This window comes from Lissotriton helveticus, chromosome 7 (assembly GCF_964261635.1).
Source record: "Lissotriton helveticus chromosome 7, aLisHel1.1, whole genome shotgun sequence".
In the NCBI taxonomy this organism is placed as follows: domain Eukaryota; kingdom Metazoa; phylum Chordata; class Amphibia; order Caudata; family Salamandridae; genus Lissotriton; species Lissotriton helveticus.
In genome coordinates, this window is record NC_136068.1 from 1,820,940,677 (window position 1) to 1,821,229,034 (window position 288,358).

General features: G+C 46.7%; 1 protein-coding gene across 1 annotated transcript; it reads right to left on the reverse strand.

Annotated features, from left to right (window-relative positions):
• Window positions 1–33,001: 33,001 nt before the first annotated feature.
• LOC144770809 (D(2)-like dopamine receptor) lies at window positions 33,002–193,270 on the reverse strand. Its single transcript, XM_078655576.1, has 7 exons — window positions 192,965–193,270; window positions 132,753–132,862; window positions 100,637–100,773; window positions 96,210–96,409; window positions 75,030–75,116; window positions 39,189–39,537; window positions 33,002–34,405 (listed from the first exon to the last, which is right to left on the reverse strand). The coding sequence occupies exons 1-7, from the start codon at window positions 193,268–193,270 to the stop codon at window positions 34,209–34,211; spliced, it is 1,386 nt and encodes a 461-aa protein (XP_078511702.1). The 3' UTR covers window positions 33,002–34,208.
• Between the last annotated feature and the right edge of the window lie 95,088 nt (window positions 193,271–288,358).

The following is a 288,358-nucleotide window of genomic DNA, read 5'->3' on the forward strand; positions in this document are numbered from 1 at the left end:
GACCCCCGATGGGGAATGACTGCCATGATCGCCCGTGGAGTGACGAAACTGTATCCGCGGGACGTCGGCGCTCCCATGCTGGCGCCAGCCTCACTTTGAATTACTACAATCCTGCAGACCTTACTTCCGGTGAAAGCACAGTGTGACCCGGTAGGAAAAATTATTGCACCCCCTCCCCTTTTTGACTGATAGTTCAAACCACCGATCCTTTCCTTTGCCCTTTTAACGGAACTTTGGACTGCCTCCCCCTCTTTTACATTTTCTAGAGAAAACAAAACATTAACCACTACATTAGCATAGCAGTTGACACCAGAACTGTTTTCAAATTGAAAACCAACAACATCTTCAACAGAATCCTTTTTGTTTCTGCTGTGACCCTGCTACAGCACAGGCATTGTCCCCAGCAGTAATTCTGCAATGCCGGTAAGAATAGCTGTGGTGCCTACTGGACTCACTCACCCCCGCGGCGCCCCACGCCGTTTTTTGCTGGGCGGCAACTTACTAGACATCACTTTCGTGCCATCTAGATTTCAGCGCGTTCTGCTGCCTTGGAACTATTCGCACAACAGACCGCTACTGACAAGAATATTTCATTATTGGTGCTGTCAATTTCAATAAATCTATTGGATAATTAAAAAGAAATTGCCACGGTCTCTTCGTTGTTTAAATGTTTTTACTGTTTTTGTTTTGTTGTATATATTTATATGTTATTAAAGTTTTATATTCCTACTACTTTGTTGGAGTGCTATATATTTTTAATGTGACACATAATTGTAAAAACTTTGATGTACAAAGAGTCATTCCTGGAATCTTCCGCTTCAGGCTCGGTCCCCTCCCCAATCACAATACAGGATGGTTTTCAGATAGTAGGAACGCGTGTGCTGTGACGGATCACATCGGGTGTGGGCCTTGATCTACTATAACTCCTTTGAAGAGGGGTGATTCTTTACAGCTGGGGCCATAAACTACATCTGCAGGGCTAGCTGATAGCCTAGGACCGGCCTGGACATTCGGACACAGAGGAAGAGGAGTGTCAGAGGGTGCGGTAGTGAATAGGGCGAAAGGGAGGTGTCGGGCGGGCACAGAGTGTGATTCTCAGGGAAGAGCAGCGCAGATGGGGGAAGGTTTATTGCCCATGCATAAGACAGAGAGCGGTGGTGACCAGTGCCTGGGGGAGATGCTTACGAGGGTGAGGAGCCATGCTACGAATCGACAGCGTGCAGAGAGTGGGTCTGGTCAAGACATCTAAAATGGCTGCCGTGCACGACAAAAGTGTGGCATTTCAAAAAAGGCAAGATGGCGCAGACAATGTTTTTCAACACTTCCTCATTTCCTTCGAATCGAACGTTAACAGACGTTGGGGCATATTACCAAAGTTAAGCGATATTTATCGCTAACGATGCTTACCAACCAATTTTTTACCACTAAGCATCGTCAGAAATTATCGAAGATAAACCTTACTATTATCAAGGTTTATCGCAAATGCGATAATAAACGGCCGCAATGCATGAATATCGCTAAAAACTCAGCGATATTCATGCATTACCGAGCTAATACTCTTAGCCATGTTATCCACCTCCCATTGGATAACATGGCTAAGAACTGCTCAGGGCAGGTGTTACTTTTTGGAGATATTCGCGCTTACCGCGAATATCTCCAAAAGTTGGTAATAGGAGATAGATATCTTGCATGTTGTAATGCAAGTTATTGTGGTATATGGAACTCATACCATAATCTCTCAGGAAAGCAGAAACTGATCCTTTTGGGACCGCCTAAAAAGGCCTAGGGGGTGAGGAGTACTCTACTTTGCCCCCTTTTCACGTTCCAAACTATTTTATTTTACTCTCTTCTGTAATTACACAAAATACCAGCGATAAGATGCATCGGAGACACACAGTGAGAGAAAGGAGGCCGGAGATGAAGAAGACATGTCAAATACACATTGGAGATAATATAGTGGCAGAAGGGAAGTAAATATGAGTAAACTTACCATGTAACATAAAAATGTTGCACTCTATACTATAAGTCTCATTTTATACTACAATCACTTCGCTACAACCTCATAAATTAAAAATAAAAATGAATAATGTCTCAAACAATTTTTGATTTCTAAATATAAATTTATTCTTCAGAATTTTCTAAATTTGAAACAACTAGTAACATGTCCTCATCAGTAATTTCCTCTTCAATCATCTCATCTGGAATCTCCTCATTAAAAGTCTGCAATGATGATTCTTGTAACTCTATGGTCTCCAAACACTCGATAAATTCGCCATCAAGAGATTGATCAAAAAAATCATTCAAGTCATCTCCTCCTTCTGACAATATTTCATTATTGGTGCTGTCCATTTCAATCAATGTAGTGGAATCATTCAAGTCATCTCCTCGTGACAATATTTCATTATTGGTGCTCTCAATTTCAATCAATGTAGTGGAATCATTCAAGTCATCTCCTCCTTGTGACAATATTTCATTATTGGTGCTGTCCATTTCATTCAATCTAATGGAATCATACAAGCCATCTCCTCCTTGTGACAATATTTCATTATTGGTGCTCTCAATTTCAATCAATGTAGTGGAATCATTCAAGTCATCTCCTTGTGACAATATTTCATTCTTGGTGCTGTCCATTTCAATCAATCTAATGGAATCATACAAGTCATGTCCTCCTTGTGACAATATTTCATTATTGGTGCTCTCAATTTCAATCAATGTAGTGGACAATTCAAAAGAAATTGCCACGGTCTCTTCATTGTGAGCCATTTTATTTTGAAATTGCTTGCTGTAAATTGCAGAAAAAAATAATCACTTTCATTTATCGTCTTTAGTAATACATAATATAAAACTAACTTTATCAAGTATTTAGTATAACAGAAGGACTGCAAATAAATAACAGAAAACATTTTTCAAATTATCTTCAAGTGTACAACATAGTTCCCCATACAAATTAACAACTCACCTTTTTAAAAGTAGCAGAAGTGTTAGTACTGTGTAAATCAAACACCAGAAATTCACCACCAAAAATTCCTCACAAATGTACCTCAGACAGTAGTATCACAAAATGGCTGTGGTTTCCTCTCATTTGACATATATACATAACCAATTAACTTTCATCACACACAAATACAAAACCAAAGTAACATTTTAATTGGTTCTAAATTTCAACACTTTCAAATGTGTTTTCCCCATGCAATTTTCCATAGGACATTTACATACGTCTACAGCCTGAATGGCTGAACGGAATTACACCAAACTTGGCAAAATGGTACATCAAACCTAAGAGGTCAGGAAGGATCTACTATGCCCCCTTATGGTCATTTCCCCCTTCGCTTTGGCCTCCTCCTGTCTCTCAATCCTACCGAGGGACAAGATGGCGGCCGCTACGGACTGTTTGGAATGTTGACAGACGCCGGAGAACCAATCAGCTTCGCAAAGCTCCGTAACGCGAAAAGTACGCGAAGCGGAGCGCTGTTACAGATATATATCTTTTTTTCAACGTTAATTTCTCAAAATCCACTGGAGCACATATATTGAGACCTAGCAAAGGCACATCGGGCTACCAGTCCCTAATATTTTGCCAAGTTTCGTGCAAATCCATTCAGCCGTTCGATTATTATTATTTTGTTTTTTTTTTGCCCCGCGGGGCCCTTTTAAAACCTCCACATCAAACCTAGGGGGTCAGCGAGGATCTACTATGCCCCCTTATAGTTATTTCCCCCTTTGTTTTGACCTCCTCTTGTCTCTCGATCCTACCGAGAGACAAGATGGCGGCCGCTACGGACTGTTTGGAATGTTGACAGACGCCGGAGAACCAATCAGCTTCGCTTCACAAAGCTCCGTTGCGCGAAAAGTCCGCGAACCAGAGCGCTAACCGGTCCGCTGTTACAGATATATATCTTTTTTTAAACGTTAATTTCTCAAAATCCACTGGAGCACATATATTGAGACCTACAAAAGGCACATCGGGCTACCAGTCCCTACAATTTTGCCAAGTTTCGTGCAAATCCATTCAGCCGTTCGGGCTAAAAGTGAGGCCAACCGCCCTATGGAAAACTCAATGTTAAAAACACGTTTTGGGACCCCCCTTTTTTCTCGGCCCCCACTGGACGAACCCCCCCCCAAATTTTCAAGGGCTGCTCAGAAACAAAATGTGCCATTTTCCTGAAAATTTCAGCCGATTCCGTCCACAAACGCCAAAGTTATTAGACATAGAATTTTCAAAAAACCCATAGAGAAAAAATCCTAACTATATATACCTACTGGCGACCGCCAGTAGGTAATATATATATATATATATATATATATATATATAATAATTTGGGTGTGCAAGTGCATGTGTAATTGTGGGTGCACATTACATACTAAAAATTATATACTATAAGCAGGCACCCACATCTAATTTCTGACACATTCATTCACACTGGCTCAATATAATAACTATATTTTCAGTTTTGCAATTCCTCTGTCTCCTTTGCTGCTCGCTATACTTTTAGCTAATTTTCTCATTTATGCTCCATTCTGTTTTGCCTTCTACTGTAGTGTCTGGAAGCTATGCATTTTGTTTCAGCTTATATACACTCACATTTAAAAAAATAAAAATTCTACACACCAAATCTAATTAGCATACCTATAAAATGTCATTGATGTTGTCCAACTTTAGTTATATCTATTAACATCTGTTTTCCACTGTAAATCTCAAGTCAGAACTATGGCAATCCTTCTCCACTCTCAAGTATAAAAGTACCTAAAATGGCAACCCTTCCCCGTGCGCTCTTACTCATACTCCTATACTTATTAAATAACAGACGTCTCTTTATCTTCTGTGTTTGTCACACCACTCCTAAATGGCAACTTTTTTTTATAACCCTTTCTATGTTTCCTGGAAAGAAGCCCAATTCAGTACTTTTTTGTACAGATCTGCAGATCCACTGTGGCGCTCAGCGCGGCCCCCCTTGTAACTAAACGGTGGACCTGCGGATCCACACGGAAGACCTTAAAAGCATTCAACAGTCTACTGTTAATACTTTTTAACGATGTTTCATTTTGTAAAATATTGCCAGGTACAAGACATACACTTCCTACTGAGCAAATTTTTGTACACGAGTCTGCTTTTCTATTTAACACAGCAGTCTCTTTTGTTCTCTTCCCCCACAGTCTCTTAACTCTGTTTTCCTAGTAACCACGTTTGTAGTAGTCTCTGCCTACCAGTAGTTGAAAAGTTCACAAGACTTGCTCTAAACAGCATACTAGCTTCACATTAACTGTAGCAGGTGTGGTTGACTGTTACCAATTTCAGGCATATCCCAAACAACATAACTTTCTTTTCCCCCCCGCAAATATAATCACAGAGGTAGTTACTTTTTTAGGGCTCGCCTGGCGTTGGAGCGCGAAGCGCTCCCGCCAGCGAGTTCTATAGTCACCTTCCTCCCTGTCAAGGGAGTAGCAGCTGTGAACGAGCCCGACACAGAGCTGGGAACGAGCCGACTCAGGTCCGTGAACGCGCGGGAACGTCAACGTGCACGTTCACGCGCGTCACGCTCCTGTCCTCCCGCTTCTCTGCCGAGGCGCGCTCCAGGCCGACTTGCGGTTGCGGTGTGCGTCACAGCGTGTTCCAGCGGCCGGAGGTAGGTAAGTGAGGGACGGGGGGCGGCGGGATTTGTTTGCTTTGTTGCTAGCTTGTTTTAACTGTAATATACTACACTCGCGCCTTTCTGTTCTGTACTCAGAGGCGGGCCGAGTTCAGGAGCTGTCCCGGCGGAGCGACCATCTTGCACAGCGCACGCGATATGTGCAAATCGATTGGTCTGGGGCCAGGACACTTTGGGATGACGAAGGGAATCTGCAAAGATCACAGAAGCGTCTGTGATGCATGGCCGACTAGTAGCTGCACCCCGTTCTCCCCAGGACAGCTCCAGAACACAGCTCTGCTACCGCCCGCCTGCTTCGCTGGCTGCATCATGGTTGTCTCCTGCCTACTCCTATGGCACTGCAAGTGCTTGTTTCTGTTGCTGGTACAGAGATTAGGGCTGTGAACTTCTGCCGCCGCTGCCGGGCTCCCTAGCTCGCCTGTGAGTGTTAAAGGTAAGGGAGATCGGCACAAGATGCAAACAGCAGTCTTTTTTTTCCTGCTGGGCATGATTTACGATCGAGATCTCGGTTCAAACTGAGTTCATAGGCATTTGCCACCGCTGAAGGGTGAGAGATACGCCCGAATGACAAGCGAGGCTGCCGGAGAGTGCTTTTTTTTCAAGGAAAAAAAATGCTCTGCTCCAGGACTGGGTAAACAAATTGTTCAGGCGCAGAATGTTTACTGGGGTGAGGGAGGAGGGGGCGATTTGCTTCTTAAATTATATGTACATTACCCTACAATTTCCCAGTAAATAAAAGGCTGTGCATTACCGTTTACAGGCAGTATTTTCCCCCTCAACAAACTAATCTGGTGATATCAAACTGTGGGGTGCAGAGCGTAGGGGTTCAGTGGAGGGTAGCTTTAATGTTTACACTGTTCACAGGGGGCAAATATTGGGGGAGTGTTCTCTGCATGTGCCTCACAGGAAGTGTGAGAGGGTGTGTGTTCCTGTTTGTGTCTGTCTGTGCTTGTACCCCGAAAAAGCCGAGAACTCCTGTGCGAGCGGTCCAGCCCTTGTCCCCAGCAAACTACGTCAGGTAATAACCTCAAGCGATGCCACATGCTTGGTTTAAAGAGGGGGGGGTCAGCAGTAAGTGTGTGTTGGGCGCCGCCCCAGCCCCCTTCTCCTCAGCCCACCTCTTATGCAGCTGCGTAATGTTCGAACCAATATTCGTCAAAAGCGCTTCTCGAAACACAAACTCAAAATTAAAGGGCGTCATTGTGTGGGTCTGGCCCCAGCCTGACAGGCCCAGCTTGTTAAAGTGTAACCCCCTGACGCACATACACTGGAAGCATTTAGCTGGAATATTTTAGCTCACATTTTTCGTTTTGGTTAGGCTGACTACAAAGTGCTAAGTCTGCTCTTTAGAGGCAGTCTAGAGCTGGACCCGAGTCAAATGTTAGACCACAGAAAGGCTAGACAGGGACACTGCATGTTTCAGAAACCCTGCAGGTGAGACAGGTGCAAGGGGCCTGAAGTTGCAGTGGGATGCAAGAGGTACGTTATGGATCCCAGCAGAAAGGAGTGTAAAACTCACAAGAGTGGGTGAGGCCACAAGTGTCATTTTCTGGCTAGGAAGCGGTCGGGTGCGCGCAAGTTACTTTTTCTTAAAGTGCCTTTTTGCAAAGAGGTCCAATTCCTGGGCACAGCATCCTGTAAGTGTCTGAGTCATGCTAGAAAAAATATGTTAAACAAAAAATGTAAAAGGGGTGTTCAAACTGGAAGTGCACATAGGTAGTTGGAAGTGTGGCAGAGTGACATAGGGAGAACTTGACAACATTTGTGGGGGGAGGGGGGGTTGGTATTTCCGACATGCCATGCTGTCGCTGAGATCTGTAAGAGTTGGGGTGCATAAGTACTGGATCCACGTGTGACGGTAGCTTGATGACATGGGCGTTGGGCCCTAACATAAGCATTGCCATTTGGAAATCCAAGTAGCAATGGTAGGATTAAGCTGTTGCACCCTGGTGGCCAAGCTCATATCATTCGCTCTACTCTACAGAAAATGGGGCTAGGAAGTCTCTATAATTGGGTGAGCTTTCTGATTGGTTCGAATCACCCCAGGCTGTTTGGTACTTCGAAACTCCTGGTAAGCAGTTATGTCCGCGCGCTTCCTCTCTTTCCCAGGGAAGGTCTACAGTGTTTGCACGCGGGTTGCACTGGCTGCGTCACGCTGCCCGGATCACTGTCCAGCCGCGCGCCCCCACACAGCACTATTTCATGAATTTAGTCAATTTCATGTTGTGCGTCTTTGGTATGATACATCATGCTGCCACGGTTGCTGCCCTTGACCTATGCATTTATTTCCAATGCAAAGTCTTCCTGTTTTGGAAAAATGTATTCATTCGTAATTGATACATGCATTTGTGTTTGTCTTATCCCATGGTGTATGAATTGCTATCTTCAACCCACACAATTCTTTCTGAAGTAAAACCGCAAGGTGGTGTGTGTGGGTTTCAGCACATTCTGTGTTGGTTTCGATTGTGTTTCTGTACACATTTTGACTTTGCCAGGGTAACTGTTGAAGCTGTATACAAGTTGCCATTGCTGTCCATTTGTTGCACTGATTCGCCCTATTGCCAGCCACACTTTATTTTGCTTTGAGACTCCCTTCTACCCTGGACTGAAGGAAATTGTGACTTTTAATAATAATGTGTATGGAACACTGGCCAAAAATCAGGATTAGAATTACTTGCTCTGTGCTTAAAGGGTTATTTCATGACAGCCACGCTAAATGCACAGGAGAGTTTTCCTTTGGGTTGCAAGGGGGTGGTGCAAAGTACGCTGCAGGGGTTTCCCCAGGGGTGTAGCAGCTACAGTTGCACCGGGGCCCAGAAGCTCGAGGGGCCCTTTGAACCTTGCCAATGCTGTATTTTACTGTCCCAACATCAGACACAAAGGGCTTTTTTCTTGCTTGCATGGCACTTGCTAAGATACTCCCCACCTTAGACCTGAATCACAGCGCACAGCTCTGCACACACAGACACACACCCCACCGGTTTCTTGGTTCTTCAAGGGACACACATGGAAGCCATCAGGTGCCTGTCGTTGAGGACGTGCAATATTGAGGCAATAGTGAAACAGTGCAATAGCTGTGCAAGGAGTTTAATAATCATCTGTCCATAACGCATGCACTTCCCATAGTGCTTGATGGCGCCTGGCACGCCACACGTCTAGGTAGACAAATCCTGTACATCTAGCAATACAACAACGAATATTATGCAGTCCTGCCCCCCTGAACATTGGAAAACATGCATTGGCATAGCAATTGGTCTCGCATTTTCGAAACTTTAACATATCCGTATTGTAAATGACAATGTCTTTTATTATTGCAGGTTTTTTTAAGCAAATAAATAAAAGACTTTGCCATTTACAATGCCAATAGCTCAAAATCTCACAAGTTCGAAACCTATAGCATAGCAAATGCTTGTGTTCCCTTCCTCGGAGCGAAAGGACCTGTACCATTTACAATACTGATTACTCACACTAGTACAAATGCAATGCGATAGATTTCGCAGTTATAAAAAAGTTAGCTATTGCCATTCTGCATTAGAGCATTTTCTTTGTTTTTTAGAAAGGAAAAAAACAAAAAAAAAACAATGTCATTTACAAGGCTAATAGCTCAAAATAATGTCATTGTGAGACCTATTGCATTGTAAATGCTTGTTTTGTTACAGTCGCTACCTAATTTTAGTTCCTTTCACATCTCCACCATTCAATGAAATATGTTTTTACATTTTACTTGCTGTCATCTATTTTAGCTGAATCTTATCTTCAAAACTGTCTCATTCTGCTGCAGCCTTTTCCAGTGTACTGCCCCTGCTTCTCTCCAAAATGATCAGAGTATAGATTGTGGAGCATAGTTTTGTGTTTTGGGCCATAGAGAATTCTAGAAAGAGTGGCATTGACAATGACCTGGGCTTACCTAATGTAGACATTACTTGTGTTGGCCAGAGAGGGTTAAATTGGAATCAGTTGCTGACTTTGGTTAAAACATTTCGGATTGCCAAAACCCAGACCACATGATTGTGCACGAGGGTGGGAATGCCTTGGGCACAGTTACTGGGGTAGGACTTGTAATCCTAATGAAAGATACCTTTGGTGAATTGATATCACTTTTCCAACATACTGCCTTGGTGTTCCCCCACATTTGGTAAATACAGAAGTGGTAGTGGTCAACCCCATAATCCACAGATGCAGAATTCCAGAAAACATGTCAACATGGCAATAGAACTGTTTATGCATTCCTCTGAGACCACGACATGGGCTCAAGAACTTGCACTTCGATATGGATGGAATTTATCAAAAAGGTGGAGTCCCTTTAATATATGAGGCAACAGGTTGTTCCTCAACAACTCAAAAGACCCTGTTCTATGTGTAATTGTTGTCTACACATCATAAACACAAAGGTTCTTGAGGGAGTGTGATTGGTTGCATGGGTCTGTGAGTGAGTGAGTGGGTGTGAGTGCTGTATGGGTCTGTGAATGGGTGTAATTGGTTGTGTTGGTGTGGCTGTATGGGTCGGTGACAGGGTGTCTGAGTGACTATGGGTCTGAGTGAGTGTTAGAGTTGCTGCATGGGTGTGTGTTAGTAGCTGCATGGGTCTGTAAGAGTTGGTGTGAGTGGCTATATGGATGTGTGAATGGAGTGGAGGAGTGTGGCTCACTGATTAGAGCGGCAGACCCTGATGCAGAGGTCTGGCCCGGGACCAGGGTTCAATTCCCGACGCGGCAGGGTCCTGAGCCCGAAATGTCCACGGACTCGATAATTCTAGCCTCGGTGCCTATTCTAATCATGGGGTCCCACGCTGCAACTCTGGGCAATAGTTGCTTAATCTCCACTACGGTGGCCCACCTGCTGCGGGATGCCTGGCTTTCACCCTGGGGATACCCAGTAGGGGTTATCTCACAGGGAAAAACCAGGACGGGTTCCCAAGGCAAGCGCCTTGATGCCTTCGGGTGATACGTGCGCTATATAAGTCGCAATACATTTACAAATATGGGTCTGTTAGTGGGTATCTGAGTGGCTATATGGATGGGAGTGGGTGTATGGCTGTGTTAGAGACTGTATGGTCTGAGAGTGGCTGCATGGGTCTGCGAGTGCCTGGGCAGGTCTGTGAATGGGACTGTCAGTACCTGCATGGGCATGTGAGTGCCTATGTGGGTATGTGAGTGTGTTTGTTAGTGGCTGTGTGGGTTCATGAGGGGGGGTGTGAGTGGCTGTGTGGGACTGTGAGTGGCTGTGAGACTGCCTGTGTGGGTTTGTGTGTAGATGTCTGAGTGGGTCTGAAAGTTTTTTCTTTTCATAGCACGTCAAGATTTGCGAATACATTGCGGATTTACAGGGGCCGCTCTGAGCCTTGCGGTGGATTTGTGTGTTCCAGAAGTGGGTGGAAAAGCCATTTCAACTCCATTTCATACCCAACATAGGTCATTCTGTCACTCCTCTCACACCTACTTCTACCTTGACCCCTTTAATCATTTTGCCGATACATTTTAAAACCCCAGGACCGCAACTTGATACATAAAATGGCAGCAGTCAGATTGTGGTCAGCCAGTCAAAGCATTAAGGCTCATCCGTGTTCGCTCCCCCTAGCAGCCTAGCCAATCTACTCGCTACCAGCGCCTTGATATCCTTTGGGATGAGTGTTGCGCTCCATAAAAAAATTAATTGCTTATGGTGCGTGACTTCGCAGATCCACTGTTAGAACTGGGGGTCTCTAGTTGGCTGAAGTAGGTACCTTAGTCTAAATAGGCACCCTTGCTTCTATGTCAGGGAAAGGAAGGACACCTTCTCAGGTAGCCCCTGCTCATCCCCTCGGTAGCTTGGCACGAGCAGCCAGGCTTATCTCCAAGGCAAATGTGTAAAGTATTTGCAACCACGCTCTCAGCAGCCCAATGATGACACCACAAATGGACTCCACACGAGTTTCATAAAAAAACAATTATATGGTATAAAAGAAAAGATTATACGATGAGACCACAGGATAAAAACCCAACATATGCATATTTGTAATTTTTCACCTTGCTGTTTATTAGGACAGCAAGCCCTTGTATGTTCTTGCAGTATTAATGAGCAATTCTCAATGATCCAATGCAGTCCTAATGCAGTGCTATGCAGTTCGTAATGTAAGAATCTGGCACTTCGTAATGTCAAAATAATGCAGTTCGTAATGCAACAATCAGGCAGTTCGTTATGCAAAAATAATGCAATGCATAATGCAATGCATAATGCAACAAATCAGGCAGTTGGTAATGCAAAAATAATGTAATGCATAATGCAACAATCAAGCAGTTTGTAATGCAAAAATGATGCAATGCGTAATACAACCATCAGGCAGTTCATAATGCAAAATGAATGCAATGCGTAATGCAACAATCAGGCAGTTTTAAAGCCAACAATAATGTACTCCGGCACCGATCACGGTGCTCTGGATGGTGTCTATGCTGCTTTTACTGACTCGCGGTCAGCTACTGCCAAAATATGCCCCAAACACGGGTATGATGTCAAAGAAAGTGCAGTTCCACACTCCGGCCCCGGTACTGCCACTCCTCTGCCAAGTACGGGCCGTGATACAAACTTGCGCGGAGGCTGGCGCTGCAAAGATGGGAAAGGCCGAGAGCGTTTCTCTCGTAGCCCACACCCTGCCCCAGGCGCGACACACGCACGCTCGCTGAGCGTTCCCATTCACTGGATGATGTCATGAATGATGTCATCCGATGTAATTTGAGATGTCATCAGTGATGTCACGGACCATGTCATGAGTGATGTAATATGTGACATCATCAGCAGTGCATTGCGGGCGCGCGAGTTGTAGTTAGCTCAACTAACTATAACAGGCGAATTTCTCTGGTTTTAAATGAGTCAAATGTTCAACTAACTATCGTGTCCCTGAAACCTATGTTTTTTTTAGTGAACTTCAAAGGTTTTTTAAATGCTAATTCCTATCTATAACATCTGTCAAACCTACGTTTTTTTCAGTGAATTTCGAAGGTTTTTTAAATGATAATTTAATATTTTAATGTTTCTAAAACCTATATTTTTTCAAATATTTTGGAACTCTATTATACTTCTTTTTTTTAACATTAAAAATTATGTAATGTTTTATATCTTACCAAAAAAAAGTATATATTTTTTTGGGGGGGGGAAACTGCACTCCCATACCGGTAGCGTACCATGCTCCATCACCACACAAATCCTATCCGCCATATTACTAAACTCGTAAATGTTGCGCATTTCGTATCCGACGACTTCGTGGCACTGCGTCCCGCGTAACATCATATACGCATGAAGTCATCCCAGGTGCTACTTTGGTATCCGACGGGTACGCAATACTAAGCCACGCGTTACCTCATGTACGTATGGGGTCGCGCCTGCTGCGATTTGCATATGCGACGAGTACACGCTGCCAGGCCTTGTGTTATGTCACAGACTTATAGTAGCGCGCTGGGTACGCCATTCCCTTTTTTTTGTCTCAAAGGTATATCTAAATAACTTTAAAAAGTATATAAGAGCAAGCGATAATCTAAAATATTTCAAATATTTATATATTTCTATCTGTAATAAACGTATATTATGATAAATATATTTTGTCAAAATTGCGTCGGGTGCGGCCTCCTTGAGCGCTCGGTGCGCGATTGCCATGTGACCTTACAAAAAAGCATTTGAATGGTTCATAACATTTCCCATTGTAACAGTTGGACGACTCCACCCATTTTACTCATTCTCTCTAAAGCGTTTGATGAGAGACACCTCTTATGCTTAGAAAGCTTTTTTGAAAAGTGTTTTCCTGTATACACATCTTATACTACACACAACATGCAATGATCATCTTGATCAATATTCATGCTCTGTACATTAGCCTTCCACGTGTGATTGCCATGCATCTCAAACGTTCCATCAAAAAACAAATCTGTTACACGATGCCCCTGGTGTGTGTGTGTGTGTGCACATTATTGTGCTGCCTTTCGGCCTGGGTATTGGTGTCTCTAAGGAGTATCATCAGCCACGGGCAGAGTGCACATCCTAGATCACATGTAACAAACAGTAATGTATAGATTTGTATTGCTGTACGCTCTGTTGTCAGGCTTTACCAGTATAGTAGTGTGTCCTATGTGAGACTTTCAGATTCACGTTTGACATACATTGCTTGACTGTAATGAGCGTTATCACTGTCTATGACGTAGCCTCATTGCTGATCCTCCCTCCATCCGAGCACATTCACATGTGTATGCTTCGCGATAGCAACACTTTCAATAATACCACACCATTGACATGCGTGCCTGTGCATATCCACAACCTTGACAACGACATGTAATGTTCACCATTCAATCTTTTCAAACACCATCTCATTAACGATAGTTTCCGCCCTCCCGACACATGCTACACTAATCTAAATTGCACACTCTGCGAGGTCAAAACTACAAAAGAAACACACATAAGTAAACTTCTTGGCCAGACAGGAACTGAACAACGCCCAGGTCCCTGGAATAATTATTCACACCCCTACGCTGGCCTGGTGTACGCAAGCCCAGACCACTTTGCGTACGTATAAATAGGATAACCATGACGCCAAACGCCCCTTTTCTTTCACGCTACCTCAAGTGATATGCCGCATCCACCTCACATATCGCAATGTGTAATGGATCCATGAGGTGTACACCATCCTGGCAATCAACACGGGCTCCAAATTGTGAGCCCTACTGTCCGTTGTCTACCACTCCATCTGAATTGTGAGCACTGCTGCCCGTAGTGTTTGCTCACACAACAATGACAGCAGGTAAGCAGAGTGGCCTGGGTGCACAAGGCCTCCAATTGAGCGTGGTGCGGCCGGAGGGGTGGCGTGCATCAGCCTGGCTGCGCAGGTTCGAACAAACGATATTGCTATGCGTAATGATGTGATCTCTGACCTCGTTCAGTCTCATCTCTGTCTCATTTTAAAGACCTGCTGGACCGTACTGTAGGCCTAAGCCAGCGGGCAGCGCTGCCCTACAGACACCTCTTGAGTGCGGTGCTGCGGGAGGGGTGGGATGCATCAGCCAAAGTGCATATGTGCGAATAAGCGATATTGCCATGTGCAATGATGTGATCTCTGACCTCATTCTGTCATATCGGTCTCATTTTAAGGACCTACTGGACTGTATTGTAGGCCTGAGTCAGCGGGCAGCGCTGCCCTACAGACACGTGGCGTTGGCTTTTAGGACACTGTAGTGAGCTCTTTACTAAGTGTACATGCACACATGCTCCCGCCACTGCATTACACGCGCACATTATGCTTCTAGCATGCCCTCTGTTCCTTTCTATAAAAACCTTCGTATAACGTATATTTATTTAACCTTGTGAATTCTCGAGCACTCCATCTCCTCTTTGAACCACGATTACCACTAACGGTTGGTAGATCGTACTTCTAAAACGAAGGATGCACTCAACTCCTATTTTCTATCAAGCTTGAAATAAGCCTTCATTTACCTCCAGACGTTTCCACCATTACATTATTTCTCCCTTTTCAGACATTCCATTGATTGCCTCAAGAAGGGTGGAGCGGGAGCTGACCCCGCAATGATGCCCTGGGCATTCTGACACCTTCCATTGTGGTATCAAGACACCGTCCCGACCGGAGACCTGGTCTACAGTACAAACGTACCCCGGACTAGGAGCTTGCCCCAACACGTCGTGGGACACACCAGTGGTGGCAGGTGAGCAGTGAAGCCTCGGTGTGCAAGACCTACAATTGAGCACAGTGCGGGGGAAGGGGCATGCAAGCGATTTTCCCGTAGCTAATAATGTAGGACTATATTATCAAAGAACGGCGATAACATTATCACTACTTTAGCGCAGAAAACTGGCGCTAAAGACGCGATAAGGGGTTGATAATATGCCCTTGTGAATTACCATAGAAGCCCAGGTTAACACCAGAACCTGGGCTTCTATGGGAATTCACAAGGGCATATTATCAACCCCTTATCGTCGCTTTAGCAGCAATTTCTGGTCGGTAAAGTGGTTATAATGTTATCGCCGTTCCTTGATAATATGGCCCATAATCTGTGGCCATAAGGGTTTTGTTTTAAGGACTTGCTGAACCACACTCTTTCTCACGGACCCCAGCGTCCTAGATAAACGGGTGACAGGAGGGTAAACTCTAAGGGCTGGGAGCAGTAGGCCGACGCTTTGTCTCCTCCTCCCTCTCTTCTTTTGACTCTCCCTCCCCTTCTCCCTTCCACCCACTCCCCCTCCCTTCCATTCTCACTATGGTCCTTTCATTCAAACTACCTTTCTTTACCTCTTCCACATAGCCCACATACTTATTTTTAATTCTTGTCTTGCAGGTTTTCTATGCTGCTTCCACTTTTTTATTAACAGTTTCTTCTATTAAAGTTACGTTTCTATTTATTTGTATTTTAATATAGGGTACTTTTTTTTTCAAATAAATAACTGAGTGTATAGGTCTTCTTTTTCTGACGATACCTGTCTATTATTTATTGCGGAAATTATCTGTTCATAGGAGATTTTAAGGACAAACTTATTTAATATTAGAGTGCACCTACCAAACATAATCTAACTGACTATTAGACAAATGAAGCCTTGGTAATTGTACAACTGCAAGAGTTATATGAGTGTATCACTTTATAATACCATGAGTACTGCCCGTGAGATTACCAAACAAATAAGGCACTTCCTAGGACCACCGAGGCTTCAGGGACTGCCGAGGCTCACCCTACATATTTAAATAAAGCCCCGGAGTGTGGCGATCCCCGGACTTCAGATGGCCTCGAACTCCCTGAACAATTAGTAAACAATATCCGGGAAGGTGGCGCTCCCCTAGGCTGCAAAACGTCTCTGTGCCCTTCCGCGCCTAATTTACATGTGACATTAAGATCCCCAGTCCTACAGAGACCCCGTAATATAATAATTGGATTGGCCACGGAACATTACCCACCAGGGGCCTCATTTAAAAGAATGGGTAAGACCCCGCTTTTTTTTTTTTTGCTTCTTTTCTCTCCATTTTTACCATCCGCATCCTCTCTATTAAAGCGATACAAGGTTTTCCTCCTCTCGCTTCAAGTAGTCGAACAAGTATTTGCTATCACAGGGTGGAAACCATGCACCACCCTCTAATAGCAAACAAAAATATCCCGCGAATGCACACCCCAGGACATTGTATGAGCTGCGCCTGAGAGGTCGCCCTCCCTAGGACCATGATGCATTTGTTAGTATAAACATATACTAACACTACTTACACACATGTAGTACAGCAACCAGAATGTAATGAAGAAGCAGAGGAAGTCCAAAATATAAATCCTACCAGAAGTCGGATGACACTTCAATGAGCCGACGACCCTGGCATGAGTAGAAACAGCTACACAAAGAAAACGAGTCTTCAGCACAACGCAATCAATTTTGAAATATTGCTGAGTGGTACTTTCTTTTTACCTTCTCTCACTCGTCGCCAAATTTGTGTAGTGAAGAGGCAGACAGCAGTGGATCTAATAAGTAGATTTATTACAACAAAACAAGACACCTGAAACAACCACCAACAGGAGCAGACAGCAGGGCAACCGTCTAATCCAGCAGCATGTACAAACTCCGCAAGGTTCCCCTCATGACAGCCCTACATTCTAAAAATACATACTTAGATTCTAGATAAAGCCACAGCCGCAAAATCTCTGATACACTGCTGCTTCGTCGACTTCAAGGCGGTGTTCGATTGGGTACCAAGGGGAGCCCTGTGGGCCAAGTTACACAGATGGGGAATACCCCGGATTCTTTTGCAGGCTATAATCCAGCTACACTGACACATAGATACGTATCAAACTGGGAGCTGTCACCCACATATCTAGAAAACGATTGCATCATGAGGAGTGAAACAGGGGTGCATATTAACCCCCCTTGTTCTTCAACCTATTCATTACATATCTACCGCAGACCCTTGATGCTATTAATAGTCACTCCCCAAAAATAGGAGGTGGCGGAATCAGCCACTTCTTGTACGCAGAAGAGCTCGCCATATTTGGTCACACAAGATTAGGCCTCCAGCGACTACTTAACCAGCTGTGCACCTATACAAATTTTAATAAATTAGAGGTGAACCTGAAAAAAACTAAGGGGCATATTATCAAGCACGGCGTTAAGATTATCGCCGCTTTAGCGGCAGAAAACTGCTGCTAAAGCGGCGAAAATGGGTTTGATAATACGCCTTAGAGATTGCCCATAGTAGCCCATGTTCACACCAGAACATGGGCTTCTATGGGAATTCACAAGGGCGTATTACCAAGCCCATTATCGCCACTGCTGCCGCTAAAACGGCGACAATGTTAACGCTGTTTCTTGATAATATGCCCCCATGGTTGTAACTTTTGGGCTGAAAAAATATCCAGGAGGAGGACGGTCGTACAACAGCAACAGAATCTTGTCGTAACATTTCTATAATTACCTCGGCGTTTACATCGACGCCAGATGCTGTTTTGTGAAGCAACGAGAAGTAGTTAAATCAAAAGCTCTGACCCTTCAGGTATCGCTATCGAAAGTAGCAAGACTGTTTTTGCGCCCAAGCCTCTCTCTTTCACAGGAAATCATGAGGGGCAAAATCTCCCCTTATTTAGCCTATGGCCGGGAAATCTTTTTTGGCAGAGATAACAGCATGCTGAATGAACTTGTCGTTTAGGTCTACAAGTGGGTCCATTGACTACCGAAATCCACATCTGCCGCACGGGTTAGACTTGAACTTGGCCTCACCGAGCAACGGACAGCAGGTGCTGGCGCCTTCCTTAACCTATGTCATAGGTTGCCAGGGCCGGTAGCCCAGAGGCAATGCTATGGTCCACAATCAGCTGTAGCCAGCTCAACCAAGCACATAGTCCGTTCCTAGAAGACTGTCCGCAACTTCTTGGTTAGCAACCCCAGTCAACAACACTTCAAAATAAGTATAAGAAATTGCGTTCGCCTCTGGTCATTTCATTCGGAGAGGGGACTGATGATGATCTCGATGAATTACGGGGTGTGAGACCAAAACGTCGACGAGTTGGCACTCTTTTGTGAACAACATCATCAAGCATTGGATTATAAGGATGTATATAGTTGTTAAATAATGTATATATGGCGAAAATTGTATATACTGTCCATATAATCAGAAAAAGTGTCAGTTACTACTGCTCATATGAAAGAAACTGAGGTATCAGTCTATTTTTGAGTTGCCGCACATGAATGGTCATATGGATGTTTACCTATGCTGATCAAATAGAATGTGTTTTGTATATATTTTATGTCATTATATAAAATACACTGGTCGAGTTATTAATAATCTCTTGTTCTTTTTTTAATCATGTTCATTGTTATGACATATATATATATAAATTGTTAAATATTGTGAAACAAGTCCTGCAGGAACATTATTTTTGTTGTTATTGATCATACCCAGTTCTGTGGGAATAGTGGGTTGCCCTATTCTTGTTATTGTATTTAACACCTGATCAGAGCAGGTGTTGGGAGACCTGCGATAAACGAGTTTATCGCAGGTCTCTTTCGCCCAACGCCTGCCTTGGTAATAGGGTGTTACCACCTCCAACCACATTTTACATGTGGTTGGACGTGGGAACGCCCACTTTGCATGTCATTAGTGATGTTTCTCGCTGACATGCAAAGTGGGCTTGAGGCAGGCGTTAGCATGCCCTTGTTAATAGGGCGCTAGAAGTATCGCCGCTTTCTCGGCACAATCGCCGAAAAAGCGGCGATACTTCACCTTGGTAATAAGGCCCTCAGTTTGAAGTAGTTTCCCTCCATAAATAGTATGATACTTATTTTATTATTTTTCTAAACAATGAACTGCCTGACTTATTTTTAATTTATTATTTCATTTGACTTTGATGCTGATGCAATGTTATTTAATTGTGCTTTCATGACTTCGTAATTAAGTCGATTGAAGTTTAGGAACTCAACTGAACTGACTTTGGCGTGTTCCGTCCACATGGGTGATGTGTGGTTGAATTCCTAGATGCTCTGACACAAAAAGCCACCAGGTGGCACTGCTGTTATACAGACGTTATAAATGCCAAATGTCCTGCGTTTCTGCTACAATCTAAGCTATTTCATGGAAGATGCACAAAATACCTTTTCAGCTATAAAAGCTACAGACCCCAAAGAGGTCACACAGCAGCGATAAAATAAATAACCCTTTGATGTCATCTGTGAAGGGTAAAAAAGACAGAATGAAAAAATGGATAGATACAGACAAATAAAACCTTCAGATGATTAATCAGTGGTTCTATGTGTAGTGCTTATGGCTCCTAGAAGTCATTTCCAAGCACGATGTGGGAACGGAAAGAATGAAGAACGCAAAATAGAAGAGGCGAGGAAGAGACTACTAACAGAAGAGGGACTGAGAGAACAAGAGAGGGAAGAAATAAACAAGACAGAAGGCGTGCAAGAGAAATTAGAGGATATGGAATCAAGGCAAGTAATGGGATGGGGGACAGAGTAGGGAAAGAGGGAACAGAAAGGAGGGAAGAGATCAGGGAAGAGGAGGGAAGAAATGAGGGAAAGGAAGAAACAGGGAACGAATAGAGGAGATGGGATGAGAGAAGAGCGGTGGGAAGGGGGGTAGAGAAGAAGGAAAGATAAAATGGTTGAGGAGTTGAAAGGTACAAGAGAAATGGATGAGGGAACAAGAGGGAAGGCGGTAACATTAACGAAATAACTCCAGTATTTCCTACACGACATGCCGTGCCGCTTGGAAGGAAATCCAATTACATTCTAACAGCACAATAAAATCGGGGGAATTCAATTAATTGTAGTTATTAATTTTTCAGAGCATGAGCCTAAGTTGTTCCTCATTGCTTCTGTGACGATGAAGAGCAGTGAACTGAATATCCCTAACATTTTAATTCCAGTTTTGTGCTGTGCAGAAATTAGCGTGCTAACGGCTAACATCTGTGGGCCTCATTCCCTCTTGTCAGTTTGCTCATTAACTTACCCGGAACCACTATAACCTCAGGGTGGGGTTTTCACCCAGTGTGGTAAATACCACTACTTCTGCGTGTTTAGCTCACTCTGGCCCTGATTACATGTTGGCTGGATGGATTGAGATGCTTACGACAGTCGGTAAACACCTCTTATTCCATGTTTTTCACTTGTAAATTACGCACGACATGCTGAATTGGTATTTAAAGCTCTAGAATCTGACCCATTTTAGAAAAATGCTAAAAACATATCTCTTCTAATCATATTCAGGTCTTGTTACAATGTTCAGTCCAAGCGCCGAGATACCCTCATGGGTGATTCAGTGCTATATAAACAAATAAACATAAACATAAACATAGAATCCATTAGGGACGGGCAGAACTCAATGAGTTTTACTGTAAAATCAGTGTGAACAGCACCATGCTGCGCGCCAAAGGGCCCCGCTTCTTTCTCCCACTCAAGTAGATTTTGTACTCGAGCGGCAGCTTTCTCAGCACAAGCACTAGCAAACTGCCGCGACCGCCAGCATTGAGAAATCTCGCTGGGAGGCGTTCTAATGCTTGATTTCCTCGCTCGCCAGCTTGCCAGCGAGCCGCGTGCACGGAAAAACTCCCCAACGTGGCAGTTGGCAGAGATTTTCAGAAATACTACACTCCAAACGGAGTGGGCAAAACTCTGCAAGCTCCGCTGGAGCCCACCGCTAGATTACATAGGCTTTCTTTTCCCCATCATATTATGTCAGTTTTTACCTGTCAAAAGCTATCAGAGGAAACAGCAGGGGTGCAATAATTACTGCACCTGTGAGCAGGGCCGGCGCTAGGCATGGGCAGCGCGGGCGGCTGCACAGGGCCTCGCACTCAGCCCACCAGCATGGGGCCACGCACTGGTGATGTGTCCTGTTCTTTCCCTGGTGATCTATTACAAAGAAAGGTGTCGCCTGCAATTAAGGTCCATTGGAGGGGGCCCCCTCCCTGGGCCTCTCCTGGATGGTGTCTTGAGGCATAGGGGAGGGAGACTGAGACGCTCCCTCAATTGCAAGGAGACCATTCACAGACACTGTTGGGGGCCCATTGTCCAGCATTTTGGCGCCCCCACAGTTTTAACTTTTAGACCACAATCAATTCTCACACCTATCGGACTGAAGGTGTGAGAAATGCTTGTGGAGTAAAAGTTAAAACTGTGGGGGCGCAAAAATGCTGGACAATGGGCCCCCCACAGTGTCTGTGAATGGTCTCCTTGCAAGGGGCCACTTATCTAAATTAGAGGGGGCCTCCCACGTTCCCTTTTAGCCCAGAGCCTCGTAAATCCTAGAACCGGCACTGCCTGTGAGTACAAGTGTCCCGGGTTGGGATACTTACAGAGGTGGTATTTACCACACCTGGTGAGTTTGGCGTGGCTGCATGAAGGTCAGTGTGTACTTATGGCTGTACCTTGCATACGACAACCGATGCAACATGGTCCTGCTGCTCACTAAGTTTCAGGGCCTCTTTGATGTCCTTTGAAACTTGGCCTTATCGCTACCTTGGCTTCCATAGGTGACAACTGACCCAAGTGCTCATCGTGAGGTGAATGTGAGACGTGTGCCACCTCTATGATAATTTATTGTGCAGGGGCTGCGTTATTTCTGTTCACTGTGGCCCGGCAGAAGCTGGCATGCAGGACACCTCACTGGTGTCACCTACTGACCTTCCAGTCAAGCTGCGGACATGGAAACAGCGCTACGACACCACACCATTGGAAGCAGGGAGCTATACAAGTGAGAATGACAGCGCAACACTAATGTCCCCTAAAAGCAACTCTCTCACCAGCACTTCCTCCGGAAATCTGAGTTTGTCTGTGTACCTTAAAATGCTTTGTCTGAAAAAGACTATAGATGTCGCCCTTTCCTTGGTTCAAAACTCCTACATCTTGTTAATATCTGTAGATACGATGTCATTGCTCACCATGATATATGCAGGCCCGACTAATGCAATACCAGTAGAAACAATGTCAATGTATGTCATAATCTATCCATGCATAACAATGTCAATATCAGCAAAGACAGTATCAATGTACGCTATGACAACTTCCCGCACTCTCCTGGGGATGTCTGTAAAATGACATCAATGACCGCCATGTTAATTGAACACATTTTAACAAACTCATGTTATTGCTGTCAGATTCACCCAAGGTGACCTCCTCATCAACCCCGAGTCAGAGATACATGGTCAGACAGGCCCTGCGACCCACACCTGAGCCTACGGATTGACAGGTCACAGGTGGGGGGTTACACTTAACTCACAGACAAATGCGCACCCAGGGAAAACATTGATCAATCCCGCAGACGGGCAGTTACACCATAAACCGGTCCGAGGAAATTGGTTGCGAATAAACATGTTTGGCCAAAGGTGCGCATTCCCAAAATACCACAAATATAGATGCCACATACAGTTAGGTACAAAAGGGGGTGGTGATGGACGGAGCATCTGAACCAATAAAACACTCACACCCAGTCAACAGATCTGGGTTTAATCCATCACCGCTCTTTAGCCCACTCTGCCACCCCAGTTCAGACACCACCCCCTTTTGTACCTCTTTGGCCGCCATAAGTTGGCAGGGTATGCTCAGACGTGAGTCCCTTGCTCACTTTGCCACTGGATTCAAGCAAGCCAGGCTGAAATGCCAGAAACCGGTCCTCGGAAGCTTGTTTCCGGTCCAGGGAAGGCATGGCTTGGCAGTACGGGCTGGACTGTTCCATGAGGCACAGGGTCAGACTGATTTGCATATGGCCATGTCTGAACTGGGGTGGCAGAGTGGGCTAAAGAACGGTGATGGATTAAACCCAGATCTGTTGACTGGGTGTGAGTGTTTGATTGGTTCAGATACTCCGTCCATCACCACCCCCTTTTGTACCACATACAGTTAGGAACACAGCCAATCAAGACACAACATACACACCACACATAGTGATCACACGCTCCCCACGCTGGACATCTAGACATATACACACTGGGCCACACTAACTCTCCCGAAGGTCGAGAGTCATCTGTGTCCCTCTTATCAGATGGTTGTACTTGTTATCTATGACCAGGCAGAGAATACCAGATCGGTTTATTGTACCTCACAAACTGTATAAATGGTCGGCCAAAACTTCTGTACCATTAGAGACTTTTCTCAGATCTACTCTGTTGATATTCTCCCCACCTCTGAGTTTAATTAAGCCAACTTGTTCCTGTTTTGCCAAACGCCTCTTGTCTTTTCATTTTGTAAGGTAAATTCATATCGGAAGCAACTGTATGAAGGCAGGACCTCCCGGGAATCAAACCATAATGCGATCTTCCATGTTTATATCATGATAGACGGGATGTTACATACCAGCCCATGAAGACGGTGGTTACACAATCCTTAACATTAACATAGCAACATCCTGTGTGATGGTTGAGGGCCCCGGATGTTCTCTAGTATATGTATACATTGTGCAGCTGCCAGATGTACACACAGGTTTCCTCTCAACCTTTACCGTGTCTTGGCGTCTGCTAGAAATGTATAATTTCACATGGCCACTACAACTGGGAAGATATATCCCCTCACGCTCTTTGAGATCAAGTCTTAAACAGTTATTGGTGGTCCCTCGTTCCAGACTTCGCAGATCTGGGGGCATGGCTTTTTCATGCCTTGCGCCTAAATACTGGAACAGTCTGCCGTTGTCCCTGCGGGAATCCCCCTCCTACCTGATGTTTAGGAAACATCTCAAGGCCCTACTGTTCTAACTCTCTCCTACCTTCCGTGCTTCCTGCTTTTCGGGTTGTTCTAGAGTTAAGCGCCGAGATGCCCCCAGGTGATTCGTGCGCTATAAAAAAGAGACTAACATAACATAACAATCCAAGGGTCTTCTCGTCTGAATTTGCAATGTATTTTAAAAGAATGCCATGTTAGCTATTTGTAGTGTGCTCGTTTTCTATCTGAAATGTACGCCATCACTGCCCTTTTGAACCTACAATCGCTGACCGCTCAGATGATGCGATTGTTAGATACTGGAAAAGAAACAATGCTCGACTGGGCCTTGCAAAGTGCTAGGATGCAGTTGCAGTCTAGTGAGTTTCATCCTGCACAGTCTGAAGTAATATGACATTTCAGTATCTTGGTATAGCGCCCGACTCACTCCCGAAGGAGTATATCGGCGCTGTGCTGATCAGTTCAGCAGGGACATTCTAAAACAGACAGGTTTTTAGCATCTTCTTGAAGTTTATAAAGTCTGGACACATACGAAGATAAAGGGGGGGTTTATTCCAGTGGTAGGGGGCCATATATGAAAAAGATCTGCCCCTAAATCTTGAGCTGTGGATGCGAGGGGCCGCGAAAGCACTTTGAAGACCCTAGCTGTCTGGGGGTGGATAATAACTGAGTCGTGAGTACAGACAGGCGGGGAGGGCCTTGTAAAGTGTGAAGACCTGCTGGCCATTTTAATTTCTGTACTCAAGGTTTATTTTTCAAAAGGGAAATGCGTTAGCAGGAAGGCGGGCGCCAGTGTTAGTAGACCCTTTAACCCGTTTGCTGCATCGAACGTTCTGCGCCAGTGCGGAACGTCCTATTAACTGGGCGGGCCGCGTCGGCCAACGGACGTGCGCAGCACTACCGAGGTAGTGCTCACGACGCCGTTGGCCGACAGAAGCAGCAAACGGGTTAAAGGACACTCTGGAGTGCACCAGGGGTTGCCGGGGAGGTTCACGGGCGCTTGCTGCTGTGTCCAGCCAGTTCTCCAGGACCTGAGGGCCTCAGAGGCAGCGGTGAGTCCTTGTGACACACAGCGCCTGGCCTCACTGTACCACATACTAGCAGCTCCTTGAGAAGCCAAGACACCGCATTTTTGGATTTTCACTTTCAAAGGGCGGTGAGGTCAAGCAGTCACTACTCACTCTTAAGGGTCGATGGCTGTAGGATGCTCACTTGATGTACACTTGAATAATACACCATCACTTCACGGTCCACCCAGTACTTTATCTTTCCGACACATGTAGGCCTTATCTAGGCTCTCGCGCCTGATAGAGGTGGATGTGGTGGAGGGCAGTCACTTTAGTTCTCATTCTGATTTCCAACCCGCGCACCCTGCATTGGCGCACTTTATGCTGCTGTGCTCCATTCTGTATACCCTGCGCTGGTGCACTTTAGGCTGGCGTGCTCCAATGCGCACAGCCTGCGTTGGCACACTTTAGGCCACCATGCTCCAACCTGCACACCGTGCACTGGCGCACTTTAGGCTGCCGTGCTCCAACCCGCGCACCCTGCACCGGCCCACTTTAGGCTGCCGTGCTCCAACCCGCGCCCCCTGCGCCGGTCCTCTTTAGGCTGCTGTGCTCCAACCCGCGCACCCTGCACCGGCCCAATTTAGGCTGCCGTGCTCCAACCCACGCACCCTGCGCTGGCGCAATTTAGGCTGCCGTGCTCCAACTCGGGCACCCTGCGGCGGCACACTTTAAGCTGCCGTGCTCCAAAACGCGCACCCTGCACCGGCCCACTTTAGGCTGCCATGCTCCAACCCTCGCACCCTGCAACGGCCTACTTTAGGCTGCCATGCTCCAATGCACATACCCGGTGCTGGTGCACTTTAGGCCTCTGTACTCCATTCTGCATACCCTGCGCTGGCATACTTTTGTCTGCTGTGCTCTAACCCACACACCCAGCACTGGTGCATTTTAGGCTGCCGTGTTCCAATGCGCACATCCTGCGATGGCGCACTTTAGGCTGCCATGGTCCAATCCACACACCCTATGCTGGTGCATTTTAGGCTGCCGTGCTTCAACGCACTCCCTGTGCTGGCGCCCATTAGGCTGCCGTGCTTCAACGCACTCCCTGTGCTGGCGCCCATTAGGCTGCCGACCTCCAACATAAACACCCTTTCACCATAGTGCAAGGGTGTGTGCATTCTGTCAAGCATGAATTTTATACTAGAAGGGGACCCTTCCAGGACATAACACTTGTCCCACTTTGCATGTGTGCTGTTCAGTGAAGCACACATGCAAAGTGGGACACGTTTGGAGACTTTTTAAACTTGCTCCACAATTACCCCTCCCTCGAGGAGGTGTCACTTTTTGACAAAAGTCCCTGTCTGCAAATGTTAGTAGATCAGGATTTGTATCAAAACCCATGCGCGCTGCATGGGACGCCCACAGTATACAGTGGTGCTACTTTTCATTACTTCAGGCAACGTTCCAACACAAATCCTGATTTGTGATGGAACATACATCCCAACACAACTCTTTGTGCTATGTTTGTATTACTTTTATAACACACTCAAGAAAGAGAGTAATCTGGTGTCCTGACATAGTCGAATCCTTCCTTTGTATTGGTCAAGAACTTGCATGAAGTGACAGACGCACCGATTGGCTAATCTCAGACACCAGCTTATTTCCCAAAGCTGTGGACTCTGGTGTCAGACCAACAAGCCACTCAGCTGCAGAGGTACACTCAAATATTTGAAGGGGACCAATGAAATCCAAGTGCATCTATTCTTTGTGTATTGTCCAGTCCCATTCTAGTCATTGAAGTTAGTGGAACCTCAGTAGGCAGTCCTTACCCAATCAAAAGCTGTTGCTGAGACTGTCTGGACAGAGGCTAATGTAGACGGTTATAGGCCCCACCACGTGATGCTCTGACCTTGGCGTCCTCTTCAAATGACCATATTCTTGCTGGCCGCAGGCTGACCTCCTGGTGTACCACGGAGCCACTATTGTGAACACAACGACCTCCTCTTGACCCGTTGCAGCTTTACGGATCCAACTCAGATTCTGACAAGACCTAGTGAGCCTGGGCTGCACAAAGAGAAGAAGGAATTGGACAACAGCTGTGACATTGAGGGGTTATGGGAGTAAATAACTACCTTTATGGCACTTAGCACCAACCAGAATTCCAGGAAGGGCCTCTGCATGCGCTCTCACATGCACAGTGCTTCTTTTGGTAGGATTCTCCTACTAAGGGTAGGGTGCCCTGGATTTGTAAGCCCTTCACTGCTAGAGCCAAGCACCGTGCTAGGGAGCGACATAAACAAATTCAAACTAACAACTCCTCAGGGGCCTTGTGACACTTGGGTCAATGAGCACCACAAGATGCTTCATGATGTTGAAGAAGAAAACCAGGAGTGAGGAGACATAGGGGGACTGCAACAGTGATTCACACTTGTGGGGAATAGTAGACCTGCATCTCTATGGAGATATTGACATGAAACTCACTACTTGCAGCTCTAACCATCATCATGAGTAAGCGCAGGAAATTATTTATACAAAACACTGGCGCCCAGATTCACAAAGGCTTTGTGTCAGGTTTGCATTACTTTTTCAACACAGACCCAAAGCAAAATCAATTGGTGGGATTTACAGTCCATTGAAAACCATGATTGGCGTTGGATTGTAACCCAAAGTTTATTGTTTATTGTTTATTGGGTAGCATTTGTTAAGCGCATAGTTACCCGGGGGCATCCCAGCGCTGGGCAACCTAAATATCCCCAAAGAGTTAGAAGAGGTAAGATTTGAGAAGTTTCCGGAATTTAAGGTGATCGGGCTGAGAGCGTAAATATTGTGGAATACCATTCCACAATCTAGGAGCATTGTAAGAGAATAGGCGTCCACCTGTTCTTGCTCGTTTAATTCTCGGGACAAACATTAGGCCTTTTCCACAAGATCTAAGGGTCCTATTGGGCACATACGGTTGATTCCAAGATCTCATAAGAGGGGGGGCATTTCCTGATAATGTGGCAATGCAGAGGGCCTTGAATTGCACTCTCTTCACGATAGGCAACCAGTGCAGCTTCACAAGAGCATCTTTAGCTGATGACCGCCTAGGGACCTTCAGCAACATGCGGGCCGCGCAATTCTGCAGTGTCTGTAGTTTCCTAATGGTCCTACGGGAGCACCAAGATACACCGCATTAGCATAATCAAGTCTTAAAAGGACCAGGGCCTGTATCAAAACACGTTTGGCTGTGAAAGGAAGCAAGGACAACATCTTCCTAAATTTCCTAAGTAATCCAAAGCAGATGCCAGCCACTTTACAAGATTGCGCTTTAAAATCCAGGTTGGTATCTATGCATACTCCTAGACTATTTACCTGCTTCTTCGGGACCGGGGGGGAGCCAAGGCAGTTCGGCCATGATGAATCAATATTAGTTGGAGCAGATGTCCCAAAGAACATAAGCTCCGTCTTCGAGCCGTTGAGCTTTAGAAACGAGCTGCTCATCCAGCAAAAAACCTCCTGGAGACAGGAACGCTGATCTGGGTCGGGACGGCTACCTTGGTTAAGAGATATCACCAGCTGGGTGTCGTCCGCATACGACACGACCTGGACACCGAACGGAATCAGTTTAGGGGCCAGGGAGCTCCTGTATATGTTGAACATTGTAGGGCTCAATGAAAACCCTTGGGGCACTCCACAGTTCAACATAATCGGTTCGGACACCGACTCTCCCACAAACACCCTGTATGATCGCCCCTGAAGGAAAGACTGAAACCACTTAAGGGCAGGGCCTATAATCCCAAGCTTTCTCATTCTTTGGATCTTAAGTTGGTGGTTCACTGTATCGAAGGTTGCGCTGAGATCCAACTGAATTAGAACAGCCCTGCCTCCAGTGTCCACCGCTCTTTTGATGTCTTCCAGGACGGCAAGTAGTGCCGTCTCTGTGCCTTGTTTAGGTCTAAAACCTGTTTGGGAGTTGTGTAACAGATTATTCTCTTCCAGGTATGCCGATAAAACAGAGTTCACATATTTTTCGGCAATTTTACTAATACCACTTAACAGAGAAATCGGGCGATAATTGCTCCAACCATCTGGATCGAGGTTAGATTTTTTGAGCAGTGCCCTCACTCTTGCCTGTTTCCATTGATGTGGCACAGTGCCTGACTCCAGAGATGAGTTTATGCAGTTAAGCAGGACAGGGGCCACTGCATAAGAGAGGGTACACAAAATTTTGGGGGGAGCAATGTGGCCCTCACCCTGGCATTGTTGGCATTAGTCATCTCCCGGATTGACTATGCCAACGCTCTGTACGTTGGCATTCCACTATACCAAATAAACAGATTGCAGCTGATACAGAACCAGGCAGCTCGCCTGATCTATCACCAACCTAAACATCATCACGTTCGCCCCCTCCTCAGGGCCCTTCACTGGCTTCCCGTTTCAGAGCGCTGCAAGTTCAAATTGGGCTGCCTGACTCATAAATCTTTGGCCGGCATCGGTCCCTCCTTTATTTTTTCCCTCCTACACCCTTATGTTCCCTCCAGGCACCTCCGTTCCTCTCATCTTGCGCTCCTTCAGACACCTCGTTTCAGGCGCAAAAAACACGGAGGTTTCAGATTCTCCTTTTTGGCACCCTCATTTTGGAACTCTCTTCCGTTGGAACTGAGACTCTCTCCCTCCTACTCTCATTTTAGGTCCCTCTTGAAAACTCACCTCTTCCGTAGCATCTACACATAAGCTCTCCTCTCCTCGCCCTCTGCCTCTCACTGAATAAAGTGAACAGCGCCAAGAAACCGTCCGGTGTATGTCGCGCTTTACAAGTAATTTTTACATTACATTTTACATTACATTACAATGTCTAAGGGAGAGCCCAATTTCAGACCTTTAAGAAGGGTTTCTAAAACAGTGCGTTCCAAGGTGGGAAAGGACTCCAGTAAATACGCTGAGTCATGAGGGTCGGGCCCATTTACTTCAAGATCTTGAGGGGGCATCATACAAATCGGAAGTGATTTATAGATAGCTTGGATTTTATCTTCAAAATAACGTGCCACCGCCTCACATCTGACCTCCAGGGGGGCTAGAGCTTACTCGTGGGGCCACCACAGTAAGCAATTTATTGGCAATTTTGAAAACTTCTCCTGAAGATTTCGCAGCAAGAATTTTTTCATGAAAGTAAGAGCTCAGCGCAGTTTTAATTTCTTTTTTATAATGTCTTATAGCTGCGCGATATGCAACTCTATGTTCTAAGATGAAATCTTTCCTCCACAGTCTTTCGTGTCTTTTACACTGTTGTTTTAACTGGCGGAGCTTAACTGAGAACCACAGATTTTTCTCAGTTTTAGTCCTTTCTGATATTCTGATTTTAGGGAGAACCCCATTAAGAGCTTGGTCCATCCAGGTGTTGTCATAAGCCTGCGTTGGATTAATGTGAGGAGCAGGCATAGTACTTATTAGAACTTTAGAAATGGACTCAACAGGAAGTTTTGCCCATTGTCGTATCATTTTAGTGGACCTCATCGTTTGCCTATGTGTCCCAAGTACGATGGTAGAAAAAGACACAAGTGAGTGGTCTGACCAAAGTAATACAACGCAGCACAATGAGACACCTTGTGTTACTTTGCGTCAAGGGGGAGCTCCCTGGTGGTGGATGGGTGTTTGTATGCAACCACTCATGCCTTTTGATGCAAATCCATATCTACAAGAATACCTGTGAATTGAGATAAATCAATAGGATTCCTTCTGAACAAATCTAAGGGCAAGGGTCTGTATTTATCCTTTTGCACCATGTAATTAACAATAACGGTTAATGTACAATGCGGACTTCACAGTAGAATGAAACCCCCTCTTTAAATGGGTTTGATTTAATTTATCGATAAATGCACCAGCTTATAGTGTGTATTCCTTAAGGTGTAACCCTAGGCCAATGTATGTATGTACATGGCATTTCAACAGCGCAAACCTAGCCAAAGGGCAGCGGAGTGCAGCACAGGGTCAAAGGCAAGCTTAAAGTCGGCAAGTGATAGGAAAGGAAGCCGAGTTGTGGACGGTTAATGCATTGTGATGTGGTGTCTCTGAAGAGGTGAATCTTCAACTCGTTCCTAAATTGGAGCAGAGTTGGAGATGTTGTTCCCAATCCTGGGTGCATATATGGAAAAGGCCTGCTGTCTTGTGTTTTCGTTTTTGCACTTCTACGCCCGCAGTCTGATGGCGACCTAGCTGCGGGGGCGCCGATAACCACAAGAGATGGGGAGCTTGTCTGCAAGATAAGCGGGGGTGCTGGTTGTGATGTCTTTGTAAATGATGCAGCTAGACAAGGGGAGTCAATGGAGCTCCATCCGGGTGGCGGGGTGGGGGAGGGGGGTTTACCTTATTTGACCCTATTTAAAATTTGCTCTAACCAGTGCTCAGTTTAAGTAATGTCCAAATATTTCCAGCTGCATTGCTTCTTTTCACTTCACTCATTGTGTTTGATTTTTGTAAGATTATATCACACACCCAAAGGCACAGGAAGCTACCTAATTAGTAGTTTAACACCGATGGCCTGCTTTGCATTCTTGCATGGTACTTTTCATTATGGTAGTGTAAGCTGGTGAAGTGACGTAGCTCTCCATCATTTTTAGATGAGGGATTCCATGACTTTAGCTTGCATCGCTTGATGAGATGTGGAAAAGATACCATATTGGTTTTGATGCAGGCAGTAATATTGGTGTTTTTTGTGCTCAGTGGTCCATTTATTTTACTCAAAGCACCTGGTGCAGTGAAGCATTTCTCCTCGTTTTGCCAATTTAAGACCAGGTTTTCCCCGGTCTTAATTTTGGCCCTGCCTCCTATTTACGCCCCCCTTGTAAAGAGGGGGCAGCGTCAAAACAATGTGTGTTGCGGTGGAACGCTCACTGCAACACCCACTGCCCACCTCTTTCACGCTAACCATAGCATAAAAGGGTGCTTTATTTACAAGGCAGAGTTAAGCCATATTAACTGGCTTAACGCTGCCATGTAAATAAGAGAAGCAACTATTGCCACAGGAACGTTCGAAAAAGTAACGTTCCCATGGTGATAGGGGCTTGTACATATGCCCCATAGTGTCACAGGGATGCAAGAAGCTGCTCCCTTTACCCTGGGATTAGCCCCTGAATCAATAACTGTGAGAAGAGCCCACCTACAACACACAAAATGAACTACAGAAACTGTTTTTCTCCTACAAATTATTACCCATCCTGGTCAACTCTTTTTCACTTATTTATTAAAAGCTTTTAGAATACACACACATGAAATAGAGCCTGGAAGTGTCTTGTTTTCTGATTAGCAGAATGTAGATTCTCACAGCTTGTAGTAAACTTGAACTATGTCAGTGCAGAGTAACTGCGAAGGCTCAGGGTGGGGGTTGGGCTTGGATCCTGGGCGTGCAGCATCCTTTCCCTTGACTACCAGGGGGCCAGAAGCAGCCAAGCGAGGCCCGGAAGCAGTTCGGAATAAGCAGAAATGGTAAGCTTTTGGGATCCACCTTGACTGTCAAGGAAGGGGCGGAGCGCTGTATCAGCCAATCAGGAGAGAGATGAAAGAGAATATCATCCAATTGTAAGAGACAAACGAGAGTGGGATCCAATGTGTGACAGGAATTGAGGCAAAGACGGCCAATAGAAGTGAATAAAGTCAAAGGTCAGAATCTCGCAGCCAATAGGATTTGTGAAAATGATAAGAACCCAAACACAGGAATTGGCTGTGAAGGTCTAAGTGGGATTCTATTCCAGTAAAAGGAGATGACACATTATTGTCATCCAATTAGAACATTAAGTTGGATCAGGAAAGTGACTAGGAGCCTCATGACATCTTGTACTATGGCCGGGCTACAGGACGTCTGGTCCTAGTGCAACCAGTACATCACGTTTATTTTTTATCTGACTGCTCCAGAAACAGCAAAGTCAGGAAAGTTTCTAATTTCTGCTGAAAGCGGTGAGGGCCATATGGCCACCTCCAGTTCTACTTATGTTCTTCTTATTTTGCAGGAGAGTGGTTCTTGCAAAAAAGTTCTGGCTGCAGAGAATTCTTCTAGACTAGTCCTTTATACCTCATATTGGTTCAGTTCCTGTAAAGGAATGATTTTATTCACAAGGTGAACACATTCAGCACAGTTATAAACCTTGAGACAACACAGGTAGAACATCCAGACTCCAAAATATCCCTCAAAACTTCGTGTACACTGACGGGTGGTCACCATAGCTGTCATGTTTAATATCCTGTTTGCTTACAGACGTTCGCCATGTTTCGGTTGGGCGGTCTTCCCTGGATCCAATAATCTGTCTCTCGATGGATGAAGCCTGGCAGTGAGAATTGCATCAGGAGCTCCATTGGGAGGTTACAGTAGCCGAGTTTCAGGGTTTTGAGTGGAACACAGAGTTCAAGCTTGGTAGGTCTGGAGGTCTCATGATGGTCTTTTATAATCGACGTTAGAGGCTTCATCTGTATGTCTACTTTTCATGATACTCAATCCAGCCAACACATTCTCCATGGAGGAGTGGACTCTGCATTGCAACATTTCCACATTTTAAGTTAAGTGTATGCTGACCTATGGTTGCGGTGCAAGTCAATGAGTAGGCCAAAGGTGGATAGTGTTCTCTCTCCACATTTGATGGTTGCCCATGTTGTCCCTTAGCTCATCATACACGTTAGGTGGAGCTCAGCGGCACAAGATCTTCTATAGCACATTCGATGAATGCTCATGTCGAGGAGTGGAAGGCACAGCGGAAGGGTTATCAGCAGTGAGTGCAGATATTGTTCATCTCCACATTGGCTGGTTGCGCGTTCTGGTTGATCACTCGCCGTGCAGAGTGGAAATGCACTCAGCAGTGTGGGATCATCTGTAATTCCACATTCGGAGGGTCACGCATGTCGACGAGTATCCCGCTTAGCAAGCACCGAGGGGTCAGCAGTGAAGAATCTTGATGAAAGCCTTCCGGAACTCCACGTTGAAGGTTGTGTAGATGATGGGGTTGACGGCGCTGTTGACATAGCCCAGCCAGGTGACGGCGCTGTAGAGCTCAGCTGAGATGTCACACTTCCGGCAGTGGTCGCGTAGGATGTGGGTGATGAAGAACGGCAGCCAGCAGATGATGAAGACGCCTTGAATGAGAAGAGAGAGAGATATGTTAGGGAAGTATGACTAAAGAGGGTAGCATAGCCTCTGTCAAGGGAAGCTGTCTGGTGCCAGTAGAGTACAGATCGACATAGATAGCAAGATCCCCTGCTCTGACATCACACCAGACATTTATTGGAGGGATGAAGCTCAGTTTGTTTCCCTAGTAATCTATCAATAACCTCTTAATCCACCCCTAGCCATGCTATACTGCTCCTTAACATAATTCACTGGACGGCTGCACTTCCAACGGGTCCGCCATACTTTAATCAGACGCTAAGACTGCACTAGCCTTTGGGATAGTTACAGCTTTCTTAGAGGAATTGTCACACACTTTGAGACAGTACATGCAATTCTTTGCAGAGCTGTCACACTTTCAAGTGATGGAAGTGGCATTGGTCAGCAGGGCTGCAATCACTTTAATTGGACCAAGCCAGAACACATGTTTCTAATACTCAGTATCAACCCTCAGAAAGGCTCCTCCTGTGAGTAGCCCACCGTAGTACTGATCTACATGTCGTCAGACTGCCTCTGCCCTCATAAGAGAGGCTGCGGCCATTGTGTATGGGGAAGTGCGGGCACTTCTCAACTGTGAGCAGATCTTATGAGACAGAGAACCTACACAGCACTGGCTGAGCTTTTAAAGTGATAGGTTTTGCATGGTGCACCTCTTGGAATGCTTGGTGACCCTCCAGCCCCAGTCACCCTTGGTTACGAAACAGCATTTGAGCTTCAAGGAATGGACAGCTGCTATCCTTAGTGTGTGTGTATTCCCTGAGGCGGAAAGCCGGGGTCAGGCTGCGTGTTAATTTTTAAATGTTTAGTGATTCAGTTGCACTTTAAAAATATTACTTGTTTTTAGCTGAAAGTCACCCTTGTTCCTCGCTGCATTTGAACTCTGCTCCCCGCTCAGACGATCAGGCTCTGACGCGGTCGGAGACAGGGCTGGCCGCCATCTTAGGGGGAAAACAGGCGAGCGCACCAGTTGTTGGGCTGCCTCCCGCCCTCCCAAGTATTTAAATCGCGTTATGACGCACGGGCACAGATTAGTGTGTGTATTCCCTGAGGCGGAAAGCCGGGGGTCAGGCTGCGTGTTAATTTTTAAATGTTTAGTGATTCAGTTGCACTTTAAAAATATTACTTGTTTTTAGCTGAAAGTCACCCTTGTTCCTCGCCGCATTTGAACCCTGCTCCCCGCTCAGACGATCAGGCTCTGATGCGGTCAGAGACAGGGCTGGCCGCCATCTTAGGGGGAAAACAGGCGAGCGCACCAGTTGTTGGGCTAACTCCCACCATCCTCCGCCCCTACAAAATGAACCCTGGTTTCCGTCCGCCTGTCTGCGCCCGTCCGCGACAGGCTGGGGCCAGGGGCCATGACCCCTGCCCCTTTAGGGGGAAAAAGGAGGCACTATAGTCCAGACTCTCTACAAAAACTTCGGACTTTGGTAATAACTAGCTGCTGCCACTCTTTCCACCCTCTGGAGTTACCCCAGACTTGCCCCCATTGTAATATAGAGCTCATCACCCCGCAAAGTAAGGATGGCTTGCGGGTTTTTAAAATGTTTTTGTTAAACTGTAGGTCCTTGCCTAAACACAGGCTGGAAATATCACTGTTGCTGGACGAATATACGCCCGACGCAGTCTTCTTGACTGAAACATGGTTAACACCAGACTCTGAGCCCGACGTGGTGCAAGCCCTTCCACCAGGCTACCAGATTGCCCGCAAAAATCGTACGCATGGGAAAGGCGGCGGGCTTGCAATTATTTTTAAAGACCAATTTACGTGTCGTTGCTCTCCTGAGACCATTGCTGACTGCGAAAGTATGTCCTTCGCTATTGAATTTTCTCCTAATGACAGCTTCACAGGCATTCTCATCTATCGCCCTCCGGGGCCACTTAAACAGTTCCATACATCTCTACCCTCTTTAGCGGCAGACTTGGTTACGTCTCCTTCCAATTTTACGCTGCTTGGCGACCTTAACATACATTTTGATAATACTTCTGACAATGTCGCTGTAGAACTGATGGCTAGCTTGGCCGCAGTTCAGTTGGAGCAACTTGTCTCATCTCCCACGCATGTCAAAGGCCACCTCTTGGACCTTGTATTCAGTAATTGCGCACACCTTAACCCGTTTGCTGCTTCTGTCGGCCAACGGCGTCATGAGCACTACCTCGGTAGTGCTGCGCACGTCCGTTGGCCGACGCGGCCCGCCCAGTTAATAGGACGTTCCGCACTGACGCAGAACGTTCGATGCAGCAAACGGGTTAGCCGCATGCGTGTGGCGGCTTTTTTCGCGCTGTGCGGCGTTTTTCGAAAAGCCGCGTTACATGACGAGCTGAGCTCGTCATGAGCATGCGAGCGGCGCAACTCATGACGAGCTCAGCTCATCATGAGCGTGGAAGGGGTTAAAGTGGGCTCCATCAGTCGTCTGCCTTGGACTGACCACTTTTTGATCTCTTTTACCTGGACTTCACCTAAACCCTTACCCTCCACCCCCACTCTCCGGCGAATGAGAAACTGGTCCAGACTTCCCTCGAACCAGTGGACCAATACTCTCGCAACCTCCAGACCCTCACTTATCGGGGATTCTTTTTTAGATAACAAGGAGTACTACAAGTGGATTTCAGACTCACTTGACTCCACACTTCCCCTTCATAATATCAACCCAAAAAGACAGCAGAAAACTGCTCCCTGGTACTCGGAAGAGCTCAGAGAGAAAAAGCGCTTCTGTAGGAAGTTTGAGAGGAGGTGGCGCCTGGGATACGCTGCCGCGGATAAAGCCACATACAGGGAGGCTATCAAAGCCTACAAATTAGAAATAAAAGCAACACAGTCAGTCTACTATAGCGAAAAAAATCATGACGGCTAGGTCACAACCTAAAGAGATGTTCCAAATAGTAAAAAGCTTGACGAGGCTTCGACCCTCCCCGGCTGCCAACTACAACCCACGCTCTCGATGCAACGACTTAACGGAATTCTTCTTTCAAAAATAAATAACATCTACCTATCATTTACAGACTTGGAGTCAGACCCCACCACTCAGGGACCACATCTCCCTGTGGAAGCTGAGCACTTTTGTCAAAATATTTTAAATCATTTTCCCTTGTTAGACTCAGAAACATTGGAGCCGCTGTTACGCCAAGTGAAGTCAGGCTCCCCATACAATCCTGCACCCCCTCCTACGTTGGATTTAGCTAGCCAGACCATTTCGCCCACGATTATGGAGTTATTGAACTCCTCCATAGCGACCAGCACTGTAGCACTCACCTGGAAACAGGCCATGGTACGAGCACTCCTGAAGAAGTCTACCCTTGACCCCGGCAACCTTAACAACTATCGCCCAATTTCTCTGCTCCCCTGGGTGAGCAAAATCCTCGAGAAACACATTAACATCTGTCTTACTAGGTTTCTCGAGAGCAACCACCTGCTGGATGTCACCCAGACGGGTTTCGCCCCAAGCATGGGACGGAAACAGCTTTGCTGGCGGTCACAGAGGAAGCTAGGCGGATCTTGGATCAGGGAGGATCAGCGGCAGTTATCCTCCTTGATGTAAGCGCCACATTTGATACGGTGAATCATAAAACTCTTTTGCGCCGCCTCTATAACTTAGGAGTGTCAGGGGAAGCTCTGGCCTGGCTCAAGTCCTTCTTAAGTGATAGGACTTTTCAAGTCTTTGAGGGATCTTTAGCTTCCTCAAACAAGCCTCTGGGCTGCGGGGTACCGCAGGGCTCATCTCTGAGCCTGGCGCTATTCAATGCGTATATGAGACCGCTGGCTGAGATCGTTCTTCCATACGGTATTAAGATCATTACATATGCGGACGATACTCAGCTAGTGGTCTCTCTTGCGCAGAGGAACTGCCAGCAACCACAGACTGGCCCGACAACCTGTCTGGAACAGGTTAAGAGCTGGATGACGATGTCGTACCTCAAGCTTAACGGTGACAAAACCGAGCTTATGCTTCTCGGCCCACCAGCCCTGCCTACTATAGACCTGTTATGGCCCACTAGCATGGGTATGCCTCCTACGCCCAGAGACGACATAAACAGTCTTGGGGTGTGGATGGATAAACATCCAAGCAACTAAACTGTCAGCGACCTGCTTTGGACTCATTCGGATGCTGAAGAAAATGTTCCCACTTCTACCTTTCGAAGCCAAGCAAGTCATGATGCAGGGCTTAATTCAATCCCGCCTCGATTTTAGTAACGCCCTGTACTTAGGGGCGCATGAATACTGTCTGCAAAAACTTCAGCGGATTTAGAACTGCGCAGCACGGACATTGCTTAGTCTCCCACGCAGAGCCTCGGCAGAGCCTGGGTTGAGAACTCTGCATTGGCTACCTGTTAGGGAGAGAGTCAAATTCAAGTCCATGTGCATCTCCCATCAAGCGTATTGGAAAACTGGCCCAGAAACCAACCACTCTTTGATCACTCCCCACTGTTCGAATAAACAGCTTCGTTCCGCTCATGCCTTTTTGGCGACAGTTCCCCGCATCAGAAGATCTAGAGCCGGTGGCCGATCATTTTCCTATAACGCCGCTAAGTTATGGAAGTCACTCCCCCTCTATTTAAGATCCAATCCCAACCTGACGACCTTTCGCAAACAGCTCAAAACCTTCTTGTTTAATACTGTAGACTAGCCCCTAGGTTACCACCCTGGGTGGTACCAACCTGGTCCTCAGCGCCTGGACGCCTCAGGGCAGCAGTCGCGCTTAATAAAATTCCTTTTCATTTCATTTCATTTCATCCTTACCTCTTGTAACCACTCACCCAACACTATGGCCAACATCTGTGTGGCCTTCTTCTCCTTCTGCTGGGAGATCCGACCCTTGGCCACAGATTTCATAGACAGGGCAATGGATTCCTCCCCTGCCCGAGAGCCCGGGAAGGCAAGGGTTGCCCTGGTACGCTTGAACTTCACGGTGGTGGTTCTAACTGGTGCTGCCATAGTCTCCACATCGGACAAGGCCCCGGCGCTGCTTGGCAGGGCACAGGAAGCAGTAGGGGTGGCCATCTGGAGAGCAGGATGCAGACCCCTCGGTTGGCTTCCTCTCATCCGGCTGAGGAACGGAAGCTGTTCGGATGGCTCTGGGTGTACGGCAGCTTCTCGGACCAACATCTACAAAAGGTTCGAGAAGAGAATGCTGGGTGAGCTATACAGTTCACAATAAGGAAATAATGTTTGTAAAGGGTGGAGGGAGAACAACCTCCAAGGGCCCCCACAGCCCACCACTAGGTCACAAAGAGGTTCCATCAATGGGACATCTCATATCATACAGTAACCAACCTTACTCTGCATCCTTACTCACCAGCACCTTACCGTGACAGACAAAACACCTACCCGCCCCAACTACATCATAACATGCAAAACCGACACAAAATAACCAGCCTCATCCAACACCATCCTTCCATACTAGACCTACGGTACTACCATAAACCACCACAGCCTTATACAACATAGCATAGCACTTATACCGCGCCATGCTATGCCATCCATGATATAGCATATGATACTAGTCCATGCCATAAAAAAGTGTTACCATAGTATAATTTACCACTGGATAGCACGGCAGACCATAGCATGCTACACCTTACTATACCAAATCAATGCAAGTAATACATAGTGCCAGATAACCAGAATACACCGCCTCTACCACAACACATGGGGCATATTATCAAACCCCTATTGCCACTTTTTGTGACATTGTGGTGGCGATAGGGTCAGCGCCCTATAATCAAGGCAGCGTTAAGCCACTTAACGTGGCTTAAAGCCACATTAAGTGGCTTAACGCTGCCTTGATAATAGGGCCACTTTCATGCTAAACGTAGCGTGAAAGGGGACGTTCCAACGCAAAACCCATTGAAGTCGACGCTGCCACCTATTATCAAGTTTGTACAGGAAGGTGTCCCTTCCTGTTCATGAACAAACCGTTTTTCAAAATACCATGCACGAAGCAGCAAACATGAAAGTTACAAAATGACATTTTAGGATTGGTTATGTGCAGGAAGGAACCACTTCCTACACATAAACAAACCTCCCTGCTCGCAGACACCCTTGCAAGGGTGCCTGCGTTGGCGCTAAGTTGCGTAACTTAGCGCCATCGCAGGGGGAAAACGCAAGGCTGCACCACATTCTTGTAAATATGGTGCAGCCCGGTGCTTCCAAAGTGGCGGAGAGAGGCCATAAGCCAGGAAGGCTAACACCTCTCTCCGCCACTTCCTTGGTAATATGCCCCACAGTGCCTTCCCCATTCCACGAGGCAACTCAACCTAATAGTGTATTGTACAACCTCACTATAACAGAGTCACTCATCCCTACTGACCTGACACCCCCTACCATACAATATACTACGATGCCCTACCAGGGTGTAGTACAAGAAATGCTGCAACCGAATCCCTTCTTAGCGCTTTATACTGATCTTGGCTTCTCACACAGCTCCACACTCCCTCACACGCCACCTTCCTCTCACTCTGGCGAAAGGGAATGTTCACCAGGCCTCCCTCGTGACCCCGGAAGGAGTTACACGTTGGTGTGATTCCGCCCTGGCACATCCCGGCACTCTTTTGAAAACAGACACGGAGCATTTCCAAGTGGTCTGAAGATGAGAGGTCACGGGAAAGAAAAATCACAGATCCGCTCTTTCACACTTCCACTTCCTCTGATCCTGAGATTCCCTCACAGCCACCTTCTCTCTTACTCACACCGTCTTTCTGTGCCTAAGATGCCCTCCCTCCCAGCTCCTCTCTTACCCACACCGTCACTCTGTGCCTGAGATGCCTTCTCATCTTCCTCTGCTCTCCCTCTGCACCTGAGATGCCCTCCCAACCAGCTCCAATCTTACAGTGTCACTCCGTGACTAAGATGCCCTCACTCCCAGTCTTACTCACACAGTCACTCTGTGCCTGAGATGTCCTCCCTCCCAGCTCCTCTCTTACTCACAGTGTCACTCTGTGCCTGATATGCCCTCACTCCCAGCTCTTCTCTTACAGTGTCACTCCGTGCCTAAGATACCCTCACACACAGCTCCTCTCTTACTCACAGTAGGCCCGATTCACAGAACTAACTTAAGACAACATCCTAAACTTACTACCATTTTATTATTCACATAAGGCACTTACTCATTTTGGTTATTCACAGAAGGCACTTACTCATTTCGGTATTCACAGAAGTTAGGAGTCCTAACTTTACTACTCCTAAAATGAGAAAAATCCTAACTTTAAGACTTTCAGTATTCACAGAAGGCATTTAGGAGTCCTAAAGTTAGGACTCCTAACTTCTGTGAATACCCAAACGGGTAAGCGCCTTCTGTGAATACCAAAATGGTAGTAAATTTAGGATTTTGTCTTAAGTTAGTTCTGTGAATCGGGCCCCTCGTCACTCCGTGCCTGAGATGCCCTCACTCCCAGCTCCTCTCTTATTCACAGTGTAACTCTGTGCCTGAGATACCCTCTCACGCAGCTCCTCTCTTACCCACACCGTCACTCTGTGTCTGAGATGCTCTCACACCAGAGGCAGAACTAAAGCCAAATTTCTGAGAGGAGTGTTAAAAATTTCGGGTGGGGGCTAATTCGTCCAGTCATAGGCAGAGTGGAGATGGAGTAATCGCCCTCCCCAGCTAATGCCTTATTTTATCTCTGGCATTCAGGAGCTGCTAGCTACGTTGGCAGTAAATAACTCATCTGTTTTAGTGCTTGGGGACTTCTGACCCCGCGGAAGACGTCATGTCAAAGGATTTCACTGAACTCCTCCTTAGCTTAAATTTTGTGTCACATGTCCATACACCCACCCATGTTCGAGGGCATACCCTAGACCAGATTTGGGCACTCAATACCCCAGTCACGGCCCCTATTGTCACGCCATGTCTTTGGTCTGATCATTTTCTAATTTCGTTCTTCCTAGACCTAAGTCTTGCAAAAAAACCTTCCTTTCCCAAGAACACCTGGGCCCGAAATTGGAACAAACTAGACCTGCTCACTCTCTGCTCTTCCCTCTTGACTTCCTGCCCTGTCCTGGAGGAACTCACTCCACCAGCTCAAGTATCCACTATCAAATTCAAATTCAAAAGTGCTTTATTCGAGTATTACTCATAAAGGCAGACATACAAACACATAATAAAATGCAATTAAATTACAAAGATCGAATATGACATAAGCACATTGAAAATAAAAGAAAAATACAATACATTTCAACATACTTCATACAATCACAGGTGCAAAGTTCATTTAGTAAAATCAGGTTTAAAAACAATCCAATATCACAATTAAAAAGTCTAAAATTCATAAAATTATTCATCCGAAAAGACACCTCGCGTGGGAACAGAACAGAGAATAGATAATCTAGCAGTCTCTGTTCGAGTAAGCAGAGAGTAGTTACCCTACTAGCAATCTCTGCCTAATTACCCACGCCCACCCCAAGTACTTTGCAGTCGCTATTATAATCCAGGTTAGGGAGGTAGATTTTACAATACGCAAGGCTACCATACTACTTTTAGTACCCAGATTTCTACACATGGGAGCCAACCAAACACGTCTGGGAACGGAATATACATGACAGGAGAACAAGAAATGACCTAGCGTTTCCTTTCCTTCCCCACATACTGGGCAAGTAGCTGGACCTCCATCTCTCCACTTTGATGTTAAGTTGCGTAGAGGTAGAGAACCAGCCCTCATTTGGAAAAACAGTTTCCTATCCATGGGTTTCATTATAAAATCCCAGTACATTTCATACGTAGGAAACAGCTTGGCTTCAAGGAAAGCAGTAGTCATAGACCCATTGTTAGTACTAAGCAAACTCCTGTTTTCAACCCGTTCCCAGAAAAGATTTTTTATAAATAGCTTAGATGGGAAAGATGACCCGGCTGGATCGGACCACAGTTCATTTAGTCCTAGTTCACATAATGCTAATTTTAATGATTTAAACCATCTAATTTTGTTAAATCGGTCCGCTTTGATAACATCAGCAAACCCTTCTGCATAATGTGACAACTCAGGGGTGGTCCAGATTCTACGCCAATATAGTATCGGACGAAGTTTACACATTGCCGAGATTTCTTTCCTGCCAAGGTCATATCTAAGAGGCAAAAGGGGACTGCTCTGTGGGGTGCCTGTAAGTCTCCGAAGGAAGTTATTTTCCGATATCTGTAACTCCTGGAGATTTTCTTGCCCCCACAATTCAGCCCCGTACAATGCTGACCCTATTGCCTTAGCCTCATATATGATCAAGGGAGGTTTAATCGGTTTGGTCAATGATTTACTGTGCTCCTTAATGATAGTACCAGCCAATTGCTTATGTCTTAATACTGCAATATTTAAATGTTGGTTCCATCTATTATCATTAGAAATAAGAATCCCCAGGTAAGTAAAAGAATTTACTACTTCAAGGTAACGCCCACTCATGGATATTTTAGATTTAAAATTTCTATAAGGGTTAAAAACCATGAGTTTTGTTTTAGCTGCGTTTACCTCCAAGCCATGGTCACTACAAAACTTGTCAAATATTACCAGTGCCTTTTGCAGGCCACTTGGGGATTTCGATAAAATTAAGGTGTCGTCGGCGAACATTAAAATAGGAATTTTTACACCTGCGAGAGAAGGAGCATCCACAACCTGAGATTGCATACGGGAAACAATGCCATTAATAAAAAGGGTAAACAATGTTGGTGCCATTGAACAACCCTGTCGAACCCCGCGCTCAACAGGAAAATCGACAGTGTCGTTTCCATAGCCACCCCATTGGATTTTAGCGTAAGTACCCTCATGGAGTCTTATGATCAAGGTCAGCAGGGTCATTGGGACCCCCAAAGCTGCCAGCACCTCCCACAATTTTGCCCTAGGCACCAGGTCGAATGCAGCCCGCAGGTCAACGAATGCTGCGTAAAGACTACCTCCACCCAGTACCACAGTCCTCCACTGGATCAATTGGAAACGGAAGACCTGGTCCACAGTGCTGGTTGCTCTACGAAACCCAGCCTGAAAAGGAGATAGGACATTCTGCTCCTCTGCCCAGTCAAGCAAATTGTTAATAATTACACGCCCTACAATCTTTTGAACAGTGTCAATTAAGCTGATAGGGCGGTAATTACAAGGTTGGTCACGATCTCCCTTTTTGTGTACCGGAATAATGACAGCACCCCGCCAGGATACCGGAATTTCAGCACCCCTGGCAATGTGATTTAGTAATAAGCAGATGTATTTGCTCCACCTATCGGTGTCATTTAAGAAAACATCTGCGGGGACTCCGTCAATGCCCGGTGCTCGGCCACTGTGAACGGATTTCAAGGCAAGCAGCACTTCACTCTGAGCAAAGGTGTCACCAACAGCGAAAAGATAAGTAGGACAGGAACTGTTACCGAATTGGACCCCGGAAGAGTACTGTTCACTAAAAAATTTGACCCATGCATCATGGGAGACATTGTTATTGGGAGCTTCTGGAGTCCTTTCGTGACCCCATTTGACAATGTGCCAAAATAGTCTAGAGTGTTTACGATCACTTGCACATTTCAACTTCTGCCAATGGGATTCGTCCCATTCTCTTTTTGCCCTAGCAATACAATTTTTATAGTGCTTCCTAGCAGATCGGATCTCACCCAGGTTGTTGCTCTTAATGGCAACTCCTAGGTTGGATCTTGCCGCCCTACAGTCATGATTATACCACTTTGCAGCTTTATATGGACAGACCCTCTTATTATGTACAGGTTTTATGAAGTAACTTTTAACTTCATTAAAGAGAGTCGTGTGTGCTTTAGTTATGTCTTCATATCCCTGTGAGGTCCCAGCTACGCTCTCCAGGGCCGCAATGGCCTTGTCTGTCGCAGCTCCTATTTTTTCGAGGACCTGCTGGTCTGTCCTAACACCTGACCACCTTAACCTGCGCATATCGTTAGTTGGAACGATCGTCGGGAGCAAAAGTTGGTCACAAGGGGTTGGTGCTATTACTTTAAACGACCACCAGTTATGAGAGACACATAAAGGGTCATGGTCGCTTTCTGACCTTGCTGTTACCACCATGTCACTAACAGATGACCATATAGATATGCTGCAGATGACATAATCAATGCGACTTTTATTTCGCCCGTTGTTAAAAGTCATGGCAGGGACGCGATCTGACTTGGTTCGACCATTCAAGGCTCGTAGCCCGTACTCCAGGCACATTGCATTTAAGCCTAGTATGTCAGCCGTCCAGCGAGTTATCAGAGGAGTGTCTAATGTGGGGATATCCCATAGCTTATCTTCCTCTACCCCGAGAGGGGAGTCACCAGTGATGAGAGGTTCAAAAGTGCGATTTAAATCACCTGCAATTAGGATGTTTTTCCCTGCAGAATGTATCTCTAAAAGATTAAAGAGACTCAAAAGAACCTCAGATTTACCTTTATTTCCACCTCTAGCGTAGATGTTATAAATATCTATAGAGATGGATAGATCGCTAGTGAGTCTGATGAGCTGGATATCTTTTTGGTCAAGCTCCACACATTTTACAACAGTTCTTAAAGACTGCCTGATCCATATAGTAAGACCCCCATTGGACGCCCTTTAGGGCCCTTAGAAGCAGGAACATAAAAATGTATGTACCCCAAAGCAAAAACAGGGTCACACGCCCAAGTCTCTTGGAAGATGCAAAGATCGTACTTGTTAATAAATCCAAACCAGTCAGCACAATCCAACTTGGAACATAGTCCAGCCACATTCCAAGACAAAAGACTCCCCGTGTTAGTTATCGTGACAGAACTAGGGCTTGTAATAGTCTCATGCATCCTCTTTCCACCAATATTGTTACAATTAATATTTTCATTGGGTAGGCCTACTGGATCCTCAAAGGGGGACCCCTTAGTTCGATCATTAGTTAAGTAGCTGGCCACACCAATAATACTTTCATCACAGACAATCAGTGGCATAGAGTTACAAATAGGTGGTTGTCAGTCACAAGCATTCAAGTTTGATAATGCAGAGAAACGATTTTCCAACCCCAAGCCCCAGTCCACCGAGGCAACATCCTTCCTCCCCCTCTTGGTCACAATGTTCCATTTGGTTCTCAAAATACTTGAATTCGGACCACTTCCCTTCCTTGGGTAGAAGAAATCCAGAGTTAGTGGAACTATTGAAGTTGATCTCCGCTGTGGTGGTAAAATGTTGGGCAAAATATTAGGCAAAACCCCAGGGTCAGAAAAGTGAAGGACAACACATTCCCCCTTGAATTTTTTGACCCTGTCCCCAATCCACTGAACCCTTCTCGCGTTTACGAGCTCTTCCGAGAGTTGCTGCTTTCCCCATGGAGAAATTACCATGTTGTTGGTCAGCCATGATAAAGATTTATTTATTAAAGAAGATGTTATTTCGTATTCGCCTTGGGCCAAGGGAGGGACATTAGCAAGGACAAGAACCAATGGGGAAGCTTCAACTACAAGCTCAAACGTCCCTTTCTCAGTGATTGGGTCAACAACAGCGGGAACTGGAATCGGAACATTAGGAGCATCACCAGGGAAGTTAATCTTGGGTGCCATTGAAGGATTTGATACAGGGGTAGGGATAAATCCACTATTACTTACAGTGGCTGGTTTGCTCAGAGTAGACTCAATCCTAGAAAAAACAATTTCCGGGAGTTTGCCTACTTCGGCCAGGGTTTTTTCTAATAAACCTTCTAATCGGTTAACCTCAGAGGTTAACTTATCTATTTTACTGACCAGAGGTTTAACTACACCTTTGATTTTTGTTTCCATCAGTGACAATAGCTTGTTAAATTGAGCATTTGAAAGTGTAACATAAGCCTCACTAGTCAGATCAGCCTCCTCTTCCTCAGAAAATTTCCTCGGCAGGTTTGCTACTTTATTCTTGGCTGACCTTAAGCCCTCCCGTTTTGTCGTGGCCTTTTGGTTTTCCCCGTTAATCCTTGGAACTAAAATAGGTGCTGCAGGGGAGATAGGGGACTCATTACTAGTGGATATCTCTATTAAAGCTTCATTAACACTAATGTCTTCAATACCAGCGACAATACCACTAGGCTGGATGATGATAGTATCAGGAAGAGAATCAAGCATTTCACCATTTGAACTACTATTTGTCTGAAACGCAAAAGGATCATCTGACTCAATATCAATGAGGGGAGATTGGGTAGGTGAATCTATTCCCAAGGAAGATCTCCTATCACTGTTGATTCTTTCGACAACATGTACAAGATAGTTGTCAATAGTGTTATTAGGAGTAGCTTGCTTTTTCGGAGGCATATTTCTCTAAGCACAACAGATACAATTGGATGCACAAAATAATAATATCCAAAGTGTACTAAAAACAGCAACAAAGTATATATCGCATCAAACAAGAGACCGGGCCCAACCCAACCTTGGCCAACCTCGGACGGCCTCAGACGGCCCGCCCTTTGTCCGGGCTTCGTCCGGGCGTCCCGCTCGCGTCCCGCGACGCGGAGGACGGCGGCAATTTCAAGCGCCTCCGGGCGCGGTGACCCCAGAGATGTTTTTCCGGGTCGCTGGGCAGTCTGGGCAATGTAGTTTCCCTCCGCTCGGCGGCCGCGAGGTGGACTCGAGCGGCGGCGGGAGGGAAACCAACGGAGTCCGAGGTAAGTTCTGGCAGCTCAGCACCCCCAGGCAAGTTGAAGCAAGTTGTGGCAAGACACCCGCTCCACCGAGGACGGCGGCAATTTCAAGCGCCTCCGGGCGCGGTGACCCCAGAGATGTTTTTCCGGGTCGCTGGGCAGTCTGGGCAATGTAGTTTCCCTCCGCTCGGCGGCCGCGAGGTGGACTCGAGCGGCGGCGGGAGGGAAACCAACGGAGTCCGAGGTAAGTTCTGGCAGCTCAGCACCCCCAGGCAAGTTGAAGCAAGTTGTGGCAAGACACCCGCTCCACCGAGGACGGCGGCAATTTCAAGCGCCTCCGGGCGCGGTGACCCCAGAGATGTTTTTCCGGGTCGCTGGGCAGTCTGGGCAATGTAGTTTCCCTCCGCTCGGCGGCCGCGAGGTGGACTCGAGCGGCGGCGGGAGGGAAACCAACGGAGTCCGAGGTAAGTTCTGGCAGCTCAACACCCCCAGGCAAGTTGAAGCAAGTTGTGGCAAGACACCCGCTCCACCGAGGACGGCGGCAATTTCAAGCGCCTCCGGGCGCGGTGACCCCAGAGATGTTTTTCTGGGTCGCTGGGCAGTCTGGGCAATGTAGTTTCCCTCCGCTCGGCGGCCGCGAGGTGGACTCGAGCGGCGGCGGGAGGGAAACCAACGGAGTCCGAGGTAAGTTCTGGCAGCTCAGCACCCCCAGGCAAGTTGAAGCAAGTTGTGGCAAGACACTATCAACAAATGGCTTTCTAGAGCATGCGACCTAGTGGCCCCTCTTAGGCGTGTCAGAATCAGACACGCCCATGATGCCAATAGATGGTTCAATGGAGAAAAAACTGGGTGTGTGCCAGGCTGAGCGCGCCTGGAGGCGCGCTTATAGCCCAACACTAAAAACACAGTACACCTCTACCCTTAATGAGTATAAAAAAGCCATTCTCTTGGCCAAGACTAACTATTTTTCGGGCAAAATTCTCTCGGCTGAAAATCAACCCAGGGAAATTTTCTCTACGGTCCATGAGTTGGCCTCTTCAGATAGAGCTTCCCTTAAACCCTCCCCTTCCCAACCTCTATGTGACTCTCTCAACAATTTTTTTGTCGAGAAAATCGCGATTATTAAGGCTAACATATCAACGCCCTCCTCCACCTTTTCTGCTCCTCAGCCACCGCCCAATATCTCGCATTTGGATTGCATACCTCCCCTGACCAGGGAAACCCTCCTTCCTTTGCTGGCCCGAGTTAAGTCAGGTTCTCCCTCTGATATTTGCCCTGCGTATTTTTTGAGGGAGATCTTCCCAGCTTGCCCCCTGCCCGCTCTTGCGTTTCTTAATGACTCTCTTACACAGTGTGTTGTTCCTGACCTTCATAAGTCGGCAACAATAATCCCTATCCTAAAAAAACCGGTGCCGACCCCTCTTCCCTTTCTAATTATCGCCCCATTTCCCTTCTCCCGTTCTTGGGCAAAGTCCTGGAGTGCCACGTGACGAAAGTCCTCGGCACCTTTCTTGAGGACAGTGGTTGTCTGGCACCCTGCCAGGCAGGCTTTCGTCCGCTCCACTCCACGGAGAAAGTTGTTATCTCTGTCATGGACAAGCTCAGAGAGGGGATGGATGTCAGCCGCCCACAGGCTCTGGTCCTCCTTGATTTGTCCACCGCTTTCGACACGGTGGATCATTCCATTCTTCTCTCCCGTGTCGAGGCGGCGGGCATCAGGGGGCCTGTCCTGGCTTGGCTTACTTCCTTTCTGGGGGACCGCACACAGCCGTTCACCTTGCTGACTTTTCTGCCCCCATCGTAAAGTACAGTGCGGCGTCCCTCAAGGTTCTTCCCTCTCCCCTCTTTTGTTTAATTTATACATCTTTCCCCTCATTTTTGCTTTACAGAAGATGGAGGTCACGGTCTTTAACTATGCCGACGACCTCCAGCTCATCTTTAACCTTTCTCACTCCACAACTTCCATTCACAACTTTCAATCAGTCATGACTTTCATCAGGGACTGGACCAACCGGAACCACCTCAAACTTAATCCGGATAAAACTGAGCTAGTTCTCACCGGCGGTAGGTGCAGCCCCTGGACTCCTTTGTTCTGGCCCCCTTCCTTTGGCTCTCCTCCCTCCCCCTCCTTTTCAGTTAAAACACTAGGAATTACACTGAACCAACACCTCACGCTACATTCCCAGATTGGCACAGTGGTTTCTTCTTGTTTTTTTACCCTTCGCACCATTCGAAAGATCTCCCGGTTTTTCTCTTTTTCTGCTCTGAAACTGATTCTTATGGCAATGGTTTTATCGCGCTTGGATTACGGTAACATCTTGTACAACGGCGCTCCTGCCTATGCCCTCCGGCGCCTCCAATTGGTTCAAAACCAAGCTGCCCGCCTTATTTACGGCCTTTCCAAATCTCACCATGCCACTCCTTTACTCAAGGCCTTGCATTGGCTTCCCATTAGAGAAAGGGCCCTCTTTAAGTTGGGCTGCACAACCTTTCAAGCCCGTGCTGGGACTGCCCCAGTTTTTATTACCTCCGAGATTAAGACCTACTGTCCGGGCAGAGAGTTGCGCTCCTCCTCTCAGTCCCTTCTTGCTGTACCACGGTTCAGGAAGAACAAACTGGGGGGCATGAAATTTGCTGCTCTTGCCCCCACCTTTTGGAACACCCTCCCTTTTACCATTAGGTCTGCTGCCTCCTACTCTGAATTCCGCAAGGCACTTAAAACCCTTCTTTTTACGCAAGCTTTCTCACCCTAGCATCTGCACCTCTAGTATCTGCACCTCCACCCCCTGGGTTTTTTCGCATCCTTCAGCGCCAAGAAACCGCTTGGTAGTCGTGCGCTTAATAAGTACTTTTAAATTCAAATTCAGATGCAGGGGCTCAAAGGAGGGGTGAAAAAACAACAAAGCCTCATTACCAAGTGCTTTCCGGTGCTAAACACTGGCAATTAATTGTCACTACAGGCACTAGTGATAGTCAACCACATGGTGGCGCTGTCTGTTTAATTTTGAAAGCACAACAGCCGTGTTTTATTAAGTCAATTCACTTTGAAAAGTAATGATACCAGCCTTACAGGCCATTATTATAGTTCTGTGAGGCCTTATAGGACTGCGATGGTTAGGTGTTATCAGGGCATGAGTCGGGGGTCCACGCGGGTGGACGGTTTCCCCCCACTTCCTTCACAGGGTGGATATCGTCCACTCTGTCAAGAAGTTAGGTCCCACTAAAAAAGATGCTGAATTCGTCCCGGTGTAATTTCCAAACACCGGGACACATTCAGCAGCGGCTGCACGTTGTTATCTGCTTTCGATCCACAACAAGGTGCGGGCGGGGACGGGGCTCTCTTATTTCTGATTCCTGCTGAGACCATAACAAAGGCCGAATCTCAGGGGTCGTCTGGCTTCCTTTTGTTGGAGTCTCTTGGCTGGCAGCAGGCAGGAGCCTCACACCTAGAAGCAAATGCAGCAGAGGGGAAACAAAGGCTCACACCTTGTCAGCACTTCACACATACTTAGGAGAGGTAGCTTTTCACTTTGTTCAGGCTCTGTTGAGGAGATTTGACTGCACTGTTAGAACGTCAGATGTGTTGATCTTTCCCAGTATTTGCACAAAATAAATTGCATTTATATACACTTATTACCCTTGAGGAGGCATTGTAATAATTTAACCCCATGCCTGCTTCTGTCGGCCGTTGGCCGACGGCAGCACTACCCCGCTAGTGCTGCTGTCGGCCAACGGCCGACGCGGCCCAGCCCATTTTGCGGAAGTGCCGCACTGCCGCAAAATCGCGGCCGCAGGTAAGGGGTTAAATATCACTATTTCTTTTAAGGCATTATGGCTATACAAAGCTTAACGCTGACAAAAGGTAACATTGTTTTATATGTAGCGTATAAAAGTGTGAAACTTCTGCCTAAATCAGGAAGGTTTGCAAGTATACTCGAAATGTGCTCAAATGATACACCTGCTACACATATATGTGTGGGCTTAAGATCTGATATAACTTCTTGTGATGCCAGTTCCTGTGATGTCACACGCTGCGATGCCATGTGCTGCGATGCCATTTGCATACTGATTAACTAGGTTAGTCCCCCACTTCTTTTTTTAGGACTTGAGCCCTGGGTGTTATGTTGGTGCTGTCACAGGCAGTGCTGGCAGGGGCAATAGGGGGGGGGGCAGGCTGCTGTGGTCTTCCAAGAAAGGCCCTGGCATTTTACAAATTAAGCACTGGGACAGAGACAATCTTGCTGCCTCTTTCTTTGCTGCTCGGCAGTCAAGATGAGTGTCTCCCATTTGGCCTTTTTTCATATGTTGTTTTTCTTTGTTAATACTGGAATTGTGTGATATACTTTACTTTATACTGTTGCCAATGTTTGCACATTTAGGGCCAGATGTAGGTAGCCCAATTCCGGTCGGTAACGGCCGAAATTACTGAATTGCGGCCGTTACCGACCGGTATTGGCCATTTGAGATGTAGGGGCCAAATTTAAGGATTCGGTAATTTACCGAATCGGTAATTAAGAAATCTATAAATTACCGATTCCTTAAAATACCGATTCGGTAAATTACTGAATCCTTAATGAAGGGAGCACTCAAGTGAGTGCATTTCTGAGTTAAGGATTCGGTATTTACCACCAACTAAAAGTTAGTGGTAAATATCGAAAACCTTTGAAAAAGCAAATTTGTGCTTTTCCAAAAGTGCCATGTGGCAGACACACATGCCCTTGTATGCGTGCCGCATGTGCATGCATGCACTATTCAGGGGTGCAACAGGGTGTCAATGTGACACCCTGCCACCCTTGTAAGTCTTCCCCCTATTACCGATTCGGCCCATAGGAATGAATGGGAATTACCGAATCGGTAATTACCGAATTTTACCGATTCTGTAAAATTTACCGAATCAATACCTACATACCATTTACCGATTCTGAAATACCGAATTGGTAAAATTCGGTATTTTAGAATCGGTAAATTGTATTTACCTACATATGGCCCTTAGTCTTAAACACCGCAGGACACCAGTCTTTATTTAGCAATCTTGGCGGGCCTGCATTGCCAACAAGTGCAGTCCCATTTCTATCTCCATGCCCATGGGAGCGGAGGAGAGACATGCTACTCCGCTTCCGGCTGCATCAATACGAGCCCAGCTCCTCTTCAAATCGGTGTTACTATTAATTACTCTTGGCATTCAGCAAAGGAGCTTGTTAAAGTGTGCACTGCCCCCTCATCAAGTCCCAGCTTGGCAGAGCCCTTTTGGCTGCAATAATCTTTTACACAGGCCTGTCTGGAGGGGCCTTACTACTCACCTCTGTTACTAATTAGACAACGGGGCTGCACCCTCCCTATTGCTTTCAGGCTCCTGATTCTGGGACGAGTTACCCAGGACATATTTCAGGCTATTAAACCTTTTCACATTACAAATCCTTCCTCGTGGCTGCTTCTGAGCCCATTAACTTGGGCGCGTATGAAGAAGGTTGTGTCGAGGATACTTCTGACCATTGTCTGGAAGAGGGGCTGGTGGAGGCCACTGATAACTCGGTCCAACAATCTGTTAACAAAGCACTGCACTGGCTCTGAAGCCCTTCACCAGACAACTGAGGGGATATGTTCAGGATTCCCTGGACGAAGAGCCTATGGCATCCTCGTCAGCCCCTCAGAACCTTTCCAAAGTTGGACCTTCCACAGCCAAGAACAAGACTGGTAGCTGGCCGCATTCTAAGACCACGGAAAACCCTCTAGTGCATTTTCAGTAGACCACGGTTACAGTTCCCTTAAGCAGCCAGGGGTGAGCCCAAGTCAAGCCAGGGGTGAGCCCAAGTCAAGCCAGGGGTGAGCCCAAGTCAAGCCAGGGGTGAGCCCAAGTCAAGCCAGGGGTGAGCCCAAGTCAAGCCAGGGGTGAGCCCAAGTCAAGCCAGGGGTGAGCCCAAGTCAAGCCAGGGGTGAGCCCAAGTCAAGCCAGGGGTGAGCCCAAGTCAAGCCAGGGGTGAGCCCAAGTCAAGCCAGGGGTGAGCCCAAGTCAAGCCAGGGGTGAGCCCAAGTCAAGCCAGGGGTGAGCCCAAGTCAAGCCAGGGGTGAGCCCAAGTCAAGCAAGGGGTGAGCCCAAGTCAAGCAAGGGGTGAGCCCAAGTCAAGCCAGGGGTGAGCCCAAGTCAAGCCAGGGGTGAGTCCAAGTCAACCCAGGGGTGAGTCCAAGTCAAGCCAGGGGTGAGCCCAAGTCAAGCCAGGGGTGAGCCCAAGTCAAGCCAGGGGTGAGGCTAAGTCAAGCCAGGGGTGAGCCCAAGTCAAGCCAGGGGTGAGCCCAAGTCAAGCCAGGGGTGAGCCCAAGTCAAGCCAGGGGTGAGCCCAAGTCAAGCCAGGGGTGAGCCCAAGTCAAGCCAGGGGTGAGCCCAAGTCAAGCCAGGGGTGAGCCCAAGTCAAGCCAGGGGTGAGCCCAAGTCAAGCCAGGGGTGAGCCCAAGTCAAGCCAGGGGTGAGCCCAAGTCAAGCCAGGGGTGAGCCCAAGTCAAGCCAGGGGTGAGCCCAAGTCAAGCCAGGGGTGAGCCCAAGTCAAGCCAGGGGTGAGGCCAAGTCAAGCCTGGGGTGAGCCCAAGTCAAGCCAGGGGTGATGCCAAGTCAAGCCTGGGGTGAGCCCAAGTCAGTGACACCCATGGGTTCTAAAGAGTCTGGTGCTCATTATGGACTCTCACACCCACAGAATCCTCGCATGGTTGACTCCCTTCAGAACTTGGTAAGCGCAAGAGGTTTGATCTTCCGGCAGATGCAGACTCTTACTCCTGGCTGACCAATGAACAAACTGGTGTTCATCTTTTCACCCCAACGACATTGTGCTTACGAAGGCTTCAGATTGGGTGCCCCCCACCCCCAGCAGTAATGGAGTATGTTCAAATGTGTCTCCGGAAGGGTTTGAAAAGGCAGTGCGCAATCACCTATGGACGGCATGCCAGAGACAGGCTCTTCCTGGCAAGGTGGCAGAAACTCACAATGTCGAACCTAATATGATCACTTTTCTCAAGAAATGTACTCAGGACATCTGGAAGGCAAGAAACAGGCCATGGAGGGTCTTTCAGCCCACATTATTGGGCATATCTGGCCTCCTCAACAAGATCCCGAAAATAGCCTTCCACGTCAAAGAATCTGGTGCCCTATCGTTCGAAACGTTCTCGCTGGTTGGGTTCAATGTTTCTTTTGCCAATTAGGGAATGTGAATTGTGCCATCTCGACTGAGAGTTGTCAGCCCATGTTTGTGTGCATTGACCGACCCAAAATTGTCGGATATGGTGTTTGATGAAGCTAGCCCAGTCACAGATGGCTTTTGGTTTGGCAATTCTTTCGTCAAGGGCCTAGGGAAGTTTCTGAGCACCTTCATGGCACTGTTCAAAGCTGAGCTGTCTTTAAAACTAGTTTTTCAGCCTGGCTTTTTTGGAGAGGCCCAACAGAGTAGGGGACGTACATCAGCATGACCATTTTTTTAACCCGTTAAGTGCACCCGTAGGCCAACGGCCGTCGCAAGCAATATCTTGGTAGTGATGCACATGTCCGTTGGCCGACGCGGCCCGCCCACCTCATGAAATGCCCGCACCGCGACGGAATAGCCGCCATAGTTAAGCCCTTAAGGGCACCAGAGAGGATGCTTTGCCTCTGGGAAGAGGAGGGTGGTTCAACAGCTCTAGGAGAAAGACCTTCTTCCCATGCATTCAAGGGGTGGCCATGACAGATACGACACGTGTGTACAGAGGAGGCACTCCAGCCATCTCAGGAGATGGCTTTACAAGTATATCTTATTTTGTATACTGATGTTGTGAAGGGAGTAGAGTTCACTTTTTTCTTCACAAAAATGAATGCAAGAACGTTGGGTCTTAGAAACAGTTCAGGCGTTCAGAATCAAGCTCAGTGGTGCACCAGTTCTTCCCCAGACACTTGAAGTTTCCCTTCAAAAGCAGAAATGTATTGACTAACAAATGTGAGAACTGATGCTCAAAGAGGGAGCATGCACTTCAACGCCTCATCCTAGGGTCTTTTGCAGTAACATTTTTCTGGTGCAAGTGTGAGCTGAAGGTCACTGGCTGGTATTGAATCTCTGATAATTCAAAGGATGAATCATTTACATGCATTTCAAGATTTATGGTATTCAACTGTTGAGGGCGCTCCTCAAAGAGGGTGATTGATCGGAGTGGACCTGAAACATGCTTATTTAACAATCGTATTCTTTACACCTCACAGGATATTATTGCTGTTTCAATGGAAGAACCAGTGGTACAAATTCCCTGTCCTCCCCCTCGGCCTCTGATCAGCTCCTTTGTGCTTTGCCAATCTAATTAAACCAGTTGTAGACTCACTGAAGACCAAAGGAGTTGGATTGATTGTCTACCTAGATGATTTGATCATCACAACACAGATGTTGGATTTGTCATCAACGAGAAGAAATCAGTGGTGACCCTAAACCAATATATAGATTTTCTGGAGTTTCAAGTGGGCTCAGTGAAAATAGAACTGCCATAACTGATGAAGAAGATAAAAGATCTGAAAAAAGAACTGAGATAAGATTTGTGCAAGAACGTCTTGGTATTGAGAGTAGTGGCTCAATGATGGGCCTGCTAGCTTCTCTCCTTTGAATCGGGTGATCTTTTAACGCCCTCTACACTACAGAGCACTGCAAAGACTGAAGAACCTGCATCTTTGTAAAGGCCTGTCTTACGCAGATTAGATCAGTCATTCGGTGGAGGCAGGAGAGGGGCTCTCATCGAGGCTAGAACTTAGGTTTCGTGGAATAGCAAAGCCATTTTCAAATCTCAGCCCGAGGTCGTCATCGAGTGAGACTTCAGCAGAAGAGGCTGGGGAGCCAGATGTGGCTCAGGGGTGGAACTGTCTCTTCATATCAATTATCTGGAGGTTCCAGCAGTCTCCTTTGCCATCCGAACTTTGCATCCGCAGGAGACGAATTGCGGCATCCTGCTTCGGATGGGCAACTTTTCTGTAGATTGTTATATCAACAAGTTTGGAGGAACAAAGTTGAAGGTGTTAGCAAAGATAGCCAAAGACTTCTGCCTCCAGCATTAGATATCAGTGACTGGACAATATATTCCAGGAAAGGAAAATATAATAGCAGATTGGACTTTTAGTTATCTGAAGGAAACCGGTAATTGGAGGTTGCATTTATAAGTGTTTCAACTTCATCAGAACAAATGGGGTCCATGTGGAATTGACCTCTTCGGTTCCTGCCACAACGGATAGTGGATTGATTTCTTTAGTTGGAGACTACACCCGGCGGTAAAGGTAACAGATGGGTTCCTACAGGACTAGCGGGACATATCTGCAGGACATAGCTAGATGAGAGAAAACCTATTGGAGTGCGTCCGTTGGTATGTAAATTGATGAGAGAATTAGGTTCTCTAACCCAGCTTTGCCTAAAATGTGGGTTTGAAATGTATTAAATGATGGTAAGACAATTTTAGTTTGTCTGGGAAACAACTTTCAGCAAAATTATCAATACTTTGTATTAATTATCATGCATATAACAGATACAAGTCTGATGTAAGCATCTTGGATTTAACAGCTAAAGTATTCTATCCAGAAGGAGTTATCTTTCACATTTAGGGATGTACTCAAACATATTCTAAATGTATCTTATCCTGTGTTTCCAGACATTCCTACATTTTGTATGGTTCAATGCCAGTAGGCGTATAAGCCCAACTCTCCCGTGCTGCTGCACCGCTCTGCTTCCTCCCCATTTTTCTGAATGCCCACGCCAGCTTTTCCCTTAATTTTTTTGTGCTTTCACTTTCCTTTGCCCTATTTTTCTGAATGCTTTCACCTGCTTTTCCCTCGTTTTTAGTGTTCTCCTTCTCTTCTGCCCGTTTTTCTAAGTGCTTTTTCCTGCATTTCCCTGGTTTTTTACTGCTTTCTCCCCCTGTTGTTCTGAGTGCTTTCACCTGCTTTTCCCTCGTTTTTAGTGTTCTCCTTCCCTTCCCCCGTTTTTCTAAGTGCTTTCTCCTGCATTTACCTTGTTTTTTACTGCTTTCTCCCCCCCCCCAATTTTCTGAGTGCTTTTACCTTCTTTTCCCTTGTTTCTCACTGCTTTTCCCTGTTTTTTTCCTCATTTGATGCTCCTGCCTGCCGCCGGTTTTCCTGCCTCCTGCCTAGCCCCGTCCACCACCTCCCAGCACCACTCTCTCCTCCAGGAGATCCCATTGAGCAGGCCCAGTTCTCCTGTGCTGCTGCACCGCTCTGCTTCCTCCCTGTTTGCCTTCTCCTGCTTTTCCTTAATTTTTTACTACTTTCCTCTTCCTATCCCCTGTTTTTCCTGAGTGCTTTCTCCTGCTTTTGCCATGTTTTTTTACTGCTTGACTTCGTTCCCCCCATTTTTCTGAGTGCTTTCCCCTGCTTTTGTCTCATTTTCTACTGCTTTCTTGTTCCTTTTCCCCTTGTTTTTCTGAGTGTTTTTCCTGCTTTTGCCTTGTTTTTTTCACTGCTTTCTCTTTCCTTCTCTCTTGTCTTTCTGAGTGGTGTAGTACTGGCAGAGAATGTTTTGTTCTCAACAACCTTAGCATTCTCGGCCAATAGACCTGATGTTGCTATTCAGGATGTGAAGAAATGAGAATGTTATGGTTCAAGTGGGAACTGTTGACTGGGTCGGTTACTGATGGGCTGTGTACTGGATGGACATGTCAACCATGTAGCCACTACAATAAAACTACTGAACTCTTTTTACTGATTTTGTGTGTGCCGCTTTGGAATGGTTCTGCCTCCAGCTACACCTGCCTGCACCAGCTCTTGTGACATCGCCTTGATGTATCTGCTCGAACTGCACTTTATTTTATATATTTCATAGAATCGATCCCAATAACATCCAAGGCATGCTACGAAATTCGTTTTATTAATTGAATTGTTTACTTACCTCCAATTATCCATATGCCGGATTTTAGCACCCCTCACCCTGCCCCTCCCCTGCCCCGCCTCTCTGCCCCACCGCAACTCTCTCCACGGGCCGTGGCTGGTACTTGCTACTGAACAGGGCCGCATTTTGATGTACTCTGCTTTCAAAGAACAGCTGGAAACTCATGAGTGTAGCAGATCACAGTTATTCACACATCCTTTGTTATTTATAAAATATCTTATGTACTTATACTAGGAACTTTTTTTAGATGAACTACAAAGAGCAGTGTTCATGTTGTGGATCACAGTGATTCACACACTTTAACCTTTTCTGTGCGACCGCGTTTCCCCCTCCGGTGCTGGGCCGTAATAGAAACGGGCGTGGTCATGACGGAACGGTTCCGTCATGAGCACAGCTCAACCGTAGCTCATGACGGAACCGTTCCGTCATGAGCATGGAAGGGGTTAAAGTCAAAAATAAAATGTTACTTTTTCAACGCAGACTTCGGTGATTCGCACATCCTTGTTTTATTCTCATACACATTATCAGTGGCGTCACTAGGGGAATGCGGGGGGTGCGGACCGCACCGGTGACACCATCACATGGGGTGGCACCGTGACACCAAAATGCAATACTGTCTGTCGAACCTTACCCGGCTGCCGGCCGAGATTATTGTCCAATTAGGCTACAACGATGTCGGCGTCTGGACATTGACGACGTTCGAAACGTCACTCCCGTGACGTGGCACCCAGACCTGCCGTTTTCATCATTGCCCACGCCCACCCCTACACGGCGTGCTTAAAATGTAAACACTGCCACTGCTGTTTCTTCATCCATGATCATCACCAGGTTAGGTCCAGGAAGCGCTACGGGGTGGGGTGGGGGCAGGGCGGAGTGCAACTCCTCTGTAGCTGTATTGTAAGTAGCAGAAGAGCAGCCAACCGTGTGAAATGTAAAAGGTGGCTTGACTGGCTTCCTCTTCTGTAGGATGGCTTCTTCCACTAGGACGAAGGGATTGGTGGCACCATCCGGCCCCAGCAAGTATCTCATTTGGGATACGCGGCGTATCCCAAATGCATGATGCATATTCCTCAAGTAAACAGCGGTGTGGATGTATAGTTACTCCTTATCACATCCAAGTGTACAGCCTGTTTCCTGTATATGTAAACATGTTTCTGACCCTACCCGAGGTCATTTGAAGTGGCTGGACTTCTTGATTTAGCGACGCCGGCCTCTTATGAAGGCCTTTCTAATTGTGGTCTTCACATGGCCTCTCTTTGAGCACATTTTCTTCAGTTCACTAAAAGCACGAGGTCGGGCCTTTGCTTCTGAGCTATACATTTATTGCAGGATCTTCCAATACATTGCTTCTTAGTGCATAAACCATTTTTTGTTTGTTCAACTTCCCAAGTAGACTCCTGATACTAACAAGTAGTGCCTTATAAGAGGAGGCTGTGAGTCTCAAATGCTCTTGATCCCTGTATTTGGCCCACTTATTTTGCCATGTGCCCGGGCCTGCTTCTGGATCCAATCCAGCCCTGATTTTTCCTGAATGAAAGTCTGTCTTTGAGCCGAGTGGATGCCGATCACTGTTATGTTCGTTTGGGGGCTGCTTGCTGTTGTCGGGGAGCGCTGCGCATTGTGTTGTTCTGGATTTCATGCTCTGCCCAGTTCCATGTCTGCATTGTCTGGTGGTTGAGATTCGGAGCTTCAGAACTGTTATGACCTGTAGTTTGACTCATCTTAATTCCAGCTGTGTGGTTGCATTTTTGGATTCTGCAGTTGGGAACAAACTCTGACACTTTACCTTGGACGTTGTTCCCTCGTGGGTTTCTTGGCACATGTGTAGGGTTGGTTTCTAGGCTGAATGCCCTTCCAGTGTGGGTGGGTTACAGGGTCCTAGGGATGCCTCCTTCTTGTGGGTCGTGTCTGTGGTACGTGAAAGCACATTTCCCCTGCATCTCACTTACCAGCAAATGTCACATTATTCATCTTGTTTATGGTGCGTTTCATAATTTGGCTGTTGGTGCCTTCGAGCACTTGAGAGTGTTTTGGTTGGGCTTATAGACTCTTCATCCTGGTGTGTGAGTGAGTTCAAGGGCTGTCTTGTATGTATGATTAGTGGCTGGGACATACACGAGCGCTGTTTAATGTATTTTTAGTCAATTTGTTGTTGGTATTTCTCTCGTTTGGTGGACCATGCTGGCTATTCTGTGCGGTCATAGCTGTAGCCACTTGTAATTGAATCGCATTTCATTTGAGGCGCCATTTTACTGATTATGTACCCCCTGCTACACAATTATATTTGCATACTTTGTGCTACCCTGAAAATAAAGCCCTTGAGAGACCCTGGATGGAGGGAGGGCTCGTCCGGGGCGGTCGGGCTGTTAGCGGGGGTCTGGAACACGACCTCTGTGGCCCGTTGTCCCAGACTGCCCAGGGCTTAGAAGCTGGAAACCGTTGACCTCTGCAGGTCCAGAGCATAGAGATGTGCATCTGCAAGCTAAGACCGGCACGTGCAGAGGGGTCATTCGAGCTGATGGTGCTGAGCAGAGGGGATTCGCCCCCCGCAAGTCCAAGGCAGAGGGAGGGGCTGCTGGGACATGTAGCCCGTGTGCAAAGACAGGGGGCACTCAGGTCTTTTGAGGAGAGAAGGGCCCGGATGACGGACCCCTGGGGACACTAAACTATTTACTAAGGGTGTGCAAAATTCTGCAAAATCTTAGAAAATTCGACGTAATTATGCATATTACATTTTTTAGTGCAAAATGTACCACCACGTATATTCTTGATGCAAAGACACATTTGCATCAAACATTTGCTGAAAAAAACACAATTGCTGCAAACAACAGCTGATTGTGCTCTGGTTCGCCACTGTATCAATAGGAAAGGAGAGCCAATGCCTAAGAAAAGAACTTACCTTTCATAGGTACAGTCGTGAGGGAGTGACACCATGAGTTACCCGCACTGGGCGACACCAACCCTAGTGAATTCACTCGACGTTATTGCTCCACATTTCTTTTTGTGTGTTGTGTTTCTGGATGTCTTGTGGTCAAAACACTAGCTTATATGGTGCACTGATACTTGACTTTCATCACATTTGCTTAGTACATCAGTATATAGCTTGCTCTATAGAATGTTCAGGGCACTGTGTCTGGTTTCTAGTATCACACAGTTGGTGGATAGGTAATCAGTGTTTTTGTTTCGCTTTTATATTACAGAAGAAATGTTGTCTCCTTTTCCTTACTATTTTTATAATGTGTATTATGCAAGCTGTAACACATCCTCCATCTTTACTGGACAATCCTGATGAACCACCCATAAGATGGGAGGTTCATTGACGCATTTGAAACCTACCTTTAGGCAATTGGTGCTTTAAGATTTGGTGCTGAAAGGAAGAAATGTTCACTGCTTCATTCTCTAGGTTTTGAAGAAAGATCAATTTTCAAAAACATACCTGGCATTTCACATGACAATGCTAAGAATATTGATGAGTATCAAGAAACTGTATATAAACTTTTTACCTGGTGTGACAAACAACCCAGTCTTACGGGATTAAGACACACATTTTTCAGAAGAAAACAGATTGATGGAGAAGACGTAGGGCCCGATTCACAGAACTAACTTAAGACAAAATCCTAAACTTACTATCATTTTGGTATTCACAGAAGGCACTTACTCATTTTGGTTTTCACAGAAGTTAGGAGTCCTAAATTTAGGACTCCTAAACGCCTTCTGTGAATACCAAAAGTCTTAAAGTTATGATTTTTCACAGTTTAGGAGTCCTAAAATTAGGAGTCCTAACTTTACTACTCCTAAACTGAGAAAAATCTTTAAGACTTTCGGTATTCACAGAAGGCATTTAGGAGTCCTAAAGTTAGGACTCCTAACTTCTCTGAATATCGAAATGAGTAAGTGCCTTCTGTGAATACCAAAATGGTAGTAAGTTTAGGATTTTGTCTTAAGTTAGTTCTTTGAATCGGGCCCATTGACATCTATATATTAGTTTTATGGAGGTTAGCGTCAGTTTGTCAATTTGAAAGATTTAATGTTCAGGTTATTAGAGCCCACTTTGTATTTCGGGGCACTGATAAGCAGATAAGGCAGAAACTTCTTGCTATGGGAAATGCAACTTTAGATTAGAGCATCATAGCAGGCAAGAGTATTGAGATTTCTCAAGTTTCATTGAAAGAATAAGATGATAAGCCCTCTTAGAGTGGCAAAGTGGTAGGGGCAAGTAAGTCCAAGCATAAATGTGTTTGCAACAGGGGTTTCACAGGTATCAAGACAAAGGCAGATACTAAGAGTCCCAAGAATAGCAGTACGTGCTTCCCATGTATCAATGTACTCAGACCTTTCATTGATTCTGGTGCTAGATCACTATGATCACTCAGAAATTGTTTGAAGAGATGTAGTGGGACAGAGAACTGATGCCTCCTGACCATTCTCCTGTCTGTCATGAAGGATGCACGATAGAACATCTTGGTTTTATCAGGGACATACTAGTGTGCAAATGGAGGAAGATCAAGGGTAGGATTTACGTTGCAGTCAAGGGTCTTAACATCCTTGGATGGTTTCACCAAGGTTTTTTTGGCATGATACTATGCCTGGGTGCCAGGGAGTACGTTTTGGTAGTTGCCTGCGAGGAGGAGAGACTGAAGTGGAAGGAAATTTTCTCTTTTGTCTTTGGTAAGTCTTTGAAAAAAGTAAGGTTCCAGACACAAGATTATTGTGAAGGACACAAACGTAGAGGAGTTCCCTTCAGTGTGAGGGAAGATCTTAACATGGAACTTAAGAGTTTTTGCGACAAAAGAATTATAGAGCCCACTGAGTCTTCTTTGTGGTTATCCCCTCTAGTTGTCGCTCATAAGAGGTGTAGACAACTGTATGTGTGTGGGGATTTGAGGTCACTTAATAAGGAAATTTGGGTGGACTCACACCCATTGCCCAAAATCAATAACTTTTTTGCTTGTGTCAAAGGATCTCATTTTTTCTCCAAACTTGATTTGGCTAGTGCTAACCACCAGATAGAATTAGACTCAGACTCAATCCCTTTGACTGCTTTCATTTCTCCCCTTGGGACGTTCCAATACCGTCGCATGCCGTTTAGGGCATCTGCTGCCTATGTTTTTCAGAGAGTAATGAAAATCCTTTTGAGTGAGGTTGAAGGTGTATTGGTGTTCCAAGGTGATGTCTTGATTTATGCTAAAGATCCTCAGTCTCACAGTGCTATTTTACGCATTGTGCTCAAGATTTTTGAAAAACATGGGGTGGTTCTCAAGACCGAGAAATGCAACTTTTTATGTAGAGATGTAGAAAATCTTGGTCACTTAATATCTCAAGAAGGATTTAGACCTAGACAGGGTCTTATTAAGGCTATTGTAAATGCTACTAACCCAAATGACAAAACTGGAGTTACAGTTTTGCTTGGTCTATGTGAGTATTACTCAAGGTTCATCCCTGATTTTGCTACCAAGGTGAGCCCCATCATCCACTTGCTCAAGAAGGGTGTCAAGTGTGAGTGGTCTGAGGAATGCGTTGCTACCCTCAATCATGTCAAATCCAGCTTAAGTAATAGCATGACTCTTAAACCCGTTGATCCTGATTTGCCCTGCTGTATTACTGTTGATGCTAGCCAGGTGGGGTTGGATGCCATCCTGATGCAAGGTCTTGGTGAATAAGGAAAACACTGTGACATTTGCATCAAGAGTGCTTAGCAATGCCAACCTCCAGTACTTGGTTATAGAGAAGGAATTACTAGCTTGTTTGTGGACTGTAGAAAAGTTTTGTCCATATGTATGGGGAAGGCGATTCAAACTTCTAACTGATCACAAGCCTTTGATTACCATTCTTGGTACTGGTGCCAGCAAGCGTTGTACTCTTAGAATTACGAGGATGGTTACCAGATTGCTGCAGTATCAGTTCCATGTGTTCCACATTTGTGGTGGAAAGAATGGGAGGGCTGGTTTTCTTTCCCACTTCCCACAGGTTAAAGATGAAAGTGAGGAGTTAGATTTCAATGAGCTCTGCAATGAGTATTCTGAGGATTGTTTTGTAGCTGCCTTGGATATACCTGAACTTAACATAGGTTCTGAGGAAGACTGTATGAGTGCTTTGAAGGATGACACGTTACTGCAGCAAGTGTGTGAGGTGGTCAGAGCGGGCTGGCCCAGGAAGAAGGTGTTGTCTTCTCTTTTACAACCTTACTGTATGGTTGAGAGTGAGATTCACGTGGAGGATGGTTTGTTATTACGTTCTGATAAACACATTCCTCCCTATTCAGTCAAACAGATCATTATCAGGAAGGCCTATGATGGTCATTTGGGAGTGACTCTCACTAAAAGTTGCATTCAAGAAACTTTTTGGTGGCCTAGCATGGATGCAGAATCAAATGATTGAGAATTGTAGTTTGTGTGGAGCTGTGGATAAAAGCCTCAAGGTAGCACCTCCCCTATTACCTATTGAGTGTCCCTCTGGGCTATGGACCAAGTTAGAGATTGATGTAATGGGCCCTTTTTTGGGGGGGAGGGGGAGAAGGGAAGATGTGTATTTTTTGGTCTCACCAATCTTAGCATTCTCTGCCAATAGCTCTGATGTTGCTATTCAAGATGTCAAGTTCTGAGAATGTTATGGTTCAAGTAGGTCAGTTACTGATGGGCTGTGGACTAAATGGACATGTCAACCGGGTAGCCACTACAATAAAGCTACTGAACTTACCTTGGCTCCAGCGTCTTCACTACTTTTGCCTGATTTTGCCTCCTTTTTAGGTCTCGCGACCTATCGATGCGCGCATGCGCATCGAGCGGAGCGAGAATTCAAGCGGCGAAAACATCATGAAACCACCAGCTTTTTGCTGGCGTTTTCATGGCGTTTTCATGAAGTTCATGTGAACCACGTGTTCAAACATGAACGCGCATCAGCCTCCCTCCATTTGCCGCACAGCACATCAAAGGGCTTCGCCCAGCGTGCGCTCTGCGGCTTCTCGGCTTCTCCTCCCCTAATTACAGCCTTCCTTGCATTTCTCCTCCCCCTCCCCAGCCAGCTTCCCCCAGGCCATGTTCCCTCATCCCTCGCACCCCCTCCTCCTTCAGCTTGAGCTGCGTGAACACGAGGGGCACTATATTGTTTTGACTTGTTTGTGAAATTGGTGAAAACTAAAACTTGTTACTTGCTCGTCACTCCCGTGGGCCGTGCTGTGAGTACTCTGCAGCTTATCCCCTTTCACAACAAAATATCCCTTTCTCACCCGTCTGTTTCTCCCCCACTCCACCTGTGTTGCCGTCTCACTCATGTGCTTTCTTTCTCAGCAGAAAGACATTACATGTCAGACAAATACTCCATAGCCAGGGTTTCAATTAGCTGTTGATGTTTGGAACAGCATGGCATCACAAGCGACAGCAGCTTTCTCTTTTCACAAAAACGTACTTGGCTGCAGCAAGAGTACAAACGTTTTGCATTTTTAAACGTTCCTTGGTGGATCACTTCCCCCTCCTTCGCTCCCCTTCTCAATGAACCCCTCCTATCCCTGCATCCTTCTCTGACTCCGTCTCCCCATTCGATCACACTCATCTCTGTCCTTCCTCCCCTTTTTGACCAGCCCTTTCCGTCATCAGCCAGGGTAGCAGCCGGGTACAATATGTCCTCTTTGACACCCTGCCGTGCAAGTCGTAGGGACTTGCATAACATACGTTACTTTGCTGCACATATATTGTCAAACTCCTAGAAGAAGATAGTGCAGTATCATTTAATTTTTATATATTGCTGATAACCATATAGACAGTGCAGCACACAGAAGGACTAAACTATTTAGCAGATATCAAGGCAAACGTTTTTTAAATTATTTTTAAAAAGCAGCAAAAAAAAACCAAGCATTGGCATTGCCAATAGGTCTCGCTTGTGGGACCTTATAAGTATTTAGTTTTGCAGCACAATATCCGATTATGCAACAAGGATATTGTGCTGCAAAACTAAATACTTCTAAGGTCTCACAAGCGAGACCTATTGGCAATGCCAATGCTTGTTTTTTTTACTGCTTTCTCCACCAGTTTTTCCTAAGTGCTTTCTCCTTCTTTTGCCTTTGATTTTTACTGCTTTTTCCTTTCTTTCCTCTCATTTTTCTGAGCGCTCTGTCCTGCTTATGACTCGTTAGGTCTCGTGACCTTAAATGCGCGCAAGCGCATTGAGGAGCGAGAATTCAAGTCGGCAAAATCCTCGTCAAACCAAAGGGCTTTCAGCCGGCGTTTTCTTTCAGTTCACGTGAAACACAAGCACGCGCATCAGGCACTCCTCCCACACCTCACGGACATCTGTTCATTTCTCCTGCACAAGGCTCTCCTCCCTCCCCACATCAAAGGCATCCCAGGCTTCCCCAGCGCTGCCCCGCCCATCAATCACCCTCCCACGCCAGCAGCTCTTCCCGCTCCGACCCCCTGCTCTCCGCCCCCTGCTGCATCAAAGTCTTTTTTTTTTTACTTAAATTACCATCTGTTCCAAAGCCGCCTTCGAGAGCAGCTCGTAATGACTAGCCACAGCAGTCGCTTCCTAGGCTGCTGCACATAGCTTTGACGTACATGGGCGCTGTGCTATATGTTTAACACGCGCCCGCTTTCATAATTACAACACACACTTCAAATTGGGCCCCTGATTTCTTCGCGCAACCACACATCCCCTCCATGCTGTTTCACCTCAGATGCATTGCTAAAAACCTGTCCGGCCAAGGCGTACGTATCTGCCCTAACGTTGAGTTGCTGCCCTCGTGTTTGCAGCATGAAGTAAGTACTGCTGCGCTCTTCAACAGACTTAATAAAGGTCTACACAAGGTCTCGTGCATGGAACTCAGCTTTCTTCACCCCAGTGAACAACAGATTACCAGCAAATGCCATGATGAGGGTCTGGCCGAAGTCTAAGAGCCCCTGCACAAGCCGCATGCACACTGTACAACACAAACCACATAAAATATGATAAACTCTTGCAAATTAAAACAAGCATTTGCAATGCAATAGGTCTCGTTTTAACGCAAATTTAAGCTATAGGCCTTGTAAATGACAAAGCCTTTTATTTATGTTCCAAAAACCAGAACGCAAAAATAAAGGGCATTATCATTTACAATGCTAATAGTTCAGACTCGCGTTATTGCGAGACCTATTGCATTTCCAATGCTTGTTTTTTTATTGCTTTTTCCTTCCTTTCCCCTGTTTTTCAGGGTTCTTTTCCTGCCTTTGCCAGTGCTTTTTGTACTTGTTCCTAGTTTTTTACTGCTTTCTTCTTCTTCTCCCTTTTTTTCTATGTTCCTTCTTCTGCTTTTCCCTCATTTTTTACTGCTTTCTCCTACCCTTCTCCCTGTTTTTCTGGGTGCTTTCTCCTGATTTTTCCTTGTTTTCCAATGCTCCTCCTTGTTGTTTCCTTATTTGCTGCTCCCGCCTGGCACCAGTTATCCCGCCTCCTGCCTAGCCCTGCTCAGTGCCTCCCAACGCCCCTTTCTTCTGCCAGGACCTACCTAATGGAGGCCGCAGTGCACCCCCATTGAGCAGGCCCCGGGGCCCAGATCTCCCATACTGCTGCACCACTCTGCTTCCAACCCTGCCTTTCGCACCATTTTTCTGAGTGCTTTTCGTGCCTTTCCCTAGTCTTTATGGCTTTCTTCTTCCTCTCCCTATTTTTCTGTGTTCCTTCTCCTTCTCCTCCCTATTTTTTTTTACTGTTTTCTCATACCCTTCCCCCTGATTTTCTGAATGCTTTCGCCTGCTTTTCCCTTTTTTCTTTCTTCTCCTTGTTTTTTCCTCATTTGCCACTCATGCCTGCTACCTGTCTTCCCAACTTCCGTCTAGCCCCGCCCAGTGCCTCCCAGCGCCCCTCTTTTCTCCCAGGACCTATTTAATTGAGGCTGTAGCGTGACCATTTGAGCAGGCACCAGGCCCAGCTCTCCCATATTGATGCACCACTCTACTCCCCCACCCCCATTTTTCTGAGTGCTTTCTCCTGCTTTTTCCTCATTTTTTACTGCTTTCTCCAACCCTTCTTCCTGTTTTTCCGAATGGTTTCTCCTTCTTTTCCCTCGTTTTTCACTGCTTCTCCTTGTTTTTTCCTCATTTGCTGCTCCGTCTGCCCCCTGTTTTCCCACCTCCCGCCTCACCCCGCCCAGTGCCTCCCAGCGGCCCTCTCTTCTCCCACGACCTACTTAATGGAGGCCACGTTTGAGCAACCCCCAGGCCCAGCTCTCCCTCACTGCTGCAACACTCTGCTCCCGCCCCCCGTTTTTTCCTTCTTTTCCCTCATTTTTTACTGCTTTCTCCTTTCCTCTACCCCATTTTTCTGAGTGCTCTCTCATGCTTTTGCCTAGTTTCTCACAGTTTTCTCCTTCCTTTCCCCCGTTTGTCTGAGTACTTTCTCCTGCTTTTGCCTAGTTCTTTTTTACTGCATTCGCCTTCCCTCCCCTGCTTTTCTGAGTGCTTTTTCCTGTTTTTACCTTATTTTTCACTGCTTTCTCTGCAAAGCAGCTAGCAACTCCAGTGCCTTAAGACCCTCAGGGTGATTTGCTGCGCTTTATAAATCCTGATTGAGTGACAGGCATTATTCCAGAGAGTTTAGATCTGATAATAAAGGTCAATTCCTTATTGCTCTTCAGAAAACATACAGACCTGTAATGTCAGCTATGTTTTCCAGGTGGGTAAAATGACTTGTGTCTGATTTAGGTGTAAAGCATATATGTTAGGCTCTAGATTCGAAGATATTATGGAGGCTGCCGATTGGTCTCCAGAACCAGCTTTCAAGACATTTAATTCAAACCTATTTTTTAGTTTGTCTCTCTTGTTGTGGGAAAGCTTTGAACAAGCATAATCTGCCATAGAATGAAAGATGTTCCCACCGGGGTACATAATGATCGATAGGTCAAGTTGGCATGAGAAGCTGAAGGTTTCCCAGAGAAACAGCAAAGGTCGAATGTCCTACTTGGTCACTGGGAAGCCTGGTGACTGATGAACTGGATTAAGATGTTTTTCCTGGTGTTCATGCGAGTGTCAGTAATGTTTTGATTGCCTGCTGCTGTCTTTTTCCAGTGAGAAAGAGATGCATAATTCTCACCTCCATTTCCTTAATGGAATTTAAAATAATCAACGCTACAGCTAGAACATTTTTTATTTGTGCCTAGAAGTGGTGGCATCTGCTGTCCCCTCTACTGAGATCACAGGACCAAGAACCGTGTCTCCAAAGTTGTTAAGTGATAGCATCCTTTCTACATTGTGTCATTATATGAGAACTCAGCGGGTAAGATTTCATGAGATAATGTACTCAAGAGATTGAAAATGGTTACTTATCCAGAGTTTCTGTTCAGACAGCAGTGAGGAAAAAACATTGAGAGGCTTAACATTTCCAAAGACCAAGATACACTTGGGGTGTCTGACATTTTTTAGAAAGAATTTAGTTTGAATATTAGGTTGGGATTATCTGCAACGCTTAGAAAGTTTGTAAAGTGACAACAATGTGATGCCTCAAGTATAACTTGTAGAAGTTGAAAGAAAAAGTTGACAACACCAGGCTAATGGGGGCACCAAAGGAGTCATGACCATTCCCAGTCCCTGCTTGGCATGGAGACCTTCACCCATCTGGGCCAGTCCTGCCTATTATATGCCCAGGATGAGATCCGATGGGGTCAGCGGTGGCCGACAGCTCGCTAGGGTCCAAAGCCCCAGCAAGGTTGGCATCTCCTCCATTCGAGTGATAGAAGATTGAGGTGACAACCGGCTTAATGCTTTCGGGGTATCTAGCCCCAGCAGTGCAATGGTGGGCAGGTCTGGCAATAGTGCTACTAATACAACTTGGAGGGGTCGCGTACCAGACACATCACGGTAGCTATAGTGTTAAAGTCTTAGACTGCTACAGAAATTGGCTCAATGTTGATAAAAGACTGGGGGCGGAGGGGGCGTATCCTACCTACCTACCTAGCAGCAGGAGGTATAGTGCATACCTACCACAAGCCGTCAGTGGCAGGCGCAGAGACTACTCATGACTACCCATCGGTAGCAGGTGTAGTGCACACACACCACTAGCAGTCAATGACGAGCTAACTGAGTACACACCACTACCCACTGGTAGCATGTGTAGTACATACTCACCACTAGCTGCCAGTTACTTGCGCAGTGAGTAGTCACTACTATCCATCGGTAGCAGGTGTAGTGTATACTTACCACTCCCAGCCAGAGATAGACACAGTGACAACTCACCATTAGCCTTTGGTAGCAAGTGTAGTGCATAATCACTACCCATCAGTGGTAGGGACAGTGAGAATCCACTGTCAAGCATCAGTGGCAGGATTGGTGAATTGTCACCACTACCTGTGAGTGGTAGGCACAGAGAGCACTCACCTCTAGACATTAGTAGCATGTGTAGTACATACCCACCTTTGTTGGTGGCACACCTCTTCATCACTGCCTCCTAATGGGAGGCACAGCGCCTACTCTACGCTAGCCACCAGTGGCATGCACAGCAATCATTATCACCACTGACTCCAAGTGACAAGAATAGTGAATCATCACCCACACCTCTTAATGGCAGGCTGAGTGAGTACTCACCACTAGTCATCGGTGGGCTGAAGCTCTAATTAAGTAAATAATTATGAGGGTGGCTGTGCAAGATCAGGATGGTCTGATGCTTCGTAAGATATAGTCCAAAGATATAGTCCAAAGATAATAAACAAATCTGCACGAACCTCATGATTTTATTGAAAATATGATCCTTACTTGAAGGAAAAAGTAATTTGTTCGGCAATTAGAACCTAGCATCACCAAAATATTCAAAGTAAAATTTTGCAAGAGGACTAACATAATGTCCGCCTGTGAAGGAGACCCAAGAAAAGGCTGAATACAAATAAGTCAACAGTCTGACATAGAGTCTGCCCCCAAAGAAATAAGCCAAAAGACTAAGAACCTCATTTACGAGACGTGGCGCATAGCTGCGTCAAAGCAGCCATGCGCCATTTCTCAGTGCGCCCTCCTTGCGACACCAATGATGCGTCATATTTACAATATGACGCTTAATGTTGCAAGGAAGGACAGATACGGCAGTATAACTGACGTATCTGTGAGCGCAAAAAGTGGTGCATTGCTGGAGTTGTGTCAGAAGTGTGACGCAACTCCAGCAATGTTCCTTTCACATGGAGCAAGCCCCATGTGAAAGGGCCTGCGTCACCTTTACGCCTGCCATGAGGCTGGCGTAAGGTTTTGACTCATTGGCGTCCTAGAAGTGGTGCAGCGAAATCTCATAGAGTTCGCTGTGTCACTCCTACGACCCATTCTTGCGGGGGAACGCCCACACTGCATACATTATACCTGGTGCAGGTATAATGTAGCGCAGGGGTTTACGAAGTGACGCATCCAGCTAGAAGCGTCACTTCATAAATATGGCGCAACATGGTGCATTTTTTATGCCACTGTTGTGTCACAAAAAGTGACGCAGGGGCTCATAAATAATCCCCTAAGTATAATCCAAATAGTCAGACTGACATAGAGTCTGCTCAGTTAGAAAGCTAAGGAATATCTGGGTTTGTTCCACAATAACACAGCTTTTATGCTTTTATAATGTTTCAGGATACAGATGCCATACCTCTTTCATGATATGATATGGCATACCAGGGATGAGCTATGAATGTTTCAAACACATACACCAATAAATTGTCCTACTTCCTAATGCATGTTATTGGTTAGGTTATGCATAAATAACTAACAAAATACATTGATAATTTATGTAACACAGAAATACAATGGATTGTTCAGCTAATGAATGGCACAACAGGAAACCTTTGAAAGCTACATTATAAAGAAACATCATAAACAACTTTTCCTGAGAGAACTCAAATATTACATTACAGAGGCCACAGATGAGGCTTCCTTTCCTATGATTTTCTAGTGGAAAAACCTACAAGCATAGAGAGAGAGAGAAAGGCTCACTCACATAAAATAATGAGCGAAAGGCTCACTCACATAAAATAATGAGCGAAAGGCTCACTCACATAAAATAAAGAAAGAAAGGCACACTCACATAAAATAAAGAGAGAAAGGATCCCTCACATAAAATAAAGAGAGAAAGGCTCCCTCACATAAAATAAAGCGAAAGGCTCACTCACATAAAATAAAGTGAGAAAGGCTCTCTCACATAAAATAAAGTGAGAAAGGCTCTCTCACATAAAATAAAGAGTGAAAGGCTCACTCACATAAAATGAAGAGAGAAAGGCTCACTCCCTTAAAATAAAGACAGAAAGGCTCTCTCACATAAAATAAAGAGAAAGGCTCACTCACATAAAATAAAGAGAGAAAGGCTCACTCACATAAAATAAAGACAGAACGGCTCTCTCACATAAAATAAAGAGAGAAGGGCTCTCTCACATAAAATAAAGGGAGAAAGGCTCACTCACGTAAAATAAAGAGCCAAAGGCTCACTCATGAAATAAAGAGCGAAAGGCTCACTCACATAAAATAAACAGTGAAAGGCTCACTCACATAAAATAAAGTGAGAAAGGCTCACTCACATAAAATAAAGAGAGAAATCCTCACTCACATAAAAATAAAGAGTGAAAGGCTCACTCACGTAAAATAAAGTGAGAAAGGCTCACTCACATAAAATAACGAGTGAAAGGCTCACTCATGAAATAAAGAGAAATGCTCTCTCACATAAAATAAAGACAGAAAGGCTCTCACATAAAATAAAGAGAAAGGCTCACTCGCATAAAATAAAGTGAGAAAGGCTCACTCACATAAAATAAAGAGAGAAATCCTCACTCACATAAAATAAAGAGTGAAAAGCTCACTCACATAAAATAAAGTGATAAAGGCTCAATCACATAAAATAAAGAGTGAAAGGCTCACTTACATAAAATAAAGTGAAAAAGGCTCACTCACATAAAATAAAGAGCAAAAGGCTCACTCACATAAAATAAAGACAGAAAGGCTCTCTCACATAAAATAAAGAGAAAGGCTCACTCACATAAAATAAAGTGAGAAAGGCTCACTCACACAAAATAAAGAGAGAAATCCTCACTCACATTAAATAAAGAGTGAAAGGCTCGCTCATATAAAATAAAGAGAGAAAGGCTTACTCACATAAAATAAAGTGAGAAAGGCTCACTCATAAAATAAAGTGAGAAAGGCTCTCTCACATGAATAAAAAATGAAAGGCTCTCTCACATAAAATGAAGAGCGAAAGGCTCACTCATAAAATGAAGAGTGAAAGGCTCACTCACATAAAATAAAGAGCGAAAGGCTCACTCACATAAGATAAAGTGAGAAAGGCTCACTCACATAAAATAAAGAGTGACAGGCTCACACACATAAAATAGAGAAAGGCTCACTCACATAAAGAGTAAAAGGCTCACTCATATAAAATAAAGAGTGAAAGGCTCACTCATATGAAATAAAGAGTGAAAGGCTCATTCACATAAAATAGAGCGAAAGGCTCACTCACCTAAAATAAAGCGAGAAATGCGAGCTCACATAAAGAGTGAAAGGCTCACTCATATAAAATAAAGAGTGAAAGGCTTACTCATATGAAATAAAGAGTGAAAGGCTCACTCACATAAAATAAAGAGAGAAAAGCTCACTCATATAAAATAAACGTGCACTAATATTCTGCAAATATGAATGCCTGTCAATGCGTCTGACTGCGGTCTGGTCATGCTCATGGAATCACGTTTAAATAAGGAATTATTTTCTAACATATAAAAACTTGTCCGCAGTTGTAGAGCATACTCACCATGAGCCACCCCTGGCAGGCACAGTGAGTAGACTCCATCACCTATCGTAGGTGTATCACATACTCACCATTAGCCAGCAGCGACAAGAACAATGAGTACTCACCACTTGTAATCAGTGGCAGGTGTAGTGTGTACTCACCACGAGCCATCAGTAGCAATCACAGTGAATACCCACCATCAGTGGCCGAAAAAGTGGTCCTTAACAGAAGCTGTCCCTGGCAGGTGTAGTGAGTACTCACCCCTTGCCACTGGTAGCAAGGTGTCTAACACAGCTATGCCTAAATAATTTGAAATGTGTCTAATGATGGCCAGACAGTGTGCATAATCACCACTTGGGAGCAGGTGTAGGGCATACTCACTACTAACCTTCAGTGGTGGCAGAGCTAGTCACCCACAAGCTACCAATGAGATACCCAATTAATACTTACCACTAGATGCTTGTGACAGTAGCTACAAGTACTCACCACTTTCCTACGCGAAGAGTGGTTGGTTCTGTTGGACTTCACCAGCAGGGTGCACAGCTTCACGTCCTCAGGGTGGGTGCATCGATTCTGGAGGGGGGTAAATAAAAGGAAATGAAAGAGGTGAGATTTCGGTAAAGAGACAAAGGGAAAAAGAAAGTAAAGGAGATGAAGAGCGTAAAGGAGGGTGTGACTACAATAGCTCCGGCTCACAGGTGGTTTTAGGGACGAGTTAGTAGGACAAATGTAGGTACTGACCCTAAAAGACAGGTAGAAACTCAAGTTTTTTTTAAATGAAAACTTTTGCATTGCTGCGACAAAACAGCGATGCAAGTTTTCACTGCACCCTCCTTGCGACATGATGGATGCGCCGTATTTATTGTACAGCGCTCAATGTCGAGAGGAAAGAGAGATATGTCAGGAACCACACCGTATCTGTTGCCGCAAAAGTCATGCATTGCTGGAGTTGTGTCTAAAGCATGACACAACTCTAGCAATGCAGGGGGGAGTGCTGTCTTTAATGCGCTGTGTAACCGCAGGCGTAAGGTTTTGACACAGGCGTAAGGTTTTGACGCAATGACGCAATGGCAGAGGCCCACTGAAATCTTATAGATTTTGCTGCACTGCTTCTACGAGCCTTTGATGCGAGGGAACGCTCACCCTGAATATATTATACCTGGCGCAGGTATTATGTGGCGCAGCGTATTACAAAGTGACGCATCCTCCTAGATTCGTCACTTGGTAAATATAGCGCAATGTGGCACTTTGTTTATGCCGCGACTGCGTCACAAAAAGTGACGCATCGGCGGTGCAAAAGTGTCTGACGTCACGCTGAATGGGAAGGGAGAATCTTCTTAATCGTGTGTGTGTGGGGGGGTGATAAATGCTGCAGACAATCCACTGGTGGCATTTCCTACACCACACTGTGCCTTGACATGCCCTGGGGCGAGGGTGGGGGGGGGGGGGAGAGGAGTGGTTGCCATGAACTCAGCCCTTTTCTCACAGAGTGCAGAATTTGTGGCCACTGCCCAACTTTGTCTCAAGGCCTGTATGTGAATATTTCCAACCAGTACATCAGCAGTGGGACATGTATGGGCTCAGCCCCCAGGGTCAGTCGTGTCTCATCCTTTGTTGTAGCATTCAGAAGGGGTCAGATCTTTGTAGGGTCAATCCTATGAAGTCACTCTTTGTGACGTCAGCCCTTTCTGGGATCTTTGTGGGGTCATCCCTAAAGGTTCAGCCCTTTGTGATGTCATCCCTATGGCTTGAGCCTTTGTAGGGTCAGCCTTTTGTAGAGTCAATGCTATGGGGTGAGCCTCTGTAGGGTCATACCTTTCTGGGGTCAATCCTATGCCTTGACCCTTTGTAAGGTCAGCCATTTGTAGGGTCAACCCAAAGGGGCGAGGCTTTGTAGGATCTGCCATTTGTGTGCCGTTTGTGGGAATATCCCATGGAGTCAGCTCTTTGTGGGCTCTGTCCTTCGGACTCAGATTTTTTCCCGCTCTGCGTGGTCAACCTTTTTAGGGTCAGCCAGTCCTACGGAGGAGATAGAGATATAGGATACATGCAGGGCTTTAAGTGGGCCGGGTTTCACTGGGTCTGAGCACCAGCAGTTTTTTAACGGGGACCAAAAAACGGGTCTCTATCGGGCTCTGTTTTGTGCCCTGGCACAGGCAGTCCTGCAGTGACAGCAGGTACATCAATGTGCGCTGCTCACTTCTCACTGGTGGAGACGTCACGGCATGACGTCATGCCAGGTGGGTGTTGAGGGGGAGGGGAAATCCTTTAAAGAGAGTCATTTCTCTCTGGATTTTCCTTCTCTTTTTGAAACTCAGGAGCAGCAATATTTTCGTGGTATCACCAGGGCTTTAAGTGCTAGTTTTTTATATACAAGTTATAGGTTGCTTATTTATTTTATGCAACTAACAATTATTGATAAAGCCAATAGTCCTGGCTTGTTGTAGGTGTGATGTTACTTGTTGTATCATATATCTGGATGCAATGACAAAAACAACAAAATACAAGTCGGGCGGCACACTATGATAAACCCAGATTTTTGGCTTACGTGTTTTTAAGCCACGCCCTTATTTACACTGGCCACGCCCCTTTGAGAGACCCTCCCTCCCCCCTGTTTTTCTTCCCACTTAAAGCCCTGGATACATGTTTCAAATAAACATGAGCTGTGGGTTCACAGAGAGAAACGGGGGTGCTCCTACGACCTCGGAGAGCAGTGGTTTCAGCTCAATAGGTGTTTTGCAGGCCCATGTCAGAAGGCTGACGCCAGCCCTTGCCGCACCTGGGATGGCTGCCCACCGGGGGTCGGTGGATGCCCGGCATCTGTCCCTCTCGTGTATAGCGGAGGGACTCGGAACAGTAGCTGCCGAGGCGCTCGGCCGCCGAGAGACGCCCAGAAAGACTTTCATCTCTGGTGGTCCATGTTCTGGGTGGGGGAGGGGTGTGGATACAGAGTGAGAAACGAGGAGAAGAGGTGTTAAACAAAGGCAGCCGGGATTCAAAGGGAGATGAGGGGAGGGCGGGAAGGTGAACAGAGCCCGAATCTGTTCTTAGCAAGACATACCAGGAAGAGATAGAGAGGGCGGAAAAAGAGGGAGAGGAGAAGAGGAAAAAGAGAGAAAGGAAACCGGGGAAGAGTGCGAGGGAAGGAGGGAAAAGAGAGAGTGAAAGTCAGGGAGAGAATGAGGAGGAGAGAAGAAAGCTGATCGGTGGAGTGAGCCGAGAAGACAAAGGAATAAGCAGGAAATGAAGGGACCAGAACAATTTTGTCAGCTCGATAACCCGATAACTTCACAGCCATGCTAGCTCATTGACTCGAAAACTCGGCGCTTTCCCGCCGGTATTTTGCAAGCAGCCTATGCCACGTTTCTTCCCAGCTTTCATTAAGTAAATATTCAACATTCGTATTCTGATGAATTTGCCGAAGACATTTAAAAGGACACCGAATGTAAGTATTTTGAACTCTCCCAGGGAGCTGAATAGACAAAAAACATACCGAGGTCAGGGTGAGGGGGAGAACCGATCACCTCTCACTGCGAATTAACTGCATTTGGGTGTTTCCGTATCCACTGTGGCTCGTTGAATCTGTGGCGTCTGCAATTTTCACGCGTTAAGGCATAATGAGCGCGTGCTGGAGTGGAAGAGGATGCATTGTTGAATGTCACCTGGAGGTGACCCGCATCTGTTCTTCCTCCCTGTTGTCGCTATGGAAATGCATTGTCAAGGAGACAATGCTGCGGCATCCTTTGTCTTCAACATATGTTGGAGGTGACACTCAGGTACCAGTGTATACGCGGAAATTGTACTCATTTGGAATTTCATGGCTAAAAAAGTGCTACCAGGCCTGCCAAGGGTGGCCGTGTCTAGGCACCTTCTTACATAAAGACCTGGACAGACTCTAGTTTTAAACTAGTTTAGTAGGTAATGTGGCCCTCTAGCTTCACCCCCAGGCCTCTTTGAACAAAAGCGCCGCTTTGTCTCCACCACGTCTACTGATGACTGTTCCTCACCTTTACTATCATTTCCATAAAATGCATATCACCTTCAAGCTCCTCACCCACGCACACAAAGCACTTTACAACGCCGGACCAGCCTACCTGAACAGCAGACTCCGCTCCCCCACCCGCCAGCTCCGCTCCGCCAGCCTCACCCTTGGAGCTGTCCCCCGCATCCAACGAACGACCTCCGGCGGCGGATCCTTCTCCTACCTCGACGCCAAGACCTGGAACACCCTCCCTACCCACATACGACAGACCCAAGACCTACTCGCCTTCAGAAGACTCCTCAAGACCTGGCTCTTCGAGTAGTAGCGGCACCCCCTGTAACAAAGTGGATAACCACACCAGTAGTAGTTAAGTAGGAGGTATTTAATACAACCTCATCCAACAGCCAAGGAATCTCAACTGTCTTATCAAGAATGCAGAGGGAAGGGAACATAGGGGAACCAAGGTTCCACGCTGGACATTCCAGCCATGGAACAAGTGACATCATTACACTTCTTCCTCTTGACATATAAATAAGTAACAACGTAACTGAAACCAATTAAACATAATCACGCAAGTGCAAAGGCCACCTGCGAACTCTCACACTCCTGTGAGAACCAGCAGACTGCTGAACAGGAACAGAAGAGAGATCTCGAGAAGAGGACCTGTCATAAAAGGAAGAATCACAACCAGCAAAATGAGAGAGGCGACTGTGATTCCATATACGACCATCCTCTGTCTTAACAGCATTTTTGAAAAGTTTTACAATGGTTCTTGGAGCAGAGAACTTCGACCAATTTTGACATCCAACAGGTGCTTTTATCTTAACTTTCTCCCCAACTTTAAAATTCATAACCTTTGCAGATTTTTTCTTGTCAACATACACTTTCCTCCTCAATTGCAAAGATAATTCTTTATCTCTCCAAGCCGCAACATCATTGTTTTTAACACCTTTGTCAGTCACCATCCATGCCGGACACAAACAAGTGTTGGGAGCCCTCCCCTTGAAAAGTTCAAACTGTGTTTTCCCTGTGGAAGAATGCGGGGTGAACCTATAAGCGGTTATCCGGTTCTGTAACTCACTTCTCCAATCCAAACAATTAACCTTTGCTAACTGAAAACACTCCTTGAGAGTCCTGTTAAGTCTCTCCAAAGCACCATTCGCCTCAGGGTGGTATAATGAAATTTTCTTATGAACACCACACTTGACAAGATAATCCTCCATAACACCTGAACAAAACTGAGGACCATTGTCTGAAAGAATAGAGTTGGGAAAACTCTCTCTTTTGAACACAGAATCAAGAAAGGAAATCACGGACTGACTTGTGACCTCCCTTACCAAACTTACCTCCACCCACCGGGAATATAGATCTAACAAAACCAACATGTAGGGAGTCTGTCTTTCACCATGCAAAGGACCCACTATATCGATTGCCAGCTCGTCCCAGGGAGATTTAGGCAATCTTCTACAAACCATGGGTGGGCTTCTTGTCTTAAGCACTTTATCACTGATCTGACATGGGGTACACTCCCTTACAACACGTTCCACCTTTATGTCCAAACCCGGCCACCAAAAATTCTGACGTATTCGTTCTTTTGTCTTAGAAATACCCATATGTCCTTCATGGGCCATGTCCACAATAACCTTCCTTAGATTCAAAGGCGGAATCAATCTGGTTCCCCTCATAAGTAAACCATCAACAACAGCCAATTCATTCGCCACCAGAGACCATGGTTTGTTGAGGGAAGAAGACTTATTCTGATGCAAAAGGCTGATAACACCCAACATTTCATCATCCTTTGCCAACTCAACCTTCCACTCATCTTCCTTCACAGCTCCCAGAGTAACATCACAAACAAACACTTAACTCTGAATCAAAATCTAATTGCTCACCAACATCCTGACCGCCAACCTCACCTACAACACTCACCAATCTGGACAAGCAATCCGCAGAGACGTTACTCTTACCAGGAATGTACTCAAACCTAAAATCATACTCCTGCAAGGAGATTACCCACCGTCTTATCCTGGAGGAAATGGAATCTAAACCCTTCCTTTCAAATATTTCCTTTAGGGGTTTGTGATCAGATCTGACTGTAAAAGATGAACCCCACACAAACTTCCTGAATTTGTTTACCGGCCAGAATATTGCTAAGGCTTCTTTTTCGATGACCGAATAACTTAGTTCAGCCCCTTTCAAACACCTAGAAGCACACGCAATCAACTCTTCACGACCCTTCCTTACCTGAATCAACAGAGAACCCAAACCTTTATTGCTCGCATCAGTCACAATGAAAGTGGGATTCCCAGGTACAAATGCCTGTAAGTTAGGTGCATTCCTAAGATCAGACTTTACTTGTTTGAACTTCACACTGCATTCTTGTGACCACACAAACTCCACATTTTTACACAATAGCTTCCTCAAATGTACAGTCTTATCGGCAAAATTTCTCACAAACTTATTATAGAACTCCGCCATTCCCAAAAACGAGGAGACTTCTTCTTTAGATGAAGGTTCTTCTAACATTTCGATTGTGTCAACCAACTCTCTCTTAGGACTAATACCCAGTCTTGAAATGTGATGGCCCAAGTAATCAAGTTCTGTGACACCAAATTTACATTTACTTCTGCGTAACGTCAGGCCCGCATCCAACATTCTCTTCAATACTTACCCAGCACTCAGGGACCTCTCCCTCGCCTGAGACACTCCCGCGCAGCTGAGGCAGACGCTGCAGCAGCCCTAGGATCCCTCGCTCGCCGCCTTCGGCGAGCCGCTCCCCCGGCCACGCCCACTCTTTCTGGCCACGCCCACCTGGGCCTCAAATAGGAGCTGATTACAAGCTCAACCAGTCGGATTTCTCCTCTGCCTTCCGCGGGAGCCATATTCTAGCCCTGACTTTTTAAAAATTACTTGTTTTGTACAGCGCTCGCTTGGCGCTTTTTAACTAAACTTACCCAGCACTCAGGGACCTCTCCCTCGCCTGAGACACTCCCGCGCAGCTGAGGCAGACGCTGCAGCGGCCCTAGGATCCCTCGCTCGCCGCCTTCGGCGAGCCGCTCCCCCGGCCACGCCCACTCTTTCTGGCCACGCCCACCTGGGCCTCAAATAGGAGCTGATTACAAGCTCAACCAGTCGGATTTCTCCCCTGCCTTCCGCGGGAGCCATATTCTAGCCCTGACTTTTTAAAAATTACTTGTTTTGTACAGCGCTCGCTTGGCGCTTTTTAACTAAACTTACCCAGCACTCAGGGACCTCTCCCTCGCCTGAGACACTCCCGCGCAGCTGAGGCAGACGCTGCAGCAGCCCTAGGATCCCTCGCTCGCCGCCTTTGGCGAGCCGCTCCCCCGGCCACGCCCACTCTTTCCGGCCACGCCCACCTGGGCCTCAAATAGGAGCTGATTACAAGTTCAACCAGTCGGATTTCTCCACTGCCTTCCGCGGGAGCCATATTCTAGCCCTGACTTTTTAAAAATTACTTGTTTTGTACAGCGCTCGCTTGGCGCTTTTTAACTAAACTTACCCAGCTCTCAGGGACCTCTCCCTCGCCTGAGACACTCCCGCGCAGCTGAGGCAGACGCTGCAGCGGCCCTAGGATCCCTCGCTCGCCGCCTTCGGCGAGCCGCTCCCCCGGCCACGCCCACTCTTTCTGGCCACGCCCACCTGGGCCTCAAATAGGAGCTGATTACAAGCTCAACCAGTCGGATTTCTCCCCTGCCTTCCGCGGGAGCCATATTCTAGCTCTGACTTTTTAAAAATTACTTGTTTTGTACAGCGCTCGCTTGGCGCTTTTTAACTAAACTTACCCAGCACTCAGGGACCTCTCCCTCGCCTGAGACACTCCCGCGCAGCTGAGGCAGAAGCTGCAGCGGCCCTAGGATCCCTCGCTCGCCGCCTTCGGCGAGCCGCTCCCCCGGCCACGCCCACTCTTTCTGGCCACGCCCTCAACGGCCCTACAAAGCATGTGCCTCCCCCATCCGCGCAGCGGACGGGCGCAGCGGGCGCGCCTAAGGCAAGCCCGTCTGCGCCCGTCCGCGACCGGCCGGGCCCAGGGCCCCGAGATGCTGCCCTTTTTATGACTTACTCCCCCGCCTCACTCAGAAACCTCCAGCGGCACCCCTGTGCTCTCTCATCCACAACTTGGGACCGCTTGATGTCTCTCGGCATCGCGGCTGACTTGCCTTCCCCCAGACTCACTCTGGTACCCGTGCCTGCCCCTGCCCAGCCCGAGACTCGCATCCGCATACTGTATCTCAACACACGGTCTCTTCCCCAACACCACGCTGACATCTTCCTCTTGTTAACGGCCGAGAACCCAGATATTCTGCTGCTCACTGAGACCTGGCTGTCTGATCTCTCCCTCCCTGACATCCTGGCTGCCCTACCCCCTAACTACTACATGCTTAACACCAACCGGCCGCCGCGGCGGCGGGGTTGCGGCAATCATTCGTAAAGGCTTACCTTTCATCACGTCTTCGTCATTATGCCTTCCCGACGTCGAGAATCTCGTGATCAGCCTGCCAACCGAAGCTGGCGCCTTGACCCTCATTGTCCTATATCGTCCCCCCACTCCCATGCCCTTGTTCCCCGCCGCTCTTTGTGAGCAGCTCTCTGCCTTAATGACTTCCTCAGCCCGTGTTGCCATGTTCGGTGATTTTAACTACTGGTTTAACCACGCTGATGCCAGCCCCCACGCTATTGAATTGTTCGAGGCGCTTCTCAGCCTCAACCTGACGCAGCATGTTACCTCCCCTACTCACACCGGGGGTAACATCCTAGACCACATCTGGACACAGGGGGTGTCGCTCTCTGGCCCGACTATCTCCCCTTGCGTCTGGTCTGACCACTCACTGATCGAATCATGTATTCTTGTAAAGGGTCTGGTCAGGCCCCCTCCCCGGCACGGGGGGTCCGCTCGGAATTGGAAGTCCCTTGATCTATCCGCTTTCCTTTCCTCACTCGCTGAGACCCAGCCTCCAACTTCTGACACTTTAGACGTCAACACCATGGACGCCAACATCTCACATTGGCTTACGACGGCCAGCGACCTATTTGCACCTCTGTCCCGCTTCCCTCGAACACATCCCAATAAGTCTCACAAATGGTACAACCCTGCCTTGAAACAACAACACCTTGAGCTGCGCCAATTGGAGCGTAGATGGCGGCGTAATTATTCTAGCTCAGACAGGGAAGCGTATGTGTCCGCGCGAAAAACCTACAAAAATGCCATTATCTCTACCAAGTCTGCTTTCATTTCTGACAGGATCTTAACAGATCTTCAAGGTCCTCGGCGAACTAACATCGGACGCCAGGACATTCGCGAACCCGCCTCCCTCCTCAGAATCATGCAATGCTTTAAATTCCTTCTTTACCGACAAGATCACTACAATCAAAAACTCCATTCCCCATTCCCTCCCCCCAGCCATAGCAGTACCCTCCCCCGCCAATACCTTCACCTTTTCCCGGTTCCCTACACTTGACCCGGAATCTCTTGCTAAGCTGTCTATCCGTGTGAAATCTGGATCCCCGAAGGACTGCTGCCCCCCTTCTGTGCTCCGCGATATCTGTCAGACCCTCCCACACTGCATTCTCCCTTTACTCAATTCCTCCCTCAACTCTGGTATAGTCCCCAGTTCATTTAAGGAGGCCGTACTGGTGCCCCTCTTAAAGAAACCTGGCGCCGACCCTGCGGTCCTCGTTAACTACCGCCCCATCTCCCTCTTGCCCTTCCTATCTAAAATCTTGGAGGCTCATGTCACGACTTGCCTCTCGCAATTTATCGAGGAGTCCAACTTTCTGGCGACCAACCAGGCCGGGTTCAGACCAGCCCACTCCACCGAGGCTGTGATTCTTGCCGTGTTGGACAACCTCAGAAGCAACGATGACAGAGGACAACCCCAGGCATTAGTCCTACTCGACTTATCGGCTGCATTCGACACGGTGGACCATAACATCCTAATCCACCGTGTCGAGTCTGCCGGAGTCTGTGGGGCTGCTCTGTCCTGGATTAAATCCTTTTTAGAGGAGAGGTCTCAGGCAGTCAGCCTGGGCCCTTTTAGCGCCACCAGCGTTCCGTCACCTTGCGGGGTCCCTCAAGGATCTTCCCTGTCCCCCCTCCTTTTTAATTTGTATCTTCAACCCCTCCTTCACTCTCTAGGTAAGTGGGACGTCACCGTGTTTAATTACGCGGATGATTTACAAATTATTTTCCCCCTCACCTCCCCTGATGCTGTTACCAACTTCCAGACGGCCATGACACACATCCAGCACTGGATGAATCAAAATCAACTAAAGCTCAATCCGGGCAAGACTGAGCTCCTCCTCCCTGGGAGAAGTGCCCCTCACTGGGGTCCTCAGTACTGGCCCATCGAGCTCGGGACATCTCCTTCTCCTGCTGGCTGTGTAAAGAGCCTCGGGGTCCTCATTGACTCTGGGCTTACTCTCAAGGCCCAAGTGAGCGCAGTAACATCCTCCTGTATGTTCCAGCTATACAGGATACGGAAAGTCCCCCACCTCCTGACTCCCGAAGCCTTGTTACAAGTCTTAATAGCCCTGGTGATGTCCCGGCTGGACTTTTCTAACTCAATATACCATGGCCTCCCTAAATCTCAGCTGTCCAGGCTACGGATCGTCCAAAACCAGGCCGCTAGGCTTGCTCTCAAAATCCCCAGATGGCAGTCGGCCCAACCCTTACTACGTCATCTTCACTGGCTACCAGTCAGCGAAAGGATTGCTTTTAAGGTCCACTGCCTGGTCTTCAAGGCTCTCACTGGCCCCTCTCCTGCCTTTCTCAAGTCCCTAATCACTCCTTACCGTCCCTCTCGCACTCTGAGGTCTACCCACCTCCAGCTCTTAGTTGTCCCCCGCTTTAAACTCTCTAGATCGGGTGGCCGTAGCTTCTCTTGTTTGGCCCCCAAGCTGTGGAATTCCCTCCCACTTTCACTCAAGTCCTCCTGTTCCCTTCTTTCTTTCAGGAAATCCCTAAAAACATCACTTTTCTCTCATCCTCACTAAAAACCCTTCTGTTAATCTTTAAGATCCGACCAGCGCCAGGAAACTCATGGTGACAGTGCGCTCAAGAAATGCCTCATAACATAACATAACATAACAATACTGTATGAACCCTCCCATCATGTAATAACACATTCTTCCCACAAATCAACACATCATCTTGGTAACATCTAACCCCTGGTATCCCTTTGAACAAATCTTCCATAATCCTTTGAAATACAGATGCCGCAGACACCAGACCAAAGGGCATTCTTAGGAACTTAAATGCCCCAATGGGAGTAATGAAAGATGTTAACTCCTGACACTCCTCACTCAAAGGAACCTGGTGGTAAGCTGATGCCATGTCTAAGGTGGTGAAATAGCAAGCACCGTCAAGTGTTGAAACTAATTCCTCTATATTTGGAAGAGGATATTTATCAATTATCACCTCCTTATTTAGTGCACGAAGATCCACACATAAACGAATCTCATTATTGGGTTTGCGTGCTACTACAATAGGGGCGAGCCACTCTGTTGCTTCAACAGTTTGAATTACCCCTGTGGTCAACAATTTTTCAATCTCCTTCTTTACAGCTTCTTGTACACAAACTGGAATTCGCCTGACTCTTGCAGCAACAGGGGTAGCGCCAAGTTTTAACTTAATATGGTGATTATAACCTTTCAAACAACCCAACTTGTCAGTAAACAAATCACCAAATTCTTTTACAAATTTGTTTTCATCCCCTTCGACTGACTGAACTTGTACAGAAGGATGTGCATTGGGGTTAAGAATGACACCTAAACGTGCTTGATGTGACCAGCTTAACAAACTGTCACCACGTTCAGCTACATAGATTTTTGCGTCAGTAAACCTTCCTTTAAACTCAATACAATCTTCAAAGTAACCCAACAACTTGATGGGCAACTCATTGTAACCTCTTGGATTAATGTCACGTTTCTTAAGAAACTTTTTCCCTTTAAAATTTTTTATGTAGACATCCTTTGCAACAAAAGTGATGTGGGAACATGAATCAAACTTCATCTCGACACTTACATTCCCCACCAAAACCCAATCAGTAGGGTGCTCCACATCATCTTCACTTATTTGAAAACTAACCAACTTAGTCTCTGTCCCATAATCTCTCTTGTTTCTTAATCTGCAATTCTTCCCAAGGTGACCCCTTTTCCCACACACATTACAACTGAACCTATTTGCCGGACACTCCTTCGCATTAGCCATGTGTCCAAATCTTCCACACCTATAACAATTACCCTGAAAGGGTGTAGAAAACTTCCTAACAGGCTGTAACTTAACAACACTGCTATCTACCTCGGTACTCTTCTCACGCACAGGTTCCTCATTTTTCTTCTTTATATCTTTCTGTACCACCTGACACTCTACTTCTTGGACTTTACTACTGGTAGATTCTTCTTTACTGACTTTACTCAGCTCACCAACACACTTTAACATGTGCTCAACCCTCTTTGCGATACTAATAACTTCATCCAAAGGGGGCTCATCCTTAAGCCAGAGTTCCTCTCTGATCTTATCAATTCCGCACCTCAACACAAATTGATCTCTAACCCTTTCTTCCACCAACCCACCAAATTTACAACTTGACGCCAACTTTCGTAAAGAAGTAACGAATTCTTCTACACTTTCCTCCTTCCCTTGCTCACGCAGGCCAAAATAGTACCTTTCCATAATCGTGCTTACCTTAGGCAAGTAATGTAAATCTAATTGCCTTACACAAATTTCATACTCGTTCAAACCTCTCTGGTCAGCTTGTGTAAGTAAAGGTACATTTTCCAACACCTCCTGTCCTTCTCCACTTAAGCAATGCATTAATAATGCATGTTTTCTTTCCCCACTCAAGTTAGCACCGCACACTCTAGCACAGTTCTCAAAAATCTTTTTCCATTTTTTCCATTTAACTAAAGGTTCTCCTGGATCTGATAAAAAAAACGGTGGAGAAGTAACATTCTGCATGGTAGCTATACTCTAATTAGTTCTTTTAACTCTAAATCAATCACCTAGAGCAGTACCCGTTACAGTTTTTCAAACAAAAAAAAACTTCCTAAGCATACATATTCTTTACAGTAATACCTTCCCTTCAAACATGTAATTAAATTTAAGGAAAATGTAAATATATTACATTTTAATTGCTTTAAGAATACTGTTATCCAGAGAATAAAACCCTAGGTGTGCCTGTCACCGTTGATGTCCTTACTGCAGGTGAGGCAGAATTAATTTAAATCAAAATTATAACGTAAATAGAAGGTGTGCCTGTCACCGTGTGAAAACAGTCCTTTACCGGCACGCCTGGAGAGTTTCAAGTGTCTAGACTCCCTTATTTTCCAACTTCCAACCGTCTTCACTGTTCCAAGTTCACAAAAGGATTAAAAAAAAATGATTCCAAAAACGATCTTTTCCTCACGAAAACGGCCGTTTTCGATGACAATACACCTGTCCCACGCCGTTCACGCTCCTTTCTTTAGTACATCGGGCTTGTTTCCAGCCTGGGAGTCTGAACCTGACTCAAAATGGCCGACATGAAGCGCTCGGGTTTCTTTTCACGTCGAGTTGGGCTTCTTTTTCTTTTCCGAGTTCTTCACTCACCCAAGATGGCCGCCACAAAACACTCGGTCGCTTTTCTGCAGGCGAGGGGGCACCTTTCTTCCTTTATATCATACGTCACGTTAGATTCAGGAAAGACACACGGGCCTACCTCCTCATCATAGGATCAGCATTAAATATACTTCGCCATGAAATCACCTCCTCGTTCTGCCGCCCGACGTCTCCTCGACCCTGACACCGGAAAAGGCAGCAGAAACACAACTCCGGTTGAAGGGTGAGTTATTTTTTTTTTAAAGTTCTTTTCCCCTTGTTGTCATTGAGGTTGTCTCCTCTCAGCTTGATCCTTTTTCTTGATCCCAGCCAAGCGTCGCCAGTGTAACAAAGTGGATAACCACACCAGTAGTAGTTAAGTAGGAGGTATTTAATACAACCTCATCCAACAGCCAAGGAATCTCAACTGTCTTATCAAGAATGCAGAGGGAAGGGAACATAGGGGAACCAAGGTTCCACGCTGGACATCACGGGTAAGTAGCGCACTTTACAAGTACTCTGATTGATAAACATTAGGTCCATCTGAGTCCCCGTCAGTCGCTTATCCTGGTTCAAGCAGGGCCCATGTGCTGAAAAATGCGCGTCCAATATTGTGCTTGACAGCTCCTGCGTGGGAGGTAGGAAAAGAAAGTCAAGCAATTAGGGAAGCACCTGGGATGTCATTAAGAGATTGTGCTTTGAAATAAAAAAGACCTTCCAATATATGAAACCGAGAATAAAGTGAAACGAAAACCCTGATAAAGTAGCCCTGCCGAACAGCAGAAAGTGGGTAAAATAGGGCATTTCTTCATTAAGAAACGTCGTCTGAGGCGATAGCAGAGTTCAAAGGAGCTTTAAATTTTACATGGTATAAAAATCAGTTCTCTAGAAAATTCTTAGAGGAAGATGGGCCACAGAAGCAGACTTCAGACAGAATGTGGAGCATTAGTGCAAACCTGAGCATCAATCCATGTAAGATTTACAAGTGACTGACAGGAGGAGAGGATGAGAGAGCGATCAGTCGGCAGTAAATGTCCCCCGAGGGGACCAATTGATCAGGGATCATTCTTGAAAATAACTTGTAGGTATTGACGGAGGCCTCTGCCAAACCCGATTCAGGAAGCGACTGTGGTAGGAGGTGGAAGACCAGAAGGACCTCTAAGATCCATATTTTGGGACCGCTGTCCGCATTAACACCTCTTCTTCCTGAGAAGATCTGAGCTTTCTCAATTCTTCAAAGCCTCTTTGGCTGTAGGCATTGGCAGGTGCTAGAACCTGCAAAAATCCTGGTGACACTACGTCTTGCGACCATTACTTTAAGTTATCTTGACAACTACATCTGCCAGCTAAGTGTATCAGCTGGTGAAAACAGCTCAGCAGGTTAAGATACTATTGCAGAGATCTGTGTGATTCCAACATGTCTCAGGTTGCAACATTGTTAAGAGAGCCCAAGCGGTTAATGTACCTGTTGCAAAGTACTGAGCATAATCTGCATGTCACATGTTTTAATCCAAGTAGAGAGATCAGTGGCTTCACTTGTGCTTTGTAGGGGTCTTGGTGTAAATTTAAGCTGCAGGCCACAAGTGTGAGTGTTGAATCCCTGCTGACTAATTCAATCTTCCATTCTTCTGCAGGTGCTGGGATAAGTGACCACCTATAAGTAACTGTCAAGAGAAGAGACAAATAACTTTGGGGCATATTAACAAGAACGGTGTTTAAATTATCGCCACTTTAGCGGAAGAAAACTGCCACTAAAGCGGCGATAATGGGCTTGATAATATGCCCTTGTGAATTCCCATAGAATCCCATGTTCTGGTGTGAACCTGGGCTTTACGGGAATTCACAAGGGCATATTATCAAGCCCATTATCGCCGCTTTAGCAGCAGTTTTCTGCCCCTAAAGCAGCGATAATTTTAACACCGTTCTTGATAATATGCCCCCTTGTCTTGTGTGGTACATACATTAAACCTATCAGCATCTTGTCTCAAAGCGCAAGACTTAATCTACTCTGCATTCTTGTGATATTCTTGCAAAGGACAAAATCATAATGCGACTGAATTGTTAATAATTTCTCCTGTCTTTTATTTTTTGTCTATACAAATGTGCTTACTTTTATGTTAAAAATATCCCCCATTTCAGACAGCCTGAGCAAAAACACCGCTGTTATGTCTTTTTTAATCTCTTAGTCAACTTGGAACTCTTCTCTCGTATCAGGCCAGTTTCCGGAGACCTGGAAGCAGGCTATCCTCATTCCTCTTTTAAAAAAATCTGATGCAGACCCTGCTGTTCTCAGTAACTATCGTCCGATATCTTTGCTACCTAAACCGGCCAAAATCTTGGAAAAATTTGTGCAAGAACAACTCTCAGACTATGTTGAAAGCAATGTCCTGCTACAAGATTCGCAATCCGGTTTTAGGACCGGTTATAGCACGGAGACTGCCCTTCTGGAGGTGGCGGAGACCGTGCGGGAGACTGTGGACAGGGGAGAGGTAGCCATGCTTGTGCTCCTCGACCTGTCCGCAGCCTTTGACACGGTCTCCCATGCCATCCTCCTGAGCAGACTCCGAGAGATAGGAATCTGTGGCTCCCCTCTGGCCTGGATTACCTCGTTCCTTACAGACCGTACTCAACAAGTCTGGTGCCGACCTTTCTGGTCTAAGGACAGGAAACCTCTAGGCTGTGGGGTGCCCCAAGGATCTGCCCTCAGCCCCCTCTTTTTTAACATTTATGTCGCACCCCTGGCAAAGGTGATCGAGTCTTTGGGGGTCAGAGTGATATCCTACGCTGACGATACGCAGCTTATTTTTTCCCTTAGAGATCATTCGCTGTCTGGTTCTGAAAATTTTAGAACCTGTCTCTCCAATATCGTGGCCTGGATGACCTCTAACACGTTAAAACTTAACACGGATAAGACGGAGGTGCTTTTTTTTAATCAAACTGTCCCCTTGCCGCCCGCCACCTGGTGGCCTGTGGAACTCAACCCTCCACCTTCTCCGGTAAAAGTGGCTCGCAATCTTGGAGTCCAGTTTGATAATGATTTATCTTTTAAAACTCATGTCCAGAAAGTCACCTCTGCATGTTTTGGGAAACTCCATATGATCAGAAAAATTTCCCCTTTCCTCCCCACTGAAGAATTGAAGACAGTGACGCATGCCCTAATCACCTCACATCTGGACTATGCGAACTGTCTTTATATAGGACTTCCAGCCTACCTCCTCCATAGGCTGCAGATTGTGCAGAACGCCGCTGCCAGGCTGATCTGCAAAGTCCCCTATCGACACTCGATCTCCCCCCACTTAAGGAAACTGCACTGGCTCCCAATTACGGCCCGTGTTAAGTTTAAGGCCCTGGTCCTAGCTTTTAGGGCCCTCAACGGAAAAGGCCCAAAATACCTGAGACATAGACTTAAACCAGTCCAATCGTCTCTCAATCTCAGGTCTAACCACCTTCGCCCTCTGCTCACCCCTAGATTCCGTCTTGCGAGAAAGGGTGGCAGAGCGTTTGCAGTGGCAGTTTCAAAACTGTGGAACTCCTTACCCATCAGCCTTCGGCTCATTGACATCGAGTCTCAATTCAGGGGCAAACTGAAAACTCTCTTATTTTCGGGCCAATAACTCCTCCCCCCCCTCTCGATCTGCATTCCTCAGCGCCGGGACACCCCCGTTGGGGGTAGCTGTGCGCTTAATAAATGTCTAAATAAATAAATAAATAAACTTTGTTGTATCGTGGGAGGTTTGGGACAGAATCCAGTCGCTGCCTCAGCCGCTCTGACCTCTCATAGCGAAGTCCAGTCAGGACAAGACCTAAAATGAGCCGACAAACTGTGTTAAAGGAATGTCCTGAAGCATAGTGGTTACAGAGGGACTGCCAACTCCTCTCTTTGTGGGCTTGGTCTAGACACAGCTTCATGTTTTAAAAAAACGCAGGGCCTCATTTATGAAAAGTGACGCATTGCTGCGTGGAAACAGCGCTGCCTCACTTTTCACTGCACCCTCCTTGCGACACCAATGATACGTCATATTAACAGTATGACGCATCATGTCCAAGGAGTTACAGATATGTCAGTATTTCTGATGTATCTGTAGGCACAAAAATGACGCATTGCTGGAGTGTGTCACAAAAGTGACACAACTCCAGCAATGGGTCATTACACATGGGCAAGTCCCATGTGAAATGTGCCTGCGTCAGTCTTACGCCTGCCATGAGGCAGGCGTAAGATATTGATGCATTTGTGTCCTAGAAGTGGCTCAATGAAATCTTACAGATTTCACTGCATCACTTCTATGACCCTTTCCTGCATCGGAACGCCCCCCCATGAATACATTATACCTGGCGCAGGTGTAATGTGGCGCAGGGGTTTACAAAGTTGCATCTACCTAGATGCGTCACTTTGTAAATATGGTGCAACAAGGCTCATTTTTTACGCCGCTGGTGCGTCACAAAAAGTGACGCACCGGCGGCGCAAAAGTGACGCAAGGGCTCATAAATAAGCCCCATAATATATATATGTTTGGAAGGGTTTTCAGTCAGACTTCTTCATCTATGGGTCTGTTACTACAGACCAATTTGCAACCGCCCACCCTAACGGGAAATGGTTTGGCCCAATTCATCCACTGGCTTTCTTTGCTGTGAGTGATGGTATTTTTCTCTTGCACTCTTCAGTTCTGGGGCTGGTAGGCCAATCTAGATTTCTGCTTTATTTCTGTTTATCCTTAATTTCATGGGCTTTTTATAAAGGTATTTTTGTACTGGGTTAGGCTTCACTTCTTCTTCAAATGTATGCACACCAGCACCACAGAAAACATGTTTAATTTTTATCTTTTTACGCTTGCAATGTCTATGGACCATGCCAGTAAAATAAATAATTAGGAGGCTTGCCAAGGCCAGCCCATTGACTTTTCCAATGTTTGTTTCATTCCTTGTTTATTCCAGGAAGGACTCCGGGCCAGATTCACAAAGGTTTAGCGTTGGCTTAGTGTTACCTTTGTAACGCTAACCTAACGCCAAACTTGGGGATTAATAAACTAACGCTAATTGGTATTAGCATGGGTGTGTATGGAAGAGTAATGCTAAGGAGCGCGAAATGCGGCTTTGCATTGCTTTGAGTGAAGGGGGCATCACATGGGTGGCACACAGGCATGCCCCTACAACCACCTGTGCTTTTGACGCTAAACTCGATTTACTAACATCAGTAGAGAGGGTTTAGTGACAAAAATTAACGCAGCTGGAAAACAGGTGTTAAAAGGAGAAATGTTTTAGTTTCTCCTTACTTTTCCGACTTTTCTTGCATGCGAAACTGTGCAGCACACATACAAAGAATGGAAATGGTCTTAAACTTGTCTAGCCATAGTATTCTGTACAGAAAGGCTACCTTTCCTGTACAAAACCTATAGCAGACTCAGGCATTCACCCTAGAACTATGCAGCTGCAGCTCCTCTGCTATCACAGAGGAGCATCGCCCCTCCCCCTCGTCAGCAGCTGCAAAAATAGTAAAATAAAGTTTTATTTTTCTCTCACAGGCGAGTCTTGGAGGTGGGGCCATTGCAGGGGCATTCACGGAAGAGGAGTGGGGGGCAATGTTGTCAGTGTGTATGTGGGTTTGGCTGGCCGTCTCAGGATGGCCGTACCGACATTCTCAATGAAGCTCTCTCCATGCCGAGCTGTGTTGCTGGGTTGGAGAAAGCAGTAACAGGCTCCAAGTCTCTGGGAGCGCAAATCGCGGGTGCTCAGGCCAATCCTGACGCTGTTCTCATGCTGCCATAGCAGCGTCGGGATTGGCCGCTGGAGAGTGTGGGTGCCTGTGCTGGTGAGGAGCAGAAGAGCAGCGATGCAGCAGGTAAGTTATTTTTCATTTGTTTTTTGTTGTTTTATTGTCGTTGTTTGTCCCCCCCTGCCTCGCCACTCAGCCCTGACACCAGCCCAGGTGCAGCTCCTCCGTAATGACAGAGAAGCGTCGCCCCACAGCACGTGCCAGCAGACAATAAATAAAATGATAATACCGCAACGGTATTATTATTTTATTTATACTGTCTGAGCCCAATACAAAAGTATAGGGCAGGGCCAAGCATGTCAGGGAGGAGTAAAGTGCACTGATAAGTGTGCATGTTTGTTTGGCCATTCGTCCAAGGCCGGCCAAACACACATGTCCATTTATGTTTCTCCAACCTGGCTGTGTTTGTTACAGAGAAAGAGCACAGACTCCAATGCACCGTCTGAGCTGCAAATGAGGCCGCTCAGACCAATCCTGGCGCTGCTGTCTTGTGAGAGCAGCACCTGGATTGGATGCGTAGCCTGTGCCCTGAGAGCCCATCCCCTTCCACCCGTCGGCCACTGAGAGGAAAAGCAATGCATCGTCAGCGGGAGCGGAGTGGGGCAGTTGGTAAGTCATTTTAAAAAAAATTCCTATATTTTATTTCTCCCTCCCTCTCAAACCCACGGCCATCTCCACCCGCGGCCGCCCTACCACTTTAGGTAGGCGGTGGCCGCCACTGCACCTGCTGCTAGGGAGAGAGGAGGAGATAGTCATATCTGCGTAAATATGGCCTAGTCCTTCTCCCTCCCTGTCATGTAATGCTGCATAGCCTCTTTGTGTACTGCGCTGCGTTGCATGACGCCTTTCAGAATCTGGGCCCCCATCTCTAGACAAAGGGCCCGATTCACAGAACTAACTGAAGACAAAATCCTAAACTTACTACCATTTTGGTATTCATAGAAGGCGCTTAATCATTTTGGTATTCACAGAAGTTAGGAGTCCTAACTTTAGGACTCCTAAATACCTTCTGGGCCCGATTCACAGAACTAACTTAAGACAAAGTCCCAAACTTACTACTTTTGGTATTCACAGAAGTTAGGATTTTGTCTTAAGTTTGTCTTAATACAAACTTAAGATAGAATTAAGTTAGGATTTTGTCTTAAGTCTGTCTTAAGTTTGTCTTAAGACAAACGTTAGATAAAATCCTAACTTCTGTGAATACCAAAAGTAGTAAGTTTAGGATTTTGTCTTAAGTTAGTTCTGTGAATCGGGCCCTCTATGAATACCGAAAGTCTGGAAGGGCCCGATTCACAGAACTAACTTAAGACAAAATCCTAAACTTACTACCATTTTGGTATTCACAGAAGGCACTTACTCATTTCGGTATTCACCGAAGTTAGGAGTCCTAACTTTAGGACTCCTAAATGCCTTCTGTGAATACCGAAAGTCTTAAAATTAGGATTTTTCTTAGTTTAGGAGTCTTAACGTTAGGAGTCCTAACTTTACAACTCCTCAACTGAGAAAAACCCTAACTATAAGACTTTCAGTATTCACAGAAGGTATTTAGGAGTCCTAAAATTAGGAGTCCTAACTTTACTACTCCTAAATTGAGAAAAATCCTAACTTTAAGACTTTCGGTATTCACAGAAGGCATTTAGGAGTCCTAAAGTTAGGACTCCTAACTTCTGTGAATATCGAAATGAGTAAGTGCCTTCTGTGAATACCAAAATGAGTAGGTGCCTTGTGTGAATACCAAAATGGCAGTAAGTTTTTAGTATTTTGTCTTCAGTTAGTTCTGTGAATCGGGCCCTACATTTTAAAGTCTGCGGGGGCACGGCCACTTTAAGACCTGCATTGATCCAACATTTGAAAATGCTGCAAATTGTCTTGCTGTTTTCGTTGTGTGAAAATTATACAAAACAGCACTCCCGTGGATTCTATTTCTGTGCAATACTTTATTCCAGCTGAACATGACGGCATGTGTGATTTGTGGCATAGAACGGAGAGGGTGATGATTTATTTAAATTTGTGAAAATGCAACACGTGTTGAGAGAGAATGGATCTAACCATGTGACACACCCAGCTACTCCTGGGAAGCTATGGTCTGGAAGAAGTGCAGGGGAACCTGGGAAGTGTAGTCCAATAAGGCTCCCAGGCCCCCTCAAACCAACGGAAATGTGTTTGTCCACAAAAGTAGCCACTGATCGTCCTCCAGCCAGACAGAAATGTCAATAATCAGCACGGGCCTCGGGGGAATGAGGTGGCTCAGTGAATCGCCACGTGTGATGGGGCTTCAAGGGGGGCTGTAACATTGAGGGTGTCCATGTAAGCGGTTACCTTGGTCCTAGGCTGTGTATCCGCCTCAGGGGCTCCATTGCCCCGCCGGGTGGCCACGCGCCTCCTGCGCCTGCGCAGCACCACGTAGATCTGCACGTACACCATCAGGGTGATAATGAAGGGCACGTAGAAGGAGACGATGGAGGAATACAGCACGAAGGCCGGGTTAGCGATGCTGCAGCGCATGGCTTCTCGGGTGGCTGCAGAGAGAGAGGTCAAGGAGACGGATCAGTGTGTGACACGTATGGCATCCGGAGCCAAGGGCCAATCAGAGCAAAGCAAAGCAGGCAAAAAACCAAGCATGACAGCCAGAGCAAAGCTCCACTCTTTCAGTCTGACACCCAGAGCCAAGATGGCTTCATAACCAAGCGTGACACCCAGATCAAAGCTCCAGTCTTTCAGTCTGACACCCAGAGCCAAGATGGCTTCCTAACCAAGCGTGACACCCCGATCAAAGCTCCACTCTTTCAGTCTGACACCCAGAGCCAAGATGGCTTCATAACCAAGCGTGACACCCAGATCAAAGCTCCAGTCTTTCAGTCTGACACCCAGAGCCGAGATGGCTTCCTAACCAAGCGTGACACCCCGATCAAAGCTCCACTCTTTCAGTCTGACACCCAGAGCCAAGATGGCTTCATAACCAAGCGTGACACCCAGATCAAAGCACCAGTCTTTCAGTCTGACACCCAGAGCCAAGATGGCTTCCTAACCAAGCGTGACACCCAGATCAAAGCTCCACTCTTTCAGTCTGACACCCAGAGCCAAGATGGCTTCATAACCAAGCGTGACACCCAGATCAAAGCTCCAGTCTTTCAGTCTGACACCCAGAGCCAAGATGGCTTCCTAACCAAGCGTGACACCCCGATCAAAGCTCCACTCTTTCAGTCTGACACCCAGAGCCAAGATGGCTTCCTAACCAGGCGTGACACCCAGATCAAAGCTCCATTCTTTCAGTCTGACACCCAGAGCCAAGATGGCTTCCTAACCAAGCATGACACCCCGATCAAATCTGACTCCCAGAGCCAAGATGGCCTACTATCCAAGCATGACACCCAAGCGTGACATACAGAGCTAAGCAGGAACTCAAGACACAAGCCCAACACGAGGGCACATCAGAAGCAAGCCTGCAAAACTAGATCATAGAGGCATCAAAGCAAAGCGTGACATTCAGAGCTATGAAGGGACTCTAGAAACAAGCCTGACACCAAGGGTGCACCCTGGGTCAAGGGAACATCAAAACCGTGCATAACACTCAGAGCAAAGCTTACACTCTAGATACAGGCCTGACGTCTAACACCAGTGGGACTCTCACAGCCAAGGAGACATCATGACCATGTGTGACACCCAGAGCTCAGCAGGAACTCAAGAGAAGCGCCTGACGCCCAAAACCAAGGGGACATTCAAATCCAATGGGCATTCATAACCAAGTATTACACCCGGAGCCAACGACCCCACCCGCAGCCAAGGGGCCTTCAGAGCCAAGGGGGCATCATAGCCAAGTGTGACAGATGGAGCCATGGGGCACCAGAGCCAAGGGGGCATCATAGCCAAGGGGGCATCATAGCCAAGGGGGCACCAGAGCCAAGGGGGCATCATAGCCAAGTGTGACAGATGGAGCCATGGGGCACCAGAGCCAAGGGGGCATCATAGCCAAGGGGGCATCATAGCCAAGGGGGCATCATAGCCAAGGGGGCACCAGAGCCAAGGGGGCATCATAGCCAAGTGTGACAGATGGAGCCATGGGGCACCAGAGCCAAGGGGGCATCATAGCCAAGGGGGCACCAGAGCCAAGGGGGCATCATAGCCAAGGGGGCATCATAGCCAAGGGGGCACCAGAGCCAAGGGGGCATCATAGCCAAGTGTGACAGATGGAGCCATGGGGCACCAGAGCCAAGGGGGCATCATAGCCAAGGGGGCACCAGAGCCAAGGGGGCACCAGAGCCAAGGGGGCATCATAGCCAAGGGGGCACCAGAGCCAAGGGGGCACCAGAGCCAAGTGTGACAGATGGAGCCATGGGGCACCAGAGCCAAGGGGGCATCATAGCCAAGGGGGCACCAGAGCCAAGGGGGCATCATAGCCAAGGGGGCATCATAGCCAAGGGGGCACCAGAGCCAAGGGGGCACCAGAGCCAAGGGGGCATCATAGCCAAGTGTGACAGATGGAGCCATGGGGCACCAGAGCCAAGGGGGCACCAGAGCCAAGGGGGCATCATAGCCAAGTGTGACAGGACAGCCAGAGCCAAGGGGGCACCAGAGCCAAGGGGGCATCATAGCCAAGTGTGACAGGACAGCCAGAGCCAAGGGGGCATTAGAGCCAAGTGCGACAGCAGACCATGTGGGGCAGGGATCAGAGCCAAGTGTGACACCAGAGCCAAGCCTGAGACCTCGGGATATGTGGCCCCAGAGCCAACAATGACACCAAAGCCAAAGGGAGCATCAGAGCCAAGTGTGACAGCCGGAGCCATGGGGAACCAGCGCTAAGGGAGCATCAGAGCCAAGGGAGCATCGGAGTCAAGTGCGACACCTGGAGTCATGGGGGAACCAAAGCCAAGACTGAGCCCCAGAGCAAAGCATGACACCAGAACCATGGGGCATAAGAGCCAAGAGAGCATCAGAGCCAGGTGTGACAGCTGGAGCCATGGGAACATGAGAGCCAAGTGTGACACCAGAGCGAAGGGGGCCCAAGAGCCAAGAGAGCATCAGAGTCGTGTGACACCCAGAGCCAAGGGGGATCAAAAGTCAAGACTGAGCCCCAGAGTCAAGCATGTCACCAGAGCCAAGGGAGCATCAGAGTCAAGTGCAACACCAGTGCCATGGGGCACCAGTGCCAAGGGAGCATCAAAGCCAAGTGAGGCATCAGAGTCAAAGGGGTATCAGAGTTAAGGGAGCATCAGAGCTAAGTGTGACACCCAGAGCGATGGGGCACCAAAGCCAAATGAGCATCAGAGTTGTGTGACACCCGGAGCCATGGGGAAACCAAACCCAAAACTGAGCCCCTGAGCCAAGCATGACAGCAGAGCCAAGGGGGCATCAGAGCCAAGGGAGCATCAGAGCCAAGGGAGCATCAGAGCCAAGGGAGCATCAGAGCCAAGGGAGCATCAGAGCCAAGTGTGATACGCTGGGCCATGAGGCACCAAAGCCAAGAATGAGCCACAGAGGTAAGCATGATACCAGAGCTCAGGGAGCCTCACAGCCAAGTGTGACAGCCGGAGCTTTGGGGGCAACAGAGCCAAATGCAATGCCAGAGCCAAGGAGGCATCTGAGACAAGTGAGACACCAGATTCAAAGAGGCATCAGAGTTAAGGGAGCATCAGAGCCTAGTCCAACACAAGAGCTAAGCGATCATCAGAGTCAAGGGTGATACCCGAAGCCATGGGGCACCAGAGCCAAGGAGGCATCTAAGCGAAGTGAGACACCAGAGCAATGGGGCACCAGAGCCAAGGGAGCATCAGAGCCAAGTGTGATACCCGAAGCCATGGGGCACCAGAGCCAAGGGAGCATCTAAGCGAAGTGAGACACCAGAGCCATAGGGGCAGCAGAGCCAAGGGAGCATCAGAGCCAAGTGCAACGCAAGAACCAAGGGGGCCCAAGAGCCATGAGAGCATCGGAGTTGTGTGACAATCAGATCCAATGAGAAAACAAAGCCAACACTGAGCCCCAGAGTCAAGCATGACAACAGAGCCAAGAGTGCATCAGAGAGACGGGGGCGTCAGAGCCAAGACTGAGTCACAGAGCCAACCATGCCTCAATCTCCACCCTAAGGTTGATCCAGAATCACCACCCTGCGGCTGAGCCGCAATCACCACCCTGCGGCTGAGCCGCAATAACCACCCTAAGTCTGATCCACAATCACCACCCTGCGGCTGAGCCGCAATCACCACACTAAAGCTGGGCCGCAATAACCACCCTAAGTCTGATCCACAATCACCACCCTGTGGCTGATCACAAACACCACCCTGCGTCTGATCCACAATCACCACCCTAAGGTTGATCCACAACCACCACCCTAAGGTTTTTCCACAACCACCACCCTAAGGTTGATCCACAATCTCCACCCTAAGGTTGATCCACAATCTCCACCCTAAGGCTGAGCCGCAATCACCACCCTAAGGCTGAGCCGCAATCACCACCCTAAGGCTGAGCCGCAATCACCACCCTAAGGCTGAGCCGCAATCACCATCCTAAGGCTGATCCGCAATCACCACCCTAAGGCTGATCCGCAATCACCACCCTAAGGCTGATCCGCAATACCCACCCTAAGGCTGATCCGTAATCTTCACCATAAGGGTGATCCACATTCACCACCCTGCGGCTGATCCACAATCGCCACCCTAAGGCTGAACTGAGAGTGCCAGAGATGGGCAGAGTCAGCTCACCCAGTGCAGACATCATGGGATGGAAAGCAGGAGGAGGATGCTGGTGTTCACCTGTCTTGTTGAGGCCGAAGAGAAGAGGGCAGGAGATGGCAAAGGACAGCACCCACACCACAGCTATCATGACCGAGACCCTGCGCTTGGAGCTGTAGCGCGTGTTGTAGAGCATCGGCATGGCCACAGCGGTGTACCTGGTAGAAAGAGAGCACCCCATCATTAGTGGTCCCAAGAGATCCTATGCCTGTTTCTGGGAGGCATATCCCATCTCTTAACACGTGCACTATGTTCAGGACATCAATTGTGAAATGAATACCCCACTAGGAGAAGAAGACAGCTCTGTTATATCTGATTTATTATATATTACTGTTGGGGCAGAAAAGATCTCCTGCTTGTCTCTGGGGAGCTCATGCTGGTGCCACAAGTTCCCCATATCAAGCTCTGTGGGTTTTAGTCTTATTGCCTTAGCACATTGAACAATCATGCAAGTGCGCTTAGGGCCTCCTGTAAGAAGGAATGTGACCTAGAACAGGATGTGGGGCCTGGAGGGCCACACCAAGGATGCCCTTCTATACTGAGCTTGCCCACCGTCAGCTCACCAGGCGGTGGAGGACTGACAGTGGACACTGCAAGGAATCATATTGTCAGGCTATGCCTTTTGTACCTGTCACCTGGCAGGGAAAGTTGCTTAGTGGCTTTAAGAGTGTTTTTAAATTGGTTTGTCCATCTGCTTAAACCAGGTCTATTGCTCCATCCATGTGCCATGTGTGCAGAAAGCTGAGGGCAGAGTGTGTCTATTGCATTTAGAATTGGCTACACATGAATCCAATTTGATTTTCAGAATACAAATGCTACATAAGAGGGAAGTCCTTGTAGTAGACCAGACTCTAGTGTTGCAGCACCTCTCTCCTTTGAGCCCTAGTTTAGGTTTCCCCTTGACAGGAGATTCCCAAGACCAGCCCACCTCCTTGTTAACACCTGAAGGCAGAGACTATTGCTGGAACTGTCTGGGAGGCCATTAAAGCCCAAACAAGGTCCCAGAGCTGGATCCTAGAAATTCTACCTGCCTTCTTAGTTGAAGAGGTGACACTAACAGTACCAGCCAGAATGCCATGTTTTCACTACCAGAAGCCCACACTAGTGGAGACCAAGATGCTGGTTCGTGTGCCAAGGCTGGAGCAGCTGACTTGCAACTCCCTTCGCCAGGTTCAGGAACCAATTGTATGGCAAATCTACCAGGAGAAGGTGCCCGAGTCCAGCCCTGAGTGGCGTAGGTAAATGTTCACTAAGGTATGGCACAGGAGGTGCACTTGCACAAAAAAGGTTTGAAATGGATGACCACGAAGATCTAAACAGGGAGTAAGGGAACACCGGTTGCTTAAACCCAGGGAAGTATCTGGGCTTTCAGGCCTTTTTGTGAGGCTTGGAGACCCTGTGGCACCTGCAGTATCCCCACAAGTGTAGGGCCTGTGACTGCAGGGGTGCCTGGAGAATGAAGACTGCAAGTTGGTGGCCACCTCAACTGAAACCCAGTGCCTAGAGAGAGAGTGGACGCTACTCCATGATTGTATACCACCATTGAAGGTTTTCCATTGCTTCCAGTGAAGCATTGCGGTGAACAGAGTGAGTCTTCATCTTGTTTGGGAAGTGGACTTGTGTCTGGGCTGAGGATGAACTCCTAACGAGACCCTGCCTGGATAAGAGCAGCGATGGTGGATCTTAGCTCCATCTTGAGTAGAGGCGCAATGCCACACCTTCTACGCAGGAATGTGTGCCTCAACAATAAAATGCCACCACAATGTGATGGGACTGGAGTGAGCACCTGATCTTACTGGGCTGTGGAGGACCACATCCCACCAGGAGCTGTGCGGTCCATAGTCATCCTGAGCTGTTCAGCGCTGACAGAGAAGAGCGAACACTGCAAGGTGATGGTCTCCAAAGAGCTGTGACATTGTTCATTGCAAGAGGGATACGATTATATTTTAATGCGGGCGGAGTAAATTTGGAGATTGAAAGCCAGTGAGAGGGGACCAGAAAACCCAGACCCACCAACTCCAGCATAGACCAAAGGTCCCAGCTTACAATGAAAGACTGCCTTGTAATGGGGAACCTCTAGAACCCCCTACACAGTGACTGTCACATGGATAACTGTGTAACATAACACTGTGTAACCCCCTACACAGTGATTATCACATTGATAACTATCTGTGTACAGCGCTTTCATGTGCTCTAAAATTGCATGTACCATACTGTGTTATGTGACTATAGTACCTATTCTGTTTGAGTTCAAGAACTGATTGGACATTGATTTACTGATTGCACAGAGATGTTTGGGAGAGTTCTGAGTCTCTACCTCACATCACCTCCCTGAGTGAGCTTGGACTTCTCGACTCTACGACCCTGCTGGGCCAAGTGTTAAATGTTGTACTTGGTCCTGGGTTCAGCAGTCAGGACAAGCTCAAGGACACCAACGGGACGAGGCGCTGAGGACCAGGTGTTAAAGGTTCGTGCCTAGACTTGGGTTCAATAGTAAGTAGTAGTAAGGACAAGGTCACCCGTGGTAAGAGGCCCCGCGGACCTGTTGTTAAAGACTGTACTCAGTCTTGGGTTTAATAGTAAGGACAAAGGCGCCAATGGTAAGAGGCCATGAAGACCAAGGGGCATAATTATGAGCCCCTTGTGACGCCGGAGTGTCACTTTTTGTAATGCTCCAGCAGCACAAACTACAATATCATACTTATGAGGTCAGGCAAAGCTGCTTTGCGTCGCTTTGACTGGCCTCATAGATCTGGAGTAAGGGGAAGCCGTGCAAATTGCTGTGTTGCCTCACTCTGCACTAGGGAGGCGTTCCATGGGCATTGTTCTGGGTGTTCCCATGCAACACCCATGGATTTTGACGCTGTCCCGAATGTACAAAAACATGTAAACCAGGGCATGTGCCAGAACCTTACTCCTCCCCAGGGTCGGTGCTGTAGGAGAGTAGGGTCTGCAATATATGATCACCCAGATTTTTGCTTTTTGCTTCACTGGTTTACGACTTTCCCTGGCTGTGGGCCTGCTAATCAGACCCACAGCCTAGCTGTTCTCTCTAATCCAAATTGTACCCAGGTACTGAATTGGCACTGGGCCCTCTCAAGTCCCTGTACCCAGGGCTGAGGTGCACCCAGAAGTCTCCCAGGGGCTGCAGCATGTATTGTGCCACCCCTGGACTGACTAACTAAATCTGACACAACTAGCTGCACGACAGCTGGGGCAAGGTGGTGTAATCACCCTTTGCTATAGATATAGTATTCCTATATCTAAACCTAAATGGGCACACAGATCTCCTATCAGTCACTCCTATGGCGGGCCTTAACAATCCTGAAGGCAGAGTGCTTGGAATCGTGTGAGATGGTGCTCTGGCATGAGCTGAGCCTGTCTGCGGCTTTCGGGATCTATCCCTTAGCCGTTTCCATGATATCGCATACCATATACTCTTAAGTGCATTATAATCCTCGCGGTTATATGCCAACTCTGGTATCGCTTTATCAAAACATGTCGAGTAAGGTGTCCTACGAATTGGAATACTAACCCCTCGCCAATTCTGGCGACGGGGTTAGCATTCCACCCTTCTAGAGGGACACGACATGTATGTAACCTATAACCCCGATTAAAGTCAAACAGAGCCTTAGCTCCACAAAATGGATGCTGCCACCGAGACACAAGTCTGCCCTCCTGCTGCTGGGAGTCCTCCCAGAGCAGGAGGCAAGGACAAAGGGTTTCCTGCCAGGGGCGGTGCCAGCACCGTCCCAGACAGGGTTTTGTGTATTCTAGGTAGGCAGGGCTTCAGAGGAAGGTGACTGCAAGTGGCACCCCGGTGCTCACTGTGCATAGGCCGGCTTGAACCAGTTCCAGGGGCACACCAGACCCTGGGCTGGAGAAAGCCCGCCAAAGGAGAGGGGTGTAACTACCCCCCTCCTGGTCCCACCCATAGGGCAGGACTTAGTCGCGTGCCAGCCCCTTTTTGCAGGATAAAGGTAGGAACTGGCCCCCTTCCAAATCAGATCATCTTTGAATCCTGAAACTACTTTCCACGAAAGGAACTCAAGACTTCTTCCCAAGATTCTCCCTTGTGACTAAGGAGTAGTCACCCTGCAGCAGCAGGCACCAACCAAGCATCGCGGTTTGTTGCCAGTCTCTCCTTCGGATCAAGACTGCTCCAGCACGACGAGAACCGGCTTCCCTGGCACCTCTGACCTCAACCTACATCATCAGCCCAGCTATGATCCGTGGGTGCGACGAGACCTCGAGGGACCGGCCATCTTCAGAACTGCACGACGCTTGTCCAGCACGACTCCCGAGTGACCTTCGACCGAGTGCTTTGGGGTAAGAGAAGCCCCGACCCTGAGCAGCTCCAGCACCGAAGTTCAGCCCCCCTGCATCCACGAGATCTGCGTGGGGCCCTTCTGCTTTTTGCTGCTCACCGCGTTGTCCAGGTCGCTTGCCCGTTGGCTAGTGGCCCTCTCACGACGCTCCACGACGACAACTACTGCTGGTCTGGTTGCTCCAGACTAGCCCTTGCTCCCCTCCAAAAGAGGAGCACCCTGGACCCTCCTGGTCCACTCAAGACGCCATTTTATGTCCACCGCGTGGGCCTTGCATTTGCCAAGACTTGTTGCCCAATCCTGGGTCCAGCGACGTCGACAGCAAGTACCTTCGTGGGACAGCTCGCACCTCCATCCTGGTCGCCGACAACGCCTCCTGGTCCGAGAGACTGCAGAGCCCAGCAGCGCCCACTCACCTGGCTGAGGTGACTTCGTCCGGTGCCATCCTGGTGCCCACTCAAATCACTGGCTAGTGATTCAGAACTTGGTCCCCTCTGCTTACAGGTTTCTTCTTCCCTGATCCAGGCTTGGATCACTCCGAACTTTCTTCACTGGCCGCCTGCCAGCAACTCTTTCTTCAAGCTCCTGGATCTTCAACGAGGGTTTCCGACGCAACTTCAACCCTATGCAGCCGCAGCCCCCGGGGCTAGGTAACCTGAGTACTCCGGTGCTCCAGCATAGTCCAACACCCTAAGTGTTCGGATCCACTCCCGTTTTTGATCCACCTAGTCGGGTTCGCCCGAGAACAGTAACTTTGCAACTGCTAGCCTCCATAGACTTTTTCCCGCCTTACGCGTGAGAGTTCCCACTCTGCACACGACGTCCACAGGCCTCCTGCATCTAATCCCAGTGTTTAGAATTGTAGGCCTAGCGATTCCTAAGTCTAGAAACGTATTACTTACCTGCTAGCAAGTTCGCATTCCACTTACTGTGTATATGGTTTTTCGTGCCCCTAGGGCATTTGTGTAAATTGTGCGACTTAAAGTATTTTCTCAAGAGTTTTGTATTGTGCTTAGCTCCCTGACTCATAAAGAGTTCAGGGTAGACTTGTTATAAATAAATATCTGTTTATTTTCATAACAACTTGTGTGGTGTCCTTTCACTTGGTGTTCAAGGGGTAATGTGATGGTAAAACAGCTGGCTTATCACGCCCTGTAGAGTCTTAGCCTTAGACTGCTCGTATCCATGCTACTAGGATAGCTGGTCTATAAGGTTGACTTACAACCAATCAATAAGGGTTGTTTGGACTGATACATAGTGATCACTAGAATAGTGAGCACTGCATATCAGGCCAACTTCTCACATTGGTGAGCAGCGGTTGGGATTTGAGCTTGCTGTTGTTTTACCACACATATCCTAAGAATATCATTTGAAAGATCACATAAGTACTGAGGTACATATAACTTAGCTTAGAATACTCTGAGTTCTACTGAACCAGCTGTTGTAGCTCCTAGGGCCTAGCACACCCTAAACTACAACTCTAGCAAGGGATCAGTAGGCAAACATATAGTGTAGGTAAGTGCACCGCTTACACCTCACTAGAAAAGCATGTCTACCCAGGGAGAGTCTACTGAGACCCCCCTTGTGGTTATTGACCCTCCACAGGTCACTTCAAGATATGCAGCTCTCAGTTTCCAGGAGATGAGACAAGTGTGTACCTCCAGGAAACTGAAACAGGGGTCTAACCCCACCATTCCCTTTCTGATAGGTCTCTTAGAGACTTATGATGCGAGAAAGATTTCTCTGCTACATGGGAATATGCCAGCCTTAAAGGGTACCTCTGGGGATCCAGACCTCCCCAACACTGCCAATGCAGTTGAGGAGGAGGATCAAGAGGAACTCTCTGGGGATGAGGTAGACAAAGGTCTTGAGGTAGTCAGAAGGCTAACCAGGTCCAACTTAGACTTACTTGGGCTAGGATCTGGGGGACCCCCAGTACTGATCCGAAGTGGGCCTAACCTTGGAGTTAGGAGAGATAGATCTCTTTCTAGGGACTCCAATAGATCTCTGCACTCTAATGCCTCTTCTCAGAGGAGAAGGAACTCTCCCCAGAGGAGATTGACTTCCCCCCAGAGAATAGAGCATGAAGCTAGAATGAGACAGGCTGCTCTGAGGATTGAAAGGGAAGAACTTGCCCTGGCCAAAGAAAAGCTTGCCTTTGCTAGAGAGCAGCAGATGAGTGGGATAGTTCCCACTGGTGGCAGCAATCTCCCAAGAGATAGAGAGAAGGGTTTAGATACTAAACACCTGACAAAGATAGTGCCCCCCTTTAAACAAGGGGATGACATCCAGAAATGGATGGCTGCTTTGGAGAGGGCCTGCACTGTGCAGTGCATTCCCCAGAGTCAGTGGGCAGCTATACTGTGGCTCTCCTTTGATGGTAAAGGTAGAGATAAGCTCCTCACTACAAGAGTAGAGGATGCTAACAATTACCAGGTCCTGAAAAATACACTGGTTGATGGGTTTGGTTTAACCACTGAGCAGTACAGGTTGCTGTTCAGAGACACCCAGAAAACTCAGTCTCAGGACTGGTCTGACTTTGTGGATTGTGCCACTAAGGCTTTGGAGGGCTGGTTGCTGGGTAGCAAGGTTACTGATTACACAGGATTGTATAATCTGATGATGAGAGAACAAATTTTAAATAATTGTCAGAACCAGTTGTTGCACCAGCACCTTGTCGATTCAGATCTGACCTCTCCCCAAGAATTGGGAAAGAAGGCAGACAAATGGGTCAGAACAAGGATCAAGCAGAACCAGAACCAGAACCAGGGTGGTCAGAAGAAAGCAGACCAGAAGGGTAATACTAAGAATGAACAAAATGACCAGAAGTCTTCACCAGGTCCCCAACAAACCAAAGAGGGTGGGGGTCAGGCTTCCCAGAAGAAGAAGACTCAAGAAGGCCAGTCAAGCCCCGGAGGAGCCAAGATGGCGATCGGAACAGTCGCATAAACGCCTCGCTCCGAGATCCCTTCCTCCCCGCCACCTATCCTGTCTTTCATCCTGTTCGGGGTGTTCCGAATTCGGTTACCGAGGAAGTGCCTTCACTTACCGTCCTTTTCCGGGGCTCTGGCGTGCAGTGGTTTCTGCGTTCTGCCCCTGTCGCCTTGCTGGCCTTCCCGGCCCTGCCGCCGGGGCCTCGAGTGCTGTGCCTGCCCGGAGGTGTTCGGAGTGCCGGCGGTCTGGAACCGGTGGAGAGACCCGATTGTGGGAGCCTGAGAGCCGCGAGCCGGAAGCGCCGGAGCGGACCCACCCCCGATGGTGGGCCACCCCGCATGCCCGATTGCCTGCCGGCCCGAAGAAGAGAAGCCGCGCTGTCCGGCACCCCTCGAGTGAGAAGCCCACTCCTGTTGATTGTCCTGCCTGGGATCCGGTGCAGGGCTCCCCCGAGTGTTGTGGGGAGCACGCCCGTTCTTCTGGTGACTCTCCTTTCTCCGCCGAGCGCCATCCGCCGCGGATCGGCTGTGTGTCCCGGGGCCTCCGGTGCTCCTGGTGGACTTGGAGGCGGCTGCGACAATGGCGGCGGGCGATGTGCTCAAGATGGCGGATGGCCCCTCGGAGTGTCTTTCTCCTGGAGACAGGGACGTTGCTACATTTGCTCTCTCCGAACCTCGTTTGATCCGGGCGGCCCCTACTCGGAGTGCCGTCTTGTTTGCCCTGGCTGCTCTGCGGATCGACCTGTCCTTGAAATGCCGGGACTTGGAGTTGCGGATCGCCGCCATGGTGGCTCCGCCATTTTGTGACGCGGTGTCGTCTCCCCGAGTTGTTATGGTTGAAATTTCTCCAGCTGCTGTGCTGGGATCTCCGGCTGGGTGTTCGATTCTATGGGATCAAGTGGACCCGATGCCGATGCTGCAGTGTTTCCTACATCCTGATTTCTTTGCTTCGTGCTGGACAGCCCAGATATTGTGCTTGGCCACGTGGATCTTTGAGGTACTTTTGCATTCTGACTGCTGCCGAGTTTTCCTGGTTGCTTCTTGTTGGCTGGGACGGTGTTCCGCGGAGATCCCACTTGCTTCACCTGAATGGTATGGACCCACTGTAACATGCTGTTTCTTGGCCGTGGCGGGGTCTGGCAGCTCGACTCTTCATAGAAGTGGACAGGGGTGATCGTGCCTGGTTGCCTGCGGGACCTTTGTTTTGTTAAATGGCATCTCCGGGCCTCATTATTTGGACAGTTCCTGTCTCCATCCTTGTGTAGGCTTTTCTCAATATCCTTTTTGACCTCGATTAGTTATCCGTTGTTGCGGGGGGGGGTGGTGTTCTGTACTTCGATCGCCGGCTCCTCTCCTCTCTCTTCCTTCTTTTTTCTTTCCTTCTTTCTCTTTCTCCTTTCTCTTTCTTTGTTATTATTCCCTTTCTCTTTCTTCTATATTTCGGGTGACTCTGGGCGACAGGCACGCTGTCTAGTGGGGTAGGCCATAGCCATTACAGTGATGTAGGGTGGGGGGGGTGTTTGTTATTTTAGTTTGTTTTATTCTATGGTCCCTTTTTGCCTTTTTCTAGGGGATGGGCTGTGTCCCTTTGTTTTTGCTCCTTCGTTTCGTATGTGTCTGCACTTTCTCCTTTTTCGGGGCGGGAGGGCTGTCTATGTGGCGTCCGATTTATTTGTTTGCTATGATTTGTCCTTTAATTTTGAATCTTTGATGGGCGTGGGATGTCTCTGGGCCTCGCCCTACGGTGGTTATCTGATTGCGTGGGGGGCTGTATCCCTCCCGCCCCCCCCTTCTTTTTCTGTATATGTTGCATGACGCCCTGGTAGATATGGTTGCTGCCTCCTCTATATACCATAAAATGAAACCTTTCTTATCCTGGCGCTGACTGTGTAACGACTTTATTCCACGTCTATCCTGTATTCATTCTATCGTACACATTGATGTTGCTCCTTTGTGCATCTCCTGATTTTGCGGCCGGCCCCTGTGGTTGTAGGCCTGCGCTTGTACTTATACGTGTCTCTCAATAAAGGTTTAAAAAAAAAAAAAAAAAAAAAAAAAAAAGAAGGCCAGTCAAAAAGGTGGTGCCAGTACTGTAAAAGTAAGTCTCACTGGTGTAGTGAGTGCGCCAAAAGAGGAGGGCAAACTCTACCACTACAGCCCCTAAGGCAACTGCACTCCCTAGTACAGTCAGTAGTGGTAGTGCACCTCCCAAGGCATTAGTTGGGTTAACCTTGGGAACTGAGGGGTCTGACAACTTAGTTGGCACACTCACTCAGGCTGTCCTTGTCTGTACAGGGGATATGGATATGTCCCCTGAAGTAAGTCCCAATACTTTGGGCAAATACAGGCAGACACCTTTGATAAATGGCAAAATGGCTCAGGCCTATAGGGACACTTGTGCCAGTGTCACCATGGTGACACCTAACTTTGTGGACCCTGGACAGATCATGCCAGGTACAGATTTCCTGGTGACCAATGCCAGCAACGTCACTACCAGTCATAGTATGGCGATTGTTGCTTTCTCCTGGGGAGGGGTAAGTGGCCAAAAGAAAGTTGTGGTTAGTTCAGACCTCCCAGTGGATTGTTTGTTGGGCAATGATTTGGAGTCATCCCTATGGTCAGAAGTGGAGCAGAGGACTCACATGGAAATGTTAGGCTTGCCAGCACATGTGCTTGCTGTGACTAGGTCACAGGCCAGAAGAAGCCCCACTGAACAGGTGCTGGATCCTGGAAGAATGGACCAGACACCTTCCAAGAAGAAGAGCAGTAAGGGTAAGGCTTTGCCTTCCCCCTTGCCCCAGGTTGAGGATCAAGTCTCTGAGGAGGCTGATCTGAAAGAGCTGAGGGAAACTGAGCCTAAAGAGCTTGAACTTGATCAAGTTGAGCTTCTGGGCTCAGGGGGACCCTCCAGAGAAGACCTGGGGAAGGCACAGTTAGACTGCCCTTCCCTTGAACCCCTCAGACAGCAGGCTGCTGCTGAGGCTGCAGGGAATGCCACAGGTGCCCACAGGGTATACTGGGAAGATGGACTCCTGTACTCTGAGTCAAGAGACCCCAAGCCTGGTGCAACCAGGAGGCTGGTCATCCCCTTGTCTCTGAGAGGTTTCCTTCTCACCTTGGCCCATGAGATTCCCCTTGCAGGTCACTTAGGTCAGACAAAGACTTGGGACAGGCTTGTCTCACACTTTCACTGGCCCCACATGAATGAGAATACCAAGGAGTTTTGTCGCTCCTGTGTCACTTGCCAAGCCAGTGGTAAGTCAGGTGGCACAACAAAGGCCCCCCTCATACCACTACCTGTGGTGGGGGTTCCCTTTGAAAGAGTGGGGATTGACATTGTTGGTCCAATGGAACCCCAGACAGCATCAGGGCACAAGTTTATACTGGTGGTGGTGGACCATGCCACCAGGTATCCTGAAGCTATTCCACTTAGGACCACTACAGCACCTGTAGTGGCAAGGGCCTTGGTTGGAGTGTTCTCCAGAGTGGGCTTCCCTAAGGAGGTCGTTTCTGACAGGGGTGCAAACTTCATGTCAGGATATCTGACTGCAATGTGGAAGGAGTGTGGTGTGAACTACAAGTTCACCACACCCTATCACCCACAATGCAATTAGCTTGTTGAGAGATTCAACAGGACCCTGAAAGGGATGATTCATGGACTACCTGAAACTCTTAGGAGAAGATGGGATGTCCTGATCCCCTGCCTCTTGTTTGCTTACAGAGAGGTCCCACAGAAGGGGGTTGGCTACAGCCCTTTTGAACTTCTGTATGGGCATCCTGTGAGAGGACCCCTGTGTTTGGTGAAGGAAGGATGGGAGAGACCTCTCAAAAAGCTTGCAACCAACATAGTGGACTATGTACTTGGTCTCCGCTCCAGGATGGCTGAATACATGGAGAAGGCATCCAAAAACCTAGAGGCCAGCCAAGAACTCCAAAAAGCTTGGCATGACCAGAAGGCTGTCCTGACTGTATACCAGCCTGGACAGAAGGTGTGGGTACTGGAGCCAGTGGCTCCAGCAGCCCTCAAAGACAAATGGTCTGGGCCCCACACAATCAATGAGCAAAAGGGAGAGGTTACCTACCTGGTAGACCTTGGAACTCCCAGGAGCCCCCTCAGGGTGCTCCATGTGAACAGGCTCAAGGCATATGTCGACAGGAAGGACATGAGCTTGCTCATGGCCACAGATGAGGGACAGGAGGAAGAGAGTGACCCTCTCCCAGACCTGCTCACTCAGAATCCTGATGATGGATCAGTAGATGGTGTTGTCTTTTGTGGCAGCCTCTCTGAACATCAGCAACAGGATTGCAGGCAAGTTCTGCAATCCTTCAGACATATGTTCTCTCTGACACCCAGTCAAACTGATTGGTGTACCCATGAAGTGGACACTGGGGACAGTCTGCCTGTCAAGAGTAAAATCTACAGACAGCCTGATCATGTCAGAGACTGCATCAAGAAAGAAGTGCAGAAAATGTTGGAGCTGGGAGTCATTGAGCCCTCAGATAGCCCTTGGGCTAGCCCAGTAGTTCTAGTGCCAAGGCCTCACACCCAGGGTGGTAAGAAAGAGATGAGGTTTTGCGTAGACTACAGAGGCCTCAATGCAGTCACTAAGACTGATACCCACCCAATACCAAGGGCATATGAACTTATAGATAGATTGGCTTCTGCCAACTACTTAAGCACATTTGACCTGACAGCTGGGTACTGGCAAATCAGGTTAGCTGAGGAAGCCAGGCCCAAGACAGCATTTTCTACCCCTGGTGGGCATTATCAGTTTGTGGTAATGCCCTTTGGATTGAAAAATGAACCTGCCACCTTCCAAAGGCTGGTGAATCATGTTCTCACTGGGATGGATGACTTCTGTGCAGCATATCTGGACGATTTTGCTGTCTTTAGCTCCACCTGGGAGGATCACCTGGTCCACCTGAGGAAAGTGTTAGAGGCCCTGAAAAAGGCAGGCCTCACTATCAAGGCCACTAAGTGCCAGATAGGGCAGACACAGGTTGTATACCTGGGCCACCTTGTAGGTGGAGGCCAGGTTCAGCCATTGGAGAGTAAGATACAGGCCATCAAGGACTGGGCTCCTCCAATCACTCAGACTCAGGTTCGAGCTTTCTTGGGCCTGACTGGGTACTATAGGAAATTTGTCAGAAATTATGGGTCCGTAGTGACCCCCCTTAATGACCTGACAAGTAAGAAGATGCCAAAGAAAGTTCAGTGGACAGAAAGCTGTCAGAAAGCATTCGATGACCTAAAGCAGGCCATGTGCACAGCACCTATCCTAAAGAGTCCAGACTTCTCCAAACCATTCATTGTCCAAACAGATGCTTCTGAGTTGGGTGTGGGAGCTGTTCTATCTCAGCTGAATTTTGATGGCAACGACCAGCCAATTGCTTTCATTAGCAGGAGGCTGACCCCCAGAGAGAAAAATTGGTCAGCTATTGAGAGGGAGGCCTTTGCTGTGGTTTGGGCCCTGAAGAAGCTGAGGTCCTACTTGTTTGGAACTCACTTCACAGTTCAGACCGACCACAAGCCCCTCTTATGTCTAAGTCAGATGAAGGGTGAAAACCCCAAACTACTTAAGTGGTCCATTTCCCTACAGGGGATGGATTTTACAGTGGAGCACAGACCTGGTACTGATCATGGCAATGCTGATGGGCTCTCCAGGTATTTTCACTTAGAGCAAGAAGACTCACCTGGTCAAGGTTAGTTTATTGTCCCAAAGTTTGGGGGGGGGGTCATGTAGGAGAGTAGGGTCTGCAATCCTATGATCACCCAGATTTTTGCTTTTTGCTTCACTGGTTTACGACTTTCCCTGGCTGTGGGCCTGCTAATCAGACTCACAGCCTAGCTGTTGTCTCTAATCCAAATTGTACCCAGGTACTGAATTGGCACTGGGCCCTCTCAAGTCCCTGTACCCAGGGCTGAGGTGCACCCAGAAGTCTCCCAGGGGCTGCAGCATGTATTATGCCACCCCTGGACTGACTAACTAATCTGACACAACTAGCTGCACGACAGCTGGGGCAAGGTGGTGTAATCACCCTTTGCTATAGATATAGTATTCCTATATCTAAACCTAAATGGGCACACAGATCTCCTATCAGTCACTCCTATGGCAGGCCTTAACAATCCTGAAGGCAGAGTGCTTGGAATCGTGTGAGATGGTGCTCTGGCATGAGCTGAGCCTGTCTGCGGCTTTCGGGATCTATCCCTTAGCCGTTTCCATGATATCGCATACCATATACTCTTAAGTGCATTATAATCCTCGCGGTTATATGCCAACTCTGGTATCGCTTTATCAAAACATGTCGAGTAAGGTGTCATACGAATTGGAATACTAACCCCTCGCCAATTCTGGCGACGGGGTTAGCATTCCACCCTTCTAGAGGGACACGACATGTATGTAACCTATAACCCCGGTTAAAGTCAAACAGAGCCTTAGCTCCACAAAATGGATGCTGCCACCGAGACACAAGTCTGCCCTCCTGCTGCTGGGAGTCCTCCCAGAGCAGGAGGCAAGGACAAAGGGTTTCCTGCCAGGGGCGGTGCCAGCACCGTCCCAGACAGGGTTTTGTGTATTCTAGGTAGGCAGGGCTTCAGAGGAAGGTGACTGCAAGTGGCACCCCGGTGCTCACTGTGCATAGGCCGGCTTGAACCAGTTCCAGGGCACACCAGACCCTGGGCTGGAGAAAGCCCGCCAAAGGAGAGGGGTGTAACCACCCCCCTCCTGGTCCCACCCATAGGGCAGGACTTAGTCGCGTGCCAGCCCCTTTTTGCAGGATAAAGGTAGGAACTGGCCCCCTTCCAAATCAGATCATCTTTGAATCCTGAAACTACTTTCCACGAAAGGAACTCAAGACTTCTTCCCAAGATTCTCCCTTGTGACTAAGGAGTAGTCACCCTGCAGCAGCAGGCACCAACCAAGCATCGCGGTTTGTTGCCAGTCTCTCCTTCGGATCAAGACTGCTCCAGCACGACGAGAACCGGCTTCCCTGGCACCTCTGACCTCAACCTACATCATCAGCCCAGCTGTGATCCGTGGGTGCGACGAGACCTCGTGGGACCGGCCATCTTCAGAACTGCACGACGCTTGTCCAGCACGACTCCCGAGTGACCCTCGACCGAGTGCTTTGGGGTAAGAGAAGCCCCGACCCTGAGCAGCTCCAGCACTGAAGTTCAGCCCCCCTGCATCCACGAGATCTGCGTGGGGCCCTTCTGCTTTTTGCTGCTCACCGCGTTGTCCAGGTCGCTTGCCCGTTGGCTAGTGGCCCTCTCACGACGCTCCACGACGACAACTACTGCTGGTCTGGTTGCTCCAGACTAGCCCTTGCTCCCCTCCAAAAGAGGAGCACCCTGGACCCTCCTGGTCCACTCAAGACGCCATTTTAGGTCCACCGCGTGGGCCTTGCATTTGCCAAGACTTGTTGCCCAATCCTGGGTCCAGCGACGTCGACAGCAAGTACCTTCGTGGGACAGCTCGCACCTCCATCCTGGTCGCCGACAACGCCTCCTGGTCCGAGAGACTGCAGAGCCCAGCAGCGCCCACTCACCTGGCTGAGGTGACTTCGTCCGGTGCCATCCTGGTGCCCACTCAAATCACTGGCTAGTGATTCAGAACTTGGTCCCCTCTGCTTACAGGTTTCTTCTTCCCTGATCCAGGCTTGGATCACTCCGAACTTTCTTCACTGGCCGCCTGCCAGCAACTCTTTCTTCAGGCTCCTGGATCTTCAACGAGGGTTTCCGACGCAACTTCAACCCTATGCAGCCGCAGCCCCCGGGGCTAGGTAACCTGAGTACTCCGGTGCTCCAGCATAGTCCAACACCCTAAGTGTTCGGATCCACTCCCGTTTTTGATCCACCTAGTCGGGTTCGCCCGAGAACAGTAACTTTGCAACTGCTAGCCTCCATAGACTTTTTCCCGCCTTACGCGTGAGAGTTCCCACTCTGCACACGACGTCCACAGGCCTCCTGCATCTAATCCCAGTGTTTAGAATTGTAGGCCTAGCGATTCCTAAGTCTAGAAACGTATTACTTACCTGCTAGCAAGTTCGCATTCCACTTACTGTGTATATGGTTTTTCGTGCCCCTAGGGCATTTGTGTAAATTGTGCGACTTAAAGTATTTTCTCAAGAGTTTTGTATTGTGCTTAGCTCCCTGACTCATAAAGAGTTCAGGGTAGACTTGTTATAAATAAATATCTGTTTATTTTCATAACAACTTGTGTGGTGTCCTTTCACTTGGTGTTCAAGGGGTAATGTGATGGTAAAACAGCTGGCTTAACACGCCCTCTAGAGTCTTAGCCTTAGACTGCTCGTATCCATGCTACTAGGATAGCTGGTCTATAAGGTTGACTTACAACCAATCATCAATAAGGGTTGTTTGGACTGATACATAGTGATCACTAGAATAGTGAGCACTGCATATCAGGCCAACTTCTCACAGGTGCAACAAGGAGGAATATTTTTATTTCTCCTAGTTTTTTCCTCTTTCTAAGTAGGGAGGCGCTCCATGGGCATTGTTGTGGGTGTTACCACACAACACCCATGGATTTTGACGCTGTCCTGATTTTACAAAACCATGTAAACCAGGGCATGTGCCAGAACCTTACTCCTCCCCAGGGGCGGTGCAATAAGGAGGAATATCTTCATTTCTCCTAGTTTTTTCCTCTATGTGTGCTGCATTTTGAGGAGGAAAAAGCCTCCCAGGATTGTTTTTGTGCTGCACTCTTACTCAACAATGCACCTCAGTCCTCAGTGCTCACTCCTATTCTTTTAATGGGCAACCTTTATATTCATCTTGAAGACAGAAGAATGCTGAATCCATCAACTTAATAGACATCTTTGCTTCCTTAGGTCTTTCTCTTTTAAGTCATCCTTCTAGACACAAAACTTGGCACCTGCTTTATACGGTTTTCTCTAATTTACAATCCATTTCAGTTCAGAAAGCTCTTCCTCTCTTATGGACACATAATTTTGCAATTCTATTCACATTTTCCCATCCTAAATGCTTTTCCTCAAAAAAACCTACACATTCCTTACACAACTTGTGCAACATCTCTAGCACCAGCAGTTTACTCCTTAACACTAATGAATACCCACCTATCCTCCCCCAGTGACACATCTATTGCTGCCTCCAAACTTAGGAGCATATTTACTAAAAGTTCACACAATGCAGGACAGTAAGCAACGTTGCAGCGCTGCGTTGTGTGAACAGAAGTGACCTGACCAGCACCATATCTACTAAAATGTGACAGTGTTCAGCTCTCTACCTGCACTGGCACACTTGATACTGCCAGGCCCCAAGCTGCAAGGGTGCCTCGTTACAGGCAGGATTGCTTTTGTGCATGAAGGAGTACCTTCCTGCATAAAAACAATCCTAAGAGGGAATTTCCTCTTTCAATATGTGATGCAGGTTGTGTCACGCATATAAAGAGGAAAAACAAACACATTTCTCTTTGTTATGCTGTGGCTGTGGTGGCGGACCATTTGGCGCAATCCCATCTTTACTGATTTCAGCAAATCTAGGATTGCATCAAATTCCATGAGTGGATACACAGGAACGCCCATGCTCCTCCCATGGAACACCTAAAACTGCTAAATGTAACGCAATGCAGTTCAAGGCACTGCATTGCGTTGCATTTCTTTACAAAGTCACGCCAGCGTCAAAAATCGCCTCTCGCATGGCTTTGTAAATCGTATTTTAGTCTCTGCATTGCATTCCGTGACGCACGGACAATGCAAAGGCTTAGAAAATCTGGGCGTTAACACCTGGATCAAGTCAGATGCAGGTACTATTGCCCTGCTTCAGACTCCACACTCTCTTCAGAGCAAACCTCCTGGACAATGGTAGAGGAATGACAATTGAGACCAGGGTTTTTATAAACGAGGGAAATGCTAGGCGCACTGTTCACGATAGTATTAAGTAAGGCAAATAAAATACAAGGGTGCAGACAGGTAAGGGGAAAAAAGACCCTAAACCCCTTAAACAGTGTGTGTGCAACACACACCAAACGAGTACCAACAAGACCTGATGCACACCAATGAATACAGTACAATCAGATGCCTCAATGGGCATGTAAAAGTTCAGTAATCCCTTTCTGTAGAAGAAAGAAAACGAAGAGTAGTATGATTCCTCTTTTATTGTTGTGGATCGCCAGCCGACACGTGTTTCGTCGTAAAGTGGTACAATACTTTGACTCCTCAGGGCTGTAGTAGAGAGGTGAAATGCCACAGGTCGCTTAGCCGGTGATAATTCCAACCCGGCCCCGCTCGAGACCAGGTGAAGAAATCTTCAATCGTACTGTTGTATAGTTCAATAGAATCTTATTCACATCTGATATGCCAATCAGATGGAAGTAGATGTTTCGGTTGATTTCTTGAGTAAAGTTTACTAGGTAAATAAGACAGAAAATCACACGGCTGTAGAGTATATTCTAGCTCGACAGCGGGTGTCCCGAATCACGGGAGAGAAGCCGACAGGACGGGTGCTCCTGCGTTGTAGTTCCGGGTGCGTAGAGGAATGATCCCCATAACACAAAACTTAAATGTAAGCATTTAGAAAGAAACTGGGGATCAAAATATGATCTCAAATCAAAAACTGTGGAACACATCTATCAATCTTGCACAACGCAGCAACCCAACTTTCTGCGCTGTGCTGCGTGAAAAGGAGATGGCCAGAATGCATCATATTTACCTATATATATACATATATATATATATATATATATGGCTAACGAAGAAGACCGCCTGGTCGAAACGCGTCGCCAATAAACAAATCTTCACACTGACGCTGGAGTGCGAGTCTTTTGTGTTGTCTCTAACTACATCGATTGAGATACCCTTTCAGACATATATATATATATGTATATATATATATATATATATTACCTACTGGTGGTCGCCAGTAGGTAGTTATAGTTAGGACCTATTTTCCATAGGAAATCCACAACATTCTATTTGCAATAACTTTGGCGCCGGTTGACGAATCTTCGCGAAATTTAAAAAACTTATGGCCAGCTCCGGTCCGCTCCTACCCTGAAAGTCTCAGGGTGATTTGTCAAGGGGGGCTGAGAAAAAAGGGGGGTCCCAAAACGTGTTTTTCCCATGCAATTTTCCATTGGGACCTTTAATTGCAGCTACAGCCCGAACTGCTGAACGGAATTACACCAAATTTGGCAGAAAGGTAGACCTTGGTTCAGAGTCGTGCCTTTTGGTTAAATGGCGTACATCTGTTCAGTAGTTCCTGAGAAAATCAAATTCAAAATCAAAATATATACCCTGTGTGGGGAGCCTCAAGCCTCCACCACATGCCCCTGGGACCGCCACCTCCCCGGGGCTCTAAATATTTAAATTTGGGGGTCCGTGACAGACCCCCCAACCCCGGGGACCGCCACCAGCCGGGGCTTTGAAAATGTGAAGAGGGCCCCGCCCCTGGAGCCTTTGATGGCCCTGGGGACTGCCCAGGGCCGGCTCCTGCAGTGTCCCGGGGTGCCCACCCCCAGGGCACTGCTGTTTGCAATGACAGGGAGGGAGCCTCGCGGCTCCCACCCTGTCATTGCAAACTGCTTTGCTTCATTGAAGCAAAGCAGATTGCTTTTCCACATGGGGAGCAGCATGTTAGCTGCTCCCCATGTGGAAAAGCAATGCTGGCTCCCGCAGGAGGCGGGGAGCCGGCTGGGACCGTGGGGGATCCCCCCACGGTCCCCAACGAAGAGGGCCAGCCCCTGGGGGATGGGGTCCCCGGGGCTACAAGTGGACCGGGAGGGGGGCCACATGGTCCCAATCCCAAAATGTATATATATTTTTTTAATAGAAAGCCGTCCCCGGGGGATGGGGTACCCCCGGGGCCTTAAGTGGCTCGGGAGGAGGGCCACTGCAGACTTCATTTTAACATTGGCGACGAGGTAAAAAACAAAGAGGAAACAACCCTACACAATATTTGCATACTGAAACGTACCTATGCGTGAGCCTGTGATACTGTCTTACCGGTCATCCTTGATTTCAAATTAGCAGTGATATCTTCACTCTGATGACTCGAAGGGGTGAAGACATCGTCTCGGCAAGTACCTTGTGAGATTCTTATGTGGATGGTGCTTGGAGGAGAGCGCTGTGTTGTTGGCCTCGGACCCGTAACATTGATGTGCTCGGTATGAAAAAAAATTGGAAAAAAATATACAATTCCACTGATAGCAAACCTGTGAATCCCAAATGTTTCAGATGTGGAAGTGAAGGTCACTAGACAAATAGTCCTGGGTGTTTTGCGAGATTTGCATTTTGTAAGAATTGTGGCAAGAAAGGTCACTATGCTCGAGTGTGTTGAGGATTCAAACAACATAATGTGAATCAAATAGTTGATGAAATGAGTGTAGTATCCAGTATACGTGAGGATGGGAGTGTGGTTGAAGATCCCATTGATATGCCTGAGTGTGAGATCTTAGTGGGAGGAAAAAAATATTAGTTCTAACAGAATCTGGATCACCATACACAATGATTGGTGATAAGAATTGGGAAACCACATTTGGATGTGAGAATGTTGAATTATTACCTTCAGACATTAATTCGGTAGGTTATGGTGGTGTAAAAATGTATGTCCTAGATTATTGTGTTAAGAAATTTCAATTTTCTGATCGAGAGATTGTTGGTAAAGTTTATATAGCTTAGAGGGGAGATACTCTTCTTGGTTGGAGACATCAGAGGGATATGGGAATAACGCTTAATCCAAATAGATCACAAAAAGTTCTGTTGTTGACTAAGGAAGAATTTCCTCTAGACATTTCCACAAAATTCCCAAAAGTTTTTAGCACCAATCTTGGTCTTTTAAGGAATTTTGAACATAAAATCATTTAAAAACATGGAGCGGTACCTTTTGTAGCTAAGGTGAGGAAGGTCCCAAACATGATGATGAAGCCATTAAAACATGAGATCGAGAAACTCAAAGACAAGGGAGTAATTGAAGAGATTGAGACCTCTGAATGGTTGGCTCCGGTGGTTTTAGCACCTAAGGATGGTGGCAAAGAGATACGTTTGTTGTGGATTTGAGCGGATTAAACAAATTCATTTGGGTGGATAGACAACCCTTACCGAACATCAATCAAACACTTTCCCTCATTAAAGACACAACATTTTTTAGTGTTATGAATTTGTTTTCCGCCTACCACCAGGTTAAGTTACAGCCAGAGTCTAAGCATTTAACTTCATTTGTCACACCCATTGGAGCTTTTCAGTTTGTGAGGATGCCTTTTGGACTTGCCTCCACTGCAGCATGTTTCCAAAGGATAATGAAGCAAGTGTTACATGGTTTAGACAAAGTTCTATTTTTCCAAGATGATATTTTAGTTTATGGAAAAGATTTTAAAGAACATGATGGTATTTTGTGTCATGCTTTGGAAAGATTAAAGAGTGCAAGATTGGTGATTAAAAAGGAGAAATGTAAATTTAGAGTTACTTCAGTAACATATCTTGGACATACAATTTCAGGTGAGGGTGTTAGTCCTAAACTGGAGTTAGCTAAAAGTATAATGGAGGCACCTAAACCCATTAATAAGGATCAAGTACGTTAATTTCTTGGACTCACTGAATTTTGTTCAAAATTTATACAAAATTCTGCTTCTATCTCTCAACCATTGAGATCTCTTTTAAAGAAAGGTTCTCAGTTTGAATGATCAGATGAGTGTGACGTGGTGTTCAGTACTGTGAGGAAAAGTATTGCAAAACTACCGACTTTAGGAAATTTTGATGTGAATAAAAAAACAATTTTGTCTACAGATGCAAGTCTATGCGGATTAGGTGCTGTCCTTTCCCAAATTGTTAGGGGTGAATTAAAAGTGATTGCTTTTGCTTCACGTGCATTGAGAGGAGCGGAAGAAAGGTACTCCATAATTGAAAGCGAGACGCTGGCAGTATTTTGGGGAATTCTCCATTTAAAATTTTCTTTATGGGGCATACCTTTCAATGTAAGGTCTGATCCTAAACCACTTTCAAGAATTTTCACTTCTAGGGAGTTAGACAATCTTTCTCCTAGAATTTCTCGTTGGGTAGATGGATTGTCAGATTATAATTTTGTTGTTGAATTTGTGCAAGGTTCAGAAAATTGCATGGCAGATTGCATGTCAAGATTACCCATTCATTCTGACGTAGCCAATGTGGATTTTCCAAGTATCAATTGGATTTGTGAATCAGCTTTAGGAAATAAGGAATGGGATGATTCCTGTGTGAATGGTCCTGATTTGAAAATTTTGAAAGATCTCATTGTGAAAGGCTGGCCAGACAAAAAATTGTTGTCTTCCTCCATGATGGATTATTTTTGTGTAAGAGAGGAGTTAAGTATTTTGGATGAAAAGATTTTAAGAGGAAAACATCAGATCCCTCCTTTTAATTTAAGATCCAAAATACTTAATCTAGCACATAAGGGTAATTTAGGCCGTAACAAAACAAAAGCTAGACTTCATCAGTGGTACTGGGGACCTGGCATGGACCATGAGGTAGAAAGTGTTGTGATGGATTGTTGGCAGTGTACCAACAACAATAAATCCAAGAAAACCTTCTCAGCAGCAATCTCACCTGTTGAGATACCTATAGAATCATGGACGAAATTGGGATTGGATATTGCTGGTCCATTTGAGTTATTGAACCAAAGTGAACGTTTTGTGATCCTACTTGTGGATTATACTTCCAAATGGGTTGTGACTAAGTATGTTCCAACAGTTAACACTCAAACTGTAATGGACTTTCTTAAGGATGAATTCTCCAGAGAGGGAATTCCTAAGACTCTCATTACCGATAATGGTACACAATTTGTGTCTTCAGAAATGGAACAGTTTCTTTCTAGTCTGGCAATTGTCTATTTTAAAACTGCTCTTTATTCACCACAAGCTAATGGATTGGCAGAGAGCATGAACAAAATTGTTAAGAATTGTGCTCAACGTGCTATTCAAAATAGAATATCTTTGAAAGTGGCTTTAAGAGAAACTTGGTGGGCACATAGAGTAACACCTAATAGTGTCACAACTGTTTCTCCTTTTACTGGGCTCAGAGGTAGGAAACCACGTTGTAAGTTGAATCCTGTGTGGTTAGGATTAGATCATTCTATCAGTGATCAACCTTATATATCTGACATGACTGTACGAAGAAAGATTTACCAAAACAAATACAAAATTAATTTTGATAATCGACACTGCACAAAGCTAACTTTGTGGAATATTGGCGATACTGTTCTTGTGAGAAAACCTGGCATTGTGAAAAAAGGACATTCAAAATTTATGGGTCCTTTTGTAATATCTGATGTCAAGAAAAATGTTGTTGTGTTAGATTCTGGAGACGTTTGGAATATGTCTTGCTTAGTGAAAGCTGATAACCATCATTCACTACTTTCTCATCGTGTTGGATATGATCATTTTGACAACACACCAAACAAAGATCTTAGCAGATTTAGAACAAGACCAGTTTGGCACAAAGATTATGTAATGCATTCTCGTTGATAATTACATATCATTGTATTTGTTCTTATTAACTATCTAGTTAGTTTAGTATTGTCATCATTAAAATGTGAATTTTATTTCTTCTTTTATGTTGCATGAAAAATTTTCATGGTAAGGGAGATGTGTTATGGTTATGTCTTTTTAAGAGTTCTTACTATGTCATTTCTATGATGTAGTCTTTGTTCTACATTCTCATATCTAAGTTCTGTGTGGAACCTCACTTGGCAGTTGGAGCTGGATCCAGGTCCGCGTGGGTTGTATGTTCATACTGCTCCAATAAAACTACGTTTTTAAGCTTATTTGACTGCAGACTTCATTTTAACACCCCTTCCACGTTTTTTAAACATTAAAAAAAAATTAGGGGACAGGCCCTGGAGATGGGGTCCCCAGGGCCCAAAAAATAGAATAAGAAGGGGGGCTACACAGCCTCCCTTCTTAAAAAAAAAAGACCAGCATCGCGCCCGAGGCAACGACCCCTCCTTTCATCACTCTGCAAACGCGCCCCTTGGCGCGTTTGCAGATGGTGACCATATTCCCTTTGAATACTGGGGGTCTCTGGGGGCCAAGTACCCCAACAGGAACCTCCAGGATGCGCCAGGGGGCTGTGTTGCAGAGAGGTGTTCTGAGGCCACGCCTCATTTTACACCTCTCTGCAACGCAGCTCTGTGGCGCTTACTGGAGGTAGCTGGTGGGCTAGTTGCACCCCAGGGACCTTCAGTATTCAAGGGGAGTTAATCCCCCAACTCAAGACGCGCCATGAAGGGAGGGGGCGGGGCCTAAGTTCACATGTGTGCAAACATACCCTGCCGGGCGGTTTAAGTTGGGGACTTAATTCCTTGTCAATCCTGAGGGTCCCTGGGGGCCAACTAGCCCACCAGGTACCTCCAATAAGCCCCACGGAGCTGCAGTGCAGAGTTTTGTAAAAAGGGGCGTGGCCTCTGAACACCTCTCTGCAATGCAGCCCCTGGGTGCATACTAGAGGTACCTGGTGGGCTAGTTGCCCCCCAGGGACCCACAGGATTGAGGAGGAATTAATTCTCTAACTTAAACCGTGCCACAGGGCGTGTTTGCAAACATGTCACCTCAGGCCACGCCTCCTTCCTTCACCACTGTGCAAACGCGCCCTGTGACGCGTTTTAAGATTAGGAATTCATTCTCTTTCAATACTGAGGGTCCCTGAGGGCCAAATAGCCCAACAGGTATCTTCAGTATGCACCAGGGAGTTGCGTTGCAGACAGGTGTTCAGAGGCCACGCCCCTTTTTACACCTCTCTGCAGCGCAGCTCTGTGGCGCTTATTGGAGATACCTAGTGGGCTAGTTTGACCCTAGGGACCCTCAGGATTTAAGGGGACTTAATCTCCCAACTTAGAATGGCCACAGGGCGCGTTTACACAGTGGTGAAGGGAGGGGACGGGGCCTGAGGTGATGTGTGCAAACACGCCCTGTGGCGCGTTTTGAGTTGGGGAAATAATTCCCCTTCAATCCTGAGGGACCCTGGAGGCCAGCTAGCCCACCAGGTGCTTCCAGTAAGCGCCTCTGCGTTGCAGAGAGGTGGTCTAGGCCGTGCCCCTTTCTACATCTCTCTGCTCCGATTTACTCACCTGTTCTCAGGAGAGACCCCAGTGCTGCATCTTTGAGCCCAGTACTGATCCTGAAAAGTAATTCTAACCGTACTTACCAGTAACTTGAATTTCCTTCCATAGGCTAACATTAACTGGTTTCACTTGGTTTCAGTTTTGGAACTTACAAATATTCCCCTAAAATCAGCCAAACTACGAATTCTGATTTACTCTCCTGTTATCAGGAGAGACCTCAGTGCTGCATTTTTGAGACCAGTACTGATCCTGAAAAGTAATTCTAACCGTACCTACCAGTAACTTGAATTTCCTTCCATAGGATATCATTGCCTGCTATATAAAATATATATATATAAGTAAATTAAAAAAATATAAAATAAAATAAAACAATGTTAGAATTTCAATATTTTTAAAAACTTTTCTTTCAATTTATATTAAAAATATGTAATGTAATTTAAAAAATAAAATATCTAAAAATAAATAGTTTAAAAAAATGTAGTAAATCAGTATAAAAATAAATAAATATAACAATTAATACACTTAAAAATGTAATTTACAAAACGTTTGAAATTCACTGAAAAAAAAACAGGTTTCAGACATGTTATAGTTAGGAATTAGCATTTAAAAAACCTTAGAAATTCACTGAAAAAACCATAGGTTTTGGGGGTGTTATAGTTAGCTGGACATTTCACTCATACAAAACCATTGAAATTCCTCCGTTATAGTAAGTTGTACTAACTATAACTTGCGCGCCCGCAATCCACTGCTGATGATGTCACATATTACATCATTCATGACATGGTCAGTGACACCACTGATGACATCTCAAAATACATCACTGATGACATCATCCACCTGACAATCTGATACATCTCATCATACACTAGTACAACCTTTCAACACTCATTATAAAATATGGAGTACCATATTTGAAACCATTGACACACCAATACAAGTTTCTAAAAACCCACTCAGTGATTCCTACATCTACACACACATCTAAACACTTACCTATAGATTCACTCATTCATGCTAACAAAGATCAATAGAACACTATTAAATATACTTATACACCTACATCTACATTACACACCAGCACACATCCTATTCACATATGCAGTCATCCTACTCACTTATGCAAACAATTGATCATACTTACATTTACTAAGCTACACACTTATACAAACACCAATTTATTTATTCATATAGATAGTAACTCATACTTAGTGTGTTATAAAATCACTATTACAAGTATACAGTTTTCGATACAGTCACTCTTACAATCGCTGGGTCTTATACTTATTTATATAAAACAACTATCACATACACTGCTTTTTAAATTTCTACATTGTTGGACATGTATCATTGAGAAATATATTTACTCATCACCACACCCATAAAGAGATTCACTCTCCCAAACAACTGTTTCCATGTGTAGTCTTAACCTCATATACCTACTAGATCAACTATTTACACATCTTTGGACAGTCACACACTTCCCACCCAACCACACACATATTCACTATCCCATACAAATACTCACTTAACTAATTAATACTAATATAGGCTTTCACATAGTTAGTAACCAACGTATGTAGTAGTTTACATAACAAGAGATACAGTGATACAGATATTCACACAGTTTAATCACTATCCCATATATTTAGTGAAACACTTTAAATTAGTCACTTAGTCAGTCAATCACAGTGCTACTAAATCCTCCATCCAAACACTTATACATCCACTTAGTCTTCAAGGCGGAGGCGGAGGTTGTGGCTAGAAATACTTTCCACACCATCCCTAAGCGTCGTTCCCCCGGCAATGACATACTGGTCCATAGCCCCAATTCCATGGGAAAAGAGGTCAATAACATCCCTCTGAAAACCAAAAATCTGCTATGTAATATCAGATCCCTACCGAAACATACCGTAGAAGTATGGGACTTGATTACTTCCGAAGAACCAGACCTATGCTTCCTGACGGAAACATGGCTCAAACCTCACTCTGTCCCTGCCATAACACTGGGAATTCCCATAGGGTACAAAATTGTTAGGCTGGACCGTCCTATTAAAGTTGGCGGTGGACTAGCGATTGTCCACAAACAGGAAATCAATGTCACTGTGTTGGATGAAATATGCACCCCCGACTTAGAGCTTCTGATCTTCAAAATTCATACCTCAACTAAAAATAGTAGAAAGGGAGCATTGTTATACCGCCCCCCCGGGCCATGCTCAAATGTATCTATTATACTAATGGAAGCACTGGCACCCCATATACATGATAACTCTGACTTTCTACTACTAGGTGACTTTAATATTCACAGTGAGTTAGATAACAATAATGAAGCGCAGACATTACTGGCAGACCTTAGCACACTGGGTCTAAGGCTGATTAACACCGAACCCACTCATCAGGCAGGACATACGATAGACCTAGGTTTAACTAACTCCCTGCAGGTTGAGTGTAGATCCCCTTACCAAGTTGAATGGACTGATCATCTTATAATTGAATTCTACACCCCCTCCCCCATCTCGTATGATATTGGACACACTGCCCTAGCAAATAAAAGAAGACCTTGGCACAAACTGACCCAACAAGACTTCAACAAAAAATTTGTAGCACCAACACCGAACGCCAGTGAGAGCATTGATAATGCCCTACATAAATACGAAGAAGCGTTACTCAAAACCATAGATGGGATCCTTCCGCTAAAAACTTTTAAACCTAGACCTGCACACAAACAAGAAATCTGGTTTTCAGAGCATCTTAGATCGCTCAAGCAGTCCACCAGAAAACTGGAGAAGAAATGGAGGGCCTCTCGCCAAGACAGGGACAAACAACTATATAAAAGCTCTTTGACAGAATATCACAAAGCTATCCGTGTGGCGAGAAAAAACCATATTGCATCCCAACTACTGGCAGCTGGTAATAACCCTAAAATACTATACCAGATCCTAGAGACCTTTACTAAACCCACAGCTTGTGAAAGCTCAGAAGTGGCTTCACAGCAACTATGTGACAACACCTCCCAGTTTTTTAACCAAAAGATTGATGCAATTTATGGCAAAACCACGCACTCGAATCAATACAATACTATTGATAACGACCTCATTATAAACTCGGAAACATAAACTCCTATTAGGCACTCCCTCTCTGTCTTTCCCCCCGTCTCGATTGAGGAAGTATTAGGACTCATCTCTCAGATAAAGAGTGGTTGTCCGATGGATATTATCCCTGCACGTGTTATGCCCACATTAGCTATGGTTCTGGGACCTATTATCCAGAGACTAATTAATCTCTCACTGAGCACAGGACAGGTTCCGAAAGGATGGAAAAAGGCTCTGGTGAAACCGCTCAGGAAAAACACTGCAACTCCATGGGAGGAGCTAGCTAACCTTAGACCTATATCCCTGCTCCCTTTTTTAGGCAAAATTATTGAAAAACATGTAAATAATAACCTGTCTAAATACATTGAATCTGCCGGAGTGCTGGACCAATCACAATCAGGCTTCAGGCCCAGACACAGAACTGAGACCGCTTTGATGTCAGTCGCAGACGATCTACACATGTACCAGGATGGGGGTCACTCCGTTATCCTGGTGCTGTTGGATCTATCTGCGGCATTTGACACCGTCTCTCATTCCATCTTGACTACCAGGCTAGCTAACATCGGTCTGAAGCAGGAAGCCCTGGCATGGTTGAAGAGCTTTCTGACTGACCGCACCCAGCAAGTAGCTATGGCCGCGTATAGGTCAGAGGAAGTTGAAATCTCCAAGGGGGTGCCGCAGGGCTCTTGTTTGAGCCCCACGCTTTTCAACATATATGTGGCACCCCTGGCTAACATCATGAGAAGGTATGGATTCATCCCAATATCTTACGCGGATGATACGCAACTCCTCTTTCCCTTTAAGATCTTTACACCTGAGGTCAGAAACTCCTTCTCCCAGGGCATGAAAGCAGTGGCACGCTGGATGTCTTCCAATTACTTGCAATGCAACGTTGGGAAGACAGAAGTCATGTTGTTTGGTGAGGCAAAACTTCTCTGGACCCCAGACTGGTGGCCACAATATCTCGGTCCTGTGCCCAAGCCTAAACAAATCGTCAAGAACCTGGGAGTCCGATTAGATCAGGAGCTTACTCTCAAACAACATGGCAACCAGGTGGTGGGAGCCTGCTTTCATGTGATTGGCATGCTGCGTAAAATCTTCCCCTTATTACCAGATGCCACTAGGAGGACGCTGGTCCAGGCTCTTGTCCTGAGTCGACTGGACTATTGCAATGGCTTGCTCCTGTCTGCCAATGAGGGAGTTATGAATAGACTTCAGGTGGTCCAGAACACGGCTGCTCGCCTGGTTCTGAACGCTCCTCCCCGCACGCCTTCTAAACCTCTGTTGACAAAATTACACTGGTTATCTGTCAAACAGAGGGCCAAGTTCAAGGTATGCTTTACCATACATAAAAGCCTGAATGGAATGGGTCCCGCATACCTGACTACCAAATTTGTCCCTTACATACCCTCACGGACACTTAGATCAAGTGAACAAGGCCTTCTGTGTGTACCTAGAGCAAAGAAGGCCAGACATGGAACGAAAACATTATCAATAGCCGGACCTTCTCTCTGGAATAGTCTCCCAATATCCCTCAGGTTATGTGTAGACCACTTTCCTTTTAGAAATATGCTGAAGACCTTTCTGTTCCAACAGTAGACTACAACAGCTGCTAAAAATCCTTCCTCTAAATCTTATGGTAGAAGCCAAAGGCGCGGAGATACTCCTTCGGGAGTCGAAGCCAGCGCGGTACAAACTTGCAAATAAATAAATAAATGCAGATTGCTATTTATATAATACTTATTTAAATATCGAACCAAACCACATTCATTGGATTATGTCATCAGTGATGTCATCAGTGATGTTATTTGAGATGTCATCAGTGATGTCATCAGTGTTGTGATGTCTTCACTGTTATAGTTAGTACAACTAACTATAACAGAGGAATTTCAATGGTTTTGTACGAGTGAAATGTCGGCTAACTATACCACTCCTGAAACATATGTTTTTTCTGTGAATTTCTAAGGTTTGTTAAATGCTAATTCCTAACTATAACATGTCTGAAACCTACGTTTTTTTCAGTGAATATATATATTCCTGCTCTCTGTCTGTGTTGGCACACAATCTGCTGCCTGGCACAAATGCAGGCACCCTTGTGCCATGGAGCAAGGGTACCTGTGTTGCAGGCAGGATTGTTTTTGTGCTGAAGGGACATCATTCCACACAAAACAATCTTGAGAGGCATTTTCCTCTTTCTATGTGTGCTCCAGAATGCAGCACACTTAGAAAGAGGAAACAATGAGGTGAAATAAAGTTATTTCTCCTCGTTGTGCCCCACCCGGGAAGGCGTAGCATTTTGATAGCAATCTGTGGACCAAAATCTATGGGTGAATGCCTGGGAACACCCAGGCTCTAACCATGGAGCACTACCCAGGGCCTTCCCAGGGCAGATTAATTCAAGGCAGCAACTTGCACTGCCTTGTGTTAATCCAGATTTGCTAAGCAATGCAGGGCCATGCAAGGTGGCCTTGTGTTGCTTGGTAAATCTGACTTTTGTATTGCCTTCCTCTTACGACAACAAGGGCAATACAACGCTATGATAAATCTACCCCAAAATATAAGAAAGCTTTTTATTCTGCAAAATTCGCAAAGACTTTTATGTTAATTGTATTAAATCTTCAAAAAATTCACCTTGGGAAAATGTTCTAAATAGTAAAAAAATCTGTTGAATCTGGGTGCCAACAATAGTACCATCACCCCCTCTGTAGAACTGTGAGACAACATTGCAGAATACTACTAAGAAAAGATTTCTAAAATGTATGCCTCCTTTCTAAACAAAATACTGAGCCATATTACCTTACACCTTGCTCCAAAATTATCTGTGCCTTAAGGATCCATCTTCTCTCAGCCCCACTCTGGTTAATATCTGTGCATCACCACTTTCGAATCTGTCATTTTGTTTTCAGATCTTATGAAGGCGACATACAGATCATTGTTGATATCACCTTGACGCAGGACAGGTAGTGTGCCTGCATGAAGGCTGCAGCAGAATGGATGAGCTATAACTGTCTAGGAGATAAGACGGACACCGTGATATTCAGCAAACAGACATCCATGTGGTCACCCAACTTGTGGCCAATGGATCTTGGCAATACCCTCTCCTCTGTCTACCCCTAGAACTCTGGGATTAATCTGTGATCATAGCCTGGTATTTATGAAACAGTTTAATCATGTAGTTAGAAGATGCTTTTCAATATTCAAACCCGTAGGAAACTTTTTCCCTTTCCTCCTGCATCTTCAGAGAAAACAGCAGTACAGGCTCTCGTCAATGCAAGGCTAGAGATTCCCACTCTCCGAGTCTCAGCCTCCCTGACTACCTTCATTGCCTTCAGATGCTACAACATTCTGCAGCCCACCTGCTGATCAACCTACCAGAGTGGCAATCGGTTTCTTCACATTTTTCCAATCTTCTTTGGCTTACTGTTAAAAAAATATATAACTCACAAAAATCTTCTCAACTCTGGACCCAGCAATATAAGAGAAAAGGGTTTGCCTTATCGACTGGTGCAAGCTCTTTGTATGAAAACATGAGAGTGACCCCTCTACACCAAGAGTCAAGGTTCTGTAATCCGTTTAAAAAGATAACTACTCTTGGAGAGCTAATATCCAGTTTTTCAATGCACTTATACAAAAGCATTCACAACATACCACTCCACCAGTCTTGAAAGGGAAAACCCAAAGCAAATGCATACAAATTCCAAATGAAATTTTATATTAAAAAAAGTTCATATGTATATATACAAAATCACATTAAAAACAATAATAACAATACCTCTGATAGTTTCACACAGTGTTAAAAAACATCAAAGGGAGATACAATTTAAGATATGTATTTATCATTTACAATGGTTAATTTGAAAGAATCAATTACAGTATTGACATCATTTGATCTTGTACAAGCAACACCTTATCCCTCGAATTTAACCCAAAAATAACAAGCGTCAACGCGTTTCGGTGGTACAAAAGCAGATTGAAGCCACCTTCTTCAGGACAATGAATTATCTACCCCTCTTTAGGAACAACACAGGAGATTCACCTATATTGTAAAGGTGAGGTGAATTATACAGGCTGTTCTCCATATTGTACAGACGAATCAGCAGTACATTCCTGATTTAAAAAATTCACGTGAATCCATAAGGGTTAAATCACTCCTTATCCCACCTAACCATGTGTGGACATTTTGAAATCAAAAGGGTCCCGCCAATCAGCCAGTCCTTCTATGTAAAGGTTTGTTTAAGAGTGTTCCCTTATGTATTGTCCACGTGGTTATTCTTATTACCACTTCTATGAATCACTGAAGTGGCCGCTGATAAATCTGTATTTAGGCCGACTTAATCAGCGTGACTGCAAACGCTGGAAAGCCCTTTGTTCCACCAGTGGATTAGAACCACATGATTTCTGTGAAGCCATCTGGGTGGGCATTCTTTCTAATATATCTTGGACCTCCCTAGCCAGGAGCTTATTTACCATTCAGGAAATAACTTAAACTTGGCTGCTCACACTCCTCTTCCTTTCACTCTTGCTCCATAAGTGACATTCTTTAGCTCCAGGATGCTCTTTTTGAGCAACAGTGAACTTTACAAACATTAACTCAACTCGCTCACCAAACTCCACTCTGCACCCCTCACTCAACTATCCAAACTTTGTGCCCCTTTCTCACCAGTGCAAACCTGTCCTCCTCACTCTCAAGTCTCTATGCACACTCCGGCCCTCACTCACCGATCGATGCTTATGGCACACAGGTTCAAGATGCTTGCAGTGCACATCATAACGTCCAGGGTCACAAAGACGTCACAGTGGATCCGGCTGAAACGCCACTCTCCCACCACCTGAGAAGGCAGAGACAGAAGCAGAGAGCGAATGCAAGTCAGAGTTTGCCTAGTGCCAGAGGCCGCTGGTTCGTCCAGACTGGTGGCCAGTAGCGTTGGTGAGATCTGGTTCAACAATCTTTGTCGACACCCCCCCACCCACCATGACCTCCTCCTCCATGGATTCCTTCAGTCACCACCCTTCAATGGTGCCCTTATCTCTCCATAACCCCTCTCTGACATTTATTTATTTTATAGCACTACTCATCCCAGTGTAGAGACTCAGGGTGCTTTACATCACAAACATATCATACAAAGACAAAGAGTCGTACAAGTGTGTAAATCGATGTATGGAAAATGTTACTTAAGACAATGAGGACTATAAGGAGTAGGAATCGTATATCATCCATACTGGTAGGCAGTATATGTTGAGAGTAGTTGATCTGGAGAAATGAAGGGGCAACATTACCATGTTTTCAAGCAGCAGAGTAATCAAAGTTACTGCACTGCGTGAAAAGGAGAGAGCACAACAGCACTAGATATGGTGCTGTGGCTCTCGCCTCTAGTGCTGATGTACCTTAGGCTGCCTTGCGCTAATGCCAATACCGTAGTGCAAGTGTATGTGTGTGATGTCGAGCATAGATTTTATACTGGAAGGGTACCCTCCCAGCACAAAGTTGAACACTTTCGAACGTCCCTGTACCACCAATGGCATGTCACCTTGATGCAACGCAGCCCATAAAACTACTTTGTGTTACTTTAGGGCTGAAGTCCAATGCAATTCAGGATTTGCACTGGAAATTGAAGCCCAACACAATTCTTTGCACCAGGTTATATCAAATCAAGTTGTATTGATAACTAAATGAACCCTTTTTAGCAACCTTTTCAGTAAGATGGAGGCAAAAAACAGTACGTTTCTTAACCAATGCAGTGCAATATGCAAGTAGTGCTTTGATACCCGTTTATAGCCCAATGTTTTATAGTAGAAGAATTGTAACTTATGAACTCAAAGTATTCAAAGGGTCAAACGCTTTAACCAACTAAGCTATCTACATAAAACACAAATATGTGATCTGCATGTTACATAATGTGCTTTACCACAGGAACATTAACCTGCTAAGCTTCATTATAGTGAGACACAACTGTGACTACACAATCACAGATCTTCACATCACGTGCATTAGCCAGCAGAGTTATCATGCCATTATACCCTGAAAACCAGCACAAAAAGATCTCTGCAAGCTCCTCTTATCTCACCCAGGGATTATGGCGTTACAACGCATGCTTTTACCACGCATGCTGTTACAACGCAGTTTTTACAACGCAAACCTTTACAACGCATACCGCTTTGGGGTGCTGGATAGTGAATAGTTTAATTTACTATTCCAACTCCAGTCCCCGTGGACACTAGGGAAGGTGTTGGATAGTAAATTAAATCTATTCCCTATCCTAGAGCGCCCCCCCAGCGCAATGCGTTGTAATGGTTTTCTTTGTAAAACCTGCGTTGTAAAAGCACTGCGTTGTAAAAGTTTCGTTGTAAAGGATGTTTCCCCTCACCCAGTGCTTAATTTGTAAACAAAATAAGTGTCAGGGCCCTTGTCAGGAGGCCACTGCAGCTTTCACCACCTATTGCCCCAGCCAGCGCTGCCAATGACAGTACCAACACAGCTTCTAACCATCACACACTTACAAGTGTGATAATTTAAAATATACCAGGCCGCAAAGCAAAAGAATACCTTACGCAGCTGGTGTTAGTCATTTTTAATATATATTGCATTAATAACAAACTTTAGTTGTGCACATCTTTAAATTAGACAAAGAGTGCCACCATGTGGCAGACTGTCATTAATGCCGGTGTTGACAATTAAGTGCCGGTTCCAAGCACTTTAAGCCACTGGCTCAAATTAAGCACTGATCTTGCCTCAGCCTGTCATCAAAGGTTGCCCCCTTAAGCTTGTTGTCTTGTGTGGAGGTACAGGTTGCACTGCCCTAAAGCTGATGGTGAACCTGCACGCTCTACCTCCTGTGCACTGTGTGAAATTACAGTGTGTACTGGCCCTGGAGGCCGTGTAAGGGCAGCTCGAGTCAGTACGCACTGGTATATCCGGCAGTGCACTGGAAGTGGTGCGCAGACGTCCATCCTGCCCCGCCTGCCTCTGGCTCTTTGACACAGCAAGGAGGGATGTCCATGTGATGGAGCAAGGTGGAGAATGGAAATTTGTGTACCCCTTGCAAAATCACACTCCCATAACCATAACTTGAACTAATTGAGTGGTATGTGTAATTAACCAACTTAGAATAAGAAATGCACCTACACAAATACACTTGGGAACTAATTTTGCTTATGTTGCAATCATAATTAACTAATTATGTGATTTTGTTGTGTCCTAAACTAATAGGCAGCTTTGAAGTAATGAAATGCGGCATAAATGTGCTTTTTGTTTACGTATTTTGTAGCAAAACCTAAGGATAGGTGAGTATATTACGCCTGAATGTTGCTTATTCGATAGGTAACTACTAATAGGGTAAACAGAAGGGTTACATTTCTAAAATGAACATTCAATTCAATTTTCAAAACTTTATTTCGATTTCATATAGAAACCATAAAAGTGTACATAACAAAAAATTTGTAAAATCACATAAGATTAGTCAAACATTATACATATTTACATACTTTTCTGAAAAGTCCGAATATCATTAATATCTGTTTCTAATCACCATAGCTGATCTGATGAAATTTAAGACGGCATTACAAATATGTACAGTTGATAGGGACAACAAACAATCATACGCTTCTTTGTAATAACGTGTATGAAATGATGCCAATAAAGGTTTAAGAAAAACATTTCTTGGAACTTTATACAAGGTACAAAAAAACAAGAGATGGAGAGTATTTTGCGAAACCTTATTGTTACAGGGGCAGTTGGGTAGCTTTTCCCACCATCCCCCCTGTTTAGGGAAAGCAAACAAAAAATGTAGTGTACCAAGGCGAAATCTTGTTAAATAAAAGCGCCATTGTGTGTTCATAATATATGACAAATAGAACTGGCGAGCTGGTTTTCCTTGTACGCTCAGTAGATGGTCATTTGTCCTAAAAGAACCCAAACTAGATTTAAAGGCTTTCTTAATAATCTCCTTGGTATCCCTGCCAAGTAGTTCTGGGTTTGTATACATTTTTCCTAGACCTATCTTAAAGAAGGTCTCTTTAACATATCGTAGCCACGGGATTTGGGTATAATAATCAAGTTTTTGACAATCTTGGATTATATCTTTTGTTAATTTCAAATTTTCTGATTGCCAAACCTTTGCCCATAATATCAGTGGGGCAACATGAATAATGTCATTTATAAACTCAATACCAACTTCCTCATGGCAAAATATATTAGATGTACTCAATGGCACGCATAACAAACGCTTAACAAACTTATTCTCCACAATTTGTATTCTTTCACATTTATCCGAACCCCACACCCCTGAACCATAGGTCAAAACGGAAACACATTTGGCCTTATATAATGATATAATTTCCGCAACACGCCGTTGGCCCAATTTACTAGAAAAGCGGAAAAGGGCTTCGATTAACTGGGCAGCCTTCTGAACCCGTGCTATTAATAATGGTTCCCAACTTAATTTTTTATTAAAGAGGTTTCCCAGATAACAGAAGTTATCCACCTTGTCAATGTTAGCATTCTTTACCACATATTTCCGTATCTTCACATTTTTTGGACCACAAGTCATGGCAAAAGATTTGGTAAAGTTGACACCTAAATCTAAATTGCCCATGAAGGTATCAAAAGCATTCAGAGAAATCTGCATGCTGTTTGGGGTAAGTGTCATTAAAACAGTGTCATCAGCGTAAGACAACATTGGGATTCTTTTTCCATTTATTTTTGGAAAGTCAGCAGATGTCTCTAACAAAAAACCCTCCGAACCATTTGTATAAATCAAGAATAAAAAAGGTGCTAAAATGCATCCTTGTCGGACGCCTTCAGTAGATAAAATTGGTTGTGATTTTTCCCCACCACGTCCATATCTGACCCTTACCATTGTAGCAGTGTGCAGCCTGCGGAGCAGGGTGACCAGAGGTTCTTCAAACCCCATAGAGGCCATCATGCGCCACAATTTTTCCCTGCACACTGTATCGAAAGCACTGGACAAGTCCATGAATGCCAAGTGTATAGAGCCATTCCTGGCACCCATGTACTTGCCCATGATCAAAGCAAGGTTCAGACACTGCTCGGTGGTTCCCTTCCCTTTCCTAAAACCATATTGTGATTCTACAATCACCCCTGAAGCCTCCGCCCATGTTTCCAACCGTGCCAGTATCACCCGACCCATCAACTTACATGTTGAGTCTATTAGTGATATCGGCCGATAGCATCTTGGGTCATACTTGTCACCTTTTTTAAAAATTGGGACCAAAATGGCCTCTTTCCATAAAATCGGAATTGGGCCAGTTATTATTGCCTTAAAAACATTCATAAGTAAGGGAGACCAAAACTCTTGATTAGATTTAAAAAGATCTAGAGGTACTGAATCAGGGCCTGGGGCCTTTGAGGCTGCCCCCAAAGTCAGGGTTAACTTTACTTCAGCAAGCGTTATTGAATCGCTAAACTTCTTAGCTGAGTCCGTATTAAAATAACGGGAATCATCCTCCTCCAGGGCAATATTATATAATTTCTCTTTGGGGTTAAAAATTTTGTTATAATCAGTTACCCAAGTTTCTTCAGATAGGTGAACTCGCATAGTATTTTCTTCCCCTGATTTTAAAAAGGGCCTATTTATAACTTCCCAAAAGAGTCTATTGTCCCTTAAGTCAGATGCCTTGTCCAAATCTTCCCATGCTTTGGACTTCAATTCATTTTTCATTTTTTAATTGCCTGCCTATATTGTTTCCTAGCTAATATAACCTTACTACCATCTCTAGGTTTTATACGCAATGCTTTAGCCAGAGTAGTTTGGGCTGCAGAACATTCTACGTTAAACCATTTAGGTCCAAGATCATGCTTCTTCCCCCCTTCCTTTACTAGTAAATGTGTAGCTACATTTTCCATTAACTTCTCGAAGCTCCTGATTAAATGAACTGGATCCGGATTAGATGATAGACATATGTCTATCTGAGCCGCATTTTCCTTAAAAATATTCTTTTCCAATTCCTCCACGGCTACTTTATTCCACTTTACAGTAATACCCTGGTTCTTACTATATGCTACTGGATGTTCCTGATGCGACTTTAGTTCAGCAGCTATAGTAAGACTCAGGGTTAGGGGGTTATGATCACTAGCCGGGTTTACCTCAATTTTAAAGTTGTTTAAGTAACTAAAGAAACCCGTAGATACTATAGCAAAATCAATTGTGCTAGTTCTGCCTCTTGTGCCCTGAAAAGAGGGTATATTCGTATTCATATTCATATTACCCATAAAATTATTCATATCAAGGATAAATAGATTATTATTTACTAAAATGCTGTTTAGGGCCTCACCTTGTTTTGTATGTGAAAAATGGACCATAGGATGATTATCTAAATCCATCAGCCCACATGCTTTAGACCCACTAAATTTACACAGCTCACAGTTAAAATCACCTAACCACATAATAAGTAAGGGAAAGACTTTATTTCTTACTTTAACAATCTCTTCATACAAATTTTCAATAATTTCTGTTTTATTTGGGTCAAAAATATTATAGTACCAGTTGATAAGAAGAACAGTTTCTCTAGTAAGGTTCTTAATAATAAACAACTGGTACCAAGTACTTTCCACCACAAGATTAACGGTCACTGAATTATGTTTTACAGAGATTGCTGTCATCATTCCACCCTTGGCTCGCCCTGAGTTTGATGGTATCGCTAAGGTATTAAAAGCCTGAAAGCCATCCAAACTTGGGTCCACTACACTCCAGGTCTCCTGGAAACAAACTAGGTCAAAAGAATCCACAAAATCTGCCCATACCAAATCCTCCTCCCTATGGGCAAAACCTGCTATGTTCCATGAGAGTACACGAAAATTACCACACCTTTCACTAGTTTTTGGAGCCTTTTCACAATCACCCTCTTTTTCCACTAGCGATCTATCCAAAGATTGATCTTGGCCACATTGGCCTGCCTCAATTTCTTCGGTATTAGCCCCTGGATTGGTTACCTCATATACCCCATTTTGGTAGGTGTCCTTTTCATCACTACTCATTTCCAGATTCTCACTGGTATTCGTACCTCTAGAAGGGGACATACTATCCCCTCCTATCGTCCCAGAATCATTTAGGGGATGTTCAATTACAGGGAGTCAATCATTCAAATTTAGGGGGTTCAAGGGGTAGAACATATTAGACAATGGAATGTTCCAGTGTTCCCTTGGATCAATCCGATATTGGCTATTTAAATCAAAATAGGAATTTCGATGATTGGCTGAGGTATTGAATCTAAGATTTCTATTTTTATAGTCAAATGCTGAGTATTCTATAGGTGGTTTTGGATAATGGTTGATATTTAAACCATATCTCTGCCGTTCTTTTTTTGATGATAACATCATATTCTCCGGGTAAAAATATGTCAAACTACGTGTAGAAACTCCGCCTTCATTACTACCAACAAACCAATCATTTATATAGGATACCACCTTGTGTTCCTTAAAATTCACTATAATCAGATCACCATCTATATCCTTGGGGCGTATGCCTATCCATTGACACCTCCTAACGGATATAATGTCCCCATTCAAGTATGCTGGTAGTGGTCTATTTACGGACAGCCAATGAATCACTTTATTTTTTAAACTTCTGTTTGATTCAATTTCCTTTTCCCCAACAATTGGAACTCCAGTTAATACAATAACAAAACCATACGAATCTGGAGGTAATTGTACCGTATTTTTATATTGCAATTTAGCCATACCAGTATGCGACATTTCCAGATTGGTCGCCTTCTTATGTTCTGTAGGCTTCGGGACAGCCACAGGTACTTTCCCTTTTTCTATGTTTTTGGATGATGCAATTACTTGCGTATTTGGCAGGGATAAACTATTTTTATCAGCAACTGGTTTCTTTAATTTGTTGGGGGAATTATGCTGACTAAGCGGTTTACTGGTATTTTGATCTCCAGGTCCAGCAACCAAGATAGGTAACACTACATTATCTCGGGATGTTGGTTGAGGAAGGAGGCAGTCCAGTTTTTTCTCTATGATCTTTAACCTTTCTACAAGTGGTAAAACAAATGATTGCAACATTTTTTCAAGTATTTCCAAAAGCTCAGTACTATAGCTTTTATTACTCTCCCCATCTACAATTGTTTGTGTTGTTATTTTTCCCTCCGACGCCATGTTCCCCATTTCTACTGGCAATGATGGTCTTGGAGATGCCATCCCAGAGGGTTTCCATAGGTTAAGGGACCTATTTTTATTTTTGTTTCCCCGCCTCCTCCTCTTCCTTGCTGGAGAAGAGACACCATTTTTACGCTTCTGACCATGGTGTGTCTCAGTTGTTTCTGGAGAAGGAGGGGAAGGCAACAAACTAACAACCTCTGTTTGTAGCTTCAAAGGGGGGGAATAGCGTTTACATTAAAAGGGCAGTGAGTATTAGTTTCCTGGGGTAATGGGGTATTGAGATCTATAAGATTGTCAGTAATAGCCATAGACGATTCACTCAAAATGGTCACCGTCATACCTTGACCCCCCTGGAAAGGTGGATTTTCCTGAAAGATTTGTGGAATCCCATCAGTATTAAAAAGTTCAGCATCTAAATCCGACTGTTCTACTGTGGATACAGAAAGTACGCCTCTATTAGCAGAAGAAGCCTGTCTTTTAACTGCCTCTACTGATAGGCGCCGTTCGGCCCTTCGTTCTGCCAATAAAAGTTCACGATCAATATCTTTAGTAGCTTTGGTAAAAAATCTATCCAAAGGGCCGAGTATAGAAACACCCACCTGATCAGGACGGGTGTTTGGAGTAGAAGAAGACATTCTTTAAGAAACTATGCGGTTTGGTGAAAAAATTATCAATAAATAACAGGCTAAGAACAACTAAAACCAGAAAGGGTAACAGATATGAAATACTAAAAATGTACCCAAAAACACAATCTAGTCCATTTGTTGGAGACCTAGCCCAGCCCGGCCTCCTGCGGCCCCGGACGGCCACAGACGGTCCCGCCCTTGTCCCGGGCTTCTCCCGCGCGCTCTCCCGCGCTGCGGGAGTACTAATGACTGTTATAGGACCTGCACAAAAGAGGTGGAAGGGTGGGAGGGGTCGGGGAGAGCGGCCCAGGTGTTGCTCCTTCGGGCTGGCGGGCGCTCCTGGGATTTGGAGTCCCTCCGTGAGCGCACGCACTCGCTCGCAGCCCCGGTCAAAAGCTTCCCTCCACTTGTCCTCCAAACCTGAGAAGCGGCTGTAGATGACACCAACGCGATGCGGGACCCGCGGAGCGGGTTCCGCGAGCTGTGAACTAACAGGCAGGTCAGTCCCAACAAGAAATGCTTTAAAATCAGCAGAGCGTCCCCATTCATTTGTGTTTGTTTCTATGATAGTTCCCATTCTGGCCTGTGAGGCCTAGTGAAATATGGCTGACTTGTTAAACTGCGAATAGAAGATGAACTGAGCATGCGCAAGCCCAAGTCCGAGTTCGAATGCGAGCTGCTTGTGCCTGGAGTGCAGTTCAAGGTCGATGTGGCCTGGAAGTCTAGATGGCTGCCAAAAAGGATGAGCACAATGGTTCTGAATGTGAGAAGATCTTGGGAAGTTGCTAGTTGAGAACAGGACTAGGCCAGACATTGCCCAAAACAATGACCAATTTAAAAATCTAGCTGACGGAAGAAAAACAAATATTGTAATGATGAGGTGATGCTCATCCACCCCAAATTGTCCAATCAGAACTTGAATTTAGGCTGAAAGTTACTTTTTTAGATAGATAAAGCTAGTGAAAAAGGTATAAAACGTGCTGGTTTTAGTGAGGAAAAAACTCTTTTTCGATTTCCTCCCGAGATGCTGTCCGAATGCTGATTTTCCTGAGATGTAAACTTTGAATCATTTTTCTATTTCTTCTGAATGAGGTCTGAACTTTAGGTGAGGTTATTAGTCAGGGAAGTTAGGAGAAAGGATGAATGTCGGGAACTATCTGTCTTTTTCTAAAATACTTGCATTTCTGAAATCTAAATAAAATGTCTATTTCTGAATTTTCTGAAAATAAATGAAATTACCTGTTTGAAATAAAATCCTTATTTTCCTTTTAAAATGTCGTTTTTGAATAAAGAAATAAATAAAGTGAATAAACTTTAGACATGCTAAATTTGCTTTTAATAAAAATTAGATAAATGGAGAATTAAGCTGGTCTTGAGGTTTCCTACGCCTAATTTTTTACTAGCAGATTCGTCGACCACAGTGATGGCATGTCTATATAAATGTTTTGATAATGAAAACCATGGTAAATTCATTCAATCTGCAGATGTAAATAGTATAAATATTCAGTTATAGTTTAGAAACTCCACTATGATACAGAAGCTCTCCTTTGAATCTCACCGATCCATGAAGTAGGGTGTAAGTGTATTGTGAGTGACTCGCGGTGTTATGGGCCCCACTGTCGAGTACATGTATGATTTTGTACTTCAGGGAAAGGTGTCATGGTTTTAGAAATTATTTCCGGAGAACCTCTGCATCACATGCACACACTAGGTAGTGCCATGCGCATTTCCACGGTCCATAACAAAATAAAGAAACAAAAAACCACAAAGCTAGTGCGTGTAACTGGGGGTCCAGTGACACTGGAAGGATGAGGCAGCAGACCAGGGTTAATCGATTATTCTTTAGATGTAACTGAGGGCTCTCCTTAAGAAAACTAGTCAGTAGATTCAAGAAACCCTTGCTCACAGCAATCCATGTCCTAGTGTGTTCCACTCACTGAAGAGTAAACAGTGACTGAAGAATGTACCTCCATCCTGACATGCACCATCTTCACTACTGTTGTACTGAACCCACACACGATGCTCCTCAGCCCTCAACTGCAGCGCCTCTGCTATTGGCGTATAACACCCACAGGTAGCTCTGGTTACGCTATTCCAGGGATGTAGTCACATACACCTCGGATGATGCACTTCTGCACTTCCATCAGGAGTCATGCATGCTCACAAGCTCGACGATTTTTTTAGAAATTCTAATAAAAAAAAGTGGGATGTCAGTAGATTATCACATCATGAGTACGGCGAGGGTTGTAGCAAACTCTTGGCGTGGAAAACTAAGGTAGACCAAACAAGAAATTGGATTAGGGACCTCCGATGTTTGAGCACTGGTAACATCATTTCGGATGATTCCGAAAAAGAGGAGGCGTTTGTTCAGTTTTTCAGAATTTTATACTGATGAGACCCCTCTCGAGAAAGACAGAATGGAGGAATATCTGTCCGATCTAGCTCTTCCCTCACTACATCAAGATGAAAAAGAGCAATTAAATCTCCCTATATGAAGAGAAGAGATAATTCATTCGCTTAGTTCTTTAACAAGGGGGAAAGCGGCTGGCCCAGATTCTATTCCTAACGAATTTTACATTAGTTTAAGGGATGAAATTGTTCCTTTATTGAAGGTCAGAGCCCCCCGGTTTCATGGGAAGAGGCTACGATAACAATTTTACTTAAACCAGATAAAAATCCTAGACTCTGTGAGTCTTATAGACCCATTTCACTCTTGAATTGTGATCACAAGATTTATTCCCAGCTAATCACCAAACGCTTGAATAAAGTAATGGGTATTTTAATACGCCCAGACCAAAAAGGGTTTATGAAAGGGAGGCAATTCAGAAAACTAACTCATGACTTAATTGCGGCAATAGATATGGCACAGACCTATAAAATTCCTTTGGCGGCAATGACATTTGATGCCGCCAAAGCTTTTGACCGGGTCAACTGGGCTTCCTTGTTTAAAGTAATTCAACATCTTGACTTAGGTGAAAATCTATTGTTAGCAATTGAAGCCATCTATAAGAATCCCACTGCTAGAATCCTTATTAATGGTAAACTAACTAGGTCAATACAAATAGGCAGGGGCACTAGACAGGGGTGTCCCCTGTCCCCCTTACTTTTTAACATCTACATTGAACCTCTAGCATGCACACTGAGAGCCTGCCAGAACATCATCCCCTTCAGTTGTAATGGATGGGAAAAAAAATTGTGTTATATGCAGATGACCTCATAATCTACACTAGCAATTTAGAAAGATCACTTCCAGAGATATGGTCTACATTAGAGAGCTTTGGAAAGGTCTCCGGATATAGTATTATCCAACACAAAACTGAATTAATGAAATGGAATACCAATGTTAGGAGCACTCATACAAAAAAAGAAATTAGATATCTAGGCATCCAAATAGTCCAAAACATCGACAAAATTGCCTTGGTTAATTTTGAAAAAGTTACCAAAAAAGTCAGGTTACAGTTGCAATCATAGGGGGGCCTCTCACTGTCATTATTAGGTAAATCAAACCTATTGAAAATTTCAATTTTGCCAAAGTACACCTTTTTATTTAATTCTATTCCACTAGATTTTTTAAAAGAATGGTTTCAAAAGGTGCAGGGGCTCTTCTCTAGTTTTATTTGGGGAAACAAAAATCCTAGAATCGCACTAAAGAAACTTAGAAAGAAAAAAGCTTATGGAGGCATAGCAACCCAACCTATTTTTATACTTCTGCGCTTTCCACCTGAAAAATTTTCGACACTTAATATTGGAAAGCAAACTCTTTTCTCCACTCTATAAGGCCCTCACAGCAGAGTTCTCTCAACTAGCAGGGTGTTTTCTTTTAAAATTCAGACACCCAAAATACTTTAAGAAGGTTAAATTAAAGATGCCGGTCTCCGCTATAAAGCTTTGGTCCCATGTTAGACGTCTTCTAAAGATACCATATTACAATGAGGTAGCACCCGTCTGGGATTCCCCAGGAACACCAGTGTGTCTGGAAGATGCCCTCACAATCCCCCTTCGCACCTGCGCTATCACTACTTGGGGGCAACTGATTTTTGATGCAAAACTGATTTCTTTTCCCCAATTTTCGGCGGTATGTGAGAACTCAGTTTCAAAGTTTAAATATTACCAGTTGAGTAGTTGGGTAAGATCTGCAAGCAAAGAGCTACAAGGGAACTCTGGATTAGCATTGAAAATGTGTTCCTACAAAACAAAGCTCAAAGAAGTATCAGAGTGGTACTGGCTATTAGTCCAAGATGGAGAAGATACGCAGGTCTCATTCAATGAGATTTGGAAGAAGGACCTGCTGGATGAAGACCTCGAAAAAATGGGGCAAGTAGCTATACCTTTTTTATGGTCTTATGTAAATGCTGCACCTTTAAAAAAAACACACCTCTTCACAGTTCACAAAGCTTATTGGACACCCCAGAAACTATTGAAAATGGGAAGTCAAGAAATTAGGAAGTGTCCAAAATGTGGAGAAGAAAAAGCAAATGAGGTGCACATGTTTTGGAGTTGCCCAGCAATATATTCGTTTTGCCAGAAAGTAGGTAAGACCATTTCAAATGTTATGGGGTTTGAAATAAAATTAACAACCGTGGCCATAATATTTGGGATACTTCCGAGGGATTTAACCGGGTGTTGTTTAACAAAAAAACATAGGTCATTGTTCTTCTCTTTAATACTTCTGTCTAGAAGAGAGCTGTGCACTAAATGGATTTCAGCCAGCTCCCCAACAGAAGATGAGTGGATACATTCCATTCAGAGGGTATCGAATTTGGATCAAGCTGGCACAAATTGGAAAAAAAACATTTTCTGGGAAATTTGGGATAAGTGGGTGGAGAGAAGTTCTTCGGTCTAGATTTTAAAAAAATTGGTCAGGGGTTTAACTTAATTTAATGAAATACATTAAAATTTGTTGTTACTTAGTTTTTTGGCTTTCCCTTTACACATATGTCGGTCATGTTGTAGGGCACGGCCGTAGTTTATTTTTTATTTTGTGTTGTCTTGTCCAATGATTATAAAATATGCTTTAAATAAACTCCAATGGTTGGGGAAGTCATTGGAGCATTTCCACTTAAGAATCAAGATTGGGGTTGGTCCCACCACAACGAAGCCGAAGGGGTGGATTTCCGGAGTCTTTGGGCATTCCATCTCTCCGTAAGGAGTGACCGCAAACCCCCCTAAACATCTGGCTATCTTTGATGGGCGGAAATCTTCCATCCTTGAATTTAAAGCATATTTAAAGATAAATGAGGACCAAAAAAACCCAAAAGGAGTCATGCATGCTATTGTGTCACCCTCACCCAGCCGCAATCATGACCTGCAGAACTCCAAGGTATCCCACTATTACTGTGCCCTACATCACAGCGCTGGGACGCCCCTTCGCTGGGACGCCCCGTCGCTGGGGCAGCCATGCGCTTTACAAACCCGATAACATAACGTAGCAGTCCTTGGACCCCCTGTCACCAGAGAACATCAGTGGCTCCAATTGAACCCTCTCCACTGTCACAGGCAAGCACTGGGCATGCCCTGAAAGATTAATAGCATAAGCAATGAGTGTGTCCTGACCCTTTGCCACTCACAAAATTAACGTCACTAAGAGGCATATTTACTAGAAAATGACAGAGTGCGGGGCTATAAGCCATCTTGCTGCGCAGAGCTGTGTCATCAGTAAAGGGCAGGGATGCATTGCATTTACAACAATACAACCCATCCCTGTGCTTTCCTTTGCACTGGTGCACAATTGGCTGCCTGGAGCCAACACAGGCAACCATGAACCATGGAGCAAGGGTACCTGCATTGCAGGGATGATTGTTTTTTGCAGAAAGGGACATCTTTCTCCCCAATGCAAAAATGGCTGCCTAGCGCCAATGCAGGCTACCATGGTGCAAGGGTGACTGCGTTGCAGGAATTATTGTTTTAATGCAGTAAGGGACACCTTTCTGCAAAAAAATAATCATTGATGGCATTTTCCTCCTATGTGAGAACACACAGAAAGAGCAAAAAACAAGGATAAATAAAGGTATTTTTTCTCGTTGTGCCACTTTAACGCCTCCCCTGGGAAGGAGTTACCATCTGACGCATTCCCAGGTTTACGAAACCTTGTGGGACTGTGTCAGAATCCATGGGTGTTGCGTGTAAACACCACAACAACACCCATGGAACACCCCTTTCACACAGAGGTATGCATGAAAGGGGGCCATTTGTACAAGGCCATGAAAAGCCATGCAGCTGGCCTATATGTGGCCTTGTAAATATGGGTCAGCATACTGCATCACAGGAGTGTCAAACAAAGTGACGCCCTAGTGGTGCAGGGGCCTTGTAAATATGCCCCTAAGTACACCCCAAACTGATACACCTTGACCCACTATCAAAAGGAAACACCAATGGCACCAAGCACACCCTGATCCGCTATCACCCGTAAACACCAATGGCACCAAGCACACCCTGACCGCTATCACCAGGAAATACCAATGGCACCAAGCACACCCTGACCCGCTATCACCAAGAAACACCAATGGCACCAAGCACACCCTGACCGCTATCACCAGGAAACACCAATGGCACAAAGCACACCCTGACCCGCTATCACCAAGAAACACCAATGGCACCAAGCACACCATGACCCGCTATCACCAGGAAACACCAATGGCACCAGGCACACCCTGACCCGCTATCACCAGGAAACACCAATGGCACCAAGCACACCCTGACCCGCTATCACCAAGAAACACCAATGGCACCAACCACACCATGACCCGCTATCACCAGGAAACACCAATGGCACCAGGCACACCCTGACCCGCTATCACCAGGAAACACCAATGGCACCAAGCACACCCTGACCCACTATCACCAAGAAACACCAATGGCACCAAGCACACCATGACCCGTTGTAATCAGAAAACACCAATGGCACCAAGCACACCCTGATCCGCTATCACCAGGAAACACCAATGGCACCAAGCACACCCTGACCCGCTATCACCAGGAAGCACCAATGGCACCAAGCACACCCTGACCCGCTATCACCAGGAAGCACCAATGGCACCAAGCACACCATGACCCGCCATCACCAGGAAACACCAATGGCACCAAGCACACCATGACCCGTTGTAATCAGAAAACACCAATGGCACCAAGCACACCCTGATCCGCTATCACCAGGAAACACCAATGGCACCAAGCATACCCTGACCCGCTATCACCAGGAAACACCAATGGCACCAAGCACACCCTACTATCACCAGGAAGCACCAATGGCACCAAGCACACCCTGACCCGCTATCACCAGGAAACACCAATGGCACCAAGCAGACCCTGACCTGCTATCACCAGGAAACACCAATGGCACCAAGCACACCATGACCCGCTATCACCAGGAAACACCAATGGCACCAGGCACACCCTGACCCGCTATCACCAGGAAACACCAATGGCACCAAGCACACCCTACTATCACCAGGAAGCACCAATGGCACCAAGTACACCCTGACCCGCTATCACCAGGAAACACCAATGGCACCAAGCACACCCTGACCCGCTATCACCATGAAACACCAATGGCACCAAGCACACCATGACCCGCTATCACCAGGAAACACCAATGGCACCAGGCACACCCTGACCCGCTATCATCCAGGAAACACCAATGGCACCAAGCACACCCTGACCCGCTATCACCAAGAAACACCAATGGCACCAAGCACACCATGACCCGCTATCACCAGGAAACACCAATGGCACCAGGCACACCCTGACCCGCTATCACCAGGAAACACCAATGGCACCAAGCACACCCTGACCCGCTATCACCAAGAAACACCAATGGCACCAAGCACACCATGACCCGTTGTAATGAGAAAACACCAATGGCACCAAGCACACCCTGACCCGCTATCACCAGGAAACACCAATGGCACCAAGCACACCCTGATCCGCTATCACCAGGAAACACCAATGGCACCAAGCACACCCTGACCCGCTATCACCAGGAAGCACCAATGGCACCAAGCAGACCCTGACCCGCTATCACCAGGAAGCACCAATGGCACCAAGCACACCCTGACCCGCTATCACCAGGAAACACCAATGGCACCAGGCACACCCTGACCCGCTATCACCAGGAAACACCAATGGCACCAAGCACACCCTGACCCGCTATCACCAAGAAACACCAATGGCACCAACCACACCATGACCCGCTATCACCAGGAAACACCAATGGCACCAGGCACACCCTGACCCGCTATCACCAGGAAACACCAATGGCACCAAGCACACCCTGACCCACTATCACCAAGAAACACCAATGGCACCAAGCACACCATGACCCGTTGTAATCAGAAAACACCAATGGCACCAAGCACACCCTGATCCGCTATCACCAGGAAACACCAATGGCACCAAGCACACCCTGACCCGCTATCACCAGGAAGCACCAATGGCACCAAGCACACCCTGACCCGCTATCACCAGGAAGCACCAATGGCACCAAGCACACCATGACCCGCCATCACCAGGAAACACCAATGGCACCAAGCACACCATGACCCGTTGTAATCAGAAAACACCAATGGCACCAAGCACACCCTGATCCGCTATCACCAGGAAACACCAATGGCACCAAGCATACCCTGACCCGCTATCACCAGGAAACACCAATGGCACCAAGCACACCCTACTATCACCAGGAAGCACCAATGGCACCAAGCACACCCTGACCCGCTATCACCAGGAAACACCAATGGCACCAAGCAGACCCTGACCTGCTATCACCAGGAAACACCAATGGCACCAAGCACACCATGACCCGCTATCACCAGGAAACACCAATGGCACCAGGCACACCCTGACCCGCTATCACCAGGAAACACCAATGGCACCAAGCACACCCTACTATCACCAGGAAGCACCAATGGCACCAAGCACACCCTGACCCGCTATCACCAGGAAACACCAATGGCACCAAGCACACCCTGACCCGCTATCACCATGAAACACCAATGGCACCAAGCACACCATGACCCGCTATCACCAGGAAACACCAATGGCACCAGGCACACCCTGACCCGCTATCATCCAGGAAACACCAATGGCACCAAGCACACCCTGACCCGCTATCACCAAGAAACACCAATGGCACCAAGCACACCATGACCCGCTATCACCAGGAAACACCAATGGCACCAGGCACACCCTGACCCGCTATCACCAGGAAACACCAATGGCACCAAGCACACCCTGACCCGCTATCACCAAGAAACACCAATGGCACCAAGCACACCATGACCCGTTGTAATGAGAAAACACCAATGGCACCAAGCACACCCTGACCCGCTATCACCAGGAAACACCAATGGCACCAAGCACACCCTGATCCGCTATCACCAGGAAACACCAATGGCACCAAGCACACCCTGACCCGCTATCACCAGGAAGCACCAATGGCACCAAGCAGACCCTGACCCGCTATCACCAGGAAGCACCAATGGCACCAAGCACACCCTGACCCGCTATCACCAGGAAACACCAATGGCACCAAGCACACCATGACCCGTTGTAATCAGAAAACACCAATGGCACCAAGCACACCCTGATCCGCTATCACCAGGAAACACCAATGGCACCAAGCTCACCCTGATCCGCTATCACCAGGAAACACCAATGGCACCAAGCACACCCTGACCCGCTATCACCAGGAAGCACCAATGGCACCAAGCACACCCTGACCCGCTATCACCAGGAAACACCAATGGCACCAAGCACACCCTACTATCACCAGGAAACACCAATGGCACCAAGCACACCCTACTATCACCAGGAAACACCAATGGCACCAAGCACACCCTGACCCGCTATCACCAGGAAACACCAATGGCACCAAGCACACCATGACCCGTTGTAATCAGAAAACACCAATGGCACCAAGCACACCCTGATCCGCTATCACCAGGAAACACCAATGGCACCAAGCACACCCTGATCCGCTATCACCAGGAAACACCAATGGCACCAAGCACACCCTACTATCACCAGGAAACACCAATGGCACCAAGCACACCCTGACCCGCTATCACCAGGAAACACCAATGGCACCAAGCACATCCTGACCCGCTATCACCAGGAAACACCAATGGTACCAAGCACACCCTACTATCACCAGGAAACACCAATGGCACCAAGCACACCCTACTATCACCAGGAAACACCAATGGCACCAAGCACACCCTGACCCGCTATCACCAGGAAACACCAATGGCACCAAGCACACCCTGACCGCTATCACCAGGAAACACCAATGGCACCAAGCACAACCTGACCCGCTATCACCAGGAAACACCAATGGCACCAAGCACACCCTGACCCGCTATCACCAAGAAACACCAATGGCACCAAGCACACCATGACCCGCTATCACCAGGAAACACCAATGGCACCAGGCACACCCTGACCCGCTATCACCAGGAAACACCAATGGCACAAAGCACACCCTGACCCGCTATCACCAGGAAACACCAATGGCACCAAGCACACCCTGATCCGCTATCACCAGGAAACACCAATGGCACCAAGCACACCCTACTATCACCAGGAAACACCAATGGCACCAAGCACACCCTGACCCGCTATCACCAGGAAACACCAATGGCACCAAGCACACCCTGACCCGCTATCACCAGGAAACACCAATGGCACCAAGCACACCCTGACCCGCTATCACCAGGAAACACCAATGGCACCAAGCACACCCTGACCCGCTTTCACCAGGAAACACCAATGGTACCAAGCACACCCTACTATCACCAGGAAACACCAATGGCACCAAGCACACCCTACTATCACCAGGAAACACCAATGGCACCAAGCACACCCTGACCCGCTAACACCAGGAAACACCAATGGCACCAAGCACACCCTGACCGCTATCACCAGGAAACACCAATGGCACCAAGCACACCCTGACCCGCTATCACCAAGAAACACCAATGGCACCAAGCACACCCTGACAGCTATCACCAGGAAACACCAATGGCACCAAGCACACCCTGACCCGCTATCACCAGGAAACACCAATGGCACCAAGCACACCATGACCCGTTGTAATCAGAAAACACCAATGGCACCAAGCACACCCTGATCCGCTATCACCAGGAAACACCAATGGCACCAAGCACACCCTGATCCGCTATCACCAGGAAACACCAATGGCACCAAGCACACCCTACTATCACCAGGAAACACCAATGGCACCAAGCACACCCTGACCCGCTATCACCAGGAAACACCAATGGCACCAAGCACACCCTACTATCACCAGGAAACACCAATGGCAGGATGTATGACGTTAAAACGCATACTTTTACAACGCATACCGTTACAACGGGACTTTTACAACGCAAATACTATTACAACGCATGTATTTACAACGCATTTTTTTACAACGCAGGTACCTTTACAACGCATACCATTACAACGTAAGTATTGGTAAGTATATATAATTTTTTTAATTGTATATTATTTAAAATTAATATAATTTAATGTAATTGTATTTAATTTAATTTAATTTAATTTAATTTCATTTAATTAATTTAATTTAAATTTAATTTTATTTTATTTTTACCCTGTACCCCTTTACCCAAAAACCCAAAACTGACCCTGAACCCTAAAAATACCCCTTTACCCAAAAACCCAAAACTGACCCTGAACCCTAAAAATACCCTTTTACCCAAAAACCCCAAACTGACCCTGAACCCAAAAAATACCCCTTTACCCAAAAACTGAAAACTGACCCTAAACCCTAAAAATACCCCTTTACCCAAAAACTGAAAACTGACCATGAACCCTAAAAATACCCCTTTACCCAAAAACTGAAAACTGACCCTGAACCCTAAAAATACCCCTTTACCCAAAAACTGAAAACTGACCCTAAACCCTAAAAATACCCCTTTACCCAAAAACTGAAAACTGACCCTGAACCCTAAAAATACCCCTTTACCCAAAAACTGAAAACTGACCCTAAACCCTTAAAATACCCCTTTACCCAAAAACTGAAAACTGACCCTGAACCCTAAAAATACCCCTTTACCCAAAAACTGACCCTGAACCCTAAAAATACCCCTTTACCCAAAAACCCAAAACTGACCCTGAACCCTAAAAATACCCTTTTACCCAAAAACCCAAAACTGACCCTGAACCCTAAAAATACCCCTTTACCCAAAACTGACCCTGAACCCTAAAAATACCCCTTTACCCAAAAACCCAAAACTGACCCTGAACCCTAAAAATACCCCTTTAAAAAAAACCTAACATATAACATTTTAAATATAATTATATACTTAACAATACTTACGTTGTAATGGTATGCGTTGTAAAAGTACCTGCGTTGTAAAAACATGCGTTGTAAATAAATGCGTTGTAATAGTATTTGCGTTGTAAAAGTTCCGTTGTAATGGTAGTGCGTTGTAAAAAATGCGTTGTAATGGGTGTATACCCCAATGGCACCAAGCACACCCTGACCCGCTATCACCAGGAAACACCAATGGCACCAAGCAGACCCTGACCCGCTATCACCAGGAAACACCAATGGCACCAAGCAGACCCTGACCGCTATCACCAGGAAGCACCAATGGCACCAAGTACACCCTGACCCGCTATCACCAGGAAACACCAATGGCACCAAGCAGACCCTGACCCGCTATCACCATGAAACACCAATGGCACCAAGCAGACCCTGACCCGCTATCACCAGGAAACACCAATGGCACCAAGCAGACCCTGACCGCTATCACCAGGAAGCACCAATGGCACCAAGTACACCCTGACCCGCTATCACCAGGAAACACCAATGGCACCAAGCAGACCCTGACCCGCTATCACCATGAAACACCAATGGCACCAAGCAGACCCTGATCCGCTATCACCAGGAAACACCAATGGCACCAAGCAGACCATGACCGCTATCACCAGGAAGCACCAATGGCACCAAGTACACCCTGACCCGCTATCACCAGGAAGCACCAATGGCACCAAGTACACCCTGACCGCTATCACCAGGAAGCACCAATGGCACCAAGCACACCATGACCCGTTGTTATCAGGAAACACCATGGAATCCATGGGCAATGAGCGTGTCATTACACACTGCCACAAGGAAGGCCCATGGCTCTTGGAGTCACCTTACCTGGTATCATCAGGTGAATCCAATGGCAATGAGCCGGGCTGAACTTGCTGTCAACTGGGAAGGCCATTGGCACTAAGAGCGCCTTCACTCGCTGCAATTAGGTGAGTCCAATGGCAATGAGCACGGCCTGACTTGCAATCACCAGCGCAGGACAATTGCACTAAGCATGCCCTAACCCGCTCTCACCAGGGACGGCCAAAAACACTAAGTACATTCTGACCCGCTGTCACCAGGTTCGGCCAATGACTCTAAGCACAACCTAACCTGCTATTGTTAGGGAATGTTAATGGCACTAAGAGCGTCGTGACCCACTGTCACCAGGGACGGCCAATAGCACATAATATGCCCTGAGTCGCTGTCCCCCTGGAAGGCCAATGGCATTAGGCATGCCGTGACCCTCTGTCATGAAATGAATCCAATCGCAATAGTGTGACTGACTCGTGGTCGCTAGGGAAATCAAATGGAACAAAGCGCTCCTGACTCGCTGTCACCCTAAAAGGCCAACGGCACTGTTAGACCTGATATCCTTAGCATGGTTTTCCCCAAGACGTTTTGTCTTCCCTCTCCTATTTTTTCTGAAATCATTTTTGTTGGCATGAGGACTCCGTACAATTTACCCTGCTAACCAGTGGTATAGTGCTTGTGCTCTCTCCCTTAAATATAGTAACATCGGTACCCATCTAAGTAATCGGCACATTTAATTCACTTATAAGTCCCAAGTAAATGGTACTATGTGTACTTAGGCCCAATAAATTAACTGCTTCTAGTGGGCAGCAGCACTCATTGTGCCATCCACTAAAATAGCCCTGTAAAACATGCTTGAAGGCCTGCCACTATCGCTTGTAGTGCAGGTTTAAACTCCCACTTCAATCTGCCAAGATAAACCTTTTTCCAGGCCCAAACCTTCCTTTTCAATATTTATAGGTCACCCTTAAGCTAGGCCCTGAAGGCTTATAGGGCAGGACTACTTTAGAACGTAGGACAAGTGTATTTAAGGTTTACTTGTCCTGAGAGTGAAAAACTCCCAAAGATGTGTTTTCACTCTAGAAAGGCTGGGGCAAATATACAAGCCCCTTGCAACACATTTGCGCCGCCTTTCATTTCTGTGGTACAAAAGGGGGTGGTGATGGACGGAGCATCTGAAGGAGCCAGAAACCGGTCCTCGGAAGCTTGTTTCCGGTCCAGGGAAGGCATGGCGTGGCAGTTCGGGCTGGACTGTTCCCATGAGGCACAGGGTTAGACTGATTTGCATATGGCCATATCTGAACTGGGGTGGCAGAGTGGGCTAAAGAACGGTGATGGATTAAACCCAGATCTCTTGACTGGGTGTGAGTGTTTGATTGGTTCAGATGCTCTGTCCATCACCACCCCCTTTTGTACCATTTCATATCTGTGGCGCAGCGGTGGCGTAAACCATGCGCCACGTTGCAATTTATTTACAATGTGACACATCTAGGCAGATGTGCCACGTTGTAAAGAACTGCACCCCATGTGGGCGTTCCGTCGCAGGGTGGGCGTTCCATCGCAGGAAAGCCTCGTAAATCTGACTCAGTAAAATCTACAACACGCCGCTGCGTCAAACCCTTACGTGTGCTTGTAGCAGGTGTAAGGAGTGACGCACCACGTTAAGTATGGGCGGCCCCTGTGCATTGCTGGAGCTGCGTCGCACCTGCGACACAACTCCATCAATGTGCTGTCCGTACGCCACAAGATGCGACATGCATCTGCCTATCCTTGCGCCAAGGTGTGCTGCATTGTAAATGCGATGCATCCGCAAGGGGAGAATTGCGTGTCTCATCTATTCTGGCACATTCCTGCTGATTTGAAGAGATGCGCCAGACCTTGTAAATATGCCCTTAACAAACAAAGTGGTTCTGTTGGGTAGCAAAAACAATTCCTTTGGGAGAGGCTCTAGAACAGCTCAAAAGACAAGCAACAAGCACACACTCTCTGATATACAAAGTTTTTATATATATTAAAAACCGAACAAAAGACAATATCCTGGAATTACTTCATTCCCTTACATTGCTAGTAAATGCATTAACTTTGTGAAAAGGTGACAATGGTGATTAAGGTGACAAGTGTAATGTATACAGTGACACTTATATACACAACAATTATTTACAATAAAACCTTAAGGAGAAATGACCAGGGGCGGTGGGGGGATTGGTTTGGAGAGGAAGGAGGAAAACGAGGTATTTTTTGTCGTTTAAGAGGCCAGTTTTTTCAAGTAGATATTCCAAGGAAAACAAAATGGTTATTATCCAAGTTCCTGGAGTTTTAACTTGGCCAAGGTAATAGCGTCGACGTTTCGACCCTCGTTGCACCCCAGTTGGTGGTTGCGGCGGGTCTTTATCAAGACAGGGGAAGGGACGGGGACCGGTCAAATGGTGAACGTATTCCAGAAGGTAGCCCGATGGTCAACCTTCGATGCAGTATTTATCTGCAGTTAAGCACAGCGACCTGGAAATGAGCGCCAAACCGAGCTGTCCGGGAGAAATGCTCGAAAGGGTTCGAGCATTTCTCCCGGACAGCTCGGTTTGGCGCTCATTTCCAGGTCGCTGTGCTTAACTGCAGATAAATACTGCATCGAAGGTTGACCATCGGGCTACCTTCTGGAATACGTTCACCATTTGACCGGTCCCCGTCCCTTCCCCTGTCTTGATAAAGACCCGCCGCAACCACCAACTGGGGTGCAACGAGGGTCGAAACGTCGACGCTATTACCTTGGCCAAGTTAAAACTCCAGGAACTTGGATAATAACCATTTTGTTTTCCTTGGAATATCTACTTGAAAAAACTGGCCTCTTAAACGACAAAAAATACCTCGTTTTCCTCCTTCCTCTCCAAACCAATCCCCCCACCGCCCCTGGTCATTTCTCCTTAAGGTTTTATTGTAAATAATTGTTGTGTATATAAGTGTCACTGTATACATTACACTTGTCACCTTAATCACCATTGTCACCTTTTCACAAAGTTAATGCATTTACTAGCAATGTAAGGGAATGAAGTAATTCCAGGATATTGTCTTTTGTTCGGTTTTTAATATATATAAAAACTTTGTATATCAGAGAGTGTGTGCTTGTTGCTTGTCTTTTGAGCTGTTCTAAAGCCTCTCCCAAAGGAATTGTTTTTGCTACCCAACAGAACCACTTTGTTTGTTAATCGCCTATACCCAGGTTCTGAGGGACACAGGGTTACCCCCTTTTTATAAATCATCTTGTAAATATGCCCAGCAGTCTCTCTCCCACAGACTAACACTGGGTTAAATTATTACACTTAATATGTGATAACCTCAGTTTAGGAACAGATAATTATTTTTTCACTCATTTGTATTGTAGTACAAACTACTCTTTAATGGTAACATCGGATTTATCTAATTATTCTGAAATTCACCAATCTTCGAAGGTTTGCATTTTTCTGCCTGAACAAAATGCCTTTCTGCCAATGTCCAGGGTCACATGACTGTGAATGGCTGTCCCGTGGTATGTTGTGTATTTCTCCCAGACATGGTGACAACTGGAGCCTGGGTGTACAGGGGGTGGGTCTTCCTGACAGAATGACTGGGGAAAGTTAAGCCCTAATTACACTTCCAAGACCCTACCTGCAGTGCATACAAAGGAAAAGCACACCAGGCCTGCCCTTGTCTTTGTCCACTTAAATAGTTTGTAGCCAACCCCAGAGGAAGAACTGACTAGAGCCAGTTTGGGAAAAGGCCAGACACACAAAGGCTGGTAAAGGTTGTAGATGTGGCAGCCTCATAACCTTTTATCAGAACACTCCTGGACCTGTGGAAGATTCAGAAGAAGGACTGCCCTATTGTGTGACGAAAGGAATGCTGAACCGGCTAGCCCTAAATCCGGGATACCCAGTAGTGATTCCAAGGGTCAGCTGGCTGACCTTCTGTATGAAATTCAGGGACGCAATAACCTTCCAGAGCCCTTTGCTGCAACTTCAAAGATGACCAGCAACAACTAGACCAGCATGAGTGCTGCTAGAGTGAGTCCTGATGCCCAAAATGTGCCTTCCAGGTTCTGGACCCTAGACTGGCATCAGAGTAAACTCCTCCTGGTTCAAATCTACAAAATCTATACTCCAGGTGAAAGTCAAGAAGTTTTGAGCTCTTCACGACCGCAAGCGGCCGCCTCACATCATCAACGGTCGACACGTCGGATGGCGACCTACTCTTCTCAACAAACAGCGACAGCCCACGCCCTCCTCAACACACAGTTCCCTCTAAGGCTCCTCGTGTGGATGTGGACCTTGAGACCGTAAACAATTTACTGGACTGAACCTGGTTCCTTTATCTGGCCTGCGAACCATCACAGTAGGCCTGAACTTTATTTAGTAATTTTTGTTTTCCACCCTGACAAGGATTGTTTTTATTATTTGAGTCAGGATTCCATCCTCCCAACTAATAATACCATTTCTTACAGGCACTAAGCTTCCTGATCTATCATTAGGTGAATCTAATTGTAATAAGAGCCCTCTAACTCGCTGCAACCAGGGAAAGCCAATGGTATAAGTGCTCCCTGACTTGCTGTCACCATGTATATATGTATATATAAGTTCACTAAGTGCACCATGGCCTGGCTGCCACCAGGGAAAGTTAACAGAAGAATACACACCTAACCCACTGTCACCAGGCAAAGCTGAAAGCATTGAGCTTACCTTACCAACATTCACCAGGAAAGGCCAGTAGCACTAAGCAGGCCATGAACTGTTGTGACTGAGGAACATCACTGGTGCAAAGAGTCTTCTGACCTGATGTCACCAGGAAACACCAATGATCATAGCCTGACCTTCGGTCATCAGGCAGGTCCAATGGCAATGAGCAGGTCCAGACCCATTGTCAGCCTGGAAGGCCAATGGCACTGATAGCACCCCAACCCGTTGTCACCAGGGAGCATGAACTGCACTGGAGGCCACTAAAGGCCAAATTGATGCACTATCACCAGGGAATGTCAATAGCACTAAGCTGCCCTGACCGACTGCCATACCATGATCAAGTTGTGTGGCACAATAAATATCACACCCTAAGGACCACTTACAAAAATGTGGTCCCACTGGGTATGGATTTTCTTTTATTAACAGCAATAGAAGGATTGCTTTATGCACTATATTTAAGACATGACGGATTATATTTTGACCACGATATTCTGGTACCACTCCCCCTGCACCACGGTCACCATAGAGATTGAGCATCACCCCAAGAGCATAAAGCAAACTGTAGTGCCCCCCCCATTCCTGTATGTAATATACTGAAGCTGACCCTCCTAATGCAGATCTTGCTTGCAGCCTCACACCTTACAATCCTTCAAAAATGAGAATAGCCTTGTCCCATCCACAATTAATGAACTGCTCTCTGACACCCCTCAACACAGGGCACTCAAAACTAAAAAGGCACTACAGTTTTGAACCTGAATACAACTCTACCCTGCCAGATACCTACACATCACAATCCACCATTTCACAAAAAAGCTGATGCTTTCTAATCAAAAAAACTATCTTAACATGAATTTCATCCTATAAGACTAACGATCTAGAGACAGGTCACGCTGCAACACTGAATTAGCAAGCATCCTAGTCATGGATGGCTCCCTTCTCATCATGGAAGAGGACCCATGTCTGTGGCACCTCTCAGCCATCTTAGCTGAATAGCAGACATTACCACCTGTATCATAACCACACATGTGTTTACCAAGCATGTATTACAACACAGTGACCATTACAATGTGTTGTAATACCACGCATGGTTTTTACAAGGCATGCCTTTACCATGCATTTTAGTGGTGTTGTCGGATATATGGGTTCACTGAAAGAACCAAAGGTTCCAGGGATGTTATAGTTAGGCTCAGATTGTACAGGCACAAAAACAACAGAAGTTCAGCAGTTCTAGTTACCTGAGCTAACTATAATGTATGCCCCATAATACACTGACTATGACCTCACATATTAGATCACTCATGAAATGATCAGAACTATAATGTCCCTGTAACCTTTGTGTTTTTCAGTGTATTTATAAGGTTTTAAAAAAATTATATTTCTTAAATATAAAGTACCTGAAACCTTTATTTTTTTCAGTGAATTTCTATGTATTCTTAAATTCTATTTCCTGACTATAATGTAACCTTTGGTTTTTCACGTGACTTTCAAAGTTTAAAAAAAAATTGTTTGCAAACTATAATGCCCCTGTAATATTTGTGGTTTTTTCAGTGAATTTCTAGGTGTCTTTTAAGTACAAAGTGTACTACAATCTTATTTTCATATTAATTTTAGTATTTTTTATTGATCTCTCGATTTAAAAAAAAAAATACTCATTTTGAAATTTAAAAATCACAAATGTACTTTATGTAAAAAAACAACTTAAAAATAAATAAATAATTTCTTGGTCTCCGAGGTACCCAAAAGGAAAGTTGTGACAGCGCCCACCTGCGACATCAGTTAACCTCGGTGCGTGCTGATGTCGCAAACCGTCACCGGGGCGGAGAGAAGCAGCAGGTAGCAGCTGATGCCGCGTCCGGCGGGTTTTCAGGATGCCTCACCATGTTTCTGGGAGGCATCGTTGGAAAGGGGAGAGTCTCCCCTCTCCAGTGATGTCTCTCACAAACAGATTCTTGCTTGTGGATCACTTTTGCACAATGGTCCATGAGCAGGAATACCACTAGGGAATGTCAGTGGGGGTAGGACCTTGTGTCATTAGCCAGTCCCCATTCCAGGGGCTTAATTTACTTTACAACAACTGTATTTATTTTCCCTGGGGGCACCACCCCGGGGTCTGTGAGTGTCTGGGTGGGTCAGCGAGTGGGTGAGTCAGTGTCAGAATGGCTCTGTGAGTGGGTCTGTGAGTGTGTGTGACTGTCTCAATGAGTCTGTGAGTAAGTGTGTGAGTATCTGAGTGGATCTGTTAGTAGGGGTGAGTGTCTGAGTGTGTCTGGGAGTGGGTGTGTGAGTGTCTGGGTAGGTGTTTGAGTGTCTGAGTGGGCATGTCAGTGGTTGCAGAAGTGTCTGAGTGGATCTCAGAGTGGATGTGTGAGTGTGAGAGGGTTTGTGAGTGACTTCATGAGTGACTCACTGGATCTGTGAGTGTGTGTATGAATGTCTGTGTGGGTCTATCAGTGGGTGTGAGAGGGTCCGATTCACCGAACTAACTTATGACAAAATCCTGATCTTACTACTTTTGGTAGTCACAGAAGGCATTTAGTAGTCTTAAATAAGGATTTTGTCTTAAATTAGGATTTTGTCCTAAATTAGGATTTTGTCTTAAATTAGGATTTTGTCCTAAATTAGGATTTTGTTTTAAGTTAGGATTTTGTCTTAAATTAAGATTTTGTCCTAAATTAGGATTTTGTCTTAAGTTAAACTTGAGTTTAACTTAAGTTTGTCTTCTTTAATTTATGACAAAATCCTAATTTAAGACAAAATCCTAATTTAGGACAAAGTCTTAATTTAACACAAAATCCGAATTTAGGACAAAATCCTAATTTACGACAAAATCCTAACTTAAGACAAAATCCTAACGCAAGATTACTAAATGCCTTCTGTGAATACCAAAAGTAGTAAGTTTAGGATTTTGTTGTGAGTTAGTTCTGTGAATTGGCCCCAGATTGTCTAAGTGGGTTTGAGAGTGGATGTATTAGTGTCAGAGTGAGTATATATTTTTTTTTGCAGAGTCCGCTAATCCACCACAGTGGTTTATGGGGGGGGTGTTGCTGAGCATCGCAGTGGATCCGAGGATATTTGCACGTAAAACAAAAATTAGCTGGGGTATTTTCTGGCCCATCAGACGCCCTATATTGCACTCATGGGGTCAAGGTACCTCTACCCTGCCTCCTTCTTCTACATTTCTATTACCTGATACATAAAATGATGGCCGCAACTTTTCAGTCAGGTTGTGGCCAGCCAATCGCAGCATTGCTGTTGGCTCGTAAATTCTCAAGCCACCCGGTGGATCCATGGAGCCTTTAACATCTCAAAAACTATTGAATGGATTTAAACCAAATCATAAAAAGGACGCTTTCTGGACCAAGATGTAGTTTTCTGTCAAATTTGGTGTAATTCCATTCAGTGCTTTGGTCCGTAGTTGTGTCAAAAATCTCTATGGGAAATAACTTGGAAAACACAATTTTTTTGACCTCCCCCCTTTTTTATGGCCCCCACTTGACAGATCACCCTGAAAATTTGCATGCAAACTAGAAACAGTAAGGCACTTCTTTTGTGAAAATGTCATCACACTTCATGAAACTACCCTACAGTTATAAACAAGTCAAAAAATAATGTACCTATGGAAACTAGCCCTAACTATAACCTCATTGGAAGGTAAGTGAGTTCCACCCCAAAGACACATGGTCATTCTTCCAGAGTAGCTCAGATGAAACTTCAACTCCCAGAAGCCACCGCTCCTGGTGAGTATTGCTTGGAGAAGGAACGCAATATTCAGGGTAAAGGCGCGGTGATGAAATGGAGTTTTCACTGTGTCAAATGAAGTCCAACAAACTCCCTCGGGTCCCCTTTATGTTCCAGCCCCTATTGTATAGTACAGCCAGGTCTTAAGACGATAATGCAGTGATTTCGGCTCCTCCTGCAGTCACGAGCTGCAGCTGGCAGTAGTCCCTGACTGACCCTGCACTTGAGGCGGGCAGAAGTTGTTCCGATACCTCGGAGCAAAGGAAAACAAGCTTTGACAGCTGGTGCCAGCATCACTCCTGCGCTTTGTGGAATGGGGCCTCCTGCACACCTCTGGCTAGTCTGGTAGCAGAAATTGATGGTTGCTAAAGCGTAACCAAGGTAATATGTTGGTTGCTAAGGGTTACTAAAACGTTATGGTATGGAAATAGGATCGATGTTTTAACACATGTTAAGTTCGTTTTTCGTGCCTATCTGTAAGCTATACCGGTATAGATTGTGTGGCGAGAAATTAGTCACGCAAGCCATCTGTTCTGTTTGTAGTGATATCGCCGAGTATCACAAGAGGTATCGCCGTGTACCATAGTGTTGTCGCCGAGCAGCACAGTTTTAGGGCTAGGTCTGAATCTTGTATAGTGAGGATTTTCTAAGAAATCAGAGCAGCATGAGAATAGGGACAAAGCGCCTTCCATAAAACTCACTGTGATGAGAGTATTAGTTATATCCGAGCTTGAGTGAAGGGTAAATTAGCGTCGGTGCATGATTATCTATAAATAGGTTAGAGTCCTGTACGGGTACATGTTTCATATCTATAAACAGGTGAAAGTCCTGTACGGATAACGTCGTTATTTTGCTAACGGTGCATGATTTCTATAAACAGGTGAGAGTCCTGTACGGATTTCATGTGTGTTTGAAATTAGGGAATTTTCCGTATAAAAGTGCGAGTTTGAATTGTATTTTATGTTCAAGTGGAACTCTTAGAACTTTCACTTCGCGGTGGGTTCAGAGCAAAGCGAGTTCATAATTATACGTGTTAGAAGGGTGGGGTAAGGTTACTCTACTGACAATTGAATATTATCCTTAGTGTGAATAGCGCCGTCTATTCCGAAGTGTGGATACTTGAATGTATGTAAACTATCCTAAATAGTGAAACGAACAGATGTTGTCTTTATAGTCATTGTTGAGAATTAATTTACACTGAAAAGTATTCTTAAAATGGCGCTGTGAAAAGATTTTGTGAAGGAGGGGTAAGCGCCAGGAGTGAGAAACGAGAAACCGCAGCTGCTGTGTACGTCACAGAGCCGCGCTGGGATTGGGTGACCTACGTCACAAGCTATATTCTGATTGGCTCTTGAGTCTCTGACGGCCTGTGAGCTGATTGGTCCTTCGGAAAAACTCTAAATTTATTGGTTGAGCAGGAAAGTGACGTAGCTCAACTGTCATTGGCTTGTTGGTGTGTTTCGCGCACGGATTGGTTGTTGTACGGAACATCCCGGAAATATTTTACGAACGATTTTGTGAATTAGATTTAACTCTTAAAAATGAGTTATCATTTTAAACATGTTGAGAAAAAGTCAACATTATTTCAGAAATTCAAGAATTTATTTTCACCTGACAAGAAAATCGAAACGCGAGGTGGTAAATTACTTCATAAGTATAAAACACCTGCAGCGTATATGGAAGGTGAATATGGATATCATACTGTCTTATGGTTCGATAGTTGGAAACGTTATACTAAAAACGACGGCGTTTTAACTTGGCCTGATGATGGTTCATTTAATGTAAGAGTCTTAAGAAACTTACGAGAGAAAATGAATGCTCTTGTTCCAAAACCGAGACCAACTCAATTCGAAGCTTTAGTTGAGTGGGAAGACGAGATGTATCAGTTACAAAGAGAAGCTAGTGGAATTAAAAGACCTTCTAAAAATCCATCTTGGAAAAGAGAAACTCATGAAGATAGATTGCGAATGTGGAGACAGGGAAACATGAGTGAAGGATTGTATTTAATTCATGAAATGGTAATGGGTACTCCTACAGGGAAATCTATGGAAAGTGAATCTGAGGATGCAGTTATGGAAGAAATATATACAACAGCTAGAAAGAATCAGCCTAATCAGCCTTTGAGACCTCCTAGATCATGGTCTACCCCGGTGGTTTCTACTGAAACTTCACCGAGTGCACCTCCAATTAATGTAGCTCCTAAACTTTATCCAAATAATTGTGAAATCATTGAAACTCCTAGAAGATCAGAATTCGAGAATGCTCGAAATGAAGGTAGACATTTTACAATGACTCCAAGAGCGAGAGAACCTCCAAAAGATTATACAAGAGAGACAAGAAATGTTGAAGATGTTGATTATAATGAATATATAAGATCAAAGGAAGAATTAATAAAAAGAATGACAAAAGGCATGGAAGCTGTGACAGTTCCAGTAACAATTGGTCCTGTTCAGCCAGTATTTGAACAAAGAGAAACAAACAAAACTGGATTAACTATTCCTTTAAATACAGAAATTCAAAAGGCTGCTGAAAAATTTTATTCAGATTTATCTGAAATAAACACTTCTAAATCGAGAATGCCTGATTTAACTTTTAATGAGGATTTATCTCCAAAAACACCAATGGGTGCTGTATCAGATATAGGGAGTCCTGAAGTCAGGGTAACCACACCAAAACTTGATGTGGCCAAATTAAAAGCAAATATCGAAGAATTAATAATTGGAACAATTGGTCCAGATAGTTTAAATTACTATCGAGATGATGAACTACTGTTCATTTGTAAAAGCATTCAGTGGAAAACGAAAAACAAATATGATCAAATAGAGGATCTAGCAGCAGAACTTGAAATTGATGTGAGTAAACAAAAGAATTTTGCAAAACATTACAGATTAGACTTTTCAGAAAGTGACATTGAGAGTTTGAACTCAATGGGAAGAATAGTTCATATTAAAGATTTAATTGTCTATATCAAAAAGCTAGGAGAACTGAACAAATGGAGAGTAAAATGGACGAAAAAGAAGGAAGATGAAAGATTGGAAAAATTGTCAAAACAATTTCCAATGAGAGAAGTTGCAGGTGGAGGATATGTTCATATCCCGTGGTCGAGACAAGACATTCTGTTATTTACAAATGACTTTCCAAAATTGAGGGAAAAACCAGTTGAGTGGTACAGGCAAGTCGATAGATTTATCAAAGTGTCAAAAGTTCTGTGGATTGATTTGGATGGATTTTTTGACATTGTTGTTCCATCAGATCTTTGGACAGAATGCAAAATATCGATTAGTTGGCCAAAAACAGAACCTGAGCGAATTAAAGAAACAGGTGCTCCAAATCCACTTGTAATGGATTTCTATGAGAAAGTAATTGTTTGGATGAAAAACAAAATTCCACCCAAAGAAGTCGATTGGGTTAAAATAGAAAGAACAGAACAGGAAACAAAAGAATCAGTTCATTCCTTTTATGAAAGACTACTGTTAATTTTTAAACAATACAGTGGTTATGAAAAATTAGATGAAAAAGACATGAGTCATTTTGTCTATAGATTTGTTTATGGACTAAAACCTGAAATTGGAGAAATGATTAGAACTAGTATTGTCGGATGGCAATCACTATCTGTAGATGATATTCTAAGAAAAGCAAAATATTGTAGCGATGAAATAGAAGTAAAACAGAAGAAGCTGAAGGAGAAAGCCATGTGGGCTCAGGTAAAGGTGGCTGAACAACAGATTGCCAGCATGGGAAATAAGAACACAAATTTTGTTCAAACTGGAAATACAAACCAGATACAAGGAAAGTTTAAAGGTAATAACTTCCCAAAGAAATTTAGCCCAAAGATCGAGGAGTTGAAACAAAGATTACCTTGTTTTAATTGTGGCGAAATTGGACATTGGAGAGACGAGTGTCCTCATCCTCCTAAAAACTTAAAGAATCCCTTATTGAATCCACAGATGCAGAATGGTGTTGACCTGCAGCAACAGCTACAGATGCAACAGGGGTTAAACGAATTTAATATTCAGCGACAGTTACAGCAACAGCAACAACAACAGGTGAATAATCGTCAAGACCAATTGCCACAACCACCTTTTCCAAATTGTGGGGGAGTTCAAAAATATAATCCAAATGTGGGATTTCAGGGAAGTGAACAGGTAATAAAACCACAAAAACAGCAAAAACAGCAAAGGGTTCAAATGCAAAATGCTTCACAACAATTTTTGTTAGCAGAAAGTCAAGACAGTGATTCTGATGATTATTGCTGACGGTGCCCGAGAGAGGAGGAAGAGTGTGTTGTTGGAGCCACTCTTGAGGTTGACCAGTCTGGTCCTTATGTAAACGGGAAAGTTAATGATGTAGACATCACTTTTCTAGTGGACACTGGTGCTACCCGTTCTACTGTTAGATCAGTGGAAATTGAAAACCTACCTCTCTCTGGGGATACCATCCAAGTTGTTGGAGTAAGTAATCAACAAATTAAAACTGACTTAACTGACCCAGTACCAGTTGAAATTGGAAACTACAGAGATAAACACAGATTTGTGGTTTGTAATAGTAGTCCAGTAAATCTGTTAGGCAGAGACATCCTATGTAAAATGAATTGTAGAATATATTGTTCTCCTGATGGAGTTGAATTACAAACAATGGAGGAAGATGGTTTATACAGAATGACAATGATGATGATGGAAGCAGAAGAAACAAAATTGTTTCCTGCATTTGAAGAAAAAGATTTACCTGAGGAACTCAAAGAAACAGTGAAATCAGAAATATGGGATTTTACTGGAAATGAGATGGGTCTGATGAAAAATGTAGATCCAGTAAAAATTACATTGAAACAGGGAATAGAATTTCCAAACACTCCACAGTATAAAATGAAAACAGAAACAATTGAAGGTATTACACCTATAATTGAAAAATTAATCAAGCAAGGTGTATTAAAGGAAATGAAGAGTAGCTCTTGTAATTCACCAATTATGGGAGTTAAAAAGTCTAACGGAACATTTAGAATAGTACAAGATTTGAGAAAGGTTAACCAAATTGTCGTTCCATGTTGTCCTGTTGTTCCAAATCCAGCAGTAATTCTATTTCAGATTCCACATGATGCTGAATGGTATACAGTCATTGATCTTTGCAATGCATTCTTTACTGTTCCATTACATCCAGACAGTTATGAAATATTTGCTTTCAGATTCCAAGGTAAGACCCTCGGATGGTCAAGAATCCCTCAGGGCTATACAGAAAGTCCTTCAATATTTAACGAACTGTTAAAAAGATCAATAGAAGACCTAGAATTACCAGGTAGGTCTACGTTAGTGCAGTATATTGATGATTTGTTAATAGCTGCAAAGACAAGAGAAAATTGTGTAACAGACACAATAATTCTGTTAAATCGCCTTGCAGAAGAAGGACATAAAGTGTCCCCAGCAAAACTACAGTTTTGCAAACAAGAAGTAAAATATCTTGGTCACAGAATTGCAAAGGGAAAAAGACAAGTAACAATAGAGAGAATAAAAATGATCCAAGCAATGTTACCACCAAGAACACAAAGACAGGTCAGAATGTTCTTGGGAATGGTTGGTTACTGTCGACAATGGATAAGTGGATTTTCAGTAATTGCAAAACCACTACAAAGACTAACAAAGTCAGATGTAAAAGATCCAATTATTCTCAATGATGCTGAGATGGATTCTTTTGAGAATCTGAAAAAGAGCTTATGCCAAGCTCCTGCTTTAGGTATGCCAAATTATGAGAAAGATTTTGAACTGTATTGCAGTGAGAGAGAAGGATGTGCATTATCTGTGTTAATTCAGAGACATGGAAATTTAAAGAAACCTATTGCATACTTCTCTGCAGTTCTTGATCCAATTGCAAAAGCATTACCAGGTTGCTTAAAAGCAGTTGCAGCTACAAGTATCAGCCTCGAACAAAGTGAGGGGATCATTATGGGATTTCCTGTGAAAGTTTTTGTGCCTCATTCAGTTGAAATATTACTGACAAGAGGTAAGACTCAACATTTAACAAGCAGCAGATTGACAAAGTATGAGAAAATCATACTAGGAGCAGATAATGTTTCGATTTCAAGATGTCTAAATCTGAATCCTTCTACATTACTGCCTGACTCTGAAATTGTTGATGACATTGAGACAGAACATGAATGTTTAGATGTCATGGAATTCTGCACTAAACCAAGAAAAGACATCAAAGACAGACCTTTGTCTGAATCGGATTTCGTCTACTTTGTAGATGGGTCATGCTTAAGATCCGAAGGAGGTGTCTTGAAAGCTGCATATTCGGTTTGTACAGTCGTAGATGTTGAAGAAGCATCATGTCTTGAAGGAGTTCGTTCAGCACAAGTGGCTGAATTGATTGCTTTAATTCGTGCATGTGAAATATCAAAGGATATAAGAACTACCATCATTACGGATAGTCAGTATGGGTACGGAGTTGTGCATGATTATGGACAACTCTGGTCACAGAGAGGATACATGACATCAGCAGGATCACCAATTAAAAATGCAGTTTTCATTAGGAGATTAATTGAAGCAATACAATTGCCAAAAGAAATCGCCATTGTTAAATGTGCAGCGCACACTAGAGGAACTGATTATATTTCCAAAGGAAATGCCTTCGCAGATGAAACAGCAAAGTACTGCGCAAGGAAAAATTATTCATACAATCGGGAGAGGAGTAAAGAAACTGATTCAAATTCATTAATGCTAACAACTGTTGTAGAAACATGGCATGAGATTAGAGATTTACAAAATGAAGCAGAAGATGAAGAAAAAGACTTATGGTTAAGATCAGATTGTAGACCACGTGAAGAAGATGGAGTGTGGGTTTACAAAGATGGCAGAGTAGTTTTACCAAACTGTTTGATTGCTGACATGGCCAGATTATATCATGGTCCAGCACATCTAGGAAGAGATTCTATGGTCAGACTTTTCAGAGAAACATGGTTTAATACCAAGTTTAGAACTATTGCTGAATCTTTTTGTCAAAGGTGTTTGTCATGCCAACAAATGAATCCAAACAGAAAATCAGTGGTGGGGACAGGAATAATTGGTCGAGAAGGTGGTCCCTTTACCAGATTACAAATGGATTTCATTGAAATGCCCTTACACAATTGTTTGAAATATGTACTTGTAATTGTTTGCTTATTTTCGAGATGGGTAGAAGCTTTTCCTACACGACATTGTGATTCAATTACAGTGGCAAAACTAATGCTCAGAGAAATCATCCCAAGGTACGGTTTTCCAGTCACTATTGAGAGTGATGGAGGAAGCCATTTTGATAACAAACTGATGAAGTTAATTTGCGAAGCTTTGAGCATTGAGCAGAAAATACACTGTGCATACAGACCAGAGGCATCAGGAGTAGTTGAACAAATAAATGGAACAATCAAAAACAGAATTGGAAAAATGTGTCTTGAGACAGGTATAAAGTGGACAGATGCTCTTCCACTTGTTTTGATGTCATTAAGAAGTACACCAGATAAAAAGACAGGTTTGAGTCCTCATGAAATTTTAATGGGAAGAGTTATGAGGCAAGCTTTTGTACCTGTAGGTAAACTATTGAGCATAAATGACAGTGCAATTTTGGATTACTGTAAAAGGTTATCTGATATGGTAACTTCTGTGTCTAATCAGGTGGGAACTGAAGCTCAATCAAATGAAAAGGTTTTGACTCATGATCTGAGACCTGGCGATTGGGTCAGAACGAAAGTACATCGGAGAAGAAATTGTCTAGCTCCTAGATGGCAGAAACCTAGGCAGATAATCTTGATCACTACTAATGCTGTAAAGTGCAGAGGATTGAAACGTTGGATACATCCTAGTCATACTATTCCAGTACCAACTCCTGAGAGTTCTGATGTTGAAAGTGATACCACAGATGATTCTGATTCTGAAGCAGAAGACAGAACAGAAGGTGAAATAATTCCAGATTCTGAAGATCGACAAGAAAGTCGACATCTGGAAACTGTGCCTGTGAATGGAAATGTAACAAGAAAAGACTTAGAAATCATTGAAATAGATTCTGAAGGTGAAGAGAATCTGTTAAAAGGAAAGATAACTGAAGATTCGGTTGTCTCCATTGAAGACAAAGAAGCTGAACAAAAAGAAATTTCAGACCAGGAGAGTATCGAAAGGCAGAGAACAAACTCTGAAGTAAGGAACAGAAATCCGAAATCTGGGAAGTTAGAGGTAATTGAGGAAGAGGAAGAGAACGAATTACCGAGTACCAGTGATGGAAGACAAAGTGTTCCTGAAGGAGTGAAATTGCCGAATAGAGAAGTTCCTGAGTCAATTGAAATTTCAGACTACGAAACTGAAGAAAGTGACGTGGAAGGTGAAAGTGAAAACGGAAAGAAAAGGACTTGGAAGTCAGAATCAAATAATTCTGAACCAAAGAAGAAGTACGTGAGAAAAGCAGACTACTGGCCAGGTGGAAGATTGAGAGTGAGATTGATCAAGAAACCAATAGAACAAGTTGAAGAAATCAGTAGTCAAAAGAGTCCTGGAAAAGAAGTTGGAGTTGGAAGAAAAATTGAAGTGATATCGAGAAAAGGGAAGAGAATAATAAGACCAAACCAAAAATACAAGTCTCCTGAGTGGACTTACTTAGTAATTCCACCTGTTATTGACATATATGATAGTAGTGAAGAAGAAAACGAAATCCAAGAAATTAGTGACAATGATTAAAGTACAGGAATATTAAATTGGCAAAAGGCTGAAGAAAATTTGTTAGTTGACACAAGGTTGAAGAAAAACTGTTAGTTGAAGAAAACTTATGTATGACATAAGGTCGAAGAAATCTTGTTTAGGGTTTTAAAAGAAAAAGAAAAATATATTTTAAAAGGGGGGTGTAAATATAAATTTAGAATTTTAAAATTTATTTTTATTTTTGAGGCTAAAACTAACCAAAAATGCCTTATGTTAAGGAGAACACTTCAAAATGTTCTGTTTTTAAAAGATGCTGTAAGATGACTCTGGTATGTCTGCTCATTTTGGTTCTGCTCTGGTTGGTACTAGCTGTGATTATTCCTTTAGAAATGAATAGAGAATTACACAAAGTTAACATAACAAGCAAAGCTCTGGTTAGCCAAACTAAACATAGTGTGTCTGCAAAAGTCATTGATCATCAGCCTAACATTCATCAAGATAAATCAATTGGTGACTTTTCAAGTAATACTTTCACAAAGCTATTGAGTGAATATGTTAAGGTAATGGATGCAAAAGACTGTTACGTCTGCGTTAAGTTACCTGCTTCTGTTTCTGAGGGAGTAACATATAATATGCTTCCTCTCACTTATGCTGTAACATGTAGTGTATTAACTAGTTTATTTTATCAAACTGGACGTTTAGAATATTACTATTCAAATTATGATGAAATTTTCGCAAATATTAAGATTGATAATGTTTTAAATAAGCATAAGAAAGCAAAACAAATGAGAGAATTTTTCCTTGTTACTAATGAACTCACATACGAGTATGCTTACAAGAATAATCTAACATGTAAATTAAGTGCTGAAGGAAAGAAATTTTTGAATATGGTTGAGGAGAGAAGAGCAATTTATAAGAGGAATGAATTAGTCAAGCAGACTAAGTCAGCCTTCTGGCAGAAAGAGGATGAGAAATTAAATGGCAAAATGCTTGAAAATATTGCAATTCACATAGACAAACCAGTTAGTGGAAAACTTTGCATTAGAAGAGATAATACACTTTTTGATAATTATTTTGTAGGTGCGAGTAACTGTGAAGATACTTATCAGATTTTGGGAGGTTGGGGATTTAAAGGTGGAAAAGATCCTATCTTTCCTGGGATTTATTTTGTTTGTGGTGACAAAGCCTACTACAACCTTCCAGACCATTGGTATGGAACTTGTTATGTGGGAATTGTTTTTCCTAAAGTGTTTCATGTTGACAGAGATTCAGAAGGATTGTTTAAAATTCATAATTATGTAAATAGAGCTAAAAGAGAAACTTTTACTGAAGTTCTGGGAGATATTTTTCAAGCTGTAATACCTTTTGTTGGTATAACCCTAAATGCAGGGAGAATCAGAAAATTGTCCACTATAGTTGATAGATTATCAACCGACACAGCTGATGGGTTTCAATTAGTAAATGTTGAAGTTATTGCAATTAGATCTATGGTAATTCAAGACCGCCTTGCTTTAGACATACTCCTAGCAAAAGAGGGAGGAGTCTGTGGCATTTTACATGTTCAACATTGCTGTACATATATACCTGATGAGAGTAAGAATATTGAAATGTATATTAAGAATATTACACAAATGCATTCAGAAATAATTCCTTTAGAAGAAGATGATTTTACAGGGAAACTTTCAAAAAGGTTTCAAGCAATTAAAAACTGGTTTCATAACATCGGAAGTTCAATTCTTGGCAAGATTCTGGCACCTTTGATTATAATAGTATTCATTTTTATTTTGACAAAATTAGGTTGTTTGTTACATAAAAGAAAGAAACAGTTGAAAGAAAAGAAAAGAATCTATAAACTCAGAAAAGAAGAAGAAAGGGAGATCGAATTACAGGAATTACATAGAGAGCGTTATGCTAATTGCAAAGATTATGCAGAAACAGATTTTTAGGTTTACTAATACAAATAAATTTGAATCGATTTCTTAGAAATTTAATTTACCAAAATTTTGAGTGCTGGTGTGGTGATTTGTTAATCACCAGATGAGGGAGTTGATGGAGCGAGATAGAAAACAAAATTTTGTTTAAACTCGCGAAGTCACATTTCCATAACATGAATAAAAATATTAATGATTTGTGATATGTTGTGCTAATACAACTTAGATTAAACTTTACACATGGGGGGACTAACATGTGTGCTCATAAACGTGCATAATTGTTGCATCTTTTTGTTCGTGCAAAATAATAAAATAATTTATTGTTTTCGTTTTTGTCATTACTAACTGCTGAAAACTTAAAAGAAGCATGTGCTTGTTTTGCTTTTCCTTGTCTGTGTGATGTCATTTCTACTATTCTAGGTGCATATGGGTCTCATGGAATAACGGAGACTGGTAGATATAAACGCTGCTTTATTTGTTTGCATTGGCTAGGTAACATTTGATTAATCGGGTGGGTTAATTAATTAGTCAACCAAGGGGTGGATACAGAATCTACATTATTTCTTACATTAATACTTTTCTTGTGTTTGTTTTATATTAGAAATCATAAGTTGCCTGCTTTTGGGCCTAGTCACTTGAGTCGCAGAAAAGAGCTGACATGTAATTCTGCAGAAAGTCACGAGACGCCCATTCTGAAATAAATAATTCGTCAAAAGCTGCGTTCACAAAGCAAAAACTAATGTGCTGTCATCATTCTGTCGGACATGGCCAAGGTCAAAAGTGAACATTTTGTCAGCCTTAACTTGGCATCCGCGGAAGTCTAATGAAAGTCAATGGACGCTGCGAGAATGACTTTATACATTTGTTGCAATATGAGGAAGCTTCTGGCTTCACGTGGAAGAGACAATGGTCTCTAAGAAATATGATTTAGTGGAACTTTTTGAAAACTGGGTGACATGTCACTTGTCACTCTCAGCCAATGGGACGTCGAAGATTTCTGAAAACTTTCCTTTGCGTAGTTTAGTTAGCATAGAAAGGTAAAAAAAATCATGTCCCTAGGGATGGGCTGGCTGCTGCTTTCTGACTTTCCGATGAGGGTGATGTGCTGTTGGACTTTGCGTGGAGCACGTAAGAATCCTCAAAGAACTTTTCTTTAAATTCTATCTATTTAGCTTAGTTAGGGACTTAGGTTTTAGAAATGCTAAACTTTAAATATTCACTTTAAATTTGATTTACTTGCTTAAATTGTATTTTCTCATATTTCTTTACTATCATGCTTGCTTTATTGCAAATAAAATTCATTTATAAAACTATCAACTTATATACCATAATTTAGTAAATAAAATCTTACTTTTGACAAACAAGCTGGTCTTGGTTATTCAGAAGTGTAGGTTACTATTAGCTAGATCACGTCGCCAAATGGTGGTCGTTTAAATGGTTAAGTTTTATTCTAATGACAACATTTCTTTCGCAGTTGTATAAATTGTATATAGTTTGTAAATAATGTGTATATAGATTTAATCTGACCACCTGATTCAGTAGGCCCAAATATGTCAGGTTTATAAATGGGTCCATATTTAGTATAGAATTTTGTTTATAGGTTATGAAATTGGGTAGCGTTGTTTATGACATATTTTCTATAGGCCGCTGGATCAATCCACACCAAACACCCCTCCAGCAGGAAAGGAGGAGAGGCCACTCAGGGGAACTTTGGGAGCCGTTTATTCAGGACAGCAAGACAAGATGCATTTCGGCGTCATAGCCTTCCTCAGTTGCCGCTGCTACCGCGCTTTCACTCCACCCACGTCTTTTATGTGTCCTGCGTAAACCTCATTGGAAGGTTAGTGAGTTCCACCCCAAAGTCACATGGTCATTCTTCCATAGTGGCTCAGGTGAAACTTCGACTCCTAGAAGCCACCGCTTCTGGTGAGTATTGCTTGGAGAAGGAACACAATATTCAGGGTAAAGGCGCGGTGATGAAATGGAGTTTTCACGGTGTCAAATGAAGTCCAACAAACTTCCTCAGGTCCCCTTTACGTTCCAGCCCCTATTGTACAGTACAGCCGGGTCTTGAGACCAAATCATAAAAAGGACGCTTTCTGGACCAAGATGTAGTTTTCTGTCAAATTTTGTGTAATTCCACTCAGTGCTTTGGTCCATAGTTGTGTCAAAAATCTTTATGGGAAGTAACATTGAAAACACAATTTTTTGACCTTCCCCCCTTTTTTTTGGCCTCCACTTGACAGATAACCCCGAAAATGTGCATGCCAACTAGATACAGTAAGGCACTTCTTTTGTGAAAATTTCATTACACTTCATGAAACGACCCTACAGTTATAAGCAAGTCAAAAAATGCTTTCCTATGAAAACTAGGCCCTAACTATAACTACCTACCGGTGACTCCCAGTAGCTAATATATATATATATATATATATATATCTATATATATATATATATCTATCTATATATACATATATATCTATATATATATATATCTATCTATCTATATATATATATATATATATAGATAGATAGATATATATATATATATCACCACTGTGTAGTTATGTGACTCAGAGTTTCCATGGGATGAGCATTTTTTATTTTACTCATAACTTTCATGCAGTTTTGCCAATCTTTAAAAGTTAAAAAATTATTTTTTATCCAACTCTGCTCATTTCTGGAAAGTTTCAGGGTCATCCTTTAAGTGGGGGCTGAGAAAAAAGGGGGGGTGTTCCAAAACAGTTTGTATACCCATGCACTTCCCATAGGGAAAAGGAGACAATAAATCAGAAAAAAACGCTGGACTGAATTACACCAGATTTTGCAGAAAGCTAGATCTTCACTCAAAAAGTGTACTTTTGTGATTTGATGTCAATCTGGTTTTTTTTAAATGTTCTGATTGGCTGGTTCCACATTGTGATTGGCTTTTCACAACATGAGGAGAAATGTTGCGGCTGCTATTCCTGAAAAATAAATTAAAAAACATGAAAGGGTTAGGGTGGGATACCCTGGACCCCTAGCTCTTGGGGAGATTCCCCCCTCCCCACCTCAGGAGGCCAACATTAAAAAACCAAATTGGGCGATCCATGGTCTTGCTGCACCTCAGTGGGAGCCGGTGCTCCGACAGCACCACCACAGATCCTTGTGCTCCTGCATGTGGGTTCAGCTACCCATGGGCGGGTTGGCCATAGTCCTTGCCATGCAGCGGACAACTGAAGGCCACCCACCTCCAACTCTGGAAAATGCCTTTACCCTTAAAGGCAGAGAGCAGGCAGCAGCACTGCAAGCACTGGATAGGAAGCACTTCAGCAGCCACTATAAATACTAAGCCTCAAACACAATGAGGGGCTTATTTATAAGAGTCTTATTTACAAGCCCCTTGTGCAGCTGGTGAGATACATTTTCCCATGTTGAGCAGGCATAAGGAGGAGAAATGTTTTTATTTCTCCTGGTTTATTCCTTTTTCCAGGTGTGCTGCATTCTGCAGCTCACATAGAAAGAGGAAACACCTCTCTGGATTGTTTTTGTGCAGGAAGGCTGCCAAAATAGCACCAGCGCAGGGGGAAAGGACAGGAATTCACCATGTTTCATAAATGCGTTGTATTCTTGCCCTTTCACATTGGCGTAGGGCAGCGCCACAAGAAGACTTGCAGCCCTGCCCTGCGCCAATTCCCACAAATGAGCCCCTGAGTGTACCAACAGAGTGAGCAGTAGAGATGTGCAATGCCCCTGCATCTCAATGGATGACACAAATGCAGGGACAGGAGAAATGCTAATGTTCATAGCAAAGCAGTTCCAGTTGTTTTGTGATGTCAGAGGCGGCCACTTACACTATCCAATAATTAGAATTCACTGCATGCACCAGCAGTCATGATTGTAACACAGGCTTTTACTATTCAGTAATAAAGCTTTGCTTCCCAGTTTCTTTGTCATGATTCAGCTGTATACTGCCTTTACCCCATGCAGAAGTAATATTAATTCATTTTATGTAGTGCTTCATATATTAATTTTCATTATTTCGTTTTAGCGCTGCAATTTCCGGTTGCTTCTGTTACCTTATTTGCTAGCAGCCCTCAGGGACACTATGGGCTATATTTACGAGAATTGTGACGCAGGGCAGCACAGCATGCGACCTTGCTGCGCTCCCCTGCGCATGCGCTGTATTTCAGCAGTACGGTGCCTGCCTGTCCTTTCTCCCTGCGCTGGCACTGTATTTCAGCAGTACGGTGCATGCCTGTCCTTTCTCCCTGTGCTGGCCCTGTATTTCAGCAGTGCGGTGCATTCCTGTCCTTCTCCCTGCGCTGGCGCTGTATTTCAGCAGTACGGTGCATTCCTGTCCTTTCTCCCTGCGAATGCGCTGTATTTCAGCAGTACGGTGCATGCCTGTCCTTTCTTCCTGCGCTGGCGCTGTATTTCAGCAGTATGGTGCATTCCTGTCCTTCTCCCTGCGCTGGCGCTGTATTTCAGCAGTACGGTGCATGCCTGTCCTTTCTACCTGTGCTGGCGCTGTATTTCAGCAGTACGGTGCATTCCTGTCCTTTCTCCCTGCGCATGCGCTGGATTTCAGCAGTACGGTGCATTCCTGTCCTTTCTACCTGCGCTGGCGCTTTATTTCAGCAGTACGGTGCATGCCTGTCCTTTCTTCCTGCGCTGGCGCTGTATTTCAGCAGTACGGTGCATTCCTGTCCTTTCTACCTGTGCTGGCGCTTTATTTCAGCAGTACGGTGCATTTCTGTACTTTCTATAATGTCGGGAGGGGTTTACAAAGTGACGCATCTACCTAGATGCGTCACTTTGTAAATATGGTGCTACAAGGCACATTTTTTACGCTGCTGGTGCGTCACAAAAAGTGACGCACCGGCGGCGTAAAAGTGACGGAAGGCCTCATAAATGAGGCACTTTGTGTCTAATGTTATCAGTACACCGATGAGACCTAAATCTGCCTTGAATTAGGGTCTCCTGAACCCTTCTCCAAGATTAAAGCTTCTCTGCCTTGCATCCACAAATGGATGGAACACGAACACCTAATGCCTTCTTCTTGCTAGGACACTGGATCTATGAAGCAAACTATTCCGGCTTCAAATCTTCAAGACTGCAGATAACGCTCCCTACTAGCTATCAGAGTAAAATCACTTGCTTTCTTTCCTGATTTAACTGAAGGGCAACTCCAAGCAGTAGTTAAGTCATCTAGATCGCATCCTCGAAAACTCTAGAAGGTAAAACACATTAGCTGCCCTTCGGAGCTGAGACTAGCCGCTTATGGCCAGAGTAATATCCTAACTTGGCTGTAGCTCTGGCCTCCTCTCTGGCCTTCGGAATAACAGACTTGCCCCATTTAAGGCTGGTCTATGTACTGCTTTCAGGTTTCTGAGCAGAACAAAAAAAAGAGACATCCATATCACTCCTGCTTTTGCCTACCTAATATGGCTGCCGCTTCAGGCATGCTCCACCACATCTGCAAGGCTCACATTCAAGGCCTCACGCATACAAGTACCAGCAACCTCACCTAGAAGCGATCAAGAGCTGCAGCTTCGCATTCCTTGTGCTGCTGAGGCAGACTATCTCTCTACACTGCAGTGCCACAGAAGAAGGCCACAGTCCATAGACCTTTCTCCAGCAAAGCTCCACCCCCTCAATAACAAGAATAATCTCTCTTCGAATTTTTTAATCTAGGAACCTTTTCTTGGGAAACATCTGCAGGTGGCTGGCTGCACACCAGTGGTCCAGTGCAGCACTCTCCTTCTCAAGTCATTGTATATCTATCCCACCACCCATCTCTACTTCTCAATTTATTGTATATATATCTTACCACCCATCTCTACTTCTCAATTTATTGTATATATATCTTACCACCCATCTCTACTTCTCAATTTCTTGTATATCTATCCCACCACCCTTCTTTACTTCTCATGTTATTGTATATGTATCGGATCACCCATCTCTATTTCTCAATTTATTGCATATATATCTTACCAACCATCTCTACTTCTCAAGTTATTGTATATCCATCCTACCACCCATCTCTGCTTCTAAAGAGATTGTATGTCTATCCTACCACCCATCTCTACTTCTCAAGCTATGCTATATCTCTCCAACCACCCATCCCTACTTCTCAAGTTATTCTATATCTATCCTACCACCCATTTTCACTTCTCAAGTTTTTGTGTATCTATCCTACCACCCATCTGTACTTCTTAAGTTATTGAATGTGTATCCTACCACCATCTCTACTTCTCAAGTGATTGTATATCTATCCTATCACCCATCTCTACTTCTCAAGCTACTGTATATCTATCTTACCACCCAACTCTACTTCTCAAGGTATTCTATACATCTATTCTACCACCCATCTCTACTTCTAAAATGACGAAATATCTATCTTGTCACCCATCTCTGCTTCTCAAGTTATTGTATATCTATCCTACCACCCATCTGTACTTCACAAGTTATTGAGTGTCTATCCTACCACCCATCTATACTTCTGAAGTTACTGTCTATCTATCTTACTCCCATCTCTACTTCTCAAGTTACTGTCTATCTATCTTACCACCCATCTCTACTTCTCAAGTTATTCTATATATCTATCCCACCACCCATCTCTACTTCTCTAGTTACTGTATATTTTTCCTACCAGCCATCTCTGCTTCTCAAGTTACTGTATATCTATCCCACCACCTATCTCTACTTCTCAAGTTATTCTATATATCTATCCTACCACTCATCTCTACTTCTCTAGTTAATGTATATTTATCCTACCACCCATCTCAGCTTCTCAAGTTATTGTATATCTATCCCGCCACCCATCTCTACTTCTCAAGTTATTGTATATGATAATGATGATACATTTGTAAAGCGCAACAATACCCTCAGGTGTCTAAGCGCTACTCTTTAGCACATGCAGATTTCACTCAAGAGGGTTAGGATTATTCCTTAAAAAGCCACGTTTGTAGACCCTTTCTAAACTTTAGTAGGTTTGTCTCTTTCTTGAGTGAGGCTGGTAGATAGTTCCACAGTTTTGCTGTTGTGGTGGTAAAGCTCTTACCTCCCCACCTGTCTCTTTTTACTCTCGGGACAACCAGATTCCCAAGCTCGCTGGCCTAAGGGGTCTTGCAGGGGCGTATGGTTTAAGATGATTTGCCGGCTGAATTGGCCCCAGATTGTCCAGGGATTTGAAGGCTATGCAGAGAGATTTAAACTGGATCCACTTTGCTACAGGCAACCAGTGAAGGTGAGACAAGGCTGTGGTTACAGAGTCAAGTTTGGGGATTCCTAGGAGTACTCCCAAAACAATAGAGGAAGTGAAGAGGTTTTGACAGAATCACCCTCCAATTCGATATGCATAAACAAAGAGATTCTATCAATGTGTGGTGAATTAAATTTTTTATATTTGTTTTTGTGGGTGGTGAAAAATTAATTAACTCTCTCTTTGGGTGGTAAAGATGAGAGCACAATGTGCTTGTTAAAATACCCCTCACACACTAAAAAAATCCTTTAGTGTCATGCTTCATCATTGGGGTCTTCCCGTCCCTCTACGGGGCGGGGCGTGCTACGACCTGACGAACTACGCGGGAGCACTAGTATGGTGACAAAGGCTATGTGACAGTGCAAGGTGGGTGGTGTCAGTGAAGTGTAGGGACCTAGTAATGTGTGGGAATTAAAAAAAGCTAAAAATCCTCTGGCTAGTGGAAAAAAACAATTTATTCACTTCCCTAGCTGGGGACGTTAAGAAGGGGGTTTTGAGGTAGAACAATTAGCTACTACCTGGTCTACATGTTTCGTAAGCAGTCCCCTACTGCTTACTCATCAGGACCTTCTAATGGCCCCTACTAGAAAAAAGCTCAGTTTCTAAGTGTAAATTGCCTATAGTCCTAAAAACTAGCAGTAAAAATCCACTGGTAGTTTTAGCTTCAGGGCATGAGCTGGCCCGAGGGAAGCAGAAATATATCAAAAAAGATGACCTGAATCCGGTCTCTGTAAAGAAAATGGGAGAAAAAATTCCTAGGAGTACTCTGGCAGCAGCATTTTGTACTATCTGTAGTGTTTGTTTGCTGCGCTTTGAAGCGCTGGTGAACAGAGCATAACAGTAGCACAATCTTGATGATATCAATGCATATACCACGGTTTTCCTGAGTTCTAACGGAATTGAAGGAAGAATTTTCCTAAGAATTTTAAAGATAAAGAAGCCAGCAGAAGTGGTGGAGTCGATCTGTGCTTCACAGGGCAACTTGGTGTCCAAAATGACTCCTAGATTTTTAGCTTTTAGCTCTAGTACAGGTAGAGAGCCTGTACTAGAGCTCTCTAGTACAGGCCACCAGCTGTTTGTCCAGATGAGAGGGTTGTTGCTGAAAAAAAGGACCTTCGTTTTGGAGGAGTTAAGTTTCAGACAATTGTCTGTCATCCAGTTCTCAATATGGCTCATACAGTCGTGAAAACTGCTGGCTGTAGAACTGGATAGGCCGCTCACAGAAACAATTATCTGAGCATCGTCTGCGTACGATACTAGGGTAAATCCGTCGTTTTTTATCAGTTTGGCCAAAGGGGTGATGTAAAGATTAAAAGTGTAGGGCTCGAGGGGCGTGGCCAGGAGACAACGAAGATGGCTGCCTAGTCGCCGAGCTCTGCCGGGACGACTGTTGTCCCCATAAAATCCGCTAGCCTGATCCTTGCTGGGGCGCCCGTAACCTAGCGCGCCAGCCCCCTCAGGTGTAGTGCTGCAGTTCTGGGCTTGGAGCGGAGTCCGGCCTCCGCACAGGGACGGAACGCCGACACATCGATCGCGGCGGCTGCCTCGAGATCGTGACTTGGATCCCAGGGCCGGCGCCGCCAAAATTGAGGCCCCGGCTTGCGGCCTACCTCGCGGCCGCCGGAAAGACCAGCCTTGGCATCCCAGAGGAGAGCGGCGCCGGACTGGGCAGGTCCGGTCCCCTGTGCCTGGTGGGACGAGGTGGCGGAGGGCCCGGGTGGGCTGAAGAGCGGGTACAGACCTGCGGCGACGCCGGTGGACCGATCGCCAGGCCAACGAGGACCCCCTGCAATCCCGTCACTCGCGGCCGGCGCCCGTGCTGAGGTGAGCGCCAGGGCTGCTGAGGGAGCGGGGTGCGGCCCCTGAACGCCGAGCGGAGGAGCTGATAACTTTGACCCTAATGGCCAACCTGTGAGCACCACCGGGGGGCGTCCTGAGGAGTGCTGACCGTCGGGGGCGTGTTGCGAATCGCTGCAGTGCGGGGCCTGTTCCCGGGACCAACGGCGCGGGCCCGGACGGCGAGTGGACACCTACCTGTCAGGAGGGTCCTCCACATCAAGTAACTGCTCACCCCCCGGCCTGAGCCGACTTGCTGCGCAGGGGGGTGCGAAACTTATCGGCCACAGGACAGTGTTGTGGGACCGCGGAGTTGGAGCCAAAGTCAAAGATGAGGCCTAAGTCGGGACTACCGACCCAAACAAACAAACTTGACAAATATGCGGTGGCGACTGGCCCTGCACAGTCCGGAGCGCAAGGAGGGGGTGCCAAGGGCGCGGTGGAGCCCTCACTGACCTCCATAATGGCCGCCATACAAACACTGGGCACCACGCTCGAATCGAAAATGGACAAAATTACGATTGAGGTAAACCTGCTGCGCACTGACCTCGGTAAGACCACCGAGAGGTCCAAGACCAATGAGGCGGACATCGGGGAACTCCGGGCCTCCTCGAAACGACTGGAAGGACGGGTAAATGAACTGGTCCACCAACACCGCCTCATGGCCATGCGGCTTGAAGACCAGGAGGGGAGGGCCAGACGAAGCAATATAGGTGTCGTAGGTGTGCCGGAGGATTCAGAGGCGCACAGTGCGGAGCTGTTTCTAGAGGACCTGATCCTCAACCACCTGCGACCCAAGAGACTCTCCAAGTTCTTCACTATTGAGCGGGCCCTTCGGGCCCTGGTCCCCAAGCCTAAGCCTGGGAGCCCGCCGCGAACAATAATCGCCATGGTCCTAAACTACCGAGACCGCGATGTCATTCTCCAAGCTGCCAGGCAACAGGGTGACCTGCAGTACGAGGGAACCACGGTCCGGTTCTTCCCAGACTTTACAATGCAGGTTCAACAAGATCGACGCTCATATACGGGGGTGAAAGCGGCACTTCGGGAACGTGGCATCAAGTACATGATGTTCTACCCTGCGAAACTCAAGGTTATATCGGGGGGCAAATCGAGATTCTTCACCTCACCGGAGGCGGTCCAGGAATGGCTCGACGGGCTGGCGCCAGAAGCGCCGGCAGCACAGAACCGTGACAACTGGAGGGAACCGGGAGCACCATCCCCAGGGTCGGCGGCGGAAAATTCAGCAGAGGCTGAAAGGAGTCAGCGGTCATGGCGCTCCAGATCGAATATTCCCCGTTGGGACTCCCCTCACGACGACACAGCACGTTGAGGTCTTGCCATGCGGAATCATGCTGCGTTGAATGGACCTACACGAGTGCCCACAATGGTAAGACTCTGGGCTCCTAAGGTGGGAGGCGGGCGCATTCCTCCATGACTGTTGTACTCTTGAACAGATCCGTGCAAGGCGGTCAACCTGAGGGACTTATACTTTTGGGGACACAGACACGGCGGCTGGAGTTGGGTCTGGCACACGTGCTCACTAACAGAGTTTTCCTCGGGAGGGAAGCAGTTTTTTTTTCTCTCCGGGGTGGGGCTGGGCGACAGGCGCTCTGCTAATTGGGGGTGTGGGTAGTTCGAAACCTACTGAGCAGGGAGCAAGGTGGGGGGATTGTTCAACAGGTGGGGGATTTCAGTGGGGTGGGATGGGGACTGTGGGCCTCCGATTTATGAAATGTGATAATGTCTGCATTCAACATGACTGTTGGGGGGGTGATTGGGGGGGAGGGGAGTTGGGAAGGTTGTACGGTCAAGTGTAGCTCTTACAGTAAGTCTCGACTTATGCACCAGGTCACGGACACAAGTTCCTCCACAAGGCAACGGTTATGGCTAATAGGTGGGAAAAAAGTCTCAAAGTTCTAAGCTGGAACGTTAATGGGCTAGGGGACAGACTCAAACGTACTATAGTCCTACAGTTCCTCAGGAGGTATCAGCCGGACGCAGTATTATTGCAGGAAACGCACCTCTTGGGGAACACGTGGCAGGCCCTCAATAGGTGTGGATATATCCTTGCAGTTCATTCAGGCTTCACTTCAGGTTCCAGGGGAGTGGGGATACTACTGCGTCGTTCACTACCCATCCACATAGACCACATCGAGTCAGATCCACTGGGCCGCTTTGCGGTGTTATCAGGCAGATGGGAAGGCCGCCGCCTAAACCTGCTCTCAGTCTACATCCCACCGGGCCTCCAAACCAGAGCGTATGCTGACCTAGGTACCACGCTACTCTCCCTCCCTGACGGGCATTTGATATTGGGGGGAGACTATAATGCGGTAATATCCGGAGCCCTAGACAGACATCCCCCCAGGGACACACCAAATGGGCCGACATGGCTAGCTGACTTTCTGGACGCCTTTGGGCTCACCGACGTCTGGAGACTGCTCCACCCGGCAGACAGCCAATTCACTTTCTTCTCTGGCCCACATCGCACATTCTCCCGCCTTGACTACATCCTCACCCTACTGCACCACGACATGACGGTACATGAAGCCACCCATCTAGCGCGAGGTATATCTGACCACTCACCTATTTTCACGCACTTAACCTTTGGGGCCCGACGTGAGGGTTGCATTACACCGATCAGCGCCTGGCACCTGAAGGCCGAGGAGACTAGGAAGGCCCTCACTAAATCCATCATCCACTACTTCAATAATAATGTAGGGTCCGTGGACTCCCCAGTCACCCTATGGGAGGCCTTTAAAACGGTACTCAGGGGGGAAGCGCTGTCGACCATAGCAGGTAGGCGGAGGGATAGAGAACGACAAATCACCACAGTTGAAACAGATCTGGCGTTCCTGGAGAAGGAGGCCAGCGACACTGGGACGCCTGACGCACTTCATAGGCTGCGGCTTAAAGCGGCTGAATACAGGGATCTGGTCACGCAGGAAGCTCAGACGGTCACCAGACACAAGATGGGACGGATATACGATCAGGGGGACAAAGCCGGAAAACTAATAGCCTGGCTCGAAAAGAAGCAGCAGGCCAAAAGAGTGGTCCCGGAGCTCCTCACGGCCCCTGGGACCGTGGTAACGGAACCCCAGGAAATAGTGGCGGAGTTTGCACGCCACTACCAGCAGGTATATAGCCAGGAATCTGATCGTCCAGAGGAGGACTCCATGGCCCTCTTGACGGACATCCGTATGCCCTGCCTGTCCGACGAAGACTGAGAAGCCCTTGACCGCCCGCTTGAAGCATCCAAGCTACAGCGTGCAATTATTGACCGCCGACCGGGTAAAGCCTTAGGACCTAACGGCCTCCCAATAGAACTCTTCAAACTGCAGCCAGAAACCCTCAGCAAACACTTAAAGCCTATGTTCGAGGAGAGTCGGCAAAAAGGAATCTTGCCACGGGACCAGCGTCTAGCGACGATAGTGGCGATACCAAAGGAGGGAAAGCCCAGAGAGTCCTGTGCCTCCTACAGGCCGATATCGCTGCTCAACGCGGAGCCCAAAATCCTGGCCAAGACGTTGCAGGATTCATGCCCCACCGAAACACGGCGCTAAACATTCGCCGCCTTAATGGGGTACTCGGACAGCGGCACAGGCTGCAGGAGGACGCAGTGGTGGTCTCCCTTGACGCCACCATGGCGTTTGACACCCTAGAATGGCCCTACATGATAGCAGTGCTGCGAAAACTGGGCTTTGGACCACACTTCATATCTTGGGTGCGCCTCCTATACACTGAGCCATTGGCCCAGGTGGTGGTGAACGGGAAAGCATCAGAAGTCTTCACCCTTGGGAAAGGGACTAGACAGGGCTGTCCTCTCTCTCCCCTCCTCTTCGCGCTCTCCCTTGAGCCCCTTGCGGCCTGGATACGTCAGGATGTCTACCTTAAAGGTATAGCCTGGACTGAAGGATGGGAGGACAAAATCTCCCTTTACGCCGATGACATCCTTCTGTACCTGTCTAGACCTCGTAGATCTATCATGGCGGCGCTCGACATCCTCACGAGTTTCGGGAGGAACTCCGGGTTTCGGATTAATTGGAGTAAATCCCTCCTCTATGTTCTGCGTGGCGAACCCCTGAGGCTCCCCGCCACCTGCCCTCTAGCACTGGCCACCGACGGCTTCCAGTACCTGGGTGTCTTTGTCTCCACGGACAAGACGATGAGGTACGAACGCAACCTACTCCCGCCCCTCAAGCGACTCCAACGAGATGCTAAATCCTGGCAGAAACTCCCTTTGTCCCTCTTGGGCCGCGCAGCCCTCTTTAAGATGGTGGCGCTGCCGAGGTTTTTATACGCATTGCAGAATTATCCTGAACTCGTTCCCAACTCATACTTCACTGCAGTAGAAGCGGCGCAGCGGGACCTACTGTGGGCGGGGGTGCCCAGAATCGCACTGCGCAAACTTACTCTGGGGTGGTACGATGGTGGGATTGCCCTCCCTGACATCCGTAAATACTATTGGGCAGCACACCTAGCGGCGATTAACCAGGGGACATACAGTGACGGGGGGACCCCGGGTACGATATGGATAGATGGCTCCTTCCTGGGGGGAACTACGAGGTTGCCCTTTACTCCAAACCGGGTAGACACCAACTCACAGGCCCGACCCAACACTCGGTACAAGTGTGGCACATTGCACAGAAACAACTAGGCTGGTCAGACACCCTCACCATGTCGACGCCTCTGTGGGCCTCTGAAAAACTCGGTTCTTTGAGACGCACTAGAGGGTTCCGCAGCTGGGACCTGCTAGGCATCTCACAAATTAGGGATCTTTGGGGCCAACGGGAGTACACGAGTTCGCGCACCTGCAAGCGATACACGACCTAGCACACACTGAACACTACCGGTACCGACAGGTGCGACACTCCCTTCTGGCTAACATTCCACCGGGCACTCCCATACCTCAGGCCTCACCACTAGAGGACAGGCTGGTAGACGGGCATATCCCAGAACATGCCATCTCCCTTACATACAAGAAACTGATTAATAACCCCCCTGACACTCTCCTCCCCCTGAAAGAAAAATGGGTGGCAGACGGGCTGGAGATAGATGAGGAGGAGTGGTCCTATGCTCTCACATCACCCAGAGAGGTGGCTATCTCGGCCCGATTACGGTTGGTCCAGCTGAAATTCCTCCACAGAGTTTACTTCTCATGTACCAGGCTAGCAGAAATAGGGAGGGGAGGTGATGGGCACTGTAAAAGGGGCTGCGGAAGGGTGGGCACCTTCTTCCACATACTGTGGGAGTGTCCACAAGTGCAAAGATACTGGAGGAGGGTGGTACAGTGTATGCAGGAGGTCTGGGAGGTAGAGATTCGTCCTGAGGCTAAGCACTGTCTCCTGAACATCTGGGAGCCCACGGACCTGTCATCGAGGGGGAGGACCTGGGTCACCCTGGGGCAGATGGTGGCTAAAAGAAATATTGCAAGACCATGGGGAGCCCCCAATCCACCTACTCTGCAGGACTGGCAAAGCGATATGGATTGGTGTATGCTACAAGAAAAAACTGTTTACACAACAAGGGGGTGCCCCCGCAAATGGGGAGAAATCTGGTCCGGCTGGAACAAATTCAGGGGTCACATATGCGAGCCTCCCCATGTCCCACAGGCGGGCCCAGAAGACATAGACTGACCTGTTTTCCCTTGTGATGCCGACCGGCCACAGTACACAAATGGTTAAAGCAACACTGGTGTTGTACCCACCACGAGACTGCTGTAACTCACAGACCACCTTACTACTTGACCTGTGCTATTGGGGTTGTTCAGACGTTGGGGATAGTTACAAAAAACAAAACCCTGTTCTACTGCATTGCATCCTTCATTCCATCTCCTTTTCATCCCGTATGCTGGCTGGCGCTCCTAGACAGACACTGGTTTATGCCGCCGGGCCTCCGGGATGCCGGTACAAATGGCTGTGTTTCATTAGCGAGGTTCGTTCAACCAATATACGATGCTGCCGGCCTCCGGGTTGTAGGCACTGGAAGCTGTGTACTGTAACAATATGCAATAAAGCAGTTTGAACCCAAAAAAAAAAAAAAAAAAAGTGTAGGGCTCAAGGAAGATCCCTGAGGGATACTACATGGCATTGAAAACAAGGATGACACATAGTTGCCCACTGCGACCATCTGAGATCGCTCAGACAGAAAGGAGCCTAGCAGGGAGAGCGCCCTATCCCTGATCCCGATGGAGGCCAAATGGTCCACCAGCAGCTGTGTATCAATAGATGCTGATAAATCCAGAAGGATAAGGGCAGCGCTGCCCCCACCATCCAGTGTCTGCCTGAGCTCCTCGGTGGCTGTGACAAATGCCAATTCTGTCCTGTGATGAGCACAAAATCCAAACTGAGAGGGGATCAAAATTCTATTTTGAGTGGTGAAGGAGGACATTTCCAAGTGAATGGCCTTTTCAATCACCTTTGAAGGAAAGGGAAGTCTGGATATAGGCCTATAATTAAAGGTGTCCTTGGTGTCCAGAGTGTTTTGTTTTTATAGTAGAGAGAGTATGGAGGCTTTCTTCCACTCCACTGGGAAGCTGCCAGATGTAAACATGGCGTTAAAAATAGCTGTAAGAGGGTTTGCTATAGTTTTTGTTTGATGGGTGTAACATTTTGGGGGGCAGGATTGGAAGGGGAACCTGAACTAATTGCGCCAATTATTCTAGTCGTCTGTTCTTTGGTCAAGGCAGTGAAAGAGGACAGAGTAGAGGACGTTACTCCAGCTGTAGGTTGCATTCTACTTAGTTCGATGGGATTCTGTGCCGAGCCATTAGTCTGATGTAAAAATGTATCATAAACATCATTGACCTTGTGTTTTTGCTAGGGAGTTGCAAAACTCCTGACAGGCAGAGGTATCTTGTGGGACTGGAAGTTTGGACAGGTTTTTCACTGTGGTGCATAACGTTTTAGGGCATCTGTTGGCCACTCTAATGTTCTAGGTGAAATAAGCAGCCTTCTTCCTAAGGATAAGGTTCTTATACACCTGAAGGGATTCTTTGTATTTGCTTTTAGTGAGTGTGTTGTCATTGAGTCCATATCCTCTCGAGTTTACGACAGAGTTGTGTCTGGGCTCTGAGCGTGTTGTTGAACCAATGTTCTGAGGGGATGTGTCTAAGGCGTCAACTGTTTGTTGGCGGGCCAATTTTGTCGTAGCTGAATCCAGCCAAGAGTGGTAATTCGCTACAGCTGAATCCAGGTCTGTAGACAATTTAGGAGGGGTTTCTAAAAGGCGAGATTTTAGCTGATTCACTTCTATTTTATTCCAGGGTGGACTAATAAAAGATTCCCCAGAGTATTTGGAGTGTGGCCTTTGTGGCAGTGAAATTTCAAAGAGGACGGCATTATGATTAGACCAGGGTAGAGGGAGAGAACTGGTCCAACTTAGATGAGGGTTGTCAGTAAAAATCCCATCTAGACAGTGACTCGCAACGTGAGTCGTGTCTTTGACCAGTTGGTGTAGACCTACACTGGCCATCTGATCGAGAAGCACTACTGTGTCTGGGTCGGTGGTATTTTTCATGTGAAAATTAAAGTCACCTAGAAAAATAAAGTCAGGGTAATTAGGCTATCCCACCTCTACTTCTCAAGTTATTGTTTTTCTATCCTACCACCCATCTCTACTTCTCAGGTTATGGTATACATATCCTACCATCCACCTCTACTTCTCAGGTTATTGTATATCTATCCCACCACCCATCTCTACTTCTCAAGTTATTGTATATCTGTCCTACCACCCATCTCAGCTATTGCACTTCTGCCTGTAAAGATAGAAATTCTATCTCTTATCAATTGATCGTCCAGGCCTTTCTGAATGCCTTCCGACTGTTTTTTTTCAATGATCTCTCCACCTTGCTAATTTATAATGCCGCTTTTACCCTTTATCTACGAATGTTGTTTAGTACAATGCACTACTTGCCTGCTGAACTTTTAGCGCTCGGGTCAAGAGCACATACATTATGTTCTTAACACCATAGCTACTATATCTGCCTGGTAATATATCACTGTGTAGCCCTGCTGCTCCCTCATATCTTCAGGACTAAATATGATGCCACTGGTAACTCACTTCTATGTCTCTCTGAATACCTATGTATGCTCTGTAGCTCTCTGCTTGGTAGACAAGCTTCTTTTTCATTATCTCGACGCACTTCTCAGACAAATGTGTTATTTATGATACCAAGGGGAAAGGTCTTCTCCATGTATTGACGGAGCCTCCAGCATGAGATACCTCATCTCTCCAAGCATCCAGCAGTTACAAGAATTCCTGAAGGAACTCAACACCCACCACCTCACTCACTATCACCGCAAGGAATTCACATTTCACCTCCTCAGTCTCTCCAGATTGGCCCCATAAAAACAGCTTGAATACTTTATGTTGTTCAATAAGCTATGAAGATTTCCTTTTGTGATATTTATTACCCGGCACCATATTTTACATATATGTACCATTCCACTGCATTTTGGGGTCACACTCACTACAAGTGGCTACAAATATGGAAAATTAAATAATCAAAAAAGTTAAGAGAGTGTTAAATTATCTCCCTGGAAGGACACCACCCATCATTAAAGCCCGTTCCTGTATCTACCTCCATGATATCACCCACCCAACCCCGCTCCTATATCTACCTCCAAGGTCACCACCCACCACAAGACTGGTTCTGTATCTACTTACAAGGACACCACCCACCACAAGAGTCTGCTCCTGTATCGACCTCCAAGGACACTACCCATCACAAGAGCATGCTCCTGTACCTACCTTCAAGGACACCACCCATCACAAGAGCCTGCTCCTGTATCTACCTTCAAGGACACCACCCACCACAAGAGCCTGCTCTTGTATCTACCTCAAGGATGCCACCCACCACAAGAGCCTGCTCCTGTATCTACCTCTAAGGATACCACCCACCACAAAAATATGCTCCTGTATCGACTTTCAAGGACACCACCCATCACAAGAGCCTGCTCCTGTACCTACCTTCAAGGACACCACCCACCACAAGAGCCTGCTCTTGTATCTACCTCAAGGGTGCCACCCACCACAAGAGCCTGCTCCTGTATCTACCTCTAAGGATACCACCCACCACAAGAGCCTGCTCCTGTATCTACCTCTAAGGATACCACCCACCACAAAAATATGCTCCTGTATCGACTTTCAAGGACACCACCCATCACAAGAGCCTGCTCCTGTACCTACCTTCAAGGACACCACCCATCACAAGAGCCTGCTCCTGTATCTACATCAACGACACCAACCACCACAAGAGCCTGCTCTTGCATATACCTTCAAGGACACCACCCACTCCAAGAGTCTGCTCCAGTATCTACCTCCAAGGACACCACCCACCCCAAGAGCAAGCTCCTGTATCTACCTTCAAGGATACCACCCATCACAAGAGCCTGCTCCTGTATCTACCTCTAAGGATACCACCCACCACAAAAATCTGCTCCTGTATCGACTTTCAAGGACACCACCCATCACAAGAGCCTGCTCCTGTACCTACCTTCAAGGACACCGCCCATCACAAGAGCCTGCTCCTGTATCTACCTTCAAGGATGCCACCCACCACAAGAGCCTGCTCCTGTATCTACCTCTAAGGATACCACCCACCACAAAAATCTGCGCCTGTCTCGACCTCCAAGGACACTACCCATCACAAGAGCCTGCTCCTGTACCTACCTTCAAGGACACCACCCACCACAAGAGCCTGCTCTTGTATCTACCTCAAGGATGCCACCCACCACAAGAGCCTGCTCCTGTATCTACCTCCAGGAACCGCACCCACTCCAAGAGTCTGCTCCAGTATCTACCTCCAAGGACACCACCCACCCCAAGAGCCTGCTCCTGTATCTACCTTCAAGGATACCACCCATCACAAGAGCCTGCTCCTGTATCTACATCAAGGACACCACCCACCACAAGAGCCTGCTCTTGCATATACCTTCAAGGACACCACCCACCACAAGAGCCTGCTCCGGTATCTACCTTCAAGGACACCACCCACCTCAATAGCCTGCTCCTGTATCTACCTCCAAGGACACCACCCACCCCAAGAGCCTGCTCCGGTATCTACCTTCAAGGACATCACCCACCCCAAGAGCCTGCTCCGGTATCTACCTTCAAGGACATCACCCACCCCAAGAGCCTGCTCCTGTATCTACCTCCAGGAACCGCACCCACTCCAAGAGTCTGCTCCAGTATCTACCTCCAAGGACACCACCCACCCCAAGAGCCTGCTCCTGTATCTACCTTCAAGGATACCACCCATCACAAGAGCCTGCTCCTGTATCTACCTTCAAGGATACCACCCACCCAAAAGAGTTTGCTCCTATATTGACTTCCATGGACACCGCTCACCACAAGAACCAGCTCCCATATCTACATCCGAGGACACCACCCACCACAAGAGCCAGCTCCTGCATCTACCTTTAAGGAAACCACCTCTGACAAGAGGCTGCCCCATGTATTTACATCCATGGACACCAGCCACCACAAGAGCCCACTCCTGTGTCTACCTCCAAGGACACCACCCACCACAAGAACCCACTCCTAAATATACACCCCCAAGAACATGACCAACCCCAAGAGCCCACTCCTGTATATACCATCAAGGGCACCACCCACCACAAGATCCTGCTCCTATATCTACCTTCAAGTACACCACCCACCAACTGAGCCAGCTACTGTATCTACCTCCAAATTCACAACCCACCACAAGAGCCTGCTCCTACATCTACCTCCAAGGACACTACACACCACAACCCCACTCCTGTATCTACCTTCAAGGACACCACCCACCACTAGAGCCTGCTCCTGTATCTCCCTCCAAGGAGACTGATCCCCAAGAGCCTGTCCCTTGCCTACCTTCTGGGATGCAACCCCCTAGAGCAGCCCACTTCCTTACCTACCTCCTGCATACCAGTCACCAGTGGAGCCCCCATCAGTACCTACCTCCAGGTACACCACCCAGGGCATCACCAGTGTTGCCACCAACAGATCGGCCACTGCCAGGCTGACTATGAGGTAGTTGGTCGTCGTCTGAAGGGCTTTCTCCCGGGAAACGGCCATGCACACTAACATGTTTCCAAAGACGATGAGGAAGATTAGCAGCACCAGAAGCATAGCATAGAAGTTGTATATGTGGCGGGTGTTCCATACTGATGGTGGTTGGCCTCCAGTCTCATTTGCTGCCACCAGGGTGAGGTTGCTGATCCAATCATGGCTACTGTTTTGGATCACTATGTTGATGGAATCCATCTTGGGGCGTCCAGTGCCATCTCAGTAATGACCTGTACTCAAAAGAGTTGAGAAAATATTAAGATACACTGTTGACCACCATCTTGGAACAGCCAATGCATTTCAGTATTGTCATGCACACAGAGGAACCAAAACTATTATTAAAACAACCATTCCTTGCAAAAACAAAGGATGCAATCTAGGCCCGTAGTTCTCAACCTTTTGACTTCTGTGCCCCTCCCCAAAAAAACCTCCACATAATCGTTACATGAATGCAGGGACTCTCACTGAATAGTTATTAGATTCTGGGGACCCCACTGACTCACGTTCCTTGAAAGAGCTGAACCAGGCCTAAGCAGTTTGATGATTTGCATCTGAAAATACCACACAAAAATACAGATACAAGCATTCACCATTAAAATACACAAATAATGAAATATTGAATTCGCAAACAAATATTTAAAATTTTTAATTGTAATTTAAAATTATTTAATTTTGTAAGCAGTCGCAGACCACCTTAGTAAGGATTGCAGAACCCAGGGGTCCATTGACCACAGGATAAGAATCACAAATATAGCCTATTAGATCATTAACACAGTCTTTCTCTGTAGATCCCCATAGACCATAATTCCAAGTAGCTACATACAACCAGGTGCCAGCACCTGCTTGCACAGGGATTAGAATTACGAGTTGTGAGATAATTATCAGCCTGGTGTGCAATAACTGCTCCACACGGCTCCATATTTACAAACTGATGCGTTGGGTCCAATGCGTCAGTTTGTAGAGGTCTGCGTCATATTAGACCTGCGCCATGTATAATGTATGCAGGGTAGTCATTCCTAAAAGCAGTCTGGTGGAGCTGGCAATTGCCCCCACCCCAGCCCATTACACTAACGGCCACATACATCATTGTAGGATTTTGTAATTCCTAAATTGCGAAAATGAAGGAATCGCAATTTAGGAATTGCAAAATCCTATGCATCAAGAAATCCTAAAAGTTTTTAGGATTTCTTCATTTTCGGAAATTGCGATTCCTTAATTGCGAATCGCAATTAAGGAATGGCACTACATTGATTCCTATGGGCCTAAAGGCCCATAGGAATCAATGCCTTTTTGCAAAAAAATGTTTTGCCAATGACATTTTGTTGATGCATTGCAAGGGTGCTGAGGGGGGTCCAAAGGACCCCCCCTGCACCCTTGAAATGTTTGTTTTAGTGCAAGTTTCACACACACATGTCCAAAGGACATATGTGTGTGTGTGACATGACACTTTCCAAAATGCATTTTTGTGCTTTTTTAAAGAATTTCACAAATTAACACGAGGGTCAACCTCGTGTTAATTTGCACTTCCTATTTCAAAATTAGCATTTTTTTACAAATTCATGCATTGCATTTAAGGAATCGCACAAATGCGATTCCTTAAATGCATTCGCATTTTGAGGAATTGCAAAAAAATGCGGATTTTCAAAAATTGTTTCATGCATCCCAAAAACTTATTTAGGAAGCGCCAACGGCTGAATTTACCGATTGGCACCGTTTGCACTTCCTAAATAGGTTGATGCATGTGGCCGTAAATCCTGTCTGGGACGTGGTCACACCTCCCTGTGACAAGAAACCTATTGTTCTACCTTTGCCTTGCTCGAGCTCAGCTCAGCAACAGGAGGGCAGAATTGTGTCGGGGGTCGGCAGCAGCACTAGCTTGCTGGCAGACCCTGGAAGGTTGTTACCGGGAGCAATGGGGGCTTCCCGGAGATGTCTCCCGGTGCATGGAATCATATCTCCAACCCTGATTACGGTTTTCGGGTATGATTACAACATGTTTTATACCAAACATGCCCAGGTTCGGCACAGCCAATATAGAGTTAGTCATTGCATAGTGACAAATAGCCACTATATGTATCAAAATCACAGGCTGCACTTTCAAAGCCTGGAGAATCGACTCTGGGGTTTGTAGTGGGTGTCCTGCTCAGGCAAGGCACCCTTACACTTATAACCGAGCACCCTACCTTCAGGATTCAAAGGCCTACCTTAGGCGTGACTTGCAGGTTTTTAGTAGAGTGATCTCAGATATAAGAGAACGTATATCTGTCATAAGTGGTGCTGACACCAGCTTACACAGGCTGCAATAGCAGGTCTGTAGTCTTAGTTTGAGTGGTCTCTCATGGGTGGCACAATACATGCTGCAGCCCATGGGAGACCCCTGGTGTACCCTTGCCCAGGGTACCTTAGTACTATATACTAGGGACTTAGAAGGATATACCAGTAGCCAATTGGGAAGGTACCACAGTACTTACCACATTCTAATTTAGAGAGAAAGCACAGTGACTAGGCCCCTGATTAGCAGGATTCCAATAAAGCCAGTTTTAAAACAGAGTAACACCAGCAAAAAGTGGGGGTAACCATGAAAGCAGATTCTACTTTCCTACAATAAGTATCTGGACCCTGGTGGCAAGAGGAATGTCGGCTCCCGCTGCATGTGGGTAGCTGGCTGGGGCTGTAGGGGCCTTGAGACTTCCCCCACCATCCCCTTTGAGTGTATAGTGGGTGCCCTAGGTGGGCACCATGCCACCCAGCTTTAAGTAATGTGAGCCCTGGGAAAGGGATTCTCCGGGACGATAACGGCTCAGGGAGGGTGGCTGCGTGGGCCCCCTCCCCTTTATTTTAAGTAGTGGCCCTGAAGGATAGGGTACCCAGGGCCTAATAAGGCTTGTGGGGGAGTGCCACTCAACCCCTCAACTTTAATTAAAAAAACAAACAGCCCTGGGGAATGGAATAGAATCCCCAGGACCTAATAAGGATCAGGGAGGTGGGCCATATGGCACGCCTCCCCTTTAAAATAAATAGGGCCCTGAGGTATGGCGTCCCCAGGGCCTAATGAGGCACGGAGAAGGGCCCCCTCCCCTTTAAATAAAAAAAAGGCCCTGGGAAATGGGTCCCCAGGGCCAAGGCTGGTGGCCAACCATGGCCGTGCACAGCCGAAGGCCGCGTGCAGCATGGGGTTGTCTGCTTCTTGGGGGGTTGGCGCATGCAGGAGATGTGTCACACTCCTTGCTGTCCACAACCGAAGGCCATGTGGGGTTGGCTGTTTTTAGGGGGGTTGGGCACAAGGCCTGGGTGATCAACCCCCCACTACACACAGCTGAAGGCCGTGTGCTGTGTGGGATTGGCTGCAGGCCCTGCAGCCATCCCCATGTCGCACACAGCCTTGGTTAGATTTAGGTACAGTAATTAAATATTACTTTACTTTTTTTGTACTGAGAAAAACAAAGGTTAAAGTAAAGTCGTAGTTTGGTGAAATGTTCAGTAACAACGTAACATTTTAAACTCTGAAAACTGATGAAATTCACAAGTTATAATTTTCTTAAGTAACTATACCTTGTGCCCTAAGCTAAGGTAACGATAACTCGCGGCATCGCCTTGCTAATTACCCTACATATTGCATCACTCATTACGTTTTCTATGACATCATTGATAGTATCACTGAAACATTTGCAGTCAAATTATTGATGAGAAAACTGTGAATTGCAGGGCGAGAATTTTACTTACCTTAGGGCATGAGTTATAGTTACCTTAGATAACCAGGTGAATTTCGGTGTTTTTTAGGTTTTAAAACATTACATTACTACTAAACATTTCACCTAACTATAATGTTAATTTAACCTTAGTTTTTTCAGTGAAGATATTTATAGGATCAGATCTTCAATCTAAGATGATTTGAGAGTGGCAGGTGATAAAATAAATGTTGTCATTTGCAGTGTTTACTGCTACAATCCAAGTCAACAGAAGACCAGGGAAGTTGGTGGTACAGTAGGGGGTCATTCATGAGGTATCTCTCAGAAGACATAGTTCATGATCAGACAAAGTGAAAAGGGACTCTAAGACTTTTTTCTAGTAACAATCACCGTCGCCGCCAGCTGAAATTTCATGGCACTCACTACAGGAACGTATGGTGGGTGAACAACGGTGGATCAAGGTTGCATTCCAGCCTCAGCAGCAGGTGCATTTCTTTGGTTCTGTGCCACATCCAGTCCCACTTGTGATATATAGTGTTTGCTTGTTGAGTTTAGCAAACAGCACCATACCTCCTGTAGCTCTCAGGAAGGATCTACAGGGTTCTTATCCAGCAGGGTCTGATGCCTGTTCTTGGGGTGAGGCAGATCATCTTCTCTCTGGGCAGTCACAATACTCATCTTCCAAGCAGGGCACAGCATCAGGGTCTACACTTTAGGTGTACGATTGGTCCTAGCCTTGGGGGACGACCACAATGCTTAATTTGTAAAAATAAAAGTAAGTGCCAGGGCCCTAGCCAGGAGACCACTGCAGCTTGCACCACCTACTGACAGCACTGCCAATGAAAGTGCCTGTGTGTAAGTGTGACAATTCAGGCTACCTGAGTCCCCCAAAACTATAAGAATGGCTTAGGTGGCAGGTATTAGCTATTTTTATTGTATATTGAATAAATAAGTAACTTGTTCTGCTCATCTCTAAATACCACCAACAGCACCACCATGTGGCAGCTGTCATAAGTGCTGGTGCTGATAATTGAGTGCAGGAGCCGAGCAATGGAAACCACTGGCTCAAATTAAGCACTGGGATATCGGGAGCTGGAAGGGGTCGGCTGTCCTGGTACTCGACTCCTCACAAGCTACTGACTATCTTCTTTCTAATGTCAAGATACTTCCAATGTACTGGCGCCAGATCACCATACTTATCCACCATGGGGCAATTAGTAGGAATGTATAATCATTAGGATGGGGGAGGCAGAGTGAGAATCCTTTCAGTCTCCGTAGTATATACTCTTGATCAGGAAGGGGAAAGGATCACTTAGGATCACAATAGGGGGCTATTCCACGATCACTACTGCCTTAAACCTAAGGCAAAACCTCCTGGTGGAGGGTGCACACACAAAAAATGATCCAATGATTACGCACGCACGTGTATTTAAGCGGGGACACAGTATATACCGCTCAAAGAAAGTTTCCAACATACACGTGTATGAGGGTCATATTTTAGGAGATACCACCCCCTCGACCTGCAAAAACCAGGGTTTAAGCAGGACAAGTGATCCTTTCCCCTTCCTGATCAAGAGCAATTAGTAGGAAGCCATTCAGAAAACATACCTCCTTCAGATGTCATAGTCCAGAACAACCATAGCATGGGATCTCTGTGGGAATTTTTCTGCGCTTCCTACTTTGGAGAATGGAGTAGGAAAACAAATGTTTCTTGGTTGAGTATTACGAAGTCACAGTGCAGTCAGGATGTTTCTGTTGGGATCAGGGATCTGCAACTGGCCACATCTCCTGCAGGGCGTCAAAGGGGGGTGGGGTTGCTGCAGAATCTTATGTGGCACACCTGCTGTAATAGGATGTGCAATGTGTCCCAGTAGGGCTACCTTAGGTACAGAGATTCCCTCACTGGTTATTGCCTCACATAGTCAGGAATAAGCATGTTGAAGGCCATGGGGGTATTGCAAGTGGTCAGCAAGTAGTGTGCCCCATTCCTCCCCAGCCACTGTGTCCCTGAGCACACCTGAGTTGTCCACTGCCACAATGGGGTAATAAGGTTAATAGTAGCAGAGATCATATGTGGTGACATTTTGTCCTGAGGCCTGGTGTCTGGAATACAATGAGAATTAAAGAGGCAAGAGCAGATTTTCTCCCCCATCACACTCGATTGGAAGGGGTAGCCCACATCATGAGGGTTAGTGGCTCCCCTCCCCATAGTGTCTTGCCCCTGAGCACTCAAGTGCTATCCGGAACGTGGAAGGGGTCCAGGGAACAAGTCCTGAAAAATAGACGTGGGGGGACTCACCAAGTTAGGCAGAATGAGTGTGACATCACCATGCGTGACATCACCACATGTGAGATCACAGGAAGGGACATCGTCAGAAGTGCCATGCATGTTCAGTTGGACTATCAGGAGTACACTTTAATATATTAAGAACAAAGCAGTTAACACATTGTAAAAAAGATGCTAGAAATTGCAATGGTGTACTATAAAATGTACTAATCTACCAAAGAGCACTATTGTACATATCAACAATTAAAGCACTCTGATCAATATAAGAATAAAAGGTTGCACACTGTATTTGATAATCTGTTAAAGTGGAGAAGTGTGGCTCACTGGTTAGAAGCGGCAGACCCTGAAGCAGAGGTCAGGCCCGGGACCAGGGTTCAATTCCCGACGCGGCAGGGTCTTGGGCTCAATGTTCGCGGACTCGACAATTCTCGCCTCGGTGCCTATTCTAATCATGGGTCCCACTCTGCAACTCTGGGCAATAGCTTGCTTAATCTCCACAATGGCCCCAACGGTGCTGGGATGCCTGGCTTCACCTTGGGGGTGCCCTGGAGGGGGCATCTCACAGGGAAAGCCAGGATGGGTTCCACAGCGGTACACAGCGCCAGGATGCCCCGAGATGGGGCGGCAGTGCGCTTTACAAGTATACACACATTTACATTTATTTACAATCTGAGCATGGGGAACGATATTCTAGACATATATTATTACACACCTCATGGGCCATGCTATATCGCCTAAGGATGTTTAACAATATGAAATGACCTCCTACATCATTGAATCCATACCAAGTGGTTAACAAATCACTTTAAAAAAATCCCATGCATCTGCATATCTTTTATTGATCGGGGCAGCCGGATCCACCTTCCTAGACCGAGTATCATCCGCATGGCGATGAGCAGTCAGCCGCCTGTTAACATATAGCACTGGATTCCAAAGGAGATGGGGAGGGCCCACTAGATTCATAAACATTAACGAAGAAAGACACTGGATAAACGTGAATGGAATTTAACAAACGGTGGATGACTGGTCCAGTGTGTTAATCCAGCGATACTTTCATGAATAACAGATCACTGGTTTCAGTGTCAACAAAGTAGAAGATTTTAAAATGGGTCATAGAGGCATGCTATCGCTCTCTGTGAACAGTTTATCGTTAATCTGCGAAACACGCTTAGAAGCTTCCGCAAACGCAGATGAATAACAGAAGTGGGCTAGAGTGGAAATGTGCATGACAAAGCTGCTCTTTCAAGTGCTTAAGTCACACTTCATACAGGGCGGCTCTGCACTGACTGAGAATGTTACCAAAGAAATGTCTAGCTCAATAACCTAGAAATAGCACAAAGTTACTTTAAAAATATCCCAGTATTTGACAACCCGCACAAATCAACGTTTCCTCCAAGCCGTGGTGAGGGAAACCTACCTCCCACATCGTAACACTGTAGGTCAATACTTATGAAGTTGAGGAACCTAAGTAAATAAAAAGGGAGGGCCCGATTCACATAACTAACTTAAGACAAAATCCTAAACTTACTACCATTTCGGTAGTCACAGAAGGCACTTACTCATTTTGGTATTCACAGAAGTTAGGAGTCCTAACTTTAGGACTCCTAAATGCCTTCTGTGAATACCGAAAGTCTTAAAGTTAGGATTTTTCTCAGTTTAGGAGTAGTAAAGTTAGGACTCCTAAACTGAGAAAAATCCTAACTTTAAGACTTGCGGTATTCACAGAAGGCATTTAGGAGTCCTAAAGTTAGGACTCCTAACTTCTGTGAATACCGAAATAAGTAAGTACCTTCTATGAATACCAAAATGAGTAAGTGCCTTTTGTGAATACCAAAATGGTAGTACATTTTGGATTTTGTCTTAAGTTAGTTCTGTGAATCGGGCCCATTGAGCCGTAACAAAATGAAAAAACAGTGTACTCAAAAAGACAGTGTATCTCATTTTCTCTCAATTATTATATACATAAGTGACACAGTTGTGCAAATTTGTGGTGAAAATATCTCATATCAGGTGCCAGGGTGCAGCACCCAGAGTGATTAAAACATGCACACTGGAAGACTCGTGTGCTTCTGATAAAGCGGTAGCCGGGTGTGCTGTCATTATTACTCACCTAAATGCTTATTACATTATGCCTCATCAGTATCCGGCAGGAACATGGAAAATGCACATTTGTGTCCTGCAACGAGTAAGGGACAGAATAGTAAGGAGTTAAGAATTTAACCCACATGATAGTGTATCTTGCTACCCAGTGGACAGTAGCAAGCTGTAGTTGGCAGGGTGGAAGTTACGGTCTTACGGGTACCGTACATGCACCCCCCACTGTTGTGGGGTGTGGAATCTCGAAGGTCCGAGCTATTCAATAGCACAACTTACCATTTCTGCATGCTAAAGAGGTAAGCGGTACTCAATTGCAAATCCCGGCAAAATGGGGTCGCGCTAAAATTACCACAACTAGACTGAACGAAACCCTGGCTCCCAGTGGACCGCATCTAGAAGCCCCCCCATATAAAACCAAGAACCTCATGACCCACAGTGAAACCTACGGCGTGGCATTGGACGCTGAGGGATACTGCATCGTGGGGGAAAATTCTCACGCACCAACAATCCTTGAAATGCACCTTCCAAGGATTGCTGGTGAGTGAGAATTTTCTCAAAGGTTAGTCACTGTTTTAATCTCTCTGGGTGCTGCATCCTGGCACCTGGTCTGAGAGGTTTTCTCCACAAATTTGCACAACTGTGTCACTTATGTAAATAATAATTGAGAGAAAATGAGATACACTGTCTTTGTGAGTACACTGTTTTACCCTTTTGATACGGCTCTCCCTTTTATTTACTTAGGTTCCTCAACCTCGTAGGTATTGACCTACAGTGTTACGACGTGGGAGGTAGGTTTCTCTCGCCACGGTGTGTATATAGGTTTATTTATCACTTTGGTCCTAAAGAATTGCCACTAATCCTCCTAACTCCGAAGGCAAGATACATGTTGACCTATTGAGAGTAGTGGGCAGACATCTAGACAAATAGTCCCTAGAGATCCCCTACTCATTAGTTTTTTAATCAGGCAGTTTATCTACCAGAATAAATTTTCTCCAGGACTAACTGACCTGTTTTAATCACTTTTCACCCATGCACTACATCTACACGAGCTAGGCCCCTCACCCCCTCTGCACCAAACGGCAGGAACAAGAGATCTCCGCTAAATAGAACTTCATTGGGTGCCCGTCGGGTATTGCAGCGCAGTCCCGACGAGGAGCAGGCCCAATGATGAAGCATGACACCTAGCTGGCTGGGTGTGTGAGGACCCTAATTCCGAAGGGAGGAATCCCCCCTCCCCACCTCGGTGGGTTAGTCTTACCCCCACGAGTTAATCAGGTGTATCTCCCTATCCTTGTCTCTCACCCCACTTAGGAACTGCATACCCTCTTATTTGTACGATGTCCATGAATGATACCTCAACTCCACCGGAGAAGACCAAGGATCTCATCCAGGCTTGGCAGCAAAGCACCACTCTAGTACTGACTGCCCTACCTAAGCAATCAGTGGTCTTCAGCCCAGCTCTCATGATGTACTTCACAGCAGCTTGTACATCTTTTATACTCTGAACCAAATTGACACAAAACCTTTCTGGGACCGTGGGTAAGATTTCGCTCGCCATGTCCCATAACGTGTGTTAGTAGCATCCTAAGAGGCAACTGGAGTTGACTGAGCTGATGGCTAGGCTGGTAGATTGGACCTTTTTCTTTTCAAAGAGCTCCATGCATTTGGATTTCCTATCTGGGAGCATAGTAGGGAAAGAGTTAGAGTTCAACTTGCTCATGGAAGCTTGTATCATGTTGTTCTTGGAAGTAGGGTGCTAAAGGAGGAAAGATAGGTTCCCCGGAGCTGGTCAGTGCCATCTGGCAATTTGCCTAGTCATAGACAAGCTAGATCCAAATTTGGCCTAGGTGCCCATTATGATATCTCTTAGGGCCTTGTTGAAAGGAAGGAATGGATCTGAAGAAGTCTACCCAGGCTGCAGGACTTCTGGGAAAATATTAGTTGTTATCTCCACTGATAGCAATTGGATGTCAAGGGCTTCTGCAGCCCTCCTAATGAAGTTAGCAAAAGATCCAAATTCCTCTGTGGACGGGCCAGATGGAGAGTTCAGGCCAATGTCAGGGGACATATTCAGCCTACTGGCATCTTGAAGATCAGTTGGGAATGATCATCTCCGTCCTCACCATCATAGGGTTCTGGATGATAAAAATGTGTCAGTAGTGACCGTGCCCCTTCTGAGTCCGGATGAGGCTGTATGGGCTGTGTCTGCAATCAAAGAGGGCTTGATCCTTATTGAGGCCATGGTGGATTCACTTCAGTGTCCAAAAGGGCAATCAGTTCTTTCTCCAGCATCCGCGGCATTAGTGCCCATGTCAATGCATGGGGAACCAGCGAGGATCTTGGCTCTGGGTGAGATATTGGGACAAGTATTGGCCCAAGAGTAATGGAGGGCCCCACAGAGGGTTCAAGAGACACGAACAGCAAAGGGGATGAATATGCCAGCAGTTGTCCAGCTGTAAGTCTTCTCAGATTTTTGGAACTGTAGGTACACCAGAGAGAGCAGGTGTACACAATATGGGGTTCTAGAATGGTTTGACCTGTTGTGGTGTCCCCAGAGGACCAGGGACTTCAGGCTGGATCGAGACGAGCTTAGGAATCGGCTCTGGGGCAGGGGACTGGGACCAAGAATCGAAGGCACCCTGCCGACCGCAAGACTTCTCTTGACGAGAGTGGCAGGAAAAAGGGGAGTCATGTTTGGATTTCTCATGGTTTTTCTTGGACTTCAACTTACTTGATGACTTGGAGTGGGGAGACAGCCTCTCTCGAGAATGGTCATGAGAGTAAAATCTCATCCGTGTCCTTGCCCTTACACACTTTCCAACTGCGTTCAGCAATGTAGAGCTTGACCACACAGTCCCAGATGGCCTTCAGGTTTATCCTGCTGTAGTTGTCACACAACTTTTGGTCTTGTGAGGAACCCATACACCTGAGACATACCTGGTGGAGGTCCATCACCGAAATCTGCTGATGGCAGTGCGTACAAGGTTTGAAGCCTATCGTTTTAGGGAGAGACATGTCCCTTGCACACTGTAAAACTTTTGTAAAAAAAAGTTCTGTCAAAGGAATGAAACTAAACAAGTGTGATCCGAACCTGTGTCAGAAGGCACAGAAACAAAGAAACTGAGATCAGTGCGCCATGGTGGAGGCTATATGTGGCTCCAGCATCCTTTTAAGGATTGGGTGGAGCTGATACAGAGCCACATGATACCACCTACTGGGGCACGAAGGAATTGCTGAGACAAATCTCCGGATCCAGCCTGGTGCATGGGGGTAGTCACACTGTGAGGAATCTGTGATTTGAAGTATCCATCAGAAGAGTATCCAGTGCAATGTACAATGTTTCTTCTGGCATCTTTCATCACCCTACACAAATTAGAGAATGGGATGGTGTCTTTCTGGTGTGATATATTACTAGCCCGGGTGCTTTAAAAGAGCATAGTTCTTGAAACATAGCTGGACTTTTAGGCCTCAGGACCCATTTTCAGATGCTGCAGATTGGTGATCACATCTTTTGAAGCTGCATGTGCAGTGGGTGGAAGGAACCCTGTTTTCAGGTTCAGTTTCCATGAGCCACCTGGATGCTCATAGCTGGGTTTATGAACTACATTTTCACTGTAGTCTTGCTACATTTGGTTGCCTCTACCATGGTAGGGTGGAGGAAGCTAAGGCCTGCCTACATTATTCTCATATTTTACACTCCAGCAGTCAGCTGCTTTCGCTTCAGTAAAGCTAAAATCATGTTTCGTTTAGGGTTAATTTGCAAACAGATTACTGTAAGGGTTGTTGTTTTATTTGAGGTTGAGTTGTAATTCCCTTCAGTTAGAAGCCTATATGGGTGTTGCAGATAATCATTTCATGTTGGAAGTTGCACTAGATGACATTTGAATATTTTCCTTATAACAACCGGTCATGTTGGCTTGATTGTCTTTCTGCTATGCCGCACTAATGTCCATGCTCACTTTCTTTGATTACCACTTTCTGTAGGCTTCATCCTTGCTGCTTCAGCTACAGGCTACAGAATAGTCAACTATTACTTCACATGTACGTTCTGGATGTTCCGGTCAGATGATAAACAAAGGAATGCTACTCAAGCAATGAGCAGACAAAAACTCACGAGCATATTTTGTTATGTTATATGTTATGTTGTGTTGATTTGTATAGCGTATTTACCACTCAAGAGGGTATCCATACGCTTGGGCAAGGTGTGTGGTCCCAAGGTGCTTATAGGAAGAGCTACGTCTTCAGCTTCTTACAGAACCCGATAAGTGAGGAGGCGGCTGTGATGTGTTGAGGGAGGTCGTTCCATGTCTTGGGTGTGATGTAGGAGAATGAGCGACCTCCAGTTTTGCTTTCGTAGATGCTGGGAATGTGTGCAAGTGAGAGTGAGGTAGAGCGTAAGTGTCTGGTGGGTTAGTGAAAGTGTATGCAGCGGTTCAGATATTCTGGCCCTGTGTTGTGTGAGGCTTTGTATGTGTTTGTGAGAAGTTTGAATTGGCTGCGCTTGTAAAAGGGGAGCAAGTGAAGCTTCCTGAGGTGTAGTGTGATGTGGGTGCAGTGTGGGAGGTCAAGTATGAGTCTTTCAGTGGTGTTCTGGATGGTCTTGAGTCTGTGTAGTAGTTGTTTGGAGAATCCGGTGTTGAGGTTGTTGCAGTAGTCCAGCCTGCTGGTGATAAGTGTTTGTGTGATGGTCCATCTGGATTTCTGAGGAAACCACTTGAAGATCTTTCGCAGCATGCGTAGGATGTGGAGGCAGGCGGTGCACACTGCGTTGACTTGAGCTGTCTTATTGTGCTTGTCATCTAGGATGATTCCTATATTTCTTGCATGGTCTGTGGGAGTGGAAGTTGATTTTCGGTTAAGGTTTATGGAGGCAATTACTCAGAAGCACACTATACAAGTGATATGAAGGGTACAGCTTATGCACCATGTTATCTGATCAAGAAACAGACAGTTTTAATATTCTTAACTTAGATTAGGATCTTTACTTTGGAAACCTGATCTGTTCAATTTGTGGCATGATGCAACACGGAGAAATAAAGATGCTAATAGCAACACTCTTGCCCTCGGCTACAAGAACGGAGGGTAACTTGCACACCAGTCTGGGTAGACTACTTCATCCACTGCAGGAGGCAGGGTTGATCCTGAGGGCATTAGGTTTGATGCCAGAAGGTTTACTTAGGTTTTCAAACCTCCAGGAGTTGACCGAATACATTTGAGTCTAGCATCATCACCCCCAAGAGATTGATGGGCACTGGACAGGTTCCACGGCAGAGTTTGTTGCCTGGGTCCTTCATTGGTTTGCAGGGATCCCTTTGGCCCTCTCCTAGTTCATCTTGATTGCACCAAATGGTCAACCTGGTGTTTAAGTGTTCGACTGCAGTTGCGCTAGAGACAGACCTAAGCTGGATACTTGCTGGGTAGATGAATTTTCAGACAAATAGTAACACTTGCTTTCTTTACTTTAAGTATGAAACTAGTTGACACTGAATTTCAAAGCAGACAGATCACCCCTGCTTTGTTTTGCCTCCAAGCCTGGTGAAGGAAGTAGAAGGACTAAAGATACTGAGTGAAAGTGGCATGAATTAGCTGATGTACTACTAGACACTGTTTGCTGGAGAATGAGCTATCACGTCTAGAAAGCACTTGGGTCAAGAATAATTCCCTACACAGGTGTGATGAGGGACCACTAGTCTATTGATCATCAACTTCAGTACAGTTGTCGAAAAGTGAAGGGCTAGCCGGGGGAATAGTATATCAAGAGCTGAATGTGGGCGAACGTTCCGTTGGCAACATTGAAGGATTTAATATGAGCACAGATTGTACTGCTGAATATTGACACCAACAGTATTATGGCATACTAACATCGAGGATAGATCCCCATGGAATGACGCTTGTTGGCCCCACGAACTAGGACCCGCAGCAACGCTGACCGACCACACCCACAACCTCGGCATCATTCTGAACAGCAATCTCACCATAAAAAAAAACAAATCAATGCAGTCTCATCCACCTGCTTCCTGACCCTCTGCAAGATTTTCAGATGGCTATCCATCGACACTAGATGCACCGTCACGCAAGCCCTAGTCACCAGTCGACTGGACTACGGCAACACACTCTATGCTGAAATCACCACCTCCTCAAGAGACTAGAAACAATACAGAATGCAGCAGCCAGACTCATCCTAGACCTTCCCAAGCAGTTCCAATTGACCCCCCACCTCAAGATGCTTGACTGGCTCTCCCTTCAAAAGAGGTGACAATTTAAGGTGCTGACCCATGCATACAAACCCCTCCACAACCATGGACCAGCGTACATCAACCACCAATTAAATTTCCACCATCCCTTCTGACACCTGTGCTCCACCTCCCTCTGCCTGGCCCATACCCCCCTCCTCCACCGCAGCAACAGTGGAGGACGCTCCTTCTCCTACCTCGCGGTGAAGTCCTGGAATGACCTCCCTCTTCACCTACAGACCTCCTCCCTCCTCTCTCCTGAAATTCAGAAAATGACTCAAGACCTGGTTGTTCGATTGAGCCTCTACAGCAGTAGTCTCTGCACCTGGATGCACGTTTGGGTGACTGGCCGCTCTCTACAAATCCAGATTGATTGAGATATTGAGGGACAAAATATTGAAATGTAAGTGTATCTGGGGAAGTATAAATTTACTCTTCCTAACTCACATCTATGTACCTTGAAGATATTTGTACCACGTTGAGACAGTTGTATACCGAACTCGGGAGCAACGTGGAGCGGCGCGCTGGGCACAAAGAAATATTTATGAGAGATACCTGCACTATAATACATAAGAAGGAGAAAATTGTTCATTATAAAGTTGGCGCGTCGCAAGGATTGAACCCCAATGTGGGTTGGAACTATCACCACATTAAAAAAATTACGGATTTGAAGCATTAGCCTTGAGGAAGTCGCGGGACAGACCCCCCCAATTACGACGAAACGCGTGTTGGCTGTTTTTGACTACTTTAAAGACAAGAATGATGGAATAAACAACGAATAACCGATTGGAATTGTCAACAAAATTATTTATCTGTTTGAGCATGATTATTTGAACTGTTTTCAACCATAATAGGGAAAAACTTTATGAAAATTTGACGTGTGCTGGGGAGTGTAACATGTTGGGACATATATTTGGAGTTAGGTATGGAAAATTGAGTCTTACTGCCCTCTTGATATTTAATTTTTGATATACCATCCCCGATATTCTGTCCCATTGATATTGGTGATTTGATATTCAGGGGACAAACACTGGGCAAAGTACCAGTTAGAACACCAGGGCTTCTTTGGAGTACAGACACTGGTGACAGATTTACCTGGCCGAGGGCAACAGCCCAGCCACTCAGCCACCCATGATGTGGCAGTATTGAGCAGTATGGCAATTTCTGGAGGTAAGTGTTGGTACCTGATCTCTTCCCACTGTCTAGCTGGACATCACAAGGTTTTTAATCACAGGTTATAAGGAGCTCAGAGTCTGTTGTTCAACAAAGAAAAGTTGGAACTAAGGATAAATCGGAAGCATGATTCATCCATTTGAAAGGCACATGAGCCAGGTCCACCCGAGTAATTAGCTTTCTAGTGGCACATCTGGATGGCACGTTAGTGGGGGCATAACCCCACTATGGTACCAGCTGTTAATAAAAGGGTTTTCCCAAACTTAGTGACATGAAATGTGACAGTAGAGGGTCCCTCACTTGGGTGGTGCAAGCTGGAGTGCCCCCCACCACACCAGGGAGCCCTGGCACCTATGGTTTTTTTTACAAATTAAGCACTGCCCTGGAATCTAGGTACATCACATGAAGGTTTATATCATTTCAGCTGGGGGACAATGAATTTGGGTTGTTCCCAGAAATGCAGTTAATGGTCAGTCAGATTGTTAGGCCGCTGTCTGAACAAGCCTGGCTGATTCCTGGGTGGGCGAACAGCGAATGCATGTCCAAAATAATAATATCTGCCTGGGAACAGTGGTGGAGCAGTCGAATAAGGGCTTAGATATGATTGAATAACTGTAAGAAGTGGAAGAGCTGAGGTTCAGGATTTAAAGCCAGCATGAGAAAAGTACCATTCAGTTATCATTTGTTCTGATCAACTTACTGCCAGGGCCCTATCAAAAATGTGGCCTTCTGTAACCATATTGTATCTTATTGTAATTGTATTTATATAGTACTTACTAACCATGAAGAGGTATTGAGGCACTTGACGCAGGGCACCATGCTACTCGAGAACTCAAGGTTATTAGATAATCCATTATTGATGGTTATTGGGTCACTTGTGAGAAACTGGCCTCCTCCATATGCACTCTCCCCATCAAGCAATCATTATTCATAAAGCGCGGCTTGTCACCTGAGAGAGTATCCAGGCGCTTGATGGAGGCGCCCCCCATTTCAAGATGATGAGGAATAGGGCGCATCACAGGGTTCAATTTCAGGGGCAACAGGGTGGAACAACAAAGCTTTTGGAGAGTCCTGCTACTCATAACACAAGATTGGATAAACTAGTAAAAGCATTTAATTCTTCTGGCGCTGGTGGCTTTCTTAAGCGCAGTAACATAAACTCCAGCGAGTGCAATCAGCAGACCATGGATGTAAAAAGCCCTTGGGTGCTTTTATTTTGCCTTGTGAAATGACACCCTATGATCAAACCTGCATGTAGCGCTAGGAAGCAGGTTCTTTTCAATGATATTCAAAAAGTAGGGGTTAGTTATGTAGAAGTCTGATTCTGCTACCTGGAAGCACTGTGGGGCGTTAAGTTGCCGAATATAAAATTAATCAATCAATCAATTTTTTATCGCCTTATTTACAAATTTCAGCTAACCTCAGTTGACGGCAGTTTTCTGCGAAAACGTGAATTTTTAAGCTCATCACTTCTGTTAGCAGGAGTTAATGAAAATGTGACGCAAGGTAGGCGTTCCCGTGCACAAACTGCCACTAACCCCACTTCACGATATTAATAAGAATCCCTTGTATGGTGCAAAACCCAAAAAACTGCCTCTAACTGCAGTTAGAGGCAGTTTTTTAAGACCAGAAAATAGCTGGTCTTAAAAATGGTGCAAACACTTGGGGCCTCATTTCAGAAGGTTTTGGTGCTGGACAGCGCTGCAAGGAATGTTGCTGTGCTGCCCTGCGACAAAACTACAGGGCAGGAATGCAGACCATCAATAAGATAGGGCGCCTTCCTGGGCCTCATTCATGAAAAGTGTTGCATCGTTGCGACAAAACAGCGTTGCAACACATTTCTCTACACCCTTTTTGCAACACCATGGATGCTCTGTATTCACTGTATGGCGCTCCATGTCACAATCAATGACAGATACATCAGGAATCCTGGCGGATCTGTCAGCGCTAAAGTCACGCATTGCTGCAGTTGTGTCACAAGCATGACACAACTCCAGCAATGCATTGGGCCAGCCTATTCCAGTGTCACTGCCATGAGGCAGGTGTAAGGTACTGACGCAGTGGCATCCTACAATTGTTGCAGTGACATCTGATGGATTTCACTGCACCACTCATATGAGGCTTTGTTGGTGGGAATGCTCACACTGCCTACATCATACCTGATGCAGGTATAATGTGGCACAGGGCTTCACAAGGTCACGCATACACCTAAATGCGTCAGTTTGCAAATACGGCACAACGTGGTGCAAGAATCACACTGCAAATACTTGAAGAAAATGACACACTAGCAGGGTGAAACTGTCAGAAGGGGCTTGTATCTAAGCCCCCCTGTCTTTTTCCCCTATGCTGGCGCACAATGGCTGCCATGCGCCAAGCAGGCACCCTTGCGCCATGGTGCAAGGGTGACTGTGTTGCGAAGTTGATTGATGTCATGGCTCCATCACTTCTCGAGACGGCTGCAGGCGCGTCTGGACTAGTGAAGGGTGGAAGTGAACCAGTTGGCCTTCTTGGAGTGTTGTTTGCCTGGTCTTTTCTTGAGGGGTGCCAGTCTGTCGGCGCAGTTGGATATCCATCGGGGGAGGTTGTATGCTGGGGTGTTGTCGTCAGTGAGCATTGACGGAGTGGTGGTGCTGAGGGAGTAGACAAGAAGTTCTTCATTGGTCTTGATCATTCTGTGTGGGGGGTGATGATGGCTGTGGTGTACGGTGGGCATGGTGAAGATGTGATGTATACAATGATGGTCAGTCCAGGAGAGTCCGGTGGTGTGGCTGTAGTTGAAGTTCCTGCTGGAGGAGAATACGTGCTCCAGTGTGTGCCTGGCTATATGGGTTGGTACGGTGATTAGCTGCTTGAGTCCAATGTTGGCGAAGTCCCTCAGGAGGGGGGTGGTGCTCTGGTAACTGGGGTTGTCCAGGTGCAACTAGAGGTCTCCGAGTAGGATGTAGTCAGTGGATGGTAGAGCCAGGGGTACAATGAGGTCTGCAATGGCATCGGTAAATGGTGTTCCATAGCCCGGGGGCCTGTGGATGAGGGTGCCACAGAGAATGGTGTTGACGTTGGTCCGAATCTGGAAGTGAAGGGTTTCCATGGTCACCGTTGGGTCATTAGAGTGTGTGGTCAGTCAAAGTGTTTGTTTGTAGAAAATGCCTCCTCCTGGACGGTCAGGGTGGTCCTTGCAGGTGATTTAGTAGTCGTCAGGGATGGCAATGGTGATGTCCGGTCCTGAGCAGAGGTTGGTCCAGATTTCCATGAATAAGGCGATATCTGAACAGGTGGCATCAAGGTCCCAGATGTCTGTGGCTTATTTGTGGAGGGACCGTACATTCAGGAGGATAGAGTCGAGCCAGTCAGGTGGGTTTGCAGTTTCAACAGGCACAGGGTGCAAGGGTATTCTTTGGTGATGCTAGATGGCAGGTGGATTGGCGTCCATGGTTGAGGGCGAGGAGGGTGCTGGCGTCGTAGAGGTGGAGTGTCTGGTCCTGGGCACGGTACAGGGCCGGACAGACACAGACAGGCTTGCCTTTGGCTTCTCTTCGGAGCACCGGTGGCACCCCCGTTGCGCATGGCAGCACAGCGTCTGCCATTAAGTAGTGCTGCAGGGGGGCTGAACAGCTATGAGGCGGGAAATGCATGAAAGAACACTGGAGGAGAGGGTGACATGGGTGATCGCAACGGCAATGAGGGAGAGGATAAGAAAAAAGGAACTGCAAAAAGCACAGGAAAACAAAGCCAAACACAGCAAAGATAAAATAAATGAAGAAAAAGGTTGGAAAGCAACGGAGAAGAGCAGAAAGATGAACAAGAACAGCAGACGAGAGTGACAGGAGGGCAGTCAACCTGCAGAGCAGTGACGCTCAGCCACTGGACCACCAGGGATGAGGCACGGACAGGAGCCTGTGGGTGGAGGAAGGACTTTCACACCTGACCTCCGTTTCAGAGCAACCAGACGGCACAGCGCTGTGGAAAGAGGAAGTCCACTAAGGGTTATTCTCCTGGACACCCAAAAGCCAACTAACAAGGGTCAAGGAAAGGCAGATTCCGTATTCCCCAGTTCCCCAGCGAGTAATAGCGGTTCAAGCTACATACCCAAGGGCCCAGGCCAGACCGGCCCCCAAACCCTGGCACCCACTGCCACCAATGGCCGTTCTCAGCGAATTGAGCAAGTTAGTAGGGTCCCCCACCAGTCTTGTTCGATGCCCTCTGTGATGTAGGTCAGCTGCAGCACAGGGATTCCTCAGGGCACAGTGTGCATCACCCACAGGTGCTATGACTGGGCCAGACTCGGCACTGGACCTCCTCCACTACGTGTCTCACCTTCTCCTCACCTGGACATTGACACCAGGACTCAATGCGCTGCGCTCTCTCCAAATCTGTGACTCAGCCAGCAGCAGCCTCTGCCAGGTGGGATTTCACAAGCTTGGGTACAGCAGTCGCTGCCAAGTCTGATGCAGGTGTGGCAACAGGGCTCCTTTTGGCACAAAGCTGAAGTGCTTCCGCCTCACAAGTTTGGTACAGCTCAGGGGCCTCACCCTCCACAGCGTTCGGCCAGCACAACATCCTATGGCATTTGATGCAGTGAGGTGCGGCACACCATTGATAATCTCCCCTGTGCACTCCGTGGAAGTGGTGGGTCCTAGTATGCAATGCAGACCTCCCTACATTGGTGTTCAGGAGCACTTCTACCGTTCACAGCTCCAAGGGGTGCAAGGCGGTCTTCTCACACAGGTTAGCAACGTGTCTCCATGCGACCGGCCAGACGTCACCACCAGGTAAGGGCGATTGCCGGCCTCAATGTCTACTGCCACGGCCTAGCGACTCCACATGCATCTCCACATCTCACTCCTGGTCCCAGACGCAGGCCCAGCGAGGTCTCTGGGCCCCTAGACTGTCCATGCTTTTAAGGTTTTGGATGCCATGGTGTTTCAAAGAGTGCACGATGAAAAGTGATGCATCACTGGTTTGGCACAGCGATGCGCCTCGTTTCATAGATGTAGCCCTGACTTTCCTCTTCTAATGGGACTCTGGCTGGTCATCCTGGCTGTTGGATGCCTTGGGGGGCGTTGATATGTGCTGCACTTAGCCATGGCTGCTCCCTTCAGCATTCCATCGTTTTTATTTCCTAGTTTTCATTGGAGGTGGACTTATAGGTTAATTAACGTTACGTTGACTACCGGGAGTTTTTTTGCCGCTAATGGGCCTTTCGTCAGTTTTTGCCCACCAACATCAGAATTTGTGTCTCATTCACACTAGCTTAACCAGCAGTTTTAACTGCAGCTACCTGAAATTATCGCCCTGTAGCGACATATTGTCAATACATCCCTAACAGGGCGATAGGTGTTGGTGATAGTCCGTGTTAAGAAAACTGCTGCTAACTAGGGTTAGCGTTAGTTAGCACCAGTTCTTGTACATATTGTTGTGTTTCTATCTAGGACCCTAATTCGATATTCCCGTTTTATGTCACAGCAATGCGCCTCGTTTCATAGATGTAGCCCTGACTTTCCTCTTCCATTGGGACTCTGGCTGGTCATCCTGGCTGTTGGATGCTTTGGGAGGCATTGATATGTGCTGCACTTAGCCATGGCTGCTCCATTCAGCATTCCATTGTTTTTATTTCCCAGTTTTCATTGGAGGTGGACTTATAGGTTATTTTTGCCTCTAGAGGCAAAAAATAGTCACGTTACGTTGACTACCGTGAGTTTTTTTGCCGCTAATGGGCCTTTCGTCAGTTTTTGCCCACTAACGTCAGAATTTGTGTCTCATTCACACTAGCTTAACTAGCAGTTTTAACTGCAGCTACCTGAAATTATCGCCCTGTAGCGACATATTGTCAATACATCCCTAACAGGGCGATAGGTGTTGGTGATAGTCCGTGTTAAGAAAACTGCTGCTAACTAGGGTTAGCGTTAGTTAGCACCAGTTCTTGTACATATTGTTGTGTTTCTATCAAGGACCCTAATTCGATATTCCCGTTTTATGCCCTTATATGGTTATAAGAAATAATATCCTTATAAAGGCATATGAATCATATCCATATTTAGTAATAGCCCATGCAGTCCAAATACGGCAAGGCTACTCCCCTAGACTCCTAGAAAGTACAACACGTTCTTTAAACAAACCAAGCCTCCAGCAGCCCGGGAAATCCCCCTGCTCTTGTTTTGATTTGCACAAGAACTTCTAGAGTCCAGCAAGAACTGTTAGTTCTTAGTGATGTCTTATCTCCAACCTTACGTCAAACCCGGCACCTCCCAGGTATAAATATACCAACGTTTGCCTTAAGCAAACACACGGTGGTTTGGAGCAGAGCGGCTATCTACTTGCCCGAAGCCCAGCTGATGCGAGAAGCCGAGGAAGCCGCCCTCCCTTTTGACGCACTGAGAGAGACGCTGTCTTTTCTCAAGCCGAGAAAATCCAGCTCCGGTGTTTCCAGTCACCCTTGCGGGTTGCTGGGAGATCGAGTCCTGAGAGAGAGATACAAGACCTCCTACATTCTATTACCAAGGTACGGAGCTGACTAAACCCTTAAGAGAATTCTTGATTCAGATTCTTGGCAAAAACTTAACTTAACTTAAACTCCAACTTACTTACTCCTTCCCACGTATTAGGCTTAGGTCAGGTACACAGGGGTAGGCGTATCTTAGAAGTACCAGTTGAGTACGTTAGTCAATGTTTTTATGTATGTATATATTTTATCAATTTTAAAGTATCATATGGATAAGAAACCATATCAATGCTTTTACAGTATTATTTCATAATACTCCTTTTACTGTACGCACTTTACTTCATGATGAGTATTGCAATTGTGGCAATTCATTTCTCTTGTATGAGAAAGAAGACTGCTCAATAAATAACACCTTTTATTGAAAACGCCCGTCTCTCTATTTCTCTGCACTCTGCTGAAACTAAGTATGCACGATTGACTGAGTAAAATAGCGGTCTATTGTTTTCACACGACTCTAGAGATACACTCTTATTCTGAGGGAGCAAAGTTGTCATGTTTATGCGGTCAGAAACTAATTCCTTCTTGTCTAAATCAGGACGGTTAACTCTTTCCTGAACATTCGAGAAAGTTTCTAGTGACCTCTGAGCTAGCTGGCAAAACTAATTAAGTCTAATATAGTCAGTAGAGACCTAGTCGACCTCAGTCCTACGTCTACACTGCTGTTTATATTATTCCAATGTGCAGAGCCTATTGGGAATATAGGAACTACACTACAATATGCCCCAAAATCCCTCCCCAAGCCACCAACTTTGGCACCAAAGTCATTAGCGAACATGCATAGCAGTGTCTAGGACTGCTGAGGTTGCACTTCAAATGTCTTCTATCACTCCATTATCCCTTTGAATCCAACTACCAGACTCCCTTGTCCATCGCTCAAATCAACTTATATTTCCATATATTAATTCTCCACTAATCATTTTGGGTTCTGCAGTAGGGTGCTACTCGCCGAAAAGCGATTCGACACCTCGTTAGGGGTTGTAAGCGCTATATAAATACAAATACAATTAAGGGTAGTGGCAGTAACAGCGGGCCATAGCTAAAAGAATGCAGACTGGAAGGGGGTCAGTAATTGTCGGTTTGAGGAACTGCTGTTAAAAATTCAGTTGATTAACAGCTATAGGCTTATACGGCAGACCCCACTACCACTACTCCCCCACCGAATGTGGTTGTAGTTCAAAGAGCAGAAATCAGGGGAGAAATGTATTCACCCACCCTGGATAACAGGGTTCCGAGTAACTGCTTTTCAAGAGGGCTCCCACAAAACAGGTGTTGGCAATACAACCTTTAAAAGGGGGCTTTGATCATGAATCTGAAAGGAGGGTTATAATTCCTCTAGGCCTAGGGGGTGACAATTTGCATCAAGGAGAAAGGGGCCCTACTTTTTTCTAGGAGAGAAACTCTTACCTGCTGTAACTGGCCACTGTGGAATAATTTGGTCAGAAATCATGCCATGTAAGGAATGGTGGGGGGAGGGGGGGCGCAGTCGCTCATTGCTATTGACCTTACACTGGCCACCGGGTCTTGGTTTCATTACACATAGTTCTCGGAGTGGACAGCGCAGTGCTCTGGCAGCAGGACCCCCGGTTCGTCGGGAGAGTCAGCGAGAGACAGCGAGAGTCAATTCAGCGGGGGAGTCAGCAAGGGAGAGAGCCGGTCAGAGCCGTGGTAATTTCTGCGTCCACGTGCTCGCGTCCTCCCGCTTCGCTTGTGCCTGCAGCTTGTGCAAAAATGTGGCTCTGGATTCTCTGCAGCCGTGGGTCTGGATTCTCTGCAGCCGTGGGTCTGGATTCTGCCAGAACCGGGGTTCCTGCTGCCAGAGCACAGAGAGTAGTGTTCTGGCCACGAGTCGGACGAGGTAGCTGATGGGTTGAGGGGCCACTTTCGAGTGCTGCCTCTCCCCAACTAGTCCGACCTAGCCATCTATTTGCCTTGCCTCGTGGAAGCCCGACCACCTCTACACGTCCGAGCTGCAGCAACAGGAGGCAGGCAGTGGCAGTGCAGTGTGGCCCCAGAGGTCCCAGGCATTATCTAACGGGACTCCGCTGGTAGCTGCCCCTCCACACGGATGACAGCACATAGTAGGGCACTGTGCACGGCGGAAGACGTCACAACCAACCAACAACCCAAGAGAGCGCCCCATCTGCAAGGAGCATCAAGGAGCAGACACAGACCATTCAGTGGAGCACAGAAGTGAGCATAGGTGAGCCTGTTCCAAGGCTCCATGTATTTTACAGGCAGGCAAAGCAGCACACTTAAACAAGGGGCAAGCACTCCCAAAAGGGATAATGGAGGCAAGCCTATTACTACCCTGTGTGCCACATGCATCGTTGCTTGCCCCACTAGTTCCCACATGCGCCTACAAGATCCTAGTACTGAGCACTATGCCCCAGGCACCTCAATCCTCAGCCAGCCAGCGAGGGGCAATTTTGCTTCCATAGGGATCAGTGGATAGACACTTCGCCTGAATACAGTTTCACTCTTGGCACCTAGCTGCAGAGCCAAACAACAGCCAACACCGATTTCGCCCCAGCCGACCCAGCCCGATTCAGCAGCACTGATAAGTTCTACCATAAGCACAATCATTAGGTATTTTCAGCGTCCAGAACAACAGGTGGTCAACTACGGACGACATAAGTTGAGGGGACTGTTAAAAACTACGCACGATCACAACAATGAAATCGGATAAACCCTGCACACAAAACTAAAGAACATACCGCCCCTAAACACCAGATTCACATCACACCAGACTTTCAGTCTCAAATGTGAACAAAGATAATAATAACAACAGGCAAGTTAGCCAAGCTTATCAGCGTCCTCCCCGAGTGAAACTTAGTAAAATGGGACCCAAAAAAAAGGCCAGACAGCATACAACCGCTGAGGACCCCTCTAATAGGCGCCAGCCTATTAAAAGGATCACCAGGAGTAAATCACTCACGGAAAATCTAAATGAACTGCCTCAAGATGCAGAACCAATGGGGTCGATTAGAAACTTCTTTAGGACAAAGCGCACTGCCAATACCGACCAGGGTTAGCAGGAGCTGGTAACCGAGGAACATACCAGGGGAATGGGGCGATGCGAGCACCATGCAAGAAAGTAGCACTAAACAACCTCCAATCCACACTGCCATACCCAGAGGAGGCTCACCTCCTCACCTGGAATCTAGCAATAAACAGGAACTGGGTAAACCAGAGTGCAAACAACTTAAAGGTATACAATCAAATGAAATACCCAGCGTACAAAATTCTCGTACACCTATAGATTAAGCCATCAACGGCATTAATGACTCGGACCACGCAACTGCACCAGGAGGAGCTGCGGACGTTGCAGTGATAAGGGTGCAAATCCACTGGTCAAAAGATCACGATCTCAGCTCGGCTAGTAAGAGCATGGAGAGCATAGTACCAGCTCCATCCCCCACAAGCAGCCGACAGCAACTAATTGCTCAACACTTAGATTCACCAGTGGTAGGGGAGCTTACATCTTCGTTACTTCAAAATGTAGGAGATAAAATCGAGAGAACACTAGAGCTGAGCCCAAATCTGCTGGGGTGGGGGCAAACTCAACAAATAGGATCTCCCCGGGCTACCACTGCAAAAGTAGATCACTGCACGTTTTATGACAGCCCACAAGCAGACTTCCGGCGAACACTGAGGCCGGAATTAAACAGTGACACTAACAAAGCTCTACTGTGGCAGTCAACCAAAATGGAAGTCCAAATCGATCTTCTGCAATCGATCGCTGGCAGCCTAGTTGACATAAGCTCTAGAGTGGAAGAGTTGGAAAAGAGGATCGACCAGCACTTGCTATCTAATCGAGGTGAATGCTCCTGTTCCTGCTCAATTCTCATGGATAAATGGGTGCTACTTCCTGAGATCCTTGCCGACATAGTAAAGAAAGTCCAAGGAAACAAAGAATCACGGCTGCCAAGCAACACAGACGATAGGATCTCAAGAAGCGGCTACCCTTTAGGAGTGAGACAAATAGAAGCAGTCGATCTCGGCTTAAGGTTACCAGCAGGATTGGAGCAAAAAGAAGCACAAAGGAGTGGGGCCTCTGCGCACAATGGCAAAATGGCACAAGGAATACAAAGCCCAAAAGGCAGGGCAACAGAGAGCAATGAAGTTCCTGATAATAGGGAATCGGACTTAAAAGAACTCACTCCCTGCAAAATCGCCATCCCTGAACGCCCGCTGTCAAAAAGAAAAAAGAAGAATATTAAGAAACAACAGAAAAATACCAAGCTAAGAGGAAGAAAATTGCAGCTAAGGAAGATTGTCGGCAGACCGTCACAAGAGGACCCCAAAGTGGGCCAGCTTTATCCAATTTTCACAAATAAGGACTGGGGCACAAAGGCTTTTGACAAGGTTTTGCCTCCAGCAGAACAGCAAAAACAGCTAATCGCAACAAGTAATCCACCTGCGACAGGTCAAAAACCGCAGTTAGGAACAGGACACTCCCCAGGGAGCCAAAAGACAGAGGATACAAGCCATGCACCAGCTGTAAAAATGATACCGCAATCGTGGTCAATATCACTGCCACTGCCGGATGATAAAAACCCACTATACTATATGTCAGAGGACATAAGTCATGCACCAGCTGAAAAAATTACACAGCAATTGTGGTCAATATCACTGCCACTGCCGGACGATATAAAACCACTACAGCAAAGCCCCGGGCACCAGCCCAGCACCAGGTACACCAACGGCCAGAGCTCGAAATCTAGAGTAGGACCTGCCACAAGCAAACAAGGAAGCCCAACCATCGGACTAATTCAGTTGGCACACAATTTAGGGAGGAAAAAAACAAGTCATTCGTCAGGAACAGTAACTACCATCAATGAGATAATCCTCACTCCGAGATTCTATTGCACGGGTCTGCATGACATTTTGAACAGGTGCAATATTCTTCGCCTTTTTAAGCACCTTGCCGTGCTAGACAAGATACAAACAGGGGACATAGAGCTGGTGAGATTCTTGAGCATGAAGGGCGACACACACGGCAATTCAATATTATTAGGCTTGAAGAAAAAGGAAACCGCACAAGCCATTTTGAACAACTCCATACAACTTGCCGAGTTGGGCATCGATGCTCAGAATATTCCCAACCCAAAATACCCATACATTCTTGCTCCAGACAAGGGGGACATGGGCCCCTGGTCAGTCCTGCAGGGGACAAATAGATCAGGACTCCCCGAGAATGCAGGGAAGAGACATAAGGACTACACAGGAACCAAAATCGCACCAAAATCGCATGTCGAAACAACCAAAGGGTTATTAGTGCCATCCCATCTCTCTTGGATCATTCCGGAAACTGGGGAAGAACACAGAATCATTCCTAACAACAGCAAGTCCAGGCGCGGCAGGAGTGAGACCAAGGGAGTACCTCTTCTTAAGAAGAACTTAACATTAATTTCATGAAACATCGCAGGGAGCAGCAAGATCGCAGAGAATAACAACCTGAGGCGATTCCTGGAAACAGGAGACATACTCTGCCTCCAAGAGACCTAGGCATTATCTAGCACACCATTGGCAGGGTTCTATGAACATCATGTGCCAGCAATAAGAAAGACCCTCTTTGGTCGCCCCTCCGGCGGTCTATCAGTTTATATAAAACATGCAAGCCCCCTCATAGTGACAGGAATAAACTTAAATTTACCTGGGCTGCAATACCTACAAATCGAAGGTCTGAAACACACACTACAGCCAAGGCACCTCCTAATAATAAACTGCTACTTCAATCCAGCACAAACCACCATGAAATATCAGTTGGAGGCATTGACAAGGGAAATTGACAGCCTCCTAAACAAATGTATAAAATCATCAAGTAATCTTAGTCGGGGACTTTAACATGAAGGACCTCGACAATACAGCATCCCCATATCGAGGGACGGGAAGGGCAGCACCGTTTCATCACTTATTCGACAATCATAAGCTATCTTCAACGTACGCTGTGAAAGCAAGATACTCAAATGGCGGGCGACTACAGCCGACCTTCTGGGACATCTCGAGGATCGACTATATCATGGTCAGTGAAGTAATGGCGGCCAGTCTGGAAGATTTTACAGTCAAGATCAGGTCGGAAAGCGAACACAGGCCACTAATAGCAGTGTTCAAGCTAGAAGTTCCAGCGGCCCTTAAGTTCCAAGCCATCGGAGAGTCCAGAGGGGACGAAAATTACAGCCTCCTGAGGAGAATCAGATGGACAGACAAGACGGGAGCAAAACTTCAAAACTGGCTGGACCTAAAACAGGAGGGGATCCCAGCAATTCCGTCTTCACCGATAAAAATGTGGGAGACCATAGTTGATGAGATACAAAAAAGCTTGGGCCATCCCAAGCCACAATGCTCCAGGCCCAAAAAGAAAATAACAGCTGGAAGTATCCGTCAAATAAAGGACATACTCAAGACCAAACTCCTCTTGCGTAAGATACTAGCAATAAAGAAACGAGGGGGCAGACAAACAGATGGGACATCGATTGCATCATCGAGGGCAGTCCTAAGAAAGAAATGGTGGGAACACAAAAATTCTCACATGGAGAGGGGATGGATCAAAGTTTTCTCCCTGCTCAAACAGAAGAATTCGGTGACAGGGAAAAACAAGGGAACCCTATTCACTGCGGAACCAGGGTATATACTTTATATGGGAAACAATGGTTCCAGTGGAGCAATGTATGTACGGTCATTAATCAGTTCAACGCAAAATATCAATAACAGTATGAGGGTTCAAAGGGGATATTAGAGAGAGAGATAAAGCTCATGACACCAAGGTTCATATCATAGTTGAATTTGTATTGTATTCAATTGAAATAAATCACATGTAATATATACACATAAGGTTTTCCACAGTGCGGAGTGTCCCAAGTGTATTATGAGAACCAAAAGACAAAAACAAAACAATTGAGTGACATCAAGTGAGGTATAAATAAGGTTTCTACAGAATGTTTATATCAAAGAAAACGACCATTAGGACGATAAATATAACAGAATGTTTCAGCGACTATATACAGTCAAAGGCACTGGTTGTATGGTTTGTTTCCATAAAGCGTCGATGGCGATTCGACCCGGAAGTGGATGAGGGGTCTCGTCAGGACCAGGGCAGTGGGGGACATCCGAGTCATGTAAGCTCAATCACTAGGTGAAGTGTGCCAACCCTATGTGAAATAACCATAGAGTAAAATTACTCACAGTGACCCAGCCGGGTTCACTGTAGGCAGTGAGTGAGCATTCGATATTAAGTGGAAACGCTCGATGGCAAGGTGCAGAAGCGGCATCCACGGTGGGCCTAGGGATGCTTGTAAGTGTGACCACTGGTCGCTGGTCGGTGTATTTATTCCGCAATGTGATGCTGCTTGCAGTCTGTCTGGATCTGACTGAGGGATCGGAAAACAGAAGAATTCGGCAGGATTAAGGAGACACATAAACCGGCTAAGCAGCAGAAGTGCTCAAAGAGAAAACGGGGTGGCAGAGCAAGATTGGCTGGTCTAAGTAAAGCAGCTATATTCAATTGCCCATGTAAACACAAGCAGTACTGAAGATTCTAACTGTGGGACGGACTGTCTCCACTTACCAAGGTCAAAGACCGAAGAAAAAACCTCTAGCCCCCGAAATCCTTCTGAGGGTCTGCGAGACCGGGCAGAGATGTGCCGTACCCAGTCAGCCCAGATAAACCCCCAAATGGTTATTAAGATATTTAAGAACATGAAGAACGATGGGGCCCCTGGACCAAACGGGATGCCCGCCCAAGTTTTTAAAAAGGCCACCGACTTTTGGACATCCGTCCTCACTCTTCTTACAACCATTCCTTAACGACAGCAATAACCCCCTACTCATGGAGGGGCTCCATATTAGTCCCAATTTTTAAAAAGGGAGATCGTTTAAAGCCATCGAATTATAGGCTCTTCGTTCTTCTTGACATAGAAGCCAAGGCCTACGCCCGCCTCATACTGAAGGACCTGGAGACATGGGCCGAAGGAAAAAGCATCATACCCTGCTATCAGACTGGCTTCAGACCACAAGCAACGACAATGGACAATATCCTGGCGTTAGCGCACCTAGCAACTGTAGCAATAAAGAAGAAAAACCCTCCCCACTTTTGTTGCTTCATTGATTACAGCACAGCATTCGATAAAGTGGTACGAAACAGGCTATGGCGGAAACTAGAAAATTGGGGCGTATCTCCAAACCTACTGAAGGCAATCAGATCACTATACGATGGCTCCTGGGTACGGGTTAAAACCAGCGCTGGTACAGTGTCTCCCAAGATAACAACAAATAGCGGGCTGAAACAAGGATGCATGCTGGTGCCCATCCTTTTTAACCTGTATACAGCGAATTTGGGGGACGCCTTGAAAGGCGCCAGCCTAGTAGCACCAAGATTAGGCAGCATGAGGCTGCCGGTCCTACAATATGCCGACGACACAGCCGTAATGGACCACACGAGGGTGGGCCTACAGAGAGCCTTAAATGCGTTGAATCAATTTAACAAAGATAACAACCTTCTAGTAAACCAAGGGAAAACTAAGGTCGTCATTTTTGGGAGATATCATCTGAAAAAGAAAGCACAGTGGCGAATGGGAGATCTGCAGATCAGTACAGTGGCAGAGGATAATTACCTTGGGGTTTGGTTTACGGAACGGGCCAAGGCAAATGTCCATCTGAAACAGCAGTCGTCTAAGGCCAGTAAGGTGATATTCCTGTTAAAGCAACTGAGCTTACATCTTATAAGTCCCACAGCCGGACCAACATTAACTGCCTTAAAAGCAAAATTGAAGCCAGCCATTAGCTATGGCTACCAGGCTTTTTCGGGATCGCAGGATGCCCTTCTCACCGCAATCCAAGCCAAAGCATATAAATCAGTCTTTTCTATCCCAAGGTCGGCAAGGAAGTCAAGACTAAGATTGGAGCTTGGCCTGGTAAGGCCAGACTTGATGTGCCAAGGGGAGATCATAAAATCATACTTAAGGATTATAAGAGCCCCAACAAACTCCCTAAGATACCAATTGTGAGCCATCTTTGAAGGGTCAAGATCAGCATGGCACACCAGTCTTGGAAAAGCACTCAAAATTTTAAAGATCGAGGAAAAGAGCATACCACTGCCAGAAATCCCACTAAATGCATGGAAAAAAGCCATAAACAGACAAGTTCTCAAAATCTGATTCGAACTGGACCATAAATCCCTTCGCTATAGACCCCACCTAGACCCGATGAACAGTTCCTACACGGTAGGCAAAGCACAACCCTACCTGAATGAGGCCTTGACACTACAAGCCAGAACCAAAATCCTCTCTATGAGACTGAGTACTCTAGGAATCACTGAATTTAACCCCACATGGGCTCGCAATGGGGAAAATACAAGCTGCAGACTGTGCCCCTACACAAGAGAATCCTGGCTTCACCTTTTATGCTGCTGACCCTCCCTTACGAACGAACGTCGTCGACTTCTTCGCCCAGTCTGCATCATCAAGGGAATCAAGACATGCCGCGAAGCATCAGCCTTGTGCTTTTCTAGAATAACCACGATGACCTTGGCGAGTCTTGGGAAATTCATTCATCTGATTGGAATGGCTTTAAAGGCAGCAAATGATCACAAACAAACCAGGGCCACCAGCGAGGTACAATAAGGGAGTGAATGCAGCCTCCCCTCAAATGAGGGAAGAGCCATGATCCTATTCACCCGCCCTATAGAAATCGCACCACATCAAACGGAAGGGACAAGGAGAACGATCCACAGACTGCTGTAGGAAAAAACTGCAAAGGCCTACGCAGCTGTCTAAGAAACTTGGCTCTAGGACTTATGATAAAGACCCGGTGCTGGCGGTCCAAGTTGGTGCAGCGGAGAGGGGATATAATACTTGAACAACATTTTTTTTTAACCAGCAGTCTTTATAGTTTTAATGTGATAATTTTTTACCCACCAGTTTTATTCTTTCTTACTGTAATGATTTTAATTAATTGAACAGTTAATAAATTCATAGTGAGGAAGCCTTGGTGGTGCATGAAGGTGCCTAGCAGCCAGGAAGCAGGCACCACAGGTGGGGTGGAGGTGGGAGAGGCTTGTCAGAGTTACAGGGCCATCCTAAAGCTTGATACAATTCCAGAGAGAGGGTTTTAGAGTCAAAAGTGAGTGAGGGCTTTCCTGTAAATTCCAATGTGATTTACCAAAGTTCACTTGTCCTTCGTATTTGTGCTTACACAATTACTACGACTGACACTCTTTTGTTGTTTGAAAAAGACTTACCCGTGGGACTGAGAGTGTCCCGAGTTTTTCCCTCTCTCTCCTGTTGTTGAAATTCCAAGGCTTTCCATTCCTCGTCAGTCTGGGAATGCTCCATTTTCATGGGTGTTGCGTGGGAACACCCACAGCAACACCCATGGAACACCCCTTTCATGCAGTGTTCTACATGAAGTGGGCACATATTTACAAGTCAAACTTGGAATTGCTGTGCACACCTTGCTTCAACAGCTGCTTCATTCATGCCATAAGTATTTCATACTATCCGCTTTATGCGTGCTCCCCGGGTTACGTGAACAGCCCTGGTTCCACGTGCTGGTAAGTACCATCAAAAAATGGAGCGAAGTTTCACTCCTTAACCAGGCGCACTGCGTTAATCGTGATTTAAACGTATTATTCACTTTTTTTCAATATCAACATTTTTGGTGATTATTAATCCATGTACTCCAAAATTATTGTATAGATTAAACTATTTTCTTAGGTCTTTTTCACACGTGAGATACGTATATCTTTAACTGCTTCTCATGCCACGGATATGCAAATCCATGCCTTCTTCCGGGCACGCCAAAAGACATAAAACATTCCCAGTTGCAAATCTTATGTGACCCAATGCATTTCGGGCTACTTAAAAGCCCTTCCTCAGGGGTATTCTACAAATAAAAAAACATTGCTATTAGAATATGGTTCCAAACCGCTATCGTGCAATATATACATTTCTGCTCAAAAAGATTCATGCCACATTTAGTACAGTGCTTTCCCTCTAAATACGGAGCATAAATTGCTACCGCTACCTTGCCTGACAAACCCACAGTCCTACTTACTTAACCTCCTGTTATTAACCTTCTCATCAATGCGGAATAACACACAAGCATTCACCCCTTCATAGATCCCTACTGCTCCTTCCCATCACCCATATGGTAATAAGCATTCCCTCTTGCTGCCATACCTTCGCAACTTCATGCTGTGTTGTTCCTTGTCACTAACGGTTCTCTTCGTAAATCGATGTACAAAAACACACCGCGACTTCCCCATCAATTAAACTCATGTGACATCGCCCCTCCTCTCGAGCTTAACCTATCCCAGTCTCCCTGTAGTCTCTGTGTTGTTTCTCAAGACTCAACACCCCAGAGTTCACCTCTTCATGAATCCCCAAAGTGCGGCACCCTTGTTCAATCTTCCACCTCTTCCCTCTCACTTAGCCCGAAACCGTTGTTCTCCAAACACTTTAAAGCTGTACCCCGCCCTCCCTTTAGATGTTTGCTATTACACTGTAATGAATATGACATGATTCTTCCAAAATACACAAATATATTTAATGTCTGAGATGAGTATCTCGTGAGAGACTCATGTCAGATATTAACCCCTTCGCTGCGGCGGCAATTCCGCTGCAGCGCTAGGGGGGAGAGGGGGCCGCGCGACGCTCCCATGCTCGTGACGGAACCACTCCGTTATGAGCCTCGGGCGCGCTGTGCTTGTGACGGAGCGGTTCCGTCACCAGCATGGGAGGGGTTAAAGGAATGTTGCGAGCAAGCATATGGTTTTAATGAGCTTATGGATATGAACATTTGTTGAATATTCCTGGACATCATATTTTATGAAGCTACATAAGTCTGACAATATATTTGTGTATTTTGGAAGAATCGTGCTATATTCATTACAGTGCAAGCGGTAGACCCAGTACCAGTGCTTGCTTCAGCAAGCAGTTCAGGACTGTCTGCAGCACACATAGAAAGAAGAAAATGCCTGTCAGGATTGTTTCTGCACAGGAAGGTGCCCCTTCCTGCACAAAAAACAACCATGCTGCAAGGGTGCCTGCATTGGGGCTAGGCTGCTGAAATGGCACCAGCGCAGGGGGAGAGAATAGGAATGCATCATAATCCTGCCCTTTCACTTTGGCATAGGGCAGCGCATGCAATGATACTAGTGGTGATGTCTGTTTCACAGCATGGGCCCACCACGTCCCGTGTGCCACCACTAACTTTGTACCAGGAATAGTTTACTGTTTACTCAGACTACGTGTCCACATAGCCCACTGATGCTCACCGTTATACCCTTACCTGGAGCCAAGCCTATCTCAGGGCAGAGAACCCCCTGGGTCCCCATGCCTCCATCATGCTGGTACCTGGGGGAACGTCTCCTTCTGATCATGGATCGGTCACGTGCCACAGGGGGTCACCAGCAAGCTCGTACCAGGAGAAAGTGTATCTCAGAGCGCAGATGCACCCGGGCCCACATGCCCCATCAGGCTGGTTCCTGGAGATAAGTCTGTCTCAGATGCTCAGTGGTGGACGTGGCACCATCAGGCTGGTTCCTGGAGAGACGTCTGTCTCAGATGCTCCGTAGTGGACATGAGAGAAGTCTGTCTCAAATGCCCTGTGGTGGACATGGCTCCATCAGGCTGGTACCTGGAGAGAAGTTTGTCTCAGATGCTCTGTGGTGGACGTGGCACCATCAAGCTGGTACCTGGCGAGAAGTCTGTCTCAGCTGCTCCCTGGTGGACGTGGCACCATCAGGCTGGTACCTGGAGGGAAGTCTGCTCCTGAGCAGGGATCTGTTGTGTCCCACGCGTGTCCACCGCAATGCCTGTCACAGGAGATCAGAGTCCGATCATAGGTCCATCAAGGTCTACCTGCCACTATGCCGCTGGTACGTAGAGATGAACTTATCTCAGAGCATGGACCTGCCACGCACCGGGGGTCACTGACACGTCACTGGGGCACCTGTGCTGGAGAAGGCTCCTCAATGCCCCTCACTCTTGGCTTCGAGCCTGATTCTAATCTCGTGATCTCTCTCCAGGGCTCCCGGCTCTCTTCTTGGAGGTGTCTGAGACCCAGGCCAGCTCCACAAAGGCACCTCTGTCCAGCCCGCACCCTTCCCCGCAGAGCCATCAATCACCGCAGCTCCTCGGCTGTTATTGATCCAAGCGCCTCGGGCCCTCTTAGAGCTTTCACGCACTTTATGCACCAATAAATCCAGCCCTTTGTGCTCAATCAGGGAGAGTACACCTCCGCCCCCAGCCAGGCCCGAGCACTTAACGCTTGGCAGAGAGAGGGACTGTCCGAGTGCCTGGGGAGGGGCCAGGCCGGTCCCAGCACCGCGGCTGCCTGCCCCCGGCAACATCCTCGTATACAACAACACCATTATCATTTTACAGGACCCTCTGCTGACCTTCAAACTCGAAGACAATATCTCTCAAGTGCAAACAAAAGCTCCCACGACAACCCCACACTCAAACCGAGACCTGCCCACCCCAAACAAACACTGCTGACTCTCAACAAAACACCCGGAAGTAAGCACTCTCAGCAGGAAACTAGCGCACGCTACACACACAGCAGCAGCAGCAGGCAGGCTGCCTCACTGTCGCTGCACAATCTAAATCCGCTCACACACATCAGTGAACAAGCGTTTACAATGCAATGGTTTCGCCTTTGGAAAAGTTAGAGCTATTGGCATTGTAAATGACAAAATGTGTATTTATGTGTTGGTTTTGAAAACAGATAAATAAATGGCATTGTCATTTACAATGCCAATGGCTTAATCTCTCGCAAATGCAAGACCTATTGCATTTGCAATGCAATAGGTCGCATATTTACGTGAGTATGAGCTATTGACATTGCAAATAACAATGCGTTTTATTTATGTTTCAAAAACAAAAACATAAATAAAAAGGTGGCACATACATATATATAAATGCATACACATATATATATGTGCGCGTAGAAGTAGTGAGGTAGAGTAGTAGAGAGTGAGTAGTAGAGAGTATTAGAGTAGTACAAAGTGAGTAGAGAGTAGTAGAGAGTGAGTAGTAGAGTAGTAGAGGGTGAGTAGTCGATAGAGAGTGGATAGTAGAGAGTAGTAGAGTGAGTAGAACATAGTTGAGAGTAGTAGAGTGAGTAGAGAGTAGTAGAGTGAGTAGAGAGTATTAGAGTGAGTAGTAAAGAGAACTAGAGTAGTTGAGTGGGTAGAGAGTAGTAGAGAGTGAGTAGAGAGTGAGTAGTATTGTAGAAGAGGGTGAGTAGTAGAGTAGTAGTTATTAGAGAGTGGATAGACAGATTGAAAGCGTGGATGGATGAGTGAAAGAGTGAATGGATGGATGGATGAGTGAAAGAGTGAATGGATGGAGGGATGAGGGAAAGAATAAATGGATGAATGGATGACTGGGTGGCTGAGCAGAAGGCTGAGTGAAAGGATGGATGGATGGGTGAGTGCAAGGGGTATGGATAGATGAGTGGAGTAGTGGATAGATAGATGGATGGTGTGAACAAATTGATGGATGGATGACTAAAAGGAAGGATGACTCAGCTGCTGTTTCCCCCTGAGTCGTACTGAGACATGGACTTCACACCAGCCTATGGGTAGCCCCACCCCGAGCCTTATATAGGGAAGGATATAAAACACGTTAAATGAAGAAAAAAAAAAAAAAAGCAAAGCAGGCTTCACTAAATAAATAAAAAAATAATAAAACACATGCTTGATATTTGATAGGAAAGGATGGAGGAACATTCAACAATGGATTTAAATGGCAATGAAAAGCATCAAAATGGACTCTTGAGCAAGACATGTGCTGTGTTATCTAGTGTTACAGCAGCTGGCCCGGCTCGCGGCGGAGTCCGGGCACTCTGATCTCTCAAGGCAGCTTTGTGGCGGATGACCCTGGCGTGCCACGAAATGTCAAACGTCTGAGACACGCAAAAAATACGTCCACCTTGAGCCCTTTCCTCAGTCACTCCCATAGCACCGCCAATCACTCCCATAGCACACCAAATCACTCCCATAGCACCGCTCCACCTGGCCTCGCCCCACAATGAATGGGGGGAAGATTCCCCATCAGGTTGCCGAGGCACCAAAATATTCACAGGGAGGCGGAAAGGAGAGAGCGAGTCATTGACTGGAGGAAAGGCAAACGCTAATCGGCCATGGCAGCGAGCGGGGCCCAAGAGAGAGATTTGTGCAGTCTTTCATAGGAGCTTACCTCGGGCAGGGAGTTACCTCTAAACGAGGGCGCGGGCCAGGAAAATACTAGTACAAATCAAATTCGCTAATAAAAGTCAGAAATGGGACCTGCGGTAGGAAGCCATTGATAAAATATCAGAAAGCCAAGCAGCCCACACACCGCTGAGTGGCCCATGCGCCGCAGGGGGTGGAGATCCGATTGCTCCTCTGAAGGGGTGCAGGGTGCAGGCTTTAATCACGCCTGTGGCTTGCAGGGAGCAGCCCCGCTCTCACAAAGCATGCATGGGTGTTTCATTCAAGCTCAGCTGCTGTTTCCCCCTGAGTCTTACTGAGACACGGACTTCACATCAGCCTATGGGTAGCCCCACCCCGAGCCTTATATAGGGAAGGATATAAAACACGTTAAATGAAGGAAAAAAAAAGCAAAGCAGGCTTCACTAAATAAATAAAAAAATAATAAAACACATGTTTGATATTTGATAGGAAAGGATGGAGGAACATTCAACAATGGATTTAAATGTCAATGAAAAGCATCAAAATGGACTCTCGAGCAAGACGTGCTGTTTTATCTAGTGTTACAGCAGCTGGCCCGGCTCGCGGCGGAGTCCGGGCACTCACTCCCATAGCACCGCTCCACCTGGCCTCGCGCCACAATGAATGGGTGGACGATTCCCCATCAGGTTGCCGAGGCACCGAAATATTCACAGGGAGGCGGAAAGGAGAGAGCGAGTCATTGACTGGAGGAAAGGCAAACGCTAATCGGCCATGGCAGCGAGCGGGGCCCAAGAGAGAGATTTGTGCAGTCTTTCATCGGAGTTTACCTCGGGCAGGGAGTAGCGCGGGCCAGGAAAATACTAGTACAAATCAAATTCGCTAATAAAAGTCAGAAATGTGACCTGCGGCAGGAAGCCATTGATAAAATATCAGAAAGCCAAGCAGCCCACACACCGCTGAGTGGCCCATGCGCCGCAGGGGGTGGAGATCCGATTGCTCCTCTGAAGGGGTGCAGGGTGCAGTCTTTAATCAAGCCTGTGGCTTGCAGTGAGCAGCCCGGCTCTCACAAAGCATGGATGGGTGTTTCATTCAAGCTCAGCTGCTGTTTCCCCCTGAGTCTTACTGAGACACGGACTTCACATCAGCCTATGGGTAGCTCCAACCCGAGCCTTATATAGGGAAGGATATAAAACACGTTAAACGAAGAAAAAAAAAACAAAAGCAAAGCAGGCTTCACTAAATAAATAAATAAATAATAAAACACATGTTTGATATTTGATAGGAAAGGATGGAGGAACATTCAACAATGGATTTAAATGTCAATGAAAAGCATCAAAATAGACTCTCGAGCAAGACATGTGCTGTTTTATCTAGTGTTACAGAAGCTGGCCCGGCTCGCGGCGCAGTCCGGGCACTCTTATCTCTCGAGGCAGCTTTGTGGCGGATGACCCTGGCGTGCCACGAAATGATAAACGTCTGAGACACGCAAAAATTACGTCCATCCTGTGCCCTTTCCACAGTCAGTCACTCCCATAGCACCGCCAATCACTCCCATAGCACACCAAATCACTCCCATAGCACCGCTCCACCTGGCCTCGCGCCACAATGAATGGGGGGAAGATTCCCCATCAGGTTGCCGAGGCACCGAAATATTCACAGGGAGGCGGAAAGGAGAGAGCGAGTCATTGACTGGAGGAAAGGCAAACGCTAATCGGCCATGGCAGCGAGCGGTGACAGCCTGCAGGGCACGCCGAGGCTGCAAACCCCGGCGTGCAGCAGCAGCGTGCGGGATAAAAATACACACACACCAACCTCTGTATTATCAGAAGCAAGAATTCGGAGACAAGAGAGCATTGCACACAGAAGCAGCATGCACAATGAACAAGTGACAGCCTTTCATAGGAACGCCGATGCCTCAAAGCTGTGGCAGCATTGATAAACAAGCACCTACGGGCACACGGACAGCGGGAGGGGGGGCGGGAACGGACAGCGGGAGGGGGGGCGGGAACGGGCACACGAACAGCGGGAGGGGGGCAGGAACGGGCACATCGACAGCGGGAGGGGGGGCGGGAACGGAGAGCGGGACATTGCGCAACCCACCCCTGCAAAGGACACTCCCGAAATGGTGGAAAACAAAGCTGTAAAAAAAACAATAATAAACACCGCCCACCGCCGCATGACGATTGCAAGGGGGCGGGATGAGTAAAAATGGCCGGAACGCCCACGAATCTGCTCCGGCCATGACGGACAGATCTCTGTTCCAATGGCTAGCCTCCATTTATGGAGCTAGCCAATGGAACAGAGGGGCGGGACATGAGTACACATCTCTAGACATAAGCTTTTGCTTTGCGCAGAAAGTCTGCTGCGCAGCCTTTCGGCGAGGCGAAACCTAAAAACTAAGGTTCCTGTCGAATCCCACCGCACAAGCTAAGCACTCCCAGACCGCAGCAAGATCAAAGGCAACCCCCAAACCTGACACACAAACTATCTACCACACTGAAGCGCAAATCAAACAACTTCCCCTCACACACCAACAAACCACATCAAACAAACCCGGGCTGCAGCAGCACACCAGCCAAAAAGTAGGGCTCCCTCCACAACCACACGTAGGGCCCGATTCACAGAACTAACTTGATACAAAATCCTAAACTTACTACCATTTTGGTATTCACAGAAGGCACTTACAGGAATTTTCCATATTTAAGGCAAAATGGCGCACTCCAGGCTTTTCCCGACGCTTGCTCACAACGGGCTGCCTTGAGCCAACACAGCACCCTGCACCATGGTGGTAGGTTGCCTGTGTTGCAGGCAGGATTGTTTTTGTGCAGGAAGTTGCACCTTCCTGCACAAAAACAATCCCCTGAGGTACGTTCCCCTTTCTATGTGTGCTGCAGAATGAAGCACACGTAGAAAGAAGAGGTAATGAGGAGAAGTAAAGATGTTATCCCATGATACACCTCCCCTCAGAAGGCGTATCATTTTGTCTCATTCCCAAGTCTACTGGTAATGGTCAATCTGGGAATGTGCCAAAATCTATGGGCGTTGCATGGGATCACCCACGCTCCACCCATGGAAGGCTTTCCCAGGGCAGATTAACGCAATGCAAAATTTGCGCTACATTGCATTACCCGGGATTTATCAAGCCACTCAAAGCCACACAAGGTGGCCTTGCATGAATAGATACATTGCATTTTCGGGTTGTGTTGCACATGCACCAGGTTGTGTGGTGCAAAAGCGACCCAACCCCTACATAAATAGAGCCAAAGTGATTGCTCTACACGCATAAGCACAAATGAAATGATCTCCCACTCTCCAAACACAAACCAATGACTGCTTCCCACACACAAAACACAAACTAAAGACGTCCATATACAGGAAGCGTCGACTAAAAAATCTTACCACACCTTAAAACTCTATACCACACACCCCACCTACACATTAAGGGCCCAATTCACAGCACAAACTTAAGACAAAATCCTAAACTTACTACTTTTGGTATTCACAGAAGGCAATTAGTAGTATTAAAGTTAGGATTTTGTCTTAAGTTTGACTTAAGACAAACTAGACAGACTTAAGACAAACTTAAGACAAACTTAAGACAGACTTAAGACAGACTTAAGTTAGGAGTGTGTCTTAAGTTTGTCTTAAGACAAAATCCTAACTTTACTACTACTGAATGCCTTCTGTGAAAATCAAAAGTAGTAAGTTTAGGATTTTGTCTTAAGTTAGTTCTGTGAATCGCCCCGCAGAGCCCTACCCACCCAAGTACAAGCCAAGCACACTGACCTAGTTTTACTCCTAATTAGCAAGGGGGGACTTTCCAAAAGCTGCACAAATTGTAGGGGCGACCAAGAGTTGACATGAGTCCAGAACATAAATTATTAAAGCCTGCTCGAAGAAAGACTCTATTGTACACACAAGCAAACTCTAAAGACAATCGGACATGCCAGTGACAACCTGAAACTATCTCATGTCAAACAACGAATTAAAAGCCCCCTAAGCACCCCTCGGGCAAACTATAAACTAGCTACGGTCCTTCATAGAAAACTCTTTCAACTTCCAACCTAAACACAAACTAATACTAGACTTCCCACCTGAAGCACGCACTGCAGAGTGCCCAAACTAAGCACAAGCAAAGTACTCTGTACTTTGACCCAGCAGAAGCCAGACCCCCACCTGAAACATGCACTGCAAAGACTGCCCAAAATAAGCACAAGCTAAGGACTCTGTCCTATGCCCTAGCAGACACTAGACCACCCCCCACCCGAAGCACACACTGCAAAGACTCCTCAAACTAAGCACATGCTGAGGGCTTTGTCTTATGCCCTATCAGAAGCTAGACCCCCCACCTGAAGCACGCTGTGCAAAGACTCCCCAAACTAAGCCCAAGCAAAGGACTCTGTCCAACACCCCAGGGGAAGCTAGACCCCTCCCCCGCCCACCAGAAGCACGCAGTGCAAAGACTCCCCGAACTAAGCCCAAGCTAAGGACTCTGTCCTGTGCCCCATCAAACGCTTAGCTCCCCCACCTGAAGCAAGCACTGCAAAGACTCCCCAAACTAAGAGAAATTAGGCACTCTGTCCTATGCCCCAGTATAAGCTAGATGCCCCCACCCGATTCACGCACTGCAAAGACTCCTTAAACTAGTCACAAGCTAAGGACTTGGTTTTACGCCCCAGTGGAAGCTAGAACCCCCTACCCCCCACCTGAAGCACACCATGCAAAAACTGACCAAGCTAAGGAATCTGTCCAAATCCGGAGTGGAACCTAGACCCCCCACTCAAAGCTTGCACTGCAAAGACTCCCCAAACAAGCCAAAGCTAAGGCCTAGGCCCCAGAGAAAGCTAGACCCCCTCCAACTGAAGCACACACTGCAAAGACTCCCCAAACTAAGCAAAGGCTAAGGAATCTGTCCTACGCCTTGAAGGATGCTAGACCCCCCACCACCTGAAGTACACACTGCAAAGACTCCTCAAGCGAAGGACTCTATCCTACACCTCAGCGGATGCTGGACTTCGCCACCCCACCTGAAGCACACACTGCAAAGACTCCTCAAATTAGCCAAAGCTAAGGCCTAGGCCCCAGAGAAAGCTAGACCCCCTCCACCTGAAGCACACACTGCAAAGACTCCCCAAACTAAGCACAAGCTAAGGAATCTGTCCTACGCCTCAGCGGATGCTAGACCCCCCACCTGAAGCACACTCTGAAAAGACTCCCCAAACTAAGCACAAGCTAAGGAATCTGTCCTACGCCTCAGCGGATGCTAGACCCCACACCAGAAGCACACACTGCAAAGATTGCCCAAACTAAGCACAAGCTAAGGAATCTGCCCTACGCCTTGAAATGCTAGACCCCCTCACCTGAAGTACATACTGCAAAGACACCCCAAACTAAGCACAAGCTAAGGAATCTGTCCTACGCCTCTGCAGATGCTAGACCCCCCACCACCTGAAGCACACACTGCAAAGACTCCCCAAACTAAGCACCAGCTAAGGAATCTGTCCTACGCCTCAGCGGATGCTAGACCCTCCGCCACCTGAAGCACACACTGTAGAGACTCCCCAAACTAAGCACAAGCTAAGGAATCTGTCCTACGCCTCAGCGAATGCTATACCCCCCACATGCAGCACACACTGCAAATATTCCCCAAACAAAGCACAGGCTAACGAATCTGTCCTACGCCTCAGCGGATGCCAGACCCCCCCCACCTGAAGCTCACACTGCAAAGACTCCCCAAACTAAGCACAAGCTAAGGAATCTGTCCTACGCCTCAGGGGATGCTAGACCCCCCACCTGAAGCACACCTCAATGATTTCCCAAACTAAGCACAAGTTAAGGAATCTTTCCTATGCCTCAGCGGATGCTAGACCCCCCACACCTGAATCACACACTGCAAAGACTCCCCAAACTAAGCACAAGCTAAGTAATCTGTCCAACGCCTCAGCGGATGCTAGACCCCCCCACCTGAAGCACACACTGCAAAGACTCCCCAAACTAAGCACAAGCTAAGGAATCTGTCCTACGCCTCTGCAGATGCTAGACCCGCCCCCCCCCCCACCTGAAGCACACACTGCAAAGACTCCCTAAACTAAGCACAAGCTAAGGAATCTGTCCTACGCCTCATTTGATGCTAGACCCACCCCACACCAGAAGCACACACTGCAAAGACTCCCAAACTAAGCACAAGGTAAGGAATCTGTCCTACGATACAGCAGATGCTTGCCCCCCCCCACCTGAAGCAAACACGGCAAAGACTCCCCAAACTAAGCATAAGCTAACAAATCTGTCCTACGACTCCGCGTTCTAGACACCCCCACCCCCACCACCACCAGAAGAACACAAAGCAAAGAATCCCCAAACTAAGCACAAGCTAAGGAATCTGTCCTATGTCTCAGCGGGTGCTAGACGCATCACCCACCTGAAGCACACACAGCAAAAACTCCACAAACTGAACACAAGCTAGGGAATCTGTCCTACGCGTCAGCGGGCGCTAGACCGCCCCACCTGAAGCACACACTGCAAAGACTCCTCAAACTAAGCACAAGCTAAGGAATCTGTCCTAAGCCTCAGCAGACGCTAGACCCCCCCCACCCCCACCACCACCAGAAGAACACAAAGCAAAGAATGAAAAGGGGGGGCCCTCGGCCCCCCCGCACGCATGGCGGCGCGGCGACCGTCGCCCCCACTCTCTCCTTTGTCGCCATTCGGCGGTGGGGGCGTGCCCTGGGGGGCGCGACCCACCGCCGATTGGCTGGCGGCCTCCCTGACCCGGATCCTGGGAAGTGGGTCCGGGTCAGGGGGGGCGGGCAATAGGAGGGGCCACCTGGCCCCTCGAGAATAAAGAGATAGGGAGCGCCCAGGAGACCCCCTTGTCTCTGGACGCTCCCTCGCCGTAACGGTGTGCCCCGCGCTCGGGGCTTCTTTGTTTCTTTTAATTTTTTCCCTTTCTATTTGCAGGTATGAGCGGGTGGCGTCGTGACCATTCAAAGGATCACCGCCACTGCATCGATGCATGGAGGCTAAAGCGATCCGTGATCCGAGAGTGAGGAGCAGCTGGTCCAGTCGGCGGAGAAGCCTACGCGCCTTGGGGGAACAGCTGTGTCGGTCTCCGGCGGTGCGAGCAGCCACCTCCACCTACCGCTTCCAGTTTTAAAAATGGTGAGCGTGCACATGGTTGGCGACATGGGGTTTTCGGGCCTCATTGTGGGGATGTGTTCTTGCATAGACGGGCCAGCTGCTTAAGGGACGGGTTCAACGTGCGGGTACTTTTGCCCAGGACGGGGCCCGGGGTTTGTTGCTGGGAGCCAGTACAGAGGGGGCGGGCATCAGACGCTCTCTGCCCCTGTTGGTTCTTTTTTGTATGGCCCAAGTTCTAGTTCCTCCACCTCCGTGAAAAATTTCAAACGTTTATTTAATTTAACTGGACTGTGACTGGGAGCATTGAGCATTGATTACAATTAATAGGTGGAGTGGGGGGGGGGGGCGGGGGGGTGTAAAGAATGGTCGCGGTTTGCAATATGCATCTGTGACCGACTATCCGGGATTCAAACCGGCCAAGTGATACATTCAGGTTGGCTGAGGTACTGGAGTTCACTCGGCTTTCGGCATCAGGCAGCTGTTAATTTATAATCGCTTATTTGGTGCGACACACGATCACGTAAGGCGGAGAGGAGTTGGCCTAACGGCTAGGGCGCTCGACCTCGGTCCCGGGGGTCTGGGTTCGAGTCTCTATAACGACGCCAAAGAGTGTGTCTGCATAAAATAAAATGCATTTAGGTACGGGAAGTGAAAGAATTGTATTTCAAAAAAGTGTGTGCTTACTATAGCCTGCTGCCCGACTTGGTAATTTTTGAGTTTCTGCCAGTGCAGCCAGAAGGATGATACAACAAGTAACATCAGAAGCCCGTTGCACATGCGTTGTTTATTTATATGTTCGTAGGGTCATAAAAATAGGTGGTTTGAGCCTAGGTCACTGTGTTATTGATTAGCAGCTCTAGGTATGCACCTCTGGCATTTGGGAAACCTGCAGGGCACATTAATGCTGTATTGTGCAGTAATTGCGGGAGACACTGTAACTTCTGGGCTTTCACGTAGCAGCGGTGACACAAACAAATATATTTTCCTACAATCCTCCTTCATGGAACTGAACTCGGTCGCATTGGGCTGCAATGATCTACCGATCAATACGTGTAACCGGCTGCTTAATTCTAATTGTGTGCGTCTTCGGTGGGTTTGCAGGCGACTCCCGCGCAGAATGAGTTAATTAGAGCCCCTGAAGGACTTATTCAACAAGTCGTCACGAGATTAGGAGGGCAGCAGACCACGATTAAGCACTGTTTCATTCCCTGGTCTTTACTCATCAACACTCATCATGACGGTATTAATTAGATGGATCCTAGGGCAGATATAGAAACTTCCTTCAGATGAAACCATTTGCTAAGACGACTGCCATGTCCCACAGTGAAAGACATTTCCTGTTTTTCCGGTTTCAAGCCTACTAACAGGGATAAATCAGCGGCTGTGATACGCTGGGCTCTGAACTTGAAATTAACAGTGTGCTGCCTAACAATTACTTTGTAAACCTTTTCGTTCCAATCAATGGCCCTTTTAATTTTGGCGATTAACCCCTGACCTCGACTAATAGTGTTCTCTTTCCATCTTACCTGGAGTGAGCGAGGACATTTATAGTACAGAGCGAGCAGCATTATCAGGCTTAAGGGAAGCCGAGACAAGACGTAAGGAACACAGTGGGCATACCGCTTGTTGAGAGGGGCAAACTAACTTTATAAACACCGTGTAGTTAGAAAAACGAATATTACAACCAAGGGCTGCTGAGCCCATCAGTTTCCATCATTTTTTCCAGCTGCCTTGCATCCACTGGAAAGCCCTGAGCCGCTGTATTTTGATTGGTCTCAAATATCTTATCTAAAATAATGCAGGTGTACAGAAATCGTTGCTGTTCTTGCCAGCGCTGGATTTAGGCCCCGATTTAGTGTTTAGCGATTGGAATACTTCGTCACGAACACACCAGATGTGATGTTAAAGTCAACATTATCACCATATTACTAGTGCATTCTAACCTTGGCACTCGATGTGGTACCCGCATATGACTCATTCCTGTGAAAGAGAAACCCATCCAATAGGAGGCCTAGCGTGTCTGCCTTACTTTCTCACCTCCAGGTGGACAGAACCTGAACATTCTGAACACGGGCTGTTCATCTTTCAAGTGCATGTTGTGTATTGGGGTGGTACATGAATACTTGTACGACAAGACCTCGTAGTGTTAAGAGGTGAACATATGGCAGGACAAGGAGCGGGGGGTGCGGGTTCGAACCTCGGTACATCCTGTGGTGAATTAAAGAGGGATGTGGGGTCTCACAGAGAAGGTTCTTTAGGTAAGGTAACTGGCGCTTTGTACGGCGCTCTTATTCATGATTCATGAAAAACCATGGCTATCAGGTTTTCAGATTGCTATGGGTAATGTTTTAAACACTGATTCCATGTGTGAGGTAGGTTGTGGCCATGTACTAATTTTATTAAGCAACTTCAAGGGGGGGGGGAAGGATGAGTTTTAAACACAGCGCAGCTGGCACTGCCTTTAGCGAGATTCAGGACCTACCCGTCTGCTCCATAGGACATTGGGGCATGGAGATGGAGACGGGGCACCGTTATCAATGCATATTGGGGTTACAGCTTTATAAGTGGCTGTACAGGTATCTCAAGGATTTCACCAATGCGTATGTATGGAATGCAGGTTTAGTAGTGGACTGTATTTGATCGTGCGGGAGGATCCCCCTGCACAGCGAGCGTATAATGCATTCATATAGCATAGAATGTTTGGTACTGGGGACATTTTCAAAATAATCCCCCCCCTGCTCAGACCTTGCCTGGACTTGCGTTGGTCCTTCGGGAAAAATAAGCGCTTTGGGTTCATTCCTGGGCTTCTTTATTGATGTCATCCAGGCGCTTGCAATAATTTATCCAAGCCTGGGTGGCTACTTATTTATCTTGCGCAAGGAACAACCAGTGCCATACGTTAAAGTTTGACACTCTATCATTATTATTATTGGTGTCGGCTGAGGAGATAGTTGGAACGATCGTGGAACGATTCACGTAAAGGGTATACCCACCTTCTCTTGGGGTCCTCCTGGGGATTAACGCACATCACTATCCCATGTTTGTAAAACTTTGGCACGGTGATTACAAGTTTCCTTGGATCACCCGGGTGCGGGCGTTAAATACATTCCTTAATATCCGTGATGCCCGGGTTACATATGCCTTTTTGTGTTCATCCCTGGGCTCCTTTATTGATGTGCTCCAGGCACTTGCAATATTTTATCCAAGCCATGGTGGCTGCTTATTTAGCTTACGCAAAGAACGGCCATTGACCTAAGTCAAATTTTGACGCTCTAGAGTGACTATCATTGGTGTCTGCTGAGGTGATAGTTAGAACAATCATGGAACCATTCACGAATAAGGTATAACCAATGGCTTATTGCACTGTGGAGGTAAGCACCATATGAGGTGCTGGTGACTATTCTAGGGGGGGCATTGCACCAGTCCAAACATTGCACCTGTCCATAGGACCCTTCAGGGATGATAGGTTAAAGTCAACATTATTAGTGAGGGTTAGCTGTATTGCGTGCAGCCTTCAGCCAAGTCATGAGGGAATATAGAGCAGCTTGTTTTACCAGTCTTTAATCTCATGAATGAGTAAATGGAAAAGAACATGGGTATGCCAACAAATAGGTGTATTTGTACTAAACACACCCCTTTTTAGTTCAGTCAGTAAACTTATTTCACACACAAGTAAATTGGCACAAGATACGTTGAGCCTATGATGAGATTTGAGCCGAATATTTACAGTGTGGAAACTTATATAGCACACTGTAATTTAGCACCATATACGTTGAGCTCTAGGGGGGTACCAAAGCCACGTATTAATAACATGGTGGGGGAACCACGAATGGCATAGAGACAGGGCCTAGAGCTTTTGGACAGACTACTTGGGGTCCTGATAGTGATACACGCCCTGATGTCCCACCTAAAAGGTGCCCAAGAGCCTGGTTGCGGCATCAGATAGTTCTGGGGATCCATGTGATCATGTCCGGCTGGCTGGGATGATATCTCCCAGAAGCCAAGGTGGCGAGCGGAAACGGTCCTTGAGCCAGCGTAGGGCCTGGCGGAGATGGGGCTGTGCTAATTCTTTTAGCTAAAGACTGGGATGCTGCACTGTTAAATAGGCTGTCTTGTTTTACACATAAGATCCTATGCATGGAGACGTGGGTAGAAAACCAGGATTAAGAGGCGATGTCCTCGCCCGCAGCACAACTTTCTCGTGTAACAATGATTGTGAAAATGGGAGGCCAATTTTACAGCCTACCAGGGTTAACATTTTCCGTCGACGTGTTAATGTGTGGTGACCTGGCACTAAGATTATCTAAAACTTAGCGACTGATGGTAATGTAAGTTTAATGCGTGTACAGCAGTTATTGCCGGAACACTAATGGCGTGTGTCTATCTTTCCAATTTATGTATGACCGGGTCCGTGGTGAATACCTGGAGTGCCCCACATTACAATGGCTGCAACAGGTGGACAGCCCAAGGGATGCTTACGTCAGTCACGGCTGGGTCCATGGCGGATATCGGAGGAGTGCTCCACACCGCAACATCAACAGCTGGTGGACAAAAAAAAAAAAAAGGGGAAGCAAACGTCAAGAAAGAGGACGCCAAGGGCCCAGGTATTCCTGGCAGGTGTAAGTGCTACCCATTCCCTACGGTGGAAGTGGGAATTTGTCACCCATGTTTTTCTTGGTCTTTTTCTGGTTGCTGCAGTTTTCTCAAACCTGTCACGCAGGGGAGGGACTCATCACCAGAGGTGGTTGAGCTACAATGGGCCAGCACAAACAAGCTGGACGCAGGACAGGGAAGAGTTGGTTGGAGGGTCTGTGCCATGGTCAGTTCAGGAGCTTCTTTCAGGGACCTATAGCTCAGCAGCCCGACCTCCTGTCAGCGGTGATACTTCACCTAGGGGGGGCTGAATTGGCCAAACTGGGGAGGCGAATACTCATTGATGGGTTCTTCTCCACTGTGGGTGGGTCTTCAGGACTTGGGTGGCACAGTAGTAGGGTCTCAACTTATCCCGGGGTGGCAGGGACGCGGTCAGGGTGTTGAATCACTCGATAAAGGGGATCAACACACAGTGGGACAAACTATTTCAAGCCCCCACTCGGCTTGCAGATGATCCAACATGGGTGTATTGCTTCTACCTGGTAATGGGTGTATTGGCTCTGCCTGGTAACGGGATGTGATGGAGGAGGGAGGGTCCTGTGGTCTGATGATGTCGGGGCCTGGCTGGAAGGGGTTACTAAAGGGAGAACTTTGTCGTGTAGACCTAGGCAGGGGGAGGCCAGATCGTCGGTTAACAATGCTGGCCTGTGGCGGTAAGGTCATTATCGGTGAGCACATATTTGAGGTCTGAGGGGGCGGGCATCATCCTATGGAGGTTCCCGCCCAGGGGGAGGAGCCTGCGGGCCACTCCCACAACTCCAGGGGCAAGGTAATAGATGCTGCAAAGCAAAGGAGCGCGGGTAGGAGTAGTTCACGCTTTCCTTAGGCTGGTAGCCACCCCGCGCGCGTGGACTCATGACGCCACCGGCGCAGAGTAAGGGCCCTCCTTTAGTGGGTAAATGGAGTTCAGGGCGTAGACCGGGCAATTCCCGGGGTAACACTGCGCATGCGCACATCCAGAGGGGAGGCGCAGCTTGTAGGACCTGACACCGGTAGTGACCCTGCCATATGGCCAGAAATGTACAAAAATTCTAGATGAGGATGTTTAGTATAAGCTAGGTAACTACATGTATTAGAGTTTTGTTAAAGTCAGGCTCTCAAACTTGTTGCTAAGAAGTATGTACCTAAATGTCCTGCTGAATTTTTGTATAAATTGTTGATTATGCAATTAAAACCTTTTTTAATTTCATACTTTAATAAATACGGCCGGGCGACTAGCGCCCGCCTTCCAAAAAGTAAAGACGTCTCGTGTCCACGTTCCTGGGTATTGGGTGCCGGATTGGGGGGGAGGCGGCAGCTAGTCGCTGACCATGTGAAAAGGGGGGGCCCTCGGCCCCCCCGCACGCATGGCGGCGCGGCGACCGTCGCCCCCACTCTCTCCTTTGTCGCCATTCGGCGGTGGGGGCGTGCCCTGGGGGGCGCGACCCACCGCCGATTGGCTGGCGGCCTCCCTGACCCGGATCCTGGGAAGTGGGTCCGGGTCAGGGGGGGCGGGCAATAGGAGGGGCCACCTGGCCCCTCGAGAATAAAGAGATAGGGAGCGCCCAGGAGACCCCCTTGTCTCTGGACGCTCCCTCGCCGTAACGGTGTGCCCCGCGCTCGGGGCTTCTTTGTTTTCCCACCCACCATCCCTTGGAAGAAAAGTTTTGTAGCAGTTTTATGTCTGATTGAATGGTAATTTTTGAGGGTACGGTCCACGGGTCTCACAGGATAACAGAGGTGGAACTGTTGGTATATTGTTGATGCTTTTGTCTAGGAATTTTATCCCTTTTTAGCAAAACAGGTGTGAAGTGAATTGTATTTGAAGCTATGTGTCTTTAGGCCTTTTTTCCTTTTTAGCTATACGTTGATACTGTTATTTAGCGAAACATGTCTGAAGCGAATTGTATTGCAATGCCATGTGTCGTTAGGCCTTTTTTCCCTTTTTAGCTACACGTTGATACTGTTATTTATTAGCCAGTGTAGCTGTCCTTTAGAATTTTTTCCCATAGGTCGTCGTATTTATTAGGTATGGGGCATGCGGTAAGGTCATTATCGGTGAGCACATATTTGAGGTCTGAGGGGGCGGGCATCATCCTATGGAGGTTCCCGCCCAGGGGGAGGAGCCTGCGGGCCACTCCCACAACTCCAGGGGCAAGGTAATAGATGCTGCAAAGCAAAGGAGCGCGGGTAGGAGTAGTTCACGCTTTCCTTAGGCTGGTAGCCACCCCGCGCGCGTGGACTCATGACGCCACCGGCGCAGAGTAAGGGCCCTCCTTTAGTGGGTAAATGGAGTTCAGGGCGTAGACCGGGCAATTCCCGGGGTAACACTGCGCATGCGCACATCCAGAGGGGAGGCGCAGCTTGTAGGACCTGACACCGGTAGTGACCCTGCCATATGGCCAGAAATGTACAAAAATTCTAGATGAGGATGTTTAGTATAAGCTAGGTAACTACATGTATTAGAGTTTTGTTAAAGTCAGGCTCTCAAACTTGTTGCTAAGAAGTATGTACCTAAATGTCCTGCTGAATTTTTGTATAAATTGTTGATTATGCAATTAAAACCTTTTTTAATTTCATACTTTAATAAATACGGCCGGGCGACTAGCGCCCGCCTTCCAAAAAGTAAAGACGTCTCGTGTCCACGTTCCTGGGTATTGGGTGCCGGATTGGGGGGGAGGCGGCAGCTAGTCGCTGACCATGTCCCCAAACTAAGCACAAGCCAAGGAATCTGTCCTATGTCTCAGCGGGTGCTAGACGCATCACCCACCTGAAGCACACACTGCAAAAACTCCACAAACTGAACACAAGCTAGGGAATCTTTGCTACGCCTCTGCAGATGGTAGACCCCACCCCCACACCTCAAGCACGCACTGCAAAGAATCCCCAAACTAAGCTAAAGCTAAGGAATGTGTCCTACGCCTAAGTGGATGCTAGAACCCCCCACCTGAAGCACACACTGCAAAGACTCCCCAAACTAAGCACAAGGTAAGGAATCTGTAGTACACCTCGGCAGATGCTAGACCCCCCTCCCCATCTGAAGCACACACTGCAAATACTCACCAAAAAGCACAATCTAATGAGTCTGTCCTATGCCTTAGTGGATGCTCGACCCACATGAAGCACACACTGTAAAGACTCCCCAAACTAAGCACAATCTAAGGAATCTGTCCTACACCTCAGAAGATGCTAGACCCCCCACATAAATCACACACTGCAAAGACTACCCAAACTAAGCACAAGCTAGGGAACCTTTCCCTCGCCTCAGCGGATGCTAGACCCCCCCCCCCCCCCCACCTGAAGCGCACACTGCAAAGACTCCCCAAACTAAGCTCAAGTTAAGGAATCTGTCCTACTCTTCAAACTAAGCACAAGCTAAGGAATCTGTCCTACGCCTCGGCGGATGCTAGACCCCCACCACCTGAAGCGCACACTGCAAAGACTCCCCAAACTAAGCCTAAGTTAAGGAATCTGTCCTACTCTTCAGCGTATGCTAGACCCCCCCCTAAAGCACATACTGAGAAGATTCCCAAACTAAGCACAAGCTAAGGAATCTGTCCTACGCCTCAGCGGATGCAAGACCCCCCCACCTGAAGCACACACTACATAGACTCCCCAAACTAAGCACATGCGAAATAATCTGTCCTATGCCTCAGCAGATGCTAGACCCCCCACCTGAAACACACACTGCAGAGACTTCCCAAACTAAGCACAATCTAGAGAACCTGTCCTACGCCTCAGCGGTTGCTAGACCCCCCCACCGAAGCACACACTGCAAATACTCCCCAAACTAAGCACAAGCTAAGGAATCTGTCCTACACCTCAGCGGATGCTAGACCCCCCACCTGAAGCACACTCTGAAAAGACTCCCCAAACTCAGCACAGGCTAAGGAATCTGTCCTACGCCTCAGCGGATGCTAGACCCCCCCCAACCACCTCAAGCACACACTGCAAAGACTCCCCAAGTTAAGCACAAGCTAAGGAATCTGTCCTATGACTCAGCCAATGCTAGGATACCCCCTCCCCCCCACTCCCCACCTGAAGCACACAATGCAAAGACTCCACAAACTAAGCACAAGCTAAGGAATCTGTCCTACGCCTCAGAGGATGCTAGACCCCCCCCCCCCCCACCACCAACTGAAGAACACACTGGAATAACTCAAGCTAAGGAATCTGTCCTACACCTCAGCCGATGCTAGGCTACTACCCCCTTCCCACTCCCCACCTGAAGCACACACCAGAAAGACTCCCCAAACTCAGCACAGGTTGAGGAATCTGTCCTATGCCTCCGCGGATGCTAGACCCCCCCCCCCCCCGCATCTGAAGCACACACTGCAAAAACATCCCAAGCTAAGGAATCCGTCCTACTCCTCAGCGGACGCTAGACCCCCCGTCCCCCGCTCCTGAAGCACACACAGCAAAGACTCCCCAAACTAAGCACAAGCTAAGGAATCTGTCCTACGCCTCTGCCGATGCTAGACCCCCCAACCACCTGAAGATCACACTGCAAAGACTCCGCAAACTAAGCACAAGCTAAGGAATCTGTCCTATGACTCAGCCAATGCTAGGATACCCCCTCCCCCCCCACTCCCCACCTGAAGCACACAATGCAAAGACTCCACAAACTAAGCACAAGCTAAGGAATCTGTTGTAAGCCTCAGCGGATGCTGGACCCCACCACCTGAATCACACACTGCAAAGACTCCCGAAACTAAGCACAAGCTAAGGAATCTGTCCTACGCCGTGGCGGATGCTAGAGCCCCCCTACCTGAAGCACACACTGCAAAGAATCTCCGAAGCAGACCTTTCAACATTTACGAATTGCGAAATCAGCTGCGAAGCGTGATGACTGCATTATGTATCTCTTTGTCTGCGAAAAAAGGTGTCCGTCCGACAGGAATAAAACGGTGCCATCTTATTGGCTATAGCAGACCAAAGTCACAATGCCATACAGCCGTAATAGCTGCCTGCTTCCTCCTCACACATTAGGTATTACAGAAGAGAAAGTACAATGTACACATTTAGAGCCTATACAGCTTGAAAGTAGCACTTCATTGCCAAATTCTGTAAAGTGGCACTAATGTGTTTCTGTGTGACTAAAACCAACCTATCCACTTTCGTTTATTTTGTAGAAAAAAAAGTCTTCCTTTTGTTTCTTGTCCTGAGGCTGCACTTTGGATTGGAAAAATGTCTGAAAAAGATGACATTGTCAGCAATGTGGTTTTTATTTCTTTTATATCCATTTCTCAAGGGAACAAATAAAGGAAAGGGATTTCTTGAGGTCACTGTTTTCAGCAGGTGCGATGGAGCAAGACAGAGGCAGGATGAGGGGAGATGGAGAAAGAGAGAGAGAAGGAGAGAAAGCGGGGGAGAGAAAGAGAGGGAGACAGGGAGGAAGTGAGAGAGAGAGAGCTGCCAGCGGCCGCAGTGCACAAAGCAACATATGATTACCATTTTCTCAACACCCCTCAAACTCTGTTAGATAGGCTTTTGGGAACATAACATGGTGCAAGGGGCCTGTTTCAGTTCTATCTGAAGCAGTTGGAGGAACTCACAAAGCTGGACCTCTTGTAAGAGTCCCACCGAGTCATCGCAAGCAGATTCTGCAGCATCTGAGGCCAAAAGTGTAACCTCTTCGATGCTCATGACGGCTCCCGGCCGTCATGAGCCACTGCGGGCGTGTGCTGATGACGGCCAGGAGCCGTCATGACCACGCCCGCGATAGGAATGTTCAGCACTGCGGCGGAATTCGCGCCACAGTGATGAGGTTAATTCAATAGTGAATTGCAATAGATCCACTCTTGGAACTGTGAGTGCTGATTTCTGCCTGGAGTCGGGGTTTCCGCAGTGCACTTATCGCTGTTGACTAACTGCTTTGAGGTTGAGGGCAGACCGTGTTGTGTATTTTTTCCCTATGGTGGTTGAAGATTAGCAGCTAATGAAATGCTTGAGCAAAACCAAAGGAGGGAGTCGTTGTGGTGTGAATAAGGAACTGGAAGCAAACAATGGAACCTGTGTCTACAAAAGGCTCGAGTGAAGGTGCAGAGACAATGTGTGATCTTGGCCAAGAATCCATAGTTAACAAAACCAGGAAGAATAGGGCAGTGCATTGAACAAGTGTGGAGTCAGAGCCATAGGAACTGAGGGCAAGAACATAAGTGAAACGGAAGAAGGACTAGTAACAAAAAGTCCATTTAAAATGAACTATCCCGCATATTCTGTGACTTAAAATCGCCCATCGGCACGAAATACGTATATTATCAAGCACTTTCAGTGTGTCAGTACGCACAATACAAGAAATCGATGAAGAAACCTCAGTGTGGGAGAAAGCCATCAAAAACTGAGAGGGAGTGTGTTAGACCTGGCACCTTAGTTTGGGTCTCCCTTCCATTTTTTGCTTTTGCCTCATGTACTTTTGCTGGTCTTAGATGCTTTGGGCACTGGGCCACTGTTGTCCAGTGCCACAGTGCAAGTGCTCCCTGTTGTAAATTGATATATGGATTAGTGATCCCACGATTGGCTGTTTTAGTTTACTGGTCAGACCCTAGTACAGTGCATGGAGTGTGCCCAGGGCTTGTAAACCAAATGCTGCTAGTGGGCTTGCAGCACTGGTTGTGCCACCCACAGAAGCCGCCTATAAAAGTGTGTCTCAGGTCTGCCATTGCCGAGCCTGTGTGCAGTCTGGTACTGCCATGTTGTCTGGGCAAGTGCACCCATTTGCCAGTCCCTAAACCTTCCCTTTTCTTCATATCAGACACCTCTATAGTAGGCCCAAGGGCAGGGTGCATTGTAAGTATAAGGTAGGACAAGCCCTGATGTGTGTGGCATGTCCTAATAGTGAATAACAGCCATTTTCGTTTTTCACTATTACTAGGCTACCTATTCCTCATAGACCAGAATGGGCAGTTTGATTATTACATCTTATAATCCAAACTGACTCAGGTAACTAGGTAGAAATTCGAGTTTAGTATGCCTGAACTCAGAATGATAAAATACATCTTTTAGTGAAGTGGGTTTTAACATACTGTGTTTGAAAATACCACTTTTAGAAAGTAGGTATTTTCTTGTCTAACTATCCAAGCCTGCCTCTGCAAGGTTGTATATTCCTTGTCTGGAGTTTGAGTGACAGGGGCTGGGGGATTCCAGGAGACAGGGTGAGTCAGCCCAGTGGTGAATAGAGAGATCTGCATCTAGATGGGAGGGAGGGGTTGCACCTGGGACCTGAATAGGACTGGGCCTTTCTTCCACATTGCTGGCTCCACCTCCTGTGGTGTGTCTGATGTCTCTGCCCTGCACTGTGAAAGAAAGAAATAGTCATGTAAACAGAGTGCTCCAGAACTGACCAGAACTGGTTTGGACTAGGCAACGGCCTTTCTGCCTTCAGAGAACAAATAGAAACTGTGTATTAAACAGGGGACCCAAACCCCAGAATTTTAGATCACTTTTGGACAAACAAGAAGAAACCTTTGCTGAGGAGTGGAACCAGAGAGACCGAGGAGACACTATCCCTAAGCTGAAGTGCTGCTTGGGGGATTGGCCTGCAGTGGTTGCCTGACTGCCAAAGAAAGGAGAGAGGAACTTTGTATACTTTCATCAACTTGTAAGGACCTCCAAGGGCTTGAGAAAAGAGCTTGCCTCCTGCTGAAGTCTCAGGGACAACAGACTTCACCCACCAGCTCCCCTAGAGTTCTTTGAGAGTGCCTGCAGTTGTGCTGGACTTTTTGTTGAACTGCGCATCGCAAGGAGCTGGAAGCGTGACTCACGAGCAAGAAGTGTGACACCGAACTGCCGTTGCCGATTCACAACACAAGAGCGCCTCGCATCGCCGGAGAAGAGGATCGACGTTGCAGCAGACGCCGCTGCATCACCGGGAAGTGTGTGGCAGGGCCTGTCGCGGCCCCCAAGAACCGCTGTGTTATCGCAGGGCCCCCAAAGTGCCTCGCATCACCGGAGAAGAGGATCGACGTCGCAGCAGATGCCGCTGCATCACCGGGAAGCGTGTTACAGGGCCTGTCGCGGCTCACATAGTTGTGGAAGCACCGCGCATCGCCGGAGAAGAGGATCGGCATCGCAGCATATGCCGTCACATCACAGGAAGCGTGCCGCAGGGCCTGTCACAGCTCACATCATTGTCAACGCACCGTGCATCGCCGGCTGAAGAGAATCGACGTCGCAGCAGACGCCGCCGCATCACCGGGAAGCGTGTCGCAGGGCCTGTCGCAGCCCGTATCAAGAAGAAGATGACATCTTTATTTCTTTGCACCAAAACTTCATCGCATCTCGGCGTTGCTCGCCGCATCGCGACGGAAGCGCAGTAAGAAACCGACGCATCACCGTCCCCTACGCAGCAGTAGGGAACCGACGCATCACTTTCCCTGCAACACTTTCGTTGGATTCCGTCACGCATGTTTAGGTACATTGACTCAAAGTGTCACAGCGTAAGAGCTAAAGAGAACTACGGTAATTCTACCAATTTAAGTACAGTATTGTGGATTTTTGTCATTTAAGGTCTTGTGTTAAATCTATATCAAAGATACTTATTTTTAATATACAACTTGTGTGGTGTCCATCTGTAGTGTTGTCACTTGATTACTGTATGTGTTCACAAATGCTTTACACACTGCCTCTGAGATAAGCCTGTCTGCTCGTGCCAAGCTACCAAGGTGGTGAGCAGGGGTTATTTTAGGAGTGTACCCCCTTACCCCTGACTAGAGCTAAGGGTCCCTATTTGTCACAAGTACCTACCTGTGCCAACTAGAGACCCCCAAATCTAACAGAGTGCAAAAGAACAAAAAGAGGGCTAAGTTCAACCAGCAACGAAAAGGAGGAGCTGATGACGGGGCACGAAAAATAAAGGGCGGGGGAAGCTCTATGAAGGGAGCAGCAAATAGTGGGAGTTATTTTAAAGACACTCTTTTGTTCAGACGGGAATATATATTTTCTGAATAACATCTATTTCTAATTATTATAAATAGAAAATAATATTTTTTTATTTTCATCTCTTCGGCCATATGTGTAGCTGCGAAGTGGCACATGCCATGTGCTTTTTGGACATGCTTTTATTTGACACCTTATTTGTGATAACTAAAGACACTTGTATTTTCTGCCATTAGAAATTCGCATTTTGAGGGCTTGTGTAGCTGTCTTTCCAGTAATAAGCACAGGCCTAAAAATACCAGCATGCAAAATGCTGTTGATGAAAAAATCTCAAACTAGCTGAAGGTGTCACACTTGCCATGGGTCACAGCAACAGCCCCCCTATTGAAACATCATGATGTACAACCATTGTAATCACCCTGTCATCCTGAACTGCACATCCTCCTCTGATGCAAGAAATGTTGTGGTCATCTCATGCACAACGATCAGTGCTCGTCCTCCTCCCCCAGTGGACTGTGCACTTCTATGTTAGCTGGGCGTCATTAAAATGGATAGTGTTGGCATGTGTTATGATCTATCTGTGCATTTGCACCTGTGTGTTGTGTACCTCTTTGTACATGTTTTATACAAGAGCCATACCAACTTGCATTGACTGTTTCGCGAATCAAAATGTGGTCTCCTACAGCAGATGGCTCTGGGGCTTGGAACTGCTAGCCCCAAGTCTGCGCAATGCCACCGAAAACTGGATGACTAGCAATGATGTGCTATTGTATTTGGCTTAACCTGTGATCCAGAATGTTACCATAAATGAGAATATAGAAAACAATCTCTCTCAGACGCTTTGACCATGCTTATTTCAAATTGCAATACTCTGCTAATCCAGTTTCCATTGATTTAAGGCTAAAAAGGAATAATTACAAGCAAAATAAAGTGCTGCAATAATGCTTCAAAATTTCCACTTTTGGGCTGCAAAATTTGCAAATCTATGCCGCAATATCCTGGGGGATCTGCTAAACTTAAGCACTCTTTCCTATGTCCAAGCAGAAGCTACACCCCCACCTGAAGCACACACTGCAAAGTCTCCCCAAACTATCCCTAAGCTAAGGGCTCTGGCCGATGCCCCACCTGAAGCACACACTGCAAAGACTCACCAAATTAAGCACAAGCTAGGGACTCTGTCCTACGCCCCAGGGGTAGCTCGACTCCCCCACCAGGAGCACGCACTGCAAGAGTTCTCAAACTAAGCCAAAGCTAATGACTCTGTTCTGTGCCCTAGCAGAAGCTGGACCCTCCCCTCCCCACCTAAAACACACACTGCAAAGACTCACCAACCCCAAGCAAAAACTAGACACAACATCACCTGAAACAGGCATCACATTTGCTCCTATGAAGCTCAAATGAGAACTCTCCTCCACTGCCCAGGCACAAACCTTATGTTAAGTCAAACAACTGTCCACAACCACAGACTAAAGATATTTTTTAAGATGTCTCTGAAGTACCCTCAACCAGCAGAACTCAACAAACCATTCCACCTCCAGGCATCTGCTGAGGATGACTTAAGCAAGCTTCTAATCATCTGGGAAGCAACTGTGATGTAGGTAGACCCTACTCCATGCCTCTGCTATCTGACCTCTAAAGACTCTACTCACAGCCTCCGCTCTCTGACCTCTACAGACCCTACTCGCAACCTCTGCTCTTTAACCACTATGGACCCTACTCACAGCCTCCGCTCTCTAACAACTATGAACCCTACTCACAGCCTCCGCTCTCTAACAACTATGGACCCTACTCTCAGCCTTCGCTCTCTAACCTCTATGGACCCTACTCACAGCCTCTTCTCTCTGACCTCTATAGACCATACTCACAGCGTCCGCTCTCTAACCACTAGGAACTCTACTCACAGGCTCTGCTCTCTAACCACTATGGACCCTACTCACAGCCTCTGCTCTCTAACCACTATGAAGCCTACTCACATCCTGCGCTCTCTAAGCACCATGAACCCTACGCACAGCCTCTGCTCTAACCACTATGGACCCTACTCACAGCCTCTGCTCTCTGACCTCTATAGACCCTACTCACAGCCTTTACTCTCTGACCTCTATAGACCATACTCACATCTTCCGCTCTCTAACCACTATGAACTCTACTCACAGGCTCTGCTCTCTAACACTATGAACCCTACTCACAGCCTCTGCTCTATCACCACTATAGACCCTACTCTCAGCCTCTGCTCTCTAACCACTATGGACCCTACTCACAGCCTCCGCTCTCTAAGAACTATGGACCCTACTCTCAGCCTCCGCTCTCAGACCACTATGGACCCTACTCACAGCCTCCGCTCTCTAACACTATGAACCCTAGTCACAGCCTCTGCTCTATCACCACTATGGACCCTACTCTCAGCCTCCGCTCTCTAACCACTATGGACCCTACTCACAGGCTGTGCTCTCTAACCACTATGAACCCTACTCACAGCCTCTGTTCTCTAACCACTATGAACCCTACTCACAGCCTCTGCTCTCTAATCTCTATGGACCCTACTCACAGCCTCCACTCTCTAACACTATGAACCCTACTCACAGCCTCTGCTCTATCACCACTATGGACCCTACTCTCAGCCTCCGCTCTCTAACCACTATGAACCCTACTCACAGCCTCTGTTCTCTAACCACTATGGACCCTATTCACAGCCTCCGCTCTCTAACCACTGTGGACCCTACTCACAGCCTCTGCTGTCTAAGCACTATGAACCCTACTCACAGCCTCTGCTCTCTAACCACTATGAACCCTACTCACAGCCTCCGCTCTCTAACCACTATGAACCCTACTCACAGCCTCTGCTCTCTAAGCACTATGAACCCTACTCACAGCCTCTGCTCTAACCACTATGGACCCTACTCACAGCCTCTGCTCTCTGACCTCTATAGACCCTACTCACAGCCTTTACTCTCTGACCTCTATAGACCATACTCACATCTTCCGCTCTCTAACCACTATGAACTCTACTCACAGGCTCTGCTCTCTAACACTATGAACCCTACTCACAGCCTCTGCTCTATCACCACTATAGACCCTACTCTCAGCCTCTGCTCTCTAACCACTATGGACCCTACTCACAGCCTCCGCTCTCTAAGAACTATGGACCCTACTCTCAGCCTCCGCTCTCAGACCACTATGGACCCTACTCACAGCCTCCGCTCTCTAACACTATGAACCCTACTCACAGCCTCTGCTCTATCACCACTATGGACCCTACTCTCAGCCTCCGCTCTCTAACCACTATGGACCCTACTCACAGGCTGTGCTCTCTAACCACTATGAACCCTACTCACAGCCTCTGTTCTCTAACCACTATGAACCCTACTCACAGCCTCTGCTCTCTAATCTCTATGGACCCTACTCACAGCCTCCACTCTCTAACACTATGAACCCTACTCACAGCCTCTGCTCTATCACCACTATGGACCCTACTCTCAGCCTCCGCTCTCTAACCACTATGAACCCTACTCACAGCCTCTGTTCTCTAACCACTATGGACCCTATTCACAGCCTCCGCTCTCTAACCACTGTGGACCCTACTCACAGCCTCTGCTGTCTAAGCACTATGAACCCTACTCACAGCCTCTGCTCTCTAACCACTATGAACCCTACTCACAGCCTCCGCTCTCTAACCACTATGAACCCTACTCACAGCCTCTGCTCTCTAAGCACTATGAACCCTACTCACAGCCTCTGCTCTAACCACTATGGACCCTACTCACAGCCTCTGCTCTCTGACCTCTATAGACCCTACTCACAGCCTTTACTCTCTGACCTCTATAGACCATACTCACATCTTCCGCTCTCTAACCACTATGAACTCTACTCACAGGCTCTGCTCTCTAACACTATGAACCCTACTCACAGCCTCTGCTCTATCACCACTATAGACCCTACTCTCAGCCTCTGCTCTCTAACCACTATGGACCCTACTCACAGCCTCTGCTCTCTAACCACTATGGACCCTACTCACAGCCTCTGCTCTCTAACCACTATGGAACCTACTCACAGCCTCTGGTCTCTAACCGCTATGGACCCTACTCACAGCCTCTGCTCTCTATCCGCTATGGAACCTACTCACAGCCTCTGCTCTCTAACCGCTAAGAACCCTACTGACAGCATCTGCTCTATCACCACTATGGACCCTACTCACAGCCTCCGCTCTCTAAGCACTATGAACCCTACTCACAACCTCCGCTCTCTAACCACTATGAACCCTACTCACAGCCTCTGCTCTCTAACCACTATGAACCCTACTCACAGCCTCTGCTCTCTAACCACTATGGACCCTACTCACAGCCTCCGCTCTCTAACCACTATGAACCCTACTCACAGCCTCTGCTCTCTAACCACTATGAACCCTACTCACAGCCTCTGCTCTCTAACCACTATGAACCATACTCACAGCCTCCGCTCTCTAACCACTATGAACCCTACTCACAGCCTCTGCTCTCTAACCACTATGAACCCTACTCACAGCCTTCGCTCTCTAACCCCAAAGACCCTACTGACAGCCTCTGCTCTATCACCACTATGAACCCTACTCACAGCCTCTGCTCTCTATCCGCTATGGAACCTACTCACAGCCTCTGCTCTCTAACCACTATGAACCCTACTCACAGCCTCTGCTCTCTAACCACTATGAACCATACTCACAGCCTCCGCTCTCTAACCACTATGAACCCTACTCACAGCCTCTGCTCTCTAACCACTATGGACCCTACTCACAGCATCTGCTCTCTAACCACTATGGACCCTACTCACAGCCTCCGCTCTCTAACCACTATGGACCCTACTCACAGCCTCCGCTCTCTAACCACTATGGACTCTGCTCACAGCCTCTGCTCTCTATCCGCTATGGAACCTACTCACAGCCTCTGCTCTCTAACCACTATGGACCCTACTCACAGGCTCTGCTCTCTAACCACTATGGAACCTACTCACAGCCTCTGCTCTCAGACCACTATGAACACTACTCACAGTCTCTGCTCTCTCACCACGATGACAACTTCACCTAGCATCTACTCTCTAAGCACTATGGGACCTACTCACAGCATCTACTCTCTAACCACTATGGACTCTACTCACAGGCTCTGCTCTCTAACCACTATGGACTCTGCTCACAGCCTCTGCTCTCTATCCGCTATGGAACCTACTCACAGCCTCCGCTCTCTATCCCCTATGGACCCTACTCACAGCCTCCGCTCTCTAACCACTATGGACCCTACTCACAGCCTCTGCTCTCTAACCACTATGAACCCTACTCACAGCCTCTGCTCTATCACCACTATGGATCCTACTCACAGCCTCCGCTCTCTAACAACTATGGACCCTACTCACAGCCTCTGCTCTCTAAACGCTATGAACCCTACTGACAGCCTCTGCTCTCTAACCACTATGGACCCTACTCACAGCCTCCGCTGTCTAACCGCTATGAACCCTACTCACAGCCTCTGTTCTCTAACCACTATGGACCCTACTCACAGCCTCCGCTCTCTAACCACTATGAACCCTACTCACAGCCTCTGCTCTATCACCACTATGGATCTTACTCACTGCCTCCGCTCTCTAACCACTATGGACCCTACTCACAGCCTCTGCTCTCTAACCTCTATAGACCGTACTCACAGTATCTGCTCTCTTACCATTATGGGCTCTACCCACAGCCTCCACTCTCTAACCACTATGGACCCTACTCACAGCCTCTGCTCTCTAACCTCTATAGACCGTACTCACAGCATCTGCTCTCTTACCATTATGGGCTATACCCACGGCCTCTGCTCTCTAACCACTATGGACTCTACTCACAGGCTCTGCTCTCTAACCACTATGGACTCTACTCAAAGGCTCTGCTCTCTAACCACTATGGACCCTACTCACAGGCTCTGCTCTCTAACCACTATGAACCCTTCACAGCCTCTGCTCTCTAACCACTATGAACCATACTCACAGCCTCCGCTCTCTAACCACTATGAACCCTACTCACAGCCTCTGCTCTCTAACCACTATGGACCCTACTCACAGCATCTGCTCTCTAACCACTATGGACCCTACTCACAGCCTTCGCTCTCTAACCACTATGGACTCTGCTCACAGCCTCTGCTCTCTATCCGCTATGGACCCTACTCACAGCCTCTGCTCTCTATCCGCTATGGAACCTACTCACAGCCTCCGCTCTCTAACCCCTATGGACCCTACTCACAGCCTCCGCTCTCTAACCACTATGGACCCTACTCACAGCCTCTGCTCTCTAACCACTATGAACACTACTCACAGCCTCTGCTCTATCACCACTATGGATCCTACTCACAGCCTCCGCTCTCTAACCACTATGGACCCTACTCACAGCCTCTGCTCTCTAAACGCTATGAACCCTACTGACAGCCTCTGCTCTCTAACCACTATGGACCCTACTCACAGCCTCCGCTGTCTAACCACTATGAACCCTACTCACAGCCTCTGTTCTCTAACCACTATGGACCCTACTCACAGCCTCCGCTCTCTAACCACTATGAACCCTACTCACAGCCTCTGCTCTATCACCACTATGGATCTTACTCACTGCCTCCGCTCTCTAACCACTATGGACCCTACTCACAGCCTCTGCTCTCTAACCTCTATAGACCGTACTCACAGCATCTGCTCTCTTACCATTGTGGGCTCTACCCACAGCCTCCGCTCTCTAACCACTATGGACCCTACTCACAGCCTCTGCTCTCTAACCTCTATAGACCGTACTCACAGCATATGCTCTCTTACCATTATGGGCTCTACCCACAGCCTCCGCTCTCTAACCACTATGGACTCTACTCACAGGCTCTGCTCTCTAACCACTATGGACTCTACTCAAAAGCTCTGCTCTCTAACCACTATGGACCCTACTCACAGGCTCTGCTCTCTAACCACTATGGAACCTACTCACAGCCTCTGCTCTCAGACCACTATGAACACTACTCACAGGCTCTGCTCTCTCACCACGATGACAACTTCACCTAGCATCTACTCTCTAAGCACTATGGGACCTACTCACAGCATCTACTCTCTAACCACTATGGACTCTACTCACAGGCTCTGCTCTCTAACCACTATGGACTCTACTCACAGCCTCTGCTCTCTAACCACTATGGACTCTGCTCACAGCCTCTGCTCTCTATCCGCTATGGACCCTACTCACAGCCTCTGCTCTCTATCCGCTATGGAACCTACTCACAGCCTCCGCTCTCTAACCCCTATGGACTCTACTCACAGCCTCTGCTCTCTAACCACTATGGACTCTGCTCACAGCCTCTGCTCTCTAACCACTATGAACACTACTCACAGCCTCTGCTCTATCACCACTATGGATCCTACTCACAGCCTCCGCTCTCTAACCACTATGGACCCTACTCACAGCCTCTGCTCTCTAAACGCTATGAACCCTACTGACAGCCTCTGCTCTCTAACAACTATGGACCCTACTCACAGCCTCCGCTGTCTAACCACTATGAACCCTACTCACAGCCTCCGCTCTCTAACCACTATGAACCCTACTCACAGCCTCTGCTCTATCACCACTATGGATCTTACTCACTGCCTCCGCTCTCTAACCACTATGGACCCTACTCACAGCCTCTGCTCTCTAACCTCTATAGACCGTACTCACAGCATCTGCTCTCTTACCATTATGGGCTCTACCCACAGCCTCCGCTCTCTAACCACTATGGACCCTACTCACAGCCTCTGCTCTCTAACCTCTATAGACCGTACTCACAGCATATGCTCTCTTACCATTATGGGCTCTACCCACAGCCTCCGCTCTCTAACCACTATGGACTCTACTCACAGGCTCTGCTCTCTAACCACTATGGACTCTACTCAAAAGCTCTGCTCTCTAACCACTATGGACCCTACTCACAGGCTCTGCTCTCTAACCACTATGGAACCTACTCACAGCCTCTGCTCTCAGACCACTATGAACACTACTCACAGTCTCTGCTCTCTCACCACGATGACAACTTCCCCTAGCATCTACTCTCTAAGCACTATGGGACCTACTCACAGCATCTACTCTCTAACCACTATGGACTCGACTCACGGGCTCTGCTCTCTAACCACTATGGACTCTACTCACAGCCTCTGCTCTCTAACCACTATGGACTCTGCTCACAGCCTCTGCTCTCTATCCGCTATGGACCCTACTCACAGCCTCTGCTCTCTATCCGCTATGGAACCTACTCACAGCCTCCGCTCTCTAACCCCTATGGACCCTACTCACAGCCTCCGCTCTCTAACCACTATGGACCCTACTCACAGCCTCTGCTCTCTAACCACTATGAACCCTACTCACAGCCTCTGTTCTATCACCACTATGGATCCTACTCACAGCCTCCGCTCTCTAACCACTATGGACCCTACTCACAGCCTCTGCTCTCTAAACGCTATGAACCCTACTGACAGTCCCTGCTCTCTAACAACTATGGACCCTACTCACAGCCTCCGCTGTCTAACCACTATGAACCCTACTCACAGCCTCTGTTCTCTAACCACTATGGATCCTACTCACAGCCTCCGCTCTCTAACCACTATGAACCCTACTCACAGCCTCTGCTCTATCACCACTATGGATCTTACTCACTGCCTCCGCTCTCTAACCACTATGGACCCTACTCACAGCCTCTGCTCTCTAACCTCTATAGACCGTACTCACAGCATCTGCTCTCTTACCATTATGGGCTCTACTCACAGGCTCTGCTCTCTAACCACTATGGACTCTACTCAAAGGCTCTGCTCTCTAACCACTATGGACCCTACTCACAGCCTCTGCTCTCAGACCACTATGAACACTACTCACAGTCTCTGCTCTCTCACCACGATGAAAACTTCACCTAGCATCTACTCTCTAAGCACTATGGGACCTACTCACAGCATCTACTCTCTAACCACTATGGACTCTACTCACAGGCTCTGCTCTCTAACCACTATGGACTCTACTCACAGCCTCTGCTCTCTAACCACTATGAACCCTACTCACAGCCTCCGCTCTCTAACCACTATGGACCCTACTCACAGCCTCTGCTCTCTAAGCACTATGGACTCTACTCACAGCCTCCGCTCTCTAACCACTATGGACCCTACTCACAGCCTCTGCTCTCTAAGCACTATTGACCCTACTCACAGCCTCTGCTCTCTGACCACTATGGACTCTACTCACCGCCTCCGCTCTCTAACCACTATGAACTCTACTCACAGGCTCTGCTCTCTAAGCACTATGAACCCTACTCACAGTCTCTGCTCTGTAAGCACTATTGACCCTACTCACAGCCTCTGCTCTCTGACCACTATGAACCCTACTCACAGTCTCTGCTCTCTAAGCACTATTGACCCTACTCACAGTCTCTGCTCTCTCACCACGATGAAAACTACACCCAGCATCTACTCTCTAAGCACTATGGACTCTACTCACAGCCTCCGCTCTCTAACCACTATGAACCCTACTCACAGCCTCTGCTTCTAACCACTATGGACTCTACTCACAGCCTCCGCTCTCTAACCACTATGGACTCTACTCACAGGCTCTGCTCTCTAACCACTATGGACTCTACTCACAGCCTCTGCTCTCTAACCACTATGAACCCTACTCACAGCCTCCGCTCTCTAACCACTATGGACCCTACTCACAGCCTCTGCTCTCTAAGCACTATGGACCCTACTCACAGCCTCCGCTCTCTAACCACTATGGACCCTACTCACAGCCTCTGCTCTCTAAGCACTATTGACCCTACTCACAGCCTCTGCTCTCTGACCACTATGGACTCTACTCACCGCCTCCGCTCTCTAACCACTATGAACTCTACTCACAGGCTCTGCTCTCTAAGCACTATGAACCCTACTCACAGTCTCTGCTCTGTAAGCACTATTGACCCTACTCACAGCCTCTGCTCTCTGACCACTATGAACCCTACTCACAGTCTCTGCTCTCTAAGCACTATTGACCCTACTCACAGTCTCTGCTCTCTCACCACGATGAAAACTACACCCAGCATCTACTCTCTAAGCACTATGGACTCTACTCACAGCCTCCGCTCTCTAACCACTATGGACCCTACTCACAGCCTCTGCTTCTAACCACTATGGACTCTACTCACAGCCTCCGCTCTCTAACCACTATGGACCCTACTCACAGCCTCTGCTTCTAACCACTATTGACCCTACTCACAGCCTCTGCTATAACTACTATGGACTCTACTCACAGCCTCTGCTCTCACCGCTATCTTGCTTGCCTCCAGATCCGTCTCAGGGACCTTCAGTCCTTTTGGGAGACGTCCCTGACTGCCCTCATCCTAATCTCCTGTCACTGCACTCCCCTGGACACTCAACCCTTTCCCTGCGCCCCACGCCCACTCCCACTCCCACTCCCACTCCACCTGCAGAACTGTCTCCCACTGCATTCAACACTACGTTTTTCATAATATGCCACAAGTGGAAAACTCCTTAATCAAGAAATCAATGAATGAATCAATGCAGATAACACCCTGCGAGGTAAGCGCTGGGTCTGCGGGACCTGCACGTTATGTCACAGAAACGGTACAAGTGCTTTCAAGACTGAGAAAGAAAGGGGCTCAGAAAGGAGGAGAATCAGTGAAGGAAGAGAGGAGAGTGATACAGGAAATGAAAACGAGACACAGGTGGAAAGGACGAGAGAGTGAGAGACCAGGTGAAAGGGTCAAGGAGGTCAGGGCGTGCGAGGCCAGAATAAGAGGGAAGAGTGAGCGGGAAAGCGATGGAATGAAGAGGGAGAAACAGGGAAGAGACAGAGGCGAGAGAGAGGAAAAGAGACAGGAAGTGAGGAGTCAAAGGGAAGAGAGAAAGAGAGGGAAAAGGGAGGAGAGAGAGAGGAAAAGACACAGGGAGTGGAGAGTCAGAGGGAAGAGGGGAGAGAGAGTGAACGCGGAAGAGAGGGGAGAGAAAGAAGGAAACGAGACAGGGAGTGAAGAGTCAGAGGGGAGAAGGAGTGAACTGGAAAGAGACAAGCGAGAGAGCGGACATGAAACAGGAAGTCAGAAGTCAGAGGGAAACAGAAGGAAGGGGAATGAGAGTGTGTGTGAGAGTGTGTGAGAGAGAGAGAAGAGACAGGTAGTGAAAATTCAAAGGGGAGAAAGAAAGAGAGGGAAAGCGGAATAGAGAGGAGAGACATGAAAAGAGACAGGGAGTGAAAAGTCCAGGGAAGAGAAAGAAAGAGAGGGAAAGGGGTAGAGGAGGGGAAGAGACAGGGAGTGAAGAGTCAGAGGGGAGAGAGAACGATAGGGAAAGGGCAAGAAAGAGGAGAGACAGAGGAAAAGAGAAAGGGTGTGAAGGATCACGGAGAGAGAGAAAGAGAGGGAAAGAGGAGGAGAGAGAGGAAAAGAGACAAGGAGTGAAAAGTCAAAGGGGAGAAAGAAAGAAAGAGAAAAGGGAATAGAGAGATGAGAGAGAGCGGAAGAGACGTGGAGTAAAGAATCAAAGGGGAAAGAAAGAGAGGGAAAGAGTAAAAAAAGAGGTAGGGATTGATGAGTCAGAGGAGACAGAACGAGAGAGGGGGGAGAGAGTAAAAGACACAGGGAGTGAATAGTCAAAGGAGAGAAAGAGAGAGAGGGAAATGGAGAATAGACAAAGATTAAATATATAGGGAGTGAAGAGTCAGAGGAGAGAGAGAGAGAAAGAGAGGTAAAGGGGAAAAGAGAGGAGACAGATAGGAAAAGAGACAGTAAGTGAAGAGTCTGGGAGAGTGGAAGAGGAGGAAGGGGAAGAGAGAGGAGAGAAAGAGGAAACGAGACAGGGAGTGAAAAGTCAGAGTGGAGAGAGAAAGTAAGAAAGAGAGGGGAAGAGAGAGGAGACAAAGAGAAACTGAGATAGGGAGTGAGGAGTCAGATGGGAGAGAGAAAGAGAGGGAAAGGGCAAGAGAGAGACAAGAGAACGTGGGTGAAGAGTCAGAGGAGAGAGAGAAAGATAGGGAAAGGGGAGAAGGGAGAGAGAGAGAGGGAGAGAGAGAGGGAGAGAGAGAGAGAGAGAGAAAAGAGACAGGGGGCGAAAAGTCAATAGGGAGAAAGAAAGAGAGGGAAATGGACATTGAGAGGAGAGAGGAAAAGAGATGGGCAATGAAGAGTCAGAGAGCAGAGGAGAAAAGAGAGGGAAAGACAGAGAGAAAGAGGAAAAGAGACAGCGAGTGGGGAGTTAGAGGGGAAAGAGAGTGAAAGGGGAAGAGACAGCGAGAAAGAGGAACAGAAAAGTGAAGAGTCAGAAGGGAGAGCGGAAGAGAGAGAAAGGGGAAATGAGCAAGAGAGGAAATTAGACAGGAAGTGAAAAGTTTAAGGGGAGGAAGAAAGAGAGGGAAAGGGGAAAAGGGGGGAGGGAGAGGGGGAAAGAGACAGGGAGTGAAGAGTCAGAGGGGAGATTGAAAGAGAGGGAAAGGGCAAGAAAGAGGAGACAGAAGAAAAGAGAAAAGGATGTGAAGAGTCAGAGGAGAGAGGGAAAGAGGACGAGAGAGAGGAAAAGAGACAAGGAGTGAAAAGTCAAAAGGGAGAAAGAGGGAACGACTGAGAGGCAAGCGAAAGAGGAAAAGAGACAGGGAGAGAGGAGTCCGAGGGGAGAGAGAGTGCAAGGTGAAGAGACAGCAATAGAGAGGAAAACAGAGAGAGGAGAGGGGACTCAGAGGGTATAGGGGAAGAGAGAGAAAGGGCAAGAGAAAGAGAAAAAGAAAAAGGGAGTGAACACTGGAAGAGAGGGGAAGATAGAGAAAAAGAGACAGTGGGTGCAGAGTTTAGAGAGAAAGGGGAATAGAGAGGATAGAAAGAGGAAAAGAGACAGGGAGCGAAAAGTCTGAGAGGAGAGAGAACGAAAGAAACAGAGGGGAAGAGAGGGGAAAATAGAAAGGGGTAAAGAGTCAGAGGAGAGGGAGAATGAGCGGGAAAGAGGAGTGGAGAAAGAGGCAAAGAGAAAGGGAGTTAAAAGTCAAAGGGGAGAAAAAAGGGAGAAAGGGGAATAGGGAAGAGAGAGAGAGGAACGGAGACAGGGAGTGAAGAGTCAGAGGAGAGAGGAGAGAGAAAGAGGGAAAATGGAGGAGAGAACGAGTAAAAGAGACAGGGAGTGATGAGTTAGAGGATAGAGAGAAAGAGAGGGCAAGAGAGGAGAGAAAGAGGAAGAGAGACAGGGAGTGGAGAGAGAAAGAGAGGTAATGTGGGAAAGAGAGGAGACAGAGAGGAAAAGAGACAGGGGGCGAAGAGTCAAAGGGGAGAGAGAACAAAAGAAACAGAGGGGAAGAGAGGAAAAGAGAAAGGGGTAAAGAGTCAGAGGGGAGAGAGAATGAGAGGGAAAGAGAAGTGGAGAGAGAGGCAAAGAGACAGGGAGTGCAAAGTCATAGGGGAGAAAGAAAGACAGAGAAAGGGGAATAGAGAAGAGAGAGTAAAGGAGAAAGGGAATGCGGAGTCAGAGGAGAGAGAAAGAGGCAAAGGGGAAGAGAGAGGAGAGAACGAGTAAAAGAGACAGGGAGTGATGAGTCAGAGGATAGAGAGAAAGAGAGGAGAAAAAGAGAGAGAGACAGGGAGTGAAGAGTCAGTGGAGAGTGAAAGAGAGGTAAAGGGGAAAAGAGAGGAGACAAAGAGGAAAAGAGACAGGGAGCGTAGAGTCAGAGGAGGAGAGGCAAAGAGGGGGAAGGTAAAGAGTGAGGAGAAAAACAGGGAAAGAAACCTGGAGTGAAGAGTCAGAGGAGAGAAAGAAAGAAAGAAAGAAAGAAAGAAAGAAAGAAAGAAAGAAAGAAAAAAAGAGGAGAGAGAAGGAAAAGAGACAGGGACTAATAGAGAAAGGGAGGGAAAGAAAGAGAAGGGGGAGAGGAGAAAGGACAAGGAGTGTGGAATCAGAAAAGAGAGAGAAAGAAAGTGGAAGATAGATTACAGACAGACGAGTCAGAGGAGAGAGGGAAAGAGAGGAAAGGGGACGAGAGAGGAGAGAATGAGTAAAAGAGACAGGGAGTGAAGAGTCAGAGGAGAGAGGAAGAGGAAAAGGGGAAGAGAAAGTAGAGAATGAGCAAAAGAGACAAGGAGTGAAGAGTCAGAGAAGAGGGAAAGGGGAAGAGAGAGGAGAGCACGAGTAAAAAAAACAGGGAGTGAAGAGTCAGAGGAGAGAGAAAGAGAAAAAGAGGAAGAGAGAGAGGAGAGGAGAGGAGAGAACAAGTAAAAGAGACAGTGTGAAGGGTCAGTGTAGAGAGAAAGAGAGGTAAAAGGGGAAAAGAGGAGACAGAGAGGAAAGAGTGGGACGAGAGAGGGGAAAAACAGGAAAAGAAACACGGAGTGACGAGTCAGAGGAGAGAAAGAAAGTAAGAAGGAAAGAAAGAAAGAATGGAAGAAAGAAGGGAAAGAGAGAGGAGAAAAAGAGGGAAAATAGGGAGTGAAGAGTCAGAGGAGAGAGAGGAAAAGAGACAGAGATGGAGAGTCCGAGGAGAGAGGGAAAGGGAAGGGAAAAAGAGAGAAGGGAGGAGAGGAGAAAGAATAGGGAGTGAGGAATCAGGGATAAGAGAGAAGTGGAAGAGAGAGTACAGAAAGAGGGAAAGAGCCAGAGGTGAAGAGTCAGAGGAGAGAGGGAAAGATAGGGAAATTAACAGAGAGGAGGAAGGAAAGGAAGAAAGGCAGGAAATGAAGAGTCAGAGGGGAGAGAGAATGAGAGGGAAAGAAAGAGTAGAGAGAAAGGAAAAGAGACAGGGAGTGAAGAGTCAGAGGGCAGAGGGAAAGGGAAAGGAATGAGAGAGAAGAGAGGAGAGGAGAAATGACTGAGGGTGAGGAATCAGAGGAGAGAGAAAGTGGAAGAGAGAGTACAGAAAGAGGGAAGGAGCCAGAGGTAAAGAGTCAGAGAAGAGAGGGAAAGAGAGGAAAGGGGAAAAGTGACGAGAGAAAGAGGAAAAGAGGCGGGGGTGAGGAGTCAGAGGAGAGAGAGGAGTGGAGGGAAAGGAACAGAGAGCAGGAAGGAAAGGAAGAAAGACAGGAAATTAAGAGTTAGAGGGAAGAGAATTAGAGAGAGAGGTAAAGAGAGGGAAATAGAGTGAAAGGGGAAGAGAGAGGAGAGAGAGGAAAAGAGACAGAGAGTGAAGAGTCCGAGGGGAGAGAAAAAGAGAGGGGAAAAAGAGAGGGGCAGAGAGAGTAGAGAGACAGGAAAAGAGACGGAGAGTGAAGAGTCAACGGGGAGAGAAAAAGAGGGGTAGAGAGAGCGGAAAAGAGACAGGGAGTGAAAAGTCTGGGGAGAGAGAGTAAAAGAAGGGTAGAAAGAATAGAGAGATAGGAAAAGAGACAGGGAGTGAAGAGTCAGAGGGGAGAGAAAAAGAGAGGGGCAGAGAGAGAGAGGAAAAGAGACAGGGAGTGAAAAGTCTGGGGAGAGAGAGTAAAAGAAGGGTAGAAAGAATAGAGAGATAGGAAAAGAGACAGAGAGTGAAGAGTCCGAGGGGAGAGAAAAAGAGAGGGGAAAAAGAGAGGGGCAGAGAGAGTAGAGAGACAGGAAAAGAGACGGAGAGTGAAGAGTCAACGGGGAGAGAAAAAGAGGGGTAGAGAGAGCGGAAAAGAGACAGGGAGTGAAAAGTCTGGGGAGAGAGAGTAAAAGAAGGGTAGAAAGAATAGAGAGATAGGAAAAGAGACAGGAAGTGAAGAGTCAGAGGGGAGAGAAAAGGAGGGTAAGACCGAGAGGCAAGAGAGAGAGGAAAAGAGACAGGGAGAGGGGAGTCAGAGGGGCGAGAGAGTGCAAGGTGAAGAGACAGCGAGAGAGAGGGAAAGAGACAAGGAGTGAAGAGTCGTAGGAGAGAGGGAAAGAGAGGGAAAGCGGAAGAGAGAGAGGAGAGAAAGGGGAAAAGAGACAGGAAGTGAAGAGTCAGAGGAGATAGAGAAAGAGTGGTAAAGGAGAAAATAGAGGAGAGAGAGAGGGGGGTGAAGTTTCAGAGGAGAGAGAGAGAAAGAGAGAAAATGGGAAGAGGAGAGAAAGAGGAAAAGAGACAGAGTGGAGGGTCCGAGGAGACAGAGAAAGAGAGTGGAAGAGAGAGGAGAGAGGAAGTGAAGAGTCAGACGGGGAGAGAGAAAGAAAGACGAGAGAAAGTGGGAAAGAGATAGGGAGTAAAGAGTCAGAGGGGAGAGAGAGTAGAAGGGGAGAGAGAGTAGAAGGGGAAGAGACAGAGGCGAGAGAGCGTAAAAGAGACAGGGAGAGGAGAAAGAGAGGGAAAGAGGAAGTATGAGAGAGAGGAAAGGAGACAGAGAAGGAAAGTCAAAGGGGAGAAAGAAAGAAAGAAAGAAAAAGGGGAATAGAGAGGAGAGACAGATGAAACGAGACAGGGAGTGAGGAGTCAGGAGTGAGAGTGAAAGAGACAGGGGCATGAGAGAGAGGTAAAGAGACAGGGAGAGAAGATTCCAAGGAAAGAGGTGGAAAGAGAGGCAGCGACAGGGGAGAGGGACAACCGCAGGAAGTGAAGCGCCAAGAAGGAGAAGGAAAGCGAGGCAGAGCGAGAGGAGACCGAGTGAAGAATCGGAGGCGAGGGGGACAGAGGGGAGGACTGAGTAAAGAGTCTGAGGCGAGAGAGAGAGAGAAGCAAAAAAGAGACAGAGAGAGGAGAGCGAGTGAACAGTCAGAGGAGGGCGAGAGGCAGAGAAGGAAAGAGACAGCGATAGTGAGATAGATGAGAGGGAGAAGCATCGACGGAGCCTGGTGAGAGAGAGAGGGAGGGAAAAGGAGAGGGACTCCCCGACGAACGGGGGGATAGGAGTGACATGTAAAGAGACAGCCCCAGAATCTCCCTGCGATCCTCTAGCCCCTCCCCCACAGACTCTATACAGACTGACAGAGACGGCGACGGTGGAGGTGAAGACCGGCGGAGAGACTCACAGAGGAAGAGCGAGAGAGGAGGCGGGGGCGCCGAGAAGGGAGGATGAACTGATGCACGAATGGAAGGATGAATGGATGGGTGTATGGATGAGAGGATGGACGGACGGACGGACCGACGGATGGATGGAAGGACGGGCGGATGGATGGATGGACGGATGGATGGATGGATTGATGGACTGATGGATGGAAGGACTGATGCACGAATGGAAGGATGAAAGGATGGGTGTATGGATGAGAGTATGGATTATTGGATGGACGGACGGGCGGACGGGCGGACGGACGGACGGATAGATGGATAGATGGATGGATTGATGGACTGATGGAGGGGTGAACTGATGCACGAAAGGAAGGATGCAGGGATGGGTGTTTGGATGAGAGTATGGATGAATGGGTGGATAGATGGACGGGCGGACGGATGGATGAACATATGCATGTCTACGAGTATGGATGGGGGGGGTGAATGGACGACAGAGGAGAGGGGGCCGGATGTATGAAAGAGAAAAGTTATAAGGAGTTCAAATAAAGTGGAAGAAAAGGCAGAGAGAGTAGAAAAGGGGCAGGTGAGAAGTAAAAGAGAGAGACAGAGCAGAGGGGGCAGCTAGAGGGGGTGCAGCGGGAGGGATAGAAGAGGGAACATCACGGAGGGGGGGGAGATACGAGAGGAACGGAAGAGAGGTTCAAGGGGGGCTGGGGGCACAGATCGGTGGGGAGGGGCGCACTCACTCATTCTCTGCCATGGGGCGCCAGCCCCGCTCCGTGGACCCCGCTCAGACCCCGGGCCGGACACTGCGCCTCCTTCGGCTCCCGTCGGTCTCTGCGGACGCGAGGTGGACTCAGCTGGGGGTCTGTCTGAGGGGCGCCCCCCCCCCCCCCCCCCCTCGCTGACAGGTGATCACTGCTGGGCCGTGGAGGACTCTTCACGCACCCTGCCCCTCTCGGAGAATCCCTGTCTCTCTCTGGCTACACTATGCAGTGCCTGTCTCTGCATGTCTCATTCTCCAACTCTCTTCCATTTCTTGGCGTGCACCTCTCACTGCCGCCTCTCGCTCTCGTCCTTTCACTCTCTCTGCCTGGCTCCCACTTTAGTTCTGTCTCTCGCTTCAACTCTGCGTATCCTTTACTCTCCCTTTAGCTCTACCTCGCGTGTATCTCTCTCTTCAACACTCACCGCCTGTCTCTCACTCTCTCCCTTTAGCTCTCCGTCTGCCTCCCACTCTCTCCCTTTAGCTCTCTGTCTGTCTCGCGTTGGCTCTCTTCCACTCTCTGCCTGTCTGCCACTCTTCCCCTTTAGCTGTCTATCTGTCTCTCACTCTTTCCCTTTAGCTGTCTATCTGTCTCTCACTCTCCCCTTTAGCTGTCTATCTGTCTCTCACTCTTCCCCTTTAGCTGTCTATCTGTCTCTCACTCTCCCCTTTAGCTGTCTATCTGTCTCTCACTCTTCCCCTTAAGCTGTCTATCTGCCTCTCACTCTCCCCTTTAGCTGTCTGTCTCTCACTCTTCCCCTTTAGCTGTCTGTCTGTCTCCCACTCCCTCCCTTTAGCTCTCTGTCTGTCTCTCACTCTTCCCCTTTAGCTCTCCGTCTGTCTCCCACTCCCTCCCTTTAGCTCTCTGTCTGTCTCGCGTTGGCTCTCTTCCACTCTCTGCCTGTCTGCCACTCTTCCCCTTTAGCTGTCTATCTGTCTCTCACTCTTTCCCTTTAGCTGTCTATCTGTCTCTCACTCTCCCCTTTAGCTGTCTATCTGTCTCTCACTCTTCCCCTTAAGCTGTCTATCTGTCTCTCACTCTCCCCTTTAGCTGTCTATCTGTCTCTCACTCTTCCCCTTTAGCTGTCTATCTGTCTCTCACTCTCCCCTTTAGCTGTCTATCTGTCTCTCACTCTTCCCCTTAAGCTGTCTATCTGCCTCTCACTCTCCCCTTTAGCTGTCTGTCTCTCACTCTTCCCCTTTAGCTGTCTGTCTGTCTCCCACTCCCTCCCTTTAGCTCTCTGTCTGTCTCTCACTCTTCCCCTTTAGCTCTCCGTCTGTCTCCCACTCCCTCCCTTTAGCTCTCTGTCTGTCTCGCGCTGGCTCTCTTCCACTCTCTGCCTGTCTGCCACTCTTCCCCTTTAGCTGTCTATCTGTCTCTCACTCTCCCCTTTAGCTGTCTATCTGTCTCTCACTCTTCCCCTTAAGCTGTCTATCTGTCTCTCACTCTCCCCTTTAGCTGTTTATCTGTCTCTCACTCTTCCCCTTAAGCTGTCTATCTGTCTCTCACTCTCCCCTTTAGCTGTCTATCTGTCTCTCACTCTCCCCTTTAGCTGTCTATCTGTCTCTCACTCTTCCCCTTAAGCTGTCTATCTGTCTCTCACTCTTCCCCTTAAGCTGTCTATCTGTCTCTCACTCTCCCCTTTAGCTGTCTATCTGTCTCTCACTCTTCCCCTTAAGCTGTCTATCTGTCTCTCACTCTTCCCCTTAAGCTGTCTATCTGTCTCTCACTCTTCCCCTTAAGCTGTCTATCTGTCTATCACTCTCCCCTTTAGCTGTCTATCTGTCTCTCACTCTTCCCCTTAAGCTGTCTATCTGTCTCTCACTCTTCCCCTTAAGCTGTCTATATGTCTCTCACTCTCCCCTTTAGCTGTCTATCTGTCTCTCACTCTTCCCCTTAAGCTGTCTCCGTCTGTCTCGCGCGCTCTCCCTTTAGTTCTCTCACACTTTCTCGCTCTCTTTAGCTCTCTGGCTGTCTCTCACTCTCCCCCATTAATTCACAATCTGTCTTTCACTCTCCCCCTTTAGCTCTCCCTGCCCCTCTCTCTCTCTTTAGATCTCTCTGCCTCTCTCTCTCTCTCTCACTCTCTTTAGATCTCTCTGCCTCTCTCTCTCTCTCTTTAGATCTCCCTGCCTCTCTCTCTCTCTCTTTAGATCTCCCTGCCTCTCTCTCTCTCTCTCTTAAGATCTCCCTGCCCCTCTCTCTCTCTCTCTCTTTAGATCTCCCTGCCCCTCTCTCTCTCTCTTTAGATCTCTCTGCCTCTCTCTCTCTCTCTCTCTCTCTTTAGATCTCTCTGCCTCTCTCTCTCTCTCTCTTTAGATCTCCCTGCCTCTCTCTCTCTCTCTTTAGATCTCCTTGCCCCTCTCTCTCTCTCTCTCTTTAGATCTCTCTGCCTCTCTCTCTCTCTCTCTCTCTCTCTCTCTCTCTTTAGATCTCTCTGCCTCTCTCTCTCTCTCTCTCTCTCTCTCTCTCTCTCTCTCTCTCTCTCTCTCTCTTTAGATCTCTCTGCCTCTCTCTCTCTCTCTTTAGATCTCCCTGCCTCTCTCTCTCTCTCTTTAGATCTCCCTGCCCCTCTCTCTCTCTCTTTAGATCTCTCTGCCTCTCTCTCTCTCTCTCTCACTCTCTTTAGATCTCTCTGCCTCTCTCTCTCTCTCTCTCTCTCTCTTTAGATCTCCCTGCCTCTCTCTCTCTCTCTTTAGATCTCCCTGCCCCTCTCTCTCTCTCTTTAGATCTCTCTGCCTCTCTCTCTCACTCTCTTTAGATCTCTCTGCCTCTCTCTCTCTCTCTCTCTCTCTCTCTCTTTAGATCTCCCTGCCTCTCGCTCTCTCTCTTTAGATCTCCCTGCCCCCCCTCTCTCTCTCTCTCTCTTTAGATCTCTCTGCCTGTCCCCCCTCTCTCTTTAGATCTCCCTGCCTCTCTCTCTCTCTCTCTCTTTAGATCTCCCTGCCTCTCTCTCTCTCTCTTTAGATCTCCCTGCCTGTTTCTCACTCACTCTTTAGATCTCCCTGCCTGTCTCTCCCTTTCTTTAGATCGCTTTGTCTGTCTCTCTGTCCCTTAGATCTCCCTGCCTGCCTCTCCCTCTCGAATTAGATCTCCCTGCCTGTCTCTCTCTCTCTCTATCTCTCTTTAGATCTCCCTGCCTGTCTCTCTCTCTTTAGATCTTCCCGCCTGTCTCCCCCTCTCTCTCTTTAGATCTCCCTGCCTCTCTCTCTCTCTCTCTTTAGAGCTCCCAGCCTGTCTCCTTCTCTCTTTAGATCTCCCAGCCTCTCTCCTTCTCTCTTTAGATCTCCCAGCCTGTCTCCTTCTCTCTTTAGATCTCCCTGCCTCTCTCTCTCTCTCTCTTTAGAGCTCCCAGCCTGTCTCCTTCTCTCTTTAGATCTCCCAGCCTCTCTCCTTCTCTCTTTAGATCTCCCAGCCTGTCTCCTTCTCTCTTTAGATCTCCCTGCCTCTCTCTCTCTCTCTCTTTAGATCTCCCAGCCTGTCTCCTTCTCTCTTTAGATCTCCCTGCCTCTCTCTCTCCTTCTCTCTTTAGATCTCCCAGCCTGTCTCTCTCTCTCTCTTTAGATCTCCCAGCCTGTCTCCTTCTCTCTTTAGATCTCCCTGCCTCTCTCTCTCCTTCTCTCTTTAGATCTCCCAGCCTGTCTCCTTCTCTCTTTAGATCTCCCTGCCTCTCTCTCTCTCTCTCTCTCTTTAGATCTCCCAGCCTGTCTCCTTCTCTCTTTAGATCTCTCTGCCTCTCTCTCTCTCTCTCTTTAGAGCTCCCAGCCTGTCTCCTTCTCTCTTTAGATCTCCCAGCCTGTCTCTCTCTCTCTCTTTAGATCTCCCAGCCTGTCTCCTTCTCTCTTTAGATCTCCCTGCCTCTCTCTCTCCTTCTCTCTTTAGATCTCCCAGCCTGTCTCCTTCTCTCTTTAGATCTCCCTGCCTCTCTCTCTCTCTCTCTCTTTAGATCTCTCTGCCAGTCTTTCACTTTGTCTTTAGATCTCGCTGGCTGTCTCTCACTCTCTTTAGACCTCTCTGCCTTGCTTTATTGCTGTGTTCGTCTCTTGCACGTTCCTTCTATTTCCAGGTCTGTCTCTCACTCTTCAGCACTATGTGGCCGTCTCTTGATCACTGGCTCTATCTGCCTGTCTCTCACTCGTTCCTTTCGCCTCCGTGGCTTGGGATTTCTGCATCTCGCGCGCTCTCTTTAGTTCTCTCTCTCTCTTACCTTTGTTTGTAGTGTCTGTCTCCTCCCCTCTTTGTCTCTCGCCCACTCTCTTTCGCTCTTACTGTCTTTCTGCCCCCGCCTCTCGCCACGGAGTTTCACCTGCCTGTCTCCTTTTCTCTTTAGCTTTCTCTGTCTGTCTCCACCGCACTGGGTGGGGGAGTGTGATACAGTGCCAGCACTTCTCAGCAGGGGTACAGTGAGTGTGATAGTACCAGCACTTCTCAGCAGGGGTACAGTGAGTGTGATAGTACCAGCACTTCTCAGCAGGGGTACAGTGAGTGTGATAGTACCAGCACTTCTCAGCAGGGGTACAGTGAGTGTGATAGTACCAGCACTTCTCTGCAGGGGTACAGTGAGTGTGATAGTACCAGCACTTCTCAGCAGGGGTACAGTGAGTGTGATAGTACCAGCACTTCTCAGCAGGGGTACGGTGAGTGCAGGGGTATGGTGAGTGTGATACAGTACCAGCACTTCTCAGCAGGGGTACGGTGAGTGTGATAGTACCAGCACTTCTCAGCAGGGGTACGGTGAGTGCAGGGGTATGGTGAGTGTGATACAGTACCAGCACTTCTCAGCAGGGGTACGGTGAGTGTGATAGTACCAGCACTTCTCAGCAGGGGTACGGTGAGTGCAGGGGTATGGTGAGTGTGATACAGTACCAGCACTTCTCAGCAGGGGTACGGTGAGTGTGATAGTACCAGCACTTCTCAGCAGGGGTACGGTGAGTGCAGGGGTATGGTGAGTGTGATACAGTACCAGCACTTCTCAGCAGGGGTACGGTGAGTGTGATAGTACCAGCACTTCTCAGCAGGGGTACAGTGAGTGTGATAGTACCAGCACTTCTCAGCAGGGGTACAGTGAGTGTGATAGTACCAGCACTTCTCAGCAGGGATACGGTGAGTCTGATACAGTACCGGCACTTCTCAGCAGGGGTACGGTGAGTGTGATAGTACCAGCACTTCTCAGCAGGGGTACAGTGAGTGTGATAGTACCAGCACTTCTCAGCAGGGGTACAGTGAGTCTGATACAGTACCGGCACTTCTCAGCAGGGGTACGGTGAGTGTGATAGTACCAGCACTTCTCAGCAGGGGTACAGTGAGTGTGATAGTACCAGCACTTCTCAGCAGGGGTACAGTGAGTGTGATAGTACCAGCACTTCTCAGCAGGGGTACGGTGAGTGCAGGGGTATGGTGAGTGTGATACAGTACCGGCACTTCTCAGCAGGGGTACGGTGAGTGGGATAGTACCAGCACTTCTCAGCAGGGGTACGGTGAGTGCAGGGGTATGGTGAGTGTGATCCAGTACCAGCACTTCTCAGCAGGGGTACGGTGAGTGTGATAGTACCAGCACTTCTCAGCAGGGGTACAGTGAGTGTGATAGTACCAGCACTTCTCAGCAGGGGTACAGTGAGTGTGATAGTCCCAGCACTTCTCAGCAGGGATACGGTGAGTGCAGGGGTATGGTGAGTGTGATACAGTACCGGCACTTCTCAGCAGGGGTACGGTGAGTGTGATAGTACCAGCACTTCTCAGCAGGGGTACAGTGAGTGTGATAGTACCAGCACTTCTCAGCAGGGGTACAGTGAGTGTGATAGTACCAGCACTTCTCAGCAGGGGTACGGTGAGTGTGATAATACCAGCCCTTCTCAGCAGGGGTACGGTGAGTGTGATACAGTACCAGCTCTTCTCAGCAGGGGTACGGTGAGTGTGATAGTACCAGCACTTCTCAGCAGGGGTACGGTGAGTGTGATATAGTACCGACAGTTCTCGGCAGGGGTACGGTGAGTCTGATACAGTACCGGCACTTCTCAGCAGGGGTACGGTGAGTGTGATAGTACCAGTACTTCTCAGCAGGGGTACAGTGAGTGTGATAGTACCAGCACTTCTCAGCAGGGGTACAGTGAGTGTGATAGTACCAGCACTTCTCAGCAGGGATACGGTGAGTGCAGGGGTACGGTGAGTCTGATACAGTACCGGCACTTCTCAGCAGAGGTACGGTGAGTGTGATAGTACCAGCACTTCTCAGCAGGGGTACAGTGAGTGTGATAGTACCAGCACTTCTCAGCAGGGGTACAGTGAGTGTGATAGTACCAGCACTTCTCAGCAGGGATACGGTGAGTGCAGGGGTATGGTGAGTGTGATACAGTACCGGCACTTCTCAGCAGGGGTACGGTGAGTGTGATAGTACCAGCACTTCTCAGCAGGGGTACAGTGAGTGTGATAGTACCAGCACTTCTCAGCAGGGGTACAGTGAGTGTGATAGTACCAGCACTTCTCAGCAGGGGTACGGTGAGTGTGATAATACCAGCCCTTCTCAGCAGGGGTACGGTGAGTGTGATACAGTACCAGCTCTTCTCAGCAGGGGTACGGTGAGTGTGATAGTACCAGCACTTCTCAGCAGGGGTACGGTGAGTGTGATATAGTACCGACAGTTCTCGGCAGGGGTACGGTGAGTCTGATACAGTACCGGCACTTCTCAGCAGGGGTACGGTGAGTGTGATAGTACCAGCACTTCTCAGCAGGGGTACAGTGAGTGTGATAGTACCAGCACTTCTCAGCAGGGGTACAGTGAGTGTGATAGTACCAGCACTTCTCAGCAGGGATACGGTGAGTGCAGGGGTATGGTGAGTGTGATACAGTACCGGCACTTCTCAGCAGGGGTACGGTGAGTGTGATAGTACCAGCACTTCTCAGCAGGGGTACAGTGAGTGTGATAGTACCAGCACTTCTCAGCAGGGGTACAGTGAGTGTGATAGTACCAGCACTTCTCAGCAGGGATACGGTGAGTGCAGGGGTATGGTGAGTGTGATACAGTACCGGCACTTCTCAGCAGGGGTACGGTGAGTGTGATAGTACCAGCACTTCTCAGCAGGGGTACAGTGAGTGTGATAGTACCAGCACTTCTCAGCAGGGGTACAGTGAGTGTGATAGTACCAGCACTTCTCAGCAGGGGTACGGTGAGTGTGATAATACCAGCCCTTCTCAGCAGGGGTACGGTGAGTGTGATACAGTACCAGCTCTTCTCAGCAGGGGTACGGTGAGTGTGATAGTACCAGCACTTCTCAGCAGGGGTACGGTGAGTGTGATATAGTACCGACAGTTCTCGGCAGGGGTACGGTGAGTCTGATACAGTACCGGCACTTCTCAGCAGGGGTACGGTGAGTGTGATAGTACCAGCACTTCTCAGCAGGGGTACAGTGAGTGTGATAGTACCAGCACTTCTCAGCAGGGGTACAGTGAGTGTGATAGTACCAGCACTTCTCAGCAGGGATACGGTGAGTGCAGGGGTATGGTGAGTGTGATACAGTACCGGCACTTCTCAGCAGGGGTACGGTGAGTGTGATAGTACCAGCACTTCTCAGCAGGGGTACAGTGAGTGTGATAGTGCCAGCACTTCTCAGCAGGGGTACAGTGAGTGTGATAGTACCAGCACTTCTCAGCAGGGGTACGGTGAGTGTGATAATACCAGCCTTTCTCAGCAGGGGTACGGTGAGTGTGATACAGTACCAGCTCTTCTCAGCAGGGGTACGGTGAGTGTGATAGTACCAGCACTTCTCAGCAGGGGTACGGTGAGTGTGATATAGTACCGACAGTTCTCGGCAGGGGTACGGTGAGTCTGATACAGTACCGGCACTTCTCAGCAGGGGTACGGTGAGTGTGATAGTACCAGCACTTCTCGGCAGGCGTAAAGTGATTGTGATATAGTATCAGCACTTCTAAGCAGGGGTACGGTGAGTGTGATAGTACCAGCACTTCTCAGCAGGGGTACGGTGAGTGTGATAGTACCAGCACTTCTCATCAGGCGTACGGTGACTGTGATAGTACCCGCACTTCTCAGCAGGGGTACAGTGAGCGTGATACAGTCTCGGCACTTCTCAGCAGGGGTACGGTGAGTGTGATAGTACCAGCACTTCTCAGCAGGGGTACGGTGAGTGTGATAGTGCCAGCACTTCTCAGCAGGGGTACGGTGACTGTGATAGTACAAGCACTTCTCAGAAGGGGTACAGTGAGTGGAATAGTTTGAGCACTTCTCAGCAGGGGTACGGTGAGTGTGATAGTAACAGCACTTCTCAGCAGGGGTACGGTGAGTGTGATAGTACCAGCACTTCTCAGCAGGGATAGGGTGAGTGTGATAGTACCAGCACTTCCCAGCAGTGGTACGGTGAGTGTGATAGTACCAGCACTTCTCAGCAGGGGTACAGTGAGTATGATAGTACCAGCACTTCGTAGCAGGGGAATGGTGAGTGTTATACAGTACCTGCACTTTTCAGCAGGGGTACGGTGAGTGTGATACAGTACCGGCACTTCTCAGCCAGGGTACAGTGAGTGTGATAGTACCAGCAGTTCTCAGCGGGCGTACAGTGAGTGTGATACAGTACCAGCTCTTCTCAGTAGGTGTACGGTGAGTCTGATACAGTACCGGCACTTCTCAGCAGGGGTACGGTGAGTGTGATAGTATCAGCACTTCTCAGCAGGCGCAAAGTGATTCGGATACAGTATCAGCATTTCTAAGCAGGGGTACGGTGAGTGTGATAGTACCAGCACTTCTCAGCAGGGGTACGGTTACTGTGAGAGTACCAGCACTTCTCAGCAGGGGTACGGTGAGTGTGATAGTACCAGCACTTCCCAGCAGGGGTACAGGAGTGTAATAGTACAAACAAGTTTCAGCAGGGGTACGGTGAGTGTGAAAGTATCAGCACTTCTCAGCAGAGGTATGGTAAGTGTGATAGTACCAGAATTTCTCAACAGGGGTACGGTGACTGTGATAGTACCCGCACTTCTCAGCAGGGGTACAGTGAGCGTGAAACAGTCCCGGCACTTCTCAGCAGGGGTACAGTGAGTGTGATAGTACCAACACTTCTTAGCAGGGGTACGGTGAGTGTGATAGTACCAGCACTTCTCAGCAGGGATACGGTGAGTGTGATAGTACCAGCACTTCTCAGCAGGGGTATGGTGAGTGTGATAGTACCAGCACTTCTCGGCAGGCGTAAAGTGATTGTGATATAGTATCAGCACTTCTAAGCAGGGGTACGGTGAGTGTGATAGTACCAGCACTTCTCAGCATGGGTACGGTGAGTGTGATAGTACCAGCACTTCTCATCAGGCGTACGGTGACTGTGATAGTACCCGCACTTCTCAGCAGGGGTACAGTGAGCGTGATACAGTCTCGGCACTTCTCACCAGGGGTACGGTGAGTGTGATAGTACCAGCACTTCTCAGCAGGGGTACGGTGAGTGTGATAGTGCCAGCACTTCTCAGCAGGGGTACGGTGACTGTGATAGTACCAGCACTTCTCAGTAGGGGTACAGTGAGTGTAATAGTATGAGCACTTCTCAGCAGGGGTACGGTGAGTGTGATAGTAACAGCACTTCTCAGCAGGGGTACGGTGAGTGTGATAGTACCAGCACTTCTCAGCAGGGATAGGGTGAGTGTGATAGTACCAGCACTTCCCAGCAGTGGTACGGTGAGTGTGATAGTACCAGCACTTCTCAGCAGGGGTACAGTGTGTATGATTGTACCAGCACTTCGTAGCAGGGGAATGGTGAGTGTTATACAGTACCGGCACTTTTCAGCAGGGGTACGGTGAGTGTGATACAGTACCGGCACTTCTCAGCCAGGGTACAGTGAGTGTGATAGTACCAGCAGTTCTCAGCGGGCCTACAGTGAGTGTGATACAGTACCAGCTCTTCTCAGTAGGTGTACGGTGAGTCTGATACAGTACCGGCACTTCTCAGCAGGGGTACGGTGAGTGTGATAGTACCAGCACTTCTCAGCAGGGGTACGGTTACTGTGAGAGTACCAGCACTTCTCAGCAGGGGTACGGTGAGTGTGATAGTACCAGCACTTCCCAGCAGGGGTACAGGAGTGTAATAGTACAAACAAGTTTCAGCAGGGGTACGGTGAGTGTGAAAGTATCAGCACTTCTCAGCAGAGGTATGGTAAGTGTGATAGTACCAGAATTTCTCAACAGGGGTACGGTGACTGTGATAGTACCCGCACTTCTCAGCAGGGGTACAGTGAGCGTGAAACAGTCCCGGCACTTCTCAGCAGGGGTACAGTGAGTGTGATAGTACCAACACTTCTTAGCAGGGGTACGGTGAGTGTGATAGTACCAGCACTTCTCAGCAGGGATACGGTGAGTGTGATAGTACCAGCACTTCTCAGCAGGGGTATGGTGAGTGTGATATAGTACAAGCACTTCTCAGCAGGGATACGGTGAGTGTGATAGTACCAGCACTTCTCAGAAGGGGTACGGTGAGTGTAATAATACGAGCACTTCTCAGCAGGGGTACGGTGAGTGTGATAGTACCAGCACTTCTCAGCAGGGGTACGGTGAGTGTGATAGTACCAGCACCTCTCAGCAGGGGTATGGTGAGTGTGATAAAGTACCGGCACTTTTCAGCAGGGGTATGGTGAGTGTGATACAGTACCGGCACTTCTCAGCAGGGGTACATTGAGTGTGATAGTACCAGCACTTCTCAGCAGGCGTACAGTGAATGTGATACAGTACCAGCTCTTCTCAGCAGAGGTACAGTGAGTGTGATAGTACCAGCACTTCTCAGCAGGGGTACGGTGAGTGTGATAGTACCAGCAATTCTCAGCAGGGGTACGGTGAGTTTGATAGTACGGTTAGTGTGATAGTACCAGCACTTCTCAGCAGGGGTACGGTGAGTCTGATACAGTACCGGCACTTCTCAGCAGAGGTACGGTGAGTGTGATAGTACCAGCACTTCTCAGCAGGTGTACGGTGAGTGTGATAGTACGGTTAGTGTGATAGTACCAGCACTTCTCAGCAGGGGTACGGTGAGCGTGATACAGTACCAGCACTTCTCAGCAGGGGTGCGGTGAGTGTGATACAGTACCGACACTTCTCAGCAGGGGTACGGTGAGTCTGATACTGTACCGGCACTTCTCAGCAGGAGTACGGTGAGCTTGATAGTACCAGCACTTCTCAGCAGGCGTAAATTGAGTGTGATACAGTACCGGCACTTCTCAGCAGGGGTACGGTGAGTGTGATAGTACCAGCACTTCTCAGCAGGGGTACGGTGAGTGTGATAACACCAGCACTTCTCAGCAGGGGTACGGTGAGCGTGACACAGTACCAGCATTTCTCAGCAGGGGTACGGTGAGTGTGATAGTACCAGCACTTCTTGGCAGGGGTACGGTGAGTGTGATACAGTACCGACACTTTTCAGCAGGGGTACGGTGAGTCTGATACAGTACGGACACTTCTCAGCAGGGGTACGGTGAGTGTGATAGTACCAGCACTTCTCAGCAGGCGTAAAGTGATTGTGATACAGTACCAGCACTTTTAAGCAGGGGTACGGTGAGTGTGATAGTACCAGCATTTCTCAGCAGGGGTACCGTGACTGTGATGGTACCAGCACTTCTCAGCAGGGGTACGGTGAGTGTGATAGTACCAGCACTTCTCAGCAGGGGTACAGAAGTATAATAGCACAAATAATTTTCAGCAGGGGTACGGTGAGTGTGAAAGTATCAGCACTTTTCAGCAGAGGTATGGTAAGTGTGATAGTAGCAGCACTTCTCAGCAGAGGTATGGTAAATTTTATAGTACCAGCACTTCTCAGCAGAGGTATGGCAAGTTTAATACAGTGCCATCACTTCTCAGCAGGAGTACAATAGTGTAATAGTACAAGCAGTTTGTAGCAGGGATACGGGGGTGTAATAAGTACCAGCACTTCACTGCAGAGGTACCTTAACTGTAATAGTATCATAATTTCTCAGCAGAGGGACGGTAAGTGTGATATTACCAGCAGCTCAGCAGGGGAATATGAGTATAATTCAGTACCTGCACTTCTCTGCAAGGGTAAGAGAATGTCATATTAGATACACTTCTCAGCAGGGATACGGCTGTAATAGTACCATCACTACTCAGCAGGGATACAGGGGTTTAATAGTACGAGCACTTCTCAGCAGGGGTACGGTGAGCGTGATACGGTACCTGCACCTCTCAGCAGGGGTTCGGTGAGTGTGATAGTACCATCACTTCTCAGCAGGGGTACGGTGAGTGTGATATAGTACCGGCACTTCTCAGCAGGGGTACGGTGAGTATGATATTACTAGCACTTCTCAGCAGGGGTACGGTGAGTGTGATAGTACTAGCACTTCTCAGAAGTGGTACGGTGAGTGTGATACAGTACCGGCACTTTTCAGCAGGGGTACAGTGAGTGTGATACAGTACCAGCACTTCCTAGCAGGGGTACGGTGACTGTGATAGTACCAGCACTTCTCAGCAGGTGTACAGTGAGTGTGATACATTACCAGCATTTCTCAGCAGGGGTACAGTGAGTGTGACAGTACCAGCACTTCTCAGCAGGGGTATGGTGACTGTGATAGTACCAGCACTTCTAAGCAGGGGTAAGGTGAGCATGATACAGTACCGGCACGTCTCAGCAGGGGTACGGTGAGTGTGATAGTACCAGCACTTCTCAGCAGGGGTACGGTGAGCATGATACAGTACCGGCACTTCTCAGCAGGGGTACGTTGAGTGTGATAGTACCAGCACTTCTCAGCAGGGGTACTGTGAGTGTGATAGTACCAGCACTTCTCAGAAGGGGTACGGTGACTGTGATACACTACTGGCAGTTCTCAGCAGGGGGTGAGTGTGATACAGTACCGGCACTTCTCAGCACGGGTACGGTGAGTGTGATAGTACCCGCACTTATCAGCATGTGTTCAGTGAGTGTGAAACAGTACCAGCACTTCTCAGCAGGGGTACGGTGAGTGTGATAGTACCAGCACTACTCAGCAGGGGTACGGTGACTGTGATAGTACCAGCACTTCTCAGCAGGTGTACGCTGAGTGTGATAGTACCAGCAGTTCTCAGCAGGGGTACAGGAGTGTAATAGTACAAACAATTTTCAGCAGGGGTACGGTGAGTATGATAGTATCAGTACTTCTCAGCAGAGGTATGGTAAGTGAAGTGTGATAGTACCGGCACTTCTCAGCAGAGGTATGGTAAGTGTGATAGTACCAGCAATTCTCAGCAGAGGTATGGCAATTTTATTACAGTACAATCACTTCTCAGCATTAGTACAGGAGTGTAATTATACAAGCAGTTTGTAGCAGGGATACGGGGGTGTAATAAGTACCAGCACTTCACAGTAGAGGTACTTTAAGTGTAATAGTACCATCATTTCTCAGCAGAGGGAAGGTAAGCGTGATATTACCAGCCGCTCTCAGGTATAATACAGTACCAGCACTTCTCTGCAAGGGTACGAGAATGTCACAGTAGATACACTTCTCAGCAGGGATATGGCTGTAATAGTACCATCACTCCTCAGCAGGGATACGGGGGAGTAATAGTACCAGCACTTCTCAGCAGGGGAATAGCAGTGTGATAAAGTACTAGCACTTCTCTGCAAGGGTACGAGAATGTTATAGTAGGAACACATCTCAGCAGGGATACATGGGTGTAAAGTACCAGTATTGTTCAGCCTGGGCACGGTAAGTGTAGTACAGTGCAAGCACTTTTCAGCAGAGGTACGGTAAGTCTGATAGTACAAGCACTTCTCAGTAGGGTGTATGATAAGTGTAATACATTATCAGCACTTCTGAGCAATGGTACGGGAGTGTGATTGTACCAGCACTTCTCGGCAGGGGCACGGTAAGTGTAATAGTACCAGCACTTCTCTGTAGGGGTACATGAATGTAATAGTGCCAGCACTTCTCAGCAGGGGTACATTAAGTGTGTCAGTACCAGCACTTCTCTGTAGGGGTGCAGTAAGTATAATATAACCATTCCATCTCAGCAGATGTACAGTAAGTTCATAGTGCCAGCACTTCTCAGCAGGGGTGTGGGAAGTGTAATCCAGTCAGAGGGGGTACAGGAATGTAATAGCACCAGAACTTCTCAGTTGGGATATGGGGGTGCAATAGTACCAGCAATGCTCAGCAGGGATACTGTAAGTGTAATGCAATTTCAGCACTTCTCTGCAGATGTAATGGTAAGTGTGATATTAACAACACTTCTCAGCAGGAGTACGGGAGTGTAATACAGTACCATCACTTCTCAGCAGGGATACGGTAAGTGTAATAGTACCAGGTTTTCTCAGCAGGAGTACAGGAGTGTAATGGTAGCAGTTCTTCTTAGGAGGGGTGGGGGAGTGTAATACAGTAGCTGCTCTTCTCAGCAGGGGTACCGGAGTGTAATACTGTACCATCACTTCTCAGCAGGGATACAGTAAGTGTGATAGTGCCAGCACTACTCAGCAGGGGTATGGTACATGTAATACAGCACCAGCACTTCTCAATATGGATACAGAGGTGTAATAGTACTAGCGCTTCTTAGCAGAGGTACAGGAGTGTAATAGTACAAATACTTTTCAGCAGGGATAAAGCAGTGTAATAGTACCAGTACTTCTCAGCAGTGGTAGGGGAGTGTAATACAGTACCATCACTTCTCAGCAGGGGTACGATAATGTAATAGTATGGTACTAGCAGTTCTGAGAAGGGGTACGGTAAGCGTGATGGTACCAGCACTTCTCAGCAGGGGTGTGGTAAGTGTAATACAGTGCTTAAGTGTTACTCAGAGTGTTCAGGTCTGTGAAAAAGTGCCCTCACACACGCTGAAAAAGAGACCTTGGTTGTTCTCCATAGTGACACGCTGGGCTAGGTCACGTATGAAAAAGTGTGAAATTAGAGAGATCACAACGAGTAGCTCTCTTTAAACTTCAAAGGTGTCTAAGATTACCTTCTTGGGTTGTGTAGGAAAAGAAGTAGGGGGCATATTATCAAGTGATTTATCTCCGCTTTTTTGGCTTTAAAAGCCAAGAAATCGGAGATAAAATTATCTCCCTATCAGCAACAGGGTGCTAACACGCAAATTCGCATGTTAGCACACTTTTTCTCTACGCTTCCCCATACATCTCTAATGAGATGCAAAGGGGGCGTTCCAGAGAAAAATAATAGGAGAAATGTTGTTAAACGACATTTCTCCTATTATCAAGGATTTCGCTAACCCTGTTAGTGATAAAAAAAAGCAGCGCTAACCGCGGTTAGCACTGAAATTTTTACACCTGGTATTTTCCTGACTTAGCCATGATATCCTATGAAAGGTGGATATCATGGCTAAGTTTGTGAGCCCCTATCATCAAGCTAACTCCAAACTTCGAGAGATTATCGTTGGTTTTCCAGAGATAATTTCTCATTTGGCAGTTAGCGTGAGGATTTTTATCACTTCTGAGATAAACCTTGCTAATAGCAAGTTATCTCTTCGATGATTTCCGGCGATGCTTAGCGTTAAAAAATTTGTTGCTATGCCTCGTTAGCGATAAATATCGCTAATCGTTGGTAATATGCCCCTAGGTCCCATGGCTGAGCCGCCGTGCAATCAATTCTCCTAATGAGAGGAACCGGGAGCTTTGTAAGCAGGTCCTGCACACGTACTCCCAAACGAGGACTAGGAATAATTGATGGGTATGCAGTTCCTAAGTGTTAGTGGGAGTTTTCAGGTCTGTGAAAAAGTGCCCTCTGTCACAGTCCCACTCACCTGAAAAGTAGGAACCGTGGAAACGGAGAAAGTCCCCCCTCTCTCCTCCAGACCAACCTTCCACACCGATAAAAGCAGGATGGACAATTGATCTCAAGGGGAAAGGGAAGTGAGCATATCCCACAGGTAGTGGAAAGGTATGAAATGGTGGAGAATGTATGAGTTTCCTGGTGGGGATGGACGGGGACAGAAGACAGCCGGCTTGTATCCCATGTCCTGATGATGATCCAGATATCCTCATGGATGGATCGAAACGCCATCAGAACCTTATACATGCCAAAACAATGGTTCATTGAAAGTGTAAAGGTGTAACCCTCGATTTGTTGCTTTGTTGTGTCATTGTGCATTTCCTTGTGTAACAAACCGTCAGCTGCGCCTGAACCCCCTGTTGGTTTCCTCCCTCCCTGTTTGTATATTGCTAACTAGGACACATGCTTGTGTCCCACTTTATGTATTGTTTTGTTAAAACTGTCTAATATTATTGATCAAGTAAAAAGTAGACCTCTGTCCGGCTGGACATGTCCCCAAAATATAGTTGCTATTGAGTCTATATTCATTTAAGAAATGAATCCTTGTTCTAGGGACCACTGTTGTTTAAAATATTGATTCCGAGGTCCCCTTGTTGTTTTGCAACATACACTTACAAGAGCAAAAAAAAGTAAAAGGAACCACTTCTGCGGTCCTATACTGTTCTTGTGATGAGTGCGGCAATTGTCAGGCATTAGGACGGAAACAAAAGAAGTAATAACCGCTCCTGCGGTTTTTGTCAATGCGTTGTGGTGCTTCGTGGTGCGTGCAGTGAAGGAGGGACACCAAACAACAAAAAGTAAGTAAAGAAAACCGCTCCTGCGGTCTATGGGCCATATTATCAAGGAAACTGCTGTGGTTTATCGCCGCTTTACCGGCAGGAAACTGCCGATAGAGCGGCGATAATGGCCTTGATAATATGCGATTCGAATTTCAATCGAAGCCCAGGTTAGATGTTCCCATATCTAACCTGGGCATCGATTGAAATTCGAATCCCATATTATCAAGGCCATTATCGCCGCTCTATCGGCAGTTTCCTGCCGGTAAAGCGGCGATAAACCACCGCAGCTTCCTTGATAATATGGCCCTATGTCCTTTGACGGGGCTCGCAGAGACTGTAGATCACTGTGCAGGGCAAAACAATATAAGGAAAACCACTCCCGTGGTCTTTTTTAAGGGGTTGTGGTAACAGCGGCGGTGGCCAGGCATTAGGAGTCTTTGCAAAAAAAGGTCCCTGGGCATTAATGGCGGTGCTCCCTGTGATGTGGGAGGAGAGCTTTAGCCCCCAGTTTTGCTCCCTCCTAAACAGGGCATCCTTGCTTATTTGGGGGTTGGGATTCCAGGACAGTCCAGTGTAAGTCATTGACGGTCTGAATCACTGTGGTAAAATGGGCGCACATCTTGGTGTTTGTTTTTTTGCACCTGATGTTACTCTTGTGTTTGGTTATTCTGGTTTTCACAGGATGTGTTGTCATCCCCACGTATTTAAATAAGCACTGGCAGGTGATCAAATAGACGCAGTTGCATGTATTGCAGCTAGTGTGCTTGGTCGGCGTCCATGTGAGGGTGTCTGTTAATGTTAACATCTTGGTTGTGCTGGTCAGGGGACAAACTATGCATTGCCCACATTTGGTAATGGCCAACCACGGGGGGCAAGTTCCATAGCTATTGTTGCTGTGGCTCCCTTGGTTTTGGCCTGGTGTTAATCAGCAAGCCTTTAAGGTTTGCCGTTCTCTTAAAAGCAAATCTGGGGGTACTTCAATCAATCAATCAATCAGGACACTTGTAAAGCGCACTACATACCCGTGAGGGTCTCAAGGCGCTGGGGGGTTAGGGGGGCTGCTGCTACTGATCAAAGATCCAGGTCTTGAGGAGTCTTCTAAAGGACAGTAGGTCTTGGGTCTGCCTTAGGTTGTGGGGGGGTGTTCCAGGTTGTGGCAGAGTTCAGCTTCAGTCGGCTGTTCCTCCTCCATTCGGCGACAGCCTTCATTCCTTCATGGAGGTTGTTTTTGGCGGTGTGAGGGTCTTTGGTGAGGGAGAGGATCAGCTGGGTGTCGTCGGCGTAGGAGATGATGTTGAGGTCGTGCTGTCGGGCGACGTGGGCGAGGGGTGCCATGTAGATGTTGAACAGCGTCGGGCTGAGGGATGAGCCCTGCGGTACGCCGCAGATGATCTTGGTGGCATTGGAGCTGAAGGGGGGAGGCGGATGCTCTGAGTTCTGCGGGAGAGGAAGGATGTGGTCCAGTCTAGGGCCTTCTCTTGAATCCCTGCATCGTGTAGGCATGTTCGTAGTGTGCAGTGGCCGACCGTGTCGAAGGCGGCTGACAAGTTCAGGGCTTGGTGCAAGTTCGCCAATTTGGAGAATTCTCCAGTTTTTTCTTATTATTCACCTGATCATGCTGGATTCATGCGTGTAGGTAGTTACACTGGTTATGTTCTTTGACTCAGTTTTTGGATGTACTTCTGAGTGCCTTTCTGTTATTGTTTCTGGCTCTTTTATGGGCTGTTGTCACATTTCTTATTGGGTATTCCAGTCTGGCTAGATGGTTGGTGAGCTCCGTGGATTGGTTCTTGAAGTCATCCAGGTTACTCCAGTTCCGTCGTGTCTGATAACTTCAGAGCAAATTGTGAACTCCACAACTTCTTCTGTAAAGTACGACTGCAAGCATTCTTTGCAGGCCAACCAGAGACACCCTCCATGGATTCAGGGTTACGCAAACCTCCCTCTTTCACCCAAAATGCGAGTATGATACTGGCAGAGGTCCTTACTTTCGAAAAGGCAGTCCTGATGGAAGTGAATAACAACTAAGTGAACAGGGCTTTTCATAACACCTCCAAGCTAGAGGATGAAGCGGTCCGCACTCTGGCACCTCAATTGCCATAACAGAGGCCGACAAGGGGGCGTGATCGTTATTATGTTGACCTTGGGTTACAGGAACGAATGCCTCTGTCAACTAACAGACAGATGTTATTGCACTCCACTACAGGAATACCCCACTACAAGCCTAACCACACAAATCAAGGCCCAGTGACAGCTTCCTTAAACCAGAGATAGATCAGCAAACATGAGGCTGATCTTCTGATCAATGCAATCCCCAGACTGCCTTACTTCTATACCCTCCACAAGATATACAAAGGTACACATCCACCACCTGGAAGGCCGATAGTGTCGGGCATAGGGTCAGTCTTGTAACCCCTTTCCAAGTTTTGTGATCATTTCCTAAAACCATTAGTAAAATAAACTCCCTCCTTTGTACAAGACACAAAGGATGTCTTGAACCTAATTGAAACAAAGAACACAGAGGGCCTACGTATGGATTTCTCGTGACTTTGGATGTAGAGGCGCTCTACCTGAATATCCCCCAACAAGCAACTCTGGTGGTTATAGAGGAAATCCTGAGATCAACAAACTGGACTGCAACAACACCTATATGTTTCATTATGGAATGTGCAACAATAGCACTGACGGGAAACTTCTTTCAGTTTGAGGACCGTCTCTTCCACCAAACACAAGTCACCTCGATGGGCAGGACTTTCGCCCCCAGTCTGGCATGCCTCTACATGGCAGGCTTTGAGGCCAACCACATGCTACAGACAGAAACCCCCACAAAGAAAACATTATGTGGCGCCGTTATATTGAAGATGTCCTCATATTTTGGAAGGGGGATCAAGATATGATCTAGGCCTTTGTCAATTGGGTCAAGGGCCTCAACCCGTACTAAAAATTCACAGCTAACACTTCTAGTCAGGAACTACATTTCCTGGATTTAATGATCAATCTTTTAAAAACTGGAAACAAGAACGTACAAGAAACCTACAGACAGCTATAGTCCCTTGCTGTGCATTAGTTTTCATCTGAAGGTCCTTCGGAAAAACATATCCAATGGGGAGTCCTGACGAGGAGCAAGCCCATGTGATGAAACATGAAATCCTTTGGGGTATGTGAGGGGACTTTTTCACAGATTTGAACACTCCCACTAACACTTAGGAACACTTAGGAACTGCATTCCAATCGATTATACCTAGTCCTCATTTGGTAGTACGTGTGCACGACCTGCTTATACAGCCCCAGGTCCCTCTCATTTGGAGAAGT

Bases quoted from the DNA above. Each gene is read 5' to 3' on its own strand.
- LOC144770809 (XM_078655576.1), bottom strand. From the start codon at position 193,270: ATGGATTCCATCAACATAGTGATCCAAAACAGTAGCCATGATTGGATC. The intron at 96,410-100,636 runs GTGAACACCAGC...CTCTCTCTGCAG, and splicing joins CTTCGGCCTCAACAAGACAG to CCACCCGAGAAGCCATGCGC. The intron at 34,406-39,188 runs GTGAGTGGTTAC...TTCTCATTCAAG, and splicing joins GATGTTGGCCATAGTGTTGG to GCGTCTTCATCATCTGCTGG.